This window comes from Dermochelys coriacea, chromosome 2 (genome assembly GCF_009764565.3).
Source record: "Dermochelys coriacea isolate rDerCor1 chromosome 2, rDerCor1.pri.v4, whole genome shotgun sequence".
Lineage (NCBI taxonomy): Eukaryota > Metazoa > Chordata > Testudines > Dermochelyidae > Dermochelys > Dermochelys coriacea.
In genome coordinates this window covers 234,815,444-235,103,801 of record NC_050069.1, presented here as the reverse complement: position 1 = coordinate 235,103,801, position 288,358 = coordinate 234,815,444, and the positions used below count along the sequence as shown (strand labels likewise).

General features: G+C 41.1%; 1 protein-coding gene and 1 long non-coding RNA gene across 5 annotated transcripts; one reads left to right on the top strand and one right to left on the bottom strand.

The window, feature by feature from the left end:
* Positions 1 to 57,217: 57,217 nt before the first annotated feature.
* On the bottom strand, positions 57,218 to 61,208 carry LOC119851550. Its single transcript, XR_005291292.1, has 3 exons — positions 60,778 to 61,208; positions 58,551 to 59,116; positions 57,218 to 57,808 (listed from the first exon to the last, which is right to left on the bottom strand). It is a non-coding gene; the product is annotated as an uncharacterized LOC119851550 (long non-coding RNA).
* A 261-nt stretch (positions 61,209 to 61,469) lies between these two features.
* Positions 61,470 to 240,834, top strand: PIP4K2A (phosphatidylinositol-5-phosphate 4-kinase type 2 alpha). 4 transcript variants are annotated; one of them, XM_038391962.2, is made up of 11 exons: positions 61,478 to 61,785; positions 76,406 to 76,429; positions 155,635 to 155,732; positions 156,874 to 156,970; positions 179,506 to 179,658; positions 199,088 to 199,234; positions 204,144 to 204,182; positions 227,955 to 228,068; positions 235,940 to 236,183; positions 237,966 to 238,069; positions 240,528 to 240,834. In XM_038391962.2, exons 1-11 carry the CDS (start codon positions 61,645 to 61,647, stop codon positions 240,606 to 240,608), a joined length of 1,242 nt encoding a protein of 413 aa, XP_038247890.1. In that variant the 5' UTR covers positions 61,478 to 61,644; the 3' UTR covers positions 240,609 to 240,834. The 4 variants fall into 4 exon arrangements, with proteins under 4 accessions (XP_038247891.1, XP_038247890.1, XP_038247893.1 ...); XM_038391965.2 differs by having other exon boundaries at positions 61,663 to 61,785; positions 76,406 to 76,479; XM_038391963.2 differs by lacking the exon at positions 76,406 to 76,429 and having other exon boundaries at positions 61,470 to 61,785.
* Positions 240,835 to 288,358: the final 47,524 nt, after the last annotated feature.

Genomic DNA, 288,358 nt, shown 5'->3' with positions numbered 1-288,358 from the left:
GGAAGGCGAAAAACCTTCAGGGCCTCTTCCAATCTGCCCTAGAGGAAAATTCCTTCCCGACCCCAAATATGGCGATCAGCTAAACCCTGAGCATATGGGCAAGATTCATCAGCCAGATACCCAGGAAAGAATTTTCTGTAGTAACTCAGATCCCACCCCATCTAACATCCCATCACAGGCCATTGGGCTTATTTATGATGAATATTTAAAGATCAATATATACCAAAATCATGTTATCCCATCTCACCAGAGGCTGGCTGGTTGCTCTTCAGCCACACTCTCCCCTTTGATCAGCGCTTCAGTCACTTGGTGTGGTGTCTGTAGATGTAGGTTGAAGAGAGAGAGAGAGCAAGGCAAATGTCTTTCCCTTTTATCATGTCCTTTCTTCCCTCTTGGCTTTGCCCCCTCCCCCCCCGCACACACACACTTCAGAGTCAGGAGGGCATTACTTCATCGCAGTTCCAAACTGACCAAAGGAAGGAGGGTGACTCACTCGAGAGTCTAACGGATCCTTTTGTTGTTTCCTAGGCCAGTGTCCTTTGTACCTGTGAGGCTGGGCTGGGTTTGTCCCATACATGCCCTGATGAGGTGTGAACTGCCTCTTTGTTCTTGGAGAGTTTTTGCCTGGGCTTGCTTTAAGCCATGAGGATACATTTTCAGCCTCATAACCATATACATGACATTATAACCTATGACCTTACTGTGACATTGCACTCCATATGTTTTATGGAAATATGCTTATGAATCTGAATATGATGTAACTGGAACTTGCTTTATGCAAAAGGTCTCTTGTAAGGTATCATAATAAAGGTTAAAACCTACTGAATATATTCCTCCTATTTGTATGTATGTATCATTCTAGTATCTGAAGCTAGAAATATGAAATGTAACTCTGAGGTCCTATTGTAATTATGCAAAGTGTGGGCCATTTAATGGTGGTTTAGAATTTTGATGGCTCCCATTGACTAGGACAATTGGTTGTAAATGGCTCTGTTTACTTACAAACCTTCCTGTGTACATGTAAGCCAGCCCAGGAATAATGGAGGCTGGGATCTCACAGGATATGTGATCATGTCACCTGATACTGGAATCCATCTTAAATCTGGTACTTCTCCTTTTTAGAAGGATGGGTGGGGACCTAGAGAGATAAAAGATTCCCGCCTTGTACCAAAGCTATAAAAGGAGGTGGAACAGAACAAAGGGGACTGCCAGTCATGAGAACACCTCTGCTTTCTACCTAAGATGTCTGCTGGAACTAACAAGAACTGTACCAGGGGAAAGGATTGGGCCCAGAATAGGAAGGATTCTAGTCTGTGAAAGAAGCTTATTGGAACATCTCTGAGGGTGAGATTTTATCTGTAAACAGTTTCTTAATGTATTAGGCTTATACTTGTGTGTTTTTGCTTTATTTTGCTTGGTGACTTACTTTGCTCTGTCTGTTATTACTTGGAACCACTTAAATCCTACTTTTTATACTTAATAAAATCACTTTTGTTTATTAGTAAACCCAGGGTAAGTGATTAATACCTGGAGGAGCAAACAGCTGTGCATATCTCTCTATCAGTGTTACAGAGGGTGGACAATTCATGAGTTTACTCTGTATAAGCTTTATACAGAGTAAAATGGATTTATTTGGAGTTTGGATCCCATTGGGAACTGGGTGTCTGGGTGCTGGAGATAGGTGACCTGCTGAGCAGTTTTTGGTTAAAGTCTGCAGTTTTGGGGGCATGGTCCAGACCTGGGTCTGTGTTGCAGCAGGCTAGCATGTCTGGCTGAACAAGACAGGTTCTGGAGTCCCAAGCTGGCAGGGAAAATGGGCTCAGAGGTAATGTCACGTCAGGTGACAGTCCCAAGGTGGTGTCTGTGACCGAATCCATCAAACTTACTATAACATTACTGTAACAATTACTATAACATCACTATAACAACCATGCTCAGTGCATCATGAGCCTTCTGAAGACACCCGATATAATGAACTTTGCATTGGATACCACACAATTATTTTATAAAGATGAATGTGGGGATATAGGGTGTTCCCCCAAGATATAGAGCATCACAGATTGATTTTTAATTTCTTCCCAAGGAAGGGCACAAATATTAAGAGAAAATTCAGAATTATCACAGTTTTGCTTCAAAACAATTTAATAGTTATCAGCAAATCTAACACTAGGAAATAGTAATAGGCCAATGCAATAGTGTTCCTTTTGTTGATCTATACCCAAAAACAGATATTGACTGAGACAGAAATGCAGGTGCTATTTACCCTTCTGTGACTACCTTCCATCTTTTAGTGCAGACTTCAGTTTGTCTTTCTCCACATTTCTTATAGCATCTGACTGCAGATAAAAACTAAGTTCCACATTCATGGCCCTCATCAAATTGTACAGATCCTAGTACAATTGGATTCTGATCTCATTTGGTCCCAACCATAATAAACATGATTAATAATAACTGTTTTTGTCACAAAAGGTTGATCTTCTTTAAATGTAAAAAAGCAAGTGATGATATTGTGTCTCATTCAACTTTTAACATTACAGTCAGTTACATGGTAAACAAAAAGGAGCTTATTATCATCTTCTATAGCATTATCCAAACTGAACTATGATGACAAATCAGAACCAGTCTACACTTCAGTAGAAAAGGGAGATCATACTGAACTTTTGGGGCCAGATCCTGCACTGACTTACACTTCATGAAATTCTATAATTAATTGAAGATCCAGATTGTCAGGAAAAAAAGTGAAAGGAGCTTCCAAGAACCTGGGAGAGGCATAGGACATAATCCACTTTGAAAACCTCTATGGAAAATCCTGTGTAGATCTGTATTATCCTGTATAGCACTTAGATACTGCAGTGATGGGCATGGCAGAAATAAATAAATAGACTAAAATTTGTGAACTGAATAATTACCATGACAATTACTTTTTTTATCTTCAGGACTGGGCAGTCTTTATTTTTTATGGAGACAAGGTGGGTGAAGTAATATCTTTTATTGGACCAACCTCTGTTGGTGAAAGAGACAAGCTTTACAGTTGACACAGAGCTATTCACTATTATTATTGTTTTATGGACATTTATAACCTTATTCAGTAATCTTCAGCTTGTTTATTTAATTTTCAGTTTGTTTATTTAATCAGTAATTTCTTTAATAAGCAAGCACAAGCTGTAAAGAGTTCTGATAGCATGGTGAACATATGAATGGAGATGGAATGTTTCTATATATTTGTGTGTTCTCAGAACAATGGGTTTGATCACACCCCCAAAGCTCCAAGTGCCCTCTACGGGCATAAGAGGTATGAGAGGGGATAAATCTTCTCCACAGCAGTTTCACCCCCTTTCCACAGACTGTAGGGGACACTTTTCAAGTATGAAGAATTTGCATAAGTATGGCCAGGCAGGCAATGGGAAACTGGGATAATAGTAGGTGGTCTGGAAACAGAAGTACATTGTATACTCCTCACAGGCACAGCAGAGATTTCCACCCGCCTCCTCTCCCCCGACAGTTAATATGATCCTAGGCTGTGTTATGCAGTGCCCATGCTGCATGCTTCTGAATTTTGCAGAGATTTTCTTTCTCTTATGTATACTCACCCCTGTTTGCAACAGGAAGTGTCAATAAGACTCAATGTGCTGTGCATATACACTTTTCACAAGAGTTTTAGTGATTTTTGTATACATTTGCTGGGTGAAACAAAATATTGCACGAAAAATATTTTAAATTGAACCTTGTAAAAAGATTCTTGCAAGGAGTTTTTAAATTAGCAAAGAACTAATAAGTCTGCAAAAGAGAGAAGAAGGGACTACTTGCCTGACCAACCTGATTGTCTTCTATGATGAGATAGCAGGCTCTGTGGATATGGGGAAAGCAGTAGATATGATATATCTTGACTTTAGCAAAGCTTTTGATATAGTCTCCCACAGTATACTTGCCAGCAAGTTACAAAAGTATGGAATGGATGAATGGACTATAAGGGGGATAAAAAGCTGGCTAGATTGTTGGGCTCAACGGGTAGTGATCAATGGCTCAATATCTAGTTGGCAGCCGATATCAAGCAGAGTGCCCCCCAGGAGTCGGTCCTGGGGCTGGTTTTGTTCAACATCTTTATTAATGATCTGGATGATGGGATTAATTGCACCCTCAGCAAGTTCACAGATGGCACTAAGCTGGAGGGAGATGTAGATGTGATGCAGGGTAGGGATAGGGTCCAGAGTGACCTAGACAAATTGAAGGATTGGGCCAAAAGAAATCTGATGAGGTTCAACAAGTACAAGTGCAGAGTTCTGCACTTAGGAAGGAAGAATCCCATGCACTGCTACAGGCTGGGGACTGACTGGCTAAGCAGCAGCTCTGCAGAAAAGGACCTGGGGATTACAGTGGATGAGAAGCTAGATATGAGTCAGCAGTGTGCCCTTGTTGCCAAGAAAGCCAATGGCATATTGGGATGTTTTAGCAGGAGCATTGCTAGCAGATCGAAGGAAGTGATTACTCCCCTCTATTCGGCACTGGTGAGGCCACACCTGGAGTACTGCGTCCAGTTTTGTTCCCCCCACTACAGAAGGGATTTGGACAAATTGGAGAGAGTCCAGTGGACGGCAGTGACAATGATTAGGGGGCTGGGGCACATGACTTATGAGGAGAGGCTGAGGGAACTTGGGTTATTTAGTCTGCAAAAGAGAAGAGTGAGGGCGAATGTGATAGCAGCCTTCAATTACCTGAGGGGGGTTCCAAAGAGGATGGAGCTAGGCTGTTCTCAGTGGTGGCAGATGACAGAACAAGCAGCAATGGTCTCAAGTTGCAGTGGGGGAGGTCTAGATTGGATATTAGGAAACACTATTTCAGTAGGAGGGTGGTGAAGCACTGGAATGGGTTACCTAGGGAGGTGGTGGAATCTCCATCCTTAGAGGTTTTTAAGGCCCGGCTGACAAAGCCTTGGCTGGGATGATTTAGTTGGTGTTGGTCCTGCTTTGAGCAGGGGATTGAACTAGATGACCTCCTGAGGTCTCTTTCAACCCTAATATTCTATGATTCTATGACTAAAGATAGTGTGCATAAGATTTACAATAGTTAATCAAAACTCAAAATTGTGACATATTTGTGAATGACAGAAATTTTGTATTTAGGAGTAATTTACTCAAAGATTCCTAAAGATACTTACGCAACAAAAACAATACAAATATATTAGAAAACAGAAGAAGATTCCATGTCTACAAGATAGAGACGTTTCTAGAGAGCAAAGACTCAATATAGGTAATAATGTGTTTGTTCAATATACATTTTAATAGAATTCCTTTTGATGATCTAGGCTTGGACAAAGCTACAATATAATTTGCATACATTCTAAGAATGGTCACAAATGACCTGAGCAAACATCCTGCCCAATTTGATTAAATTCAGGCGTCAGTGAACCAAATCAAGTGTGACTTAAAAAAAACCTTTGAAATGAATATTGTGGAACAACATAGTTGATATTTAATTTTGAAAGGATTTTTTTAGTGCATAGGCTACTGCTAAACCAAATCTCAAAGCATTTGAAGAATGGTAAGTCTTAGAAAATTTGCATGTTTAGGTTTATGAAATTATCTTTCTAAATAAACTGAGAGCATAGAGCTGATGGTGCCATTTTTCATTTCCTGACTCATCAGTATTAGAATTATTATTTGCTGGATGGTTTGTCTGAAATAATTCTCCCATATTTTTCTGAAGTATCAATCATATTTTATGCTTTAAGAATATACTTGCTGACGTTGTACAAATAATCCTCTCATTTACTTGTTTTATATCAGTCTGAAAAGACTGTTAAAAGGATTTTTTCTATTCTGACAGGAAGAAGCTGAGTTATGGAATAATGAATTTACATCTCCTCATTTGGGCACTCCAGCTGGGCATATTACTTCGTGCATTAAAATAGCCAATATCAATGTAAATGGCCCTCTTTCTCCCAAAAAGAAATAAAAATTAGATTAACAAACAGTCCTTTCATTCTTTTGCTGTGCAAAATAAGATTTCCTCACGTTCATTCCTTGCAGGCTCCCTGGCTATACATTCATCAGGAGTCTGGACTGGGATTATTGAAACATTTCTTTCCACTGTAGTATTATTCTCTTCTATTTATATAATAGCTATAGTATAAATATAAAAGCTAAAGTAATGGATGTATTTGATCATAGTTTGCAGATGACAAATTTTACACCATGAACATTTAGGATTTGGTGATGGAGCTGCAACCTTTTGGTCTAAGACCACATAAGTGAAGCAGAGTCATCAGTAGTTGTATAGAAGATCTCCAAGGAAAATTAGGAGAAGACAGATGGTCTGGTGGTGAGGGTGCAACCCTGTGATAGTGGAGATTTGGGTTCAGTTCTCCCCTGCCCCAATGGACTTTGTTGTGCAACCTAGGGCAACTCACTTACTTTCTCTAGGTCAGTGGTTCCCAAACTTGTTCCGCCGCTTGTGCAAGAAAAGCCCCTGGTGGACTGGGCCGGTTTGTTTACCTGCCACATCCGCAGGTTTGGCCGATCATGGCTCCTACTGACCACGATTCGCTGCTCCAGGCCAATGGGAGCTGCGATCAGCCGAACCTGCGGACACGGCAGGTAAACAAACTGGCTGACCCGCCAGGGGCTTTCCCTGCACAAGCGGCGGAACAAGTTTGGGAACCACTGCTCTAAGTCTTAATTCACTGCCTGTAAAAAGCAAGTTGTATTACTGCCCTATCTTATGGGTGTGGTGTGAGGCTGAAGACATTAAAGATGGTCAGATACTAAAGAAGTGGGGGTTGTGTAAGCACTTAAGATAGACAGAAGTGGTGTTGATTCAATGGGTGGCACTGATTTCTTTTTTTCTTTTTCCTTTTCCTGCTCTATAACTTTTCAAAACTTTCTCTGATTTGGAAAAGTTAGCATGCTAGAGTTAGAGTTTCATTTTTTCTTTTGCTACTCTGTAACTTTTCCAAAGTTACAAAAATTTTGAAAAGTTATGGAGAAGAAAAGGGGAAAAAAAGTGGAAAACTCCTCACAATTAGCCAGTCTATTATATTGGGTGGCAAAAAAGAGAAAAGGTAGAAAAAACAAAAATCCAAAATTTTGGAATTGTTTTGGTTTTTGAAAATAATAAAAAAAATTCAATAGGAAAGGAAAAATCTATGACATTTCACTTTGAAATTTTCCATCTAAAAAGGTCATAAAAATGACATTTTCAGTGCAAATAAATTTGGTTAAGATGAAACCCAATTTTTTGTTGGGAAATTTTTGATTGAAAATTTTTGACCAGCTCCCATAAAGCACTTTGAGTTTCTTCGGCAGGAAAGGCAGTATAAAAAAGTTATTAATCTAAGTATTTCTTAAATAGAATTGTTTGCTTTTTTGCCACAATATTTTGTTATCCTGATACAATATATTCTTCAATTGTCTGCTGTAGTTTCTATTGTTTAACTAGTAAGCTCATGCAATGATCCTGTATGACTGAAAAGTTTCTAAATCCAGTAGATGTGTTGTGATGTGCTGCAGAAGCACCTTATGTAACAGTTTCCCCACCCTTAATCTTTATGGCCTTTCTACAGTCATTTTCAAATTTAGAGCACAAACCCATATACTGCACCTATTTTCCCCCTGGATCCTAATGACTCTTAAGGACACACTTGTTTTGGAACATTACATGATTCAGAACAAGTAAGAGAAAGCCATTCATCCAGCCTCTTGCTTGCCAACCACTTAATAAATCCAGAGGTGATTTCAAAGATGCTGGCACTGCTATCTCTGAAGTGTGTTATGGTGACAAATCCTGCGGTTGGAAAACTATCTTTCACAACTTGAATATTGGCCCTGAACTATCAACCAAGCATACCTCACATCTGTGCTCCTAGAAAAGCTGGACAAAGAAGAAGGTGAGCGCACAAAACAGATGACGTTTGTTTTAGTGTGGTTACCCTGAAATTGTATCAGAATTGGCTAATATATGTTTTAACTTTACATAGCTCTTGATTTTAGCTGTTTTTTCCAGATTGTTTGTTCATTTCTTATTTTTGATTTACTTGTGTTGAGTATGTTTTCAGCCTATTGAAATGTTACCTGTTCACTGGCTATGAAGAAATTGGAGATAGTAGTTTTAGGTGTCTTGCCAGAGTTCAGTCAGGAAGTTCTGTGGTGCGGCTGTCCTGAATTCATTTAGAGCTCTGTTGGTTCCGCTGAATTAATTTCTCTTTTCTTCTGCTATGTTATCTTCTTTCCACTCCATTGGCCTGCTGAGATATTTTAAGGCTGTTTCTCCTGTCATTGATTGAGGTTGTGTAATTGTTGAAGTAGGATTGTTTTTTCCTCCCAGTGGGTTATGCTGCTATGGGCTGCCTTTTCTTCTCTCTTTCTTTTCCATGGTCAACGGATTCACTTGCATTACCGCTCTCTATAGACAGCTTATTAGGGCATAGTTCTGCGTACAGGATTTTCTAGAACCTGCAACTGCTTTTTTTCTCTTCTTGAGACTGTTGGTCCTGCAGTCAGTCAATCTGCAGTAAAGATCTACTTTTTGTGCGCTCTCTATCTTATTTGCTGAGTACTAGATAGTGGATGCTATGGCCTTGGTCACAGTGGAATCAGAATAGTGCTAAATACTACTTAGTGATAAAAAAGTAATGTTGACCAAAACAGCAGTAATTTGCATTCAGCTGCTATATGTGCCTTGTTGTTGTATAATATAAACATGCTAGTGGCATTCCAAGCACACATAGGCCTCTGGAAAATACCATGGTGTCTGGCTTTCATTGCAGAGTACAGGGGTTTTTGCAAAACTTGTGATGGATATAATTATGCCCTGTTCCCCTTTTTTATCTGCAGACAGACACACCTGTAGAAGCTCAGTGCTGTCCATGGGGTTTGGCTCTGTCATTGTTGTTTTGTAGTTACACAGCCTGTGATTTGTTTAGTTGCCCACAGATGCCATGACATGCTACATAGCTACATACTAGTCTATATTTTGTGCTTAATTTTGAATATGTCTGCTCTTTCTGCCTCTTTTTCCATGAAATGGGAAATATGGTTCTCTGTTTCTAATTTACCTTTACATTATGTCTATTCTCTAGTCTAATAAATTATTTCTTTTAAGACCATATTATCAGTGAGGCACCATCTTCTGAACTTTTCTGAGTTGTTAAAGGTGAAGTGCAAATGTAAATGCAAAAATCCTTAGCATTTCAATAGTATGCACTGAATGTCTCCACTAACTAAGCTAAGAGAAGTTTTTAGCAAATGAGCAACTAAAAATCCTTCTTTTTTTTTTTAAACTTTCCTTTAGGTCAAGGATTGCTAGCTCCTATTTCATTGTGATAATCCTACATGTGTCTTGTTATGATGTCACAGCCCCTATAGAACTTCATTGGAGCTTGTACCCTAAGTAAGTCCAGTTCTTTAGAATATTGTATTGTTGCTCCTTTTGACCAGAGCAATTACCCAATATTTGGGGTCTTATGAGTTGTGTCTGTTAAGTAGAGAAATTGATGATGAGTCAGGTATTTCTCTCCTGCAACTCTGTTTATTCACAACGAATGTAAACAAAGTCCTGTTTCCCTGAACATAACAGGAGGCATTTTCTCTGCTGACAGTTCCAAGGCTCTTTCCAGCAGCACTCTGCTCAAAAAACTCTCTCTCTCTCGATCTTGGCTTTCTCTCAGGGCCACATTACCAGAGCTTCTCGTTCTCCTATTGGGTTTCCTGCTGCCTTCTCTGTCAGCTTCTGCTCCCAGACACACACACCTCCACTAAACAATACCCAGCACCCTGCATTTTCATTCAGGTCCTAGGAAAACCTCTTCGGCCACACAGCTCAGCTTTTGATCAGCCCTGCCTATGGCCTGTGTTTTGGGGTGTTCCTTACTGTTTCATCTCTCTGACTCCAAAAAGGAGTTTACCTGCTTCTTACATTTATCCTGAGTGAAGGGCATGAATTGCACCCACCAGCTTCAATGAGATTTCACCCAGCCTCCATCATAACAGTATAGCTTTTTTCAATGTTCTGTGTCTATTTTATATCCTAAAGGATGCATAAAGAAGAGGTAGAGGTAATGGATAGAGGTGTTGCTCAGAAGAGTTACAGTAATTCAAGCAAAAAGATATAAAATACCCCAAATGGTAAATTATAATAAAAAGATATTTTACAAAGAATATAGTATATCTAAAAAACTGGGCCTTACTTAATTAACCCTCTGCCTGACAGCTCCATATACCACTAATATTCCATTGTAGCTGGGTTGCCCCTGAGATGTCCCAGACACCAGTGACCCACAAATGTGGTAGGAAAAAGTGAGTTTTTGCTAGAGTTGTTTATATAGGGGAGTGTTTCTCTTAGCCTGGCTAGTAGAGCTTGTGGAGACAATGAGCACATGCTGCTCAAGTAAACAGAATTTTTGTATTTACATTTGCAGTTATTCTTTAATCTCTCTCTAAATTACCTTGTTCATTTTTTAATGTGCACTTTTAGCTCAGAAAGCTTTACTTACGTGTAATTTTGCTGTTGCTAATCAAGTTGATGTGATGTGTTTAACAGAACCTTGGCTTAAAGTTGTATATAATTTGCTATTATTGGAAGCCAGTTGAGTTGATTGTTTGTTTTTTTTTCCATCCACTGTGCCAGGATTTTAAAAGAGGCAGGTAGACATATACTTTATTCTAACCCCTTTTTTCTTTTATAAAAGCCTGATTTGAACAAGAGTTGGGTTTGGGGTTGTTTTATTCCTAAATATTTTAACCTACTAGTTAGAAATCTGGGATTTCTTTTGTTTACTGACAGATCTAACCAGTTATGAAACTTGGGATAAAGAAACACTCTCTTTCTTGGGAGGAAGAGAAAGAAAACCTGTTGAAAGGCAGCTGGATAGTCATGGCAAGTTTCCTCTTGCAGTTCTTCCAGTGTGCCTTACTCCTGACCTGCATCAAGCCCTAATGGATCTCAGCCAGCAACTGCCTTTGATACCAAAATGGGTATTTTTTGATAGGCTTTTAGAGAGGACTAAACAGAGACCACTGCATTCATTTCTCTCATGACTCGTCCAAGTTTAGAGTTCAAACTTCCAATCGTGAAAAGCTATTCATGAAACCCACTGTGCTTAAGCCAGATATTCAGCTTAATATCAATGAATCAATGTCAGTGAATTGGCCTCGCTGATTTCAATGGAGCTACTTCCATTGCCACCAGCTAATGATATGGTCCCTTGAGTTCTGCTGATATTAAATAAACTTACTCCGTTAGCAGGATAACTTTACACAATGCTTTTGATTGTGAAAGCATAATAATGAATTCTATTTCTCACTTTTGATCTTGTTCCACTGACTCTCTTAAGTAATACGTGGTTTGGTACTGCATGCTACCATCTAAAGATGAACCATTTTGAAAAATTGATCTACACTCTTTTAAGGCCTCTGTTATTGGATGTGCATTGCTACATCTGTCTGTTGAGCAATGACCAAGGAGCTGGTAGTAGTAGCAGCCACGGAAATGAGAACAACAAAAAGAAAAAAAGAAAAAGAGAAAGAACATTGATAGTCCCGTAGTATTTTCCTGAAGCTATGAATGAGTACACATTAAGGGGGCAGGGACATATACATTGGGAATAGAGTTTATGTGCATCTCAAGTTAGAAATCAGTCTCATGGACTTATTTTGGCTTTTCTTCTGAACTCTTGGATTTTCAATATGACCATTGGCCAGCAGGCAAGTGTCATCATGCAAGATTCTCCTGTTGGGTCTATCTCTTGCTATGCTCTAAACAGGTAATGTCCCCAAGTGGCAAATTTACACCCCTTCACTTTGGTATCCACTCTGCTTCTGCTGTTTAATGCTAAAAGAGAAATCCTTGATCCCCTAAACAGAAGTAAAGACATTATAAATGTATTTAAACAAATGCTCTCAAACCAATGATTTTATGAAATTCCTTCCCTGGCCTATGACAAACTTGATATTTCTTTGAAACCACTAAAAATCCTATTCCCTGCCTACATTTACATTATAGTGAGAGATATGTGGTACCCATGCTTATGAGGGGCAACAGTGTCTGCTGAACTGGTTGCAATCCTGAAGGAACATTTCATCCCCATGCCTAATGAAAGCATAGAATGCTTCAGATTTAGCTCCTATAACCAGCAGATGGGGAATCAGTGATTACAGTTCTTCATATGATGTCCAGGCACTGTAGCTTTGGAAATAATTTGCCTAAAATGGTGAGAGATACAGTGGTGTGGAAATAAGCACTCCAGGATCAAACACAAAGAGTTAGAAAAAGACTTAACTTAGAAATCTGTCTTCATATCATGCGGGCACAAAGGTAGTTTACAAAACTGGCAGCAATTCCTGGTCACTGCAAGGGGATCTCTGTCATCCACAAGAACATATTCTGTAAGAGAAAACTGGCTCACTTAGGTAGAGAGCTAATCCCATGAGTAGCAACAACAAAAAAGTGGACTAGGATAGTGCTAGATATGGTGGAGGCCACAGAAACTCCTTAAATGTTGTGTGGGTTTTACAGCGGCACTGATGTAGTTGCACCACTGCAAACTCTTAGATTTGGTCTACACTTACAACTTTTACCAGCATAGTTATGTCAGTCAGGAACGTGAAAAAACTGCAGTGTAGACATAGCTCTGCTGTCAGAAAAATGCTTTTGTTGGCATAACCAGAGCCATCCCTTGGTAGGGCAAATCACGGCGACCGCTCCGGGCCCCATGCTTGGCGGAGCCCTGCAGGCCAGTGTGATTGGCCGACGTGGTCAGTCCCGTAAGAGACGAATCCATCACTTGTGCCCTGAGCCCCCCCACTCTGGGCCCCACACTTTTGGGGGCCCCATGGGCTGGTGCAATTGGCTGGCATGGTCAGTCCCGAAAGAGACTAATCCATCACTCTGCCCTGGGCCTTGCACCCCCCCCCCCCGGGATGGCCCTGGGCATAGCTAATGTTGTTCAAAGAGGTGATGCTACTGTACAAGCAGAAAAACTCCCTAGTGTATGCTGCATGTACAATGGGGGCTGTGCTAGTATAGGTTCTGTCTTGCAGTGGCTCTCAACCAGGGGTACCCCTGTGGGTACTTAGATGTCTTCCAGGAGGTACATCAACTCATCTAGGTATTTGCCTAGTGCTACCACAGCCTACATAAAAAGCACTAGCAAAGTCAGTATAAACTAAAATTTCATACAAAGAATGCCTTGTTTGTTTTGTTCTCTATACTGTACACTGAAATGTAAGTACAAAATTTATATTTCAATTGATTTATTTTATAATTATTTGGTAAAAATGAGAAAGTAAGCAATTTGTCAGTAACAGTGGCCTGCGACACTTTTGTATTTTTGTCTGATGTTGTAAGCGAGTAGTTTTTAAGTGAGATGTAACTTGGGGATACGCAAGGCAGCTCAGACTCCTGGAAGGGGTACAGTAGTATGCAAAGATGGAGAGCCACTCCTGTAGTCTACACATACCCTATGGCTATGTCCACTGCACATTCCTTTCAGCAGTGTGTAGTGTACACACATTATATGCCCTCCTAACATGGGTATAATTAGCAAGTAGATGGTGAGGCACTGTTTAGGTGAGTAAAGATACTTCTGAACTCTATGGGTATGAACTCACCCAAGCAGTGCCTCCCCTGTCTACACTGCTATTTTTAGCAGGGTAGTGTCCCCCTGTCTCCCTATTGCTGGAGTCTTTCTCTGCCACAGGAAAAACTCTGGCAGCAGGGTAAGACTCTGGCAGTGGAGAAAGACTCCAGCATCTCTTTGCTGCTGGAGCCTTTCCCAGCCACAAGGAAAGGCGCCTACAATGGAGAGTTGCTGGAGCATTTCCCTGGAGCAGGGAGAGGCTCTGTCTGGCAACTCCCGGCTGCTGGTGGCAGCTCATTGCTGAAGGAGACTTTCCCTTTGGCAGGGAAAGGCTCCAACAGCTCCCTGTGGCAGAGAACGACTCTGACAGTGGGAAGCTGCTGGAGCCTTTCCCAACCACAGTGAAAGATTCTGGCAGCAGGGAAAGGCTCTGGCAGGGGGAGGCAGCAGTGACAAGCTCTATCAGTTCCTTACGTCCATGCTTTTCCCCGCTGCCTCCCCACTGCCAGAGCCTTTCACTGTCACGGGTAGCTGCACACCACAGCATGGACTCATACCTTATACGCCACTGAAAGAGGTGTGCAGTGCAGATGTAGTCTTAGTGCAGAGATACTGCAGTGGCATAAAGAGTCTTACACAGTACAGATGTATGTCACTTTTTGCACATGTGCCATGCATCTGTGCTAGGGGGCTGCACTGGTGCCACTACATTCGTATAGTTACATCAGTGCAAAAACCCCCCAATGTAGACAAGGTTTCAGAATGCTCAAGACAGGAACAGCTTAAGAAAATGTGCCTATCAAGTAAGAAGGAAACCACCCATCATGAGAGTGTGCCCCACTAGTGAAAGGCCCAAAGGTTGTATTGCACACAGTCCAAGATCAATACAGAGATGGAATCTTCTTGGCTGAGGAAGAGTGACAAATTTATATCCCGCCCCCTTTTCAGACAGTGGCATACATTCCAAAGAACCTCGAATAATTGTTACACTGTCATGAAATGGCTGAGACACTGGAAAGGGTCTCAGAAATCCTGTAGGAAAACATAATGACAGGTTTCAGAGTAGCAGCCGTGTTAGTCTGTATTCGCAAAAAGAAAAGGAGTAGTACTCCTTTTCTTTTTGGAGGAAAACAGTATGTTTTCTAAGAGGAGTGGGGGTTGCTAAAATGGATCCAGAAAAAATAAAACACAAAAACAGAGGTTCTCTTTTACAAATCTGAATCGGTACCACATGCCATGAGAGCCAAGACATAAAGTTGAGAGTCAGTGGCATTCTTGCTCCAGAATGGCGTGTCCCACTAGTATCTCTTTTAAGCCAGTTAATATTATTCATATTTGTGGGGTTTATAATTTAAATCATTGGTCTTTTACAACAGTACCAAATTCCCAGGATTGAGAACTTGGTTACTCCATTGTCAGGAATAACTTTCACTACAGTAATTTAGGCCTGATCTACACCTAAAATTTAGGTCCCCCTAGCACAAAGGGGATGAAATTTACAACCCTGGGAGATGGAGTTAAGCTGACCTAAACCCTGATGTAGACACTGCTAGGTTCTTCCGTCAACATAGCTACTGCCACTTGAGGGGGTGGATTTACTAATGGAAAAACTCTTTCCATCTCTATAGGAAGAGTCTACACTACAATGTTACAGAATTCCTCTGTCAATTAGCTGTGTCTACACTGGGGGTTAGGTCAACCTAACTAAATTGCACAGGACACACAATTTTTCACAACCCTGAGTGATGTAGCTAGGTCAATCTAATTTTCAGGTATAGACCAGGGCTTAGACTCAGGCATGGTCTAAACTACAAAGTTAGGTCAACATAAGCCACCTTGCATTTGTCTACACTTAAATTTGTCTCCCACTGAAGTAAATCCACCATTGCCCCAACATAGTAACACCACGTGCCTGAGCAGTGTTGAGCCATGGTAGATTTACTGAGAAGCAGTGATTTACTTGAAGCAGTGCAAGTGTAAACACTATTACTTATGTCAACCCTAACAGTCCTCTAGCAGCTGAGCCACAATGCCCGACACTGATCACTCTGGTCACAATTGTGAACTCCACTGCCAAAAGCCCCCCTCCCATTTAAAGGCCCACAATTTTTTGATATGCCTTTTCCAGATTGTCCAGCTTGGCGAGCACATCTAGCAGCTCTCCACTGTTGTGTGCAACTGCCCAGCTAGCCATGCTGCCTACATGCTCCAGACATGCTCTGGCTTGAAGTACACAGGCGATATTGGATCTCCTGTGCCTCTAGGGAGAAGAGGCTGTGCAAGCACATCTACAGAGCAGCCACAGAAATGCGGACCTCTACGAGCAGATTGCCTGGGGGATGTGGGAGGAGGGGTATAATACGGACCAGCAGCGGTGCTGAGTGAAAGGAAATAAACTGTGTCAAGCATATCAGAAGGCCAGGGAGGCCAACAATTGATCTGGTACTGAGCCAGAGACCTGCCACTTTTACAAAGAGCTGCATGCCATATTTATCAGAGACCCCACCACCCCACAACTACTGTGGATACCTCCAAGAAGCCCAAGTCACGGGCCCCTGTTGTGATCCATGAGGATGAGTAGGAGAAGGAGGAGGAAGAGGAGGAGCATGGAGGATATGCAAACGGGGCAGGGAAGGGTCCAGCCACGCCACAAGCGAGGACCTATTTGAGACCCCATTGCAGTCCAGTCAGTCTCAGGTGTCAAGCACAGGCAAGCCCAATGCAGGGGAAGGAACCTCAGGTAAGTGTATTTCCCATTAAAATAATGTACTGATGGTGCCCGCAATTTAACAGGACACAGCTATCAACTTTTCCTTCTTTACTCATACCATAAGAGATAGCAGTACAACAAAAAAAGGCAGCGTTGTTATCTGCTTTTCATTGCCCTGTAGAGTTAGGCAAGGGGGGCATGTGGAGCAGTTTGTTTATGTACACAAGGATGTTCCTTGAATCCTCCTGAGAGATCTCTATGAAACACTCCTGGAGGTACTCTTCCGAAGTTTTCTAGCAATGGTAGCATTATTTCTTCCTCCACAGTAGGACAGTTTCCCATGCCGGTCAGTGATAACTTCAGCAGGCTCCATTGCAGTAAACAGGTTAGCAGCAGCTGTGCTGCGACTGGGCAGATTCGGGACATCAGCAGCAGCTGTGCTTTCTATTCTTTGGAAAATTCTATTCTTTGGAAAATAATTCATCTTTCTTAGTTCCCAACATATGCTGCAGAGAACGCAGCAGTTCCAAAAGCACCCACTTACATGTTAATGTACAATGTGACACAATTAATGGGATCAGTGACAAAGACAATGTAATAATCATAAAAGTACAGCAAGCACAACAAAATTAATAGGTGCATTGATGGTGTGATATTCATGCATCTACAAGTGCCACAGAATTCCTAACAGGCCCCCAAACCAGGAAGAGCACAGTCTATCACATTGCATTACTGTGGCTCACTGTTAAAGTGCTCTTTCAAAGCCTTCCTGAGCCGTATAGCTCTGCATTGAACTCTTCTAATAGCAATCATGTCCGGCTGTTCAGACTGTCACCTTCTGTCCCGGCAACTGTTCCCCTTTGCTTCAGAGATATTATGCAGGACAGAGCAGGCAGCTATAACCACTGGGATTTTTTTTGACTGAGATCCAAATTTGTGAGTAAACAATGCCAGTGTCTCATCAATCTACCAAATGTGCATTCAACTGTCATTCTGCACCTGCTGAGCCAGTAGCTGAATCTTTCCTTGGTGCTGTAGAAGTGGCCGGTGTATAGCTTCATGAGCCAAGGGAGCAAGGGGTGGGCTTGGTACCCAGGATCATTACTGGCATTTCAACATTGCCAGTGGTAATCCGCCAGTTGGGAAAGGAAGTCTCTACTTAGAGCTTTCTGAACAGTCCTGTGTTCTTAAAGATGCGAGAGTCATGCATTTTCCTTGACCAGCCAACATTCATATTGGTGAAGAATCCTGGTAATCCTCCAATGCCTGCATAACCACAGAAAAGTAGCCCTTTCAATTGAGGCACTCTGTGCAAGGTGGGCTGATGCCATAATAGAGATCTGACATCGTCTACTGCTCCACCACTATTCAGGAATCCCATTACTGCCAATCCATCCACTATATCCTGCACATTATTGAGAGTCACAGTCCTGCATAACAGGATACAATTAATGGCCCTGCATGCTTACATGACAACCGCCCCCACAGTGGATTTTCCAACTCCAAAATGATTGTCCTCTGACTGGTAGCATTCCGGTGCCGCAAGTTTCCACGGTGCAATCACTACTCTTTTCTTTAATGTCAGTGCAGTTCTCATAGTGGGGCCTCAGTGCTGGAGGGCTGGGGTGAGCTTGCACACAGATCCAGGAATGTGGCCTTTTGCATCTGAATGCTCTGCAGCCACTGATTATCATCCCAAAACAGTATTATGATGCAATCCTACCAGTCAATGCTTGTTTCTTGGGCCCAGAAGTAGTGCTCCACCATTTGCAACTGCTTTGTGAACATCACCAACAACCTTGAATTGGTTCTCGCTATGTCCCACAACAATCTCTCCTCCAAGAAATCGTTATATTCCACCCTGATTTGATTCTCCTTACAGCCCTGCAAATGCTGGAGGTTCTTGCAATGCTTATGACAATAATGTTGGTTCTCCTTACAGCTCTGCAAGTGCTAGAGGTTCTTGCAACTCTTATGATAATAGTGCAGAGTGGTGCAAGCTCCATGCTTCTGTCAGAAATGGTGGACAGCAAGAAGACTGCACGGGTTCCTGGGATTTTTTTAAAAGGTGCAAAAATTATGGGATACAAGTGACATTAATGTGGACAGTTGCATACTGGGAAATTGACCTTTTGCTCCCAGTCAGCCCTGCGTGACTCGTTTCTACCCCACCATGCATTGCCAAAATCTTCCCAAAGCACAGTGCACCAGAAGGTGGCGGGTTGCACACTGGGATTCCTACCCATGGTGCACCACACTGTACACTGACACAAGCATTCCTGGTGAGTATGCACAGCGCCGACGTAAGGAGCCAATACACAAATGATATACTAAGTATGGCGGCTTTATGCCGATGTAACTTCTATCAACCAAAGTTTGTAGTGTAGACATGAGTTATGGAAAACCAACAATTAGTCCTTGATGAGATTTCAAGATCGTTAGTAACCATAAACACCAGTAAGGGTTTATTTCTTTATATAAGTTACCATTTAGAGTGTTACTCAATTCTGTCATTCTCAGCACATTGTGGAAACCATCTGACAGTGTTTGGCTAATTGGCTCTGTATATTGACATTATTATTGTGACCGATTAAACAGAACAAAAGCATCTCAGATTGCTACAAGAAGTGATAACAAGCTATGACAGGGGTCCAGATAAGAAAGGATAAATGTCTCTTTCACAAGAAAAGGGTAGACTAATTGGGCACTGTGCTAGGTGACATAGGAATTCATCCCATTGACGAGAAAGGAGGAAAGAAATTAAAAAGACTTGAGATCCTTAGACCATTATAATTAAGGACTGTTTGTTTTTCCATATCACAACCATTGTATAAGTTGGTGTATAAAGGGATCAGATGGATATAGGATCCAGAACAAGAGAAAGCTTTTACAAAAACTAAAGACCTGCAGTACTTCAGTGGTAGGCCATAATGGGGCATTGCAAGCCACACATTCTACCATTTTTTTTTATAGCTTATGTGCTTCTGTTACTGAGACTCCTTTGCCTGTCGAGTATTTGACTTGACTTAGCTTTTTGCCAGTTTAGGAAATTGGATAGTAGTATAGAGGTATTGTATGTTTTAGCACCTGTTGTTATTGTTAATACCCAGGGATAGCGACAATTGTCGTTTGGTTTCTGGTACATGCTGTTCTTTCTGGTTTCTCTATGACTAATTGTTTCTCATGCTCTAAACCTGTTGTCTTCACATTCGGAATTATTTTCTAACTCTAGGATAGTTAGTTAATCATCTGTCCAATACTTCTCTATGGGAGAAATTTATTCAAAGCCATGAGGTTTTACAACTATATCAACTCTCTTTTCTGAATCACACAAATGATACTTTTCGAAGTAGCAGCCGTGTTAGACTGTATCTGCAAAAAGAAAAGGAGTACTTGTAGCACCTTAGAGACTAACAAATTTCTTTGTTATAAAATAAATAAATTTGTTAGTCTCTAAGGTGCCACAAGTACTCCTTTTCTTTTTACAGATGATACTACTATTAAATGTAATATAAAAATAAAATTCTTGTATTATCTACTTTATTATAAATTGCAAATTCTGTGCACTGTAGGGTCTCTTACCAATATGAATCAGCGACTCAGTGGATCCGATTCTCTACTGCCTTGCGTCTTGTGCAGTCATTTACACCTTTCAAGTGAGAAGGGTAGAGTTTTACACCCACTTTGCAATGACTAGGCAAGGAGCATTTTCTTAAAGGCTTTACTAATAGGTGAGAGGGTACAAATGTTGGGTTCCAAAAAGAGGGATGCCATGATAATATCTGGCTTGAAGAGGTAAGAAAACGATAAGCTTGATTTTGATTAAGGGTTAAATTCTGCACTTGCGTGCTTTTATGAGAATGGTCATAGCTGACATCTTCAATTGGTGATGATTATGTTGTGCCACAAGTTATGCAGATATGTTGCTACTCCTGATGAGGTTGGTATCCCGTATATTTTGACTGACATAGATAGCATGGACAGCAAATAATCAGTGGCTATTTTCAAACAGGTTCACTTTATCATTTATCATTCAGCATCTCTTAAGTCAACTGGCAGCATAAGTTTTTTGTTTGTCTTTTAAATACAGGGCATACTACATTCATTTTCTCATAAATATTCCACTGAAATTTTAAATAAATTCACTTCAGACTGTGTTCATATTCCTTTTTTGCTGTTTTTCTTTGAATATCCACAGAGATGAGCTGCCACCCAGGAGTGACCAAAGATATGGACTTTTTCCTCTTATTTTCATTGACTATTAGAAACGAATCCATGCCTCTATACTATATAGCAGTGTGGTGAGCTCTACCGCACTGTACAGTTTAAGGTCCAGACAGAGAGCAGTGCCATGTTTCTTTCATATCCAGTCATGCAGACAAGCAAATCCAGAGCTAGTGTTTTTGGACACATAGCTTAAAATCACCCTCTGTTAGAGATTGTTAGGGCACTTCAAAGATAGGTTCATTTTGTCACAGTATTGTTCTATGGATCTTGAATTTTGGCTCAACACTGTTTATTTGGCATTAGGTGGTTGTGACAGGATCACTCTTGTGCTCTCAGCCAACCACTGGTAGGTCCCTGATTAGGTGAACAAGATAACGTTTTTTATTCAGCTGTCACCTTCTTCAGGCAGGGCACCACCTGCAGCAGTCTTTCCCAGCCATAGGCAGCAGTCTCTCAAGCAGTTTCTGACCCCAGCCAGGCTTCTCCTTTCCAATCAGCACCAAACTGAATTGGGCTCTCCCTTTTTAGCTCCTCTTTCCAAGCCACATACCTACTGCAGGTGTAGCAGGACAGAGCTGACTGAGCCAACCCTTTCTTGGCCAGTGTGGGGTTTGTATACCCACCCCATTACAGTGGTACATAACTTTAGTCTTTGAATTGCTAATTGCCAATACAAATATGACAGCGTGTATGAACACCTCATTGGTAGTGAAAAGGTTAAGGCACAACTCTATGCACAGACAACCCCAGCCAGCCGCTCCTGCAGGGCATGCTTCAGGTGGCGGTGGGGCTTAAGAGGCACTCAGGCAGCTCAGAAGGGGGCTGACCAGGCAGGGAGAAGGACCTGTCCTTGGGAGCTCCTGAGGAAGGACACGAAAACCGCTCCTTTGAGAAGAGTGGAACTGACCCTCTAGAACCCAGACAGACAAAAGGCACCGTGTTTTTGTTCTGCATTACCTTGATTGCAGATGGGAAAAGCTTGAACTATAGAGTGGAGGGGTAGGAAGTGGCCCAGGGAGGACTCTTCTAAGGTGCTCCTGGGTGCCTGACCTTGGCTGCCCTCGCAGGGCCCTGGCCCACAGTCCATTGGAGTGGGTTTCCCTACCATCCTCTAACCACTAGGTACCACCTCCATCAAGAGCCAATGGTTACAACAAAATTTACACAGGCAGGTGCAAAATGTGATGTCTTATCTACAAGGCTTGTTCCTAATAGTCTACAAATGTAGTCCACAGAAAGTAATTGTCTAATAAGTGCTTCTGTTTAGTCTCTTAAAAGATCTACTTATATGACTGATATCCTGTAATTTGCAACTTGATCAGAAAAAACACAGCTACAACTGGTCACCAGTAATAGAGGATGAACTGCTAGTCCCTAGACACATAATCTAAAACTCAAAGAATATATTAAAGACTTGACTAGACTAAATGTTAAAGTGTTTGTTTTAAGCATCTAATCTAGACAAGACAATGTGCTTTTAATACATGTTAAACTGGTTGAGTTAAAGTCTAAGCTCCCCTCATCTTTACTTCAAGCCACTTAACATGTGGTGCACTGCCTTGGCTAGATTAGGTATTTAAAACATGCTTATTAACACGTGTTCACTAACATAACATCTTAAAAGCATAGTCTAGACAAGTTCTAAGAAAATGTTACTGTTACGACAAATCACCAGAATTGAGGATGTTCCTTTGCAGATTATACCCCCAGTAGCCAAGCACAATGGAGAACTGATTTGTCTCAACAGCTGAAGTTTAATCCTTAACGGTAAATGTCTTGTTCTGTGGGTTTGTGATAACTATGTTTTCTTTGTTATAATATATATTTTATTGGGCTAATTTCTTTACTGTTGTTATATTGGTCTGCAGGTTACACACAAAGTAGACACTAAAATGCAGCTGCTCACAGTGATATGTAGTCCCTCAGCTGAAGGCATTATTTGTCTTAGTGGGCCACATTCATCCTTCTGTAACTCCCCTGAAGTCAATGGGATGATACCAGGGACTAAACTGCCTCACATTCCTCCACTGTATACAGGTAATTCCATTGTACTCACTATAGTTACCCCAAGAAAAATAAGCCCATGTTAATATGGTGGGTGCACCGTCTTGGTTACATCTGCCAGTTGTATACCTGTGCTGTTTACTTGTTTTGTCTGGGTGTAGGACTTCACGTTTATTAGTAGTGAATTTACCCCGATTGCCCACAGCTCCTACTGCTCTTATGTCTCTTGGTCACTTTCCAGTTTGGTTCTCTCTTCCTGTATTGAGTTCGCTAGCCCTCTGATTTTGGTGTTATATGCAAATTTCATCACAGCTGAACTTACATCAGAGAGGCAGCCAGCAAAGAAAGACACACAGAGGCCATGCAAGGTGCAGAGAGACTTATTTTTCATATGTCCAATAAATGGACCCAGAAAGCCTGTAGAAACCCTACAGAATCCTGGATTGGGGTACAACTAGTGGGATGCATCACTATTTGAAGACTAAATAGGTCCCTGTGTATTATCATATTGCTGCTGTTGCTCCCATTAAGTTGTTAAGGGGCAGATTTCCAAAGGTTTTAGCGCACCTAAAGATGCCAAGAGTTGCCCAGTGGGATTTTCTAAAGTGCCTAAGCCAGACAGGCACCTAACTCCCATTGATTTAAATCACTGAGCTATGCAGTGCTAAGATCCCTTTCATAAGGAAACCTGACAAGATAAGAGACAAAATGAAAACCACATTGCTCAAACCCTAAAGGCACCCAAAGCACACAAATAAGTCCCTAGATATATTTTTATTCATTTTAATCTATTTGCTGAAGACTTTAGGCAGCACTGAAGCAGTTGAAGTACATCATTACAACAAAAAGCTATATTTATCTGTGTTAAGTCCAGTCTAACTGAACTATGATATGTAAAAAATAAATACAGTGCTATCTATAAAGGTATATATTTAGACAGATACCGATATCCAAATTCTAGTTACAAAATCCACTTAGGGGCACATTTTTACTTGGGAAATATTTCACTGTATATTCTGGTAACACCTTATTCTGTGTAATTTATCATACATGTATTTTTAAAAAGAAATTTTAATGATTCAGTGTAAATAATGGTGATGTAAAACTCATGGTGATATGTATCTTTTTAAAGGATGCAGGTGGGATTCTGTATATTAGGAACACTGGGTTCTTTTAGGTTTCAGAGTAGCAGCCGTGTTAGTCTGTATTCGCAAAAAGAAAAGGAGTACTTGTGGCACCTTAGAGACTAACAAATTTATTTGAGCATAAGCTTTCGTGAGCTACAGCTCACTTCATCAGATGCATTCGATGAGTGAGCTGTAGTTCACGAAAGCTTATGCTCAAATAAATTTGTTAGTCTCTAAGGTGCCACAAGTACTCCTTTTCTTTTTGGGTTCTTTTAGGGCTCAATCATACAAGTTGCTGATTGTCAATTCCCACTGTAAGACTGTCTTTAGCCTCCCTCTTTCAATATGTTTTGAAAAGCCTTTGTGAGCTCTTTTTTAAAAAAAGATTCTTAATGTATTATAATAAACACATGCATTAAAATATTATTTCCCTTCAACACAAAACAGATGGCACAGTAATCATAATGTACACAGAGAACTTAATCTAAAACAGCCTTGATCCATATCTGTAGTCCAGACACAATTTACTTTCTTTTGTAGTTTAATTCCATTACAGGCTAAAATCACGAGGCAGACCTTAGAGTTATGTGAGAACCTACATTTCCATTGTATTTTCAGTCTCATAGAATCATAGTTTGGACTAATCCTTTGTATTGCCTTTTGACAAGGACCATGTAGGATACATGACTGGCTCAGTGTCAGATTAATTTTGCAATCTGTTATCTCATTTTTTTGTTGGAATGGTCTTTTGGCTGCAACAGCAGAAGCTGCAGTATGATGTTTGGGAATTGGGATGCAGTCCTGGAGCTCAGAGGGCTAGACTCTGATCTAAATTGCCCTGATATAAATCAATTGAAATAAATGGGGCTAATTCCGCCCTCATTTACAATGACTTTACACAAGTGTAATTCCACTGATTTCGATAGTTATTTCTGATTACCACCACTGTGAGAGCAGAATCGGGCCCACTGAAGTTATTCTGGATTTTTATTTATTTACTTATATTTCAAGTATTGCATCTATTGTAAACCTAGGCTCAATAACTAGATCAAAAAACACAAACCTCAATCAAAATACAAAATGCTTAATAAAACTGCATCAACAGAACTGAAATAAATGATCTATAAATCTTAAGCAGCGCTCCTAGAAAACAACAACTCTTCTCAGCCACCTTTAAGGTCTCCAACCTGGCATCTATTACAACCTCCTACCTCTCCTTTCCTCTTCAGGAAAGCTTGGGAGAACAGGTGAGTCTAGGGATGGGTTCTGAAAGTCACCAACTACAGGCTCTGGCAAACTGAGGCAGGAAGCAAATTCCAGATGTCCTTTCCAAACCAGTGCAACTGAGAAAAGAATGTGGTCCAGAGACTTTGCAATCTCGCCATCAGTATTGTGCAGACTCACAGTAAAATTAAAAGATGGGTAATGCACTTAAGTGTTGGCTTGTCAAGACATTTGATAAAACTTTTTTTAAAAGAGCTATAGTTATTTTTGTCATCTTAACCAACCATGCCTAATCACCCTATCAATGTGTACTATATAATGGCAAAATGAGTTAGTTTCTTGTTCCTCTTAGCTGCTCAAATGTGACTCAAAATCACCATTGTGTCTAAACTGGATTTCAGAAAGGGAGTAGCTTATGAGAAGAACTGATCAATGGTGGCATTGTAAATTAGGCCATGTGCAAACCTGGGGCCTGAATGTCTGACACAGTCAGCCCCTTTACCTTACTCAAGATACATAAAGGGGTCATAAATAGGACCCTACCAAATTCTCGACCATGAAAAATGCATCATGGACCGTGAAATCTGGTCTCCACCGTGAAATCTGGTCTTTTGTGTACTTTTACCCTATACTATACAGATTTCACAGGGGAGACCAGCGTTTTTCAAACTAGGGATCCCAACCCAAAAGGGGTCTTCCAGAGGTTGCCAGATTATTGTAGGGGGGTCATGGTATTGCCACCCTTACAGCTGAGCTGCCTTCATAGCTAGGTGTCCAGAAAACAACAGCTGCTGGCCAGGCGCGCAGGTTTGAAGGCAGTACTGCCAGCAGCAGCACAGAAGTAAGGGTGGCAATGGGTGGCCAGAGAGTGGCAGCTGCTGGCTGGGGGCTGCTCTGAAGACAGCAGCACAAAAGTAAGGGTGGCAATACCATATTATGCCATCCTTACTTCTGTGCTGCTGCTGGGCTCCTGGTCAGCAACTGTCGCTCTCCGGCCACTCAGCTCTGAAGGCAGTGCCTCCACCAGCAGCAATGCAGAAGTAAGGTTGGCAATGCCTACAATAACCTTACAATGCCCCCACTGCCCTCTTTTGGATCAGGACCAGTATAGTTACAACACAGGGAAATTTCAGATTTAAATATCTGAAATATGAACACAAGAATTACACTTCCTTATTTACTTTCTCCACACCAGTCATGATTTTATAGACCTCTATCATATCCCCCCTTAGTCATATCTTTTCCAAGATGAAAAGTCCTAGTCTTATTAATCTCTCCTCATATGGCAGCCATTCCATACTCCTAATAATTTGTGTTGCCCTTTCTTGAACCTTTTCCAATTCCAACATATCTTTTTTGAGATGGGACAATCACATCTGCACACAGTATTCAAGATGTGGGCGCACCATGTATTTATATAGAGGCTATATGATATTTTCTGTTTTATTATCTGTCCCTTCTTAATAAAAAGAACAGGAGTACTTATGGCACCTTAGAGACTAACAAATTTATTTGAGCATAAGCTTTTGTGGGTTACAGTCCACTTCATCGGATGCATAGAATGGGACATATAGTAAGAAGATAGATATATATATATATATACACATACAGAGAACGTGAAAAGGAGGAGTAAGAGGCTAATTAATTAAGATGAGCTATTATCAGCAGGAGGAAAAACTTTTGTAGTGACAATCAAGATGGCCAATTTAGACAGTTGACAAGAAGGTGTGAGGACATGGTGAAATAGATTCAATATGTATAATGACCCTGCCACTCCCAGTCTCTATTCAAACCCAGGTTAATGGTATCTAGTTTGCATATTAATTCAAGCTCAGCAGTTTCTCATTGGAGTCTCTTTTTGAAGCTTTTCTGTTGCAAAATTGCCACCTTTAAGTCTGATACTGAGTGGCCAAAGAGGTTGAAGTGTTCTCCTACCAGTTTTTGAATGTTATGATTCCTGATGTCAGATTTGTGTCCATTTATTCTTTTGTGTAGAGACTGTCCAGTTTGGCCAATGTACATGGCAGAGGGGCATTGCTGGCACCTGATGGCATATACCACATTGGTAGATGTGCAGATGAATGAGCCCCTGATGCCGTGGCTAATGTGATTAGGTCCTATGGTGGTGTGACTTGAATAAATATGTGGACAGAGTTGGCATTGGGCTTTGTTGCAATGATAGGTTCCTGGGTTAGTGTTTTTGTTGTGTGGTGTGTGGTTGCTGGAGAGTATTTGCTTCAGCTTAGGGGCTGTCTGTAAGCGAGGACTGGTCTGTCTCCCTAGATCTGTAAGAGTGAGGGATCATTTTTCAGGATAGGTTGTAGAGCTTTGATGATGCGCTGGAGAGGTTTTAGTTGGGGGCTGAAGGGATGGCTAGTGGCGTTCTGTTATTTTCTTCGTTAGGCCTGTCCTGTAGTAGGTCACTTCTGGGTACTCTTCTGGCTCTGTCAATCTGTTTTTTCACTTCAGCAGGTGGGTATTGTAGTTTTAAGAATGCTTTATAGAGATCTTGCAGGTGTTTGTCTCTGTCTGAGGGTTTGGAGCAAATGCCACACACCACACAACAAAAACACTAATTAATTAACCTTTTACTCCACCTTTTCATGTTCTCTGTATGTATATATATATTTTCTTACTATATGTTCCATTCTATGTATCTGATGAAGTGGGCTGTAGCCCACGAAAGCTTATGCTCAAATAAATTTGTTAGTCTCTAAGGTGCCACAAGTACTTCTGTTCCTTTTGCGGATAAAGACTAACACAGCTGCTACTCTGAACTCTTTCTTAATGATGCCCAACATTCTGTTTGCTTTTTTCGCTGCTGCTGCACATTGAGTGGATGTTTTCAGAGAACTATCCACAATACTCCAAGATCTTTCTTGAATGGTAACATCTAAATTTAGACCCCATCATTTTATATGTATAGTTTGGATTATGTTTTCCAATGTGCATTACTTTGCATTTATCAACACTGAATTTCATCTGCCATTTTGTTGCTCAGTCACCTAGTTTTCAGAGATCCCTTTGTAGCTCTTCGCAGTCTGCCTGGGACTTAACTATCTTGATTAGTTTTGTATTAAAATCTTATGACTGTGAAATTGACCAAAGTGGACCATACATTTGGTAGGGCCCTAGTCATAAACTCAGCAAATCCGGCCACTGGATTATACCCCTTCCGTTACAGCTTTCTTGGGTGGCATGGAACCACAACGCCTCCTTAAGCCCCAGGTTGGGGAGTAGTATAAGGGAAGTGGCTAGGGGGAGTGGCCACAGGCAGAGCACTGCTGAGAATCAGTTACTTTTGACTGCCACAATGAGGGCACAGGAAGCTGAGTGTAAGTTAAAGTAGCCGCAAGAGGTGAACACCCTTTCACAGGAATTGAGGACAGATGACACCTTTGGGAAGTTTTCAGCAACTCACAGGATCAAGCCACAAGTGCTGCAATAATGATACTACTTCAGTATGAATGCAACCCTGTGTTTCAGAAAAGAAACCACACTATCATTGACACAGCACAGTGCTTCCATCATGAATCCCTATTTTTCAGAGACCTACGAAAAAATTGTGTTTTAGATTGAAATTTTTTAGCTCAAATGTGGCTTTACTCATTTTGTTTTGGTTTTGAATGACGAGTTTGGCAGTAATCTGGCCATTTTTCAGACATCCATCTGAGTTATAATTTTTCACACAGTAAATTTTTGTTTGAATAAAAATAGAGTAGCCATAAAAACCAACCAAACAAGAGCAGCATCTCGTACACAAACAGAACAAACAGAATTATTTGTCTCTTACCTAAATCAAATACAATACAGTAATTTTGTATTCAAATGGATAGGTTTGATATGGCTTTTAGTCATGGGGAGCCAGGTGCAAATTACAGGACATCAATGTTGTGAATTGTGTAGGAGAAATCAGTAAGAACAGGAGTAAAGTTATAGCTCTTTAAAAAATGGGACAGCAATGACAGTAATGCAGTCAATAATGATCACAGTGTGTGTTTCTGTTTTCATTGCATTCCACTGCATTTCAAGTTTCCCCAAGCTCCAGGGTCTGGTTGTCAATTTCAGTTTTTTTCAAACTTTGGGCCCAACCCAAATGGAAGACTTTACTCATCTTTTATGCAATTGTTACTCAAACAATTCTCCATTCACGTTAATAGAACTAATCCAAACAACATAAAAACCGTATTTTAAAAATATTCTATTGATACTGAATGAATTAATATTCTGTAAAAGCATATTTTAAAACAAAACTGATGTTTTGAGCCACCCTGCCAGACAATGATACCTGTCTAAAAGCCTCTTAAATAGGTTGGTAAAATCAACAGTCTCTAATGACACAAATATTTGCTGTTATAGGAAGATTTTTTGCTTGATTATGCTGCTTCTTCCATATGTTTTGTTTTTGGATGAATCTGCACATTTGCCACAATGCTTGCTGTGTAGCTACTTCTGCTATTTTCTTTTGGAGTCACATAGACCTGTCCCATAGACTGAAAGGTTTTAGGGGCCTTGATTACTCTATTAGAAATGGCAAATTACCCCTTTGGCACCAGAGATAGGTGCAGAAATACTGAAGCCAAGAACTGAAGTTGTTTAAATCAGATTTTGTAGGTAACTGTGTTTGCTACTGCATAGTGCTTACACAACATTTTTCATAAAGAGCCTGACTCTTCTCCTGCTGATCTCAACAGCAAAACTTCCCCTTACCTCAGTAGGAGTAAGACTAGACTCAAGACATGAGATCATTATAGACAAGAGGACACCACTTGAAGCTACGGAAAGAAAATTTGACATCTTTTGGATAATTTACTATGGTCATTATCTGTTTAACCATCTCACACTTTTATAGCAGACAGCTAACAAAATTAATTTTAATTTAATTTAATTAACTTTAATTAGTTTAGCCAAACACATTATGCAGAGTTGTAATGGCTGAAATCGTGAACTTCCTCTTGTGGGCTGTTAGATGGGAGCTTTTTTCTAAATATATGTCAAAAGAGCAAGAAGGTAAATATAGATTATTTTGAAATATAATAGAAAATACAGTAGCACCTCAGAGTTACGAACACCAGAGTTACGAATTGACCGGTCAACCACACACCTCATTTGGAACCAGCAGTGTGCAATCAGGCAGCAGCAGAGACCACAAAAAACAAAACAAACAAATGCAGCACAGAACTGTGTTAAATGTAAACTACTAAAAAATAAAGTTTAAAAAAGGATTTGACAAGGTAAGGAAACTTTCTGTGCTCATAGCATTTAAATTAAGATGGTTAAAAGCAGCATTTTTCTTCTACATAGTAAAGTTTCAGAGCTGTATTACGTCAACGTTCAGTTGTAAACTTTTGAAAGAACAACCATAATGTTTTGTTCATAGTTACAAACATTTCAGAATTACGAACAACCTCCATTCCTGCGGTGTTTGGAACTCTGAGGTTCTGCTGTAAGTAATGTAGGCCAAAAGGCTTTATCAGGCAACAACCATAAATGAATATAGAAACAAGAAGGTGTTTGTTTTATTGTAAATCAGTCATGTGCTCTCAAAGGTCCAAATCCCATTCACCTTATTCATGCATGTTTTCCCAATGATTACTCAAAATAAAATATAATAATCCATTGTGCAGCTGTGCAATGTAAAGATTGTTCATATTGAAGAGTCAGTCTTTTCTTCATCTACAAGTGCTATAGAACTGTTAGGTTTTAGATTTATTGAAATGAGAACAGGAGTTTCAGCACATGCAAAACAGTATATAGCACCCAGTGTTCTGGGGACAAAAGAGAACAATGGTTTGGATGGCCAGTACAAGATGAATTTCAGAGGTTCTTGTCCTAAGTAAAATTTCATTTTGTCTCGTTTTAAAATGTCTTGTTTCTGATGGGCCATTATGTGGATGAAAAATTATCTTGTGGTTAAGACATCAATCTGAGAGATGTAGACTCTGTTCCTAGATCTTAATGCTTGTGGGAGTGGAGCTAATAGCTACATCTCTCCTGACTCAGTTTCCCTATCTGTAAAATTGAGTTAATAATGCTTCTCTACCATATAGGAGTGTACTGGGGCTGAATAAATTAATATTTGTAAAAACTAATTGGAGCTTTTTGGATGGAAGGTGATTTAGAAGTATAATGAATTATTCATCAGCTTGGTCACTCATCACTGGATCTCTCTCAGAGCCCACATATTCTGGTTCTTATTTTTCCTAATCTCTCCCTCTCAGGAAGGTTGCTCATCTCTGATAATCTCAGGCTGAGCTACTGTACTTCAGTACAACATTCTCTCTCTCTCTCTCTCGTGTGTGTAAACAATGTATTCATATATAGATTGTTATTCTGGCTAAATGCTGGCATCAATCAAAATTAGAGCAGTAGGCCAAATTCTTCACTGGTGTAACTCCATTGATTGTATGGTTTGAATCTGGGGCCTACTGAGATCTTGAATGAATTTGGTCCAGTCTTTTGGAGATTTTCCTTGCCAACTAAACAAAATATTTGCAGACTGCAGAATACAAACAGGGTTTCCTACTGTTAGCAATTCCACGTCATTTTATTTTGATTTACTTTAAGATAAATGTACACTCAAAAGATTGGCAGAATGAATGATGCATGTAAACAAATCAGACACATGGATTAAAGCTTTTACTTGATTAACTAGCTGTCAATACAGCTGTAAAAGTGGACAAAAATCCATTGTGTCCCTAAGTTATTGCTTCTCCACAGGCTATACAATCATGAGTGTGTGGGAGGAGAGGTAACAGCAAGTACTAGCTGTATGTTTTCAATTTATATATTACAATAAATAGTGGCAACCCATTTCCCTGGCAGGAGTGCTGGGAGGGTGGGGGAGACTGCAGGCAGAAGTGGTGGGGAAGGGCACCCACTTGCTCTGGCCCAGGACCACACAAACCCCTAACCTGCCCGTGGACAAGGAAGGAGAGCGACTATAAAGGAATTGGCTGCTGCTCCCTGATCCTGGGGCTGTTTCCAAATTAGATTTAGCGTACCATGATTTACCAGAGTCCGTGGCTAGCTCTGGTCTCCAAGGGCCAGAACATCAGCCAAGAATAGCAGAGTATGGTCGTGCTCTGGCCACATGCTGTCCGATCCTTTATGACCCCAACATGCTCCTCCTACATCAGGGAATGCACAGTGGGAGCTGGCATAAGAGCCAGCAGTCTCCAGCTGGAGAGATTTACTGGCATTCCAGCCCCTTTGCATCAGTGGAACAGCAGCAAGAGCCTGGATCACAGAAAAGAAGCTAGCCAGTATGTGCATCCAGAATTGACAAAATCAAAAAGGGAAGGGTATAATAAATTCGTTAACAGTTGATAGGATAATTATTCCTGTGTTGCCTACACAATATGTTATTGTTATTGTTGCCTACAGTGAATGAGTTTATCCGATCTCAAGACTCTAGCTCACAGGGAACATGGAAGTTTATGTTAGTCAGTCACTGTGCTACAAGTGTCTAGAGAATATGGGATAAGATAATTATAGGTGGGGCTGCCATTGGTGGGGCAATGAGACTAGGACTGGGGGAGAGGAGAGGCTTGAACTGGGAGATCTGAGGGTGTGGAGATTGGGATTGATTGGACAAGGAGAAGGGGACTGGAACTGGGGAAGACTGGAAATGGGAGTCAGGGTGGGGAAGGGAAGACTGGAATTGGTTGGGCAAGTCGACTGGGCGCTGTAGGGAGACTGGACTGTGAATCAGTAAGGAAAACAGGAGGTCTGGGAGCCAGTTGGATTGGGGGAGGACACAGAGATTTGAGTAGGAAGTGAGGAGATTGGGATAGTCTTGACTGGCTGGATGCGTGGACTTGCATTAGCAACCAAATGTCAGGAGAATGGGTGTGGGGAGGAGGGAGACAGATCTGACAAGGAGCAGGGATGTGAGGGCAAACTGGGACTGGGTGGGCAAAGAGACTGGGACAAGAAACCAGGGAGGGGTTGGGGGAGTTACTAAGATTGGATGAGGAGCCTGGGGAGGCAGACTGGATTAAGAAGCAGCGGGAGGAGAGAAGAGACAGATCAGATGAGAAGTTGGGAGTGGGGAACCGGGACTATCTAGGCAAGGAGTTTGGGACTGGGACAAGAAGCCTGAGGAGTGGAGTCTAGGACTGGATAGGCAAGAAGCCAGGGTGCAGAAGAGACAGGACTGTCACAGGGACAGGCTGGAGGAGACAGGGCAGAAGGGGCCAAGCTTGGGGAAAAGTCTGTGTCTGATAAAGCACACTCCCTTTCAGGGTCTGGAATGGAACCCAAGATTCCTCAGTCTCACCATTCCTCTGCTGTCAGCAAATATCCATGAAAGCTATGGACAATATTATGATGGTGCCATTAATATGGAAGTCTGAGTATCAGTTGTAGCAGCCAGATTGCAGCAGGAATAATCATGAACTACATATACTCATTGTTGTGGTCATGCTTTGATTTTGACATGCCAGGATGCTATTAAAAATAATACTCTCCTAAGAGATACTCTTGAAACTTTACCAAATCACAAAATTAATTTAAAAATTACCCAAATGAGTTGCTACATTTCAGGACATTAAATGTGTAGTTTTAAGTACATCACTCAGGGATCCATGTCCTCTGTCCAACAAAATGGGCTCTCTATGAAGAAGCATTAGCTTCAATTTCTGAGACCTACCTTGCACTGTGTGCAATTTGGGAAGTTGTGCAAGATGCAAGTTGCAAGATGCAAGATGCAAGTTGTGAAAGATGTTGAAATTAGAGCTTGAACTGGTGGCACAGCAGCTCAAATGGAGAAGATTAACTTACACTTTGGTATTGAACTAGGTCTAAAAGTCCTAAACATAGGAGAGAATCTTACTAAAACTCTGCAAGGAATGGACTGTTCAGTAACAGAAGGCCAGTCTCTTATGAAAATGGCATTTAATTCACAGTAGTCCATCAGATCAGATGAAAGCTACAACTTATTCTGAGAGCAAATCCACCAGAAGAGTTTAAAGTTGGAGATAGTTAGAATGCCTGAGCTTCCAAAGAAGAGCAGTTTCCAAGAAAATACAGCTAGGAGAGGTGGACCCAGCTACCCAAATTGAGCAAAGGAATTTTATAAATGCATCTGCTTTGGAGTAATTGATTTTACAATGTCCAGTATTCAATCAAGATTTGAACATAAAGGCTACACAATTATTTAAAAATTTGAAACACTCATATCACTTCTAAATGTAACAAAAATACAAGTTCAAGATCTGTCTGAGTTGTACAATTCCAGTTTCAACCATGGTTGACTGATTACTCAGCTTCTGCAGAAAACCAGCTGTCAGCATACAAAAAGATTGTTGAAGTCAGTTCAGAAATATCTTAGCTTGCTCCTTAAACTGAACTTCATCTTTTTCTGAACTGGTGAAGTTGATAAAAATTATTTTGGTGGAACCAGTAAGCAATGCTGTAAGTGAAGGTCATTTGAGTGCTCTATGTTGTACTGAAACATGGCTTCGATCCACAATGGGACAGTCACAGCTCAGCAGTGTATCATTTTACATGTGCACACGGATAAAACTGATGACTTACAGTTTTTATATGTTGCAGGTTTAATTTCAAGAAACCCAGCATGAAGATGGTTGTTTGGAACTTTTTTCACATTTGTAAATCATTCTTTTTACTCTAGTAATGCTTTGAGTAGCTATGTACCATGACTAAATTTGTCCACTTGTAACAATGCCTCCTATTCCAAATTCAGTGTTTCCTTTATTTATTAATGCAATTCCTAAAGACTCCAGTTGTCTATGCCCATGCTGATACAAGTCAAGCAGAGCCAGTTGGCATAAAACTGTATTGCATGTGTCTGTGGGGGTGGTGATATTTTTACTCCACTGGCACATTTGTAGGCATTTGTTCCAGTGTGTTGAATTAGATTATAATGAAATCCAGGAATTGCAGACAACAATTTATCCTCTTAATTCAGTTGGGTATACTGTATGAGACACAGATCTTCCGCAATGCTAATTAAAGCAGAGGGAATATTACGACTAGGAATCCCTTCATATATTTTACCACTTTAAAAATAGGATCAGAACTGAATAAGAGCCAAATGTTTGGTGAGATATACGGTCCTGAGCTGAGTGTGCTAAATACTGGCATAGAAGATAATGGGCACTGTAAAATACTGATAGTATATGCATATCCTTGATGTCAGTCCTCAGCTGCAATGCTGTCACTATCTACTTGTCTAAACATCTGTAGTGTACGTTGACACTACAACAACAATACATGCCAGCACAGTAGTTACTATATGATCTTTTGATCTCTTTGCAAAAGCTATAGAGGGAAGAGGCTGCAACATACAACACAGTGTTTTCATTTTCTATGGTCCTGTCTACCATTTCTTTTAGAATCTCTCTTTTACAGGAAGACTTGAAAAGACCTGGTTTTATTTTGCTGTGGCTCTGTGGGATTGCGATTATTTGTATATATATATATATATGAGCAAAGAGATTAGAAGCTAGATCCAACCTTTTTCAGTAAATATATATATTTACTACTTTGCAGCTTAAAATAGTTGTAGGATCCTCTGCTGAAAAAGGTTGGGTCTAGCCTCTAATCTCTTTGCTCATGTTGTGCAGTGCTTTGTTTGACAAAGAATTCCTTTGATTTCAATAGCAATGTTTGATGAGTAAGGTTCGACTCAAGGTAAGGGTGTTAGAATTTGGCCCTTTGTGACTTGGGACTCATCTCATTCAAGCCTCTGTAACTACTAAAAGGCAGTGAGGACTAGAAGAATAAGAGTCAGAAGCTCCTGAGCAATATTCCTGACTGACAGTGACATGTGTGGATTAACAATCTTTTGCTATTTGTACAGCGCATTGAAAATGTAACATGCTATGTAAGTGCTAAATAATTATTACTTCTTTTTTGTGACGTTTCAGGGAAAGTATATGTTGGCTGGTGATATGCTATACCTAATAGCTCTGAGGAGGTTTAATTGCTGTTTGATTACATGACCAGCAATTGTATTCAGAGTTTATTATCTGTACCAGTGGTTCTCAACCAGGGGTATGTGTACCCCGGAGGTGCGCACAGGTCTTCCATGGGTACATCAACTCATCTAGATATTTGCCTAGTTTTACAACAGGCTACATAAAAAGCATGAGTGAAGGCAGTACAAACTAAAATTTCATACAGACAATGACTTGTTTATACTGCTCTGCATACTATACACTGAAATGTAAGTAATATTTATATTCCAATTGATTTATTTTATAATTATATAGTAAGAATGAGAAAGTAAGCAATTTTTCAGTAATAGTGTGCTCTAACACTTTTCTATTTTTATGTCTGATTTTGTAAGCAAGTACTTTTAAAGTGAGGTGAAACTTGGGATATGCAAGACAAATCTTGAAAGGGGTACAGTAGTCTGGAAAGGTGGAGAGCCACTGGTCTGTACAGTAGCATTAACGTATATGGTGCTATAAAATAGAAAAGTTGTGCCAAATATGTAATAGGTCTTTGCCACTCAGAGCTTAGCATCTAACAAGGGAGAAAGATGGCCTTATGGCTAAAGCACAGGATTTGCATCAGCCCAGGAGCAAAGCCCTCAATGTGAAAAGTCCATTGTGGGAGGAAGCAGATGTTAGAAAACTTCCCCCTATCCTGATACCTACATAGTACTTTCAAATTGTTTGTAACATTTCATTACATGAGGGGATAAGATATGTACGTCTATCAAAATACTTCTTGACCATTTGCTTTTACTGCACAGAAGAGCTCTCTCTCTGAAATTTGACTCAATAATAAATTGACAGGCTGGAGAAGAATATTTCACCACCATCAGTTGTTGGCATTAGGACTGTGGTAATCATCTCAAGTACTTTTCAGTTAGTTGGGTAAAACACCTGAAGGGTAGGAATCAAGCTGCATATTCCAATAATTAATTTCATCCACATTCTATATTTAACATAAATGTTATCTATTCCAATAGAACTAGATCATTGTTATTGTTCTAAATTAAGTCATATTCTTAAAACAGTACATGAGCATATGTATATGAGTTGTCTTATAGAAGAATTATAAGACCTCGCTGCTAACAGGTGATAAATGCTTCAGTAATTTTTTTTGTTTTTGTTAAATAAGCTACTTTAAAATATCACTAAAGTAACTGTGAGCAAAGCACAGACTGGAATTAATTGGGGCTAAATCCACACTGGGGACTTAGTCTCAACATTGCAAGGCCTAATGTTTAGGTATCCTGCCAGCTAATGCAATACACTACCCTGAGTTAGGTGCCCAGGCTCCTTGTGCAGTGAATGGGAAGAGTTAGATGCCTAACAATGGGATTCACAAAAGGCTGAATGGGGAGCTGCCTCAGCCAATAAGAAATGCTGAGGCAAGGCCTAAACCCCACCCTTCAAAGGGATTAGATGCCTAATGTGGGCCAGAGGGGAGTGCCTCTCTGTGTTTGGGATTCATAGCTGTGAACCCTCCCTGGATTTAGGGCCTAAAATCTTTCTCACAAGGAACAGGAATGTGGGTAGTGCTACCTCCCCTTTATAACCTTTAACCCAGTGGCTAGAGCACTTGCCCAGGATGTGGGAGACAACTTCAGTTCCCTTCTCTGTTTATTGTGGAGCAGGGGTTTGAAGTCTGGTCTCCAAATTCCCAGGTAAGTGCCCTAATTGCTGGTCCATGGTGTATTCTAGCACAGGCGCTGGCTTCCAATTTTCCCCAGGGGTGCTCAACCACTGCTCTGCCCCAGACCCCATCCCCACTCCACTCCTTCCCCCAATACCCTACCCCCGCCGCTTCTCTTCCGTCCCCGCCCCACTCCCACTCCCACTCCACACCCCAAGGCCCCACCCCACTTCGCCTCCCCGGAGCGTGCCCTTTCCCTACTCCTCCTCCTCTCTCCCAGCACGTCCTGCACGCCACGGAACAGCTGATCCGTGGTAGGCAGGAGGCGCTGGGGGGAGGGAAACGCTAGCTGCTGGTGGGTGCTAAACACCCACTCATTTTTTTCCGTGGATGCTCCAGCCCTGGAGCAATGAATATTGAGTTATTTAACAAAGTGGAACAGCTTCAGCAAAAGAGATTGGGTTATGACAATTTGCACTAGCTGAGGATCTGCCCTATAGATCAACCCTCCTGACTTCAAGGCCGGGCCCCAGCACTTGATTCCAATAATTTCAGTTAGGTTACTGCCCTTTTTTGCCACACCAGGGGCACGAAAGAGTTCTAAAGTCAGTAGATCCAGCTATCAGGGAATACCCCATGGTATTGGGGTAGTGCCTGGATGATTTGGAGCCAGAGTAGCAGCATTATGCACCCCTCTCCTTTTAGCCCTTTGCATAGTGGGGAGGTCAGTGGCATGGCTGTAGAGCTTCAGCACTCTAGAGCAGTCCATTGGAACTGTAGGCAGTATAATGTAAATTATAGTGAAGAATGCTGTAATTTATGCCAGGGACTGTGCAGGTTCAGGCTGGGCCCAATATAAAGGTGACACAAGGATTATTATTCTTATTTGTATTTATTTATTTACTTATTTCTATTGCAGCAGCACCTAACAACCCCTACCAGGATCAGGCCCCCATTATGCAAGATGTTGCGCAACATACAGTAAAAGAAAATATCTGTCCCAAAGAGCTTACAAACTAAACAGACAAATGGAACAAAGGGACAAAGAGCCCTGATCTCAGTTGGGGTATTTGGGTACTACTGTAATACAAATAATAACAAAACAACAACAATAACCATTTTCTTCCTTGATCTCCAAAGATGCTTCACTGTGTATTGAAATGCTTTTGTAACCCATGCTTACACAATGTGGTACTCTGTCCCCCTCTAGTGCTAGGATACACAGAGTGGAATTATGAGTGCTGCAGCCCTAAGTTTAACAAGTGTGAGCCTTTTAGCTCAGGTCATAGCAACTCGTGCTTTGTGATTCAGAGGTCTCCGGTTCAATACCAATGACAAACTCAGGGGTATTGTATTACACACTGCATATTTTTTACAATTTTATTATACTATATAATATATCATTTTTACATTATCTCAGGAAAACGAAGAAGGAAAGGTCCTCTTTGTCTCTATGGTCTGATTCTGGACCAGGTAATACTGGTGTAAATCCAGCTTATTCAGATACTCTGGTTTTACATCAATATAACTGAGACCAGAATATGACGTTTGTGAAGCTGATTCCAGGGTTTGGACACCAGCAGTTCAGGTGCCTATGCATCTAACAGGGTTAAATCTGGCTCATTTTGGCTGCTAAGAGACACTGCTTGAAGCCACTAGTTTCATAACTTTTATAACTCTCTTTAATGGGCCTGAATTGCCAATAAAGAATTCACATAAAATAGTCACTGGCAGACATCCAAGTTCCAAATATACACCTATCCCAGCTCCACTGTTGAGTCCAGGCTGACATGGGAATCTGTGCTTGCGGCTCACAGTCCAGCTCCTTGTAAATAGGCAGCTCACCAGGGTAATGGTAGAAACTCACCAGCTTCAGTGGAATTGTTATCCTTGGCCCTCTGATAGCTCGCCTTGAACTCTTTTATCTTTTTCCCACACTATGTTCCAGTCCAGTTGATCCCATTATCATCCAGCAGTTTCTGAGGTATGCCATTGTACTGCTGGGCATTCCTCTTTTGAGTCCCAAAGTCATGACTTTTGTTTGCTTCTTCCCAAAGATCAACCAAAGCTTTGGTATTGGCCCCTGGCCAGGTGGCTGCATGCTGACACATGGGCTTCTGGCTGGCATTCTTCTCACTACTGCATCAGACACTGGAGAAGGTATTGCAAGCAACATGGATCTGAGAATACTGAGCAGAATCATAAGAATGTTGGCAACTTCCAGGAGGGACAGATCATGGGTAAGACAGGACACAGGAATAGGTGCCCTGGGGCCTTGTGGGAAGGGATTGGTGGACCACCATCTATTAATAATAGTGACTGGCTGTGGCCATGTGTTCTCACTGCAGGCATCTCAACTTAGCAAAACGCAAGACAAACTAACTTGTGGTTTGCCCTGTGCCTCAGAGCAGGGTTGCTTGAGTAAGAGTGTTGGTCTCTGAACATGGAGCATGTTAAAAAAAACTTGTGATTCACAAGTTAAATTACCAGTGAAGACAAAGTCAGTGTCCACCAAGCACCGTGGGACTGATTCACTTTTGCATTATTCCAGATTTTGATTGAGTTATGTTGGTGCAACACAGAAATGAATCAGGCCTTATGCTGCTTTAATGGAACCCTTCAGCAGCCAGAGGTGGACGTAGAAAAGTCCCCTGAGTGTAAGTTAATTCATGTGGGAGCAGGACATATCATGGAATCTGAAAAGGAGTAGGAATATCATGTTAAATAAAAATTGATGTAGCAGAGGGTGGCGAGAGAGAGGTTAAAAAGGGGATACTTAGAATCTCTTGTGCTTAATGGCACATGAGACAACCCATTTTTCTGACTACTGTCTATCTAGAGCAAGATGTTTGACTTCATCATAAGTTGTTGCCATGATGGCACCAACCTTTCTAATTATCCTGTGATAATTGTCATTCCTTGTTCTCCACACCTTCTCTTTCCTGCACGTGAAATCCAATCTAAGGTGTACCTGTAATCCTTCTGCCAGGTGGAGTGGGCAGCAACAAGGGCCGGGTTCAATATCCAGGGGTTCCTCTTAAAAATAGAACACAGAATCAGCTTGAGCCCCCACCCAATAATCTGGGAAAACTAAACACCACCCTGGCATGGCTGGCCCAGTTCAGCTGACTCGGGTTGTGGGGCTTGGGTTCTGGGGCTGTAAAACTGCAGTGGAGATGTTTGGCTTGGGCTGGAGCCTGAGTTCTGGAACCCCACGAGGCGGGAGGGTCCCGGAGCCTAGGCTCCAGCCCTGGCATCTACACTGAAATTTTACAGCCTCGCAAGCCTGAGTGAACTGACACAGGCAAGCCACAGGTGTTTAATCGAAGTGTGGACACACCCTAAAAAGCAATATTTCCCCACTTGCAAGCACTGAATCTGGGTACAATAAAAAAAAAATTTATTAAAGAAAAAACACAGTGTTAATTTGAAAACAATTACATGAAAATATGCAACCAATAAGTAAAACACTTGTCCCACAGTATCTTGGCAGTATCCTTTGCGTTGGTTTCCCACCTCGTGGTATGAAAATCCAATGGATGAATTTCCTTCCACGGCACTCCACTCATGATTTGTTGTCTCTTTAGTGATTTCACTGGGTAGTGGGGAACCTCTCTGCTGCGGCCTCTTCTGTGTTGTCTTTTCCCTGCAACACTATCACCATACCAAGTCTAAGATTCAGCTCCCACAATGATAAGCCCCCACAGTAATAAGCCCCCACAGCTTATCAGTGAGTTCAGCTCTAATGTTCCCTGAGAAACAGCGAGGACTCTCAATTGGGTCTAGGCATTTCTGACCTTAAACACTGGAAGGGGAAGAGTCAGTGGCTTCTGGAACCCTTTAAACAGGTCCACACCACTAGGTAAAAACACCTATTCCGACTCCCTCTGACTTTCACTTGGATTTGGCATCACTATGCCCTGCTTAGGGAATGAGGGTCAGTTAGGGTTCCTCAATCAGGGCATGCTAAGTAGATTTCTGCTGCCCTTTACTCATATAATCAGAGGTGAAAGTAAGCCGGTACGCCCCAGTACAGTGTACCGGCAAGAGCCAGTGCGCCATACCGGGGTGGATTGGCTTCCCCAGGTGCAATTTAAAGGGCCTGTGGCTCCCAGCAGCAGCTGGAGCCCCTGGACCTTTAAATTGCTGCCAGAGCCCTAGGGTAGCGACAGCGGGGCTGGGGCGGCAATTTAAAGGGCCCGGGGCGGTAGCGGCGGCCGAGCCCTAGGCCCTTTAAATCATCCCCGGAGCCCCACTGCTGCTTCCCCAGGGCTCTGCCAGGCTCCGGGAACAATTTAAAGGGCTCGGGGTGGTAGTGGCAGCCGGAGCCCCGTCCCCGGAGCCCTGCTGCCGGAGCCCTGGAGAAGCGGCGGTGGGGCACCAGGGATGATTTAAAGGGCCCAGGGTTCCAGCCGCCGCTACCGCCCCAGGCCCTTTAAACCGCTGTCAGAGCCCCCGGCTGATGCTGTTACCCCCAGCGGGGGGAGGAGGGGAGGAGGAAGGAGGCACTTACTGGTACAGGGTGGGCTGGGACTGGCTCTGACCCCCCAGCCCCGCCCCTTCCACCCAAGTCCCACCCCTTCTGTGAGTAGGTGTGTCTATGGAAATATGGTCTGTTCCTCTTTTCCCCCAGTTCATCACTTGATGACAGGGAGAGCTCATTCAGACCCTGCTTAGATACCTTGTGCTTTTGCCATGGGTGGCCTGATGCAGAGACACCGAGTTTCTAATGTGCCAGGGAGTGCTGAACCCCCGGCTCTGCCCCATGCCCCACTTCTTCTTGCCCCCACTCCACCCTGGCCCTGCCTCTTCCAGTCCTGTTCTGCCCCCTCCCCTGAGCACACCCCGCCCTTGCTCCTCCTCCTCCCCTTCAGTACCTGTTGCACACTGCAGAACAGCTGATGATGGTGGGCAGGAAGCGCTTGGAGAGAGGGGGAGGAGCTGATCAGTGGAGCCACCAGCAGGTAGGAGGCATTGGGAGGAGGGGGAGGAGCTGATTGGGGAGTGCTCAGCACCACCATTTTTTCTTGTGGGTACTCCAGCCCCAGAACACTCACAGAGTCGGCACCTATGGCCTGGTGACATGGCTAAACCATCGTAACATCTCTGTCTAATTATTAAGTCCACAGTCTGGTGAACCATGTGGTGCAGCATTTCCACATTGGTTACACAATCTCTCCAAAGAATTCCCAAGATTCTTCTTAAACAATTCTGGTGGAATGCGTTCAGCTTCTGTTGTGTACATCCACCATCTGCCATGTTTCTTAGGCATACAATAGTGTTAGAAGGACAATAGCATTGTACGATCACATTTTAGTGTGTAGAGGTATCCTCTTAATCTTCCAGATATTTGATAAACAGGAAAACGATCCACTGGCTTTACCAGTTCTTGCCTTCACTTCTTTAGTGAGCTGGCCCTTAGCAGATATTACACTTCCAAGGCAGATGAAGTCATCAACTTTTTCATACTGCTCTCCATCAATCACATATCTGCCAGTGTTGACAGCATTCTCTCCTATCTCCATAGTCTAGGTCATCTGAGTACTGATACAAAGTCTCACATTAGCAGGTTCTGCTTTTATGCTCATAAAGAGTCTTTTCATTCTATCCAAGTCATCCAATATGACTATATCATCTGCAAAATCTAAGTCTCCTGCCCAAACAATACCAGTATCCTTGGGAGCAGCCATTGCTGTTTTCATTACAAAGTCTATGACAGTGTAAAAGAGAAATGGAATCATTTTCAATCCTTGCCTTATGCAGTAACAATCTTAAACCATCCCATATCTCCACTCTGTCCTGATGCAGCACACAGATTTGTCATACAAAGCTTTGTAAAAACGGAATAGGGAGGGAAGTATAATTATTGAAGGAGAACAGAAGAGAGTGATATATTTTAATTTTGAGAGATGGTATTCAAAAATGGTAGGAAAAGAAGAAAAACAGAAGAGAGGGAACTGATGGAAAGACTTAAATAGTTCTCACAATTCCAATATTTATAAAAATGTGTCAAGGTTTCTTCCCCACACTGAACTTTAGGGTACAGATGTGGGGACCTGCATGCAAGATCCCCTAAGCTTATTCTTACCAGCTTAGGTTAAAAACTTTCCCAAGGTACAAACTTTGCCTTGTCCTTGAACAGTATGCTGCCACCACCAGGCATTTTAAACAAAGAACAGGGAAAGAGACCACTTGGAGACGTCTTCCCCCAAAATATCCCCCCAAGCCCTACACCCCATTTCCTGGGGAAGGCTTGATAATAATCCTCACCAATTGGTAGGGGTGAACACAGACCCAAACCCTTGGATCTTAAGAACAATGAAAAATCAATCAGTTCTTAAGAATTTTAATTAAAGAAAAGGTAAAAGAATCACCTCTGTAAAATCAGGATGGTAAATACCTTACAGGGTAATCAGATTCAAAACATAGAGAATCCCTCTAGGCAAAACCTTAAGTTACAAAAAGACACAAAACCAGGAATATACATTCCCTCCAGCACAGCTTATTTTACCAGCCATTAAACAAAAGAAAATCTAATGCATTTCTAGGTAGATTACTTACTAACTTAACAGGAGTTGGAAGGCTTGCATTTCTGATCTGTTCCCAGCAAAAGCATCACACAGACAGACAGAACCCTTTGTTCCCCACCCCCCTCCAGATTTGAAAGTATCTTGTCCCCTCATTGGTCATTTTGGTTCAGGTGCCAGTGAGGTTACCTTAGCTTCTTAACCCTTTACAGGTTAAAGGGTTTTGCCTCTGGCCAGGAGGGATTTTATAGCATTGTATACAGAAAGGTGGTTACCCTTCCCTTTATATTTACAACAACATGGAACTGATTAAAGGCAGAATATACAGTAGAAGAAATGTGGAGTAAGAAGATGAAAGAAGAGAGAGAGGACAGGTCAAACTAGGAGAGAAACAGACAGAAATGGAGGATCTGTAGCAAAAGGGGTTCTTACATCTTTTAATCCTCGATTGCTGCCTCTGTAATGCTCTGAGAAATGTATTTATGTTTCCTTTAAATATTTGTCTTCATGCTGTCTTCCACCAATGCGCAAGATTGTGGACAGAGACAGAAGAGAGCTGGTAACTGACAGGGAACAATCCCTATGATGGATGAAGAAGCAAGTGGGTAAAATAATTAAACATGAATTCATACTAGCTATTCCTTTGTTCTCATTTTTGAGAAAGGAGGGGAACAAAACCTGATTTATCGGCTAGCATAGATTACTTGGATGGAACATTATATAGAACTCTGCTGTTGTAGCAGAAGTTTTTGGATTTGCCTTAGGAGATAATCATGTTGTTTTAGTTTAATCTTGTGTTTTGACTGATCTTCCTCTTTCCTGCCTATAACATTTGTAACTGTGCAATGTAATTTCCTTGTAACAAAGTAGGTGTATAAAAGGGAAGAGAACACCCTCTTCTTCCTCTTCTATCATGTCTTTCTTTCTTTCTTTCTTTCTTTCTTTCTTTCTTTCTTTCTTTCTTTCTTTCTTTCTTTCTTTCTTTCTTTCTTTTAATACCTCTCTTCCATACCCTTCTTTGCCCATCCTTCCCTTCACCATCCATTTTCTTTCTTGTGTGTATGTTTTAGGGTGACCAGATTTCCCGATTTTATAGGGATAGTCCTCATATTTGGGGCTTTTTCTTGCATAGGCACCTATTACCCCACTATGCCCTGTCCCGATTTTTCACACTTGCTATCCAAGCATCCTAGTATGTTTGTGTGTGCATGTGCATAAGCAGCAAATAACTGGGACCATGTTTTTTAAAATAATCGGTGTCTCCCTGCCGGCTTAATTAAACTGAAAAGGGAATGCAGCTTGCCAAGTAGGAAAATAAACTGGACTCTCTGCCCTATTAAACATAATTAAAACTTTTTACTTAGAATATTTAGCAGCCAAAAAGATCAAGAGACAAAAATGTCATGTTGTACAGTTTCATTTGCTGGAAACTCCCCTGAACTGAAATTGGAAGAGGTGACAGTACAGTATGCCCTAGGCCTGCCTTGCAGCGCTGGTCTCCCTGCAAGAAACTGACCAGAACAATATGAAGATAATAGCTCTGGTCTGCAATCTGTAAGCAGCACGGACATTTTTTCCTTTCCCTGTCACAAATATTTAAATTTGTTTTTGAGGTGGTTTGGGGGTGGTGTCTGTGCATGCTTTTATAGGTAAATATTAGTTTAATCTGAACAGCTGAATCCTTAGTAGTAGTTCATGGTTGATTCAAAACCTCCAGTATGCTGAGGCTGAGTTTAAACAGTTACCACTTATCTGGCAGGGCTTCAGATGCCTGGCGGCTGAGTTGAACACAGTGTCAAATGAAGAAGTACTTGTCTGAGGAACTGAAAAGCACATTGGATTGCATGTCTCAAACAGCCCTGGACTGTCTTTTCTTCTTAATCTTGGTTTCAAAGCAGAATGAAACCTCTTGGCTTTCTTCTCATCATCTCACTCTCCCATTTAGTATTTGACCTCTGCTTCAGGTATTGCAGGAATGTGAAGCAAATGACATTGCAGGATTGCTATTTACATTGGTGCTGCAATTTCTATAGCAATGAATATGTACTTCCTCTGCAGTTTGCAAACTTTGACAGCTGACCTGATAGTCTGACTTACAGAGGAAGTGTTAGCAGCAACTTCATCTGCAAACAAAGAAACAGCAGAAGTACAAGAAGTATGCACAGCCAAATATGACAGTTCTTTTACATCAAATTTCTGTTACTCTGTTTCTGCAATTCTTGCACATGCAAGACTGCCATTGACTTCAAAGAGAGTTATGTGCATAAAACACCTACAGATGTGGGGCCACATCTTCTTTTGGTGTAAAATGGCATAGTTCTATTAAAGTCACTGGAGCTATAGTTATTTACACCTGCAGAGGATCTGGTATATGATTTCTAACAGAATAGGCATGGAAATTAATTCATAAATGCATAAAATGATACACAATCAATATAGGTGTGAACCTGGAGACTTTGTCCAAGGCCTAAGACACAATACACATACATACTGTATTGTTTTAACTATACTGGTGCTCCTCACTGATTCATCTCTCACCAGAACTCAGATATTCTGACACCAAACCATTTATGCAGCCTCCTAGCATAATTACATCATCACCAGGATCACCAAGAAATACCACCACCCAGTGCCAACCCTTATTAGGGGAAAAGGGGTGAGTGGGGAGAAGTCTGACCAGTTTGGAATAATGTTAAATATGTGCAACAATTATTTTTGTCTACCCTAAGTTTCTATTTTTATACTGGTCTAGCTAAATAGTACAATACCCCTAGTATAGATTCAGTTAAACCAGTATAAAAGCGCGTATACAGGATAGTTTATCCCCATGAGGGAATAATAAGCTATAAGCATATATGGCACCTTTAAATTAGTATAACTGTGCCACCCTAGGGGTTGTACCAGTGTAACTATTTTATTAATCACACCCCTAACCAAAATAGTTATATTGGAATAAAAACTGTGTGTAGAACCAGGCCTTATACACATGCAGGTACATTGCATAAGCTCATTCTCTCAGCTCATTTGTTCTGTTAGCATCCACAGTGGCTTATGTCAGCTTTCTTTCAACACCTTTGGGAAAGGGGTTAGGAACCCCTTTTACCCTTAGCTGTACCAAGACTATTAGATCATTCCTGCCTCTACCTCTCTTAAGATGCGATGTCAGTTTCCTTTTCTCTGAACTCTCCGAAGACTGTACTTATTACTGAAATATCTCCCAAACTACTAGTCCGTCAGACTATCAACTAGAGTAACAGCAAGTATTCATGGAAGGCTGTTTAAGAAATCCCTGAATATTGTCCTTTTCCTCCTTTGATGTCATAATAACCCAATTGAGGGCCAAAATACAATAAAACTACATTATTTCTCTTTCCATCTAAGGTAACTTTGAATAAAAGCTGTGTGTTCTTTATATTGTTTAAGTTTCTCCTTTCCTAGTCCAATTTTTATCTCAATAATTATTTGCATTTAATAAATCTTTTTCCTTCCTCCAACAGATTACATGGGATCTAAGGAGTGGGTCTTAAGCAGTTTCCCTAAAGAGTCATTTTCTCACTGATTGTTTTTGACACTTCTCTGAAGAAAATAGTTCATTACTAGCACCCTAACAAATTCATAGCCGTAAAAAACGCCTCACAGATGGTGAAATCTGGTCTCTCCCTGTGAAATCTGGTCTTTTGTGTACTTTTACCATATACTATACAGATTTCATCAGGGAGACCAACGTTTCCCAAACTGGGGGTCCTAACCTAAAAAGAAGAGGTGGGGGAGTTGCAAGGTTATTGTAAGGGGGTCACAGTATTGCCACCATTACTTCTGTGCTGCCTTCAGAGCTGGGTGGCCAGAGAGTGGTAGCTGCTGGCCAGGCGCCCAGCTCCGAAGGCAGTGCTGTCACCAGCAGCCAGGCAGAAATAAAGATGCCGTGGTATGGTATTGCCACCCTTACTTTTGTGCTTCTGTCTTCAGAGCTGGGCCCTCGGCCAGCAACTGCCACTCTCTGGCTGCCCAGCTTTGAAGGCAATAGTGCAGAAGTAAGGGTGGCAATACCATACCATGCCTTCCTTACTTCTGCATGGCTGCTGGTGGCAGCGCTGCCTTCAGAACTGGGTGGCCGTCCAGCAGCCACCACTCTCTGGCAGTCCAGGTCTGAAGGCAGCGCTGCCATCAGCAGTAGCACAGAAGTAAGAGTGGCAATACTGCAACCCTCCTACAATAACCTTGCGACTCCCCCACAATCCTCTTTTGGGTCAGGACCAGTGTTCTAATTTTTCCCACCCGTGTATGAATTAATTTTGTTATGTGCATCAGTATGGAGGTGATGTGTGACATGGCGGGCCAGGGGTGGGTTGGGACCAGGGGTGGGGCACTTCTCCCATGGCTGCAGCAGGTCCGTGCTAGGGCTGGGGCTGGGGCTGGGGAAGGGGTGCATCTACCCATGCCACAGCAGGTCCATGCCGGAGCTGGGTTGGGGTACCTCTCCCATGGCCGCGGCAGATCCAGGCCAGGCTGGGTTGGGGCCAGGGAAGGGGCGAGTCTCCCCCTGGCTGCGGCAGGTCTGTGGCTGGCCTGGGTTGGGATGGGGTTGGGGGAGACGCATCTCTCCCCACCACAGCCCTGAGTGCCTGCGCAGTGCTTAATAGGCTGCTGTGCAGCCATGCGGGAGCGCAGCTTAGAGGGAACTTAGGTCAGGACCCCTACAGTTACAATCCCATGAAATTTCAGATTTAAATAGCTGAAATCATGAAATTTACCATTTTAAAAATCCTATAACTGTGAAATTGACCAAAATGGACAGCGAATTTGGTAGAGCCCTATTCATTACCATGCAGATAGAGTGAGCCTTTGACATAGAGTAATTATTGCAAAATCTCCTTAAGAGAATCATAATTTACTGAACACAACATATTAAACTCACTGAAATAGATAAAATTCATATGGGGCTGCAAGACATTAATGTCACAGAGGCATTCAAGGGACATTTCATGAGTAATAGTGATAATGAGGGTTCAAATCAGGTAGGGTGAGGGGACGTTGAACCTGGATCTACTAAGTTGTGGATGAGTGCTCTAACCACTTACCTAAAGGTTATAAAGGTCCTGCTCTTCCTTGGTATTTTATGAGAAAGGGCTTAGGTGCCTAACTGCAGGAGAGAGTTCATAGCTGTTAACGGAGATAAGCACCTCTTGAAGATTCAGTGTTTTGCACGTAAAGTCCCTTTAAGAAGTGGGGCTTAGGCCACAAGCCTCTCCTCAGCATTTCCTGTTGGCTAGCATAGGTGACTCCCCATTCACCTTGTTGGCTTTTGTGAATCCCATTCTTAGGAGCCTAACTCTCCCCATGCATTGTATAGGAGCCTGGGCACCTCACTCTTGGTTGTGGATTCCATTAGGTGACAAGGCATCAAAGTCAGGTGTTGCAATGCTGAACTTAAGTTCCCTTTGTGAATCTAGCCCTCTGTGCCTCATTTTCCCCATTCCTAAAATACCATCCACATAGAACTGTCAAGAGGCTAAATTTATTCATATTTGTGAAGTGTAGATTCCTTCAGAAGGAACAATATAGAAAGGCAAACTTTGTTTATAGTAACACTGAATGAGGTTAAATACAAATGTAACTTCTATTAAAACGATACATCACGATAACAAAGGTAAATTGTATAGCACCCCCGTATACATACACTTCCAGGGCGGCCCATGGGCTGCTCGGCAGCGAGCCATAGAGCATGCTATGAGAGCTCCTCTACTGGCCCCTATGCCAGAACTTGTATATGATGTGCAAGTGCCATGGTGTGATGGAAAATCTCTCCCAAAATCTTATGACTAATGAAAAAGTAGTTAGAGGAAGATTGAATTGAATAGCTATTTTTATCAAAGTAGATTAGATCTCCATCAAACAGAAATTTTCTCAAAAAATATACAAGTAAAGCAAGTTAATAATGCATTTTATTTCTCAATCTGTTTATCAAAATGCTTATCTCTGTATGTTTAAAAGGTTGCTAAAACCAGATTTAGGAGAATATCCTCCTAAATATTTTTGACATATGAAAAAGAACATCTTTCTAACAGAAACAAACTTCTGGACAAGCACAAAAGTAATTAAAAACCAGATAATTCAATGATGTGACATGAATTACATGATGAAGAAAAGTGGTGTGGATGAAAACATCCTCAAGACTAAAGGATAAAAATAAAGATGAATTATAGACAGCCTCCTTCTTGAGATGCAAAATTCTTATTCATATAGCTTCCCATACCTGCTTACTTAATGCTCCAGTCATAGATCTAATTTTAAACAGAATAACAAATGAATTTATTTTTTACTATTAGCAGCTAGACATTGAATTGGATGTTATTCGAAGTATGTAACTCCCTCCTCCCTGGAATTGTGGTATAGTAAAATATGGACTGTCCTTGTACTAGAAAAGCTTTCTAACCAAGTACATACACAACAAAAACACCAGAAATGGAGGATAGATATTCAAACACCCTTTCTAGAGCAGTGGTTCTCAAAGCCAGTCCGCCGCTTGTTCAGGGAAAGCCCATGGTGGGCCGGACCGGTTTGTTTATCTGCCGCGTCCGCAGGTTCAGCCGATTGCGGCTTCCACTGGCTACAGTTTGCTGCTCCAGGCCAATGGGGGCTGTGGGAAGGGCGGCCAGTACGTCCCTTGGCCCGCGCCGCTTCCCGCAGCCCCCATTGGCCTGGAGTGGCGAACCGCGGCCAGTGGGAGCCGCGATCGACCGAACCTGCGGACACGGCAGGTAAACATACCAGTCCGGCCCGCCAGGGGCTTTCCCTGAACGAGGGCGGACTGGCTTTGAGAACCACTGTTCTAGATTACTTGGAGGAGGAGTATCAGGTGGTAGCCATGTTAGTCTGTATCCACAAAAACAACAAGGAGTCAAGTGGCACCTTAAAGACTAACAGGTTTATTTGGGCATAAGCTTTTGTGGGTAAAAAACTGCCAGCAACCAGAATCTTTAGCCAGATTCTTTGAATATTAACCTGATTCTAAATAAATAATGTATGATATTATAAGTTAATGTTTTATTGTAACTTAGTCTTAATTAAAATTTAAAAAATAAACTTCTCCATGTTTCTAGTGTAATATTCCAATTTAGATCCATTTCCCAGGAGACATTGCTAAAAACAAATATCTAACAATGTATATAGGTTGATATCACACATTAATTTGAGGCCAACTACTCATCCCGTGCACCAAGCATGAGTAAACAGGCTTTTCATCGGATATCGATGCATGAACTGGGTGAGGTGAAGCTTTCCATCCTTCAACCTGGAGCAAAGATATGTCATAGCTGCATAGCCATTCCATGGCCTATTAAACACCGCAAAGATGGCATTTTGGTTAATGGATAATACTTTGCAGACCCACTGGCTACTCTGTGAGTTCTACACATGGAAGGCTTTTGGGTTTGGGCTCTACTCCTTGTGAACCCAGAAAGGTTAACCACTTCACTGGGCAGAAAGGAGGAGGTTAGCCCTTTTAGATTGCACAAGCTGCAAGATGGGCAGTTGTGGCTTCTTAAGCTTCTAGGAGCTGGAACTGACAGCTGTGCTGTCTAAGTGGGGGAAGTTATAAAAAGGAAGCAGAAGGCCCCAGAGGGAATTAGCTAGCTGCTCTCTAGCTTCATCCTGACTAGGGGGAAGGAGTAACTAGGGAAATTAACTTTCTGCTTGAACTAAGGAGGCCTATGCTACTGCCAAAGTGACCCCAGTAAGACTGTTTTTATTTGCTTGTTAGTTGAAGTAGATGGAAAGAAGCTGCCATGTGTTCTATTACATTTACGATTACAGCCAAGAGAACTGCCCCATTACTATGTTATTTTCCCAACGCTGGGAGTGGAATGGATTTTCTGTTTTTTGTTTTTAATATAATTTAAAGGGGCTGTGACTCTAACCCATAGTGGTAGCTGGCGTTCTTGTTACTGGCTTCATAGTAGCAGATTGGGTTTCCTGCTGGAGAAGAAAAGAAAACTAGCAGTGCTCAAGTTGAAGCATCAGAGTCATATATGCTTGTAGAGTTATTAATACAATTTTTTTATAAATCAGTTTTTAATATGTCTATATCTTCAGAAAATATTAATTTTGCTATCTAAGTCATTGGTCTTTGAAATTATGCTTATTCATGTTCCAGAGCCATTTGAAAATTCTTCCAGTGCTGTAGGATGCTGGGAATTCAGTAACTTAAAAACATATCTGAGAAAGATGCTAGATAGTCAGGATAAGTAAAATCCTTATGCTTGTAAACTTATATGGAAATTATTGCTGGCTACATATATTTTGTATCTTCCATTCCTAAAAGTAAAGTATCAGAGGGGTAGCCATGTTAGTCTGTATCCACAAAAACAAAGAGGAGTCCAGTGGCACCTTAAAGACTAACAGATTTATTTGGGCATAAGCTTTCATGGGTAAAAAACCCAGGCATCTGAAGAAGAGGTTTTTTTACCCACAAAAGCTTATGTCCAAATAAATCTTTTAGTGTTTAAGGTGCCACCGACCTCCTAAAAGCAAAGTTGATTAGCTCTCCCTCTGTATTCATTAGATGAAGGGAACAGAGATGCCCTGTTTTAAAACATTTTGTCTTATTCTGTTAAAGCAGTTTTCTTTAAAATATTGAATTGTTTCACACTCTTGTAGGTTTCATTTTCCTTTCTTTAGAAGACAATTAATATACAGTTTGTTTTCACCACATTATAATGTGTTTTTAAAGAATCACAAAGAGATTCTAGAACAATAGTCAAGCTTTAAAGTATCCCAGCTTGGCTAAAAATGACGTGCTCGGACCAATTTATAAAGAAATAGAATAATTTATAAGCATGCTCCAGCTGAAATTAGTCTCTATGGCAGTTGGCTCAGGGAAACTCTGTGGGCCTTCTGTGCTTTGCAGTTGCAGAAGATAATTGTAAGTCTTAAGAGGAATTATCACCTTCCAGTAGCCAAGCAAATAATCACTTGAGTCACTTAAGAATTTTGTGATTTCCCCTTCTTAAAGATAGAGTCCTTAACTCACCCATCACAATTGTCCTTATTGACAAATAAAGCTTGTCTTAGACCATATGCATATTGGGAAAATACCATGTTAGAAAATATGCTAACATGCTCCACTGTGATGCTAAACATAACTTAGCAACTAATGTCACCAGGAACAAGTCATGTTTAAAAGCTGGTTAGCAGGTCATGGTTAATATCAGCTTCTCTTTGGCTGGTGAGATGACAGTGCTCCTCCTGTTTCAATCTACTCTAACCACTATTGAAGTTAGTCAGGGATAGCCAATCATTAGTACAGTATTGGTGGGGAGAAGAGACAACTGCCCAGAAGCTCCAACTGAGAATATCCTGTGCCAGATGAAGAGTGAAACAAAGACTGATACAGACAGGATGAAACAATGAATTCTTCCGAGCCTATGCTGAGGCTGTATTACAGGCCAAGAGAATCTTCCTTTCAGCCTCCATTGAAGCTCCCAAATCCCAGCCCAAGGAGCTATCCAGGGTGGTAAACCACTACACTAATCCTGAGTGTCTACAGTCTGCATCAGAACCAACTACTAACAGCTGCAAAGAACTATCATCCTACTTCACTGAAAAGAAAATGCACATTTGGGAAGGCTTCTCAAACAACCTGGATCCACTCCACCTGCACCCACCAACCAATAGCATGCATTCCAAGAGTTCAGTATATTCACTCAACATGAAATTCTGGACTATAAGAGAACCCTAAAAGAGTTTCAACCCAAGACTTTTGAATCTGATCCATGCCCTTCCTGGTTTGTGAAAGAATCATGGATAATTGGTGCAACTCATGATGAAATCAGCAAATGCCTCCTTCAAGGGAGGAATCTTATCTTCTTCCTTCAAACACATAATTGTATGATCAACACGAAAGAAACCCACCATGGATACATTGGTTCTAGCCAACTACTGCCCATGTCAAACCTTCAGTTCCTTAGCAAGCTCAAAGAGAAGCTAGCCAAAGGCCAACTACAATCCCATCTTGTACAAGACAAAGTACAATTTGGATTCAGGATGAGACAAGGAACTGAAACCACTTTAGTGGCACTGATGATCTGCTATCAATGGATAGAGGGCAGACATCCATTCATATTCTCTAAAACCTTTCTGCAGCATTTGACTCTGTTGACCATAAGATACTGCTATCTCACCTGAGGGAGGTGGCAGAGCTCCAGGGCAATGCACTAAAGTGCTTTGAGTCCTTACTGAAGGGATGCATCCAACTAGTAGCAATGGGAAACTACCTCTGCCACTAGACTGATCACTTGTGGAGTCCAAAAAGGATCAGTTCTCTCCTTGGTCCTATTCAACATCTCCATGCAGCTACTAGGTGAACTAGTCAGATGACATGGCCTCAATTGCCAGCAATATGCAGAAGAAACACAGCTCTACTTATCTTTCACCACATATGACCTCACCACTACCAAGATGACCCAGTACTTGGATGAGATCAGTTCATGTTTGAAGAGCTGGTTGAAGCGGAACGGGACAGAGCATATGTTGGTGGGGAAGAGTCTGCAGCCATGGCACAGTTGAAGGTACACACCCGCAACAGTCCATAGCTTAGGAGTGCTCCTGGATTCCTTGCTGACACTAAGCTGTCACCTAGCAGCATCCATAAGAAAGGCTTTCTGGCATCTCTGGTTAGCTATCCCATCTTGACAAATGATGGCCTCAATTATACCTTTATCACCTCTTGTCTAGACTACAGCAATGCAATGTACCTAGCCATGAAGGCTTTATTGCTTAGGAAACTCCAACTGTTACAGAATACTGCAGTGTGTCTCCTCAGCCACAAAGGCTACTGAAAACACATAAGACCTGTCCTCCACTCTCTACACTTTTAGGGCTTGCTATAGAATTTTGAATCAAGTTCAAGGTCTTGGTCATTATCTTCAAGGTGTTACATGGCCTGAGCCCAGGATATCTAAAAGAAACAATGGAAATGAAGATTGTGGTTTACAACTCTGTTCCTTTGGACAAGGGAACTTTCTACAATAAGGATAAAGCTCATCTGTCCAGGAAACACGACTTTCTTGGGAACCAGTCCCAGACAGTGGAACGAACTCCCACAGAAAACAAGGACCATCACAAATCTTATCACCTTCTGTTCCAAGTGCAAGATTTTTTTTTATTTTACCTTTTATTTTACCTACATTTCTTTTACCTTTTGTTCTCTCTCATCAATGTATAGGGGCGTGTGTGTAGTATTATGTGACTTTAAGATTCCACTGCGCACACTTCTCCTGCTGGGGAGAGGATGATTCATGTGACAGATACTAGTTACATTGCTTAATGCAGTATTGGAAGGCACTTTTGTCAATGAAAGTAATGTTGATGTAAAGCCGACAAAGTTATTATATCTGCCATTTGTGCATAGCTTGCTGCTTGCATTGGTGTTGCACCTATTAACTAGGAGTGCCTGTGTCAATGTAAAGTGTTGTACACCATGGGTAGGCATCCCAGTGTGTTGCATGCTGCTGTATAGCACAGTGCCTTCTGGGAAGATAGAAATGTGTTGTGGGATAGAAATGACTTGCCTAGGGATCTCTGGAACCTAGGGGTCACATTCGCAGTATGCAACTTTCTGCAGCCCATAATGCCATCCATATCCTCAAAATTTTCTTGCCTTTTTTTTAAATCCTGTAAACCTGTGCAGCCCTCCTTGGTGTCCATCATCTTTGACCATAGCATGAAGCCTGCACAGTGCTGCACTATTTTCATGAACATTGCAAATATAGTACAAACAATCCTCCAGTATTTTCAGACCACAGGAAGAACCGCAACAGTGGGAAACATGATTATTTCTTCAAAGACAGACTATTAAAAAGACATAGCAAAGAACAATTCAAGGTTATTGGTAGTGTTCGTGGAGCAGCTGCAGCTGGTAGAGAACTCCTTCTGGGCCAAGGAAATGAGCACTGACTGGTGGGATCTCATCATCATGCAGGTTTGGGACGATGAACAGTGGCTGCAGAACTTTCTGATGCAAAAGGCCAGATTTTTGGATCTGTGTGCTGAGCTCACCTCAGCCCTCGTGTGCAGGGACACGAGAATGAGAGCTGTATTGACAACTGAGCAGTGACGGGATCACGCTCTGGTAGCTTGCAATGCCGGATTCCTACCTGTCAGTGGGAACTCATTTTGGAATTGGAAAGCCCATGGGAGGGAGGGGCATTATCATGCAAGTGTTTGGTGCCATTAATTATGTCTTGGTACACAGGTCTGTGACTTCTGGCAATGAGCAGGACATAGTGGATGGATTTGCAGCAGTGGGGTTCCTAAGCTGCAGTGGGGCATTAGCACTCATATACCTATTTTAGAACCAGACCTCCTTGCCACAGAGTACACCAACAGAAAGGATTACTTTTCTATGGTTATGCAAGCATTGGCGGATCACTGGAGATGTTTCACCAATATCAGTATGGGCTGGTCAGGGGAAGAGTATGATGCTTGCATCTTTAAGAACACAGGACTGTTCAAAAAGCTGCATGCAGGGACATTCTTTCCCAACCAGCAGATTATCATTGGTGATGTTGAAATACCAATACTGATCCTAGAGCTCCTGCCTACCCCTTGTTCCCCTGGCTCACGAAGCCATACCCTGACCCCACTGATGGCACTAAGGACTGATTCAACTACCAGCTCAGCAGGTGCAGAAAGACAGATAAATGTGCTTTTGAAGGGACATCGGTGGTGTTTACTCACCAGATTAGATCTCAGTGAAAAAAATACCTAAAGGGTTATAACTGCCTGCTGTGTCCTGCATAGTATCTGTGAGGCAAATGGAAAAAAGTTGCTCCTGGAGTGGAGGGTAGAGAGAGAGCAGCTGTCGGCTGAATTTGTACAGCCAGGCACAAAGGCCGTTACAAGACCTCGATGTGGAGCTATGCGGTTGAGAGAGGCTTTAAAAAGCACTTTAACAGTCAGCCACATTAATGTGCTGTTCTGGACTGTGTTCTGGCCCTGAAGATTTGGGTGCTATTAAGTACTGTTTAATGCTCGGTGTACATTTATACATAACACTTTTTATAAACCTATGAATTATGCCGTGCTTGCTGTACATTTACACATGAGGTGTTTTCTTGAATCTCTGAGTTCTGTGGCACTGTACACTTACAATTACTGAGTGCTTTAAGTATTGCTGTACATTCTGCAGTATGTGTGGTGAACTAATAAAGATTAAAATATTTTTTTTAAAATAGAATTTTATTGAGTGACAAAAGCAGTGCAAAAATACCCAAACTAAACAAAACCAAAACCAATGTGCAAATAAAAAAGGACAATACAATACAAACTTCTAACATAAATTAATGCAATAGAACTTTAAAATTAGAAAGGCAGCAAATATTTCTGTCCATTTCAATGAATGCAGTCCATTTTTGCTACACATACACTCCAACTTGGAGTGGCAGAGGTAAGGATGCCCAGGAGTACATGTAGAATGTTGGGGGATGTAGGGAGCTGCCACCCTGGAGTTCTCCAGGGACTGCAATGATGGTAAGACCATGATTGTTGGATCTGCGGGTCAACTAGAGTCTGCAACATCTGTGTTTGCTGCCTGACAAGTCCCATTATGTCCTGGTGCATCTTCCTCTCCTGGTGGGAGACCTGGGTCTTTCTCCATTTTCTCCTGTCCCGCTTCATGCCATCTGCCATGTTGGACTACCAGGCTCTTTGTACGCAATCTGATGCAACACTGGCCTACAGGATCTCGCTGAACATATCCTCCCTAATGGGCTTCTTTCTCCTCCTCCTCAGGTTCAGGGGTTCTGTAGGTGTGAAGGGGCATTTGCTACAGATAAAACAGACAGATGTATGATTGGATTTACAGCCACAATAAAAAGTGAAAGATAAGTTTAAAAATGGCCTTCCCTTATTCCCATAAAAAAATGTAAGATGTGCTTATTGATGCTTCAGCTTTGGAGTGAATCTGCACAGCACAGCTCTCCAGGCCCAGATATGGTGAGTATGGCCTGCAAGAGGCAGCGGGGCTAGCGGGAGTTGGAGAGGAAGAGGGCATTAGATTTTCAGTGGCATAAAACAATAAATGTTCAGTCCCTATTTCCATGGGTATGAGTATAAGGTAGGGCTCTGAATATTGGCACTGTTTTCCACAGGCAACAGTGATTTTAGCTGATAACTCACTCCTGAGGGTAACAAAGGTACAGAGACCACAGCTGCAGCTGGCGTCTCCAAGATGCCTGGACCTGTATGCTGCTAAACTGTTTACTGCAATGGAGTTGGCCAACCTCATTGCGGAGTGGTGTGGGAAAGTATCCTATCACAGAGGAAGAAATAAGGCAGCCACCCCTAGAAATCTTTGGGAGAGGACTACTGAGTATCTCCAGGAAAATTTCATCAAAATCTCTCAGGAGGATACAAGGGACATCCCTGGATATGATAAACAAACGGCTCTGCATTCTCTCCACCCCCTGCCTAACCCTACAGGGAAATGAAAAGCAGATGATAATTCTACCTGTATTTATTGTACCACTACCACTTCTCATACGAGTAAAACGATGAAAAGTTGATACCTGAGTCTTATTAACTTGGGAATAGGCCAGGTGCAATCTTCACATGCAAACATTGTAAAGAAAAGTGCATGCGCAGGCTTATCCAAGCTTCCTTCCCCTTCATTCAGTTTGGCTGCCAGGACAGGCTAGACTGCAGTGGAGTCTTGATCGGTTCCTCCATGCCGCATCTCTCCTCCTCCTTGTTGTTCACGGCTTGCCTCTCTGTCTTGGGCTCCTATAAGGTACGCACAGGGTCTATAGGGTGCTGATGGGGTCTCCACCAAGTATGGCATACAGCTTGTTGTAAAAGTGGCAGGTCTATGGCTCAGCACGGGAATGAGAGTTGGCCTCCTTGGCCTTGTGATATGTCTGGTGCAGTTCCTTTGCTTTCATGCAGTACTGCTGCTGATCCCTGTCATACCCCTTTGCCTGCATACCCTGTGGAATCTTTTCGTAGATGTCCACATTTCTACAACTGATCCGTAGCTGTGCTTGGACAGCCTCTCCCTCTGTAGGTCCAGGAGATCCATAATCTCTTGTCTACTCCAGGCAGGAGGGAATCTAGTACATGGAGCCAGCGTGGTCAGCTGTGCATAAAAAGAGAGAGTTTCTAGGTAAGCTTGTGGGGTGTTTAAAGGGTGGGAGCTTCCGGTCTCCATGACCCTTAGGCAGTGGAGTTCACAATTATGATCAGAATAGTCACTGTCAGGCATTGTGGGAGGTGTGTTAGGGTTGACATAGAGAGATAACCTGGGTGACACAATATCTTTTATTGGACCAACTTCTATTGGTGAGAGAGACAAGCTTTCGGGCCACACACAGCTCTTCATAAAGGTTGACATAGGTCACACAGTGTCTATATTTGCACTGTGTCACCCTCTATAGATCAACCATGGCTGATTGCCGTTCAGGGAGGCAGTTAGGTTGTGTTAGCGGGGTGCTTCTGTTGGCCAGAGATAAATATGAGTGTAGACTTATGGACAAATAAGTTGGCATGAGGTGACTTACACTGACCAAACTTTGTAGTTAGACCATGTCTTATATACTATGGTGATGAGTGTAGTATCAGAACCTACAGAGTATAGAATAGCCATTGGGTGCTGAGCTCTTTTAAAAACTGGCTCTAACTATTTTTAGGCACATAAGTAAGTGATCTGCTTTTTTCCCCAAAAGTGCTGAACACACAGCAGCTTCTGTGTCTGCAATAGCAACTTCAAGCACCTATTATTATTATTTTTTTTTTTTGGTGAATCTTGTTTTAGGAACAAAAAGGAAACAGTCAGAACACCTCTCCATATACTCCTACATAACTTTATAATTTAAAAAAGAACTGTGGAGAATGAGCTGTGAAGTCCTTGCTCTTCCTCCTTCCATCCCACCCTCTCTTCTACCAGAAACTGCAAAGATTAGAACACAATAAATTCTATCACCTGTTTGGATGCAAGTGGGATGGAGAATAAGCACCACGGAGTTATCTGGCTTTCATCTTGATTAAACTTTCACATAAAAGATGGAAGTTAAAGGGAATTGGAGAGGGTGAGAGACTCAACAATGGGTGGTTGTGTGTGCAAATTCCTCTAGATACATGAGCTTACATGTGAATCTGATCTTTTTGCCGAGTGATCAGCCCATGAACAAAGGGAGATCTGCACATTCCAGATCAATATGTGCAGTTTCGAAGGTGGTGGATACCTCCACCATAAATACATTGACAGTGCATGCTTAACCTGTACAAGTATGTGGAACGTGAACACTTGCTAGAGTTTTCAGAGTAGCAGCCGTGTTAGTCTGTATTCGCAAAAAGAAAAGGAGTACTTGTAGCATCTTAGAGACTAACAAATTTATTTGAGCATAAGCTTTCGTGAGCTACAGCTCACTTCATCGAATGCATCCGATGAAGTGAGCTGTAGCTCACGAAAGCTTATGCTCAAATACATTTGTTAGTCTCTAAGGTGCCACAAGTACTCCTTTTCTACTTGCTAGAGTTGTAATTACTGAGGGAAATGTGTGGGATGTAGGTAGTATTTCCTTATCAGCGTCTGAGACACAAGGAAGTGCCTTGTGAAGATGCCAGTTTGTCAATGTCAGTGTGCGTGTGTGGATGCTCTGGCATGGTTATGAAGTATTTTGTAACCTGGTGTTTCCTTGCTCCTTAGGGCATGGGTGAAATCACTTAACTAACCGTAATCCCTTTTCAAATGAAGCTTTTAAAACGGAATATTACAGAATGCATATTACAGGGAAATACCTTTTTTTAAATATGGGCAAGGCAAACTGATGTTCCCACCGGAAAGGGATCTTCAAACGAGGCACGAGAGAGATGATGGATCTTCCCGGTGAAGCGCCATGGGGCTGCCAGTCACGGCAGCGCACCGTGACCGAAAGCCTGGCGCTGGGGGACGGCACGCCCCGGTGTCTCCGGGCAGCAGCGGGTTACCGCTGTACCGCTCGCCCAGGGCTGATGCCCGCTCCAGAGGCCAGCAGGCCCCTCCTACGCAGGCGGGTGGCGGCAAAGGGGGGCGCGGCGACCAGCTCGCGCTCCGCGGGCTCGCTGAGCTCAGGCAGGTGGCGGGACGAGTCCTCGCCAGGCTGGGTGACGGGCTGGCTCCGCACACGCCCCCCGTGACATGGAGACAGCGGGCGCCGCTCCGCTCAGGGAAGGCCGCTGGCTTTCCCCAGCCTGTCCCCTCCCCCTTTTATTAAACGGGGTTTTCTCTCCCCCCCCCCGTTACCCCGATGTTACCGCCTCCGCCCCGCTCTGCTCTGCTCTGCTCAGGGAGCGGACCCGGCGGGCACAGTGAAGGCGGAGAGGCTTCTTTGCGGCCAGTACGCATGCTCGGCTCTCTCGGGCATGCGTATTGGTAACGAGGGAGCCGAATCTCACGCTGTCCCCTGAGCCGTTCCCGCCCAGGGGCGGGGCCGCCTGACGCGGCGCGCGGCAAGCGGAGGAAGCCGTGGGGAGGGGGCGGGACCCTTTCCGCGAGCGGCGCAGGCGGCCAGGCCAGGATGCGCCTGGCATCCCGCGGCAGGCAGCCCGCCACCCCCGTGCAGCGCCAGCCGCCTCCCCTCCGCCCGGGCCCGGGGCGCTGAGCCGCCCCCTCCCCTCGGCTGCGCCATGGCGGCCCCCGGCAACATCGTGTCCGTTATGGCGAGTAAGACCAAGACCAAGAAGAAGCACTTCGTGGCGCAAAAAGTGAAGCTGTTCCGGGCCAGCGACCCGCTGCTCAGCGTCCTCATGTGGGGGGTCAACCACTCGGTAAGTGCGGGGCTCCCCGGCCTCCCTCCCTGCGCCGGGCTCCCCCAGCGCCCGCCCAGGCAGCCGGGGACCGGGGCATCCATCCCCCTCCTGCGTGGGAGGCAGCGCCTCTTCCCGCGTGGGGGGGGGGCGCCTCTCGGGGGTGACAGCGGGTGCGCGGCGCCCCGGGCCGGGCTGGCGGGGAGCTGCCGGGGCCGCCGGGCTGCGCCGCTCGCAGCAGTGGCCGTGACCGGCCGTGGCGCAGGGCAGCGCGGTGGCGGGGATCGGCTCGTGCTCTGCCGCCGCTGCTGGGGACGGAGGCGGTTGGCGGAGTCGCGGTGAGTGTCCGGCAGCAGCAGCAGAGAAGCGGCTGCTGTAAAGGGGAGGGGGCGAGGGAGGCTCGCTAGCCGCAGCCAGTGCAGCCGGCCTGCCTCCCCCGCCTCGAAAGCACGGGGTGCTCTAGTGTCTGAGCCAGAGCGCGAGCTGGGGAAGTCGGAGAAGCGCCGCCGGCTTGCAGTGCTGCAGTCCCCTGTCTCTGAATCAGCGGTAGCGGTCGTGGAGCGGAACCCGTGCGGTGTTAATCTGATTATACGGAGGAGGAAAGCTGAGACGTGACCACTGGGTCTGGGCAGAGCCATAAAAGTTTGCAGATCTACATGCATGTTGTCCCTGATTTGCCCTACTGCTGCAGCAGCCGGGTGGGAGAAAACTATTTCGCCTCTCGTGGCTTTGAGGTCTTCAGTAGCTAGGGGTGTGCGCGCGCGTGTGTGTGTGTGTGTGTGTGTACACGTCTCACCTTCCCACCCCTCCCCCTTTCTGTAACTGTGACGATTGTTAAAACGTGAGACTACTGGGGTCTAATGTCTGCATTAAACCTTTCTCCAGATAAGGAAAGGTGACTGCATAGCTGATCTGAGAGCCTGGGGTAGTCTGTATCCTATAGATCAGTGTTGCAATTTATTAAGCAGTGGGAAAAAATACATAACAGAGGAGTCCATTAAGTCACAATATTTCTCATTGTGATTTGGGTTATTCTGCCTTCCCAACAGGATCTGTTCTTAAGAAGCTGGCATATTGGATGTACTATGGTAATAAAAGCAATTATAAGCTTTTAACTTCTTGAGTTCTGGTACCTCAAAAACAGTTTAAGCAAATGTTTCTGTTTTTTGTTGGGGTTGAGAAGGTTTTTTTGTGTGCTCTTGAGATGGTAAAACTGCCAAATGGCAACATTTGCCAAGTGTCATATCACTCTGTAGGTGATATGCTGTTATAACTACATGGTGTCAAAGAATTTAATGTAGCCAGATACATAAAAACTAACTGTGGCTTGTGAATGTTTAAAATTGGGAGCCTAATAATGAAAGTGTCACATGCATGGGGCATTATGTGACTCAAGACACAGCTTTGCATCTTTAAATAGCTCATGCAGAAGGCTAATGATGTAGAGTCTAAAGATCACCTAAATCCAGACATTGGGGAGTAAAGTCAAAAGCTTTTTGGTCTCTTATGTTACAGTTTTTTATTGGTAGTGTTAGCTCTGTACTGTCTAACATGATATTTTCTATTACTGGAGTCACACACAATTGATACTTTGGAATTCTTGCAACTCATTAATAACTTGAAGAATAGATCTAGCTTGAAATCACTGAATAAAAGCAGACATTTCAGTACAACAATAAAGGTGGTCTTACTACCAAAAATCAGACTCTCCTTGCCATGCCACCCAACCCCTCTGGTCCTGCTTTTTTTGTAAAGTTCAACAAAAGGATTTTTAAAGAAAATTATGAAAAGGTCAATAACCTCATCCTAAACCTGTAGTCCTCAGTCAACAATCTAATAATTAGGTCATATACCATTTAACAGACTTGACAAACTTGATGAATTTTTTTAAAGAAAATCTGTAGGTTCAGATTTCTTTACAATGGTGGGCAAGCTTCATTATCTCCATGGAGACAGATAAAGTAACTAACTCACAGAGACTATGTGACTTGCTTAAGATAACAGAAGAAATTGGTGGCAGATCTCAAAATAGATTGCAGATCTCCCAAGGGACAATTGTATTTGGTGGCATCTTGTATACCGGACAGGTAAGGGAGGAGAAAGTATATATTACCTTTTGTTACTATTACTAGTCCTAGCAGAAAAGACTAAAATGTGTCTCCCATCCCCACCCTAATGGTAAAGTAGGTAGCAAACAAGACAACTTCACGTATGACACTTATCAGATGCTGTTATAGAGCAGTTTGAATTATGTTTCTTTCAAACTTAAAGCTTCTGCATATCTGTTAAGGAAATGTAGCAAAATCTAAGTGCAAATAACTTATGGGTTAGTAAATCTTGCTAATTTCCTGTCTTTGTCCCTCTTTCTTCACTGTTTTCATATCTCTAAAATTCATTCTGTCCCACATATCTTTCTCATTCTGTTCATTGCCCTCTTTTCCTTCTGGGGGGAAAAACAGCCTCTCCTTGCTGTTTCTCGTTCACCACCTGTGTCGTTTTTCTTCCTAAGGTGCAACATTGGGGAAAGAAGATTGAATCCTTTCTCCCCTGTTGCAGTCCTGTCAGGTTCTTCACATTCTGTGTCTCTTCTCTACTGCTCCCTACCCACAAATAACTTGAACATTAAGGTGTATAGTAGGATGAATTCTGCAACTGTGTGGGAATGAACAGTTCACTTCCTAGCTGTGTCCTTTGTTTCGCATGCTCTGAAGAGACGGGAAAGCAGAGGTGCTGTCAGTTGGCTAGATAAGAGTGAGGTGGCATGTAGGGAGCTGTGCCTTTAGTGATGAGAAACAAATTTCTCTGATGTTATAGAACATATAAGACAAATCTGGTATGTATGATGCAAGACTTTAGAGCAAAATATGGAACTATTGTATGAAATACAGAAAAGATGAGAAGCTTCCTTCCATTTTGAAAACTATTTTTTTGTGTATGAAGCATTCTGGACAAGAGGATATAGAATAACATATTGTTCCCTACACTTTGAGTTGAAAATAACAAACTAAAAACTTGGCTAGGGCTCAAGTGAAATATCAGTATTTTAGCAGTAAACTTACTTAAAATAGTCAGTTTCATGTGAGAAGTGTATGATTCTTTGTTGGCAGGAAGTGGTTCTGAGCATGAATGCGTGATATACAAATCTTCCCATGGTCTGATCAAAAAAGGATAAACTTATAAAGATTAGAGTGAATAAAATGAATTTATATCCACACTAGCCTGTTTCATTTTATGTCAATGGAGGAGGAAGAACTTTTAAATGACTTCGCATGTTGGACAATATTGAAGCAAAAGGACATCTGAAGAGGGGAACTTTGAGGTTTATCCTGCAACAGAAGAGTAACAAAGTACTTTCAGCAATTGTATTACACTGCCAAGATTATGACAATTTGGCAGCTCATAAGAGATCTGGAAGAAACGGGGGGGATAGCTGGGTTCATCAACGACGGAGGTTGGGGATACTTCAGAGTCAGTAACAGAATAAACTGGAAGCCATGAAAGACTTAGACTATTAAATGAGTTGGCTATAAAAATATTTAAATGAATGTGAAGTCCATAGTGATAGTAATGAGACTAATTAACCAGACACAGAATAGATTACATTCATTAGAGGAAATAAGACTGACAGTAAGTGTTGGCAGTCTTAGATCTGCTTTCTAATACTAAGTATGTACATCAACCAACAAAGGAAGGAATAATGCCAGATTTTGAGATTCTGTAATACGGAAAGTATAATAGAAGACAAAAAGAAAGGAGAGAATATGTGAAGCAGTCACTGTATCTTGTATTTGAAATATAAATGAGACAAGAAAACACTGAAAGGGGAAGGAAATTGACAATGTGGAGTATATTGAATGAAATCAGATTCAGTGAGGGGAGCGAACTGGGGAGGGGTGTTATAAGAAAAGCTCTGAAATACTACTTGTGCATAGGCGGCAAAGAGTCCTGTCGCACCTTATAGACTAACGGACTTATTGGAGCATAAGCTTTCGTGGATGAATACCCACTTCGTCAGATGCATGTCCGATGAAGTGGGTATTCATCTATGAAAGTTTATGCTCCAATATGTCTGCCGCTTTTCCAGATCCAGACTAAGACTCCTGTGGCAAACACAGCTACCCCTCTGATACTTGTGCATAGTGATGAGTTCTAATTATTAACAAGGTTCAAAGTGCCTTACTAAGGTATTGTTGTGAATTCCCATTCCCTTGGAGAGAAGAGGTGAAATGAAGCAGGATCCCCCCCCCCGATCTGTTCTTGCTTTTTTTGGGGGGAGGTCTTCTGTCATTTTGAACTGGTAAAACCACAATACGTTCTGAAAATCTCTTGATGCTAGAAACATCAAGGTTTAAACTGAAACTGTAAATGAAAATTGATCTAAAGTAAAAAAGGAAATTGAGAACACTCAGGTTCTGATGCCTATTGGAAAACAAAGTTCTAGAACTGTCTAGAAGCCTACAGGGAAAGAATAGGTAGTTGGTGGTGACTGGAGAGATGAGCAGGGCTAATTGATGGAGATATGAATTGTTAAGGAGGGGGAACTTCTGGAAAGTAGACAAATATCACCTGATTTTTTTTTAATTATTTTTTAAAGCTGGCTAGCAAATCTGTTTTAGTCTTTATAGGTGAATTCACTAGGTGGTTCTTCCATTCTAATCACAGTAAATATGGAAGTTGCTACTCAATAGTGCAAATGCATGACTAGAGACTGAATTTTACTCAACATGCCTGTACCTGAAGGATGTGATGGGAAACTAGCAGTTGACTATATTACAAGTATTGTAATTGAAGTAATGTAAACAGTTTTTCTAAAGTTAATGTAAACATTGTCCAGAATATTCAAGTAGCGAGAGAGAGAGCACTTGTGCTCATTTTAAAATGCCTAAAAAGATTTATTTGGAGTATTGCAGATTAAATATGCTATTGAATGAAACTATTAAAGTAGAAGAGTAGAACATGGAGTTTGATTCTCCAGGTGAGAGATTTTTCATATTGCAATCATGGTAACCTCAATGATAACTTAAGTCCTTGTTTCATGTATTCTTCAAGCAGTTCTCCACATGTGCATAATTTAGGAGTAACCTTATCTATTGGAGTTGGACACTTGAAAATGGCAAAGATGACTTTGGTTATGCTATTAAAACAAATAGGCTCTACCCTTGGAACGGGAGAGAAGGGTGGAGGGCCAAAGTGATTGTATGCCACCTTTGTATCTTCCCCCAGAGCTGCAAGGGGTTGGTTTGGTACCAAGATGAAGTTAGAATGACCCTGTGTCTACTGTTTATACTGGTATCCCCTAGAACAGGGGTTCTCAAACTTCATTGCCCTGACAACAAAAATTATTACATGACCTCGGGGGGGGGGGACCGAAACCCGAGCCCACTCTGGGTGTGGGGGACCAAAGCTGAAGCTCAAGAGTTACAGCCCCAAGCAGGGGGCTTGTAACCCAAGCCCCAGCAAGTCTAAGATAGCTGTGGCAACCCCATTAAATCAGTTGTGACCCACTTTGGGGTCCCAACCCACAATTTGAGACCACTGTACTAGGTGGTTGTTTTTGCCAGCTGGGATTTGGTGATCCCTGATAGCACTCCCAGGTACTTTTCAGCTGACTGCCATACTTTAGTCTGCTGTCTTGATTGCAGTGTTTAAGAACTTGGATGGAGCAATATGCAGTTTTCTTTTCAGACAAAATCGTGAGCTACATTATAACTCCCTTGCCCCACTTGGCATATAGGCAATGTGCAACGATAGTGTTACTTAATTATAAGCTCCTTATTTTGGTTTAATGTATACCTTATTTTGAGTAAATAGGCTTATAAGGTGAATTGCAGTTTGTTTCATAAAATCTTTTTCCCTCCCCCTTTAGGTTTCTAGGCATTGGGAAAATTAACATAGAAATGAGATTATTAGATCTCTGCAATATCAGGAAGGATGATGGGAAGACTGAGAAAATACTAAAACTCAATTGCAGTCTTTATTCAAACACTTTGTTAGATGGGGTTTTAAAGGACTCATCTACACATAGTAGTAGCAACAGTTGCCACTCAATTCCAAACAAGCTATCGGAGTGACTGTGAGATGAGCAGTACAGCTGCTATCATGGTTCGCTATGCTTCTGATCCCTTCACTTCTTGAGCTGATTTCTTTGTATCCAGTTTTGAGTAGAGAGACCTTCTTCCCATTTCCTTGTACATTTTAAAGTAATAATTAAGACTGTTTAACACCTGGTGATTTAAATACGCAGATTTTTGTCTTGTAGCATCAGCTGTCTGCACCACAGATTACTCAAGAAATATCTGTTCAGGGGAGGGAGGGGCCAGGCATACTAACTGTACTAGCAACTGCGTAGCTATTATTCATAGGAGCGATGAATGCTGTTGTTGCAGTTATCAAAATAGTAGCTTTCTCGAGAAGGAAATGGCAAGACTAGAAGCTGAAGGACTCGATGCAAATTCAAAATATATTAATGATAGACTTGAATAAAGTCTGTAGTATGTTTTTGAAAGAAGCAGACATTAGAAGATACTAGGAGAAGACTTTCCAAGGGGAGACAGGAGGAAATAAAATGTGGTTTATTACACTAGCGGATGTAGGTAATAAAGCAGCTAATAAAGCAATTAGAACTGTAAAAAAAAAAAAAAAAAAAAGTCAACTGGGCATCATGCCCAGATATACTAAATCCTAGAATACTGAAGAAAATAGCAAAGGAAACAGGAAAGCCTTTACTGGAAACCTAGTTCACTATGCTGTAGGCGCCACAAGAGACTTGGAGAGTGTTTGCCTCTATGTCCCAGGGGGACACCAGGAAAATACAGACCTGAAAACTTGACTTCTGCTGTGTGAAAGGTATTAAAAACTCCTGAAGGAATAGGGACAGGATTGATAATTCAGTAAAGGACACCCAACATAAGGTAATGAAAGGGGGACCACATATACATGACTTTCTTGTTGCAAAAATGTTGTGCAGTTAATAATCTCCTCCAAAATCCAAATACATCTTTGATAACATGCACAGTAAGTGTGAAACAGGAAGAGTTAGCAAAGTCGGTCTTAAAGTAGATCAGTGGGAAAGCTGTGTCAATCTGTAATAATTTGAGTTTATGACCTAGGATGTTGCGAAGGCTGATCTTTTTCAGCTTGACATCGGAAATAGAGAACAATTTTCTAAATTTAACAGATTTATTAACCTTCACAGGGAGAGGCAGGATTTAGTGGAGCAAACAAGTTAATAAGGAACATAAGAATTATCTTACAGGTTCATGCTTGTGCTTCATCTAGTTTTGTAATCCACTCTCTGGTAGAGGGAAATACCAGATGCTGTAAAGAAGGTAGAAGAAGGCCCAAAGTGGCATGGTACAGAACTAACAGCCCAGAGGAAGAAACTTCTTAAGGTCCATCAATAAGAGGCTGTCTTATACTCTGAGGCAGAAGAGTTTATATCGCTCCTATTCATATGGGTGGCTCTTTAAATCCTATATAATGTAACTGGCTTTTCTCACTGTCCATGTAAGTGTCTAATCCTGTTACCCTTTTGGCCTCAAATATCTTGTGGGACTGAGTCCCACAGGCTACTTACGCATAGAGTTACTATGCTTGCTGTTTTAATGTTAGATGAATCTATATTTTGTTTACCAGCAAGAGTTACTTGCAGGCTAGGGGTAAAATTGTCAGTAGAAATATTTCCAGAGTGGTTAATGGGGAAGTTGTAGAAAGATTGTTATAAAGTAAAGCTATAAGCTATATATACACTATTGGTCCTGAAGGACTTACAGTCTAATTTCTATAATTGTGTGGCTTTCTCCTGGCTTTTAAGGGTGGCCTACGGTTTCTAAGGGGAAAAACTAATGTGTGTGAATTTAGTGCCTTATATTAACTTTTTAATTCTTATCGCCACCTGTTTTTGCTTTGTACTCTGGCTTGTTTCTAAACCAGTCATGTACTTTTAGATGCCCCCTCTAACAAAGCAACCATTAAATTTTCTCCTCTCTCACTTCACTATATTCTAGCAGAGGTTGCCCTGTAACTTACAGTAAATCTAATTGATTCGGTACCTAGAAGTTTGCGTGGGCTTTATTGTTTAAATCTAGTTTTTTAAATGTATGCCATGCAGACTGTGACTCAGTAAATAATCTGAGAGCTGCCTCAAACTTGAGATGTTTATCTCCATACTATATGCCAGACTTCAAGGAGCAAAGTTAAGGTTGGAGAGTTGTGTGGGCTGTGTGTGTTTCAGAGAGTCGTAATGGATGAAGGATTACATGGCAGAGGAGAACTGAATAAATCCTGTATTTGTCCCTTGTGGATCTTCAGTGTTGGTTCTTAAAAGTATAGAATTCTTATAAAGAATGGTCTCTGGAGTTTTAACTGGAGTCTCTTGAAACATGTTTTCAACTTTAATTTTCTCTAACAGTTTGAGAATCTTTCCCTGGGATCCTCCACCCACCCCCCCCTTTTAAAAAATTCAGTTTATCAAAGTGCTGCAGGAGGTGAGACTTGTTCTAACTGTCCTTTTGAAGTCTGCCAAGACGGGGCTCCCCATTGCAGACATTACTTAGTCTTCATGACTAAGTTGCCTGCACTAGCTCATGTCCAACCCAGGTATAACTCTCTCAGCCCTCTCTTATGGGCTTATTAATTTTGGATAATACTCCCATGTGCTCCTCTATCCCTTGTTGGTCCCTGCCCCAGCATCATGACTTCTCCCTGACTTATGTCCTGCATTTCTTCCCCAGTCTCTTCTGCTGCCTATCATCCATGTCTTGTTCAGTCCAGCAGTAGCCCAGCCTGGAATCGGCTGCAGGTTGGTTTATATTTTAAAATGGTTGTTTGTAAACTTCTGTTATATATAACAGAGCTGCGTGCACAAGTGTGACTTGGCCTATAGCCACATGAAAAATGGAGTGGGAACAAGACAAAAATAAAACATGGCATGCTACTTTAAGATCCAAGTACCTCTGTCTGGAACACTTCTCTGGCATGGTCCCAACATACTGGAAATAAGAATTGAACTTCCTTTAGTTTGGTTCAGAAATGCTAAGTGGCTTGTTTCAGTGGAGGTAGTGAAGTCACAGAGACTCGGAAGCAGTGTAGGCATGCTTACAAGTATTCGCTTATGCGCAGGCCCAGGTTTTGCTTATTGTCTGAGCCTGGGAGCTTCTGCTTCCTGTTGCCGTTCTGAGAGGGAGAAAGGACTCTGACTTCTGTCATGTGCCCTTTCTAGCTGCCTTGTTTATATTCCTGACCTAATGAACTCTGGGTAACACCTTTTGTGCCAACTATAGGGTGGAGGAGGGGTTATTCGATATTTGTATCTTCTCATTGTTCAATGTGTTGCCCTAGGCCTTATTTATTGAACACTATTAAAACCGTGCTCTGAAGATGGAATTATTAATTTCTGCATAGGCTTTTCTGCAGTGTTCATTACAGTAGCACCTGAGTCCATGTGGAGTGAAGGGGTGGTAGTATCCTTATTTTACAGATGGGAAGCAGAGGCACTGAAATTATAGTCAAAAGAATCCACTAATTCTGGGTGCCCCATTCAGACACCTAGGATCTGATTTTTTTTCAGCATACTTAGCATTATATATCATTTCATATATTCAAAGTACAGCTCCCAGTGACTTCAGTTGCAGGGGTAAGTGCTCGGCATCTCAGAGTAGATCCATCCTGTTCACTGTATGGGCAGGAGTCCTGTAGAAAAACTATCATAATTCATATGCACTAGGGGGGCAAATTAAGATTGCACAGGCATCTTAATTCTGGCATTTCTTAATTTTTCAGTTCTTGAATTTTCAAAATTAATGTTCACAGGTTTTTTTTCTGGGTAATTTGCTAGACTTTTAAAAAAGCAAACGGCAAAAGCAGAAATTCTATCAAGGTGGCATCATATTAGCACTTGCATGAGTCTTCAGCAGGGTTAGTCTTTAGATACACCAAACAGACCTCAGCCACGTGATCTGACAGAGTAACTGAATGCAGTAGTTTTCCCCTATCTGTGGACCAACGCTAGAGAAAGATGAGATACACTTTGCTGGAGCTTTTGTGATACTTGTTGAAATCATAAGACTTGGGATTCTTTTCTTCTTGGGGTTCCATTTAAGGCTCTGAAGGGGAGTGTGCTCTAATGAGCACACAGACTCTTCTTCCCACTCTTCCCTAGCTTGGCCCCCTTCCCCCTAAACCTAGTCCCATTCTCTTTGCCCAGCCAGTTCCAGTTCCCCCTTTTCTGGCTACTCATCCAGTCTGTCTTCACCCCTCTATGTTTCCTATTCTTGCTGACTACAGACCTGTTAGTGGATGCAGCAAGCACAACACAAAGCCTAACTTTCTGCAGGCATTTCAGAGACTTCCCTCAAACTTCACAATTGCCTATAGCTTGTTCTAAAATTAAGGCCATTCCTGGGTTGCAAGTTGCAAAATATGTCAATCTCTAAAATGGAATCATGCTTCACCATTAGGGTGAGCAGTGCTAATTAAGATCATAAAGCTTTGGACCACCTCATGGTCACCTTTTATAGTGATAAGAGCTGCTTGTGGACAATGGAATATCTTTTCCTGTGCATGTGAGATGTCTAAAAGCAGAGAGTGGTCATGTATGTATAGGGAATCAATTCTAAATATTATACCTATTTACAAGAGGACTTCCCTTTTCATTAAGTATCTTATATTGTCTGCATACCACATAAAACATCTGTTTGACGCACAATCTAAAGATACTTAGCTCTTCATGAATCCTGAAGAGGATGTTAAAATCTACATCTCTTGTATAACAATAATTGTAGCAGAGTGCCAGTTCTGTTATAGTTAATGTTCAGTATAGGTTTCTCTGTAAAGCTTGGCTCTTCTGAGTGCTCTTAAAAACCACACAGTTACTCGGATTGCTTTGAAATTTTGTGCGCCTTTTGGGAGTGCACTTCTTACAGAAGTCTTAATTTATACTTTTGAGCCACTTGACACATAGCCAACAAGAGGTATGTTTACTGGGAGGCTTTGTATACATGTCAACTAAATTAAAGATATAAATGAGCAAACCCTAGGTCTCTTGCAGGGAGAAATATCACAAATCCTTATGATATATCCTGGAAAACTTGAAGTCCGGAAACTTTGATGACCATCATACTGGCACACCTGGCAGAGCTATTTATTTTACTGACCTGCTTCAGATTATTGTGACTAGAAATTGCCCAATGACTAGCGCCCTACAAAATTCATGGCCAGGAAAATCACGTCCCAGACTATGAAATCTGCTCTCCTGCTGTGAAATCTGGTCTTTTGTGTTTTTTTTACCCTATACTATACAGATTTCATGGGGGAGACCAATGTTTCACAAATTGGGGGTCCTTACCCAAAAGGCAGTTGCGGGGTGGAGGGTCGCAGGTTATTTTAGTGGGGTCATGGTATTGCTACTCTTACTTCTGTGCTGCCTTCAGAGCTGGGTGATTAGAGAGCAGCAGCTGTCGGCCAAGTGCCCAGATCTGAAGGCAGCACCCCACCAGCAGCAGCACAGAAGTAAGGGTGGTAATATCGTACTATGCCATCCTTCTGCGCTGCTGCTGGTGGCGGCTCTGCCTTCGGAGATGGGCTCCCAGCCAGCAGACACCACACTCCAGCTGCCCAGCTCTGAAGGCAACACGGCTACTAGCAGCAACGCAGAAGTAAGGGTAGCAGTACTGCTAGCCCCCTACAATAATCCTGTGATTACCCCCCCAACTCCTTTTTCAGTCAGGACCCCTACAGTTACAACACCATGAAATTTCTGATTTAAATGGCTGAAATGAAATTTACGATTTTTAAAATCCTATGACCATGAAATTGACCAAAATGGACTGTAAATTTGGTGGGGCCCTACCAATGAGTTTACAGCATCTCAATGATGAGCAAGGCATATAACACATTAGCCTTCTGCCTGGATCAGATTAAATCTTAATAGGATGCAGATACACAAACCATAGGGCAGAATATTTATATTTAAAAAATGCACACTCTGTCTCCTTGTTATGCTTCATAGAGAGCCACTGAATCTTTCACAGGTGAATTGCAAGAAGTATTAGTATTAAGTGTAGTCTCTGAAATTTTGTTTCTACTGTCCACTTAGCATGCTGAACTTTAGGTATACATCTGCAGTTGATAGATATTCAATACCAATACTAAATATTTCAATTTCAAAGGCATTCAGAACTGATTCTAAGTTGCTATGAAATGGCTCTAACATATAACTAAATTTCACTATTCCATAGTTATAGGGTAGAATTGCATCCACAATGCTCCTGTGTACGTATGGTGACAAAAAATAAAATAAAACAAAACAATCCTTTTGCAGGGAGCTTATTTCAGTATTAGAAGCAAAATTTTCATCTGCATATCTCTAACGAAATAGAGGTTGAAAGATGATAGACAAAGCCTCTTTGTCTTGCATTGGGATCCTCTATGTTCAGTGTGTTTTGATTATTGTTCTCTTTAGTTGTGCTCACAATGCACATGAAGCTTAGCATATGGACTTAATTCACTTTTTCAGAAACAATGTTGCCATATTGCATTGAGTGTTGCAGTACAGCCACAGTAACTGTTTATGTACAGTGTATCATTGGCATATAATTCACTTAATAGTTGTGTAATGGATATACTGCAGGCCAAAATATTTATTAGCTGTTGGACAATATTTCTATTCTGAGGCTGAAATGTGTAAACGTTCTTCAGTAAGATATGCCTTGAATTATAACTGTAAAAGACTCTGCCCCCTAGGGTTACTCTCCATGACAGACTTTTTGCACAAAAGCCTTTACCAAACTACCCTATCCCAACACAGCCAAATACTACATCAAACGTCTACAACTACTCGTGGTGTGAGAGTGAGGAGTGAATAATTTGCTAAAGTGGTGTGTGTGAAAGAGGAACAGATTTAAACTTGTTGTGCTTAGTCTGGTGTACAGTAGCTGTGGTAGTGGTAAGGTGTGTGCTTGTGGTTGAAGGAGTAGAGGGCAAGTACTCCTTGGCACCTTAACTTTTCACTTCCTTACTTGGGTTTGTCAGGTGTGTTTTTGTGTAATTGTTTTACAACACTTGTGTATTAACTGGTATTTAATGTTTATGCACATGCCTAGAGCCTCTATACAGGGAAATATATTGCACAAAACATCCTTTTTCAGTTATGATAGGTGGACTCTGGGCTGAAAGTTCAGCTGAGGCTAGTAAGACTATATAGGTAGCATTTCTACTAAGGCATAATATTCAAATCACTGCTTTTATGAGCAAGGGCTAAAATACAAAACCCACTTATTTGACCTAACATCCTACAAAAATATCAGTGAAGATCTCTGTTTAATACCATGGAAATGTCTCTTATTGAGTTTAGCTATCCTTTGTATTTAATATCTCGAATGCTAAGACCTGTAAAGTCTCTATTAGTCAAAAGTTAAGAAATGAAGAAGCAACGTTGTCCATGAAACCTTAACTTGTCTCCCTTTTTGCAAATGCATTGGCAGTCTTAGCCACTTAAAAAGTCTGTGGCAGAGCCAAGAATAGAACACGGCTCCCTTGGGTCCTAGTCTCTTGTGACTAGAGCCCTGCAAATCTGTGAATATCTGCTTTATATCTGCAGGCCATGTTTGCTGCTCACGGATTGGATGTAGATACATATTTTGTATCCACGTGGGGCTCTACTTCTGGCACTGGAATGTCTTTTCTGTTCTTGTTACTCTCTGCCTCATTCACTGTCCAGATGCACTGAGTGAAGTTGGGGTCCTGTAGAACAAATTGTGTGTGGTCATGTAATTAAAGAGTGCATCACAAATCACTTGCATAAGGGGGCTGAATTAGTGTTGCACAAGCAACATTCATTCTGGTATTTCCTAACTTTTGAGTGCTTGTTTTTCAACCTTTACATACAAAAAATACAGAAGAAAGTTATTTCCTAGTTCCCCTTTAAAAAGGAAAACTGAGAAAACAAATTACATCATGTGAAACAATATAGATCCATTGCATGGGTCATCAATAAGATTAGAAACCAGAACTTCTAGATCTATACCACAAACCTCTACTTCTTGAATGGAGTAAATGGTCACAGTAGTAGGCTGTTATCCTATACATAGACCAACCAGTAGAGGGGAGTGCAATGTTTTGCCAGTGGCTTACAAAACTACTTATTAGACAGCAGAGAAATGTTAGGAATTGGGAATTAGTTTCTATCTATTCTTCTGGATGAGAATGCAATAAGGGTTAGACAGCACACCCAACCACACCTCATTATCAGAAGAACCTTCTGAATTGTTTTTTCTGCAAACACTTCCTACCCTCAGCTGAATTTATTTTTTTCTTTTAGAGACCAAGCATGGGAAAACTTTAGTACAAATAGTTAAAATTTGGTAAAGTTTTATAAGAAACTTAGATAAATTGCCTACAGTAGAAAGTGTTGGGCAATATTAACTACAGATGTTGCTACCAACAATTTTTATACCTTGGATATGTGTCTGTCTATGCACCACCATGTTGACCATGGGACTGAAGAAAGATATCTAATTCTGAGTTTCTGGTATAGGGGCTCATGTTGAAACATATGTTTTTAAAGATAGAACATGGTTACAGCACTTTTTATGGGCAACAAGCACAAACAATACGAGGTGCTCTATTTCTGTTTTTTCTACAGCTCCATTGGGGCAGCACACCTAAGGTGAGGGAGCAAGGAGTTCATCTGTCTGCAAGTTTCCGAGGTCGTTTAAGGTATCTAGTGACAGGTTCAATGGGGGAGTAATCTCTGATATTGTTTTAAATGAATTAGACTTTGTATTTTTGTGGGATTGTCTCAGTACTAGATGACATGCTGACATAGTATACCAGCTTTATGGAGGGCTTTTCGGGCATGTTTTTGAAGTGTCTTGATCTGTGAAATCTTAAAAGGTACCACATGGCTTGCTGCATTCACTGAGCACTGCACTTGGGAGCAAAGTCTTTGTTCTTCAAGTAGCGCCCTGTGGGTGTTCCACTTCTGTTGTGCTTGTTCCCTGTGTCTTTGATTGGAGATTTTTTTTTTTTGTAGCAGTGCCCGTTCAGACCATGCATGTAGCCCACACGTCTTCATGCCCCTTGCCTAGGATATATGAGGCTGAACAGGCAAACTGCCCTCAGTTTTTTCTCAGCTGCCTTTGGCCCAAGATGGAGTCTGCTGTGTGCCTGTTCTCTAATATTTAGCTTTTTCTCTACCTTATAGTACTGTAATTATTGGAATAATTTTCCTTTTGGTTTTCCTTTTCTTAAAAAAACACCTTTTTGTTCATAGAGATATTTATGTAGTTGGGAGATTTCCCCTTCTAGGCTTAAATTTTATTTGTTTTTGTTCGGGAATGCCAGGACTCTCAGGATTCAAGAGATGCCTCTCTTTCAGGAGATTATTCCGATAGGTGATGAACACTCCAAGCACTTCTGCTTTCTTGGTAATATGCATATCCCCTGTAAGTGCAAGATCTGCACTTCCTAGAATCCTGTCCACGTTGACACATCGGTCACTTGAGACTGTTAGAGAGGTAGGCAGTACTGCAGCACCAAGTACATCTACAGAAGTGGTTCTCAACCAGGGGTATGCGTACGTCTTCCAGGGGGTACATCAACTCGTCTAGATATTTGCCTGCTTTTATAACAGGCTACATAAAAAACACTAGCAAAGTCAGCACTGGCAAAATTTCATATAGACAGTGACCTGTTTATACTGCTCTATATACTATACACTAAATTTAAAGTACAATATTTATATTCCAATTGATGTATTTTATAATTATATGGTAAAAATGAGACAGTAAGCCAATTTTTCAATAATAGTGTGCTGTGACGCTTTTGTATTTTTATGTCTGATTTTGTAAGCAAATAGTTTCTTAGTGCGGTGAAATCAGACTCCTGAAAAGGGTAAGGTAGTCTGGAAAAGTTGAGAGCTACTGATCTACGGTACCAAAGTCCTTATCTACATCTGCCTCTAAGCAGAAGGAGGTAAGGAGTAAACCTCCAAGAAGCTCTCGGTCACAGTTTCGTAAGAAGGCTATGGAACCTCAGGTTTCAAGGGGACCAGGTTCCCAGGCTCTGAGTGAGGCTGGTACCACAGAGGTGAAGAGTCAGTTATCTAAGATCATGTCTACACTACCCTCCGGATCGGCGGGTAGTGATCGCTCTATTGGGGATCGATTTATCGTGTCTAGCGTAGATGCAATAAATCGATCCCTGATTGCTCTGCCATCAATTCCGGAATTCCTCCACGGTGAGAGGCGGAATCGGAGTCGATGGGAGAGCGGCGGCCGTCGATCCCGCACTGTGAGGATGCAAAGTAAGTGATTCTAAGTCGATCTAAGATACGTTGGCTTCAGCTATGCTATTCTTGTAGCTGAAGTTGTATATCTTAGATGGATTTCCCCCCCCCAGCGTAGACCAGGCCTAAGACGCATTCGGTACTGAGTTTGGATACCTGTATGCAGAGTGGCAGAGACAGGGCTGTACAGACCAAGCCCATCGCTGAATAACACTTGGTACTGATAACAAGAATATCAATGGTACCAAAGACTGCTCACCTACCTACAGTACTGAGGGAATCCCATACCAAGTGCACAGTACCAGCTGCATCAGTACCAAAGCTATCCTCCACATGTTTCCACTCAGCCCAATCTTTGATACTATCAGTATTTCAAGAGTTTAGATACCCTAAGGATCTGATATCTTCTGAGCTGGAGTATCCTCTGTTAACTAGGGCTGAGGGTTTCTCAGTGTCAAGACTTTCTCGGACACTGATCCCTCTGTCACCTAGAGCACCACACTTGCCCTCATCTAATCTGTAAGCCGAACAGCTATCTTCCCCTCTTAGACAATGCGGAAGAGGACTCATTAGACTCTCAAATTTCAGTGTGGGGTTCCCCTACCTATCCTAGTTTTGATGGCTTGGTCTAGAGCAGAGGTTCCCAAACTTTTCTTATTGCATACCGTCTTCCAGATCTACCAGCTTCCTGTGTACCCCATCCCTTCTCATTACTGATACTTTGTGTGTTCTTCTTAATGCTACCTGTCTTTAGCCATCTGTCCATATTTCACTGTTCTGTACAGATATAGTTATAGTGCGACGTATACAACCAAATAGCCCCCTCCTCCCCACAAGTTATGAGCTCAGTTAGACTGGATGTTTCCTAAGCAACTGAACCCACGCTGTACAGTGATTGGAGGTGAGGGCTCTGTATGTCCATGTCTCTGTGTATCTCTCTCTCATTGGTACATCTTGAAGTAAATTAACTACTGTATTTTATATAACAAATGTCCACCTAATTTTAAAGCTTCATCTGAGTAGCGTATTATGAAAATATAATTAATAAAATCCACCATTACACAATTTCTCTCTCATACGCCCCAGGGATGTCTTGTGTCCCCCCAGGGGTATACGTACCACAGTTTAGAAACCTCTGGTTGAGAGTCTCAACTATCCAACCAACAAGGTCTTACAGGTGCAACATCTTACCCTCCTCCTTCCTTTTGGATGCCACTTCTCCCATTTTCAGGATTCATGGGAGCATATAACATTGGACAAATGAGTTTTGGAAGCCATAACATCTGGTAACACTATCCATTTCAAATCTATTCCTCCTATATGTTCCCCCTCCTTGTCCCTCTTCAGGACCCTCTCACAATCAATTGCTAGAGCAAGAGGTGATCTCTCTTCTATGTTAAGGAGCAATACAACCATTTCCTATGCAGCATGGGAAAGGGATTCTATTCAGAGTATTTACTGATTCCCCAAAAGGCCAATTTTAGACCTCAGGTCTCTAAACAAATATGTAAAGCAACAGAAATTCAGAATGGTAAACCTTGCAGCAATGATTCTTTCATTAGAAGTTGGTTTGCAACTCTTGACCTACAAGACCCGCTTTCATGTCACTATTTACCCTTCACACGAGATTTCTTCGTTTTCTAATAAACAAGCACTGCTAATACAGTGTGCTCCCTTTCAGCCTATCTTCAGCACTGAGGGTATTTTCAAAGATTCTGCCAGTAGTTGCTGCTCACACACATTGGGTATAATTGTTTTCCCATTCATAGATGATTGGTTGATCAGGGACAGACTGAATCAGAAAGTGTTAATGTCAGTAAAGATTGTGTTCTTTTCACAGCCTGGGACTTCAAATCAACCTCAAAGTCCGTTTTGACTCCAGTACAGCAGCTAGATTTCATAGGAGCTTCCCTGGATGCTGTAACAGGCAAAGTGTACCATCCAGCAGATTTTTCTCACCAGAGAATCTCATCTCAAAGATTCAGGGCAGTCCTCAAGTAACAGTAAGAGATTGTCTTCAACTGCTAGGGCACATCAGCTTGCATCTTTGTAGTGCAGCATGCCAGTTTGCACTTTCCAGGGTCTACAGAGATGGCTTTGAACGGTTTACAAACCAAGCGAATGCAGTCTAGCAGGTTGTCTGTTCCCCAAGGAGTTCTTCAATCTCCGGTCAAAGGACACGACCAAACTTTCACAAGTGTTCCATTTTTGCAGTTTCCCTCTACTGTAGTGATAACATCAGATGTTCTACTTTTATATCTGGGACCTCCCAAGATGCAGGGAAAATGCTCACTATAAGAGCAGCTTCTCCAAATCAATCCTTTGGAATTGAGAACTGTCCAAAATCCTTATTTACACTTTATACTGCTAACCAAATAGAAGACAGTAAAGATGGTGGCATGCAAGTATTATATTAACTGTCAGGGAGGCACACATTCATCATTTCTCTGTGCCAAAGCAATAAAACTCTGGAGTTGGTGCATAGCTAACCACATAGTCATCTCAGCTTCTTACCACACACGCATTAAGAACATCATGGCAGGCGACTTCAGAAGACAATTTTTTCCCCTAATTTACAAATGGGAACTGAACTCCAGAGTCCTTCACAAGATATTCTTATCTTGGGGTTGGTCCTGAAGGTTGATCTGTTTGTCTCACCAGCCAATGTAAAAATGCATTGGGTATTGCTACGGGGGGGTCTTGATCCCTAATTCATAGGAGATGCATTCCTCGTCTCATGGATGAAAAGACTTCTCTGTGTATCTCAACAACATAGTTGCTGTTAAAGGTTCTCAACAAGATCGAGCCCGAGTCACGCTGATTGGGTGAGATGTACGTATACTGGATTAGATCAACTTTCTAGAGACATGGACATTTTTGTTTTGTATCACTTGTATTCATAACCAAGTTAGTTTATCCGAACATTAGATATTTTTGATGTGAGCATTTTATACTGTGTATCATACAACAATGCATATTGCTATTTTCTACTAGAGACCTTATTTGTCAGAAATAAGTCAGTGAAATTACAATCAAATCATACTATATGACATTTAAAATCTGCTGACAACTGCATGGACTTCAGGAGTAATCTAAGAAATGAGGTAATGTTGCCTTTTGAAGTCTTTCCGTATTTAAAAATAAAAGTTGGTGACTAATGTAGCAACATGATTGCAACAAATTAGAAAAAGTGAAGGAATATTTATTTTAAACATCTGTTAAAATAAATATCACAGCTAGTTACATGCAAGACTTTTTCAGGTAAGGATGTAGAACTTGGATTTTGTGTCCTAACTGAAAATAACTTGAAAAATCTTTATTTAAAATTCTCTTAAATCAACCAGAATGTTTCATGCGTTAACTATATATAGCTATAGTGTTGGCAACAATGGCATCATTTAGTTGTATACTATATTATATTAAGGCTTGAGATAGGGTTTAGTTTTCAGTGACCTGGTCTTGTCATTGCTTCAACCTTGCATTCAATCCCCTAATAAGTCGCATCACTGTCAGTGCACTGTTGCTGAAAGGATGTGTATTGATGCTGTCATTTTGTTATATAAGCCTCAGTACTACACTGATAATTGTATTCTATTCATGAAGAAATTGTCTTCTCTGGTTGTGATCATTATTGCATTAACCTCTTTGGTCTTATTTTTATGACTGGTTTTGACATCACTAAATAAGTTTATGTGCCTAAGTAAGATGGACTGACTCCTCATTAAGGAAACTTCATTTCAGTGTTGAAACTCCTGAACTGGAGCCTACTTATGTATAGCAAAATTCTTTCTGAAAGTTCAAACAGAACCTTGACAGGATCTTGGTAGTTTTATTTGGGATGTGGGAGTGATAATACTTATGCACTAGCCTTTCAAGCTATTGACACATCTGTAGTAAGCTAACTCTTGTGAAAAACAGGAAGTTTTTGGAAAAAAGCTTAACTTTTTTGCAGGTGCATCAGATGTTACCTGAACTCTGGGTGGTGTCCATTTATATTGCATGCAATCTCTGTATGATTAGGGGCTTGTCTCTGACTAAGATTCTTCCATAAGTTGTTTGTATTGTATGTACTTAAAAATGCTAATATAGGATTTTGACTTACTCCTGGGGGAATTCTGTGTCAATGCATAATGCAGAATTTGTGCAGAATTAATGTTCTGTGCAGAATTTCCTTTTCCACTGCAGAAATGGGCTACAGAGCTGCTGGCCGCCATTAGGGGCCACTGGATCCAGCAGAGCCCATCTCGCAAATAGAAGACACTGCTGGGGAGGGAGTTGGAGGGTTCCCAGCATGCCCTGAAGGAAGGAGGCTGCATGCAGGAAACTCCGTACAAGCCTGGGACCCAGCATTAGGCTGTTTCTTCCTCTGGATCTATGGGCTCTGGGAGGGTAGGGTGTTTTGGTGTCTGGGCTAGGGGGTGCTCACAGCTAGGCTTTGGGGTAGGGGGTGCAAGTGTCTAGGCTGGGGGGGCCCTGCAGCTGGGCTCTGGGGGTTAGGAGATGCAGTTGTCTGTTCCCCTGGCAGGGCTCTGGAAGGGAGGGGGCAGAGAAACAGGAACTGGGTTGTCATAGGGGTTTATTTAACTCTGCTCCTAAGGAGAATTTTTTGTTGTTTGTATAGTTACAGACATAGTTGCTGACAGGTATTTTGAAATAAATTACCAAAATAATTGAAGCTGGCATGATTATATAGTGTTATTTTTACATATAAAATATGCAGAATTTTGCAGAATTTTTAATTTTTTGGTGTAGAATGCCCCCAGGAGTAAAAATTTTTTGAAACTAACAAAACTGGAAATATAGACTGACTCCTAAAGGCTTTCTGAACAAACCATAGTAATCTGCTAAAACTAATAACTAAAAATCTATCTGATTTTTTTTTTCTATTACAAGATTAAAAATTGAGGTTGATACTCCATTTCCTTAAATGGACAAGTCATAACCTTAAGTTTATTGTAGGTGAAACTGGTAATGCTGCGTGAGTTAAGGCTGTTTAATGCTTTTCTCTCTCAGATCCTGTTTTCACTTGCTTATAGCTTTGCCAATCTTATAGGCTGTATAGGTTGAATTTTTCCATGCCAAGTGTCTGCCTCAGGCTGAATTTTTTTGAGCAGTTCGTCGGGAAGTGTGGGGGCGGGGAAGTATAGCTATTTAATTGAGAAACTCTAGCACCTCCATGTCTTTCAACAGGGACTCTAAATTTAAGGGATTTGCCTTGGTATCAGGTGTAAAATGTGCCTTTTGCTATGCACATGATCATTAGAAGTTTGTTGGAGGCTGGCAGCTGAAGTCTCTGAAGTGTGCCTCTGCACGCAGCATTCACCATCCTGACACAGCGCCTATATTCTGACTGTATTGTTTGTGTGCCTTCCCCACAGAGCAACCGAGCATGTCCTATCCTGGAGATGAGCAGTACTTTCCCTGCAATTGCTCCTCCCATAAGCTGAAGGCAGCTGTAGTAATGGGTACTGAAACTAAGAGTGGGGAGACAGTCTTCTTTGCTCTGTGTTCCCCACTGTTGCTGCCTGGGCATCATGGAGAAGGAAGCATTCTGACAGGAATGCTGGAGTGTGTGATGGTGATGAGACAGATGTGAACCAGGAGCAAAATGAATGGGAGGGGCAGAGGGTTTAATTTACAGGTGGGCAAACTACGGCCTGTGGGCCACATCTGGCCTGTAGGACCGTCCTGCCCGGCCCCTGAGCTCCTGGCCCTGGAGGCTAGCCCCGGCCTCTCCCCTGCTGTTCCCCACTCCCCTGCAGCCTCAGCTCACTGCGACGCCCGCACAATGTTCTGGTTGGCGGGGCTGTGAGCTCCTGGGGCAGCGCAGCTGCAGAGTCTGGCCTGACCCAGTGCTCTGTGCTTCGCGACGCGGCAGCCTGTCCTGGTGCAGCCACACAGCCAGCCACTGGTGCTCCAGGCAGCATGGTAAGGGGGCTGGGTTGAATAGAGGGCAGGGGAGTTTGGGAGGTGGATAGGGGTCGGGGTGGTCAGAGGGCGGGGAACAGGGGGCTTGAATGAGGGCAGGGGTCACGGGGGACAGTCAAGGAGAGGGGGGTTGGATGGGGCGGCAGGGGCAGTTAGGGGTGGGGGGGTCTGGGAGAGGGCGGTCAGGAAGGAGGGGGGGTTGGATGGGGTGGTGAGGAAGGGGGGGGTTGGATGGGGCAGGGGGTCCGGGAGGGGGCAGTCAGGAAGGAGGGGGGGTTGGATGTGGCGGGGGATCCCTGGGGGGGGGGCTGTTGAGGCGAGAAGCCGGGGGGTCGGATGGGGATGGGGGTGGGGGCTGGGCCATGCCTGGCTGTTTGGGGAGGCACAGCCTACCCTAGCCAGCCTTCCATACAATTTCAGAAACCCGATGTGGCCCTCAGACCAGGGGCGAGCAAACTTTTTGGCCTAACTACTGAGAATACTCCTCTCCAGAACTTGGAATTGAACCCAGATTCCAAGTATTAAAATTCCTCTACTATTTAGTAAATAGTTGACATCCACTGGCAAAATATCTCCCCCTTTCAGGTGGCTGGTACCTAATACTTCTACCAGTTACTCTGCTCAAGTGATAAATTTGTTATGTGGTCTAAAGATTCCAGCTCTGCCAGTGACCCATGTGTGGGGTAGTATGATTCCATGTGCTTGAATCTTTTTTGTTTGATTTTTAAAAAAAATGTGGGAAATTGCATACAATGTAACTACTTTAAAAGAATATGAAGGTTACAAAGTCAAGCACTCAGGTTAGGAAATGACAGAATTAAGATTGCCTATGCAGCCATAATTTGGCCCCAATCTTTACTAGGCCATATAATATATAGTTTTCTACTTCCTCCCTCTTTAAATATTGTCTGTCTCCACAGCCCTCACATGTGCACCCTTACCCAAAAGGAAGGATCTTACAAATGCAGAGGGGCATAATGGCAAGCATCTCCAGTGCTTTGTAAAATAATATGTTCAACTTATAGACAAACAATATAAATAAATTGGTGATGGTTGGAACTGGATGGAAAGGAACAACCATTCTGCTCCCTGGCACGTGTATTAATTTTGAAAGTAGACTTTAACTACTTGGTAGACCAGAACATGCCCTTGTGGAGCTGTTATGATATGTTATGTAAATCCTTTTTGTTCATAGATCATTGAGTTGATAGACTGGAACAGCTCCAGTGTTGAATCAGCTGCTTGGAAGCAAACCTGTTGCATTCACTTCTGAATTGAGAAGAGTTACCAATAACATGCGAAAAAAAAAATGCCTTTCTGGCAGTATGGTATACCCTTCATGAAACCCTGCTTGCAATGTCCCATAAACATCAGAAATTCTTGTGGTCTCTGAGGCCATGTTGGACAGTGGCTCAGAGTGGTGCAGTTAGTTACTAAAATTCAAATAGATTGGTTCATGGAGGTACTTGAGCAGCATTCATTGCCAATAGCAAATTTTCTACAGTGGATTTACAAATTGTGTTAAACTGCTGTGCTGCTCTGATTGTCCTTTAGTTTTCTTGGATTTATGAAACTACCTTGTTGTGTTTCAGAGTAGCAGCCGTGTTAGTCTGTATCTGCAAAAAGAAATGGAGGACTTGTGGCACCTTAGAGACTAACAAATTTATTTGAGCATAAGCTTTCGTGAGCTACAGCTCACTTCATCGGATGCATTCAGTGGAAAATACAGTGGGGAGATTTATATACACACCCGCGTGGCCCCACAGTATGCCAACATTTTTATGGCTGACTTAGAACAACACTTCCTCAGCTCTTGTCCCCTAATGCCCCTACTCTATTTGCGCTACATTGATGACTTCTTCATCATCTGGACCCATGGAAAAGAAGCCCTTGAGGAATTCCACCAGGATTTCAACAATTTCCATCCCACCATCAACCTCAGCCTGGACCAGTCCATACAAGAGATCCACTTCCTGGATACTACGGTGCTAATAAGCGATGGTCACATAAACACCACCCTATACCGGAAACATACTGACCACTATGCCTACCTACATGCCTCCAGCTTTCATCCACACCACACCACACGATCCATTGTCTACAGCCAAGCTCTACGATACCACCACATTTGCTCCAACCCCTCAGACAGAGACAAACACCTACGAGATCTCTATCAAGCGTTCTTACAACTACAATACCCACCTGCTGAAGTGAAGAAACAGATTGACAGAGTCAGAAGAGTACCCAGAAGTCACCTACTACAGGACAGGCCCAACAAAGATAATAACAGAACGCCACTAGCCATCACCTTCAGCCCCCAACTAAAACCTCTCCAACGCATCATTAAGGATCTACAACCTATCCTGAAGGATGACCCCTCACTCTCTCAGATCTTGGGAGACAGGCCAGTCCTTGCTTACAGACAGCCCCCCAACCTGAAGCAAATACTCACCAGCAACCACACAACAGAACCACTAACCCAGGAACCTATCCTTGCAACAAAGCCTGTTGCCAGCTGTGTCCACATCTATTCAGGGGACAGCATCATAGGGCCTAATCACATCAGCCACACTATCAGAGGCTCGTTCACCTGCACATCTACCAATGTGATATATGCCAGCAGTGCCCCTCTGCCATGTACACTGGTCAAACTGGACAGTCTCTACATAAAGGAATAAATGGACACAAATCAGACGTCAAGAATTATAACATTCAAAAACCAGTCGGAGAACACTTCAATCTCTCTGGTCACTCGATTACAGACGTAAAAGTAGCAATTCTTCAACAAAAAAAAAACTTCAAAAACAGACTCCAATGAGAGACTGCTGAATTGGACTTAATTAGGCTTGAATAAAGACTGGGCGTGGATGGGTCATTACAGAAAGTAAAACTATTTCCTCATGTTTATTCCCCCCCCCCAGTGGTTCCTCACACGTTCTTGTCAATTCCTGGAAATGGCCAACCTTGATTATCAATACAAAAGGTTCCCCCCTCCCCCCCGCTCTCCTGCTGGTAATAGCTCACCTTACCTGATCACCCATTGTTTCATGTTCTCTCTCTATATAAATGTCCACACTGTATTTTCCACTGAATGCATCCAATGAAGTGAGCTGTAGCTCACGAAAGCTTATGCTCAAATAAATTTTAGTCTCTAAGGTGCCACAAGTCCTCCTTTTCTTTCTGCCTTGCTGTGGTGGCTGCTTGGTTCAGAGTAGCAGCCGTATTAGTCTGTATTCGCAAAAAGAAAAGGAGTACTTGTGGCACCTTAGAGACTAACAAATTTATTTGAGCATAAGCTTTCGTGAGCTACAGCTCACTTCATCGGATGCATTTGGTGGAAAATACAGTGGGGAGATTTATGTACACACACAGAAAACATGAAACAATGGGTTTTATCATACACACTGTAAAGAGAGTGATCACTTCCCCCCCCCCCGCTCCTGGTGATGGCTCATCTTAAGTGATCACTTTCCTTGCAGTGTGTATGATAAAACCCATTGTTTCATGTTCTCTGTGTGTGTATATCAATCTCCCCTCTGTATTTTCCACCAAATGCATCCGATGAAGTGAGCTGTAGCTCACGAAAGCTTATGCTCAAATAAATGTTAATCTCTAAGGTGCCACAAGTACTCCTTTTCTTTTTGCTTGGTTCAGATAAGCATCCAGTTCTTGGATGAGTGGCTGGCTAGGGGTCACAGAATCTCAGGTCTGGGACTAGCATCATATCCATTATTCAGCTGTTCATTCGTCTGGGCCTGCTGGTGAGGAGGAGGAAGAAGAAATCCACATTAACACCAGAGTTCTTGCTCAGTGCAGAAATGGTCACTACCTACCTACTAAGAGGTTTCAGACTCTGCAGTTTTTGCTCCTGCCCACAGTCTAGGGTTGCCAACTCTGGTTGGACATATTCCTGGAGGTTTAATTAGATGACAGTTTAATTAAAGATTAAGCTTTAATTGCTGGAGACTCCAAACCATCCTGGAGGGTTGACAGCTGTATAGTCCCATCCCCTGACATGAGAGAGATTCTATTTCAGGCTGTTGGGGTCTTATGGTAGAATGTATGTTTATCCTGTGTGTGAGGTCCTGCTTCCATCTACTTCAGGCATGATTATTTTCAATACAACATCTAAGTAAAGTGGTGTGGCCCCCCCGGCACTCTTTCAGTTGCAACATTCACAAGGGGCTCCCATACCTCCTCAGTTTTCTCTCAAAAATCCCAATCCCAGACACCTCAATGTTCAGATGGGGGTTGACATGGATGATCTTGCGGTGCAGGGCTTGTTTTCCATGACAGAATCTTATACATCAATGTTCTAGAATTAAGGCCCATATGTAGGGCATGTGTGTCCTTTCTCTTGGTCATTTGTAGCTGAACAATCTTGGTAATGTTAGACAATATAGCCGTAATTTTCTACCTAAACAAGCTGGTTGCAGGCCTTGTGCCAGAAGGCAGTCTGGCTTTGGCACTTTGCCAAAGGATATAGTGTTACTCTGTTATGGGGAGGGGGCAATGTGAAGACGGTCGTCTTGAGCTGACAATCACAAGTGGCCTGTGCATCAACAAGTCCTCCAAGACATGCAATGATGGAGGCGAGGGGTTGGGGAAGGTCCCACATATGGACCTTTTTGTGACAATGGAGAACAGCAAGCATTGCCCCTTATGTTCGGGGGGTAGGGAGTGAGCCATAGTTCGGGCTTTCTGACACATTTCTCCTTTTGTAGCCAGGTGTGTGTTCCTCCCGCTTCTCTGCTTCTCAGGGCTCTCCAGAAGATCAGATGTTAGAAAGCCAGAGAAATCCTCGGAGCCTTAGCCTGGCTGAGGCAAATGTGGTTAAGGGATCATCACCACCTCTTTATAGCACTGCTAATCATTCTACTTTTGATTCTTGACCTCCTACTTCAGAACAGGGACTTTGTTTTTGCATCCAAGCCTGAGCTCCCTCTACTTGTGAGCATAGATGCTCACTGCTTGACATTTGTGGAGGGGGTCTGTTTGTGAGATGTCCAGCAGGTTTTTTTTAGAAGCAGGAAGGACTTCACTAGGTCCATCTACTGCTCTAAAAGGAAGAAGTACCTGCCAGTCAGGGATCCAGCTTCAGCATGGCACCTTTAACTTGATCCTCTCACAACTGATAGCCGTTGGCTCAAAGGAAACATTCATGTTCCCATACCTCTCCCTCTCCATGAAAGAGTCCTTTTTCTTGGCATTCATGTCCACCAGAAGAGTTTGGGAGCTGGAGGCTCTGATGGCAGAGCCACCTTATATGGCCATTCATAGGGTCAAAGTATCCATAAGACTGCATCCCAGTTTTTTCCCTAAGATGGTGTCATAATTCCACAATAATATCATCCACTTAACTATATTGTTCCTCAGGCCTCATGCAAGAAGAGAGGAACATAGGCTGCACGCACGAGATGTGTCCAGAGCCATATTTGTTCTACTTGGACAGAACAAAATATTTCCAGAAGTCTTCCATGCTGTTTGTCTTAAACTGAGTGAATAAAAGCAGAGGCCTATGTCTACATAGAAGACATCGAACTAGATTGCCCAGTGCATCAGGACATTTTTACCGGCTAATGGGCAGGCAGTCACCTGGCAGAGTACAAGTGTACTCCATGGCCTCCCTAGTGGACCTGTCAGTTTACGATATTTGCAAAGCAGTAACGTGGTTGTCTGTACACACATTCACAAAGCACTACGCAACCAGGGATGATGCAAGATTTGGAAGATCCTTGTTACGGTCCATACTCTACAATAGCTGTTTTTCGAGTTACAGTCCATATGCAGTCAGTTAGCGTACAGGCAAGTAACCTCTCTTTTCTGGTCACTGTTGTGACATTACAACCCATATTCTTTATGGAAATATGCTTATGATATGGATATGGCATAATGGAGATATATCTTATGCAAGATGGGTCTTTCAAGGTATCATTGAAAAGGTTATAATTTAATGAATATGATTATCCAATTTGTATGCATGTATCATTTCTGTATCTAAAGTTAGGAATATTGACTTTGTAACAATTAGAACTGGGTGTGTACTTGGAAAACGAGACAACAGGCCATCAGCTCTGATGGGCCATTAGGAAGAAACAATAAGACTTTAAAGATACTAAACTCCCCTCTCCTTCCTGAGAGGCGCCCTGGGTCGTTGCTGTGACACAACGAGGTCAGGTGGTCATGTCTCCTGGTACTAAACACCATCTTGGACTTCTAATAATTTGGCACTAAAAGGAGGGGGAGGTCAAGACTGGGAAACAAAAGATTCACTCCTTATGTAAGTCTTATTTAAAGCTGGGGAGTAAGTTGATCTGGGTTCCCTCTTCACTGAATCCCCACCCAGGAGGACGGCTGGAAACACCTAAGGAACAAGGACAAAGGTAAAGGGGGAAGAGTTGCACCCAGGCTGGAAAAGGGATCTGGTCTGTGAAAATGGTGTCTGAAGATTTAAGCTGCAAGCAGGGTAGCTAATCTCCAAGAATTTCTGCAACTGGCCCAAAAGTAAAATTTAGGGTGAGAAATTACTCAAAATCAGTCTCTTTAAGATCTTAAGCTTAGTATGCATGTTTTGTTTTATTTGCTTAGTAATCTGCTTTGTTCTGTTTGCTATCCCTTATAAACACTTAAAATCTGCCTCTTATAGTTAATAAACTTGTTTTTGTTTATTATAAAACCTAGTTTGTGCAATTTATACCGGGGGATGGGGGGAAGAAGTTGTGCATTTCTTCCTCCACATTGAAGGAGGGGGCGAATTCATGAGTTTATGTTGTATAGATTTCTCTGCTGTGCAAGACAGTATTATTTTGTTGTGTACCTCCCAGAGGAGAGCTGCACTTGAGAGCTTGGCACTTTTCTAACTGAGTCTTCCCATAGAGAGCTGTTTGCAGACTCTGTGATTCTACAGCTGGTGCATCCCTACCTGTGTGTGTGTGTGTGCTGCCAGAGGCTGGAGAACTTGATTCAGCAAAACAGGGAGAGGGAGCACAGGCTAGTGGAGCAGGCAGGGTCAGTGAAACCCCAGTAGATCAGGTGGCATCCCAGACGGGGGAATCCAACCTCTCACAGCTGTGTCCTTCAAGGTTTTTGAACAAGTGGACTCTTCCTCATGTATTTTTATTCATTGATTGGAGAGTAAAACAAGCTTTCCAGCTTTTTCAGCTCCCAGGTGAACTTTGTATGAACTTTCTTAACTTTGTATGAACTAGTCATTTCAACTAAATGAAATTTAGTTCATTCAAAATGAATGACTGTCATTTCAACTAAATGAGATTAGTCATTTCAACTAATTCAGTTCATATACTGAAATGAACAAAATACTATCTCTGCTGGTTCAAGGTGCGTAGTCAGTGACTTCATCAGTTGACTGGTTTGACTTTCTTTAGAACTTTGGCAGCATGTACTGATCAATTTTTAATTGATTTTAATAGATTAAATACATTTTGTATTTGACTATACTTTGTGTATAGTCTCTTGTCCATGTGTGGGGTCACAGAAAGATATGAAACAAATCTCTTCTTTGTGGTGTTTTTTAAAGTAGTTTACTTCTGACTGCAAAATGAAGCCATCTAATAAGATGCTTGAATGCCATGAAGAACAACAAAATTAAGTGCCAAGAATGACTCAGACTTAAAACTTGTTAGGGAAAAATTTGTAGGGAAATGTTTACAACAAAAACCAAGGAAGTATGGTGGTAACCTACAGGATGCTACACTTAAATTCATCTGGTATTCACCAAGAGCAATGTTCATAAGAACCATTGTTGTTCAAATGGGAATCCACTGTGCTTTAGAAAGGCCATTGCAATTTGGACTTTAAGGAATAATACACAGGATAGAACAGTGATTTATATACTGGAATGAAAGCAACTTGTGTATGTTTATGACCTGACTAATATGAAATTCATTCACTTTACCTGAGGTATAGATAGACTGGGAAGGCTCTGAACTATTTGGGATTAAGAACAGTCACCCACCTGTATGTGGACAACAAAAAAGTAGCTCTTTTATACAATGTGGAGGATTGAGAAAATTAATTTACTTTTAATTAATGTATCTTAAATACTGGAAGATCAAAGCTTACATTATTCTTGAAAATTATGCTAAAAGTATAGTCTAAAAATATGTTTAAGATGAGCTTAATTGGTATAATTTGAGGGCACTAAGTTCTTGTTTTGCTTCTACATTTGCACATGTTCTTCATCTTCAAAGTGAAATGAGAAACCCCATTGTATGTGCAATTTCTGGATTTGATTGTCGTTTCCATTGTATTGCTCATCAATAGACATGTCCTTGTTTTGGATGTTTATTGAACAAGTACAGCAGAAGAGTGATACTGTATATGGTGATGAAACTAAGATTAGAATGTTTTCCACTAGCTACAGGAAATGGAAGCATATAGACTAGCAAGACTCACAAAGATTGGACCAAATTATGTTCCAATGGGTTAAGGCAGGACTGTGAGTTTGTGTTTTAGTCCCAGTTCTACTACTTAACCTCTGTCTCCATTTCTTTATTTGTAAAATGGAAATGATGAAAAACACTGTGGAAGTGTTGTAGTAGTAATACTTATGAGTGAGATTAGCCTCTGAAATTATCTAGGATAAAATTAAAGGTTATTAGTTCTTGTGCTTCAGGGAATATGATCAGCTGTGTTGACAAGCTTACCTTTGATGTAGAACTCTGCAGTTTGGGGCACTATGGGAGCTTCACACCTTTTGTCTAAAGTACTGTGTCTAACAATGACTGGATACCTGGTTTAATGGACTATTGGTATGTTTTGGTGCTTATGTGCTTATGTTCCTGCTGCTGTGTTAACTCCATTTCCCTTTCTGTTTCTATGTGGATACTAAAATCCATTCTATCCGGGAGTGATATTACCACTTCAATTTACTACATACCTTGTTAAGATATGTAGAAGAATGGATTATAATTTTAATTTTCTGCTCCAAAGCTTTTAGCTGAAGGGGATGGATAAATTGCAAAGTTATGAAAGGTGACCTTTTGGTCCGAATAGTATGCTCTTTAATATAGTAATGAGTTCAAAACTGCCACTTGTTCCATTTGAGGCTAATGGAAAGAATGTGAGGCTTAAGTGAAATAAGGGTATTACTATATGTGCTCAGAGATGGACATCTAACAAACACTTAAACTGCTTTTGATGTTTTTACTTTTGTGTGCTATGACAGCATCCAGTGGAGCTACTAATCTAATCTCTGGGGCATAGGACATCCAAGCATTAGAAAATGGGAAATAACTAATGTTTACTAAGATGTTCCTTTATGACTGCACAAAGTATCGCATGTTAAGGCTTCCTGGTTATTTTGTTCATACTGAAGTCTTATTCAATTTCCTGGATTTAGATAATATATTAATACATGAAACAAAGCTGCATTGAACTTCACACTGCAAGCAGAATAACTGACACACACTGTAATCCTAAAATTCTTCTGGTGGACTTAAAACTTCTGAGTAGGAGGACATCAATATAAACCTACACTTTTTTTTTCAGATTTTTTTTTCCAGTTCAGATTTACCTTTAAAATCTGCTTTAATTTGTATTCCATGAATTGATGGATTTGCAATAAAAAAAATAAGATTTTTTTTTTCCCCATGAATACTTTCTTATTTGGTTTCTTGCAGGGCAGCTGACCTAGAAACAAGTATATGGTCAGTATGGTTAGTGAAACTTTTGCATGTGATCTTGTATATTACTATCCTACTATAACTTGTACAAGATTCCTAGTTCTGTGGTGTGTGTGTGTGTGTGTGTGTGTGTTTGTATATTTGCATAACCCCAGAGTTTCTACCACTTGTGGATTGAGAACTGTTGAAGTGCAACTCAGGTTATGTTCTTCATGAATATATGCTTGACTATATGTGCGGAGCCCTACTGGCCACACTTGCACCTAGGAGCCGGAGGGTCATGCCGGCTGCTTCTGGGAGCTCTGCGGAGCCAGCTGCTGCAGCTAACCAGAAACCGGAGCTGTCGGGGATCCTTTTCAACTGGGCGTTCCAGTTGAAAACCAGATGCCTGGCAACCCTATGTGGATCTTGTGTAGATTTTTGTCTGATCACAATGTTGTACTGCTTTAACTAGATTTGTTTAGGAAGCAAGGTAAGCTATGCCAATATCAGATAGATTTAATGTGTTTTAAGTGTGTCCATGTGGATTTATGCCAGTTTAAAGCTATATTTTAAAAACAGAATTTGATTTCAATGGTATAACTTTGTGTTTAGACAAGGCCATAGTCTCTCCCACTAGTAGGAAGTGGGTATAGAACGCTACCAAATTATAGTAGTGCTTTACTGCCACTTTTATGCAAGGGATAGGGCCATCGTGAATGTGCCAATCATCTGTCTGTCATGCTATCCTTATGTTTGAAATATGTCTAAGTCAACCCCCTTCTCACTCAATAATCTCTCTCTTTCCTGGTCTAGTGTTCTAACAAAAACAAAATGCAATGAAAGACTACCTTAGAGTGTAAACTCTTCTGAGGAGGGAACTGTGCCTTGCTTCATATTTGTAAAGCACTGCACGGCAAATAATCCTCTATTGCTAGCAGAGAGAGAGACTAGTTTCTTTTACTTTCTAGTCAATCAGTAACCTTGTTTTTCTTTTTACCCCAGTGTGCCAGGCCATGTCATTAACAAATGATGATAGAAAATTAAGGGTTGGTTAGCACGAGCTTGGACTAGCTACAGCTGTGGCTGGTACTATTCTTGGTACTTCTTGACTTAAGAAAAAGGCATTAGTTACTTGTGTTAATCATAAACAGTGCTGAATTCATTAATGTAAAGTGACTTGTTTTTATGTACTATATAGCTATTAAGAGACTGACATTAGCCTATGAAACAAGTAGGAATCATTGCCATTGTTGGCCCTGAGAAACTAGTGTTACAGCAAGAAGAGTAGTTCTTTAGTTTGTTTTTTAAAAGGGATGGAGTAAATTTGAGGTCATCACCAACTTTTTGTGTTTGAATGTATGAACTTACATTTGTAACAACTACCCTTTGGATACTGTCTTGGTACATGCTATATAAATACCAGTTTTTCAAATCAGAAGTTAAGGGATTGATGTAGGAATTACTGGGTGAAATTCTAGAACCTTGTCATGCAAGAAGTTAGATTAGATCGGGGTCGGCAACCTATGGCACGTGAGCAGATTTTTAATGGTATGCTGCTGCCTGCTGGGTCCCACCCGCTGGCCCCGCTCAGCCCACTGCTGAACCCAGGCCGGAACCCCGGCAGGCAGCAGCGAGCCATTAAAAATCCTGCCCGCCCCTGCCTGCTCTTCTCTGCCCCCCACGGGGGAAGGGTGAAGAAGCTTGGTCCTGCTGGCTGCTGCTGCAGGGCAGGCAAGTTCCCCCTCCCCCGCCGTGCTGGGGTCCTGCCCCTCTTCCTATCCCTCCCTGCCTCCAATCAGCTGATGGCCCTTGCGAGGGAGGGGGAGAAGCGGAGCCTCAGTGAGCTTGCTGCTCTGGGGAGGAGGCAGAGACGAGGGAAAGGGGCATTGCGGAATGAGGATGGAATCAGGACCTATCCCCTCCAGCCCCCTGCCATGACCCGCTCTGGGCAGGGGGCTGGGGGCACCCCCATGACCCTAGCCCACACCCTCAGCCCTCTGCCCTGACCCTGACACCCCCCCCACGACCCCAGCCTTGACTCCAGCACCCCTACACATACCCAGCCACCCCATACCCCATGCCCTGACTCCTGCACCCTCCTCACACATACCCAGCCGCCCCACACCCCATGCCCTGACTCTTGCACCCCCACATTCTCAACCCCACCCTAAGCACCAAATGGGAACTCCTGCACCCTCTCCCTCATTCCTACCTGCACCCCTCATACCAAATGGGAGCTGCCCAGGTAAGCATTCCACACCCAAACCTCCTGCCCCAACCCTGAGTCCCCTCCCTCATTCTATCTCCTGGCCAGACCCTACACCCCAACTCCCAGCCTGCTCCTTCACCCCCAGCCGTGTGCTCAGTGCACTCCCAACCCTCAGCTCAGTGCAGAGAGAGAGAGAGGAAGAGAACCAGGGAGAAGGTAGCTACCCACTCTATGTGGGCAGGGCCGGCACCCCAGACCGGCAGTGGGCTGAGCAGGGCCAGCAGCTGGGACCCTGGCTGGCAGGAGCCAGCGGCCGGAACCCTAGACTGGCAGCGGACTAAGTGGCAGCAGGCTGAGCTGCTCAGCCCACTGCCGGTCTGGGGTCCCAGCTGCCGGCCCCGCTTAGCCCGCTGCCAGTCTGGGGTTCTGGCTGCCAGCTGGGGTTACGGCCACAGGCCCTGCTCAGCTTGCTGCCAGCCTAGGTGAATGGAACCCCAGGCTGGCACTGGGCTGAGTGGGCCAGTGGCATATGGTTAGCATTTTAATTTAATTTTAAATTAAACTTCTTAAACATCTTGAAAATCTTGTTTACTTTACATACAACAATAGTTTAGTTATATAATATATAGACTTGTAGAGAGAGACCTTCTAAAAATGTTAAAATGTATCACTGGCATGTGAAACCTTAAATTAAAGTGAATAAATGAAGATTCGTCACACCACTTCTGAAAGGTTGCCAACCCTGGACTAGATTATAATGGTCCCTTTCTGACCTTGATTTACAAATCCAAAAAGAGGTAGGGGATATTTGATGATCTTCAAATTGTTTACTTTAGAAATAAAAAATTGAGCTAAACAGTTGTTTAAGTTTAAGAGATTAAGCCCAAATCATTTTAAATCTTGCAACTTTTTTTCTTGTAGCTCTTACTTTAGGCCTGGGTCAGTACTGCTGCACTGTACAATATATGTCTTAATATCCTACATGGAATGGCTTTAGTTTCAGCCATTTAGTCTTTCTCTAGAAATCCTGGCCCAGAGACGCGTTTGCCCAGCTTGTAAATAACACAATTCCCTCCCCCTTTTTTAAGCTTGGCACTGGAACCTATAAATCAGGGGTCTCAAACTCAAATGACCACGACGGCCACATGAGGACTAGTACATTGCCTGAAGGCTGCATTGCTGACACCCCCCCCCCGCCCTCGGCCCCACCCCCACTCAACCCCTTTCATGGGCGCTGCCCCTGGCCCGCGTCTTCCCACCCCTCCCCTGCCTCCATTCCAACCCCTTCCCTGAAATCCCCACCCCAACTCCACCCCCCCCCACCTGCAGGAGGGGTGTGTAGTGTGGTGGGGGTTCAGGGCAGGGAGTTGGGGTGTGGGGTGCAGGAGGGGTAAGGGGTGCAGCAGGGGGTCGGGGTGCAGGATGCGGCAGGTGCTGGGGTTGGGGTGTGGCAGGGGGTTCAGCTGCAGGAAGGGTTTGGGGAGTGGGCTCTGGCCCGGTGCGCACCGGGGGCAGGGCAGGCTCCCTGCCTGCCTGTCCGCCTGCAGTGTCCCCGTGGCACTCCGGGAAGTGGCTGGAACCTGGGGGAGGGGGAGTGCAGGCATCTGTGTGTTGCTGTTGCTTCTAGGCACCATTCCCAGCAGCTCCTGATGGCCAGGAACAGGAGCCGCGGTCAATAGGAACTGCTGGGGGCGGTGCCTGGAGCAAGAGCAACACACAGACTCCTGTGCTCCCCCACCCCCAGGTCCCGGCCACTTCCCAGAGTGGCACGGGGGTGCGGGCAGGCAGGGAGCCTGCCCTGCCCCCGGTCTGCACCAGGCCGGGAGCCACTCTAGGTAAATGCTGTGGGGGGGGGGGGGGGGGAGCACGACTGCAGGGAGCTGGTGGGCTGCAGGAAATAGCCCCGTGGGCTGAGTGTTTGTGACCCCTGCTGTAAATCATAATAAAGTATAAAGCTCTGAGATTACTTGACCTAGCAAGGTAACTTAAGTTAGTATTTTAAAATAGTAATGGCTTTAAAGACAAATATACAAGTTCTAAAAGGAGAGCCATTAAATAGATGATATGCTGTCAGGCTATGTATAATGTACAGCGTAAAAACAAAATGAGTTGATTGGCCACATCAGTAAAAACAATTCTTTAATACAATAAATTTGTCAAGTTTTCTTGAGATAGAAATAAAATTGAGTTTGAAGTGAGATAGATAAGAGCATTTAGGTATTTACTATAAGACAAATGAACCCGTCTTAGATTACCTATTCTGTTTGTTGTTGTGAAGGGGAGTTAGGTGATTTGGCATACTCACAAAGTTTACATATAGGTCAATTGCAGCATCTTGTAACTAGTATAGAAATAAGCTGGAACAAGCTGTGTATTAATAGGCTGTTGATGCTCAGAGTAGAGGTCACCACAGAAGACGTGCAAAATTTGACATAATTGGAGTGCTTTTGTGGGCTTGTTTGTCCTTTGCTCACAGGACTATATTGTACTGTCATTGTTTAGCAAAGTTTCATATAGTGGGGGAAATAAACTCCTAATATAATATATACTTCTAATGAGCTTGTTAGCTTGATATTTTCAAAGGTGTAGAGCACTTGCAGTCTGACTTCAGCCAAACTCTGTTAAATTTCTTTCCTCCAGTCCTAAGGGGAAAAAATCACTTTGAAAACTTGAAGAAAAATTTGTCCAAGAAATTGAGATCGACAGTGGGAACCTACACCATGGAGTATTACCTGAGCCAGCAAGAGCTGGGCCTTAGCTCAGAACCTAAAAAAGTGGAAACCTGTGAAAATTCATCAAGTTGAGAACTTCATTCAGCTTTACTGAAAGGTAGCTGAATACACATGCAACAACTTCTGGGTAATACTATATTCTGTTTCAGAGTGGTAACCGTGTTAGTCTGTATCAGCAAAAACAATGAGGAGTCCACAAGGACTTGTCAGGGTTCCTTCCCCACTCTGAACTCTAGGAGACAGATGTGGGGACCCGCATGAAAGACCCCCTAATCTTATTTTTACCATCTTAGGTTAAAAACTTCCCCAAGGTACAAACTTTGCCTTGTCCTTGAACAGTGTGCTGCCACCACCAAGCGTTTTAAACAAAGAACAGGGAAAGAGACCACTTGGAGACGTCTTCCCCCAAAATATCCCCCTAAGCCTTTCAGACATCCTTTCCTGGGGAGGCTTGAGAATAATATCCTAACCAATTTGTTACAAAATCATCAAAGACCCAACCCCCTGGATCTTGGAACAGTGGAAAAACCAGTCAGGTTCTTGAAAGAAGGATTTTATTAAAAAAAGGTAAAAATCATCTCTGTAAAATCAGGATGGGAAATACTTTACAGGTATTCAGATTCAAAACACAGAAGATCCCCCTCTAGGAAAAACCTTAGTTACAGAAAACAGGAATAAACCTCCCTTTTAACACAGGGAAAATTCACATAAAACAAAAGATAAACTAATCCGCCTTGCCTGGCTTACCTATACTGGTTGCAATATTGAAGACTTGGATTAGGATGGGTTGGAGAAGATGGATTTCTGTCTGGCCTCTCTCAGTCCCAAGAGAGAACAACCACATAAACAAAGGTCACAAACAAAAGCCTCCCCCTCTTCCCCCCAAGATTTGAAAGTATCTTGTCCCCTTATTGGCCCTTTGGGCCAGGTGCCAGCCAGGTTAGCTGAGCTTCTTAACTCTTTACAGGTAACAGGATGTTGCCTCTGGCCAAGAGGGATTTTATAGCACTGTATACAGAAAGGTGGTTACCCTTCGCTTTATATTTATGACAGGACTACCCGTTTTTACTATATTCTGTAAAAGGGAAGCCAGGAAGACTCATGGACTAAACTATGTTGGAGAATAGCCTCAAGAATAATCATATTTTAATTAATTCTTAATTAATTCTTCAGTCTCTACTACTTGCAGTATTTATTTCATTTGGACTTAGTAGAGATGAACTCAACCAGTTCAGCAAATGTAAAGAACTCTGACCCTAGAGATGTTTTGCTTAGAGGATAACCTACTGCTGTTTCTCAGCCAGTACATCTGTAATCTGTGTGGTAAGTGTATAGTATTTATGTGTTGTTAAACATTGCTAATTAGTCAATGATTGCTCTTAAGAATAATATAAAAATAAGATGTCCCATTTCTCCAATCTTTCATCTATATACAGAATTAAGGGAACTGCATTTCAGGCAGTATCTTCCCCACCCCCCTTTATTTTGCTCTTTCATGGGGAAAATTTTTTTTTTTTAAATGACAGGTTTCAGAGTAGCAGCTGTGTTAGTCTGTATTCGCAAAAAGAAAAGGAGTACTTGTGGCACCTTAGAGAATAACAAATTTATTTGAGCATAAGCTTTCGTGAGCCACAGCTCACTTCATTGGATGCATTCAGTCGAAACTACAGTGAGGAGATTTACACACACACACACACACACACACACACACACACACACACACACACACACACACACACACACACACACACACACACACACACACACACACACAGAGAACATGAAACAATGGGTTTTATCATACACACTGTAAGGAGAGTGATCACTTAAAATAAGCTATATTTATATAAAAATATAAAAAGTAAACTCCTATTTTTCTGAGCTTATAAAAACACTTGAGAAAGAAACAGGAGTTTACTTTATATAATTTAAAGTGGCATTATTGCCTCAGTTAAACAAATCTGAACTTGCTTTAGCGGCAGCTCAGCTTATTTTATTTATATTGGTTCTTTGCAGCCCACAGCATTGGAACACCACAGTATTAAGTGACTTGTTATCCAACTTCAATGGCAGTGGAGTTATTTTGTATCCTGTGCCTGAGAAGCTGTGAAAATGTGCCTTAGCACTGCTTACAGTATTTAATAGAGCCAGTTTGGTTGGTTGGGCGTCTCAACCAAGTGTATGGCACCTCTGAGACCTAATAATTGTTGAAAAATTTTTCATCTTTACTGCTTCTGTTTGACTATGCTAAAGTTAGTGAGGATGTGATTTTTTTCATATTATACATATTTTATTAAAGGAAATAATGGACTAACCACTCAGTTTAGCATTACATTAGTTTGATAAATCCTATGAAGTATGAAACAGCCTTTATTAATAGGATTTAATTTGCTCTTGATTTTCAAGAAGTTAAAGATGAAGTAGTTTTGGCAGCTAAACAATAAATCATAATTAAGGCTATTTTGTCATGGATATTTTTAGTAAAAGTCACGGACAGCTCATGGGCAATAAAGAAAAATTCATGGAAGCCTGTGACCTGTCCCTGACTTTTACTAAAAAAAAATCCATGATAAAATGGGAAGGGACTGGGCAGCTGCGGGGTGGCTGGGAGCTCTGGGGTCCCCACCACCCATGTGGACTCAGAGCTCCAGGTCTCCCTGGGATCTCCCATGGCGGAGGGGAGCTGCAGGATCCCCCAGCCCCCTCCCCAGCTGTAGGGAGCTGCGGGAATCCCCCTGCTGCCATGGCCGTGGAAAGCTGCCAGGGTTCCCCTGTGGCCCCAACCCCCATGGTGGTGCCTGGGGAGCTGCCAGGGTCCCCTGTCCCCCCCTTGCTGGTGGCCAGGGAGCTGCTGGGGTCCCCATGCCCCCCAACCACTGCGGTGGCTGGCGGGGAGCTGCGGGGGGTCTCCTGCCCCACTTTGGTGGCTGGTGGGGAGCTGCGGGGCCCATTGCCCATTGTGGCTGGGAGCTTGGGGCCCCGCTACCTCAGGCGGCTGGGGTACCTCACAGCTCCCTGCTGCTGCGGGAGGCGGCGGGACCCTGCAGCTCCCAGCCACCGGTCCTGAAGTCACTGAGGTCTTTGGAAGTCACGGATTCCGTGACTTCTACGACCTCTGTGACACAATCGTAGCCGTAATCATAATGTATTGATTATGTAGCATCAATTTCAAACCAAGTTGGTATGAAGTGTATCTAGTAAGAGAGGGAGGAGAGAAGGTTGCAGTAGTACTTAATTTTAAAAATAAATCCATGCTGTGCTTCAGTATTTCTTTTACACTAAGATATGTTTTGGGTTTGAGTGATAGGTAAATAATGCTGGGGGTTGAGGGGAAGTGTTCTCTCTTTGTAAATGATACCCAAAACCAATGACCCAGTCCTGTAGGGTTCTGAATGCCCTCAACTCCCATGTAAGTCTTAAAAATGGTGCGAAGCTTTTATTCTCAATATGTCCTCAGCACATTAAATAAGTTAATGAAACTGGAGTCAAACTAGGTTTTTCCTATTGTCAAGGGAAGCTAGAGACTTGGAAAATGAGAGCTCTGACATGTTTTATTGCTCACTGTGTAGTGCATCAGGAAATACAAATAAAGCCAAGGAAGACCTGCAACAGTGAGCCTCTGGGGAGACCAGTATCTTTGTGCTATCATGAAGCATGATTAAATGGGGCAAGAAAGAATGGATCTCATTGCACACCTGTAAAGAGAACCAACCATATAATGATGGAAGTATCTGAGAGGAAACCAGTGAGGGACACAGTCAGGTAGCTTAGTTCTAAAAAAGTGTAAAAATATTTTACAAAACCCATTGCAATACTAATGGAAATATTTCCAAGAAATTGATTATGAAAGCAGTTTTGTTGGCAGTTTAAATACTTTCCCAGCAGCGTTTTCAGTCCAAACTCTGCAGTACTGAGTAGTGCACGCACCTGAAAATGAAACTGTCTGGAAACTAGTTAAGAAATCATTAGCTTGTACACCCTTGTGAAAAGCAAAAGTGTGAATTTCTTAAGGCTTTATTTTTTACAATCATTTCTAGTTTTGTAATAGTAGTAAGGAAATTTTATAGAAGCATTTTTGTCTCTTTAAAACACACTTATCCAAGCTTGAGCAAGGATTAGAACACCAGCCTCGTTAGGTGTGCTATGGTGCCTGAAACCGAAGTTTACAAGTCCTTTCATATGATGTTGGATACAAGTCCATGTCTTGGCACTATGTCAAAAGGTAGAATACACTTTTGTACTTATTCAGTTTGATTGCTGCACAGTGATGATTGCTGTTATTTCCACATAATCACGTAGACTAGCATATCCAGGACTAATTTTTTTTATACATGATCCTGCTCTGTTTAAACTGTAAGCAAGGTCACTCCCAGCACAGATAAACTTTGACATCCATATTTAGTTCTGTGCCATTAATCTCAATATTTAAAGCTAACTAGTTCACTGACCTGATTGGAACCAAAAACAATGTAATTACTACATATTCCAGTGAAAACTTGCATTTATTTTTGGGGAAGTAAATATTTCTTAGAAATATAAGACAGCAAGTCTTTCCTCAGTCATCTCTTGTCCAAGCTGAACAGTCCCAGTCTTTCTAATTTATCCTCATATGGAAACTGTTCATCCCCCCCATAATCACTTTTGTTGTCCTTCTCTGTACTTTTTCCTATTTTAATATACTTGTTGAGATGGGGCAACCACAATTCCATGCAGTATTCAAGGTATTGGTGTACTATTGCTTTATATAGTGACATTGTCATTTTCTGTCTTATCTCTCCCTTTCTTAATGGTTCTTAACATTCTGTTAGCTTTTTTGGCTGCCACTGCACATTGAGGAAATGTGTTCAGAGAATTATCCACAATGACTCCAAGATCTTTCTTAAATGGTAACAGCTAATTTAGACTCCATCATCTTGTATGTATAGCTGGGATTATGTTTTCCAATGCATTACTTTGCATTTAACAACATTGAATTTCATCTGCTATTTTGTTGCCCAGTCACTCAGTTTTGTGAGATCCCTTTGTAACTCTTCAGTCTTCTTTGGACTTAACTATGCTGAGTAATTTAGTCTTGTCTGCAAACTTTGGCACCTCACTGTTTACACCTTTTTCCGGATCATTTATAAAAATATGTTGAACAGCACTGGTCTCAGCACAGATCCATGGGGGACCTAGCTATTTAGCTCTCTCCACCGTTAAAGCGGACTGTTTATTCCTAGCCTTTGTTTCCTATCTTTTAACCAGTTAGTGATCCATGAGAGGACCTTCCCTCATATCCCATGACTAAGGCTACATTTTAGTCATGGGTATTTTTAGTAAAAGTCATGGACAGGTCATGGGCAGTAACCAAAAAATTCATGGCCCGTGACCTGTACATGACTTGTACTATATACCCCTGACTAAATCTTGGGGTGGAGGCAGCCCGGGGGAGTGCTGTGGGTGGGGGGTGGATGGGGTCCAGGGGGCGCTGCAGGTGCTCTGGGAGAGCAGCCCAGGACCACCTCTGGTGCTGGGAGTGGGGGCTAGCAGGCTCCCTACACCTACACGGCTCCTCGCGGTTCCCTGGAAGCAACGACATGTCCCTCCCTCAGCTCCTAGCTCTGCGTGCTGTCCCTGTCCCCTGATCACTGGCTCCGCAGCTCCCATTGGCTTGGAACCATGGACAGTGGAAGCTCTGGGGGCAGTATCTGCGGACAGAGGCAGCGCATGGAGCTAGGAGCTGAGGGAGGGACATGTTGCCATTTCTGGGGAGCCCCCCAAGGTAAGCACCACCTAGAGCCCTCACCCCTTCCCACACCCAAACTCCTGCTGCTGTTGAAGGCGTGTGGCCTGAGTCTGCCCCCTCAGCGGCCGGTGCGGCTGGACCAGAAGACTGCAGAAAGTAAACAGTATAAATTAATGCCAATCCCACGTGTTCAAAAAATCAGGCCCCCCCAAAATCGTGAGACTTCTTAAAAGCTTAAAAAATTGGCTTCTCTTGAAACCTGACAAGTTAAAGATACAGTGAAAACAAACGGAACACATTTTGGCAGGAGGGGGTGGAAGGAGCAGAAGTTACTTGACAGCTCCTTTCCTCCTCCTCCTGTGAACAAATGGGGGCTCCTTTGCTCCTCCCCCCTCCTTTCGTGCAATACCCAGCCTGGGAAGGAGCAAAAGGGGAAGAGAAGGGGACACCACTGCAGGCCCCCATTCCCCTGCCCAGCCTGAGGGAGGGGAGTGAAGAGGCTAGAGCCTGAATTGATGGCAGCAGCTGGAGGGATAGGATTGCTGAAGAGATGGGGCAGGTATGAGAACACCTGCAACAAAGGCCAAAAATTACTCTATCCAATACATTTGGGAGAGTTGGCAACAAAGGGCTATGATTGGGGGAGCTAAATCAAGACAGATCAAAAACACTGTATAACTTTAAAAAAAAATCTTGTCTTTTGGGTGGTCTGATTCATGATTTTTGATCTCTTGAGGTTGGCAATACTGCATGTAGGACCCTAACTTTGGATGCAGTTACAGACTAGTGACCATTGGCAAGGGGGACTCAGCCAAGTCTGCAGTACAAAAGAAGAGTTAACTCCAGATTTACACTGAGCTAGGAGGAGAATCAGATTGCTGAATACCTACACTCCTCTACAAGTGTGATTGATTTTAATGGAATTAGGATAGGCCCTTAATGTATTGTTTATTTTAATGGGAGTTGGATCAGTCCCTTTAAACACTTATTGTCAGCCTGTGCATTCTACCACTTATGTCCCAAGCTCTGCTAAATTTAGCTTTAAGCATAATTTTAAATAAAGGCAGCAATACAGCTACTCCTTATGTGTTGTGCTTTGCATTATTGGCTGTAATTAAGTTAACATAAGAGGTAGGAAGAAAAGTGTAAATCCAATAGAGGAGGTAAAGACTATCTCTGCTCTCTTCCCCCATGCCCTTCCTTTCAGAGGAAAAAAAAGCAAAGTGCTAATACTCTGCACCGATGTAAATGTTACATGTAATTTTGTTTGCATGTGAACTACCAATTACACTGAAATTGTAACTGTACATGCACACACAAGAAAACTTTGCTTCATTTTCCTGTAATTAGACATTAATATTCTAAAACAGGTTTGTTTTTAAGATAGACATACAGAAACTGTTCTGGAACACAACAGTTGAGATACTGTACTTTAATATTAGATAAGATGATTAGATAAGAAGTTGTAGTAAAACATTCATGTAAGAATCTCAGAAAATATACGGACAACTGTATGCACAAAGCTGTGCTCATTCTGCCAAAAAATTTTAGCGAAATGAAAGTAAAAAGAACACGCTATTCAGCATTGCAAAAACAAACTGAAAATTGTGGTTTCTTTAAGTCACTTACTGCATTTCAATTTCCTGGCATCTTATTTTGCTGTGACCACTTCCACCATCACGGTTTCCATCTTTTTGCACCTTTTCTTGATAAATGAACACCTACAGGCATAGTTGCAAAAACAAAATTTAAACTGTTTTCCTGTCATGTACTTTCGAAATCTGTAACACTTAAGAACAAAGCAACTGCTTTTCTCTTCAGACAAAAAAGCAAGGAAATTCTTCTCCAGTATTGTAGGAATTTAGAGAGAGAACATGTCCTTTAAGTGCTGTAATATGCACTACATGCAATACCTAGAGCTTTTCTATACTTGAAATGCTACAGCAGCACAGCCGTAGCTCTGTAGCTGTGCTGCTGTAGTACTTCAGTGGTTTTCAAACTTTTTTTTCTGATGACCCAGTTGAAGATTTTTTTGATGCCCGTGACTCAATGGGGCTGGGGATGAGGGGTTTGGAGTGTGGTGGGGGGTTCAGGGCTGGGGCAGAGGTTTGGGGTGTGGGGGTGAGGGCTGTGGGATGGGGCCGTGAATGAGAGGTTCAGGGTGTGGGAGAGGGCTCTGGGCTGGGGCAGGGGGTTGGGGTGCAGGAGGGGGTCTGGGCTGGGGGTGCAGGCTCTGGGCTGGGGCAGGGGGTTGGGGTGCAGGAGGGGGTCAGGGCTCTGGGCTGGGGGTGCAGGCTCTGGGGTGGGCCCAGAGATGAGGGGTTTGGGGTGCGGGGGGCCTCTGGATTTGGGGGGGCTCAGGGCTGTGGTAAGGGTTTGGGGTGTGGGAGGGTTTCAGCGCTCTGGTCTGGGGGGCTCTGGGGTGGTGCCAGGGATGAGGGATTTGGGGTGCAGGAAGGGGCTCTGGGTATTGGGGGGCTCAGGGCTGGGGCAGGGGCAGGGGATTGGGGCGCAGACTTACCTCCGGCAGCTCCCAGTCAGTGCAGCTGGGGTGCAGAGGCAGGCTTCCTTCCTGTCCTGGCACTGCAGACCACGCTGCACTCCGGAAGCTGCCAGCAGCAGGTCCAGTTCCTAGGCGGAGATGTGCCGGCACAGCCCTGCTCCCATTGGCCGGTTCCTGGCCAATGGGAGTGTGGAGCCAGTGCTCAGGGCGGGAACAGCATGCTGAGCCCCGTGGCTGCACCACCTAGAAACCGGCCCTGCTGCTGGTTGCTTCCGGGGTGCAGCGCGGTGTCAGAACAGGTAGGGACTAGCTTGCCTTAGCCGGACATCACCACCAATGGGACTTTTAACGGCCTGGTCGGCGGTGCTGATCAGAGCTGCCACGACCTAGTCCCTTCCATTCCATGACCCAGTTCTGGGTCGCAACCCATGGTTTGGAAACCACTGGTGTAAACACTACCTATGCCGATGGAAGAGGTTCTTCCATCAGCATAAGTAATCCACCTTCTCAAGAGGCTAGCTAGGTTAACGGAAGAATTCTTTCTTTGACCTAGTTCTGTTTCCATCAAGGGTTTAGGGTGGCTAAACTACATTGCCCACGGGTGTAGATTTTTCACACTCACAACTGACACAGCTCGGTTGACTTAATATTTTATGTAAACCAGGCCCTACTTGCAACAGTGCAAGCTAAAGATACAGTGCAAGTTGGGCAAGCAGCCAGTCAGAGGGCTCATATTTGCAAGAGAGCTGAAGCTTTTCATGTCCTCACCAGTCACTCTTTCTAGCTCTGAGCCTTGAAAGCACATCCCTGTGTGCAGACCTCCTGTCTGGCACCCTTCCTTGGTATGTTTATGAAGTTGGGAATGGGTGATAGGGTGGATCTCATAATGATTACATGTTCTGTTCATTCCCTCTGGGACACCTGGCATTGGTCACTGTCAGAAGACAGGATACTGGGCTAGATGGACCTTTGGCCTCACCCAGTATGTCAGTTCTTGTGCTCTTATGTGGGACTCAGTAATCACACCTTTGTAGGCAATTCACTTACTTTAGGCTAGACTGTCAAACCTACTAGCAATAGCTGTGGAAGTGTCTTCTTCCACTAGGAAGTTTGCATGCATGCCTTGTACATTTACTAACATTTGACAGATTAAGTTCAAAATGAAGCTTCATTTGCCAGGAAATATTTCTCAGACTCAGAGTAGCTCCAGGTCTGCAAAGGGAATGTAATTTCCTTTATCCAGATATGTCCATTTTAATATTTAGAAAAGAAGACAATTCTCTAGAAGCAAAGTTATTCCATAACCAGAAGAATGTCTGCAACTCCAGCAAACCACACATAAGAAAGGGTTTAAAAGTGCTTCATGTTTGGTATATTCTGCAATAGATATCTCGTAATATATGAGAGAGAAGTACATGTCTTGTGGGCCAGGCTGAGATTCCCTTGGAATTTCTTGTGATACTTCTATATTGCTATCAGAGTTTTAATAATTCATAACCCTCATCCTTCACATTGCATTTTTCCTTCCTTTCTAGTTTAGAGACAGGCTGCTCTAGTGTTTCTAGTGAAGCTATCTTGCTGAACTTTCAAAATTGTGACTGAACAACATTCAAAATGACCAGTTAAAGGCAAGGTTTAGGTTAAAAGCAGCTGAATTATTGGCGGATCATGTTAGGTCTCAAAGACCACCAGGGAGTAATTTTGCTGTAAAACATTTGAGGGCTCTTTGCATCTTCCCTAAGTGGAGTGTTTCTGGCTTTGCTTTTAGCAGGCTTGAGTAATGTTACAACCACAAAGTTAAACATCAAAAGGCATAATAAAGAGATGCCAGATGTACTGCAGTGTGTGAAACTGCCAACTTTAACTGTAAAATACTTAATTAAAGGAAACAAAAGAAACCCATAAAGAATATTGTTAGAACATAAATTTAAACATTTGGATTGTACTACCTTTTTATTTATTTTCTTTAATAAATCTAAAGTTTGGGTTAATGCCTAAGAGCAAACACTGTGTCATTAGGCTGTTAAGTGTGATAGAGAAACCACCTGCCACACGGCTAGTGGGCTGCTCACAGAATTTTGTACCTAGGCTCCTCCACCATCATCACATGCAATATATTTAAAGGCATTTATTCCAGGGGTTAGACACAAAAACTGAATTAACCAGGGGAACAAATCTGTTTTCTTCAACAAAGTCTCCTTAAACTTACAAAAGCAGCAACTAGGCTTTAGTACTGACCACTTGTGGTTAGTGTATGCAGTTATCACCAGAACAGTGCAATGACTCCATTATTAGGCACTTTAAAATTAACTGACATCACCTCTTGTGCCAGCAACTATTCTGACTGCAATATTTAACTGAACCAGTTATTATAGTGCTACAAAAAACCCTCACATAATTGATAAGGTAATTTGAATAATAGTAAATCAGCATCTTGAATCACTATTCTTTCTTCAAATAGAAGACTCATTTAATAGCAGTCATATTTTAACCAAAAAAACCTGAGAATAATTACTGGGGGGGAAAACTAATGAAGTATAATGTGGATGTTTGCCAGTGTTCAAATAAATGGGTATAAACAGTTGACTGCTGTTTGCAATCAGAATAGCTTGACTCTTGTTTACACCATTACCCATAAAACGGAAACTGCATTTAAAAATAGCCACATGTTGTTCATTGAACATTTTCACTTAAAGCTGCATTTTGTTCATTTCTAAATTATTTTATTGAGCCTGGGTCATGCTAGTGGCTAATAATGGCATATGGAAACTTTTACCTCCTACTTCAAAACCAGGCCAGACTCAGATCTGGCACATATGTGGCATATGTGAAATGAGCTGAACAGTTCTATTCCTACTGAACAGAAGTGATCATAATAAATAGCATTAGAATTGATGCTGATTACATAGTCCACCTCCAATGAAGAGTTTAAAAATTCAATTATTTCTCAGAGTGTGGATTATTAACAAAGAAATTACTAACATAATAAAAAAAATTCAGCTCAAACTTTTAACCCAGGGTAGGTAACTGTTACTAGATTTTTAACAGGACTGCTCAATCCTCATGTAGGGTTTTCTCTAGCGAGGCAGTTTCACCTCCATTATGGGTGTGTCTGAGGGGTGGGGCTGGTGGTGGTAACAGTAGACCTGCCTAAGGCTATGTCTACACTTAAAACGCCGCTGTAGCGCTTCAGTGTAAACACTTCAGCAATGGGAGGGGGTTCTCCTGTTGCTATAGTTAATCCACCTCCCTGAGAGGTGGTAGCTAGGTAGACGGACGAATTCTTCTGTCGACTTAGTGCTGTCTATTCCAGAGGTTAGGTCGACTTAATTATGTCATTCGGGGTGTGGTTGTTTTTTTCACACCCCTGAGTGACATAGCTCGGTTGTCCTAACTTTTCAGTGTAGACCAGCCCTTAGCGAGTCATCAGAATTCACTTAGCTCTTTACCATGAGAATCAACACGTTTGCATGAGACGAATGCTCTCAGCCTGCTGTAAACACTTTACTAGCAATCTCAGCAAAGAAGCCAGAAAATGAACAGGCACTTGTATGTGGCTTCTCCAGATGGAAGTTGGGGCAGGTTGACCTGATAGTGCATGGAAGGTTCCATTGCTATTAAACATAAGTATCTAGTCTGGGGATAAATAGAATATGGGTGGGGCTGCTGATTGTCCAAAGTCATATTCTGATGGGCCAGTTGGGACTTCTTAGGAGTGTCATGATGCAGTTTTGCATGACTTGGATCTCTTGCTTAAATTTAAAAACAGTCACACAAAATCCCAGTGTCTGTTAATTAGGTGTGGGAATTGTTAAGGCAGTAAGGTAAGGCAAATTGAGGATGAGAGGGATGAAAAGAGGCAGTTCGAGAAGCTGGAAAGGGGGAAGTGAGTTGAAGGAGGAAAAGTGCTAATTGTTAAACTGTGTAGTCTCCTTCAAAGTACCAGGCTGCCGTTTCAGAAAGTTTGTGGCCCTTTGAGCCACTTTCAACTAATTTAGGGGGTAAAACCTAACTAGGAACTATTGGATATTCCTTTCTTAAAAAGCTAAAGAAAAGAAAACGAGTTCAGAGTGGCTCTTGGCTCACAAACTGCTGCTGAAGGTGTAGCTGGGTTTCCAATCTGGTCAAATGGAGAATCTGGAGAACACTATGTCAGAAAGAAAAATTACTGGTATGCTATACTACTGTGACACTTCAAGTGTCCCAATTCAAGTCAAGTTTCTGGGATATAGGGTGAAATTTGTTAATATATTTTTTTTTCAAATCTATTTAACTAGAAGAAAGTGCATATAATCTCTTCTCTACCTAATGTGTTCGCTTAAACAAATATTGTGATGCATGTTACCTTTTGAATCATAAATGCTAGTTCATTAAAGAAGCTTTAAAGACCTGATGACAATTGTGACTGAAGAAAAAAAATCAGCATACAGTGAATTAAAATGTGTATTCATTTTATTTAATCAGAACTGATTACTTGAAATTTTAAAACTATTTCTCCATCCTGTTGTCCTAGAAGATGATCATTTCACTTAATAAAACTTTACCTGATTTTCTCTTAAAAATATGAGGATAGTTGAGACCCTAAATAAAAGCTATACAAAATGTTGATTGACAAGACTGTTACTATAGCAACAATGTATTGCAAGAAAACCACAAAATTATCAGCTAACAGCACATGTGAATCACAAGCTGCAGCTTCAGAAGTAGATCAGTTAAAAAGATTGTTCTTGTATTGTAGTGGGCCAGATGACTGCCTTACACACTTCCAAATGAGGAAAGCCTACATGGCTTAGTTGAGGATGCACTAATTCCACAGAATGTGCCATTTCAACAAAGATTTCTAGGAGGAGAAATTCTAGTAATTCTTAAGAATGGTATGTGCTCCATAAAATGATACTTGTACAAAAAATTTCCTTGGTGTAGCTTGTCCTTTCCGTCTTGTGACTCATAAACATAAATTCACCAACCAATAGAATGGATTCATTGTGGTTGCTACAAAAGGAACATGTTAGCCCTGATCCTGCAACTGGCTTTCGTTGGGTGGACCACATGCCCCACAGAGTCAGCTCTTCTAGAGCTAGTTTAAGACCAGGGCCTAAAATAGTAAAATAATTATGAAAAATGCAAATTATTATTTAGGAGTCTAATGGCCTAAGAAACTACAGTATAACCCTGTTCAGGATCATCTTCTATGTCAGCATCATATTGTTTTGTTCTCTGAGCTGGTCTTACAAGGAATTTTGTGTCCATATGAGATAGTATTTCTGACAACATGCGACTTTGTGTTGCTTGTTTTCTTAGGTGATAAAAGGTCAGAATGTACCATCGTTCTATGGCAGATTATAGCTACTTTATACTGAGAATTTACCCTTCTAAACTGATGAATGTGGGTGCTTTATATTTGCTCTTAAAGCATTTTAAAATTCTTGTATTTTGTTAGTGATTCCTCTGCATTGTTTACAGTTCATGTTTAAATAAAATGTTGATCTAGGCATATTTTCTATAGATAGACAAATTAGTTATTAAACTTTTGTACTGGTGACCCCTTTCACTTAGCAAGCCTCTGAGTGCAACCCCCTGAGTGCAACCCCCCTTATAAATTAAAAACACTTTTTAATATATTTAACACCGTTATAAATGCTGGAGGCAAAGCGAGGTGGAGGCTGACAGCTCGTGACCCCCCATGAAATAACCTTGTGACCCACTGAGGGGTACTGACCCCCAGTTTGAGAACCCCTGGATTAAAATAACATCATGGCCCAGATTGTAATAACCCCCAAAATACTGAGCAGGAGGAAGGAATTCACCTGTTTGAAAAAGGGAAAATATTAAAAACTCTAGGCTGGTCAGTGTTCAGGTCTAGTACTTTTGTGAAACCAATGAGTATTTTGAGCAGTATCTTCTTTTGGTGAGGTAACCAGATAATTTTTGGTTTAAGGGATTTGATTTGAAGAAAACTATTTTGAGAGATTTCTTCTTCAGAGACTCAAATTAGCTGAAATGACTGACTTGCTCTGCAGTGATTGGGGTAGGGTGGAGGGGGAGCAGGAACTGGACAAGCATGGCTTTTTTTTATTATTTATTTTATTTTTTAAAGGTTCCAAGTGCTGTGAGAGAGAGTTACTAATACCATGTTCTTCCAGAGCCAGGAGTGACTGGCGCAGATCTGGTTACAATGATAAAACCTCCTTGTGGAGGAAGGTAATTCAAGCTGTTCATATGGGAAGTCAAACAGCCAATAGTCTTGATTGAAATTTGATTTAAAATGGTCAAATCAGGCCAGAGAATAAATGATAGAGAAGCAGCTGCAGTAGAATATTTAGTGGATAGTTTAATTATCACAGATGTGAAGAATGAATATATTCCAAAGTTTTATGGAAACTGACTAAAAACAAGACATCATAAAATTCTTAGACCTAGGGCTAAAGCTATCTATGGATAATCCCTTAAAGTAATAGACAACAGGGATTTGTGGTCTGCTGAAAGGACTGGAATGTTTTGAAGAATGGATTTCATCCCCACTAGAATTGAATGGTAAATAAGATCCAGTTTTTGTAGTGCAAAAGTGTGGAATCTCGCAGCAGAAAATGAAATTGCTGTGACAAGTGCATATGGGAATACTGTACGGTTGCTGACTTGTACAATAGGTACTGGATAATGACAACTGTGGAGAAGCAGACTCTGAAAACTACAGCTGTTAGTGATCTTCCCATGTAAAAAGAATAAGCTGTTGCCAATTAAGGGCCTGACTTTGCAAACTGTTTCATGAGAAGAGTAGTCTTTACTCACATGAGGAGTCCCATTTAAAGTCAGTGGAACTACTTGTATGAGAAAGGACTCCTCCCTAGAGTCAAGGTTTGCGCAATTGAGCCCTAAATGTGCATTGCAAGTAAAAAATGATGGCTGTGTTGTTGCTATCCCTGGTTAAGTGAGGGTAACTTTTTTCAAAGTAAAACTTATTTTTTCATTTATGAATCATTAATACGTGGGTTTTTCACAAAGGGTTCTAAAGTCAGACTTTGATGGTAAAGACACTGTGAACTAAGAGCCTTTAGAACAGTTGTAAAAAAGTTCTAACTACATGGTTTTTTTTGTTTAAAATAGCTAATTCCCATTTGGACTGTATTTGTTTAAAGATTAATTGTATTGGCTATTTCTGCTAAGCGATAGTATATCCCAAGAGTAGCATGACCTGTACAGCTTTGTTCTCTTCTCTCTTCCCTCCTCTCCTGATTCCAACCCTCTGCTGTTGATCCAAGGAGAGTTTGATTATTTCTGCACTTATAATGTTAGCCATAATTCAGCCCATGGTCTTCCACAGTTGTCCTAAGTTCATTTGCATACTAATTTATTTAATAGCTTGTACCGGAAAGGGCAAGATCAATGCTGCTCAGCTGTTTCTCCACCATCCTCTCCTCTGCCCATCCCTCTGCTAGTGGTCTATAAAGAGTCAGTATTGGGTGCTGGGCCTGAGATTAAAGATAAATCAGCTAATTGTAACCCTCCAACTCTTTTCCCTTGCCCCCCACATAATTTATCATGTATTATTCATTGGCGCAATCCCCCTTTCAGCAATATTCAGACAAGGGTCAGGCCTAGAGCATGTTCTCTATGGAAGATGAAACAGTGTGAGCATTTTGTTGTCGAAAAATAACCAACAGTATTTTCACATTTTGTTGCTTCATGTTTGGAAATTGTTGAAAAGGCAAAAATCAGAGCTCTTGTTTTGTGTATGAATCAATTTCTGCAGTTCTAATCTAATAGAGGAAAGATTTTTAGACTCCATCATCTCCCTGACAGTCTGTTCATTACTTAAAGATGTCTCTTTTCCCTAAGCAGTGGTTTATGCTATGTTGACTGTACATTTCTGTAAGACTTGGAACACCGGGGAAGTTACAGAAGACTGGCACATTAGCTTTCTTGCAATATTTAAAAAGGATAAATGAGATGACTGGGTAATTATAGGCCTATCAGTCTGACATTGATCCCGGGCAAGATAATGGTGCAGCTGATACAGGACTCGTATAATAAAAAATGAAAGGAAAGTAATATAATTAATGAAAATAAACATAGTTTTACAGGAAAATAGAACCTGTCAAATTAACTTGATTTTTTTAAAGAGATTATAAGTTTGATTGATAAAAGGTATTAGCATTGATGTAATAGACTTCTGTAAGGTATTTGACTTGGTACTAAATGGTATTTTGATATACAATTAATATGGCACACATTAAATGGCTTAAAAACTGACTAGTTTCAAAATGTAATTGTAAATGGGGAATCATAATTGAATGGCTGTTTCTAGTGGGGAAGCGGGGTCCTACCACAATTCCTTCTTGGGCCTGTGCTATTGAACATTTTTTATGAATGGCCTTGAAGAAAACATAAAATCATCACTGATAGAGTTTTCAGGTAACCCTAAGTTTGGAAGAGGGGTAAATAATGAAGAGAGGAAGAGTCTCTGATACCAAGCAATCTGAATCACTTGGTACGCTGGGTTCGAGCAAGCTGTGTGTGTTTTAATATGGTTAAAAGCAAAGTCTTACATCTAGAACAAAGAATGTAGGCCATACTTACAGGCTGGGGTACTCTATCCTAGGAACCAGTGACTCTGAAAAAGATCTAGGGGTCATGGTGAATAATCAGCTGAACATTAGCTCCCAATGCGATGCTGTGGCCAAAAGTGCTGATGCAATCCTTATATTCCCCTGTTTATGCATCCCAGGTAGGATCGGAGAGGTTATTTTACCTCTATATCTGGTACTGGTGTGACCACTGTTGGGATCCTGTCCAGTTCTGGTGTTCACAATTCAAGAAGGATATTGACAAATTGGAGGGGGTTCAAAGAAGAACCATGAGAATGATTAAAGGATTAGAAAATATGCCTGATAAAGATAGATTCAAGGAGCTCAATCTGTTTAATTCAACAAAGAGAAGGTTAAAGGATGACTTAATTACAGTCTATAAGTATCTACATAGGAAACTAATATTTCATAATGGACTCTTCACTCTAGCAGAGAAAGGTATAACAAGGTTCTATGGCTGAAAGTTGAAGCTAGGCAAATTCAGAATAAAAATAAGGTGTAAATTTTTAACATGGAGAGTAATTAACCGTTGGAATAATTGATCATCGGTCATGGTAGATTCTCCATCATTAACCATTTTAAAATCCAGATTGGATGATTTTCTAAAAAATGTACTCTAGGAATAGTTTTTGGGAAAGTTTTATGGGCTGATGGCCTGTGTATATAGGAGCTCAGACTAGATAATCCAATGGTTCCTTCTGGCCTCGGAATCTATGAAACTTTAGTTGAGTGTTGTTTCAGCAGCTCCACCAGCCTATCAAGTTGCATTGCATCAACGATACTGTTCCTGTGGTTTTGGGAGGAAGGACAATTCAAAGCCTCAGAGGGAAATTTTCCTTCCTGTAATGTGGTTCATTGCTTAGTTATAGCACTAAAGGTAGAGTTTCATTAAACAGTTGGTAATACAAAGACAAAGCAGGGAAAATGTACCTGGAGATTTACTATATTTGTTGCAGTTCATGAAATAGGGGAAATTAATTCCTAAAAAGTCTGTTTAAAGAGGCCAGCCATCTCCTGTGTGGCTGGCTCCCTTGTGGCCTAGGGTCATGCTTCTAGCAGCCTGACTCAGTTTTCACTCTTTAGCGTTCAAATAAAACTTCATGACAGGTTTTTCTTAGTGAAAAATTCCTCTCCTTAAGGGCTGTGTTTATTAATATAAAATAAACTTCAAATAAAACACAGAATCCCAAACAGTCCATTCACAAATCTGTCCAAAACAAATGTCTTCCTCCTTCCAGATCTCCTGCCCAGAGAGATATGCAGTCTCTCCCAGGCCTCTCTGCCTGATCTCACGGTCATTCTCTGCAGGAGCCTTTCTTTACTCTCTGTTAACGCTGCTATACTTCCACAACTTCCCCCTTCACTGCAGCCACCTGCTGTCCTTTATAAGAATTTCCAGATCTTCCCTTGTGTGTACCTTATTCTGTAATCTGGGCTACTAGCCCCAGCCTTTAAGGGGTGAGCCACTCTGTTACAATGTGAAATAGGCTCTTCAGAGTTATTTCTCATTTTTATTGGAATTTAGTTTATCAGAATTTATTGGGTGAAATAGAGTCAAATTACATACAGAACTCTTTATTTTTTTTCCATTGGTTCTCCCAGTAGTGTTTCAACTTTTTTTTTTTGGTTCGTGGACATGGACACAAGAAAATATCTTTGGTATGATGCATCTCTGTTTATTTTGGTATCTTTTGTAAGGTTAAATTTGGAACGGTTGGGAAAACAAATGATAAAACTTGGTATTTGTCCTAGAATGTTTTTAAAATTGTCAATTGTGAACATGTAGTGGTAGTACACTGTAGTTCTCTAAATCCCTATAGAGGCCCTGTGAATCAGGGACAGGGAGGAGTGTTGCCTTTAAAAGTTGTGTACAATGTACTCTCCCACAATCCTTTAGAATGACAAATGAAGATTGGCATCTTCTCCAGTAATTCTGAACAGGAAGTAAGAGTGGTCTTGAATTCTTGCTATTCAAGCTAAACCTTTGCTGGCCTCCAAATAGGTCAATGGTATTTGTAACAAATCCATGTTACTAGGAAAAAAAGCCTATTGGATGAATACAAGGAATATTAAGTGAAATATTAAATGAGCTTGTTAGGATTATTATACGGTCTTGTATGCTGATATGGGAACAGATGCTGTATTTAAAAGGACATCTGTTTTGGGTTTTTGTTTTTTTGTTTTGCTAAAAGCATATAAACATCACTAGTGAAATAAGATTTCCTGTCCCTTCAGTTTATTCTGGTTTTACCTTCCATTGACTGCAGCAGCAGTAGTAGAAATGTGTATAATCTTTAGGTCAGAGTGCTGGATGCATTTCTTCCCTGTTTAAGGATGGCTTGGTATAAGCATGGGGTGTAATGAGACTTGATCACCTATGCTAATAAAGAATAAGATCAACTTCAAGTATGTTCTTCCCACACTGGGCTGGTTCCCAGACACTGAAGCCTGTTTGGGAATTCAGTGTTGTACGCGTGTGATGCGCTGTACCTCGGGGGAACACCCATGTTCATCCTTGTAAAATGATTGTGTGGCATTCAATGCAAACTTCGTTAAGTTGGGTGTCTTCGTAAGGCTCATGATGCACTGAGCATTGTTGTAGGTTATAATTTCATGTATGTAGTTATGAGGCTAAAAATGTATCCTCATGGCTTTAAAATAAGCCCAGGCAAAAACTCTCCAAGAGCAGAGAGGCAGTTCACACCTCATCATGGGACAAGCCCAGCCCAGCCTCACAGGAACAAAGGACGCTGGCCTAGGCAGCAACAAAAGAGTCCATTTCAGTGAGTCACAGTCCTTCCTTTGGTCAGTATGGGGCTGTGATGAGGTAATGCTCACCTGACTCTGAAGGGGCAGGGGGCACAAAGCCAAGAGGGAAGAAAGAACATGATAAAAAGGAAAGGCATTTGCATGCGCTCTCTCTCTCCCACCTACATCTACAGACACTACACCAAGCGACTGAAGTGCTGAACAAAGGGGAGAGCATGGCTGAAGAGCAACCAGCCAGCCTGTGGTGAGAAGCATCTAAGTTTGTACGGGTATTGAAAGTGTTAAGATCAGCTTAGAATGCGTTTTGCTTTTATTTCATTTGACCCAATCTGACTTGTTTATGCTTTCACTTACAATCACTTAAAATTTCTTTGTAGTTAATAAATCTGTTCGTTTGTTCTACCTTAAGCAGTGTGTTTGTTTTGGAGCATGTCAGAGACTCCCCTTGGGATAACAAGCCTGGTACATATAAATTTCTTTGTTAAAGTGATGAACTCGTATAAGTTTGCAGCGTCCAACAGGAATAACTGGACATTGCAAGATGGAGGTTCCTAGGGTTGTGTATGGGACTGGAGGTATTTGGCTAGTGTAATTCGGTTGCAAGTAGCTGGGAGCAGCTTACATGCCAGAGACTGTGCGTGAACAGCCCAGGAGTGGGGTTCTCACAGCAGAGCAGGGTAAGGTTGGCTCCCAGAGTCAAGGATTGGAGTGATCTAGCACGTCACCGGTCCAGGTAACACCAGAGGGGAATGTCAGTCACAATGTGAAGTTTCTTGTTTTATATAGTTGGCTTAGGACTCTATATGAACTAGCCTATTTGCTTTGAATTGATGTACATGATATCTGAGTCTGCTGGGACATTTTCTGGTCTAAAAATATCCTCGTACAGCAGCTTTTTAGTTTTTCCTTATTTTTTAAAATTTTCAGGAAGGTTAGTGCTATAATTAAATTACTAGGTTTCCAACTGACACTGGGTGGTTTTTCAAGAATTTTCCAGGGAAGTGGTGGATAGATAAGAGAGTTTGAAATTCATATAGTGGTCAGATGTATATTGTCTTAAAATATAGAACTTCTTATGCTGCACTTTAACACAATGAACTGTTTGTATATTAACATTATAATTTCCACCTAATACTATGAGTGCTTCAGTTATATTACAGATTGCACACAGGGAATCTTTTTTTTTTTTTTTTTTTTTTTGCATTTAATTTCAAAATGAATTTGGGAAAATAACAAAATATATTACCTTCATGGTGAGAGGCAAAGCAAAAGTAAAAAATTGAATAAAGCCCAGGTATGAGTATTGAATGCCCCTGCTGAGCAGGTTGTGGGGAGGCATTTCATGGAAAAATTCATTAACTATTGTTTTTATGCATTTTTTAAGGGAAAATCCTCTTGGTACTTCCTAGTTCACAGAAAGCATCTGAGAATGTCATTTCATTAAGTCAAAAATATCTGCTACTGATCCTGTTCAGTTTTCAGATAAAATTGTCAAGTCTTGTAAGAGGAATGAAGTTCACAGTCAGATTCAGTGATTGGAATCTAAAACTACAAATCCAAGCAATGTTCTGGCCTTCAGAAAGTGCATGAATTCTCCTTAAAATCACTTGTGCATTTGGGCCCTTATATTACAATAGTATCTGCGCATGCAGCCCCCTTCACCTCTTGGGGAGCCCCATTGACTTCAAGTAAGAGGCTGTCTACCTGGGTCCAGTTGCAGGCTCAGGGCCTTAGATAGCTCGCAGGATGGATAAAAATCAATGACTTTTTTTAAAAAAAAATTTAATCGGATTTTTTATTTAAATTGGATTTTTTTAATAAAATGCTTTTTGAGGGGAAAACTAAAGATGGTTTTAATTAAGATACATTATAGCTCAAAGATATTTCATCATGGAATAGAGATTATAAATTCTAATTCTATAGTATGAGACCATATATTCATGTAATGTTTAAGAAAAGTTTTGTAACTGAGTTCCAATATTCATGGATTAGGGACCCAATCTTACGGTGTTCCACAGGCTTCTGTATAGATTATTTAGGTAACTCTTTCTATCTATGGGACTCAATGCTCAGTCTAGAAGATACCATCAGAGATGCTTAGTTTTGCAGTTCTCAAACTGTGGATTTGTGTCTCCAGAGGTAACATGCTTATTAACAGCAAAAATGTTTTAAATAAATAATATATAGAGGTGAGAAATACCTCAACTCTATTGTCCCTCTGCAAATTTGTGTACACAGAATCAATCCCTTACCTCTCTCTAAAAATGCAAAGTTTCAAAAAGTTCAATGAACAGAAGGTTGTTGGGGGTGGAATAGATCTAGACAAGGAGAAGAAGTCTGGAGATAAATGTGAGAAGGGAGAGATGTGCTTATTTGGTTAAATTATTATGTTTGCTGTTGAAGAAAAAAATCCAGAATACATAATGTTGTTTTAGTTAAATAAAACAATTTAAATGTCTGTCTGGTGGTGATCTCCTCCTAATACAGCATGGCAAGAAAATCCTCCAAATATTAATGATTAACCTGTTGAATTGGAGATAGTTCACCTCCCAGTGACTTCATAAATATCTGCTTCAGTTACCTTTGGTAAATAAAATAACCAATCAAACATTCATTTTCTGCTATAGCTGTAAAACTAATCTGAAAAGTTTTCAAAATAAATCACTGTTTAAAAATTTATAGTGTGTACCTTCTGAAAATGAATCTTACATCTATCTCTGAGTTGTGAAGAATATGTATTAAGGTTATAATAACCAACAAGAATGCACCTTTTTGTAGAAAGCCATGATTAAATCAAGTCTTCCTGACTAGTGTGTTAAATCAAATCCATCCTGGTAGCTAGGATCTAGTTTTAGGCTTGGCAGCTTATGTAGCTATAGTGGGGACTGATCAGTCAATATGTAATTGATTGCTTGTTTGAATATTAGAAGTAAGCTGCTGTGAATGCCCTCTGTATTTTCCTCCCATTTAGGCTTCCAGAATTTGCTTGTTCAACTTATAGGAACACCGTCCATTTGCATAATGCTTCTTTCTGAACTTTTTTTTTATCTACTGTTATTGCAAGGAACACCTAAGATTACAACAACTATAAAAAGAGGGAAGGAAAAATAATGTTCCTTTCAGTTTAATTTCACAGTTCTTGATGTATTAGGTTCACTGTTTTACCTGTTTAGTCAGTCAGTTTCCCTTTTGTGAGTGTGGGTCTTTTATACAGCAACACAAGAGAAACCATTTTAAAAATTGGGAAAATGCGTGGAGCCACAAAGATTGGTGCAGGTATTCGGGTAGGCATAATATCCAAAATAGTTTAATTCTCTTCTACAATTGATATTTCAAGTGGTTGGTATCCCTCTGACTACTTGTTTTCTAGATTTCACCTGGCTACTGTTCCTCTTACCTTTGAATATTAGAGTACTTCTCTCACTCTCCTTTAATCTTGATCTTTGTGATACTTGGCTTCCTTTTCTGTTGCCTATCTCAGTTGGAATTACCAGTTAAAGAGGTGATACCATAACTCAGCCTGAACCTCATTCTCTTGGATGAAGGGAAGAAAAACTCATTCTCCTCTCAGTTATGCTGGTTTTACAGTGATGCAACTCCATAGACATCAGTGCATTTATACTCATGATTCTCAACATCGTAAGTGAGAGAACAGTCAGGCACGGGATATTGGCATTGTTATACAGCGTCTGTTCTTCTGGTCCACTCCAGTGTTCCATAATTCCTACCATAATATGATGATACATTCCACCTATATTGAAATAATTCCTATTTTTAAAGAGCTTTAAAAACCTCTTCTGAGCTAATCTTATTTTATATATTTCCATGGTGAAATGTTAAACAAAAGACATACTCTATTTATAGATCATTTGTTTCTGTCCATTGCTTATTTAGATATATTGTTACAAAGATTGTGCTGTTGTATAGCTGATATTTAAAATGCTTTCCTCCGTCACCTCTCCAATGTGAATGCCTGTCTATTTTGATTATGGTACCCGTGAGCGTTAATTACTTTAAATTAAACATTTTCTTTAATGTCCTCGAGCCAATAAAAAACTTTAAAGAACATCATATAAAGGATTGTTTATTTTTTAATAAAAGTAGTAATGAAATCACATGCTTGAGCTCATAACTTCTGTCCTTTGCTGGGACATCCTGACTTTAAAGATTCAGACATATGTTCTTTTTATACCGCTTGCATGCTACTAAAAGTTTTTCTTAAAATTCAACGTAGAAATCAACTTTTATTCCATACTCCATACAAAGAAAAAAGTGAGTTCCTACAGACAAAGACATTTACTTTATTTTATTTTTCTATTATATATAACAATTCTAACTTACTTTGTCTTCATCAGAATATTTGTTGGAGTGTGTGTATATGTGGAGGAAAGATTACCCACAAAAATTGTTCTGACATTTTGTTTAATTTACCTCTCTCTCTCTCTCTCTTACATGTGATGTGGTGTTTTATTAGAACATCAAAAAATATCTGAGAAGGAAGCCCTGACATACCATAAAAGATGTACTGTAAGGGCTGGTTACCTGAGAAATCAGGGATCATTGTAGAATTTAAGAATTTTTCCTCTGACTACAGATTTCCTCACATTTTTCCTCATACTATTCACACACTGTGATCCTGATTATTTGCTCAATATCCAAGACAATTTTTGCAACACAGCTAGGTCCAAAGCTTGGGGGAGGGGCAAATTTTGGAGTGGTTTCTCAGCATGTAACATTTACTTCAGTTGTTGCTCTATGCTAAACTTGACATCTGTGGGGCCCAAAGTGGAAACTAAGTTTCATTCACAACTTATGAATGACCTCTTATTCTCTCTCTCAGGGTCGCTCTTGTCTTTCCCAAGAGTAAATTCAATTCAGAATCAGACTGACTTGTTCATTTTACACTATAAATATTATTTGGATTCTCCTCACCAACACTCACTCACAAATATATATTGGCTAAGAAACTGGTTCCAACAAAGGTTTTCTTCTAGAGTGTTTGTGTGTGTTTTTGGTGTAGTGGAATATTAGCTCTTTTTTCAACAACTTTCTCTCCCTGCCAGTGCCTCTCCACCTCAGTCTCTTTTCAGTGTTTTCTCACATATGTAACAGCAAACCATACGCTGTTAGCCTAGTGAGGTTGGCTCTCTTGCATAGGAGTTGATATGAGGCATATCTAGTTCCTCTGATGAGGAGGTGCTGAAGGTGCCCTCAGTTCAAAGTAGTAGTCTTTTTACACTGCTACATTTTTATTGCAAGTGAACTTGTTTTCATCTAGACACACACACAGGTAGAAATAAACAAAGTTTGGCTCCTTTATAAAATGGCAGCATTCTTTATTTTTCAGTAGCTCTGCTTTCCTCGCTAGTAAATTCTTGCATCAGTTCTCACTTATGTAAATCCAGTTGTTGACTAGGTTCTAGGATTAACTGCACTCCTACGGCTCCTTATACTCAGAATACCCAGAGGAACCCCCTCCTATGGGGGGGAACAAGTTTGTTAGCATATGAATCAAAAAAGTTCCCCCTTAAGCATTCATAGATTCATAGTTTTTTAAGGCTAGAAGGGAATAGTTTGATCTTCTAGTCTCATCTCCTGCCCAGCACTGGTGATAAGACTTTCCTGAATTAATTATTGCTTGAAGTGCAATTTCTGTGCTTGGACTAGAGCACATATAAATAAAAATCCAAACAATGGAAAATCCACCACAACCTTGGTAAATTGTTCCGATGATTGATTAGCTTCATACTTGCTTCTAGTCTGAATTTGTCTACTTTCAGCTTCCAGGTATTAATTTTTGTTGTACTCTACCATTTTCTGGTAGACTGAAGGAACCCTCTATTATCAAATCTCTCTACCCCATGTAGATGCTCATGGACTATGATCAAGTTACTCCTTAATCTTCTCTTTGATAAACAAAATAGATTCAGCTCCTGGAGTCTTTCACTATAAGGCATATTTTCCAATTCTTTAATCATTCTTGTGGTTCTTCTCAGAACCCTCTTCAATTTATCAATATCCTTTTTGAAGCATGGACACCAGAACTAGACACAGTATTCAAGTAGTGTTCACACCAGTGCCAAATACAGAGGTAATATGACCTCTATACTCCTATTTGATAGTCCTTTGTTTATACTTCCAAGCATGTTTTGTAGGAATATTGTTACTGGCTTTGCAAAGAAGCAGAAATTTCTTTTCAATTCAGGCAGGCAAATATTTTGAGTCTATTAAGATTTCTAAAGTGAAGAAATCTTTATCAATAGTATAAATGTGTTTTTTAGTTTCTCACTTCAGCGTTTTAAAAAAATTAATTAGTATATTAACAGATGGAGCTGTAAGCTAGCTTCCAAAATATATCAGAGAACCTCATACCTTTACTTTTAAAGCAGATTTTATATCTCAAGATAACTTCAACATAAACAACTGGTAAATAAATCAATTAAATGCATATGTAATGACCAGGGGAAATGTTTTCTACCAGGAGTAATTTAGTAATTATTAGGGTTGTCAAGGGATTAATTTTTTTAATCTCTATTAATCGTGCGGTTATACAATAATAGAATACCACTTTCAATGTTTTTGGATGTTTTCTACATTTTCAAATATGTTAGTTTAAATTACAACACAGAATAAGTGTAAAGTGCTCACTTTATATTTATTATTTATTACAAATATTTGCACTGTAAAAAACAAAAGAAATATTATATTCACCTAATACAAGTACTGTAGTACAATCTCTTTAAAATGAAAGTTGAACTTACAAATGTAGTTATGTACAAAAAATAACTGCATTCAAAAATAAAACAATGTAAAATTTTAGAACCTACAAGTCCACTCAGTCCTACTTCAGCCAATCGCTCAGACAAACAAGTTTGGTTTGTCACAATTTGCAGAAGATAATGCTGCCAAAGTCTTGTTTACAATGTGAGAAACTACAAAAGGTGTGCTTTTTTTTTTTTCCCCTCTCCCCCCCTCGTGCTGATTATAGCCCACCTTAATTGATTCGTCTCATCTTCCTACTGTATTTTCCACTGCATGCATCCGATGAGGTGGGTTTTAGCCCACGAAAGCATATGTTCAAATAAATTTGTTAGTCTCTAAGGTGCCACAAGTTTTTTTTTGTTTTGTTTTTTTGCGCTGATACAGACTAACACTGCTACCACTCTGAAATGTGAGAACAGGTGTTTGCATGGCCCCGTTGTAGCCAGCATTGCAAGATATTTACATGCCAGATGCACTAAAGATTCATATGTCCCTTCTTGCTTCAACCACCATTCCAGAAGACATGCATTCATGATAATGACGAGTTCTACTCAATAACAATCCAAAGTAGTGCAGACCAATGCATGTTCACTTTCATAATCTGAATCAGATGCCACCAGCAGAAGGTTGAATTTCTTTTTTGTTGGTTTGGGTTCTGTAGTTTCTGCATTGGAGTATTGCTCTTTTAAGACTTCTGAAAGCATTCTCCACACCTCGTCCCTCTTCAGATTTTGGAAGGCACTTCAGATGCACATTTTTTGTGTTTTGTCAAATCTGTTGTGAAAGTGTTAAGACGAACATGTGCTGGGTCATCATCTGAGACTGCTATAACATGAAATATATGGCAGAATGCAGGTAATACAGAACAGGAGACATACAATTCTCCCCCAAGGAGTTCAGTCACAAATGTAATTTGAAAATGTAGAAGGACATCCAAAAATACTTAATAAATTTCAGTTGGTATTCTGTTGTTTAACAGTGTGATTAATTGCGATAAATTTTTTTAATCGCAATTAATTTTTTTGAGTTAATCGCAGTTAACTCATGCAATTAATTGGCATCCCTAGTAATTATATGATTAAAAATTAGCATACATGTTTAATACACTTGTACGTTTTCAAAACCTTTTGCTATTAAATTCATTGGTTAGGACCATTTTAGTATACTTTTTGCTGTCATCATACAAATTTTAAAATATAAAATTTTTTACTGAAATCACAGGTGTGCACACACCTCTGTTTAATTATTTACATAATTTGGCAGTTCTTTGCAAAAGTGATATGATGTGTACAATACATTAATTTGGCTACAACGTGCTGTCCTCACTGTAAACATTATAGTATGATGTGTTGATTTCCTCTGAGACAGTAAGTTTTTCTTTGAGTGATTGCTCATATCAGTTCCAATTAGGTGTGCACGTATTGCATGCACAGTCGTCGGAAAGTTTTTCCCTTAACAGCTCCCGTCAGGTCGGCTGTGGAGCCCCTTGGAGTGGCACCTTCATGGCACTGAATATAGGACCCTGCTGACCTGACCTTCCCCAATTCCTTCTTACCACCATTGACAGGTAATTGGAACTGTGGTTGCTTGCGTAACAAGTGCTTCTCTTAGCGTGCTTAGTAGCTGTTACCTGTAGTTGAAGTTAGTTACTTAGTTTGTGTATGTAGTTGTAGATAAGGTATTGGGAGTGGGGGGGTCTCCCCTGATCCCTTCCCCTTCCCCTGGTTTCCAGGGCATGCACACGTAATTGGAATCGATATGAGCAACACATCTCGAAGAACAACAGTTAAGAAGGTGAGTAACTATTTTTTATGCAGGAAAGATCTGTTCCTTTAGATGAATTAAAGACATGTAAAAATCTACTCGACTGAAGCAATACATTTAGTATGTTCTGGATATTATTATTCTTGTCATTGCACCAAATCTGCAAAATACTTTTTAAATGTTAACATAAAACTAATCTTTTAAAGGTAAATTGGATCTGTGTTCCTAAGTCTCTAGTTTTATGGAATTATTGTATTCAGATAGTAATTCATGTGTTTAAAATATTCCCCTTTTGAAGGTGACCTGAGAAAAACATTTAATACCAGCAATTTTAGAAATATGTGCTGCAAGCTCTCAAGTAACCAGGATATGAGGAGAATTTTGATACTTTTCAGTTAAAACGTAGCAATTTGTAATTGTTTTTTATTATTTTTTTAAAGCCTGCTGAGTTTGGACTTTTCATTTCTTACAGGGCACTGGTTAGATCAGAGTTCAAAGTCTTAAGCTTGCTGAGATAGTCTCATGAATGCAAGACAGGGATTATTGTGGTGGTGACAGTGTGGTTTTTTGTTTTGTTTTTTTTTTGGTTGGTTGGTTGTTGGTGGTTTTTTGTTTTTTTAAGCACTCTTAGACTTAATTTATAGAGTTGAGTACAATTTGCAAATTACGGGATAAGAAAGAAAAGGCCTAATCACATCAGCCACACTATCAGAGGCTCATTCACCTGTACATCTACCAATGTGATATGTGCCAGCAATGCCCCTCTGCCATGTACATTGGTGAAATTGGACAGTCTCTACGTAAAAGAATAAATGGACACAAATCAGACGTCAAGAATTATAACATTCAAAAACCAGTTGGAGAACACTTCAATCTCCCTGGTCACTCGATTACAGACCTAAAAGTGGCAAGTCTTCAACAAAACCTTCAAAAACAGACTCCGAGAGACTGCTGAATTGGAATTAATTTGCAAACTGGATACAATTAACTTAGGCTTGAATAAAGACTGGGAGTGGATGGGTCATTACACAAAGTAAAACTATTTCCCCATGTTTATTCCACCCCCCCACCCCCACCCCCCACTGTTCCTCAGATGTTCTTGTCAACTGCTGGAAATGACCCACCTTGATTATCACTACAAAAGTCCCCCTCCCTCCCCCCACGCTCTCCTGCTGGTAATACAACATCTTACCTGATCACTCTTGTTAGAATGTGTATGGTAACACCCATTGTTTCATGTTCTCTGTGTATATAAATCTCCCCACTGAATGCATCTGATGAAGTGCGCTGTAGCTCATGAAAGCTTATGCTCAAATAAATTTGTTAGTCTCTAAGGTGCTCCAAGTACCTTTTTTTTTTTTTTTTTTTTTTTTTTAACAATTGTCAGGGTCTTCTTTTAGTGAGATTTCTCTTCCAAAGAAGTAGTTTGTCTAAATATAACAAAATTCGTACTTTAATGTTAAGTTCATCCTGTTTTCTGTCTCCAGCTTTTAATAGTCTTTTTCAGGCTGTCAGTCCTGTGACCCATATCTTTATGGGAAAACAGGATTATGGGCTTACAAGGTAAAACTAGTCAACTATAAATTCATCATTTAATGTTGACTTATTTACAAAAGTCTTTGCCTTATAAAGCTGCTGTGGATTTCTATCCTGACTGCAATTGACAGTTTACTTAGAAAATAATTTGAACAGCAGTTAATACTTTTTTAACAGGAGATTTATTTATATCAAAATTTTCAAAAATGGCCAATGATTTTGGGTACCTCCATATTTGGTTGCCCAATCTGAGAAATCTTGGGCCTAGTTCTCGGATGAGCTGAGTTTCCACAACTAAAGCAAAAGCTAGCAGGAGCTGCAGATTCAGCAACTCTGCAAATCAGTTCCAATGTGTCAGCAGTTGGGTACCCAAAATCACTGGCAACTATTGAAACATTAGGATTTAAGACAGTTCTGCACTACAAACTTTTGCTGGCATAGTTATATTGGTCAGAAATGTGATGAGCTGTGATCCCTGACTGACATAATTATACCAGCAAAAGCCACAAAAATTCTTAAATTCCACAATGATCCCTGATTTCTCAGGTAACCAGCCCTTACAGTACATCTTAAGTGGGCTGGAATAAGCTATGCCATTTAAAGCGTAGTTTTGCAATCCTAACAGTGGCCGCACTGGGAGTGCTTTCCTCATGTGGTGTACCAGTATAGCTATATTGGCAAAGCCTTCCAAATGGAGAACTGGCCTTAATATCTAGATAAAAGTAAAATAGTCACATCAGTGAGACTTGCAATAAAATTTAATTTCCACGTTGCAAAACTAGACAAAACACTATTTAATAACTAAATACTATGGTTTATGGTTTCATATGTGCTAAACATAGCACAAGGGAATTATCTTCAAGTATCTGATCTTGCAAGGTGCTGAGTGCCCTCAACTCGCATAATATCAGGGGGAGCTGAGGATACTCAGCATCTCGGAGGAGGAGGTTAGCATCTCACAGGATCAGGTCTCAAGTGACTGATGTAGAATAGTCCTCAGTATGAAGCTGTATGGAAATGATTTGGGGGGAGTCATGGGGGTGAATTATAAGCTTCTTGCAGCAGAGACTCTTACTCTTGTCTGTACAGTGCCTCTCAGAGTGGGAACTCTTATCTGGCTGGGGCCTGTAGGTGCTATTGTATTGCAAAAGATTAATAAGAAAAATTACACTGCATTACTGAATAAAATGAAAACATGGTCTTGATGGACCTGGTCAGTTGCCCATCAGTGAATGGGAAACTTCAGTGGGGGATGGGGTAGGCTAGTTCCCATATTTCTCTGTTCAGTCTCTCTTCTCTACAATGGGGAAAGAAGTGAAAAGGAATACATGTAAAAATAATTCCTTGCAAAGAAAAGAATAATCTATCTTTGAAACAAATTCACTTTCTCCCACTCCAAACCCAATGTTGTTCATTTATATAGCACTATAAAGGTATGTAGCACTTTACAGAACAAAAGGATTCAACCCTTGCCTTGAAAACCTTAGTCTAAGTTTAGACATAACATGAAAAACAATAATTGACAAAATGTGGGAGAGTTAGGAAAAATAAGGATAAAAGTAATTTAATTGTAGTAATTATGTACACATCATGAAGGCTTTGTGATTCTTTCATAATGTGTGTAATTATAATTGTACTTTTGTCTGTCTCCACAGTAGAGAGTTGAGCTAAAGGAAGATAATGTCAAGCATTTTTATTGGTTTATTTCATTAGTTGAACTGTTAAGTTGCAGTGCATAATTAAACTAGGGACACACGATATACAGAATGCTCTGTGATTTTGAAAGGGAGAAAAAAAGAAAATCCGAATTGAATTTCCCCTGCAATGTAGGTGGTTGTTTCATAATCAAGTCCAAAACTGAATGAGATGAACAACTTTTATGCATAAAATGCAAATTCAAATATCAGTATTATTGATGAGATTCATAAAATAACATCACGAAAACAAACCTGCTATAAACAAACTATTACAAGATCTATTCCAGGATGAGTCTTGTGTTAGTATTTTGGATTCATCTGAGTTGAGATCGTTGTGCAAACAAGGGTGACATGGTTCCAGATAGGGACAGTCAGCTAAATATAAAAGAAACATTGTCGAGAAATTACTTTTGTCTTTGTTCTTCACATACTCTCAAAATGCAATCCATCATGTAATATAATGAAGATAGTTGTTGTCTCTGCTTCTGTGATAAATGAAGGGGGAGAGGTAGCTCCTTTTTATGGAGAGCCAGCCAGCAAGTTAGCTATAAAATCTCTGTTCGTAGCTGTTTTCTACTTGCTTTACCTGTAAAGGGTTAAGAAGTCCATAGGTAAAAGAAAGGGAGTTGGCACCTGACCAAAAGAGCCAATGGGAAGACTAGAACTTTTAAAAATTGGGAAAAAGCTTCCCCTTTGTCTCCCGGACAGCAGAGACAGGGCTGGAACTATGCTGTAAAAAGCGTTGGGCATGGTATAAAAAAATCATCAGATCATACCTAGAAACTACTCATTTGAAACCTCAGATATGTAAGTAGATCAGGAAATGTCTAGGAAGATATGATTAGGTTTATCTCTTTTATTTCTTTATGGCTGAGCTAACCCCAGGTGCTTTTGTTTTGCTTGTAACCTTTAAGCTGGACCTCAAGAGAGCTATCTTGATGTTTAATCCTTGTATTTTTTTAATCTAGCAAAAAGCCTAAGTTTCAAATGTATTTTTTCTTTTTGTTTTTTAATAAAATGTACCTTTTTTAAGAACAGGGTTGGATTTTTGTGTCCTAAGAGGTTTGTGCATATATTGTTTAATTAGCTGGTGGCAACAGCTGATTTCCTTTGTTTTCTTTCTCAGTTCTTCCCCAGAGTGGGGGAGGTGAAAGGGCTTGAGGGTACCCCACAGAAAGGAAATTCCCAAGTGCACCTTTCTGGTTTCTCAAAGAGGTTTTTGCACTAGAGTGGTGGCAGCATCTACCCATCCAAGGTCAGAGAAAAGCTGTAACCTTGGGAATTTAATACAAGCCTGGGGTGGCCGGTATTAATTTTTAGAATCTTTATGGGCCCGCACCTTCTGCACTCAGATTGACAGAGTGGGGAAGCAGCCATAACAACATCTGTATATTTTTTTCCCACAAAGTTAAACTGTGCTGTCAGGCCATTTTTGCATGATGGAAAGGGTTGTGACTTTTCATTTTCTAGCCAATGCATTTTTGGTTGCTATTATGAGATGGAGCATGTGCGAAAATGCTAAACAAAAACAAACCGGATTTAACAGAAGGGTGATACCAATGAGCTCATCTTTGTCTCTGGAAATTCTTAAACTATTTGTCAATGTCACTAAACATGTGCCAGCATACCCCTCCCGCAGCATTGTTTTCATTATTGGCAGGTTGATGGCATGTAATTTAGTAGGTGCATTCATAGGCGGTGGGTATAAGAGGCCAGGGGAGGCTAAGCCCCTGCAAACAGCTGGCCCACCACCTTTGGACCATGCTGCCACCGAAAGAGTGGGCACCCCAACTGAGGTTCCGCCCACGCTCCACCCTGAGGCTCCACTCCTGCTCATCCTCTTCCTCCGAACCTTCCCCACTCTGTTGTCATGGGGACCTTGCGGGGGGGGATGAAGAGGTGTGCATGAGTGGTGAGCTCCTCATCTCCAGCCCAGCCCAGAGCCCGCACCCCCAACCAGAGCTCTCAGCCCCCCACATCTCGACCCCAATTTTGTGAGCATTCATGGCCCGCCATACAATTTCTATTCCCCGATGTGACCCTTGGGCCAAAAAGCTTGCCCACCCCTAGGTTAGATGATATGTACGTTTAATAGGCAAATGACTGGGAATGTCAACCTAATAATTACATAAAGGCTATGAAATCCTCTGACATTAAAGTCTGACCTGTGAAATCTGTTGACACATTAGAATGGGGTTGTCAAGGTTCCTTCCCCACTCTGAACTCTAGGGTACAGATGTGGGGACCTGCATGAAAGACCCCCTAAGCTTATTCTTACCAGCTTAGGTTAAACGTTGCCACTACTGAAGTGTTACACAAAGAACAGGGGAAGTGCCCATTTGGAGATGTCTCCCCCAAAAAATATCCCCCCAAGCACTACACCCCCTTTCCTGGGAAAGGCTTGATAAAAATCCTCACCAATTTGCATAGGTGAACACAGACCAAACCCTTGAATCTTAAGAACAATGAAAAAACAATCAGGTTCTTAAAAGAGAATTTTAATTAAAGAATGTAAAAGAATCACCTCTGTAAAATCAGGATGGTAAATACCTTACAGGGTAATCAGATTCAAAACATAGAGAGAGAATCCCTCTAGGCAAAACCTTAAGTTACAAAAAGACACAAAAACAGGAATATACATCCCATTCAGCACAACTTATTTTATCAGCCATTTAAAAAAAACAGAATCTAATGCATATCTAACTAGATTGCTTACTAACCTTTACAAAAAGAAAAGGAGTATTTGTGGCACCTTAGAGACTAACAAATTTACAGGAGTTCTTACCTGCATTCCTGCTCTGGTCCTGGCAAAAGCATCCCATAGACAGAGCCTTTGTTCTCCCTCTCCCCACCCCAGCTTTGAAAGCATCTTGTCTCCTCATTAGTCATTTGGGTCAGGTGCCAGCGAGGTTATCCTAGCTTCTTAACCCTTTACAGGTGAAAGGGTTTTTCCTCTGGCCAGGAGAGATTTAAAGGTGTTTACCCTTCCCTTTATGTTTATGACAGGGGTCTTGTAGGATACTCTGTGGCTATGTTTATTTAATCTTATTTTACAAAAGTGTAAGAGTGTGTGTGTGTGTGTGTGTCTCCCTTTTCCTGAGACAAGGTGGGTGAGATTTTTTTTATTGGACCAACTTCTGTTGCTGAGAGACAAGGTTTCAAGCTATGCAAAGCTCTTCTGGTTTGGGAAAGGTACCAAGCATGTCACAGCTAAATACAAGACTGAACAAATAGTTTTGAGCATAAGTAGTTAGCACGTATTCTAAGGGACATTCAAGTTGAAGTGGCCCATTAATGCTCCTGTAGTTATAGGGGAAAAAAAGTGGGCTTAGTGGGTTAGATTGTTGTAATAAGCTATCATCCAGTGTCTTTATTAAGACCATGATTTTATGAGTCTAGCAAAGTTATAAATTTAAGATCCCAGGCTCATCTTTTGAAAGTATTGTGCAGGTTTCCTTTAAGCATGAGGACTGATAGGTCAAATGCAGAGTGCTTTGTGAAGTGTCCACCCAGAGGTGATATGGTGTCTTTCTCATCATTTTCTTGTGTGAGTTCATTCCAGAGCTTAGTGGTTTAATTATGCCAATGGAAGAGCTCTCTCCTGTTAACATAGGGCAGCTACATGGGAGACCTTACAGGGCGCAGCTGCAGCGGTAGCTATATTGGCAGGAGAGCATCTCCTGCCAACATAGCATTGTCCACACCGGTGCTTCTGTTGGTGTAACTTATGTTGGTTAGGGGTGTGTTTTTCACACCCCAATCAACGTATATTTTACTGACAAAAGTGCTAATGTAGCATTGCCTTAAAATTAGTGGTTTACTCATTCCCTCTTACAGGCATTAGGTTTTTTTAATCTCTTCCCTTTTACACATGAGATCATCTCACTGCTTCACGATTACTCTGTAAAGAATCTGCTGTTCCACAGGATCATGAAAACTTGCTGGAGCTATCAAACATCATAAAGAGAATCAAATATTTAGCCTCTAGCAGAATGGCAAAATGAACGTAGTGGGTATTATTTCTGGATACTTAATGAAATGTTACATCTGAAAAATGTTTATGATGATGATCAAGGCATGAATGTTTTTCATGTATGACACTAGTGCCAGAGTATGTACTTGCCCTGATTTTCTCAAATTAATAGTAATTGGCATTCTAAATACTCTCGAGTGAGAGAAATAAGAATTTCTATAAATTTAGAAATTCCTTTTAATTAGGAAGCAAGAGTAGTTTTGAATTATCTGCTCCCATTAAGTGCAATAGCTAACACAGATTGTATTTAACTAATTATCTCTTTTTAAGATGGCTGAGTTGATGCAAATGTTTTCCTCTCTCACTGTGGTACAGCTTGAAATTTGTATGAAACAATAAAACCATGTTTGGCAGAAATTTCTGACACCTGTTGCTGAAATTTCATGGTTCTTGCTTCCTGATTGCTTAGAAAAGTTGTTCTGAAAGGAGCTTCTTTGAAATGGTATATTGAATCCATACAATGTACTGGCTATACAAACTTCCATTACAGATAAAACCATCAGACTTCTTTAGTCTGTGACTTAATATCTGACCCTAAGTCTCTAGAAGCAAGGGCTAGTGCTTTCACTTATTACACCACCTGAGGCCCATATATCCACCTTTTAAATTTGGCCTGGTCTATACTACATGATTGGGTCAACATAAGCTGCTTTGTGTTAACCTAGCCATGGAAGTGTTTTTGCTTAAATTTGGCTCCTGATGATGTAAGTGCCTCTCTACGCCGATTTAGTAACACCACCTCCCTGAGCGGCGTAGAGTCATGCTTGATATAATTAGGTTGACGCAGCGGTAGACACTGTGTTGCTTGCATCAACTGTTACTGGCTTTCAGAAGCCATCCCACAATGCCCATACAATTGCTTCTGGTGAGAACACACACCACCGATACAAGGAGCCAAGTGTGCGTGCGCACACAAGCAATTTAAAAACTGTAGTGGCTGTTTGTTGACATACGTTAGGTTGACATAATTTTGTAGTGTAGACATGGCCTAAGCCTTAAAGATCTGGGGTGAAATCCTGGACTCATTAAATTCAGTGGGAGTTTTGCTTTCAGTGGAGCCAGGATTTTACTCCCTATTCTTCAGCTGCCCTCAGTTGATTGTGATATTCTTTTGCTAACTGCCTTCCACCCAAAATTATTTTTCATTGTAATTTTATATCTAATTGTATTTTGGGTGGGCATTTATATTGTTTTATTACTCCTTTTATTAATATATGTTAATAGTGTGAGCAAATGTCAAGTGCACCTTGGAGGGAGAAGAGGGTACTCAATGCAACAGAATTATCATTATTACACTGGGAGCCACAGTATCCTTCTCCATCCCTTAATACTCCCTTTATACTTTATAAAATGCTGATGAAAATTAACCCTTCACTATTGAGATCCTTCTACCCACAACCAATACAAAATTTGTTTAAGGGGGATATTGCTTGCCATCAGACTTGCACAGTGTATACTTACTTAGTTTATTTTTTAAATATATAATCAGTGTAACTTGCATGCATAGTAACACTGAACACTCATTATATGACATTGTTAACTGTACGTAGTTCCTATTGAGACAAGGTGGGTGAGGTAATATTTTTTACAGCTGGTCCAATAAAAGATATTACCTTCCCTCACCCACATTCTCTCTCTCTAATGTACTGGGAACAACACAGCTACAACAACACTTCATACACAATTCCTATAGTACTTTTTATTATTTGTGGGTTTTGCACATAGAGGCCTCAATGAAAAATGTTAAGCACGCAGACATTCCCTGCCCCAAAGAGTTTACAGTCTCTTGCGACAAGACACAACATGTGGACAAAATAAACACATGGTAAGTGAAAGAGATGGTGAAAGTAGTAACAGCGAAAAGAATGAATTTTGTGCTGTGAGCAGTAGTCACAGCTAGCTACCTGTTTAGCTATGGTCACATAAGTTTTGGAAATCAGACTGTATAATATACATTGACTTTTCCCATGAGCTGAAAGATAAATCCTCTAACAAGTATGTTTACTGGATCCCTAGCCTTGAGACATTTTCAATAAAAATGGGAAGTGAAGAAAAATGTAGAGTAGAATGTGCTACCAACAGTATCCTTTTGTTCTGTGTAAATTAGCTTTTAAATATTGTTTTCAGAACACTTTTATTTTATTACTTCTCTAGGCAGAGCTTGTTTTTCTGACTTTTTAATGTTTGTTTTTATTCAATATTCTTACACGCCTTTTGAGCTTACAATTACATTTCAAGTATTTAGAGACCCAGGATATATTATATAAATACATTGTATGGCAGAATTGGGGTTACAAACCTGCCAATTAAGTCTGTGTGCAATAAACATTAGATGAGCACTAGTGATCAGAATAGACAGATAACAGTGATTTAGGGGAAATTTAAAAAAAAAAAAGCTTTATGGATGTGAACTGGCAGTGTAGTGAATCTAATGTATTATCAGTTCAGATCTTGAATTCTTTGACTGTATGGGTTGTTTAATCTTTAGATTTCCAGTTGGCAGTTGTCACCATTTCCCCCCCCCCCCCCAAAAAAAAAGATAGAGAAGCACTATATGACAGTCTGCTGAGGATGAATGAAGAATGAGCAATCAAGGTACAGATCAAGGCTGACGTGCACTCAGAACAGGTTCAGTGGGTAAGCTTGAGCAGCCCTTGAGTGTTCTATAGAATGTAGTTGGCATATCACAGGCTCTTTTTGTGTGATTGTACCTTGGTATTGTGTTCATGCATCCATTGGACTGATTTTTTTGTAGAATCTACAGTAGAATATCTAGAAAAGTAGCAAGATATTTATGTATTTTGAGAGAAGAATTGAGATCTTTTTAGAGGTTCTCACTGCTGTCTGACCTGGTGCAATATGGTGGTACTTAAACCTGCCTTTTCCTTTTTGCAAAGGTGAATATTTGCATTATTATCTTGATGCCTTTTACATCCTCCCCTTTTTAGATGTTCTCTTGTGAAGTTTTCAAAGCAAAGCTGGTAAACTAGAGCACATCCTTTTAACCTATAGGAACTTGTTTCTGTAAAGTAATTTCAAAAATGAAGTTGGATTTGCTATCGATAATCACTTCTGACAAGTGTAAATAATAATGCAAAGTGTTTCAAATGGAGGATGAAGATATCAGCTGCTGTGAAAGGTATAGCAGTGATGCAACTTCTTGTTATTATGCAAACCACAGTAAGGGAAATTTGTGTGTTCAGCTATTTCTGCTCCAAAAGTAAAATACTGTTTTATCAATTTTGTGGGGTGTTCATTGGAGTATAACTTGAAAATGATGCTAAGTTGTTTGAACTATATTCCATGTTCTGTTTTCTTTCTAAATGCTAAATTAGAAAAACAGATGAGCTCATATTTGTTGTGTGTATTGCCATTCATCCAAATCATTGTGGTTTTGGCTATTTGTGATGTCTCTTTCAGACTGAGATTGTTTGTGAATGACATTGTTTGGCTTTCAAAAGCCACTTGGTACTTTGTAAACACCTTTGCATCTCAAGTTTCTCACATACCTGAATATGCAACCTTCATTCACTGGAAAAGCAGCAAAAAGTCCGGTGGCACCTTATAGACTAACAGACATATTTATCCTTGTTATTGAACAGATTCCCTCATTGACATTAGTATAATTTATGCATGTCGTTTCTGTTCTAGCTTTTCTAGAGTATCAGAGCATCGTGACATTTAATCTGGGTTTCTCAGTTTCTATTTTGTAGACTTGTGAAAAAGCTAGGAGTATTTGGCACATACAAAGTATAAATTTTTGCACTAAAATGAAAGGTACATGCTGATGCAAGAAGGGTTTTTTAAAACTAAATTAGCAAAAATGTGGCATTACACTTGTCTACGTACAGCAGATGCACTGGATTTTCTAGAATATGGACATATCCTGTGTTTAGATTCCTTAAGGGTTTTTTGGATTTCATTCTTAACATTAGGGTTTGGTGTGACTTGATTTTGATATAGTTTGCTCTGTAAACTTTCTTGAAAGAGAATGTCAACTTAAAATTACATGAAAAAGTAATGATGGCCAATTATAAAATGTTCAATTGGATGTTTTTGGGTCTGGATAGTCTCAATTTAAAGATGGCTGTATTAGCAAGTTTTGGTAAATACCCAAATAGTCTCTTTAGCTCCATGTCTTAATATATATACATCTGACCACATGATGTAAAAAGCAGTCTCTTCAATAAATAGATTGGGACAAATCTGTAAATGATAAATTGGATGTATATAAGACAACAAGGAAACAGTATTTGTTACAACTAATTCTCTTCTGAACACTTTCCTTTTCTCCCATTTATGTCACAGTATCCTGTTTTCCATAATGGATGTATGAACTACGAACTTCTCTCACCTCTGAGATGCTTAATTCTGTTCATACTGCTGAAAACGACAACTAAAAATTCTTTAATGAGAACATCTGTTTCTTAACATGAATTAATAGATCTTTTATTAGGTGTTTTGTTTGATTAATTATTTTGTAGAGTAGTTCAGGTCCAATCCCAAGAATTAAAAAGTAGCACATTTTTTTTTCCTTCAAAAATAAGTCACCATCTATTGATGCTTCAGTCAGAATACCTAAATATGTAAAAATATTTGATGTAATATAAAACAAGGTTTAAGATGTCAAGGACCTAGCATTCTGTGAAATGTATGCCTTTCTATATTAATATAGTTTCAGAAATACTTGGCTTCACCGGATCAACTTTTCTAGCATTGGTGGCTTTTGATGAAGCTGAGTAATCCAATCCAGTGACAGGTATGTCCTGAAAAGAAGGCTAAAACTACGGTTACTGGTGGGTGTTAGCAGGCAGGTAAAACTTCAAAGCATATTAAATTGTTAGGTAGGTAAGGTTTTTTCCTCCATACATTTAAGTGAAAATAGATCCCAAAATATCAGTTAAAATTAAATGCATTATATTTTCCTCAGAGTCAAATAGTAGGTGTTAATTTAGAGGCTGATTTAGGGAATTATTTATTCAGCAGAACTGTCTCCTATGGCATTTTAACTCCTACTATATTCTGTAGTTACTGACAAAAGTCTGAATAGTTATTTTTACTTTGTGCTTTGGGGGGGGGGACTGTCAAAGATCAGCATATTTGACTCCTAGCAATTGTGAAAGTCTCAGCTCACTGTAGCTCATGAAAGCTTATGCTCAAATAAATTTTAGTCTCCAAGGTGCCACAAGTACTCCTTTTCTTTTTGCGAATACAGACTAACTTATTAGACCCATTTATAATGAAACTTCCTCTCAGTTTAACTCTTCAAATAGTGAATTTCCATGAACACTCTCTCTCTCTTTGGGCGTAATCGTCCTTTAACCCTATGGAAGTCAATGAGCTGCTTCAATAAGGATTATTCAGTTGCAGATCAGGCCTGTTGTTTTGTCTCTTCCTGTGTGTCTGCATTTTGTGCCTTTCAAAGAGGTATGTATCAAGGACAATAGGTCAAACTGGTGGACCCACTTTTCCCGCCTTAAAAATGCTACTACTTAGTATCTTTCATCTTAGAAAGACAAGGTAGGTGAGGTAATATCTTATTGGACTAATTTCTGTTGGTGAGAGAGAGACAAGCATTCGAGCTTACACAGAGCTGCTCTTCACGGTTGTATTTTTCATCTTCAAAGTTCTGTTCAAACAGTAATCCTCATCGCACGCCAAATGGCAGGTAACTATTTCTGTACCCATTCTTCAGAAGAGAAAGCTGAGATAGAGAGAGTAAATGACTTGCACAAAGCCACAGGGGAGAATTGGTGTTAATGTCTGTGTCAGAATTTAGGGATTCCTGGTGTTCAGTCCTATATTTAGACCAGGACACACTACTTTTCTGGAGTCTCTTCTCTGCGTCTCCCCCACCTTTTAGCCCAAACTCAATGAGCCCCGGTGTTTAAAATGTTTAAATATAGGGTGATCAAATGTTCAATTTTTAAAGGCACAGTCCCATATTTAAGCTCTCTTGCAGGTGTCCTGACTTTTTCTTAAAAACTGGCAAATTGTCCTGTATTTTCTCTCTCTCCTCCCAGTATTGGTGGGTCCTGCTGCTGGCCGGATCCCTGCTTACCAGCTGCCCTCTCATCAGCGGGGGGGTCCAGTGGCCGACGATGGGGGTAGGTGTTCAAAGCTGGTGGTGAGGTGAAGATGCACTGTGCAGGGCTGGCTGCTCCCCCTGCTGAGCGTCAGCTCAGCCCCCGCTGTGTGCTGGCTCTCGGCCAGCAGGGGCCTGCCCCCCCCCCGTCCCGTTTCTGGCCAGCACTGGCTGAGCGCTGTAGTGGCTGGTGAGTGTGGGCAGGCGCCAGGCAGCGGCCAATTACATGTCACCTCTGTTGTCCACCCATTAACCCTTCACATGCTCCCTCTCCCTGCTTTTCTCCCCCATCCCTGCTGCTTCTCCATATTCCCACTGGTGAGGCTTATCCTGCTTCCAGCACAGTGCAGAGAACCAACCCCTGGTCAGAGCACTCGGCTCACCAGCAACCTAGCTGGCAGGCTCCTTTCTTCCCCTCCCCTTCCCCTCCACCCCCCACCTGTGGCTGGGCAGGTGTTCCGGGAAAACCATGAGGTATTGGGACCTGTGTGTGCCAAAGCCCTGCACAGCACTGGCACAGGGAAGCCTCTCTGCCCCTCAGCTAAGCTCTGGAGTGGGGATGAGGGGAAGCGATTTCCAGCTTGTTCACACCCCGACCCTGAGGCTCCACAGCAGCCCCCTGGTCAGGGGCTTAGCACCCTCTTCAACCCCGCACCTCCCTGTCCTAGGTCCTGCCCCCAGGGAGCATGGGGCTGCTCCATCCCCTAGGCACCGTTCCCTCCTGAGCCACCTCTCTGGCCAGTTAGCTGAAGCCCCTGGAGTCAGGTTCCCTAGGCCCTGGTGCACAATACATCTTTAGGGCTTAATTCCTATCTGCCCACACTGTAGCCGGGGTGGGGGTGGAGGGGAGACAGGAGGCATCTGGGTTATTTCAGGGGCCTGCAGCAGCCTAGAGGTGTTAGCTGTCTTTCAACATTGTGCAGGCAAGAAAGGACAAGCTGCTTCCAGCCACAGGGATGGGGGGAGAAGAAGAGATGAGCTCTGCAAAGACATGGGCCAGGACATCCATTTCCTGCCTCTCCCCCTTCCCCCCCCCCCCCAACTTGAAGCAGCTCCCGTCCCTTCTCTCCAAAACAGTGCCAAAATGCTGATGCTGGCCAAATTCTGGTGAACCCTGGCAGAAATCGTGGGGGGGCAAGTGACCCTGCGTGCCTCCCCTCCACGTGTTGCCTCGGGAAGACAGGTCCAGCCCAGGGGCCCAGCCAGGCATGGAGGGCGTAGAGTGCTGGGAAGGGAGAATTGGTTGGTTGGTCAAACCCCTGTGTGAGAGAGTGTGTGTGTGGGGGGGTAGGGATGTGTGTTTCACCCCTCCATGTGTGAACCCTAAAGCCTTAAAGATGAGAAGGCAACTAAAAATAATCCAACTACGTAGTATTTCTTTTTAACGGGGGCTCAGTCAACTTGATATTAATTTGAACGTTTGTACTGCATAGTTCTGATTGTTGCCAGTGAACGCACTTGAATATAAGTAATTTTACCAGCTGTCCCATATTCAGCATAGGGAAATATGGTCACTATTTAAATACATAAATTTTGTTTAAAATACAAAGAACAAAAAAGACCATGCATGTCTTTCTTTCAGCTCAGGATTAAACAAAGACTGTGAATGCTAGCAATATAAAAGCAGTTTCTCCTCCCTTGGTGTTCATACCTCGACTGCTAGAAAAGGGCCTCATCCTCCTGGATTGAACTAACCTCGTTATCCATAGCCTGTTTCTTGCTTGCATATTTATACCTACCTCTTGAAATTTCTACTACATGCATCTGACGAAGTGGGTATTCACCCACAAAAGCTTGTGCTCCAATAAGTCTGTTAGTCTATAAGGTGCCACGGGACTCTTTACCACTTTTACAGATCCAGACTAACACAGCTACTCCTCTGATAATAAACAAACCAGTTCACTTGTACCCTGCCAGGCCCAGGTAGTCAGATAGTAGAGAAATGTCTACCCATTCGCAAAGATCTGGAAATAAAGTACAACTTGTACAACCATGGCCATCTGCATCTGCCAAGAGAACAGCAACATAGGTTTAGTTTGTTGAAACCACTAAGGGCTGGTTTCAGAGTAGCAGCCATGTTAGTCTGTATTCACAAAAAGAAAAGGAGTACTTGTGGCACCTTAGAGACTAACAAATTACTAAGGGCTGTAATTGTGACTTTGTGCAGCGTTTAGCACAGAACAATCCAATACCATTCTAGCTTCAGCCCTGAGAGGTTGATGTGAAAAAAGACATATCATTTGAAAGGAAGGCAGAAATGTTTTGTGATTGTTAATACTTAGTCTTATCAAAGATGAGCTATCAGATATTTAATGTATTGCATATACAAATAAAATGAATGGAATTTAAATGGAAAGATAACTTGCATCAGAAGCACCCATTAGGGATCACTTGGACATGCCTATTTTGATTTTGTGATTTCACTGGGGTGGAAATACAGACATTAGTGGACTTGGGTCCTTTCATCTTCAAAGTTTCTAGCCAGCCACAACATCTATAACATGTTATGCAAGCTCCTAGCTGCAGTGTAAAAAGAAGATACACACTGGACTGTTAGAGAACAGACTAATTGTTCTCTGTCCACTCCAGCTAAATATGCAGTATCTGCAGTAAACTACTTTTATTGTATGCAGCTTAGATGTCTGTCTGCTTTGCATACAAGTAATTTATTGCTGCTTGTATTCTGACAGAATGAAATCTAATACTTAATTAGGCATTGCACTGGTAATCTAGTATTTAGGGGGAATGTATCTGAATTAAATAAGGGCCATTAATAATGCCTAACAACTTGAGTATATTCATTGCTTGATTTGAAATCATATAAAATTAGTTAAGCTTATTTTAAAATGTCACAGCGTAAGATGGCTTTTTGGGAAAACCTGTGTGCTAATTTCAGAACCATTACCAGCTAAGCCTTACTATTTATTCAATGTCCAGAAGGCTTTTATTATTCCCTTATTTGCAATTTAACTGCAACCTCTATTTTCCTGCCAGAGTGAATTCATTCCTAAACCTGCAGGAGCAAAATGAGTTGCAAACACAAATTTTGCCTGCAAGCTCCCCTCTCCCTGTGACTGACCTGCAGGTCTCAGGAGATTGGCAGTCTGATATTTTTTTCAAATTGAGCCATCTATTTAGAGTGGCACTGTCAATCTAAAGTGCCAAAATTTGCCTTTCTTAAAAAGATAAATGCCTGAATGTGCCTTTTACATACAGTGTATATGCAGTACAACCTTGCTTAGGTAAATACCATGGGGGATGAACTAAGGGAACGTTTCCTGGGCCACTTGTCACTATTGTGCAGATATTTATTTACCTAATGTAATAGGGCTGTCAAACCATTAAAAAAATTGTGATTAATTGTGAGATTAAAAAAATTGATCACAATTAATCACAGTTTTAATCGTACTATTAAACAATAATAGAATACCAATTTAAATTTATTATAAATATTTTGGGATGTTTTTCTACATTTTCAAATATATTGATTTCAATTACAACGCAGAATACAAAGTGTAGAGCTCACTTTATATTTTTTATTACAAGATAAAAGTGCAATCTGCAAGTCAAAGCATGAAGAGGGATACGAATGTTTAGCATATCTGGCACACAAGTATCTTGCAACACTGGTTTCAACAGTGCTATGCGAACACTTGTTCTCACTTTCAAGTGACATAAATAAGAAGCGGACAGCATTATTGCCTTTAAATGTAAACAAACTTGTTTGTATCAGTGACTGGCTGAACAAGAAGTAGGACTGAGTGGACTTGTAGGCGTTAAAGTTTTACATTGTTTTGTTTTTGAGTGCAGTTATTTAAAAAAAAAATTCTACATTCGTAACTTGCACTTTCACAATAGAGATTTCACTACAGTACTTGTATGAGGTGAATTGAAAAATACTATTTTGTTTATATATATCAGGGGTTCTCAAACTGTGGGGCGGGACCCCAAAGTGGTTCATGACCCTGTTTTAATGGGGTCGCCAAAGCTGGCTTAGATTTGCTGTGGCCCAGGGCTGAAGCCAAAACCTGAGCCCCATTGCCCAGGGCCGAAGATATGTGCCAGAAATGCTAAACATTCCTATCCCTCTTCATGCTTTGACTTGTAGATTGCACTTTTATCTTTTTTACAGAGCAAATATTTGTAATTAAAAATAATATATCTGCACAATAGTGACAAGTGGCCCAGGAAATGTTCCCTTAGTTCATCCCCCATGGTATTTACCTAAGCAAGGTTGTACTGCATATACACTGTATGTAAAAGGCACACTCAAGCATTTATCTTTTTAAGAAAGGCAAATTTTGGAACTTTAGATTGACAGTGCCACTCTGAAGCCTTTGGGCTTGGGGCCCCCTCAGGGGGTGGTGGGGCTCAGGCTTCAGTCCCCCCTCCTGGGGTCGTGTACTAATTTTTATTGTCAGAAAGGGGTCATGGGTGCAATGAAGTTTGAGAATCCCTGATCTGTTCTCTTGTTTAAGTGAAATTAAAACTGTCATTAATCGGGATTAATTTTTTTAAATCAAGTGAATTTGTTTTGAGTTAATTGCTTTAGTTAACTGTGATTAATTTATAGCCTTAGTAATTAATAGACAACTGTTGCTGCAGGACTGCTCCAGATCATAGGGTGTTCTGGATAGCTAAAGTTCAGATACTCAAGGTTGTAGTGCCTATGTTTATACTTGGGTTTGGCAGAATTAGGTGGAGCTGGTGGTGGGTTGTTTTTTTTTAAATGGTCATTTTGGCAGATACATATTTTACATTAAGCGTTTTTAAAAAAAATCTTTTAATTTTCTTGGTTGCATGAAATTATGGGATTTAAACATTTTTTCCTGTTTTTATCTATTGAGTTTTCACAGTTGCAGGAAATTGAGAGGACTGTCCAATTTTGAACTTTTGTACTTATTGTAGTACAAAACATTTAGCTTCCCAAGTTGGTCTTAGGAGAGGCATTGCAGCACTTTGCTGTCTGAACAGACTGAATAATCTTTCCACAGACTCTGAAGTTACTGATACTCCAAATGCACATAATTCCGCACCGGACATGACAGGCAATGATTTTTTTTAACTTCTCCAAGATTAAAGTACTAGTACACTATCATTACTGGGCACTTCACATGCCATGTATAATCAGAATCGTTCCTGAGCTCTTCTGTCTTTCATGGGAAAAATAACACAGCATATTTTCATAGTTGCTAAAATTGCGTGACATCTGAGCTTGACAAATGGATCAAACGCTTTACAATTGGCAAAAAGAGATCCTGATCCATAGTGTCCATCAAATATATTGTGCGGTATAGTTTGCTTTAGTTTGCTTTGAAATTCTGATGTGAAAAGCATGCATTGCAGATGAAAGGAGTTGCCTTTTGGAGCCCACTGACTTGAGGTTTCACTTCTTTTAAGGTACCATGTACATAAGCAGCAACTTTTAAATTGCAGTAAAGCAGCATATTCTTTTGATGTATGAGGTAGATTTGTTTCTAATTGCAAATGAACCCCAAAGATTTTTCCAAAAAATACACAGAAAAGATAACTTGCATTACCATTCTCACTGGTTTCCATTGTCCTCAATCATTCATTTTAGTTTCATTGTCTTCTTTGAGGTGACTGCATCATACTCTTTAAAGAGAGAGTCTGTTATGCTGTCCCAATGGCCAGGAATGAATCTTGCTGCCTGGATCCAGGAAAACCAGCATGATGGCACAACACAAGGGAGCACATGCAAATTTCTTAGGCTCACATTGTTGGCATCAGACTTTATTTAAAAAAAAAAAAAAAAGCTCGCCTTTGCTTGTTTTCATATTTATATATTACTGGAAAATGTAACACAAATGTGTTCGACCACACAACACATCAGTTTTGATTGCATAGTCAATGGCTACATGCAAAAGATGAGCAATATATGGAACATGCATCTGATGTGCATACACATGAAGCAGAGCGAATAAGTTCGAACCACAGGCAACATTTGGAATCTCTTCAAAGCACAGAAAATGGAAAATCCACAGCTGCTGCTTTTGTCTCATTCTTCCCAAACTGTTTTACAAACCTGTTACCTTTCCTTGACTTTCTTTTAATTTCAGGTGATACTTACTGTTGAGATATTCAGCATTATGATTTCTTTCTCTATATTTCTAGTTTGCAGCACAGAATGTCCGCGGCTCCCTTTCCAAACTTTTTCACTGTTTCAAATTCCAGGTCAGAGGATTCCTGTAGACCAGTGGTTCCCAACCTTTCTTTTGGGAATAGCACACCTGAAATGCTGCCACCGAAAAGTGGCAAGAAGTGTCGCCGCCGAAATGCCGCCGGGGGGTGTCCTGCGGGCGCACAAAATGGCCTTGACGGGCGCCATGGCATCCGCAGGCTCCACTTTGGGGACCCCTGCTGTAGAGTTTTTCTTTTGCAACCTGTTACTGACATATAACAAATATGGACTTATTTTCCCTAAAGAAAGTACCTTCTTTGTTACTGAGTAGGTTAATAGTGTCCTGTTTTAAATCATGAATTGAAAGATGACAAATCCACCCTTATGTGACTAAAAAGAAAAAAAAAAGTTCGGACACGTGCTTAATTTTGAGAGAGAGAGAGAGAGAGAGAGAGAGAGAGAGAGAATGAGGCTGGTACCAGAGATTGCACTGAAAGTACCTTTCCCATTTCACTACAAATGGGTATAATTTTATTTCATTTATGCTGTAAGTGATAATTCTCTTGACTAACTGTAATTATATTAATATACTTGGTTTTGAGTCCTTTGCAAACAGGAATCATTTCTTTATTTTTCTCCATGCATGAAGCCTTATACTTGGTGCATATTAATCATCTTTTGTGGGAAATCATTATAGACTTGACTTCATTGCACTCAAGAGCAACAGCTAAGAAGAAAATGAATGTTTCAGCAGTTTTATTTCATGCCTTTTGCCAATAAAACAGTTCCATCTATTTTTTTAAACTTTTGAGTTATAGCTGTTGTAATGCAGTTTTCATTTATAGCTGTTGGTGTTACACTCTTAACCTTGAAAATGACATTTCATTTATTAACAATTTTGTTTTGTTTTCCCTCCTCCCTTTTCTCTAATGGAGTTTAAATCAATAACTTTTCTTTACTCTTGTGAACAAGCAGCATTGGTATAAGTGCTATTCTGAGAGGCATGTATGCTTAACTTCCGTATGGAGGCATGCACAAAATACTTTGTGTCAGATTTCATATAAATATTATGTACTTTAAGTCCTGTGTCGGAGGAGGCCTTAAAACAAAGAGCATGAGAATGAATGTTATCCCAAAACAGATTTATCATTGGTTTAAAACACTTAAAAGGTATAAAATATCTGATATGTGGCTTACTCTTTAAAAGCTGATTACTTGTTTTATTTACTTATTGGTAGTAAGTGAAAAAGTTAACAGCCCCCATTGTGACATGAGACTAAAAATTACAGTGTTAATGTTAGGTTTCAGAGTAGCAGCCGTGTTAGTCTGTATTTGCAAAAAGAAAAGGAGTACTTGTGGCACCTTAGAGACTAACAAATTTATTAGAGCATAAGCTTTCGTGAGCTACAGCTCACTTCATCGGATGCATTTGGTGGAAAAAACAGAGGGGAGATTGATATACACACACAGAGAACATGAAACAATGGGTTTATCATGATGTTAGCTGTAGCTCACGAAAGCTTATGCTCTAATAAATTTGTTAGTCTCTAAGGTGCCACAAGTACTCCTTTTCTTACTGTAAGGAGAATGATCACTTAAGATAAGCCATCACCAGCAGCAGGGGGCAGAAGGAGGAAAACCTTTCATGGTGACAAGCAAGGTAGGCTATTTCCAGCAGTTAACAAGAATATCTGAGGAACAGTGGGAGGTAGGGTGGGGGGGGGGGGAGAAATAACATGGGGAAATAGTTTTACTTTGTGTAATGACTCATCCATTCCCAGTCTCTATTCAAGCCTAAATTAATTGTATCCAGTTTGCAAATTAATTCCAATTCAGCAGTCTCTCGTTGGAGTCTGTTTTTGAAGCTTTTTTGTTGAAGGATAGCCACTCTTAGGTCTGTGATCGAGTGACCAGAGAGATTGAAGTGTTCTCCAACTGGTTTTTGAATGTTATAATTCTTGACGTCTGATTTGCATCCATTCATTCTTTTACGTAGAGACTGTCCAGTTTGACCAATGTACATGGCAGAGGGGCATTGCTGGCGCATGATGGCATATATCACATTGGTAGATGCGCAGGTGAACGAGCCTCTGATAGTGTGGCTGATGTGATTAGGCCCTATGATGGTGTCCCCTGAATAGATATGTGGACAGTGTTGCAACGGGCTTTGTTGCAAGGATAGGTTCCTGGGTTGGTGGTTCTGTTGTGTGGTGTGTGGTTGTTGGTGAGTATTTGCTTCAGATTGGGAGGCTGTCTGTAAGCAAGGACTGGCCTGTCTCCCAAGATCTGTGAGAGTGATGGGTCGTCCTTCAGGATAGGTTGTAGATCCTTGATGACGCGTTGGAGAGGTTTTAGTTGGGGGCTGAAGGTGATGGCTAGTGGCGTTCTGTTATTTTCTTTGTTGGGCCTGTCTCGTAGTAGGTGACTTCTGGGCACTCTTCTGGCTTTGTCAATCTGCCTCCCCACCTCAGCTGGTGGGTATTGTAGTTGTAGGAATGCATAATAGAGATCTTGTAGGTGTCCGTCTCTGTCTGAGGGGTTGGAGCAAATGCGGTTATATCGTAGAGCCCGGCCGCAGACAATGGATCGTGTGGTATGATCTGGATGAAAGCTAGAGGCATGCAGGTAGGAACAGCGGTCAGTAGGCTTCCGATATAGGGTGGTGTTTATGTGACTATCGCTTACTAGCACTGTAGTGTCCAGGAAGTGGATCTCTTGTGTGGACTGGTCCAGGCTGAGGTTGACGGTGGGATGGAAATTGTTGAAATCCTGGTGGAATTCCTCAAGGGCTTCTTTTCCATGGGTCCAGATGATGAAGATGTCGTCAGTGTAGCGCAAGTAGAGTAGGGGCATTAGGAGACAAGAGCAGAGGAAGCGTTGTTCTAAGTCAGCCATAAAAATGTTGGCATACTGTGGGGCCATGCAGGTACCCATCGCAGTGCCGCTGACTTGAAGGTATACATTGTCCCCAAATGTGAAATAGTTATGGGTGAGGACAAAGTCACAAAGTTCAGCCACCAGGTTAGCCGTGACATTATCGGGGATACTGTTCCTGACGGCTTGTAGTCCATCTTTGTGTGGAATGTTGGTGTAGAGGGCTTCTACATCCATAGTGGCTAGGATGGTGTTTTTAGGAAGATCACCAATGGACTGTAGTTTCCTCAGGAAGTCAGTGGTGTCTCGAAGATAGCTGGGAGTGCTGGTAATGTAGGGCCTGAGGAGGGAGTCTACATAGCCAGACAATCCTGCTGTCAGGGTGCTAATGCCTGAGATGATGGGGTGTCCAGGATTTCCAGGTTTATGGATCTTGGGTAGCAGATAGAATACCCCAGGTCGGTGTTCTAGGGGTGTGTCTGTGCGGATTTGTTCTTGTGCTTTTTCAGGGAGTTTCTTGAGCAAATGCTGTAGTTTCTTTTGGTAACTCTCAGTGGGATTAGATGGTAATGGCTTGTAGAAAGTGGTGTTGGAGAGCTGCCTAGTAGCCTCTTGTTCATACTCCGACCTATTCATGATGACGACAGCACCTCCTTTGTCAGCCTAGCAGCCATGTTAGTCTGTATTCGCAAAAAGAAAAGGAGTACTTGTGGCACCTTAGAGACTAACAAATTTATTAGAGCATAAGCTTTCGTGAGCTGCAGCTCACTTCATCGGATGCATTTGGTGGAAAAAACAGAGGGGAGATTGATATACACACACAGAGAACATGAAACAATGGGTTTATCATACACACTGTAAGGAGAGTGATCACTTAAGATAAGCCATCACCAGTAGCAGGGGGGGAAAGGAGGAAAACCTTTCATGGTGACAAGCAAGGTAGGCTATTTCCAGCAGTTAACAAGAATATCTGAGGAACAGTGGGGGGTGGGGGAGGAGAAATGTTGTTTGAGATATGATGATTATGTGTTCATAAGAGCCTGAGGCTACACTACACCACAGATTTCTGCCAGAATCACTCCGTTGGTCAGGGATATGATGAGATGTAATCCCTGAAGCTCTGCCAGCAGAAGCCCAGAGAGTAGTCGGTTATACTAGCAAAACTGTTCTTTTGCTAGTGTAGCTTGTTTCACAGGGTGGGGGGTGGTCGTGGTGGAATAAGCTATACCAGTAAAAGTGCAGTTTTGCTCGTACAACAACATCCATGCTAAGAATGTTTTGCTGGTACGGTATACGGACATAGCTATACCAGCAAAACATTTCTGGTGTAGACATGGCCTGATTCTCCATTCCATTGCACTGGTTTTATTTTGGCCTCTGAAGTGAGTTACATCAGCATAAAACAGGGGTAATGAAGTGGAGAATCAGGCCCTTTGACCCCTGCTCCCCCCCTCTTGTATCTAAAGCTGCTTTATCTGTATGGTTACAGTTTCCACAGTGAGATGACCTGGTATCCCTTTCTTTGTTGCAAAGAGCTACAAAACTAGTCAGGTTAAAACTAACCTACAGAAGGTTTTTGTAGCAGTGTCTGAAGAATTAGACGTTGTGCTTGAAAGATTTAAGTTAATTGATGGCCTGTACTGCTAGGAGTTGTCATTCCTTAGGTGAGGCATTAAAGGTCACATTTGGTTTTATGAGATATTTTTTTGTTCTAGAAGAGACAAAGATTGAGAACTGACTGTCATATAGTCTAAGACTGAGTGAATACCTTAAAACTGTTTTTTCTCAAACGAAAAGTTAAATCCCATTAGGATGCATTCATGCCTCTTTCTGATGTCAGGTTTCAGAGTAGCAGCTGTGTTAGTCTGTATCTGCAAAAAGAAAAGGAGTACTTGTGGCACCTTAGAGACTAACATTTATTTGAGCATAAGCTTTTGTGATTATCACTACAAAAGGTTTTTTTTTCCCTCTCCTGCTGGTAATAGCTCACCTTACCTGATCACTCTCGTTACACTGTGTATGGTAACACCCATTGTTTCATGTTCTCTGTGTATATGAAATCCCCCTACTGTATTTTCCACTGCATGCATCCGATGAAGTGAGCCGTAGCTCACAAAAGCTTATGCTCAAATAAATTTGTTAGTCTCTAAGGTGCCACAAGTACTCCTTTCCTTTCTGATGTATTTTTCTTCATACTCTAGCAAAAGAGCTTGCTGGAAGGAATGTTTGTGGAAAACAGTGAATTTTATGTGAATTCTGGAGAAATCAAATTTTGGATATGTAAATACAAATATTTCCACCATACAGCTGATTCTTAGTTACATTTATTCAGTCAGAGAACAAAAATGATAGCACATGACTGTGGGTCCAATTAAAACTAAGCTAACTAATTAAAACTAAAAAAAAGTCTTGGTCTATAGATTGTCCATGAGCAGTCTGGTGTGATAATTTCATAACTGATCACACCATACTGCTCATGGACAATCTATAAACCAAGACTTTTAGCCATAGAAATTTTTCAGCAAATTATAACAGTGAACAGATTTAAGAAAATCTGATGGTGTTCAGATAATTAATGCATATAAAATCCTAAATTTGCTGAATAAATTAAATTTACATTAAATGGGTTATTTTTTCAAGATGTGTGAATTAAACATAATTAGTAGTTTTTATTTTAATACTTAAAACACATAAGTATCAAGAGAAATTTAGCGTGTGTTTTGAGATTGCTTGTGACCAGAATACAGACACACATTGGTGTTGCTTTGGCAACATGTGGTTGTGCCTACTTGAAGATCTGTTCTCCTTCATTCCAGGAAGCAGCCAGAATTCAATGGGCAGAGTGCCTGTCTGCTACTTGAAAGCACAGGACACTTTTAAATTTTACTACCTGAAAGAGTAGGTAATTTTATGCAAGAAAATCTAAACATCTATGTTTATCTGTTATAACTATTATACTATAAGATATCTATATGCTTCTCTCTTATATCATCCAGCTTTTTGTATGATGGTTAAGTATGGTCCTATATCATTACTGAATCATAAGTGCAGGTTGTTCCAGTATGAATTTATGAAGTATAGTGCAATCAACCAAAGACTGCATATTTTAGGCGGTAGTGAGTGCTCAGTGAACAGTTCTTGCTGCTTTTATTGTTCATTGTATTTAATGAGAATGTGTCAGTGATTTATTAGATTCTGTAGATGCTTTTACAAGTAGGTCTTGAAAAAATTACCGAACACCTACTAATCCAGGGATTCTAAGGCTGCTCAGACTTCTGGGAGAAAGGAGCGTTCTTCCTAGAACTGCTTGGATACTGTGATATGTGCAGAATGGTGCACCACTTTGCCCATCCCCAAAGACTTTGCTTTTGGGCCCGGTTAAATAACTCCAGTGCCTATGTCTGTAGTTGCTCAGAGCTTTCCAAAACAGCACTGAAGTAAAATTGATTGATTCTAATCACTTTCACTGCTCCCTGCAAGGATCTGAGTAACTGCAATGAAACTTTGAGGAGTCCTGCTGTCACTGGGGAAAGTTGTAAGCAGCAGAGATGGCAGTGGAGCTATCTGGCTGCAGACTTAGGAAGGCAGCACTGCATTGGTTTACACTCACTTCACATTTGTAAGGGCTACAGTCTTAATTTTTATTTTGAGAGAAAGATCAGTTTCTCCAAAAGTTCATGGTAAGTAGATTTTTCAAACCACTATTCTGATTCAGTGAAATCTTCCTGTACCTCTCTGTCTGTAATATTTACAATGAAACTTCAGGAAATTAGAATCCTACATATTAAGTCATCTCTACCCCATATCCTTGCCAGTGCAGGACTCTTCCGTGGTGGGAAAACGAAAGCTCTCACTCTGCATTTGGCTCCACATAGAGGGAGGCTTTCCCATGTTTAAAACCTCACTGAAGCTCACAGGGTGCTGCATGAGCACAAAGATCTGCCAATGCAAATACAATTTCAGGACCAGGATCCAGAACCCTGGAAGAGCCATGACTAAAGATACTTTCTGTATTTGGTGGTTTTTCTCATGGGTTTTTCACTAATGGTTTGAAAGGATTGAGCACTTGATCAGAAACAAAAATAGCCCATTTTCAGGTAGTAGTTTATGCCAGGCAGTCATTAGCGATTGAAATTGTTTTTCCACTATGTTACCTAGTTAAAACTTGCTGTAGTCCACTGAGAGCAACCAGTACTAATTATTGTGTTTGTTAAACTGTGGTTCTAATCCTGTGCTGGAAAATTTAAGAGACTAATAAATAAATCGACAAAAACATGTTTGTTTGCAAAAGAGGTGAAGTACCTGTGAAGTTTCTTTGTGGTGTATGAAAACAATTGCATTTATTTTTTGAACATAAATATTAGTAATGAACTTAAAGGTTTGACATAAGTGGTCATTTTTGAAATTTTAAATATAAGCCTAAAACATTCCATAGTTTAAAGGGATACTGTCAAGTCAGATTTGCCCAGAATTTAGGCTTTATTAAAACAAGCTTACAATATTCCAAAATTAAGGCGAGTAAATGTTTCTGTTAATTTAAGAATAAAATTCCGGTGGAAACAGGATAACCCAAACATTCTTCCTCAGGGTTTGCATCCCAGACATAGCAGCATTATGCATGAACAAGAACTTGAAATTAACTAGAAACTAATGGATTTTTTTTGTCCAGATAGGCAGTGCAAAAAGTAAAGCCCTAATTCTCCAATTTATCCCAAGTTAGTGAGGCTCCATGCAGATTCAAGTATTTGCCCTCATGTTAATCAAGGCCTAAGTTATATATATTACATATATCACATAAGTTGCATATGTCCTGTCCAGGATTGGAGCCTAAATGAAATATACATAAAAATTAAAATTCTATGTTTTAATAATAAATGGGACATGGGCAAAGAAGTTTGTTGTGTTTTTTGTTTTGTTTCTAACACTTTTAACCTGACATTGTTCTTTTAAGCAGTTGCTCTTTTAAATCTGTTTGGCTAGTATCGAAAGGTATCTTATCTTTCCCTAGTTTCTCTGCACTTTTCCCTTCTACCACAACTTTCGACAAAAAAAACGCATCAATGAGACACATTATACCTCATAAAAACCAAAGAATGTCTTCTCGGTTAAAAAGTGCAAGAAACATAAATGAGATCATTAGTGATATTATTCATTGGTAATATGTCTGGTTCTGTTATTTCTATGATTTTACGTGAAAAATATTACACGTTTTATTTTTACTTAGAATTATTATACTATCATCAGTAGGTTGCTCCTCTGAAATCTGACAATAAAATCTGGTAGAATTGTTTGTTAATGAATCTGACAATGCAGATTTAATACAGGAATTAAACTGGGACCTAATTGTAATCATTAGTATATTACACTGGTTTAATGTGATACATTACCATGAAATTCTTCATTGTAACAAGGGCTTTCATTGAATTACATTTTATAGCTGCCCTATAAGGAACCATTATCATTGAAACAAAAGCAAATTCTAAATACAAGTGGGTTTTTTTGTTTTGTTTTTAAAGACTTTCTGGATCCCTGGATGTCCTTAGAATTTAGGGGGTCACTTTTTAGTATGGTACCTATTCAGTCTCTGTCACTCCTGATATGACTGAAGATGACTTCAGGAACTACTCAAAGCACTTCTCTGTCCTACTTTTCTTCAGGTCCATAGCTGAGCACATTGCCTCCATGGCATTTCCAGGCTCTGTTAACCCAGAAGCACAGGGCCAAGTTACCTCCATGGCAGCTTGTTGTGCTATCGCTAGGCCATGGCCTCTGCTCAAATCAATATTATTGCCATCTAATTATCTGTATTCTTAGTTCTTTCAACTCCTCATTCACTATGGTGGTGATAGTACTGCACCAAACAGACAATAATGGGAATTGCATTCAAATCAATCTGTAACAGTCCTTAAAATCATTGCAAATAATACTTACTCTGAGGTGTTTAAAAGGTGGAGTGTGAGAAGATGTGTAAGAAGAAATGTTTAAATCAAGGCATCTATTTTCAATACAGTTGCAGTAGTAGGACTCAAGCACATACCGAGAGGAGAGGGAAGAGACTCTGGTTCATAGGCTATAAGGGAAAGTAGTAATTAGTGTATGAAATGTGGCAAAATTTTGACAAATGATCTGGAGTAGAAAAGTAACTCTGTCCAATAAACAGGAGCAGCATTTTCAGGGTAAAACACAATTTCTACTCTGATTTCAGATCCTGATTAACATTCCTGAGAAGTACTTTCCAAGAGTACTTTGGAGGTTCTTGTTACTTACTACAATCAGGAATGCTTTTCCTACTCTCTCCATCATAGCCGGCCCCCTGACCAAAGCGGCATTTTAAAAAAATTACTGAAGAGTCAACTGATGACATCGGTCAGTCTAACAATAATTCAAAGTAACTATGCCCCATTTACTGATAAAACTGGACTAGTAACTTTAAAATGTCATTACATTTTTCATCCAGAAAAATTGAAATTGCTTTAGGATTTGTTCTCCGGAATTTAACAAGTTTTAAAACAAACTAAACATACCATCTTTGCCTTTAAGTCATGTGTAGAGGGTATTTGTAAAGTGTCAGCAAAGCTAAAATGTTGTTAAATGTTTGTTTTTCCTCTCCTCTAGATCAATGAACTGAGCCATGTTCAAATCCCTATTATGTTGATGCCAGATGATTTCAAAGCATATTCAAAGATAAAGGTGGACAATCACCTTTTCAACAAGTAAGTACAAGTAACAACCCTTTGTAGAGGGGGATAAAGCTTCTGGCAGTGATATTTTACAAAATTCTGTAAACTGTTATTTTTCAATGAATAGGAGTAGTTTTGCTGATTAAGTTAATCCTGTGATAAACATAACCATCTGTTATATTCTAAAAAGCAACAGCAGGGCCTACTGGATAGTACTCTTTGGCCATATGGTATATTATTACCCATTAATATCTTATACATAGAAAATGATCGTTCTGTTTATGATGGAAATTTTTGTTTAGGAATTTTAAATGCATAAATCTTTGTACAGTTATTTTTGATATCTTAAACAAAAAAAAGTTATAAATCGGAATAAATAGTGGGATAAGGAGTATTTCAAAGCCAAATAAGGAATGTACACCTTTTCATAATCCCTGATATGAAATCATATAAAATGTTGACAGTAGTCTCCCATTATGTGTTATGATAAACTATGGAATTAGTTGGAAATTTATTAGAATGATTTAGCAAAATGATGACTTCAGGCATTTATTTTCAGCAATGTACATTAGTCGTGTGTTTCAGCTACAAAACAATAGCATGTGCACTTTTATAAAGATAAAATGAAGGTTTAAAAATATTCTAGAAAATGGAATGATTCCATTATTTTGTACTTTCTAATCTGTGGCAAAGTTCAAAGAGAAGACGTAGCAATTACTGTTTCTGAGTATAACAGTGAGGTTAATTATAGGATTTTAAAACTAATCCATCATTAAAGGAGTCCATGTTTTATAAAAGCTTTGATGTTTCTTGGAGTTTTTTGGTGTCATAGTTGAACCCTTGTATAATCCAATTTAAGGTTTCTCCTTCAGAGCATTAGTAGGGCAAAGGGAAAATTATTTCACTGTTTTTTGAGTCTAGATATGAAGACTTGTCAAAATTTAGTATGTATGGACTTCATCCAGTTCTTATATAGCTGATTACCAAGCCCTATGTGTATGTTTATAAAAGAGAGAAAATAGTTTGGGGTCAATCCTGACCTGATAGAGATTGGAGTAGATGGACTCTAAGTCTGTTTTGTCTCTATTTTGTACAAAAGTTTTTAAGATGTTGTTGTCCTGAGTTATTTAATTGAACATGCATGTGACTTTCACTGTTTTTCATTCTATTTCAGAGAAAACATGCCAAGTCATTTCAAATTTAAGGAATATTGTCCAATGGTATTCCGCAATCTGAGAGAGAGATTTGGAATAGATGATCAGGACTTTCAGGTAGGTTCACTATCAAAATACATGTGAAGAACTATTCATAGCTCCTCTGGCTATGAGCAGGAAAATCTCAGTTTGTGTAGAAGTCTGCCCACAGATCATCATTGGCTTATACTTCGAGAGTCTGTCTGCTCATTCAGTGAGAAAATGGGCTTCTCCCACCCTTAGTTATGATAAAGAAGGATCAGGACAGGAGTATACTGATTCTAAGACAGTGGTGTAGTTGAGATTGTGCAGGAGCTGTAGACCCACATGAAAGTGGGTTTTTTGTTTTTGTTTTTGAGAGTAGCAGCCATGTTAGTCTGTATTCGCAAAAAGAAAAGGAGTACTTGTGGCACCTTAGAGCGCAAATAAATGTTAGTGTCCAAAGAGAGCCTGGTCTACCTCATATTCCTGGCCGGGTGGTCTATAGCAGACACCCACTATGACATCACCCTTGTTGCTCTTGCCTCTAAACTTAATCCAAAGACACTCAACAGGCTTTTCTCCAGTTTCATATTGTAGCTTTGAGCAATCATAGTGCAACTCATCCAGCTTTTCTCCTCCACCTGTCTTTCCTGAACAGTTTATACCCATCCATGACAATGCTCCAGTCATGTGAGTTACCCCACCAAGTCCCTGTTGTTCCAGTCACATGAAAGTTCCTTGGCTCTGCCACGGCTTCCTATTCTTCCTGCTTGTTTCCCAGGCTTCTTGTGTTTGTGTACAGGCACCTGAGATAATTAGCAGTATGAATCAAGAGGCCTCCCCTGTTGCACCCTCCTCCTTGTGTTTCCTCCCAGTATCCCATTTCCCCATTTACCTCCGGGCTTAGGTCACCATCCCCCAGCAAACCTAGTTTAAAGCCCTCCTCACTAGGTTATCAAGCCTCCCTGTGAAGATGTTCTTCCCTCTCTTCGTTAGGTAGCAATCCTTCTTCCTGGAACAACATCACATGGTCGAAAAATCCAAAGCCCTCTCTCCAACTCTACCTGCGTAACCATGAATTTACCTCCACTATTTCATGGTCCCTACCCTTCCTTCAACAGGGAAGATGGACAAATGGTGTTCCTCTTGACCAAGAGGAAAGTGGATTCTGTGGCTGAGGGACTTGCATGGAAAATACTCTTCCAGGAGCCCTCTCACATTTAAATTGGAAGGAATCTAGCTCGTATACCTCCAGTGACCACAGCTACGTACATTCTACAGGATAGAAGTGATTTGTTAATTAGGCAGGTCCCAGGCCATTTAAGACTTTATAAGTTAAAAGCTACATCTTAAATTCACTTGAAGGCAGTAGACAGTCGATGTAGATCATGGAGCACCTGTATCATGTGCTTGAAATAAGATATTCTACTTAGTCACCTCGTTCACTAGTTTTGGAGCAAAGCTGACCTTGTCTTGATGATTACTAAAGATAATCAGCCATCACAAAATGTACAGCCTCTGTTCAATGACCCAGGTGAAACATTACTATGTGCAACCTAGGGTCCAGTCCAAATTAACCAGAACATGACGCATTTAGTATTTTGAACTCATGCAATTAACTGATTGCCAGCAATCTATAGAAAAGGAAATATTAGAAAGTATTTGGTGTATAATTTCAAGCAATTAATAAAATTAATAAAATTATAAGATGCTTTTGGAGGATTCTTGAACAGAAAGGGCTGAGTCAAGTTATGTACTGTGAATTATTCATATAGTGCTACTTGTTTGAATTAAATTATCAAATAACTGCATTCTTAGAATTTTAAAAATAGAAAGTTCTCTCTGCTGATTATGCCTTTCTCACATTTCATTTACAAATATGGTTATCCTGTCCCTCATCCTCAAAGAAGTTCACACTCAGACAGCTTCATTTCATTTACTACTTGTTTGTGCAGCAGAAGCAGCAACATTGAAGTCACTGGAAATGTTCATACTTTGGGAATTGGTTTTAATAGCTTCCTCCTACTACAGAATCAGTCCCACATGGCTTTTCCACTGTGCCCCATAACCTCTGACTTCTATGTGGAAATTTAAAAAAAATAATTGAAAGCCCTTAATGGAAGTAGATTATAAGAGAGGATATATTCACCATGTTTTTGACAATTTCCAATTGATATTGAAGGGGAAGGTGTTTTCACAAATCCCAAGCAAGCTGTATATTACTTAAAAACACCATCCTTTCTCCCTCCCACCTGAGAAAATGTGCACACCTTAACATTACCGTAACTCTCATGCACCACATACTATGCACTGCAGCCTTAACTCTGCTCTCTTGGGATGCCAGCTTTCTATTACCCCCAAACTCCCCCTCCTAATACAACACATTACTACACCAAACATTCACAACTCATAGTGTTGGGAGGGAATAGTTTGTTAAAGGCATGTATGCAAGAGGTCAGACTGAAGTTGTGGTATGTAGTCTATGGTGGTGAACAGTAGTTTAGTGGTATTGTTAAGGTTTGTGCCAGTGGATGAAAGAGAAGAAGGTATGTACTGTTAGCTGTGTGAATTTTTTATTTCTTTGATGTTATGGCTTTTTGTCATGTATACTATGTATGTGACAATCCCAAATGCTTCACAAGTAAGTTTTTTGGCATATTTATTATATGGTTATGCAGAGTTATGAGCTATCATTCTTAATGGAGAGAGGAAGTAAATTGACCATCGTGATCATTAAGTTCCAAGTCACTAGCTAATAAACTTGAGACCAAAATGGCAAATTCCACTCCTAAGTGTGACATTTCTGTCATAGGAGAGTAGATAGAGGACTTCTTAATGCAGGCTCCATTTGGGAAGATATTTGACCCCTTTAAATTAAGGTTTTGGAGAATTTGGGTCCCCCCCCCCTTGCTCTTCAGCAGGGATGGAGAGAGGTTGGTGTGCCAGGAAAAAAAAGGTGGGATGGTTGTTAGTCTATGCCATTTATTAAACTAATGTTTGAAATGCTTTCGAAAATTAAGATGAAATCTATGGGTATTCAAGGTGCCAAAGTTATCATAGCAATATGTATATAATGATAACAAAAGATTTAACAAGGTGCAAAACGACCAAATTTTCAAAATCAAAAACGAGGATGCTTTTGTGGCAACTTTTTTTTTTTTACAGTTGCAAAATAGTTGTACAAAAGGCTTTTTAAAAAATGCAGCTGGTGTCAGTATGCCAGCTTCTGACAAGCGTATTACCTGAAATGGAAGACTTTTTTTTCTTTTTACTTAGTGTTCTGAATGTATGCAGTGTTGTTGTAGCTGTGTCAGTCCCACAGTTTATCACACCAAACATTCATTCCATTGGATTGTTTGTTCCTGGTAAACACAGAGAAGGGCTTACTCAATATAACCCTTCTTCTTGAACAAACAGTTGGCAGTTAAAATATTTTTGATAAAATAAAAGCCCAGGACATTTCAGGTGTCCTGCAGGAAGTTCCCGGGACACCAGGACATCATATGGAACACTGGGCCAGTCGCAGTAAAATGAGGATGTGATCATTTTAATGCTTCAACCCAGATGAGTTAAAAATATATACTAAACAAGAGAAGGTTATTGTCCTCTGGGAAACTCAACTCATCTATTTGACCATGAGACTTCCTCCTTCAAACAGTCTTGGATGGCACCTGTATGTCTCTTTCTTCGGGAGGAGTTACTGTATTGCTCACAGTGTGTGAAAACAAACTAGAATTGATAGTAGATGTTTGAGGGTTATAACCTATGACATTTATATTGAGAAAAGACTTTGCTGGAATTTATGTGCTGAATTGTGGTTTTAATATAGAAAATCTTCACTTTAGCCACTCTTCAGAATCATCATTTGTTCACTGAAGATTTTAATTGTATAAGACACAATAATAAAATATATAAAACTTCAAAGAAAGGTAACGCTCTCAAATTGAATGCAGAGGAGATTGGCTTATTTACTTATTCTTATTTTTGTGTTTGCACCTAAGAGCACCAGTCATGGACTACCCGTTGTGCTACTTGCTCTGCAGACACATAACAAAGAGACTGTACCTGCCCGTCAGAGCTTACTGTCATGGGTGTCTGGTGTGTTGTGTCCTAATATAAAATCTCACTATAAGAGAATATAGGTTTTGGGGTTTTTTTCTCCAGCACATAAATTGCTTAAGATAATCCAAAAGGAAATGTACAGGGTGAATAGTTCCAATAAACTGTCCAGTATACTATAGTATTCTTTCAAATCATTTTCGATTGAGATTTTTCAGATCCTAGGTTTTTCAGGGCAGAATTTTTATTGTACTATCCAGAGCTGAACAGATAATTGGTGCTAAACAAATGATAAATGATGGTAATCTAAATATTCCCCAAACTTTTCTGCAGTGGGATGCAACTTTTTTAAAGAAGAATTTCCTTACATCATTAAAGAAGCATAGTGAAATCTTCATGCAGGCAAACTACTTAGGAGATTTGTACCAGGGGCTTATGCTAGGAGGTATTTAAGTTTTCTGTAGGAGGAGAATCACTATTGAGTTTTCAACACTTAAAAATATTTGCGGAAGCTACTTTGTACTTTAAATCTAAATTGGGTCAATGCAGAGTATGAGAGAATTGCATAAAACCAGGACAGAATTAAATCTCATGTTAACCTGAAGGGTTGGGAAGGATCATGAGGTAGAAGGTATATGAATATGGAAATAAAGTTTGGTCCTGGCCAAAGTGTTTCATAAATAGAGATAAAGTAGCTAAGCTAATACTTCAAATTTAAAATGCTAACCGCAGATCCCACCAAGATGTATGCAATATTATTGTTTGTTATAATGATCTGTGAGCTTGAACAATTGCAGTGCTAGGAATTCAAATAATATTAACTGATTAAATTGTCCCCACCTAATTAGCTAGGCAATAAGAGGCATTGGCCAGCCAAAGAAAGTGAGTTCAGGGATACCGTATTCCCAATGGAAGGAGAAAAAGCCTCAGGCCTGAGCTGACATGATTGAATTGTTTTTAAAACACAAACTGACACTTTTACTTTCAGAAACATTTTGTGAAGCCTTTGAGAAAGATTCACTTCCTAAGGGATCCATATAATTTGTTTTTAAACCTAAGAGAGATCTCCACCTTGTAATTTTATTACCCGTTTTCTCTTCTAAATAATGGCTTCCAATAGTAGCTAAAATCCTGGTAGGTTAAGAGACTTCTTTCAGGAATAATCCACTGTGACCTATCAAGATTTGTCCAGGGCTGAGAATTTGAAAAGGCTGTTTCTTATTGGTATGGTCCTGTTCACTAGCTAAGGAAATTGTACAATGAAGAAAAGAAAGAGTCTACTAGTTCATTAGTGTTAGAGGCATTTTCTCTCAAGGCTACACTCCAGGGTCATTCTGTTTCACCCCTTCTATTCCTTGGCTCACTTAATGTGAAATGTCCCATTGAGAGGGGAATTCCAACTTGATAAAGAAAGGGATGTAATATCTTTTTGCAGATTTTCTACTTATGCTTCAGCAAAGTGCTCCAATGAGCATTTTTGCTTATAATGAGTGTCCTGTATTCAGGTCTGAGAATAAATTTGGAGAAGTCTAGTATTTTTATTGAGAGAGAGGATTATGGAACAGATAATGAGTAATTTACTGTAGATAAGTTTAAATATTTGGAATATGGTTCACAAGAAAGGAATCCCAGTTAACTTTGAACAATGTCATCCCCATTACAGAGCAAGATAGGACTAATATAGACAAATTGGCCCACTTACCTCTTTCATTAATCAGACATATCAGGGTAATTAAAATGAATGTTCTTCCCAAATGTCTTTGTTTTCAGAGTCTTCTGCAGATATCCTTGATATCCAGAGGATAGATAGAATTTATTCATAAAGAAAGATAAAACACCCAGAGTAAATCTGAAAAATAACTTTTGTACCTCATGAAAAGAGGGGTTTGGAAGTGTCATCTCTTAAGCTGACTGTGGCCCAGTTTTAATGCTTGTGACAATGTAGCTTCAGGAGAACAAGGATTCTCCACTTCATAAAATAGTTTGTGAACTGATTAACCCATAGGCACTGAGATATATCTTTTGATCTGGTCCTTAAGGAAGAATTGAAGCCTCATAAAATACAGTGCTGTTCACACAATCCAGTCTATGTGAATTTAAAGTCTTAAAGTCTCAGAGAGTCTGTCCCCTGTGGATCCTGGTTCACAATCCACATGTGTGTGCAAATCCTGAAGGCAGTTATTTTTGGCAGTGGGATGAGCTAGGAATTATGACAGTTCAGGATCTATATAACAGACTCCTCTTTCCTTGAGGCAACCAAAGCCAACTGTCATGTCCCTAAATCTTTTTCAGAGGTTTCTCCAACTTAAACATTTTAATATGGAAGAGATGAATTCCGTGTTTTCTGATGAGCCAAGATTTTAACCCATAGTTCCATAGCTACTGATGGTTCTAGTTTTTAAAAAGTTTATTAATTTATTATAAACAAAGGCCTAGAGAGGAGAACTGAAACTAAATGGGAGGAAAACCTAAATGTACAGTACTCAGTGCAATACTGGAATGATAACTATGTATGAACAAAAATCATGTAAATCAGTGCAAGACTGACACTAGTTCTTATCAATTTAAGTCACCCAGCAAGGCTACCCAAAATACATGTTAGTTTTGATGATTAAGTATATGAAGTGTAAAGTAAAAGCTGGGATTTGTTATGGGAATATAGAAGAGTCCAACTGTTCTGGAGCACAATCTCACATCAGTTAGGGGGGATACGGAAAGTAAGGACTTTAATGCTGCTTCAGATATGTCTTTTGAATTACTTACCCAAATTAAGGTATCAGAGAAAGTTTCTAGGAGTTGCGTTCTGCATAGTCACACTTTGTATCATGGATCATTAGTACACACTTTTGATACCCTCCTCACTGTGTGAGTGAACTTGTCAGATTGATACTTCCATGACCTTTGGGAAAAAACAATATGAAATATTAGATGAAATTGTCAAGACCGTAAGAAAAAGGCATAATGAATATGTGGAGCTGTTATGATGAATGATGTTGTCTACCCTAGGATAAGAAACTTGAATTATTTTGGTATGTAATTACTGTGTAGCCTTTTGGCTCAGTTGTTAAGATAACTATTGAGATATATTTTATTAGAAATTTTCAACATAACTTTAAATGTATAAATATAATTATGTCCTGCTCCTCTCCTTTTTGACTCTCTGCCTCCTGCTACTTCAGATTGCAATTTACGCTTCAGTGGCTGATTTTTTTTTCCTATTTGGAGGCTTAAATAATGGTTTAATTTCAGCTGATGGTGCCATATCTCTGAAAGGGAGCATCTGAAGTACTTATTCCTAACTGGTTGGGATAATGGAGAAATATGAGCAATAAAGGAATGTGATTTTCTCTGAATCTTAATAATTGGCTTTCACTTCTCCTCTCCCTCGGTCAGCCCCACAAATGGATTCTCCTGTTTTTCTTCTCTTCTCCCCTTTGCAACTGTCAGTTCAAGTACAGTCCTCCATCGTCCGTTCCCTCTGAGGCAGTGTGGCTGTACTCCAAGAGCCTCCTGCAGTAGAATAGGAAGTACTCAACTCTGGACTTCAGCACAGTGTTTAATCTCCTGAGTGGTGGTGCTGCGTTCCCTACATCGTCAGTGGGTCTGGCAGTCAGCGATATTAGTGTTATTTTGGAGGAAGATGGAGGTTGAGCTTGTCACCATCTCCTGCTTTGTCCTCAGACTTCATCCTTATTTCACTAATACCAGAATGAGAACAATAACTACAGAGTGTAAAGTGAAGTGAGATGACACTTGACAAATATAGTTGTCGGGACCTTTGTGTACCAGTTGATTACCAAGTTGGGGTCAGGGGGGAGACAGTGGGATCAGGGTCGAGCCAGGTCAGGATACCAGGAAGTCAGGGTACCGGTCACCAGGATGCAGACAGGAGACAAATAGCAGAGTCAGGGATGAACTGGGGTGAGAAGCCAGAGTCTAGGCTTCACAGCAAAGGAAGATCTGGAGCAGAAGCAAGCAGGCAGTCTGCATCTTTGCTCAGAGAGCTCCCTATGGTGGCTTTCAGTGCTCAGTCTCCAATACAAGCTGCAACAGACGATAGACTAGTCACTGTTCCTAGCTCATGCATAATAGACCTGCTCTTTCACCAGCTCAGTTCCCTCTGAGCCTCGCTGAAGGAATTTCACCTCTGAATTACCAAACCTACATCTAATAGTGTAATTTATTGTCAGTGCCATTCTCTAAATCACTGAACTTTCTCCCACTTTCCTCCATTTCCCTCCTTCTCTTGCCATTACAGTGAGCTTCATTTTGTCATCTTCATAGGCAATGAGTGCTGAAGACATCTGCCAAAGGAGACAGGAAGTTTACTTATAAGATAAACACATTGGGTAAAATTCTGGCTCCACTAAAGTCAATGGCAAAACTCCTATTGACTTAAATGGGGCCAGTCTTGCGCACACTGATCCTGCAGCATTCCCAGTGCTGACTGATGGGGAGCAAAGGACTGATCTCAGAACCCAGGACTGATTCTCCTCATGCCCATGAACTATACTGCTGTTAAATCACTAGGCTGACACAGTGAGCTTCAGTTTTAATCGTCACGTTTTGAGTACAACAGTGGGTAATTGTAGTTACATTGCCTGAGCAAAGCTGACCCATATGGACTCCAAAAACAATATACAAACTCTTGTACATTGATTTTTATTTTAGATACATAGCTGCATATCACAGAATACCTTGTAAAATTTGTTCTCCTGTTTATTCAGTTTAGCATTGTGTGTGCTTGAATGAGATTAAACTATAGAGACTAGCATTTCTTCTCAGTACATTTACTTCTTGCCAGACCTCGTGTAAAATTCCACTGAAAGTGAAAGATTTAGATCCTAGTGAGTACAGTGCCATTCAGTCAATTCTGTTTAAAAGATTGTCTTACTATTTTTCTAAATGTCTCCGTGTTTCATCACAAAAACTAGAATTTTGTGGCCTTTTCTCTTTGTAGAAAAAGCTGCTTTTCTGTGATAATTTTTAACTTTTTTTAGAGGAATTTAATAAAGTATTTGTACTGTATCCAGAATGTAGCTTAAATGTTTAAAGTGTTGAGATACATAATCTTGAGTCTGTTACAGAAGTAGCAATTATTAAACAATGACATTTACATGAAATGTATAAAAGATTAAAGGTTAGAATGAGCTAATTAAATTGACCTTTAAATTGCCTCTCTTTGAGTCTCTGGCTAATCCTAGACTCCCACTGTGGAGTTAAACATCCTCACTGTGAACTTTAGGGGTAGTGGGAGCTGTACTGGCAGTTCCATTTAAAAAAAACAATTAAGGTAGCATTTTGCCAGTTATAAATGTAACTTTCCTGTGTAGAGTAAACCTCAGTTCTCCTATCCTTTTGTGGGGGAGGGAGTAGGGGTTCCATTCCCCCCCCCCCCCACAAGAATAACAACTTTATTCTGAACAAGTGAATCCAAAGAAATATCTAACTTGTATGGCCAAAACTGTTCAGTGTAGGCAACAGAACCAAAACGTTTTTTTGAGGTGTTGAAGAGTGAGTTATTTCTTTATTATCTGGAATTATCTGCTGCTTCTATTTATTGACTAACTCTTGTGGCTCCTGCTGTATTTGAAAGCCTTAATAATGTAAAATATAGGAGTAGAGAATTAAAGGACAAGTTCAGAGTCCTGCACTTAGGACAGAAGAATCCCACGCACCGCTACAGACTAGGGACCAAATGGCTAGGCAGCAGTTCTGCAGAAAAGTACCTAGGGGTTATAGTGGACGAGAAGCTGGATGAAAGTCAACAGTGTGCCGTTGTTGCCAAGAATGCCAATGGCATTTTGGGATGTATAAGTAGGGACATTGCCAGCAGATCGAGGGACGTGATCATTCCCCTCTATTCGACATTGGTGAAGCCTCATCTGGAGTACTGTCTCCAGTTTTGGGCCCCACACTACAAGAAGGATGTGGAAAAATTGTAAAATGTCTGGCGGAGGGCAACAAAAATGATTAGGGGACTGGAACACATGACTTATGAGGAGAAGCTGAGGGAACTGGGATTGTTTAGTCTGCGGAAGAGAAGAATGAGGGGGGATTTGATAGCTGCTTTCAACTACTTGAAAGCGGGTTCCAAAGAGGATGGATCTAGATTGTTCTGAGTGGTAGCAGATGACAGAATGAGGAGTAATGGTCTCAAGTTGCAGTGGGGGAGGTTTAGGTTGGATATTAGGAAAAACTTTTTCACTAGGAGTGTGGTGACGCACTGGAATGCGTTACCTAGGGAGGTGGTGCAATCTCCTTCCTTAGAGGTTTTTAAGGTCAGGCTTGACAAAGCCCTGGCTGGGATGATTTAGTTGGGGATTGGTTCTTCTTTGAGCAGGGGGGTGGACTAGATAATCTTCTGAGGTCCCTTCCAACCCTGATATTGTATGAAAGCTGCAAAACGAAAAGTGGGTGCTTCAGAGACCTGCTTGTTACCATATTTAACAGGGTTTTTAAGAACTGTGTGGTAGCGTATCTGCTTTTAGAGCCTAATTCAAAACCATTTTAAGAAGGCAAAATAATGCCAGTGTTGCCATCCTGGGCAAAATAATGTAAAAGTTGATACTGGCTTCAGCTGATAAATAATTAAAGGATAAGAATATAATTAATGCCAGTCGACATGGTTTGATGGAAAGTTGATCTTGTCAAACCTAATTTAATTCTTGATGAGATAATAAATTTGGTTCATAAAAGTAACTCCATAGATGTAATATACTTAGACTTTTGTAAGACATTTTTCTGTACCACATGATATTCTGATTAAAAATTTAGCAGTATACAATAGAGTGTATTACATGGCTTGAGAACTGACAGATCTCAAGAAGTATTTGTCAATGAGGAATCGTCATTGAATGGGGGTGTTCCTAGTCGGGTTCCACAAGGATCGGTATTAGGCCTAATGCTATTCAACATTTTCATCAATGATCTGGAAGAAAATATAAAATCACTGCTGATAAAAATTTGTGAATGAGACAAAGATTGGCAGAGTGGTAACTAATGAGGACAAGGCTGTCATACAGAGTGATTTGGATCACTTAGTAATCTGGGTCCATTCAAGCAAAATGTGTTTTAATACATCCAAACGCAAAAGTAGATATCTAGAAACAAAGAATGCAGGCCGCATGTACAGAATGGGAGACGATATCCTGGAAAGCAGTTTTCAGAGTAGCAGCCGTGTTAGTCTGTATTCGCAAAAAGAAAAGGAGTACTTGTGGCACCTTAGAGACTAACAAATTTATAAATTTGTTAGTCTCTAAGGTGCCACAAGTACTCCTTTTCTTTCTGGAAAGCAGTGTCTCTGAAAAGGATTTCGGTGTCATAGTGGACAAACAACTCAACATTAGCTGCTAGTGTGGTGATGTGACAAAAAGAGCTATTACATTCCTTGGATATGTAAATAGGGGTGTAGTAAGTAAGAACACGGAGGTGATTTCACCTCTATATATGGCATTGGTGATACCAATAGTGGAATACTGCTTATAATTCTGGTATCCAAATTTTAGAGAAGATGTTGAAAAACTGGAAATGATGTAGCACTGCCCAAATGTCAGGCAGACCGCATCCACATGGGCGTGGTGGTCCATTGACTGTTCTGCCTTCGGGCCCAGAATTGCTGTTGGTGGGCCTGTGTAATGGTCCCTTATGGCCTTAAACTCTATGGAAAAACTCCCTGAAGTCCAAAGAGAGGCTCCAATGGACTTCACTGGGTTTTGAATCAGGCCCCAAATGCAGGACCTGTTGGTAACAGTTTAAAATGGGCTTCGGTCCCAGTGCACCTCTCCGGACCTAGAACTATGTAGGGGAGGGCCCTCACTCTGGGGGCATTAGGACCCAGGGGGTGTGCACACATACTTCAAAAAATGTTGGAACTTGCATGGCATTTGCTGCAATCACATTGTTCACTCTCCTTACGTGCTGTTCCCCTTTCCCACATGTGTCTATTTAGACAATATTGTTTCATTGTTTCCTTGTACTCCCCTACCTCTGTAGCCATCTCTTATATTATACTTAGATTGTAAGCACTTTTGGGCAGGACCTGTTTTTTTGTTCTGTGTTTGTACAGCCCTAGTACGTGATGGGGGGGGTGTCTGGGCCAAACCCAAGCAAAAATTGGAGCAGAGAGCCGGCCCCAGCCCCATAGGACAGGAGCCATGGGAGTTGCCTCTGTGGGATGAATGCAGGGTGTGTTCCATCTGCAGCTCGCCCTCGTGGGTCTTCCTGCCCCTTGGGGGCACAATCTGATCCACCTTCCCCCACATCCCAACATGGTCAGAATTAATAAAATGAAATAAGAAATTCCCTAAAAATAAAATGAAGTATAAATTATTTCACTGGACTCTAAGCTATAGTAGAATGGAATGACCTTTCATTTACTAAAGTGTTTGCACTGCCTATTGCAGTGCAGGTGAAACAAATATATGTAATGTAGTTTTGCAGATAAAGTTAATCTGCATCAAGAATGCTTTAGGGAATGAATTACTAACAAAAATCAGTGCGGCTTTCAGCAGGCTATATTTAATACTGTAGAATTAATGAACTCATACATTTTACTATCAAGTAGTTCTGTGGTATGAGACACATTGGCTATGATTATAACCTTTAGATGTTGAAGGTCAGATTAATTTCATGACCTTAAATGAAATCTGTTGCCTGTTACTCAGTGCACATGTAGGTGATCTTTTTATTGACCTGTGCAGAGGCAATGTGACATTTCAACCAAAGTTCATCACAAGAAAACTATTCTGTGGACTGTGCATAAATGAAAAGATGTTTTTAGAAGCCTCTTCAAGCTTGTCATACTAAATGTCTTTATTTGTTTAAATAATTACTGTACAGAAGTTCAGCTTATTCTTAAGGTGACCTCATAAGTATTCACATTTACACAGTCGAAAAGCTGTTTACTCTCCTGAGATCAAAACCCAGTATGCACAGGCTTAAAATTTCACAAATTAAAAATGAACAGGGAATTCATGCAGGACTATTTCACTCAGAATAAAAGACATTGAATAAGTTGCTAAACCAAGTTATCAAGTGGAATAGTGTACATGAGATTGACAAAAAGAAAAGGAGTACTTGTGGCACCTTAGAGACTAACAAATTTATTAGAGCATAAGCTTTCGTGAGCTACAGCTCACTTCATCGGATGCATTGACAGATTGACAGACATTTTATTTATGAGAGAGGGGATTGAGGCACATGGTGATAAAATAGAGAAAGCTGAAATAAACCTACAGGGGACAGGTTTCAGAGTAGCAGCAGTGTTAGTCTGTATCCAGAAAAAGAAAAGGGGTACTTGTGGCACCTTAGAGACTAACAAATCTATTTGAGCATAACCTTTTGTGAGCTACAGCTCACTTCATCGGATGCATCCAGTGGAAAATACAGTGGGCAGATTTTACATACACAGAGAACATGAAACAATGGGTGTTACCATACACACTGTAACAAGAGTGATCAGGTAAGGTGAGCTATTACCAGCAGGAGAGAGAAAAGAACCTTTTGTATTGATAATCAAGGTGGGCCATTTCCAGCAGTTGACAAGAACATGTGAGGAACAGTATGGGGGGAAAACAAACATGGGAAAATAGTTTTACTTTGTGTAATGACACATCCACTCACAGTCTTTATTCAAGCCTCAGTTAATGGTGTCCAGTTTGCAAATTAATTCCAATTCAGCAGTCTCTTGTTGGAGTCTGTTTTTGAAGTTTTTTTTGGTGAAGACTTGCCACTTTTAGGTCTGTAATCGAGTGACCAGAGAGAATGAAGTGTTCTCCGACTGGTTTTTGAATGTTATAATTCTTGACATCTGATTTGTGTCCATTTTATTCTTTTATGTAGAGACTCTCCAGTTTGGCCAATGTACATGGCAGAGGGGCATTGCTGGCACATGATGGCATATATCGCATTGGTAGATGCTCAGGTGAATGAGCCTCTGATAATGTGGCTGATGTGAATAGGCCCTATGATGCTGTCTCCTGAATGGATATGTGGACATAATTGGCAATGGGCTTTATTGCAAGGATAGGTTCCTGGGTTAGTGTTTTTGTTGTGTGGTGCGTGTTTGCTGGTGAATATTTGCTTCAGGCTGGGGGGCTGTCTGTAAGCAAGGACTGGCCTGTCTCCCAAAATCTGTGAAAGTGATGCGTCGTCCTTCAGGATAGGTTGTAGATCCTTGATGATGCACTGGAGAGGTTTTAGTTGGGGGCTGAATGTGATGGCTAGTGGCGTTCTGTTATTTTCTTTGTTGGGCCTGTCCTGTAGTAGGTCACTTCTGGGTACTCTTCTGGCTCTGTCAATCTGTTTCTTCACTTCAGCAGGTGGGTATTGTAGTTGTAAGAACGTTTGATATAGATCTTGTAGGTGTTTGTCTCTGTCTGAGGAGATGGAGCAAATGCAGTTGCTCCAACTCACCAGCAACCACACACCACACAAAAAAAAAAAATTCCAGGAACCTATCCTTGCCACAAAGCCTGTTGCCAACTGTGTCCACATACCTATTCAGGGGACACCATCATAGGGCCTAATCACATCAGCCACACTATCAGAGGCTCGTTCACCTGCACATCTACCAATGGGATATATGCCATCGTGTGCCTGCAATGCCCCTCTGCCATGTACATTGGCCAAACTGGACAGTCCCTATGTAAAAGAATAAATGGACACAAATCAGATGTCAAGAATTAAAACATTCAAAAACCAGTCGGAGAACACTTCAATCTCCCTGGTCGCTCGATTACAGACCTAAAAGTGGCAAGTTTTCAACAAAAAAAACTTCAAAAACGGACTCCAACAAGAGACTGTTGAATTGGAATTAATTTGCAAACTGGACACTATTAACTTAGGCTTGAATAAAGACTGTGAGTGGATGTGTCATTACACAAAACTATTTCCCCATGTTTATTTCCCCCCCCTTACTGTTCTTCACACATTCTTGTCAACTGCTGGAAATGGCCCACCTTGCTTATCACTACAAAAGGTTTTTTTCCCTCTCGTGCTGATAATAGCTCACCTTACCTGATCACTCTTGTTACAGTGTGTATGGTAACACCCATTGTTTCATGTTCTCTGTGTATATAAAATCTGCCCACTGTATTTTCCACTGGATGCATCCGATGAAGTGAGCTGTAGCTTACGAAAGGTTATGCTCAAATAAATTTGTTAGTCTCTAAGATGCCACAAGTCCTCCTTTTTTTTTTTTTCTAAATGGGACAGGGTTTTGTGACCTCATGTGATCTTTCCTTGTTCTGTAAAGCGCTTTGGAGTCTACATACCAGTACTGCTTTTACTGACAACAGAATTAATAAAATGACTTGTTTGTGGTTAGTATGACTAATGCTTCACTGTTATGTCAACATGTCACTGTATACAGTAGCTGCATAATGGGAGTGTGGTGTTGGTTTATAATGAAAGACATGAAAGGGCCATAAAAACATTTAATTTATCCCCTTGCAAGGGCAGAATACAGCTGCTTTATAGTGCCACTCTTAAATGCATTTAAAGGATAAATCCGTCACCTTCCCTTCCCAGTCTATACATTTCTAAAGTGCAACAGGTTTGGTTTCTTTCCCTTTTCTTTCTCTAAACAAGAAAAAAAAATTAGAGTCTGAGCGGTTTTGAGAGGGGGTGTACACAGTCTAGCACTTGCCATCGCTCATCCCTTTCTATCTGTTCCTTCCCCTCCACTATTCTTTCTTTCTCTTTCTCTCATTTTTTAAAGATACCGTGCGTCTCGGAGCTCCTTTTATCTGGGTTACCTTTGAGATTGGGAAGGAAATAAGAAAAGACTGACAATCCATTTATAAAATCCCATGTACAGGAGGAGTTATGACAATTAGGGTGGCTATATATGCAAGGCTCTGGCAATGAGTGCAGCTAGCTCTAGAAGAGATAAGCTGAAGAGACCTATGCTGCTTTCTTTAAGGAGGTCAAATCCAGTTATCTTTATGTATATTGATGCATATTCAGTTTCTTATGTCCTGTTTGCTCACTTCCACTAGCATGCTATAATAAAAATCATCCAGGTATTCAATGTTGCCACCAAAGTCTAAATACAACACTGCTGTTTTACCACTTTCCATCACAGAAATCAGTGTGATACATTTTATCTCAGAAAAACAGAATTAGGGCTGTTTTTAAGCTGACTGCTAAAGAGCAACACAGTTCAGGGAATACAACAGTATTTTTCAGTCTGCCTGTTAATCACTGTAACTTGAACACTTTTTTGGGTATATCTACACTAAAATAAGATGGTGCTTTTAAGAAAAAAATGTTTGTTCTAGTCTAGACTTATCCCCTGAGGTTAGTATCTAACCTTAAAGAGGAGAAGTCCAAAAAATTGCACCCATTTTGTGACGCATGCTGTGCACTGAATGCTACATTATTTTACTGTTGTTTTCATGTCTGGGTCTTCTCTTACCAGCTGTCTGTTCATCAGTTACTGTACCAGACCCAGCTTCTATCAGGATCCCCTTGTCCATTCTATACAATTCCTTAATGAAAATTGGCAAGGACCTGTGTGAAGCTGACACGAAACACAAAAATGCCAATTGCCCCATTTAAACTATTCTTTACTTCCCTTTCCTACCCAACAGTCTCTTCCTTCTGCATCATCAATACACATGCTACATATCTTTAGCATAACTTGGAAATGCAGGGACACAAAGCGTTTTGGTGGATAGTGTCTGTCATTAAACCATGAATCAGGCAAAGCATATATGCTAACTGCCTCTAGGTGGGAAGGTTTCTTATTTTTAAAATGCATTTAATTTTTGACAAAATAGCTGTTTCCACGATATGGCTCCCTAAAACTTTTCTAGTCCAGTATATTTCCAGTTTGTGTACCCTTTCATTTACAAATGTTGGCACATGTGGACAAGTTTTCCTCCCTTTATTTAAAGATGATTGCTCTGATGTCCAGGCAACAGGGCTACATGTTCTAATGAAGGCTAGCTTTGAAAATTTGTAACTGGGTGATAAATGTAGCTAGTGTAGTTGTGAAATGAGAAACTTCACATGCTCTGTGGAAGTTTTCTCTTAGCAAATCCTTTGTTTCTGTTTGACAGGACAAGTGTGATTAAATTGTCTGCAAACATCTACCAGTAGAAAACTCAGTACTACATTGGAACTACCAGAAAGTGGTAGCCTTTTCCAAGCAAATATTGTAATTGGCACAATACGAAGATAGAACTTCCTATAAATATTCAAACAAATTAATTTGTTTTTCAGATCTCCTAATGCAAATACAAAGAAAAATCACAAACAACTTGCTAGTAGTATTAGAACTAAATAATACTCTTTACTAAATCACTTGTAGCCTTTCTTCTAAGGCTTAAGGGGAATCGTATTCTTCAGTGCCTGCCATTATTTCAAACTACATTTGTGATCAAAACGTGTCTTACCTAGGATATGTCTACAATGCTAGTGTTAGGTCGACTTGCAGTCATCGTAGTAATTACTGCAGTGGTTCACGTCCATATTGCTCTCCTTCTGTTGGTGGTGCACATCCTCACCAGGAACGCTTCCACCAACTTAAGAGGGCTGATGGGGCTGGGGGGAGGTGAGACCCTAGGCTCTCAGTTCCATGTAGGTCCCAGCTAGGAGCCTGGTTTCCTGGCTCCCTGTACCCCTCTGGGAGCACAACTTCCCCCCGGGCTCCCGGCTCTCTTCTGAGATCAGAGCTTCCCCCCAGCTCTGAGCTCCCTGCTCCTCACCAAGAGCAGGGCAACCACCCAGGCTGTGGCCTCTGCACTACCTACCAGCAGTGAGCCAGCTGCCCTGATTCTCAGCAGGGTGCGTGAGCCTCAGTGCAGCTGGGCTCCCAGTGTGGAGCCAGGCAGGCACAGTCCATCTGAAAGTGGGCAGCCTGGGCAGCAGCCCGGCTGGGAGTGGGGAGCCGGGACTCTGGGGGCAGTTGAGCTGGGAGCCTGGGCAGCAGCACCCCCTCAACCTGAAGCAAATACTCACCAGCAACCACACGCCACACAACAGAACCACTAACCCAGGAACCTGTCCTTGCAACAAAGCCCGTTGCCAACTCTGTCCACATATCTATTCAGGGGACACCATCATAGGGCCTAATCACATCAGCCACACTATCAGAGGCTCGTTCACCTGCACATCTACCAATGTGATATATGCCATCATGTGCCAGCAATGCCCCTCTGCCATGTACATTGGCCAAACTGGACAGTCCCTACGTAAAAAAATAAATGGACACAAATCAGACTTCAAGAATTATAACATTCAAAAACCAATCGGAGAACACTTCAGTCTCTCCGGTCACTCGATTACAGACCTGAGGGTGGCTATCCTTCAACAAAAAAAAACTTCAAAAACAGACTGCAACGAGAGACTGCTGAATTGGAATTAATTTGCAAACTGGATACAATTAACTTAGGCTTGAATAGAGACTGGGAATGGATGAGTCATTACACAAAGTAAAACTATTTCCCCAGGTTATTTCTCCCCCCCAATCCCACCTCCCACTGTTCCTCAGATGTTCTTGTTAACTGCTGGAAATGGGCTACGTTGCTTGTCACCATGAAAGGTTTTCCTCCTTCCCCCCCCCCCCCCGCTGCTAGTGCTGGCTCATCTTAAGTGATCACTCTCCTTACAGTGTGTATGATAATACCCATTGTTTCATGTTCTCTGTGTGTGTGTGTGTGTGTGTATAATTCTCCCCACTGTATTTTCCACCAAATGCATCCGATGAAGTGAGCTGTAGCTCACGAAAGCTTATGCTCAAATAAATTTGTTAGTCTCTAAGGTGCCACAAGTACTCCTTTTCTTTTTGCGAATACAGACTAACATGGCTGCTACTCTGAATGGAGTTTCAGAAACACTAGCAAGAAGTTTCAGTGATGAAAAGCCTTCTACATTTTGTATGTGGGGACAAATTCTGATATCCTTACTCAAGTGTTGTAGCACCTTTCTTTGCAAGTAGACCCTTCTTCCTTTAATGTGACTATGCTGTAATAAGTGGCCCTCAGTGTAGAAAAGTAATGTGAATCTGGCCATTAATCTCCAAATATTGTGACTGAAAATGATGCTGTAGATTACTTAATAGGAACTGAAAATTTCAGAATATGCCTTCACACATCCACCTTCACTCACCTTTCCTCTTCCCTGTTTCAGTAGTGGCGGTGTGGACCACACCTCTTTGCAGTTCTTCATAAAAAATATGAATGCATAACAATTCATGTCCTGCTCCTCAGTTAATTGTTTTCAAGATTTATGCCACGTGGCTCGCAAGTCCAAAGTTAGGGTTCATCAGGAGTAATATATTCAGAGAACTGCAGTTATTGACAAATAACCTAGTTTTATTTTTATAGTTACCAGAGAATAAGACACCTTTTTCTTCTGGGAACAGTTGTAATTAATTACCCAGTAACTCCTGTTGTTGGTAACTAAATTATATCCTAATAACTGAGCAAGAGTTCATGTGACTACTGTACATGCAACAATAACCTGTAATTTATTTTTCGAAGAAATAATTTATTATATTAAATATTTAATCTTTGACATTAAGTCCTAACATTTTTCTGGAGGTGGTAATGAAGCTGACTTCTACTATCTCCAGGATCTGAAAAGTTTCTATTATATAAAGCTACATTTTAACCCATTACAAAGAGCTATGGAAACAAAACTGTTACACTGCAGCGTTTTGGGGGAGGAGTGGAATTGTATTGAGAATTTCTAAGATCATCAACTTAGTTGAAAATTAGTCTTTAATTATAAAATAAATGGAATGCTGAGCATCAAATGTAGCGTTAAGGTGGTTGGTCCAGTGTCTCACAAATAAAGACCACAATCGTAAACAAAAAATAACACCCCTGTGGCAGAACATTCCCTTGGTCATCTTTCCAGTGTGGAGTGAGGAACAGGGAGGGCAGTGCAGAGGATGGAACATCTGAAAGTAGATGATGATGTATAAACTTGCAGGCTTCCATTGTATTTAAAATAGTGACTCAGAACATGGTGTGCAAAGCCTATCCTGCCTGTTCTGAGGAATCTCCACTTGGGGAAGTGGGTCTTCGAGATCCTTCCCACTGCAGAGAAGGAACTGGGCCATCAGTGGCTGCTCCAAAGGTCTCTTTGGATCACAGGAGAGGAAAGGGACATTCAGTGCCCTAGCATATCAGCATCCTAAATCTGTATGAAGAAGACAGTGGAAGGAATCACCATGCAGCTGTTTCATCACATATGTCAGGATAACCCCAGCTGACCATGTTTGCCTTTTTAAAAAAAAAATAAAATAAAATAAAACACAGAACCCCCGCAAAGTTTTTCTACTTTTCTCCCACACTCCATGTTATAAGTAGTTTTCATTCCAGTTGAGCATTACATTTATATTTGGTATCTCACTGTTCTTGCTGGTCCTTACTGGCCTGAATAAAGAAACCTTGTGGAAAACCTTTTCACTTAGTATTTAGGCCCTGATTCGGGAAAGCCACCTGAGTTCAGGACAGAATTTAAGTGTGTGTTTAAGGCCCATTGAAGTCAATGGGATTTATGCACCCTTCTTAAAGTTAAGCATATGCTAAAGTGCTGTCCTGAATCAGCACCATCATCATTCCCATGCCTCATTACAAGTTACATAACCTGGCTAACAAATGACATCTTCACTAAGCACTTCTAATTTGGGAGCCAAATACTACCTCTGGAGCCATGCAGAATATGCATGGCTCCAAAGTCCAAGGGACTTGTATGTGTTTCTCCTAAGAGCAGATTTGGATCCTTGCAGTGCTCAAACACACTGATATATAAATCACAGTTTCACTAAAATGTACAGTACATCTTCCTCAGTGTTTCAGTAAGACTGGAAAGTTTGTTACTTTTTGGTGGTTTCTGCAGTAAATTAGAACAAGAAAGGTCTTTCATTTGCATTGCCATTGCTGTGTACAGCCTCAACAATAGCTCTGGCATAAACAGCTATTATATTTCTACCAGTAGTTGTATTTTGCTGTGCTGAGCAATTGATGTATTATTTCTGGCACACAGTATATTGTGTATTTAATGAAGAAAGAAGCAGAGATAATTGCCCCACTAAAGGGACCTCCGTGCCAAATAGATGATGATTCTGTTAAAATAAACCTTTGTGGTTTTGGCCACTTGTTCGCATGGAATGAATGTGCTTATAATAACTTTCTGAAAATGTTCTTATGCTTGCACTGTGATCCTGCATCTATCTCTGACTCTTTCAACAATGTGCTATATTGAAAGATTAAAGTACATTGTACTGTGTTGCTACTGTAATTATTCTGCCTGTTTTAAGAGTACTAGAACAAGATATTTGCTGGCACTATCACCATTTAAGGATTTGCATTTGAAAGTTGCAAAGTATAAATTTATATTGTATACAAAGTTTTAATATAATTTTCTATGCAAATGGCTTTTTCCCCCCAGAAAAACAATATATTGTAAGAATTCATCATATATTTAAAGGGAATGGGGGTTTTGTTTGTAGCAGCATTTGTTTGAGTAGAATGGAATTATATGCGGTGAGGTAGAGGTTGGATTACTTTCCATTGTAGCTAATGGTAAGCAAAGTGGGGACTGGACTGAAGGCTCTATGAACCCAGAGGTGGTGGTGTCTCTGAATATATTCCAAGAACTCATACCTAACTTGATTAGTCTTTTTGGAGGAAAGTCTAATTTTGTAGAGATTTAAATAGGGTGTAAGAATGGTATTGTATGTTCTTACTATGTTTCAATTTCATTATCACTTTTAAAAATTGTTTGGTATACCCCAGACATAGTACCTACCGGTATAAACATTTATATCTAATTAAAGTTATTTTCAGCCAATGGTACACTCTATTTGTTGAACTTTACTATATAATTTTCATTTTGCCAGTCTTAATGGTAAAAGTAATGCTGATCTGAGTACTCATTGGTTTTCCCTAAAATGCAAGAGAAGTAGCTTGAGGTCACACAAGCATCAGTCTAACACCTGCTAATCCTGTCGCACTTTGTATCTTCAAAGCATTATACAAAATTAACTAATCCTCTGAGCTCCCCTTTGAGGTAGGTAGATACCCTCATTTTACAGAAGAGGAAACAGACTGCACATAACTTGCCCAAGGCTATGCATCAAATCAGTGTTAGAGGTGGGATTAGAACCAAGGAATTCTGACTCTCATCTCATGCTTTGTGTGCTAGATTACACTGATTCAGGTATTAATTAATATTAATATGACACTGCTCTAGCTGATTCATCTTGTATATGCAATTATTGTGGTGTACTATTGTATTTCAACTGTTTTATTCCCTATTTAATTTTCTTCCAAAAACTGTTTTTAAAATAAAGAGTACGAGATCAATGTAAATTAACTTCAGAAAGATCATTTAAACATTGGTGGATGCTGATATTTTTATCTTTGCAAAATATTTTGTGAAGTAAATGACCATTCAGCCAAGCTAGCAGCAGACAGGCATTTTGGTAGAATTGAGCAAGGTGCAAATGTTTTGTAAGAGAATAGAAAACAAATTTGAATGTACTGTATGCATTTCAACTGTACTGTGTATTTTTGTCTGACATGTTTTCCTTTTTTTAATTAATGTGGCAGAATTCCTTGACGAGAAGTGCTCCACTTGCTAATGATTCTCAAGCACGAAGTGGTGCCCGTTTTCACACCTCATATGACAAAAGATATGTTATCAAAACTATAACAAGTGAAGATGTAGCAGAAATGCACAACATTCTGAAGAAATATCATCAGGTAATATCTTAGTTACTATCAGGAGATGAGAAGTATTACAAAATTTAATTTGGAAAAATTTAAATGAAATTCTCTGTGATAAAGGAAGCGTTTTAAATGTGTGCTATTTTGGCTATAGAGATGCTGCATTATTAATGTATTGTCAGTTAATTTCAGGTTATTTTTTCTTTCTCTAGTATGGCAAAAGATCTTGATAAGTGATTGTGAAATAGGATCAGTTCAGATCATTTAGTTCATTTTCCTTTTGTGCGTCACTTACTGTCATTGACTAAATGCTGGTTATATATTTTAGTAATACTGATTGCGAGTGATAAATGTTGCATATATATATAAAAATGAAAATAAAGTGTTTGCGCGTATGGAGAATGCATGATGCTGGATAAAAAGGTTTTATCTGTATGAATTTGAGGTACTACTCAAATTTTTGCTACTTGTGTGGCAAAGCCATGAGGGAGTAATATACGTCATCTCAGATGAGTGCTGATAAATATAAATGTTGTGCTTTTGTAATCTCTGTCTGCTTGGTGTGGCATTCTGTCCCCATCCAATAGCACCTAGACCATCTAGAGATTAATGAATCTGCTACAGCCTTAGCTAAGAGCCATGTGGCTTTTAGCTCATGCATTTAACTCTGGAGGTTCCAGGTTTGATCCTAACTGACGATGACCAGGCTCTGTCAGTGTTGCAAGTGGGGGTAACAAGTGGGGGTTACAAACTGGGAAGTCTCTTGTGTGTCCTGAGCTCTTCCTCAGCTAGGTGAAGTATGTAACCAATGCTTACTGGGTTGGTGCTGTGTCCCCCCTCTAGTGGCACCTAGACCATCTAGAGCAGTGATTCTCGAACTTGTATACTGGTGGCTTCTTTCACATAGCAAGCCTCTGTGTGATCCTCCCCTTATAAATTAAAAACAATTTTTAATATATTTAACACCATTATAAATGCTGGAGGCAAATCGGGGTTTGTGGTGGAGGCTGACAGCTTGCGATCCCCTCTCCTCCCCCATGTAATTACCTTGTAACCCCCCTAAGGGGTCCCGACCCCCAGTTTGAGAATCCCTGATCTAGAGATTAATGAGTCAGCTACAACCTTATCTAAAAAAGCCATGACTTTTAGCTCTTGCTATAGAGGCTCATACACTAAGCTTCAGAAGTCCCAGGTTTGATCCTGCCTCCTGATGACTGGAGTCTGTCGGTGTTACACTATGAGAATAGGCATGTGTTACAAATTGGAAATTCCTGAAATTGGAGTAGAATAGCCTTATATAGTATCAGTGAAGTGGGACACAATGAGGAGAGTATTACATAGGAAAGAAAGAGACCAGGGAGCAGGAATAGAAAGAGGTGGGGGAGGCAGCAAAGGAGATACAGAATCAGAGGCACAGACAGAAGAAGGCAAACGATGATACTGAGCAACAGGATAAAGGTGTCGTGATCTCCCTTTCTTCATTCATAGCCTCCTTAAAACTTCTGCAAAGTACATCAGTAACAATTCATCAAATATAGGTCACTTACAAAAAAAAACAAAAACCTTTTGTTGCTTCACAATTGAACCTTCAAACACTGGTTTATGGGTCTTCTTTTCAAATGTTTATAGATATGCATAACTGTATGCACAAATGCAAGAGTACTGTGTGTGTATGTACTGCTGGATCTGACACACAGTGCAGACTTACAGAGTTACTGGAAGTCAGGCCTGATATCATTTATTTGAACTTCCTTGCTATATTAATTGATGCTGCAAGAAGACGGCATTTCCCTCTGTTTCTTTAGTGCCAATCATATTAATGGTGCTTATTACATAATACCAGTGATGGTGTGTGAGATTATGATAATTTTATTAATCCTGAAGCTCAAAATAAAAGCTGTGAGCAACTGTGGTGGTAAGCAGGTGACTTTGTGTCAGGGAGGGGGCAAATGAAGAGAATGCAAAGCTTTGTCCTTTTTTTCAACTTCTAGGAATGGGGGTGGAGAGGAATGCTTAAACTCCTTTCTCAGTAGGAAGAAAAGAGAAAAGTTTCTGCTTTGCAGCATCTGAGGGAAAATAGGGAAAGAGTGATGCTCCTTCCTTCCAGCAGCGAGAGGGGTGCAGAGGAGAGGCTGAAAGAAAGAATGAAGCTCCCCCTCACTCTTAGCAGCTTGGGGCAGGGAAAGAGGAGGAAAGAGAACAAGACTTTTTTGCTCAATCCCCCCAACCTTTGGTATGTGGGAGAGGAGGCTTCAGATTTATCACATCTGTAAGCCAAGGCCATAGGAGCATTTGAGTCCTTTAGCAGATTCCAAGGTCAGTATTCTGAGAGGTACTGATTACCCCATTTCCAAGCATTTGGGAATGCTGCTCACTTGGGTACCCTCATCAAACCCCACTCAAAGACCCTCATTGCTGCTTTTAGCTAGTAGATTTATTCCTCTGACAAGTAAATATCTGATTTTCAGGCCCTGCCTCTTACTTATTATTCATCATCATCCTACTGGTCTTCACTTGAAATCAAACTGTAAGTTTATGTAACATCTAAAAAACCTGTTCCTTCTGATATTCTGTTTCTTAGAGAAACATAAACTTACAAAAAATAGAATTCAGGAGAAGTCAGACAAAATGAACAATTTTACATATTGTTTTAGTCAAAATGTTCATACTTGTGAAAATCTTCCTTTAAACACAGCACAAGCAAGCTAGGAAGGCTGTCTCATATCTCAGGATCTGACATCACAAACCACTCGTACATTACTTTCATGATGTCATCACAATCTGTTGATTTGTGTATTACTTCACAGTTACCTGGCTATATTATCTTTGTTTGTTTCTCTCCCTCTGTATAAATGCAATATAAGATGAATGTATTTTTATTTTGCTGGAGATATACACTGTCATTTTAGTAAAAGATGATACTTTGAAAGCTTCTTAGTGACAATTTATCCATTAAAATTATTCTCTAATTGTAACTTGAGCTTTTTTTAGTTGATAAAGCTTCCAATCTTTGTATCATAGCTTTGATCTCAAAGACATTTGATCTGTAAATCAGTGCAGCAAACAGTGTTACCCAGTTTATTTGTCCAGGTAGTTAATGGTAATCCTTATTATCCGTGAAGTTAATTATACAAATTTTGAACCAAATTTTTTGGTTGAACTAGGTAAAATTCAGATTACCTTTCAGAATAAACAATCACACCTTTCAAGAGTTTGACTGAAGGACGAGTCTAACATGAATGAAAAATCCTTGAGGGTGTTTAATGCTTCTGTGGCATTTTTAAAATGTCAAGCTCTAAGTTAATACCTACAGTAATAGTAATTAATAAGATGTCTGCACCAGGGGTACATCGGTGGACTTTACACCAATTAAAGAGAACCAAATATCATAAGAATGGGGAACATGTACTATACATACTTGAGAATGATTTTAGCTTGGTTATTTAGGTACCCGCCTGGAGGTGGGAGATGCAAGTTCAACTCTCTGCTCCAGTGAATTAGTTATTATTATGTATTCTGTCCTTAATATTGTTGATTCTTTAGTAATTTGAGTCAGGTGTTTGGAAAAATGGGGCTGGTATAATCTTTGGATATAGTATTAAGAATTAGATATAAAAATACTTTCTGCTGGAGAATTTCAATATACTTAACTAAGCTAAGTTAGCTAAGCTTCATAAACACTGAGAACCAGATGAACAGAGCAGTTTCAATGTACAGTATTTTTCCTTGGGTGTTCTTGACAACCTGCTGTTAAAAGAACAAAGTGATTGTGATAAAGCTGAAAGAAAAGTTAAATCCAGATAACTAAAATAGACCTTGTTGCAGTGGCATTTATATTGGAGTTGTTATATCAGTGCACATATACTATATGAAACTGCCACTGGGAAAAACAAAATCAGAAAGTCTTTAGAAGAGCTGGTCTTGGACTGCTTTTTAGTAATTTGTCAATGGGACAATCAATATTCATATAGTGTATGATGACCACTAATCTCTAACCAGTTACTCTTCTACACAATGCAAGTTGATGGATTTTTCCAATACATAGAAGATAAAACTAGGTTTTCACTTCTACCAGATTAATATCCTTTTGTGTTTAAATTTTCCAGGGCTCACAGCGGTCTCCCTGGATGGTGTATTTCTAATACAGTATTGAGTAGCATTTTTCAAAACCTGTCACGTTAGACTTTTCCCCATTTACAAGCTTATTACTGCTATTTTACATAAGACTTTCCATAAAGTAGCAGAAAATAGATGAAAAGATCAAATTTAATTACTCTAATATTAGAAACTAGTTATATACAAGTATCCACAATTAAAAAGTTAAATTGAACTAGTCTTGAAAGTATTACATGAAAAATTACTATAAAAACAAGAAGGGTCACTATTTATTTTAAAAAAAAAAAGAGAGGTGATTGAAGCTTTAATTTGACTTACTAAAGCCTCTAGTCAACTGATCAGATGAGTCTGGGACTTTGCTTTCATTCCTATAAAACAACATCAACAAAAACCCGGTAGCTCAGTGGTGAGAGCACTCACCCGAGACATGGGAGAATTAGATTTATGTCCTTGCTCCAAGAAATATTTGTTTATACAAAGTGGAACACCTCCAACAGGAGAGACTGAGAGAGACTCACCCCAGAATACCCAATAGCCTGGCCCAAAAATTCCCAGCCTGCTCCTCACTGATTATATTTTGTGGAGGGCCTGATCCAGTAGAAACACCTAATTTGAGACTCCTGCCAGGACGTAGGTGTATGCTAGAGCTCCAAGAAGCTCAGCAACATCAGGACTTTTAGGCAGTTTTGCATATACTCACTGGCAGAAATCTAGGAGCCATGGGAATTTAGGTACCTGCAGGTTTAGGTGGCAGCTGAGTAGGGAGTTTTGAAGCTGTCAATGGTGTTTAAGTGTTGGACTTTGCCACCTCAAGTGGCAGTTGGTAAGTGCATACTGTCAACATTTAAAATTCTGTCTTGTATGAGGAGAATGGAGAATAAGAGCAGTATGCAAATACATTAGGGAGCTTTTAGTGCACAGCATCAGGGTCCACGTGGAAAATTAGTGCACAGAATGCTGGAGTTCTGTAGATGTACAATCCATCTTGCTGCACAGTAACTGTCTAGACAAGCCCTTAGTCTGAATTTTTTTAAAAATGTAAAGGAAGACATTTATTATTGACATTAGACTTTAACCTAAATTTAGAGAGTCATTTTAACTATAAGGTTTTTATTTTTCATTGAGGATAAACTATTTGAGGTACATTTAGTAAGGCATGTATGTCAAATTTTCTAGTTTGTCATCATTTTAAATGTTTGAGAAGCTTCTGAAAATTCCACCTCCTAATTATAGCAGAATTTTCACAATACTGTATTACAAAAGAAAAAGATTCCTTAATATAGTGAATTGGGTAAATGCAGTCTCCTGTTTTAAACCTCTTCGGGATAGGATTTTAAAAACTAAGGCGTACTTGTGGAAAATGTAGAGAACTGATGATTTTCAGTAGAAGTCACTCTTTCATGACTAAGCACATTAAAGCTGAAGTCTTGTGATGGCTACAGTTCATCCATTTTCAAAAGATGCAGTGTAGCAGCATTCTCATTTGTCACTATGGTATAATTCTACAAAAAGGCAATTTGATGTTCTGTTAATATTAAAAGTGAAAAAATACCAAGTGAGTAAGGAAAAGGTAAACACGCATTTTATTTGTGGGGTAGCGAGATCTTCAGCATTTAAAAAACTCGAGACGCTGCAGCAGCCATGAGGTGTTAAGCCTCGTCTAGTCTAGAAAAGTTGCACCATATTTATTTTTAAATTGATTTAGTTTGTGTGTCTTGTTTAGAGGGCTACACCAATTTAACTTGATCATTTTTTAAATCATGTTAGTTAAAACAGTGTAATTTTTCTAGTATAGAAAAGACTTTAGAGCTTGCAGGAAAATGCAAACCCTCAATCAAAATGTACTGAGATAAACTCAGGACTGACTGCTGCAAGGTTAGGGTAGAAAAGTCCCAGAAGGGTAAAAGTCCCTCCTCCTTATCAACTGAAGAGGGGTGACTATAGGTCAATCAGGTTCAGCTGAGAAGGGGTTACCAGAGATCAATTAGGCTCAGCTGAGAGGGAGTTACCTGAGGGCAATTAGGATCAGCTGATTCCAACTAAGGTCTTCATGAGACCTTTTTTAACCCTCCCCTGTTTTGGGGGGGGTGGGGTGGGGAGTCAAGCTGCCAGTAGGCGAGGAGCAGCAAGACAGCAAGCCTCACCAGGAGGGGAGGCTGCATTCCCTCTCATAAGGGAGAAAAAACAACCTAAAAGACTGGCTGAGAGAAGGAGCGGACTGCCCCTGGGCAGCCAAGTGGGACTTTTTACCCCAAGGCCATCTCACCAAGGCTAAAAACAGCTGAGGCTGGTGAGACCGAGAAGGTGCCTTGCCACACATGGTGCCAGGGATGGGATCCTCTGAGTGAGACTTCTTGGCAAACCATCTCAGGGCAGGGTAAATCAACCCCAACTAGAAGGAAAAAATGGAAGATGTATTGAAGGCATTGGTGCAGGCCACCACAGCCCAACAAGAGGCTACCAGGGTTCAGATGGCTACCCAGCAGGAGTCGGTGCAAATACAGCAGGAGACTAATCAATTGCTGATGAGCCAGGCGGCCCAGGATCGAGCCATCCTGCATGAGGTTGTGAACCAGCTAAAGGCCCTGACCAACCTCACGCATGACTCCCACGGGACCTAGCCCCTGCGGGTCAGCAGCTACTTGCAGAAGATGACGATGGACGATGATATAGAGGCGTATCTCCTCGCATTCGAGAGAACAGCCCTGCGGGAGGCTTAGCCCCAAGACCAGTGGGCCAGTATTCTGGCTCCTTTTCTGTGTGGGGAGGCCTAAAAGGCGTATTTTGACATGACAACAGAAGCAGCTACAGATTACCCCCAGCTGAAGGAGGAGATCCTGGCGAGGTCTGGCATGATGACAGCTATAAGGGCCCAGCGATTCCATGAGTGGGAATACTGGGACAGCAAAGCACCAAGGTCCCAGCCATTTGACCTGATCCACCTAACCTGAAAGTGGCTGTGACCCGAGACCCACGGCCTGGAAAAAATTGTGGAAGTCATAGTTTTGGACAGGTACATGAGAGTGCTGCCACCTGACATACAAGGGTGGGTCAGTCAAAATGATTCCTCCTCCTATGATGAGCTAGTTGCCCTCGTAGAGAGACACCTAGCAGCCCAAGAACTTTCTCAGACCACCATGAAGGAATGCGCTGAAATAGGAGGCAAGTCTCTGTGCCGAGGGCCCGAGTTGCCATAGCCCCGGGCAGAACTATGGAGGGGAAGAAGGAGGCTGAAGAGTGGCCAGAGATTGCAGAGGGACTTGGGGCCTGGAGGAGAAAGACTCGGGGGGGGGGGGAGGGGTAAGGCCCAACAGCCCAAAAAATAGGGGGCTTCCCCAAGCAGGGTACAGATGTTATGCATGTGGTAAGATAGGGCATATAGCTTCCCAGTGTCCGAACCTAGAAGCAGTCACGTAGCCAGGTGGAGGGAACGGTCCAGTGCAACACATAGCGTTCATTAGAGCAGTCCTCGACTCTACTCAGGCTAGAGCCTTCCTCCCTGAGGCTCAGTTCCAAGCCATGGCAGACCTCATCTCCTGCATGCAAAGCCACCCTCTCACCACCGTTCACATGTGCTTGTGATTGTTGGGTCATATGGCGGCCTGCACTTATTTGGTCCAACATGTGCAGCTCAATCTGAGGCCCCTGCAGGCATGGCTGGCCTCAGTCTACATCCCCAACAGACACAGCATAGACCAGGTGATCAGGGTCCCAGACCAAGTGCTGTCGTCACTCACCTGGTGGCAGAATCCTGCATGGGTGTTAGAGGGAGTTCCCTTCATGGCTCTGTCCCCATCAGTGACCCTCGTCTCCGATGCTTCGGACCTGGGGTGGGGAGCTCACCTGGGCGATCTCAGCACGCAAGGCCATTGCTCAAGTCATGAACGCTCCCTACCCATCAATGTCAGGGAGCTCAGAGCGGTTCGTTTGGCCTGCCAAGCCTTCCTCCCTCACACAGAAAGCAGGGTGGTCCAGGTCCTGACGGACAATACAGCGGCTATGTTCTATATCAACAAGCAAGGTGGAGCCAGATTGTCTGCCCTTTGCCAAGAAGCCCTTGGGGTCTGGGACTTCTATGTACAACATGACATCCATCTCATAGCCACACTCCTCCCCGGGGCCAGGAACACTTTGGAAGATGGCCTCAGCAGGACCTTCTTGTCTCACCACAACTGATCCCTCCATCCGCAAGTGGTCAGCATCATCTTCCAGAGATGGGGGATGCCCCAGGTGGACCTATTTGTGTCCAGCAGAACAGGAAACGCCCAATTTTCTGTTGGATTTGGAGGATCGACAGAGGCTCCCTGTCAGATGCTCTTCTACTCCCATGATCGGGGATCTGTTGTATGACTTCCCTCCAGTGTCATTAATTCACAGGGTCCTCATGAAAATCAAGCAGGACACTGCCTGCTTGGCTGTGCCAGCACTGGTTCAGCATGTTTCTGGACCTCTCGGTGGCTGCTCCATTACAGCTACCTGTCAGGCCAGACCTGCTGTCCGAAAACCATGGCAGTCTTCTGCATCTGAACCTGTCGGGCTTGGCTGCTGCATGGGTAAATGTGGAGGAGCAGGAGTGCTCAGCCAGTGTCCAACAGTCCTGTTGGGCAGCTGAAACCCCTCCACCAGAGTGACCTACCTGGCCAAGTGGAAACGGTTCACTTGTTGGACCTTGGCTAAAGGTATTTGTCCCGAATGGGCCTTGCTGCAGTTAATCCTGGACTACCTTCTGTGTCTCAAGCTCCAAGGCCTGTCCTTTTTATCTACCAAGGTCCATTTGGCTGCTCTCTCAGCCTTCCATCCACCGCTTGAGAGTAGGTCGGTTTTCACCCAAGACATGGCTGCCAGGTTCCTCAAGGGCCTTAAGCATCTCTACCCGTACGTTAGGGACCCTGTCCTTCTGTGGGACCTGAATCTTGTTCTGTCGCAACTCATGGGGTCCCCCTTTGAGACTCTGGCCTCCTGCTCTCTCCTCCTCCTTTCCTGGAAGGTCGTGTTCTTGGTTGCAATAACATCTGCCTGCTGGCTGAAGGCGTTTACCTTTGAACTACCCTATACAGTCTTTTACAAAGATAGGGTCCAGCTGTGGCCTCACCCAGCTTTCCTGCCCAAGGTGGTCTCAGTTTCATACAGGGCCAGGACATTTATTTACCTGTCTTTTTTCCAAAGCTGCATAAATTGGAGGAGGAGCGTAGGTTGCATTACCTAGATGTCAGGAGGGTGCTAGCCTTTTATATTGAAAGGACCAAGGCATTCCGCAAGTCAACACAATTGTTCGTCACGGTGACCGACAGGATTAAAGATTGTCCAGTGTCTGCTCAAATAATTTCTTCGTGGATCACTGGCTGCATTCGCTGTTGCTACGATCAGGCAAAGGTGCCACCTTCAGCAATTGTCACTGGCCCCTCAACCAGGGCGTAAGCCTCTTCGGCAGCTTTCCTAGTTCAAGTGCCTATCAAACAGCTGTAGAGTGGCCACGTGGTCATCCATCCACACATTCATGTTCCATTACGCACTTACCCAGCAGGCCCGGGATGATGCTGGCTTTGGTAGAGCAGTACTGCAAGCCACTAGATTATGAACTCCCAGCCCATCTCTGAGGATACTGCTTCCGAGTCACCTAGAATGGAATCAACATGAGCAAGCACTTGAAGTAAAAATGGTTACCTACCTTTTCGTAACTGTTGTTCTTCGAGATGTGTTGCTCGTGTCCATTCCATTACCTGCCCTCCTGCCCCTCTGTCAGAGTACTGAAAAACAATCGTTTATTATTTGTATTACTGTAGCACCTAGGAGCCCTAGTTGTGGACCATGATCCCATTGTGCTAGGTTCTGTAGGAACACAGAACAAAAGATGGTCAAATTCTAATTGAATGTATTAGCATAGATTCTCTTTTTAAAAAAAAAGTTTGTTAAACTTGTACATAGTGTGAGTCATTAACTAGCTCAGCACATAGATTCAGAATGATCCCTGAGGCTCATTCAAAAGCCAGCACAAAATAAAAAGTACAAGGAGGAAAAAATGTTACTTGGGAATGTGACAGTAGGTTGCCTGAATAGGAAGGAAGGCCGGAGGAACACACGAGAAGTTTCTGGAAGAATTGTGATGACATAAAAAGGGATGGCTCAGTAACTAGAAGAGAGACTTGGAGTTGATTGCAGTATTTTAAGTCTGTGAGATTGAGAGAGGGAGCAGTTGGCTGGGTTCATCAAGTGATATAGCAATAACCATAGTTTCCAAGGGCAGATAGACAGGGTCTAGTGGAATAAATTGCTAGAAGTGGACCTACCAGAGGCAGTTTTCTAAATCTAACTGAACCCAGACATCTGCCTCCAGATGTACCATGATTACTCCAAAGTTTAAATTGCTACTGGCCAGTGGTGTAGGAGTAGTGAACAGCCAGGCTCCTTGAGGATGAATGAAGGACTAGGGTGATGACGTAATTGCAGAAGAAGGTCAGGAGTGACACTGGAGTGTGTCAGGTGAACTAACACTGCTTGTACATTGAGATTTTCTATAAAATGAGGTCCATGAAGGGACCTAATGACAGCTGGTGTTAAGAATGGAGGAGACTTTAGTGAAGTCACTATGACAGAAACTTAGAAGCCAGCTCAGAGCAAAAGAAGCAGATAAGATATCTTATGGATAAGCACAGGTTTCAGAGTAGCAGCCGTGTTAGTCTGTATTCGCAAAAAGAAAAGGAGTACTTGTGGCACCTTAGAGACTAACAAATTTATTAGAGCATAAGCTTTCGTGAGCTACAGCTCACTTCATCGGATGCATTTGGTGGAAAAAAAAAATTTTTTTCCACCAAATGCATCCAATGAAGTGAGCTGTAGCTCACGAAAGCTTATGCTCTAATAAATTTGTTAGTCTCTAAGGTGCCACAAGTACTCCTTTTCTTATGGATAAGGATTCCAAGCCTCTGGGATAAAGGGACACAAGATTACTCTATGGTATACCCACCCTTCTGGCCTCATCATGAGTAGCTGCCTCTGCTGACTGCATATTTTCTCCCTTTCCCCAGGTAACTGTACATACCAGTGGTACCTGCTACACTGCCTGCTGTCTCTATGGCAACAGACAGCCTGTAGTGAATAGCACTGTGCAGTGCAGTGGAGAGGGAGGTAGAATGCCCAGTCAGCAGTGGTATGGAAGAGTGGAAAAGACTGGATGTGGGTGGAAGGAGATGGAGAACAAAGAAACCAGATAAAAAGCAACAGCAAAAAAATTGAAAATAAAAACAGAAACATGCACAAAGTCAGACAGAGGTTAGAAAAGAAAAAAGATGATAGAAAGGTAGGTGAAAGAAAATAGGTGAGAGAAGGCAAACCACACCAGGGCATGGTGCAAGATTGTGTGGAGTTCAGGAGCTAGCATGGATTCATTGTGTTGGAGGTGGAATCGAGGATTTGAGTCCGAGCTTGAGAGCCATTGGTGGTGGTGGTGGTGGAGGAGGAATTTTTTAGTACAGATGAGGGAAACTGGAGATGGAGAAAATTTTTCAACCAGAGGATGATGATGATTAGCAGCCAAGGAATCGGGATAAGCCATTTGTAAAATAGGAGGCTGGAAAAGAAAAGAGAAATCTTAATTCAAATTGTACTTGATTTTTGTGCCTGTCCTACTGTAAGTGTAAAAAGGGTATTCTGATATCACTCTGAGGGCTTGTCAACACAGTGAGGATTTAATGTGCACTGTAGTGTGTACTTTCTAAAGTGCACTGATGCGTTGCACATGAATTAGTCAATGTAGACCCTGCTGGTGTGCACTAAAAATTCCTTAGTGCGCTTAACATAGTACTATTTCAAACAGCACTACATTAAAGCATACTAGGGAACATTCAGAGTGCACTTGTAGCATCTTTGTTGACCAGTTAATGTGCAACATGTTAGTGTGCTTTAGAAGTCATTCCCTGTAGAGTGCATTACCCCACTATTCGACAAACCCAAGATGGGTAGTTCTTGAGAGAGTAACCAACATATTGGAGAAGCACAGAGCAGATAAGGGTAATTTTTGGAGCAAAATAGCAAAATGAGGAATACAATGTGCTGAGTTACTTGTATCCAAAATTTAAGTCGAGAATCTTAAATTCTTTAGAATATTAGTGTGATTCTGTGTGTGTTTTATAATCTTGCAAGGGGAAACTGTTCATAGGTGTTCTGCCATGAAAGACCATTGGTGGGGGCTTTGCATGGAGTGGAGAAAAGACTGAAGACTTTGGACCAAATTCTGTGCTGACTGAACATCATGCAAATCATGAGGTTGCACAGGGTGTTTTCCACACATAATGTGGCCCTTTGTGCTTACACTAAAATTCCTGTTCTGTAAAAATGGCCTTGCTACAGAAAATCAGGAGAACCAGAAAAGTAAGGCTAAGCCTAATTACTACCTACTGGACTGGAATTCTTGTTTCTGGGGGCGGGGGGACCACAGAAAAGCTTTAAAGAACATTTGAACAGTTAACATCTGTTATGTTACTTCATTTAGTTTAAATACTCAGGATTCTATCCTGGCCCCATTGAAGTCAATGGCTAAACTCCCATTAACTTCCACAGGACCGGAATTTCACCTGTAGTTAAATATTTACCCCGAATGTTGTGCATTCCTGAGGTATAAACCTGCAGCTCATTTATCATAAATCAGTGTTTTAGGTGAGGGTGCAGGCTCCTGCTCTCAGATCTGAGTCCTGGACAGACACAAAAGTTGATGGTCCTCTAGCCAGACTTTCAAATTGATACATAAAACTAAATATTGTGTTCTCCTGAGGTCTCGTATCTGTAACAATCTGAGATTTAGGACTGAGAGTCAAGGACTTGTGCCTCAGAACTGTTCATGAAAAATTGAGCTAAATGAGTGCAATTTCATTTAAATCTCAAATGATTTAGCAGTGAGAAGCATCTTTCACAGCTTTTACAAGACCCATGATGAATAGCAGATATCTCTTGCATTTATAACTTTTCATTGCTTTCTGTGTTTGTCTTGTAATTCAGCTAATGAATCCCTTCACTGGGTCAGCTACATGCCCATCAGATAATTTTTCCTGTTAAATAGTTCATCAATGGAATAAACTCCATCACACTAGGGCTCGATAAAAGAATAGCACTCGACTCTATCCTGAGCAAATGTGTAAACCTGTGTAAGGTTTTTTTTTTTTAATTTAGAGACAGTAATTTGTTATAACATAATTCTCTGATCTAAATTTTCCAAGATTAGGATTTTTAACCTGTCCCCCCCCCCCCATACAATGAGCTGTTTTCTGCTGTCTAGGAACAGGAAATGAAAGCGAAGGATGAGCACAAAGGAGCAATGTCTACTGCTGCTGCTTTAATGTTTTCAAAATATTTAAGTTACATCATTAATCAATTTACACCTCACCCTCTCCTTCTGTGGCTGCTTTAATCTGCTCTATTGCTATTTAAGCAAATTATAATTTAAGACCACTATAACTTTGGTCACCTTGCTGACAGCTTTTTTGTAAATATAATTATTTTAAAGGGATAACAAGGTAGAAATAGAAAATACAGAGTACATTCAGAATTAGCATTTGCAGAGCACATAATTAAGTGAGAAGGGGATGTTGTTGAATATTAGACTGCGGAGGAATCAACAGCTCTTCCCCCCGCAGGCACTTGGGGATCAGGATTCAGCCACCTGTGATATCAGGCTGGTTTTGCCAAAGTCGTCCTTCAGAAAACTTTTTTTTTTTGAGGCATTCTTTATATATCAGAAAAGATCTGGAAAGGGCTTGATTTATTCTTCCTGTGTCACCATTGCAATTATATATCCTGTGTCACCACTCCAGTCCACCTAAGAGCTCACCAAAGTCATCCTTAAAGAAGGGTGAGAGCCAGGATCTCTTTTTTTTCTAATGCAAAAAGAGGCAGAGAAAGATTTTAGATTAAGAACATAGAGACTTAGTTTATATAGCTCAGAAAGGAGAATTTAAGATCACAACGATTTGCTACTCATTTCACCTTTAAGATTTGTGTTCAAGAAAAAGGTCATATAATTGCTTATTTGAAAACTATACTTGGATGCACAGCAGACCAAATGTGTCCATATGTTGATGGTACTTTATTTTGTTAAATGTAATACAATCCAAAGTAATAAGAAAAATGTATAGTAGGTTGTTTCATGCAACATCCATATAAGAAAATGGATTTTATACACATAAGGACTTGTAATTGTATTATTAGCTAAGTATTATCAATATTTTAGCAAGGCTACTTGATGGAATTTTTTTAATGTTCTTTAAAAAAAAGAATTAGCCTTTATTATTAAAGGAATGAAGGTCTTCTGTTTCACTGAAATTAAGCAGTCCTGCTAAGCATATACTGGCTTATTTTCTAGGCTCACTTTTATTCCAGCTCTGAGTGGGAAACTTCAGGAAAACTTTCCTAAAAAGCACTTGAGGTGACTAATTTGCTACTTCATTTATATCAAGATGCACAAATTGAAAAACTGCCAACCATGGCCATCAATGCAAGTCCTGCTGGGCTCCCACCCAAACAGATGACTCGTTTTCCCTCTTCTGTGATGCAGAAATGGGGGGTTGATAGTTTCAAAGGTAGGAAGTTCTAGACCAACCTCATAGATTATGGCTGCAAGTAGCATTCCTCCCTTTTCCCTTTGTGTCTCTCCATCAAGATAAGAAATGCTATAATAGAAAGTTTGGGTAATTTAGTATTATTTTATTAAGTGGCAGTTGCACAAATCTCCACACTCAGTCAGCAACAAGTAGGAAAGAAAAAGTTATGGTGCAGAAAGCATCTTAAAACTCTGCAGTGGCATGGCTGAGTACCTCTTTAATCCTCCTAGTGTCCTTTGAACTATGCTAGAGGAAGGTGCTAGTATAAAGAATTCTATTGGTAGATTCAAAACTGATCTCTTCATCTGAAATGTACTAACAAATAGCTAGCTTTAACTTTTTACATTCCAGTAAGTCATAAATCAAGTCTCACTCTGTTCCCTTCTTACATAATCCAATAAGAGAGATTCATTTACACCCTGCTACATGGCATATGAGTTTCAGGAAGTGGACCAGAGTTGGTTTTATACCTACCATGAATACTTTTCATGTAGGCAGTGTTAACATTATTGGGGTTGTTAAGGCGCAGAAAGTTTGTGACTTGTTCAGGTCACACAGCGAGTAACAGAGCTGGGCTTGAACACAGGTCTCTTGACTCTCAATCTATGCCCTAACAGCTAGGAGAGGAAGGATTTTTCAGTGGTTAGAGCAGTAGCCTGGGACTCCAGATACCCAGGTTCAATTCCCTGTTCTGTCATGGACTTCTTGTACGACCTTGGGCAAATCATTTAAGGCAAAGTACACAAAGGGATTAGGTGCTGCAACACCTCATTCCTAGATACCCTTCCTCCCAGTAGAATTGACAGCCCTGAGCTAGGCACCCATGCTCCACATACATTGTATGAAGAAAGTTAGATTTCTAAAAGGATTCACAGAAGTTGGAAAGCTGAGTGGGGAGCTACCTAAACTAGCTAGTAGGAAATGCTGAGGAAAGGGGAGTGGTCTACTCTCAACCTCTCAGAGGAAGTTAGGCCCCTAACTCCAGGCTGGAGGAAGGTACTGATCACAACTTGAGATTCAAACTGTTAATCCTTTCCTGGATTTAGGTACCTAAATCAGGTCAGCCCTTTCTCAATCGATTCCAAGGCCAGAAGAGACCACTGTGATGATCTAATCTGATCTTTTGTATAACACAGGCTATAGATCTTCCACAAAATAATTCCTACAGTGCATCTTATAGAAATCATCCAATCTTGATTTAAAGATTGCCGGTAATGGAGAATCCATGACAGACCTAACCATTAGAACAATTTGTTAAGGGTCATGGTGGATTCTCTATTGCTGGCAATGGCACTTAAAAATCAAGATTGGATGTTTTTCTAAAACGTATCTATAGGAATTATTAGGGGGAAGTTCAATGCCCTGTGCTTTACAGAAGCTCAGACTATATGGGAGAAAGACCCTGTTGCGCCAATAGCGGAGAGGTTATGGCACTCACCTGCGCGGTGGGGAGACCTGTTTTCAAATCTCCACCTGATTTGAAGCAGGGACTTGAACCCAGATTTCCCACAGTCCAGTTGAGTAGCATAACGACCAGACTATTGGATATTCGTGGGCAGTCTTTCTCAGTCTCTTCTACTGAAGCAGTTCCACTTTGTATAAATAATTAAATATTAATTTGGCCAGAGAGAGAACAAAAGCGAGAGGTTGACTCAGGAGCCCCGTGGTTAGGGAACTCACCATGAGATCGCTGACTTGGGTACAAGTCCCTGCTCCAAATTAGGCAGAGTAGGGATTTGAACCTGGGTGTCCCACATCTTAGGTGAATGCTTTAACAACTGGGCTATTTGGGGACATTTGCTAGCCAGCATGCCCCCAAAAGTCCCTTGTTGTCTTAAATGTGGACAGCATATGCCTAGAGAATCATGACCCACATGTTAGATAAATTAGGCATTTCCCTGACCTGAGAATCCCACCAGTACTGGAGCATGCTCTGCACAGTCAGAACTTAAGCAGTTTTGTGCATGCCTACAAGTGGAAACTTGGGTGCCTCTGGGACTTTATCAGCAGAAACTTGGGTATGTCTGTAGTGATAGGCAGCAGCTGAACAGGTATTTTGGGAACATCAGTGGTGCCTAAATAGCTTTGTGGATATAGCCCTTAATTTTCAATTCCCCATCTGTAAACTGTGGATAATAGCACTTCCCTACCACACAGGCTCTCAGATACCATAGTATATGGGCCATAAGTACTTTAGATGGATTGACCACTCTACCTTTAAACAGTTGAACAGCCCATGAACGGTTTCTCCAGCACAGAAATTCTTCTGCAAGTGGATGTTTCATTATTTAGGGTCATCATGGAAACCAATCATCCCAGTGGAGGCAGCATCTTGAAAATGTTTTTATGAGCACAACTCCCAACTTGGTAAAGCACAAATATGACATTAGCCTTTACAATATATATTGGGCACATAATGACGAACATAACGCAATAATAGAAGATGCTGCTTGATGATGTGGACTTGACTTTTAAATAGGCTAAAGTTTTCTATTACATCAATTTTAGTATTTCTAATGTTAATTTCTGGTGCTAAAATCTGGAAGATAATACTAGGTTTGTGTGTAACAGATATATTTGTGGCTAAAATGAGTGATATGCCCAGTAATATGGTGTAGCATGCTTACAAGGGTAATGAAATCCTGTAATCAACAATTTTTCCTCTATAACTCAGGACCTTTGATCAAGTGGATACAGAATTTGAGATATTAGACACTGTGCACTGATTAAATCATCTTTTGAGCCTTTATCTTCAGTCTCCTTGTAGTGTCTGACACATAAAGTGATTCAGTTTCTAAGTCATAATTTGTTCAGCTCATAGTAAGTTTCCAGCTCTGCTGTTTCCTTATTTTCCTTCAGCTTTTAATGGACAGGACTGTTTTCAGGACCATTTGAATTTTTTCCTAAAAGTTAACTAAAATTTTAATATAAACAGAATTTCTTTCTTTAGCTCATGAAAGCTTGTGCTCAAATAAATGTTAGTCTCTAAGGTGCCACAAGTACTCTTTGTTTCTTTCTTTCTTTAGTGTCTCCAAAACCTAATATTAAGTTAGTGAGAATGAGCGAGAGACACTCCCTAGATTTTAGCAGAGCACTCATGAATTGGAAAATCTGCAGAGCTCCACGAGAAAGACACCAATCTGTTTGACCTTATTGATTTGAAATCTGATAAGAACTTTCCTAGAAAACTGCACTTAGCATATTTCTAATAAGAAGCATATTTAACATAATTTCAAATCTAATTGTAGTCTGAATTTGAGAATTGTCAAATGGCTTAAACTGCAATGTTTTAGGCTGTGTCTAAATTATCACTTATGTTGGCAAAACTTATATTGCTCAGGGATGTGAAAAAACACTCCCCTGAATGACATAAATTTTGCCAGCATAAGTGATAGTGTGCAAAGCGCTATGTTGGTGAGAGAGCTTCTCCAACTGACGTAGCTACCGCTGCTCATTGACGTGGTTTTATTACGTCAACGGTAGAACTCTCTCCCGTTGGCATAAAACAGCTATATGAGGGATCTTGCATTGTAATCTGTAAGCTCACTAGTGTAGACATGGCCATAGAAACTTGGTGTAAAATCACCTACATTTCAAAAGACCATGCTCTGACAACGATGATTATTTTGTTGCAAAAAGCAGAGGCTTTAGTGTTCGGTGAAAGTTACTCATTATTCTGTAGCTGTTTCTGCTTTTAATAGAAGCTTTTGGTAGCACTTTGGTTCCCCATCTATAAGGGATTTTTTTTTTAGGCCCCTCTGATCGAAACTTATATGGGAATAAGATAGAGAGGAACACTATCAGTTCCTTTTCTGTTGTCTCATACCAGACTGGCCTAACTTTCTTCATATCTTTTTTCCTAGGCAATAAGGGGGAGGTATTTGAATTAATGTTTGGATTATTCTAGTTTGGATATTGATAATATATTTTCGCAATAAATTATCATTCCTTCTTAAATAACTTTTTTCTTGATTAATTCTGTATTTTTTATGCTTCCTTTAATACTGTTTCTACAATATTTCTTAATTACTAGTTGGAAGGCAGGTGATATCAGAACTGTGGTGGAGCACCCTATGTCCATAGGGAGACAGATTCTCTTCAGGGGTAATATCCCATCTGTGAAGGAACATGGGGTGATGAAATGTTCTCTAAATAAAAATCACATGTATTCTACATTTTGTTTCTGCCTGCTGGAAGTGAATTGTGTAATCCTGAGGTGCTGACTTGACATGAGAACTAGCACAAAGGAATTGACAGATATTATTTTTTATATACACTGTAAGTATACACTATACTAAACAAGTATTGGGAAAATTGTACCAAAGTATCTACAGACTAAAGGCAAAGTCCAGTACAAGAGAATAAAACAAAGCGGGGTAGTGTTTGAAAGGACAATTTCTCCTTTATGTGAGATCAAATTGTGCTGATTTTGGTGTCCTTTGGACTAATAAAACACATAATGCTGTCAACAAACACAAAGAGAGTCTACCCTATTCTGAAAAGCCAAGGAAACTGAATGTTATAACGAATGCTGTTAATATAAAAAGGATTTTGTTTTTGACACTGGTCTAAAAGTAAAATAACCTTTTGAAAGGTTTGCCAATGACAGTGGTTTTTGTGGGGATGCAGTGTGTTTGGAGACTTGGTTTTTCAGTGGTTTGTGTATCCACCCACGACACACATGCTGTATATGTATTTGTCTCTCTGGATCTGAGTTTTTTAAAAGCTTTATTAATTTTTTTTTCTTCTGTCCTTTGCAGTATATTGTGGAGTGTCATGGGATTACGCTTCTTCCCCAGTTTTTTGGCATGTACCGGCTTACCGTTGATGGAGTTGAGATGTATATGATTGTAACAAGAAATGTGTTTAGCCATCGTTTGTCTGTTTATAGAAAATACGATTTAAAGGTAAGAAATAACTTTGGTTCTAAATAATTGTTAAAGTAGTTAAAATCACTAAAATAAATAACTATTCTGTTGAGTGTTTTAGACATTGGTTGTTGCAAAGTACAATCAAATTTATTAAATGAATATTGTTTAGCAGTAATGTTGGTTACTTCTAAAATAAAGAAAATGTGTGGTTAGCTAAACCGGAAAACATTTTTATACAAGTAACGCCATTTAAGCTGTATCATACATGCTTTAAGGGAAGTGGTTTAACAGAGTATGTTTGCTAAATGTAACTAATTGTTAATGGCTGAACCTAAAAATGTAATAATAATAATAATAATAATAATGTAGTTCTTCTGTTTCCTATACTCCCTTGATCAACTTTGCGGGGGACCACTGCTTATTTTGTATAGGGCTTTTTGTAACATTTTAAGAGATGTAATTGACTAGCACCACTTTAATACTTTTCAAATTGAAATATCTATCACTTACATAGTTTTCACTGTGATGGTTCTTTTGATATTTAAAAGAAATTAAGGTAGAAGAGTTGGACTGAATGGTACAGAACATAATTTTTGGTGCCTGGTACCGCTACCAGATATGTTTCGCCTGTTTTCTAAAACGTTTGGCTACTATTGCTAATTCAGCCAATATTTAATATATAATACTTGAAATGAATTCCCCAAATGTATTTTTCAATCTCTTTTCTTAAGGGATTTTTATTTTAATTTCCTTCCCAAAGTCTCCCCTTATATTTCTAAACATTATTTATAGTAAATGTCATTCTTTTTTGAATGCTTATGTCCATTCCATTCTAGGTGTGCGCACGCCCACGTGCGCAGTGATCAGAGATTTTTGCCTTAGTGGTATCCATAGGGCTGGCTGTGGCACCTCCTTGAGTGCCACACCTATGCACTAGTATATCAGGCGCCGCAGGCCCTATGCCCTCTGTTCCTTTATATCACCCGTAGTGTTTAGTCCGCGCATCTTTCCTTGCTTAGCAAGGGCCAGCTGTTTTTTCCTCCTTTGGACTTGGTGCCTTAGGCCTCATATATAGTGGATTCTTCAATAGTTAGTGTTAAGTACCTGTTCAGTGTTTAGTTGTTAGAGTCCCAGCAGAAACTTTGCTCCTAGCGGGGCATGCCCCAGTCTCTGGGGTTCAAGCCCTGCACATACTGTAACAGGCCAATCCCTCTTAATGACCCCCGCGGCAGCTGTCTCAAGTGCTTGAGGGAGGCACGTGTAAAAGATAAGGGCTGTATCTGCAAAAGCTTTCGGCCCTGCACACAGAAGGAGCGGGATATTTGACTTAGGGCCCTCCTGATGGAGTCTGCCCTCCACCCGGCCTCAGAGTCATCCCGGATGATTTGCCAAGCACTTCGGCATCGGAGCAAAGTGCATCCCCAGCACCGAGTTCCATTCTACACCATTCCCTGTCGCCGTTACCGAAGAAGAAGGCCAAGAAGGAACCAAGAGAGTGTAGGGCCAGCGGCACCTGATATACCAGCACATGGGTGCAGCACTCAAGGGGACACCATAGCCAACCCAACAGATACCGCTAAAGCAAAAATCTCCAATGACCGCACCCATGGGCATGCACACACCTAGAATGGAATGGACATGAGCAACACATCTCCAACAAGAGTTACAAAAGGTGGATAACTTTTTTTCCCCACACATCTGACTACATAAATATGTCTGCAAGCTTATTCAAAGATTGTTACTTAGCGCTGTATATTACTGAGAGAAGTGTCATACTGCATAATGTGTTATCCCTTACACCCCCACCTACTGCAGACAAATAGCTACCTAGAAAAGGTGGCCCTTAGATGTTTCGTCCAAGCTGATTTCTCAGAACTAACAGTTGTTCAAGAACTGGCTTATCCATGTCTAGCGTTATGGTCTCTGTGGGAGAGAGTAAAACATGAGAGGAGATTACAAGGGGAGAATGGGAATACTTCTTAATTGTGCTATGGATGCACTCGCGCACTCTCTCTCTCTAATGGAGATGCACTTTCATGCTGCCCTTTAGCCCATCTTAAGTTAACCAACCAACACATGCCATATCTTGATCAGCAGAGATATGGGAGTTTGTACTTAACCAAAAGCGCACACGTTCTGGGAGCCCTCCAAAGATATTTTAAAGAATGAGTCAGTAATCTATCATCTGAATTAGAGATGGAAGATTTATAAAAGATTTAGGGGAGGGTTCAATTTAGATAAACATCCAAAAGTCCAGATGCTTAACCAATGATCTTTGATCAGTTCAAAGTAGATTTTATCATAAGATTTCCAATACTAGTTGGCTTGACCATGTTTGAAATACCAAGAGAAATGCTCTCCTCATTTTATATTCTTGTCTTGGTCAAAACTTGGAAATACAGAGGCATTTCAAGTTCGATGTCATTACTTATTCTATTTGAGCTGGTTTGCTCATCTGTAACTATCACCTTCCTTGTCAAACAAGTAGTTGGAATGCCTCCCTCTCTCATGACTCACCAAGTTTGTCTAATTTTAGACAAAATCTCAGTTATGGGTAAGGGTTACGGTTGACATGCAGTCAACATGTGCCATAATCAGCTTTATTCCAAAAATGGGGAATTTGTTTGTGTGCTGCTTGGTTATTTAATATTATGTATACGTATTATAGGACTGATGTTTCTTCTTTGATTTATTGCATTTTTAAGTGTTTGTAGGGTTACCTAGAGTACTCAGATAGGAACCTCCTATTATTGTATGAATGTGTTGTTTATTTGTATTGCAGTAGCATGTGGACACCCTAGTTTTATGCAAACTAAATATACAAACACATAACAAAGAAATCTAAAGAAAAATATCAGTCACTTCTAGCATTTCTATAAATAGCATTTGTTGCTAGTTTTCTTTCCAGTTACCTCTGTATTTCTATTAATTTGTCCAGTTGAAGGAGGAGAGGCCAAAAGTACCTTGGCGGTGATGAGAAAATTCTTGTTTCAGAGGCTAGGTTTATTCGTCAGGATGAACTTTCACCAGACAGATTTATAGCAACATTGGACGTAGTAGTAGAGAGAAAATAATCATTGTTTTCTATCTTTGTTTAATGTTACAATGCCTGCGGTGTCTATGGGAGCAGAGTCCACTGTAGTGGCTGAAAGTTTTCAAGACACACCAAATTAGAATTTACACTTCTGTTTTTCTGCCTGGGGTTACAAGGAACGTCCAAGATTACTATAGCTAAAAGAGCTTAGAGACAAGGGGTGGGATTTTCAAAATTACTCAGCATTGGCCTAATTCTGCTCCTGTTGAAATTGGTAATAAAACTCCCATTGACATCTGTTGGAGCAGTTAAGCCAACACTGAGTGCTTTTGAAAACTGAACCCAAAAATTTGGTGTAAAATTTTGTCCAGCTTGATTGCTTCTTGCATTTGACCACATTCTGTATATAGTCAGTGTCCCCAGTTGTTTGTGAATGCCTTTTGCACAGCAAGAGGGAAAAGACAAATATTTTTATAAGTACGAAAGTGTGATTGTAAAATCACAAAAAATGGCAAGATTAAGGTGCAAGGGCAGTATCTAAAACTACATTTAATTGATATTGTTGCAATTAGCTTGATTTCAAGTGTCCCTCTAACTTTAGCTTTTACAATTTTCCTTTTTTATTTGTTTGGTTCTTAACTGACTTTTCTTTCTGACAAGTAGCCCCTGGAAATGAATGGGAGTGATATGACACAAAACACAAAATAAAATGTGTGTAACTAACTAATTCAAAGGGCCTTTTTTCACTATTTTGGCAGCTTATAATGTAGTGTAATGAAATCCCTGCTGAGTTGCCATATAATATAGCTAATGGCCACTGTCCATACATCTGTTTTGTGCATCCAGCGCCCCAGATATCTCTCAGATAAAACATTGAAGCATTTGTATTTAAAATGTATGTAGAGAAAGGTAAAGCTATGAATTTTTAGGATCACTAGAGATAGTATCCTCCTTTTCAGCATTTCTCCACACTGTATACACAATGCAACAAAAATATAGCCAGTGTATGCTTTATAGATCTTGTGGGGCTGTTGTCTGCATGCTATAGAAACACATTAATTCTTTATTGTTATCCTTATCATTATTTATTTCCAGCATTGCCTTCTGTGTGGGAGGTACATTCAAAACACTTCAGAAGGACAATCCTTGATCCAAGGAGCATACAATTCAGGGAACATCCCTTTTTTGTCACCTTGCTGCTTACTCAGAATGCACAAGCATGTTTGCTCACTAGTTTGAGCAAAGACAATTTTAAAACAGCATTCAAAACCCTTTCATCATACATAGTTAAATCCCACTGGTAAAGTCCTGGTAAAACCACTGCTGATCCCATATTTTTTTGCCTTTCTTTTTAGCTTTAGAGCCCCCCTAGTTTTATATTTCATAGTACTGCTGTAGGGTGCTTTTATTGCTTTTGTTTGTACTTTCTAATATTTTAAATACTACACAGTAATTCATTTTGTACAGCATCCTGCATGTCTTAACAAAGTGTGAGAAAATAAAATAGTATAATTATCACATATTCTCCATCCCATAGCGACACAGCAATATAGGCATACAAAACTTAGAAATCTATCAGAGAAAATGAGCCTCTCAGATGTTTTTACTAAGATGTAGTAGGATGAGACAAAACACAACAGGAGGAAGGGAATGGCTGTAGAACACTCAGTGATTTAAACGTACTTCCTCCCCTTCATATTTGTCATCCTCTGTCCTCTTCAAAATATTGCAACAGGCCAAACTATCTGAACTACCAAACTATCACTTTACCATGTCTCTGCCAAACTGTCCTCAAGTTCAGGACATAGTGTTGCCAATCCATTCTGTGTCCAGTTCTGGTCCATTATCTTAAAAGTTTTAAATTTATTTCCTCTAATGTGCACATTTTTAGATCCAGTCTTTCTGTTTCAGGGCTCTACTGTGGCTAGAGAAGCCAGTGACAAAGAAAAGGTATGGTGAATTTGCATTTCTTGTCCAGTTACCTAGCTGCTAACCAATTTTAGGCTGAGCATGATTGGTGCTCTTGTGCACTTAACCTTTATTTCCCTTCTGTTGTTCTACTGCTCTTTCCTCCTCTTTTCTCAACTCTGTTTCATCTACTGAAGCCGTACAAAACAGTTCATTGTTCTGTGGTGAGATTATGATATCAGAGGTAAGTGAACTAATCCACCTCTTCTTCTCCGCCTATCCTCCCTTTTTCCTCTCCTCTTCCCAGCTCCTTCTGTTCCTGCCATGTGAAAAGCTTATTGTTGTGACTGTGCTATCAAGTTTTCTCTTGCTTCTTCCCCTCTCTTTTTTCTTGCCACTTTTCATGCTGTAGCCTTATGGATAATCCATTTTATTTGATGGAAATGACATTCTTTCTCATGTGACTGTAACATTAAGAGACTAAATGTGGGCACCTCAGCATTACAAGTAAAGCCTGTATTTGTGTGTGCAAGCTGGATAACTGATCCTGTGACAGACTTGTATGCATATACAATTATGGCCATTACCCACAGGACAGGTTCCCACTCATTTTTTGTGGGTACAAGTTAGGCATTAGCTACTGAAAATGTTTCTCTAAAAGTAAGATCTCCACCCTTTATTCTCTCTCCTCATCAGTGTCTTCTCAATTCATTTGGGCACTTCAGTCTTATTGGTTTTAAAATAAACTTAATTCTTATCTTTTTTTAAATTACAAAACAAATTTTTGATCCACATTTTGTTAATGGTTTCACATCTATAATCAAATGCCTTGATTGAACAGAATAGAATAGATATAGGAGCAATTGTTGCAAGTATATACAGGAAACTGAATGTTCCACTATATATTACATATGACCTAGTAAATTGATTCCTAGCCATTTGAATTTCAAAATACTGGAAAAGATTAAGAATACAGTCTGCTTATTTTCTGTTTTCATACTTAAGCTCTAAACTTCCCCTTCCCCCAGTTGTAAGGAATTCGTGAATTATATCATTGTGTGGGATCACATAGCAGCGTGGGGTCAAAGACCTTGTTTTGCTTTGTCCCAGGACCCACTTAGGTATTTTGTTTAAATGGAGCATTAGTTACGGTGTCCTCTCTGGGCTTTGGAGCCCTCCTGTGTAAATCACACTGACAGCACTGATGAGTTGGAGATGGACATGATCAGCTGCTGTAGCGGTGAAAGCTACTAATGGCATGCCGTGACTCAGATAGGGGCTTTTGTTTTAGACCCATGAGAAACTCTCTGCTAAGTAAAAAGAAAAGGAGTACCGGTGGCACCTTAGAGACTAACAAATTTATTAGAGCATAAGCTTTCGTGAGCTACAGCTCACCAAATGCATCCGATGAAGTGAGCTGTAGCTCACGAAAGCTTATGCTCTAATAAATTTGTTAGTCTCTAAGGTGCCACCGGTACTCCTTTTCTTTTTGCGAATACAGACTAACACGGCTGCTACTCTGAAATCTCTGCTAAGTATTATTTTTCTCTCCCTTCCAAGAGGAAATGACTGGACAGTTCAGATCCTCATGCATTTTCTTTCAGCATCATCCATCTAGCAGCTCCCAAATGTGAATTGGAATCATCATGACAGCCAATATTTGCATTTATCTCTCTTCTGCAGGAGATCCCTCAATACCACAGCTTGAACTATCTTTATTTTTCTGGTCTATTTTTAATTTTATAGCACAACCACTCATGTTTTCAAACCTGAGTGATTAACCCTCCGCTGTTTTGGAATGGCAGCTAGTGTACATTGAAGACATCTGCTGTCAGCACTGTGATAATTTAATATAAATGCAAAAAACACAACATCCCAGTGTGTTTAAAATAACACTTGAGATAATATTAAATCAGACAATATCAAGGATATTCAGATTTTAGTGGAGTCTGAGTGCCCTCATGTTGTACTGAGTCTTAGTATACATCACATGGGGGAATATATCCTGTTGGTACAAATACAGTTAGTATCTGTTAGGACTCTCTAAAACACTAAGCATTGACCTCACTTTGCTCCCACTGAAGTCAATGGTAATTGTTATTAATGGGTGTAGAATTAGACCAATGCTGAGCACTTTCAAAAATCCCGCCCATAATCCTTATTTTAATGTAGGGTGAAATCCTGGCCCCATTGAAGTTTGTCGTAAAACTCTCATTGATTTCAGTAACACTAGGATTTCACCATTGATTTCTAATAGTTTTTCCTTCTTTGATGGTAACCTGAAAAATACAAATAAAAATGCTGCCCAAAAAACCTGCAGTTAACATTTGAATGACTGAAATGGCATTTTTGGAAAAAGGAATCTGATTTGTCGATTTGTAGATCAAAGCAGGCCTCGTGTTTCAGCCAGTTCAGTGGGTGTTGTGAGCAGAGAGCACCTGCAGCATCACGGCCTGAGACCAAATATTCTGCAGCTACAACACCCTCAAAGGCAATGTGATGCACTGATAAAATGACAGATTAGCACTCTGTGTACATTTTAAAAAATAATTGGCATGGCTCAGGCAGAATCTAAGCTTCGCAGAAAGAACAGCATTTCTTAAACTTTTTTTTTAAATGGATCCAAGTTTTGCAAACTATTCTGATCAATGGGAAAATTCCGTTGCCCTTTTTTCTATGAACACCAGAGTCTGCCTGAGCTGTATCAATTAAAAGGGCCCAGGAGAGTATACTGCAATCTTCTATAGCCATAGAAGAATCTTTACCATAGATTCTTATAGGATCCAAATCACTGTGGTATCTAATGACAGTATCTTCTGCTTCATGCATTAACGTCCTGCAGTGTTTTAACCCAAAGTAATTTTAGTCATACTTGAAGGTTACTATTTAAAGTGCAGTCTTTTTAAATCTCTGTGTTTACACAAAATATTTGTTCTGTATCTTTAAGTAGAGTAGTAGAATCTGGATTGTATGTGGGTGAACCCCACGTGTGTATGGAACCCAGCAGGATTATGAGGTTGACCTATGTGGATATTATTGCAGGGTCAAAGCCTGGGTGTAGTATAAAGATTATATTGGCATGAGTTTGTGATGGCTACATTACTCCATGAGTGAAAAATGCAAACATTGCACAACATTACTTATTTTCTGTTTTGCCATAAAATAGAAGGTATGTTAGAAAAATTTTAATAATGATGCTGAGTGGGGAAGGAAACAAATGTTTGGTGATGTCAGATGCTTCTTTAAGAGAGTTAACTAAAAATGATACCTTTTAAAAACTAAATTTACATCCACATTTTCAAAGGTTGCATCTTCGGTGGGAGTAGAGTCTCAAACCACTCTTGAAGAATGTAGAAGTGTCTGAAAAATTATAGTTAGTTCTCACGGAAGCCTCCGACATCACCAAAATATGTCTCCCTCTCCTGTTAAGTATGTTTAAAGAAGTTGCTTAACTGATTAATTCAACCAAAAAATAAAAGTATCTCACACCCTTATCTGGTGTGCTAACTTATTTGCCAAGTTTTATCCTGATGCTAATTAAAATCACCTTCTGCAGTAATAAAGCCCTGAAATTACATTCAGAATGAAAGACTCACAATTAATAATGTATTCTTAATCCATCCATAGGTATTGTATCTGAGGAACAGAGAAGTATTGGAGAGAGGCAAGAGTTTTTTATGATGAAGACTTAGGACAAAGAAATCAGGCCTTGCTACAAATTTATTATGTTACCTTTAGGAAGTCACCTAAGCCAAAATTTTCAAATGTTGATGACTAAAGATAGGCTCCTAAATTCACACTGAGGCACTCAAATGAGGAGCCTGATTTTGAGAGTTGCTGAGTACTAACAGCTCCCATTGAAATCATTTCATGCAATTTCAATGGGAACTCTAGGTCAACATCATTCAGAACTGGGTGTATTCAGCGCTTCTGAAAATCAGGAGAGCTAGATGCTTATTGGGGATTCAAAATTTTAGATACCCTACCTCAAAAATGTTGACCAAAATGGTGGTGATTCTCAATATCTTTTTCTGTACATCTTTCTTCAGCACTTACAATGCCTTAAGTAAAAGGTAATTTTATGCCAAGCACTTTAATGCACCAGGAAAGTAATCAGTGAGAAAAGCATATTCAATCTCTGCCTCTGTCTCTGATTTTCTACTATAAAATAGTCATCCAGAGTCAATTATTTTTTTCTGGAAGAGGGGCCAACTGGAATGACTAATTTTTGAGAATTTTATTGCTTTCTGCACCATTCTCAATTTTTCTTTCATTTGACTTGTCGCACCTGTTTAATCTCCTGATAAGTTAATGATAAGCTCTGAAGTTGTCATTTTAAATATTTTGGTAATCCAATCGCATCCCTTAGATTTCACCTTGACACACACTTCTTGTGATTTATATTAGGAGAGATATTTTAACAAGAATATCATTGCTTTCATGGCAACAGGTATCATAACATACATTTATAGATGTCTTGAATTTTAAAAGAACAGTACATTTCAATAGTTGTCAGATTCTGACGGCTGCTGCTTTACTTTTTTATTCCTTAATTCTTCCTTTTTTTAATAGAGGGCATTTCCTATTCATGCCTTGAACAGTTTTGCCCTCTCTAAGTGAGACAGGGATAATGTGGAACTCCCTGGTGGTCTCTCTTTTTCACAGCTGTGCTGCACTTCCAGTATGACATTAAATTAGTAATTATAGCTGAGTCTAATACTTCTGACAGTCTGAACACACTGCCAGCAAGTGAGCTGCTCAGCAGGGAATTTGGAGAAGAAAAAGAAAACATAACTGGACTGTCTTTTTTTTTTTTTTCCTAAGAAGGTTGAAGTGATTATTTTAACATCTTATGTTCCATTCTTGCTAGGCAACCTTCAAACAATATTAGAACTAGACGTTAATATGCATTTTATGCTTAATCTTCTAAAATTACCGTTTCACTGCTTGAACTAATATATACTTTTATTCATAAAACAGTAACTAGATCATGAAAGCATAAATGTACTAATTAAAATGACTATGGGTTTGCTTTAACCTAAACTTTTCCATTGATGCTGGTTTTGAAAAAAACAAAGTTGCTGTAGGCAGTTGTAGATGTTTCTCAGCTATTGCTGTTGGCAGTTCTAACTCAGTACAAAAAAGATTTGGTGATTCTTGAGAATTGTATATGGCACCCATGCACAAGCAATTCTCTGAGGTTGAACACTTTACCTATTACAATTTGAGGGTTACATGAGAATTAATGTCTCAGTATTACAGTTAAGTTATTACATCTAGAAATACCTTCTGTACCTGCTTTCCAACATTTCTTTTGTACCCTTTAAATTACAACATATTATAATTACTACTTTTATCTGCTTCCTGAGGCCACAGTTATAAATGAGGTAGGAGGGATTGTAATATCAGATCATTTTAGCACAATAGCTCAACAATAACTCTTCAATTAAAGGGTATTTTTGTCTTTTGCGGTCAGTAGATGAATAGTTAAAGGGACTTCATCGAGTTCCAAAATTTGACCAACTTTTTTCATTATTTCAATTCAAAGTCTTTGTAATTCCATAGTAACATTACTTATTTCATCTAAGGATTTCAAAGTGCTTTACAGACATTAATAAGCCTCTCAACATACCTCTGAAGTATGTCTTGGACTCATTTTATAGATGGATACCAAACGGAGGCACACTGAGGTTATAATTTGCCCAGGGTCACACAACAAAGCAGTGGCAAAGTTACAATTAGAAATGAGTCCAGACTCCCATTCTCCTATTCCAAAAACTAGATTACAGTACCCTATAATTCTTTACAAAGCAAATTATTTAAAAAGTTTTTTGCTTAGACAGTTTTTTTTTTAAAGACTATGCTGGGAGCCCAGCACTCATTTTGTGTGTGTGTGTGTGTGTGTGTGTGTGTACGTGTGTACGTGTGTACGTGTGTACATGTACCTGTGCACAAAATGAAGGGACAAAATAGCAAGAAAAATCAAGTCCAATATCAAGAGTCTGTTTTCTTAAGTAAAAAAAAATAACTAAAAACAATTTGAATTATATCTTGATTATAAAATGTACAAAAGAAAAAGAAAAACTAGAAATTGCTATTATGACAATTACGTATCCATGCCACTGCACTTCAGTCATTTGTTTAAAAAAGTAAAAAAACAGTAAAAGGAGACTATATAGAGCAAAGATTTGAAGTAAGTCTGGATATGCAGAATCTCCAGACTATGCCTTCATTTTCATACCACAAAAGAGGTAGTGCTTATTTTTAAAACACCAGATAATTGTAAAGATGAAAATCCAAGGTAATTAAATGGTTACTCTTGGCTTCAGAAATTCTAAAGTAATTAGAAGTTAGTATATGATTTACTAAATCTAATACCTGTAAAATGTTCTGACTAATTCTTTGAATTAAAAATGAATAACCTTAGAACCCAATCCAGCTAAGACTTATGGACCTACTTGACTTTATACATTGTGGGACTTCAGTGGGACTAATCACAGTAAAGTTAAACAAGTGCATAAGTCTTTACAGGATCACAGCCTTAGTTCTTGTTACTGTTGCAACTCAAAGCACAAACTAGAATATAGCAGATTTTTTTTCTAATATAGGGTGTAATTTTGTACTGGATCTCTAAGAGTCACAGCACAAAAGTTGCACTCGGGGGAAGATGGAACTAAAGTGACTTTAAGATACCTTTTGTGTCTTTATTCTGGGATCTTCTGGTGCCCAGTGTAGCCCCCAGCATAATTTAGGCAGCCCTTGGGGCTTGCCTACGTTATGTCAATCCAAAGTAAACTGCATATGGCTGGCAATCCTGCGCAAATACTTGGTAGTGCTATGTCTTGGAGCCCCATCTTTCCCACCATTGGCCCCACCTGTGAGAGCCCTGCTTTTGCAGTGTTTGTGCCAGGAGAATTCTCCCCTGTCCAGATCCAGGGATTCTCCAGTCCTTTTACACTGCCACAGCTGCTTCCAGGGGCCAGGCTGTTCAGGAAGAATCTTTCCTGTTAATTTTAGCAGCATTTTTTCAGGAAAAAAGTGTCCCTATCTAGCAATTTAGCTGGAGGATTCTCTGCACTTTGAAGTCTTTAAACCATGGTTTGAGGACTTCAGTAGCTCAGACATAGGTGAGAGGTTTATCGCAGGAGTGGGTGGGTGAGATTCTGTGGCCTGCATTGTGCAGGAGGTCAGACTAGATGATCATAATGGTCCCTTCTGGCCTTAATATCTATGAATCTATGAATTTGATGTTATTTTTTCCCCAGGGGTGTAAAATTATTGAAGCCCATATTGATTTAAAAATTAAATTTAATATAAAATGGAATAAAATAGGTGTTCTTTGAGTGCTGGTCCTTATCTGTATTTCACTGTGGGTTATGCATGCTCTCCATGCACATAGTCAGACATTCTTGCAAGCAGTGTCCATTGGTCCATGCATATGCCCTTGCCCTCCTTGCGTTTCCAACCGAGGGCATAAAGGGCGGAGGAAATCAGCCAGCTTTCCAGTTACTACTTATCGCTGCATGGCTTGGATCAGAACCTCCAATGTCTGTAGCTGTCCTTTGGTTTCCTTGAATCTATAAATATTTCAAAGATTGCCGTTAATGCATTTTGTTTATAGTTCTTCATAGTTAATAGTTCTTCTTTGAGGTGTGTCTCTGTGGGTGCTCCACTTCAAGTGAATGTCCGCCCCTGCACCTTTGATCAGAGAGTTTCAGCAGCAGTGCTCATCTGGGTTGTGCATGCACTATCCCTGTCTCATGCTGTTGTCAGCACCTATTTAGCACGTGTGACCTGACCCCTCCTCAGTTCCTTCTCAGCTGTCCTTGGCTTGAGACAGAGCTCCAAGCAGTGCAAAAATAGATACTTTCTAAGTGCTTAGAATAATTTCTTAGAATAGTTTTAGTAGATTAGTTATGGTTACTTACCCTTTCTTTCCCTGTTTATTTTCTGTTAGAAAAAAATTCTTTATACTTCTGTTTTTGTTTGTTAGAATAGTTACCATTCACCCATACGGCTGAACCACCATAGTTCCAGTATGCCCGCTTCACCGGGATTCCAGTGTTGCCATTCCTGCTGGGAGGCGATGCTGATGTTAGACAGACGCTCTCAATGTGTCCACTGCTTAGGTGAGAAACGCATACCTCAGAAGTGTTCTCACTACAGCTACCTAAAAGCTCGAGCCAGACAGGACAGAGTTGCATCTGAAACCTATTCTCATGGAGAAATCTCTGTGCCCAGCATCTGATCCTGGCCAGCAGACCATTCCCATTCTAGTTTCCCACATTAGGCTCCGCTGTGCAAACTAAATCTTTACACAGGATGGGCACCCATTCCTGGTATGGTCACCCTTGTCTACCACCACCTATGCCCTTTCCCATGCAGTGGCCTTACTGGGACCCCCTGGGCAGCATACAGGGGACAATACCCTACGCCCTTTAATTCCTAAAGGGAGAGGATCAGCTCTTCCCCACCATGGTCAATGGCAGCACCATCAGAACCCCCTGAGGAGAACTTTGAGGAACGTGAGGAAGCCTTGGAACAGGAGACGATGCCCCCAGCCAACATTTCCTTTTCTCCCAAAATGAGACCGTAATGCCTCCACTGCCCAGAGCTGCGGCTGATTTCAAACACTTCCAGGAGCTGTTCAAGAGAATCACAGATTCCCTAGAGAGTCCTATAGAAGGCATCCCAGAGTCGCAACATAAACTACTAGGTATTCTACACACCTCATCTGCTTCAAAAAATAGCACTTCCTATAAACGACGTGCTGATGGAACCAGTCAAAGACATAAGGCAGACCCCAGCAACTATACTGCCCACCTGTCAGAGAGTGGATAAAAAGTACCATGTCCCCTCAAAGGGGATGGACCTTTTATTTTCTCACCCAGCACCAAACTTTCTCATTGTTGATGCAGTCAATCAGCATGGTAAACAACATCGTTTCCGATCCACACCATACGACAAAGAATGGAAGTGACTCTACCTTTTTGGCCACATCATCAGCAACTCTGCAATTCTGGATTTCCAATTACGCTGCGTTGATGGCTAAATATGACCACTCAGATTATTCTAAATTCATGGATTTTATTGATTATGTTCCAGAAGACAAAAGGGAACAATTCAAAACCATCATATCCGAGGCTCATCATCTTGCCAGAACAGCCTTATAGGTATCCTTAAATGCGGCAGACGTGGCGGCTTGCTCCACCACCACTGTTCTAGTCATGCACTAAGCATCATGGTTCCACCTCTCTGGCTTCCGCAGGGAGGTGCAATCTATGATGGAGGACCTTCCCTTTGATGGCCAAAAGCTGTTCGCCACAAAGATGGATGAGACCCTCCACACCTGGAAGGAATCTTGGACAACCCTTCGTACTTTGGGTATATATACACCTGCAATGAGACGAGAACAGGATAGATACTGTTCTTCCCAGTGCACAATATCTGCCCCCCACACACAACTGAGGCAATATGATACACAATGGCAGAGGCAGAGATCTCCAAGGCATCAACCACCTTCATCTCCACCCTATAACCCTCAGCAAAACAACAATTTTGAGGGTTTGGTCGAAGGCCCAAACAACTTCCCTCCATCTCAAAGAACCTCAGTTACTGCACAGGGTGAGTAACGTCTCTTTTTAGCAGTTTCTCTAGTTATATTCCCTGCCCTAGGGAATTCCCTTACCCCTTATCTTCCCCCTCCTTCCCCCCCCCCACACACATACCCTGTTATGGGTACTGGACCATGCCCAGAACTCCAGGTTTCAAAAATTGTGAGTCCTCAGCACTGTGGCTTAGAAAGCACCTAATGGAGTAGGCCATGAAGTTGGAGTCATGCCCAGGGACAGCATGCACCTCCCACCACAAGGTCCAACTCTGGTGTAAGGGAGTCCATACCCACAAACCCCCCATCAGGGGTTTCATTAGGAAAGCAGAGAACACTCACACAAGCATAAAAGCAGGTCTCCCTTTAAGTCTGCTTTGAAGATGACTGATACAGCTCTGCCTTAATTAAGAAAACCTGCTCATTCCACCCATAGGACTTAGGATATACTAAGTCCCGGGGCCATGACTCTTGAGACTATAAAACCAGGGCTCTATCTGCCAGTTCCACTGGTATTGTCCAAATCAAAAAGTCGGGGATCTGTCAGTTCCAGCACAATCAGAATTTGAACCGATGGTGGTACTGTCACTGTCTCATGCACCAGCCACACATCTTCTCTCCTCCAGTCCCTTCAGCATGAACAGGAGTTCAGATATTTATGCTACACCGGAAGACATCCTCCCTCTTCCTGAGCCTCAGTTTCCCCCATCATCAGGACTTTCTTTCACTACAGAGATTTTGACACCCCATGGGATGTTACCTGGGACAGAAGCCTAGCCCCTCTTCCATCTACCACTGGAACCTTTCCTCCATCGGAACCATCATACCACCATTGGATTCAGACCCTTTTTTCTCTTTCTAAGGAGAATCCAAACTGCCATCATCTCCGCCTCCAAGAAATGTTAGTGCACACAGGAGATCGAGCCTCTTAATACCAACTTCCACCTCAGTATTTATCTCAGGACCAATGGTACAGCATGTTTCACAGACCTCCACAACCCACTCCTGACCCCCTTTACTGACCATACTGGGAAACATGGGACCCCTGTGCCAGGTGTACAGAGCCCATGCATTCTACTAAGGAGTCACTCCATCATTTCCCTGTGAGAGAGCTGTCAGAGTTTCCTCCTGACCTCATGGAAGAGGAGGACTGTGAACTGGTTTTGCCAGTACTGACAAGATTGTCTTCATCTCCTGATGAACCAGTCACCCTGACGACCATAAACAATTTCAAGATGTATTGCTCAGGGTGCCAGAGGAACTCCAGATCTCCCTAGAGGAGATCCAGGCCCCTCAATCCTGCAGTCCACTGGGTCCAATCAAATAGCACTTCCAGTTAATGAAGCTATTCTAGAATCTGCTAGAGTGGGCTGGCATACACATGTGCCCTTACCCCCAGAGGGGCAAAGAAATGCTACTCCATTTCAGGCAAGGGAATGGAATTTCTCTTAACCCACCCTGTGATGAACTCTGGTCATCTTGGCTGTCATGAGAGAGATCTAGACAAGTCTCCTAAATCCATTCCTGACAAGGACGTTTTATTGGGAAGAAAGGTCTTCACATCTAACTGCCTTCAGTTTTGTATAGTGAATTATCAAGTGCTGTTGTCAAAATACAGCTATCTAAACTATTTCAAATTCACAGACTTTGTAGACAAGCTACCACAGCAGGACAGAGCTTACTTCCAGGCTCTTATTCAAGAGGACAAGCTGGTGCCCAGAACTACATCAATCAGTGATTGATGCATCAGATACATCATCTAAGGCAGCGGCAATGGCCACTGGGTCATGGCTACATGGGATTTCCCAAGGAGGTCCAAAATAGGAGGACTTGCCCTTCAGTGAAACCCATCTTTTCAGTGAGAAGACAGATGAGTCGTTGGGTACTTTAAAGGACTCCAGGACCACCTTCCACTCACTGGGAATATGTACACCTGTCCCAACGAGAAAATATCACAGGTAACCTTACAAACCTAGACTGGCAACTCAACTGTTTTATCACTAACAATCCTACGACCTTCCTCATAAGAGACAAAGTGTACAGAAGCATAATTTCTCTCCACCTCCCATGTCCTCAGCCCATCTCAAGCCCAACCCTTGGCTAAAAGACATTTTTAATAGAAGTTTGAGACGTGAAAACCAGTGATGGTGCCATCTCTATCCAGTCACCACATACACTTCAGGCATTGTTTACACTCTGTTTCCACAACTAAAGTGCTATATAGTGTGATGGGGTTCCCGGGGTGCAACCTGAACTGTGGGACCCTGAGCCCTCCAAAACCGACCAACCTGGGTTGCCTATCACACTGATGCTGATGTCAAGCTACAAACTTCTGGCAGGTACTTCACTTACAGCGACATCCACAGGCAGGGACACACCCAACTGAGTTACATGAATGACCTCCTAGCCTCTCATGAACCAACAATAGAGAAGCTCCAGCCAATTCACTCCAGCTCCCCAATCTTGCACCCCAGAACTGTACCAACTTACATTATTCAAGGCTCCCTTGGGCAGTGCAAGTTTATTAAGTAGATTGCCATGCCCCCAGTGTGGCGTGGACACACATTAATCTATGTAAATTGAGCTGAGATTTCCCAAGCACTTCAACCAGAACACACTGTTTTAGGTAAAATATAAAACAGATTTATTAAATACAGAAACATAGATTTTAAGTGTTTATAAATGTTAAGCATAAATGTCAGAGATAGTTACTTAAGAAAATGAAAAGTAAACATGCATTCTAAATCCTAAACTTGTAGTCTAAGTAAGAGTTGAATCAAACAATGTCTTACCCTGACAGATGGTACAGGCAGGTTACAGTTCCTCAATACCTAGGCTGGGCCTACCCTTCCCCAATTCAAAGTCTTTGTCTTCTAGACATTCTTCCAAGTATTGAGTTAGGGAAGGGAGAAGAGAGGCCAGGTAATGTCATTTCTCCTCTTATATTTTCTTCTAGCTTGCTGGAAAGATCTTTGATGTGACATAGGGATCAGGCAGTCTCCATTGCATACATGCTCTCTCTGAGGTCTCTGGGCTGGCTGCTGGGAGAGTGCATTCCCTTTAATGGCCATCAGCACATGTGTGGCTTGTCCTTTGTTGCAATTGAAAGGTTGGCTGTGGGCGTCCTCAACCTCACAAATTATTTCAGTAATACATACAGCAGTGCTTCATAATGTCATCATATAATGATAGCATATACAATACAACAGGATATTAATGTTCAACAGATCAAGACTTTTAAAATGATACCTCACAAGGCATACTTTGTATAAAACATATCATAATTATATGATGGTGCATATGTGGGTTTCAGGGTGCTATTTTGAAGTTCAGTATGCCCCACAGTGGGTATCAGATATCATCTAATCTGGCTATGTGATAAGAGTTTCTGTCCCTACTTCCTCCATAACCCCATCCCTGTCCCTCTTCAGGGACCATCTTTCTGAAGGGATTCACAGGCAGGAAGTGGAATCCATCCTCCAGTGAGAAGCAATAAAGCAAGTACCTCTGCAATACCAAGGAAAATTTTTTTATTCAAGATACTTCCTAATCCCGAAAAAGTAAGGAGATTGGAGACCTAGTCTCAATCTCTCTGCAATCCCCAACTTTTATTTGAAGGCAAAAATTTTGCATGGGGTCACTCTGGCATCAATAATCCCATCCTTGGAAAAGGACATTTGGTTTACAGCTCTCGATATGAAGCACGCTTACTTTCACGGATTCATTCACCCCTCCCACAGGCATTTTCTCAGATTCATGGCCACTTTGAATACAGGGTGCTCCCAGTCAGCCTTGCCCAGGGTCTTTACCAAGGTTCTTCTGGTAGTAGCATTTCAGGCGGAATGGCTTCACCATCTTCCCCTATCTCAACAAATGGCTTCTCATTGGAAGGACACATTAAGAAGCATACGTGTCGATTTCACTTATGCTTCAGCTATTTTCCTCTGTGTCAGTGTGAACTTGGAAAAGTCTATCCTCACTCTGATGCAGACTATAGACTTCATAGGCGCCACCCTACATTCAGTCACAACAAAAAATGACCTGATAGACCAAGTTATGCGCAACCCTCAAGCTCCAGTCAGAACTTGTCTTTCCTTCCTGGGGCACATGGCTTCATGCACTTGCATTACCCTTTCACCAGATGCCACCTTTGTTACCTTCAGGCATGGCTCTATACAGCATACTCACCAACCAAAAAAGCCTGAATACCATAGGGACAGTTCCTTCTTGAGTAACATCTCTAATATGGTGGAAGGATCCTCATCAGGTATGTATGGGCATTCCCTTCCTACCTCTGGTCTTACGGAAGATTCATCATGACAAGTCATGAATCATCCTCATCACCCCAATAGGCCCAGACAGTTTTGATTCGCAAATGTCATCTTGTCCCCCAATCAGCACCCAGTCCTTTCCCAATTATCTTGACCCAGAAAAGCAGGATGGAGCCTCCCAACCCCAAAACACTTCTGGCTTGGTTTTTGAGCCTAGAAGACTCCTGCTTTGAGGACATACAAAGCATTCTTAATAAAGCATAAAAGAGTCTACTAGGAAATGCTATTCAGCCAAATGGAAACGTTTTTCCATTTGGGCACAGCAGAAACGTACATCTCCTGAGTCAGCAGATATTGCTCTTATTTTGGACTGTCGTCTTTCTCTCAAAATGACTGGGTTCTCCCTTAGTTTTATACGCGTCCAATTGGCAGCAATCAGTGCGTACCATCCACCATCAGATGGTTATTCAATTCTCACTTGCCCGTTGACTAACAGATTCTTGAAGGGTCTAATCAGAATCTTCCCACCAAGAAAGAAGCCTACTCCTTATTGGATTTGAACCTTGTACTTTCAGCACTCACTAAGTGTTCCTTCAAACCACTAGCTGCACCCTGTCTCATCTAGTGATGAAAGTTGCATTCCTTGTGGCCAGCAGAGTAGGTCAGTTGAGAGCACTAATGAAGGATCTGCCATACACTGTATTCCATAAGGACAGTCTCTTCATGACTACATTCAAAATTCACCCCCAAGGTAGTTTCAGAATTTCCCATAAACCAATTAGTCCACTTACCAGTGTTTTTCTGAAACAGAGATTTCATTCCCTTGACATGCAAGGTGCTCTTTCCTTCTAACTGCAAAGGACAATACCAGTTGGAGAAAATCACATAGACTGCTTCTCAGTATAGCAGAATGAGTCCAAGATCGAACTATATCCTCCCAGACTATTTCTAAATGAAGCTCAGACTGTATCCGTCTCTCTTGCCAATTGTTGCATCTTTCTTCTCTTCATGGGGTAAGGGCTTATTCTACAAGATACTCCTGAGGGAATTCTGTGCCAAAAAATTATGCACACAATATTTTAAAATTCTGCAAAATTCTGCACATTTTATTTATCAATAAATAAATGTAGCTCCAGCATGGCAGTGGGGAGTGCAGGCCACTGGCTGCATTGAGGTGGGAGATCATCCTGAAGCTCCCAGCTCCCCTAGTACAGGGACTCGGCTGTGAACCTGCATCTGACCCTGACAGAGTGCAAGGACCAGGCCTGCACCAGAAAAACTCCGGGGCTCTGTGCCAGATGCACCAGGTGTGGGTGTACAGGTTCAGCCCAGCAGGATCCAAATGTGGAATGGCTTAGTGTGGGGGATCCAGGTGTGGACTGAAAGGTTTCTGTGTGGGGCAAGCTACGTGTGAGTAGCTCAATGGGAAATCTAACTGCACAGGGTCTCGTTGGGGGAGTTCTGGATACAGGGGCAATGGGACTCTGCAGGGGATCCAGGTGAAGGTGGTTGGGGCTCGGGGGGGCACAATGGGGAGTCCGGGTGCTTGGGGAATGGGGCTTGATGGAATGGGGGTCCAGGTGCAGCTGGTTGGGAATCAGGGGGGTTGGGGTCTGGGTGTGTGGGGCTCATCAGAGGGCTCCAGGTGTGGGAGGGTAGGGCTTGTCAGCATGGGGGTTTAATAGGTCTGCTTAACAGAGGAGCCCCAATTGCTGCCAAGGGGATGCCATGTGCTGCTCTCCCGCTTCCCCCCATGATTCCCCTATCCCCTTTTCTTCATTCGCCTCCCCCTGCCCTATTCCACCCCCCTTCCTTCCCCACTGCCTCATTCCACCACCCTTCGTTCCCACTGCCTCTTTCCCCCACCCTCTCTTCCCTCATTTCCCCAGCCCCACCACGGGCACTCACTGTTGCACAGAAAACAGGAAGGCTCCCAGCACACAGAAGGGGAGAACAACTGGCACTAGGACCCAGAAGGCGGCATTCAGCTGCAGGGTCAATGGAGCCAATAGGCAGTCTTCTTCAGTTGGGCAGCTCTGCGCTTGCAGAAATGAGGGGAGGCAGTTGCCTCATGTGCCCCCCTTGCCTTGCCTCTGTTTGGAGGAGACAGTCCCCCACAAAAAACTGAACCCATAGTCGCCCATGCTTCCCCCCCCCCGCACATGGCTTCCCTTTACTTCCCTGACATTTTCTGCAGGGAATCACAGAAATTTAAGGGGGCGAGGGTGTTTTCTATGGGTGCGCAGTCGCACAGAATCCCTCCAGAAGTTTACAAGAGCACAAGCAACTTCAGTGGCATCACTTCAAAAAGTGCCTGTACTTGACATTTGCAGAGCAGCTATGTGGAGTTCCATCCACATGTTCAGGAGACAGTATGCTCAGGTGCAGAATTCTTTTGCTGACACATTCTTTGGGACAATGGTCCTCCAAATGGCTCTGCTGTCATCATCCCTGCGCCCTCCTCCTCCTTGAGTACTGCTCATCAGTCACCTATATTGGAATACACTCAGGGATCAGCATGGAAGAAGAGAAAGTTACTTACCTTGTTGTAACTGGAGGCTCTTTGAGACTTATGGTCGCTATCTGTATTCTACTACCTGCCCTCTTTCCCCTCTGCTTCAGATCTTTACTGGATTTGTGGTAGAGAAGGAACTGGAGAGGTGTTTGGTCCTCTCCACCCTTTATGCCCTCGGTCAGAAACACAACGAGGGCAAGGGCACATGAGAGGACCAACAGATGCTGCTTGTGAGAATTCTCCAACTCCGGGTGCATGAAGCACATGCATATGCACCGTGGAATATAGATAGGGACTACACATATTGAAGAACCTCCAGTTATTGTAAGGTAAGTACGTTTTTTCTTCCACCCATGCAGTCACTTTCCATTAAAATTGGTGCTTATAGTCTTTTCCTCATCTCCCTAAAATATTTCTTTGTGTCACATAATTATAATTGATGTCGTGTATGCTTGTGGTAAACTGTATTTTGAAATTTCTTACGATATGGTTGCTTTTCAATTAATAGTTACCTCAAATACATAATTGTCAAGTTAAATCAGAAGGATTCAAGTGTGGTTTTTAATTTATTCCAGGTGTCCATCTCAGTTAAAAATTGATAAAACAGGGGCACTTCTATGTTCAGTCCTGCACGTTGAACTTGCAGGAAAATGTCAACCATTAGAACTCATCCTGAATTAACTTAACTGAGTATTGAAAAGTGCACTCATCCGTGCAGTGCCCATCACTGCCTCCCAACTTCCTAACCCACCTGCAACTTCCTGTCCCAGCTGCTAAAGCCCTCTTCTTAGACAGAGCAATCCAGGCAAGATCTTAAATTCAACTTTCCATATTCACAGGTGGTGGAGACAACCAATAGCCTGAAAAAAACCCAGACAAATGCCCAAATGATTCCCCTTTCCTCTGACAGGTTTCAGAGTAGCAGCCGTGTTAGTTTGTATTCGCAAAAAGAAAAGGAGTACTTGTGGCACTTTAGAGACTAACACATTTATTTGAGCATAAGCTTTCGTGAGCTATAGCTTATGCTCAAATAAATTTTTTAGTCTCTAAGGTGCTTTCCTCTATGATGATTGTTTGGTGCAGACCCTTCTGTCCAGCTGCAGAACCCATCCAAGACACGCTCCAAACCATTCAAACTATATTTAATTCTCAGCATTTCTTTTTCAGGATGCAATCTTCTGTCCTTAGTGAACACAATGTAGCAAAGCAGCCAAAAGTAACAAAGGCTGAAGTTCATTTGAATAGTTCACAAAGTCAGTAAAATTATTCACATGCCTAAGTGTGGGCAGCATGAGGCCCTATATGCATACAGCACATTGAAATCCAGTCCCCACTGGAGTGGAAGGCAACAACTAATTGTCAGACTGCACACTTAACAGCAATAAAGAGAGGGTAAAGTTTGGCCTGTTGCACCTAGGTACAAACTCTTGTTCATTCAGAAAGTACCATGGAAATGTTGTATTTTTTCTCTGATTAAATGCATAAAGGCTATATAGAAACAATTAAATGATCTCAATCATTGGGGTTTGTAAGAGGCACAAGTCATTGTTTATATCCTTAAGTATATAGCTTTTTTTTAACTCAGAAAATGTACTTTTTAGGAAATTAAACAGGAATTGCAATGAAAATGACTCGCTAGTTATCCAGGTTCTAGCATTGGCTATCTAATTCTGTTGCATATGCATATGAAAAATACTGCAATTATTAGCACAAAATTATACAAATAAGTAACTGATCTCTTTTTTTTAATTGCTCAAGTCTGAAAAGTGATTATGTAAAAAGGCACCTTCATATTTGGTATATCTTCTTCTATGTGTATTTAAAGTCATAACTTTAACTTTAATGACAAAATTTAGATTTCAGTATTTTTTCAGCCTCTTAGCATTATAGTTGACATAGCTAAAAAGAGTGTGAATTGGATTCTTTTCCCTCGTGTTCATCACAAGCAGAATTGCTTACTGTATTTCAATGTTAGACTTGTACCACTGAGCCCATAATTTGAAGAAAAAGGGGTGGCACTAGGGTACTTCAAGTCCTATTTTGGCCTACAGAGCTCTCATTATTGGTGGTGATGCAAGAGAATGAAAAATTCGGCTTAGCTCTGTTTCCACAATTCCATTTTTAAGTAATCACTCTTCCCAGTAGAAATGCACTTTGGTCCTATCCTGCAAAGTACAGAGCACCTTCAGTTCCTGGTTCCTTTGATTGGAAGTGTGGACGTACATCACTTGGCAGGATCAAGCCCTCAAGACCTAAACATGTTTGCATCTTGGTATATAAAACCTCTAATATCTGAATTAATAGATTTTATTTAAAACTTATTATCTTAAGCACTATAGATTAAATTTCCTGCATATTTGCTACTTTCATAGTTAATAGGAATCTGATATATTATGTGGTCAGCTAAGTCATTTCTCTTGAGCTTTACCTGGATATTATAAAAGGCCCTAATGTATTTTAAAATTGATAGTGTGAAAGCATATTATAAAATCAGAGACTTATGTTACATAAAAGTACAAGTGGCATTGAAATAACCTGTCATTATTTTAATAATTGTACAATTGTTTTATTACTCAGTACACAATGATTTTTGTTAAAGATCTGGGTAAGTTTTGTTAATAGCCAGAATTCACTTTTTACATTTTCTTCTGTAATTTCAGCAAATTTAATGAGCTTTCAATAAGAAATGGACCAGGAACATTAATTGTTAATTTATGCTGGTTTTATAGTAAACATTTCAGTGTGCATTAATTAAATTTGTGACTGAACTCCTTGGGGGAGAATTGTATGTCTCCTGCTCCATGGTTTTGCCCGCATTCTGCCATATTTCATGTTATAGCAGTCTTGGATGATGATCCAGCACGTTGTTCAATTTAAGAACACTTCCACTGCCGATTTGACAAAATGCAAAGAAGGTCCCAATATGAGATTTCTAAAAATAGCTACAGCAGCGACCCAAGGTTTAAAAATCTGAAGTGCCTTCCAGAATCTGAGAGGGACGAGGTGTGGAACATATCTGCCAGAAGTCTTAAAAGAGACTCCTGTAAATGTAAACAAACTTGTGTGTCTTAGCAATTGGCTGAACAAGTAGTAGGACTGGGTGGATCTGTAGACTCTAAAGTTTTACATTGTTTTATTTTTAAGTGTAGTTATGGAAAACTACATTTCTAAGTTGCACTTTCACAATAGAGATTGCACTACAGTACTTGAATGAGATGAATTGAAAAATACTATCTTTTTTTTATGGTGCAAATATTTGTAATAAAAAATAATATAAAGTGAGCACTGTACATTTTGTGTTCTGTGTTGTAATGGAAATCAATATATATAAAAATGTAGAAAACATCCAAAATATTTAAATAAATGGTATTCTATTACTGTTTAACAGCACAATTAAAACTGCGATTAATCATGACTTTTTTAATCTTGTGATTAACCGCGATTAATGTTTTTTAATCATTTGGTAGCCTTAATTTCTAAACAATGTACCTACTTAATTAATATTCCTGAAAAGGTGAAGATTAGCCAGGAAAAGCTTTTTATTGTTTTATCCTTTGCACTGAGAAACTCTGTGCCACAATGACCCACTCATGATAAAACCTTAGGTTTTTGCTGAAAATGTAATGAAGGCTTTAGAAATTCAACTTGAATTGTGGAAAGGATGAGTATGTGCCTTTTAGAAACGCATACATTTATTTGTAAAATCCACTATGCTGTTCTTGCATTCTTAAACAGAGGATTAAAATGAGAGCAAAGGCTCAGAGTGAAAATCCATTATTAATTAAATAGGAGTAGTTGTGTTCATCTGCTGTGCAGCTTTTCAAATATTTAGTTCTTTAATGATAGTAAATGTTCATTATAATGAATTATAGTATCAGTGGTTCTTTCTCTACCAAGGGTTTTTCTTCACTGGAAATATTTGAGACTTCATCAAAAATTGTCAATTATTTCACTAAAGCAAAGTTTCTCTGTAATTTTTCAAGTGAATAGAGTTTTAAATGGTCACATGAAAGGAGGAGGTGCTTTTTCCCATGTCTAAATGGTACCCACTTCAATTGCCCTTGTGCATTGGTAGAACATACATATCCCTAAATCTTTGCCTATCACTTCATACAGTATATAGGTTTTTAAATAACGGTTAAAACCCCATTCCAGTAATTAATCTGTTTTGTTTAAATTCCTAAATCTGTAATGACCCATCACTTTCACGGACATTAATTCAGTAACTTTGTTGATGGGGTAATGGTGGTTAATATTAATTTTGTATTACAACAGTACCCCATCTTGCCAAGTTCTGTACAAACCTATAGGAAGACATGGCCCAGCTAAAAAAGCTTATGGTTTAAAAATACCAAAACAGGAAATTAAGTGTTCAGGCAAGGGAAACCACATACATGGTCAATGTGACAACTGGCATGAAGTATATTTGTTCCAGGTTTATTTGAAATGCCTATAAATTGTGCTCAGCTATTCCTCTTCCTAGCCATTGTTAGGGCTTGGGGTTTGGGGGGGTGGGTTTGCTTATTTTTTAAATACCTCATTTATAGTTTTACTTGGTGTTTAATCTGTGAATTTAGTTATTTATATGGCTTTCATCACCTTAGCATCTCAGTGCTTCACAAGCATTAATGATTTTCACAGCAACCCTGTAAGGTAGGGAAATGCTGTTATTCCACATTTAAAGATGGGAACTGAGGCACAGAATGGTTAAGGAGACTTGTTCAAAGGCACGAAGGGAAGTTAGATACCCAGCTCCCACCGAAAGTCTCTGGGAGTTGGACTGTTCCCTGCACTATGTGCCTTTGAAAATCTCCCCCTAAGGCCTTGTATTGAAGGCTAAAAGGGTATGTTTTTCATTTGTGTTAGCCAATATGTCTTTAAACATGATTGAATTGGCAGTGTTGTAGTAGGGGGAGGGATGCCTAGGCTATGACATGGATAGCTAATATGCCTTCAAATGTTTTAGCCTGTATTTAAATAAGCATTCTGAGGGCTTGTCTGTCATGGTAAGCTAACTTGAGTGAAAGACACACCCCTTTTAACCCATCAGGACAAGGCCTAAATGACTCCCTCAGTATCATACCAGAAGTCTGTGGCATGGCACAGAACTGAGTTTGGTCGTAACTGTAAGGCCATCCTTCGTCTGCTTCCATAGCATTTATTTAATGTGTTAATAGTCTGTTTGTTAAAAGTGTTGTTCTAAATTAGCTATGGCTTTCTAAATATAACAGTATTCTAAAATCAGGATTATAGTGACTTCCTTCTAGCACAGAAAGGGAGTTTGGTTGCTTTATTTTTTCATTGCTTTGTCTCAAGTCTTCATCTAATTCTATATCAGTCTCCTTCCTCCAGTCTTAAACATCCCACTCACTGGATCCTTCTGGCTTTGGCAGTGTCCCTCCATCCCCATCTGCCAAGTCAGCCTACAGAGTTATGTGATAATTTCCTAGATGGAGAGCAATAAGCTTTACAGCTGCTAGTCCTGAATATTTTATCTGCTTTTTCTTCTTTTCCATCCCAAACTACTTATCCGAGCTGGCCAAGGAGATAATTGATGTATGCTGTCACATTATAGTAAACAGCAACCCACTATTTGCTTCTAAGAAACCTTCCAGATACTACCCTAACGTCTTTGGGTTAAACACCAGAGTGCGTCAGACTGAATTTTTCCTCTCTGAAATCTGGTATGGATGGATGGGAACCTATAATTCCTTCTCAAATGACTTTAAAAAAAATGGGAGGAACTCTAAGAACAAAGTTATAGGACATTTTAACAAGGCAGAAAGTAATGTATCCAAAGGCTGCCAAGTTCAAAGCTCAACTTTCGCAAAGTTCACGGTTGTTGGGATCTAAGGGTTCAGTTTGGGCCTCTCTCTATATAAAATCTTGGTTTTTTTTTTAATATTCTCTTGGTATGCAGAAAGGGGAGTCATTTTCTGTACAAGGGCAGCTATGTTATTCACACCAGGGTGAATAATACACAATCCACATGAACAAACCCAAGGAAAGGAGTTTGTTGCTATTGTGGAATCAGCATCCCATCCCCTCTTTTGTTTGGAGGCAAAAGAGTTTTTCAATATTAGAGGGATATATAAAAATATTTGTGTAGGTTAAATTTTGGGCCTGTCTGCTATGACACTGTCACTTTGAATCCTTTCCTTTTTGTGTATCGGTTGGAGGGGGGAATAGAGGAAAAGAACCTCAAGAACCTTTTCCTTCTTGGGTTTATGAAGAACAAAATATAGTGGTACATTGGAAAGTACTGTATTCAATAAGGTTTATAAGCAATGTGTTGGCATATTTTTCTTGAAGCTACAGGAAACATTCCAGTAGGCCGTTGTTAATTATTGGGGGGGGGGGTTGTTCTGTTTGCTTTTTAGGAAATTGGGGGGGTGTTCCCCCCCATTATTTACTCCCAGTAGAAAGACTTGCAGACTGGGGTAAAATCTTGGCTCTACTGAAGTTAGTCACAAAGGCTCAGATCCACAAAGGTGCTTAGGAACCTAAACGCCAGACTTAGGTGCCTAAGTTACTGTTTTAGGCACCAGTACAATCCACAAAACTCATGCTAGGCTGACTCCTAACCCTATAGATGCCTAAACTCACTCAGTGCCTAAATTTTTTCAGAAAAAGTTTTTTCTTGGTGTCTAAGCTTTAGCCTCTGGGCATGCACATTGCTGCCTCACTCCACTGTCCAAATAGCTACTTCTCATCTAAGCACTAGGGCAGACCACAAACTGGGGAAAGATAAGCAGAAGGGTGCCCAATCAACTAGTCACGCTCGCGGCTACCTGTTAGATTGTGTCCCATTCAAAATGTGACCAGAAAAGGAGATGGTGCTGCTGTTCCCACTGCCTACCTTATAATATTTAGACTAGTGCACTCACCTGGGATATGGGAGAGTTGGGTTCAGTTCCCCCCTCTGCCTGAAGGGGGAGAGAGGTTTTGAACAGGGGTCTCCCACATATATCAGGAGAGTGCTCAAACCACTTGGGTAATGGAATTCTGATGTGGGGCTCCCTCTCCCATTGAAGCTGTTCCACTGGATTGATAATAGTTCCTTTTTAGGTAAATTTACTGAGAGTGAGTTCTGTAATTAGCTAAAATTGGTGAATTGTGAAAGCAAATGAGAATTCTGTTAAATTCGTGAACAAGTGAATATGATGCGGGTGTATTTGATTACACTGAATGAAGCTTTACATATCTGCATTTGATGTGTCAGTGCTTTCAATTGTCATAGCTCACTAGTGCCCTCTTTTGGTCATTAGTGACATCTTGCATTTGGGGTGCTGTGTATATTCAGTCCTGCTGTGATCTGAGCAACCTTTTTCTATGGATCCATATTTAAGAAGCAATTTCAATGTACTCATATTTATGTTCTGGTTCTTATTAATTGGTTTTGGGTTTTGCATTTGTTTTAGGCCAAAGAGCTGCCAACATTCAAAGACAATGATTTTATTAATGATGGCCAAAAGATTTATATTGATGAAAACAACAAAAAGGTGTTCCTTGAAAAGCTCAAAAAGGATGTGGAGGTAAGAATGTAATCTGCTCAATTTTTATATAATTATACCACACTGTGCAGCAAGTCATATGTACAGCTGTGCAAAAAAAATTTGTAGTTCATAAATCATAAATGAATTAGGTAAAAATAAACTTGTCAGCACAGATTTCTTTAAATGAAACACAACCTAAGCTTTCAGGAGTGATCACTTAATAAAGTTCCCTTCTGCCATAGATGGTTGTCATACATTGCCCATGTCCTGATGATGTGCTTGTACTTAAAATGCTTTACAGGCATAATAGCACATGGAGTGAGCTAAGTATTGTTAGTTATATTTTACAGATGGAGCAACTTGAGTCACAGAGAAGTTGTGGCTTACCCAAGGCCATACATTGAGTCAACGGCAGAGAACACAGGTCTCCCAACTCCCATTCCTGTGCTTATTCCCTGCTATTCTATTTATCTGTCAATCATGTAGTTTTATACCATTCTAATTACAGTAGTACGAGTACCTTAGGTATTTGTATACACTTCCTTTCATTATTCTAATACTGTGTGCTTCTGTTATATTGAACACATAGTCAACATTCAATACAAAAATACTGTTTTGTGCTATTTTTTAATCCTAATTCTTAAAATACTGATTTTGCTCGGAATAAAATAATTTTATCATAGCTATCTATTCAGCAAATAAAGTTGAGATATTTCCCCATCTTTAGAATAGAACTGATAACTCAGGCTTAACAGGGCCTTCAGCTTTTTATATTGACCTTTTTTTGAACATTGACGTAATTGTCTGATAAACACAAATCCCAGAGCTGTGCTAATATCAGTTAAAAGCTGTTGCAAAGCAGCACAGAATATTTTGTGTGTAACATTTACAGAATGGTCTGGAGGTTAATTTCTCATCAGTGGGGTGGTAGATTTTGATATAATTCATACACATGCATATAGTCATGTGTATATATAATTTTTTATAAAATATATTAATCCAAAGGATTTGTCCTCCAATTTTTAGCATCTTTAGGATAGGTCAAATTTTAGACTTAAATTCTTGAGCCTTTCTTTAAGAATGTAACATTTTCACTGACTAAATTTTTTACATTAAATGGACTGCACTCAAGATGTAAAGAAATGCAATGAATACAGTAGCTGTTTTATCTCCAAAATATAGATTGAGTGTGGTCTGCTACATAGCTTTCATTTACTATATTTTAAATATGATGGCAGACTTTAGAAGGTCAGTCTTGGTCATATTCTGAGTGACTTTTATAGTGTTTACACAGTTTTGAAATCCATACAGAAGGATCATTAAATTTGTATGCCGACAACTATGGTGAAGTGACTTGACATCTGATCCCAATAATGGGAGAACAAAATTTAACCTTATTTTTCTTTTATCAGTTACCCTGTTCCTATTTAGATAGGCAGTTCTGCTTAATTGCTCAAAAAAGTGAGTGCAATTTCTACCCAATGCATATAAACTCAAGTTTGAGAATATATTTTAAACAAATGAATAACATATAATAAAATGTTATTCCACAATATTTACAGTTAAATACACAAAGTGTAACAGTCTTCAGGCTGTACAGTTCAGCTTTCCCCCATTCTCAGTGAGTACTGACCTCACTTCTCTGTAACTATGGGTTTACATCCCACCTCCCCTTAATTTCCAATCTCCTTGAGCCAGCTGTCTGTTACCATTGTACTGATGTCCTCTAATCAAGCTCCCTATTAAATTCCCACCTATCTTGCTTCTCACTCTACTGAAACTCTCCCCACAAAAGACACTAAGGAACTCTTTTTCCCTTAAAAGTATGAGGATCTCTTCTCCATGCTGAGTTTCTTCAAAATCTGCTGCCTTTTTATACTTCTTATTGAGACCCTCTGTGAGTGTCCATTACAACTGTCCTTTCCTGATTCTACTGTTACTTTCCTGGTTGCTCTTTCAGCCTGACCATCAATAGCTCAATCCTTTTTCTTTGTTGGGGTTTCTCAAAGATCCCTCCTCCTGCAACTGACTTCATCCACTCCTGTGGTATCTCATCACCTCTGTGTTAACACTCAAGTCAACCTCTCCATCCTTGACTTCTCCCCCTCTCTCCAGGCTCACATCTCTTCCTGTTGCTAGCATCACCTCATGGATGTTCTGTCACTTCCTTAAACTTCCCCCTAGTTCTTCCTCCTGCTCCCTTTTTTCAGCAACATTGACAACTTTATCCTCCTCCCTGTCACTTGAGCATGCAATCATGGTATTATCTTTGATTCCTCCTTTTCCTTATCTCTTCACAACCAGGATCTTGACAAATCTTGTCATTTCTCCCTTCTCAATGTTTCTGTAGGTCTTCATGAGAGGGATCCCTGAAGAGGGGCATGAAAGGGTGCTGGTAGATAAGGAGCTGAACTGGATGGAATAGCCAATGGAAATTACTTCTAGGATCCATCTGTCTGAGGTGATGAGCTCCCAGGAAGGCAGGAAATGGGAGAGATGATTTTACAGCTCAGAAGTTCCAACCTTTTAGCTCCTTATCAGATGGTGTTGAATGGGACTGACGTTACCTGTTCTGTTCAAAACAGCCTCCACTATCAGAGAGTTGGGAATAGGGTGGGAGGAAAAAAATACCGAGCTTCTGGAGGTGGGGGGGGTTGGCTCATTTACACAAATGTGGGACAGTGGTTGGAGTTTGCCACGTTGTGTGTGTTGGAGTAAGCAAAGAGTCATTGATAGGCAAGGCAATCTTGCCCCGAGGAAGTGAATGAAGGATATTCAACAAGGTGTGTTGTGTTCCCTGAATCTCCTCTAAAGGGACTTGTAAGGTGTCCGTTACCCTTTTTATGAGTTCTTGAAAGGCCTTGAAGTAATCGGGATAGAATGGCAGGGGAGGGATGACAGCCTTGTCTGTTGATGAGATTTTTTTGGGGAGGTGGAGTTTTTTCCTCTTCCACTAGTTTCTGCTCCGGAGGATGTATCCATGGGGCAAGATCTATGGGTGTTGGTTGATGTTCCTGACATGAATGACCTCTTTCGGGATGGCTCCCTGTAGAAAGTGATTCCAGTAAGCCTGTGGTTTTGAACCTTTTTTGATTTGCAGACCCCTAAAAAATTTTGAATGGAGGTGCACACTCCTTTGGAATCTCACACATAGTCTGCAGACCTTGAAGGGTTCACAAACCACAAATTGAAAACCACTGTTTTATGGAAATGACAGTCTTTTGTGGACCCTTTAGACATAGTCTGACCACAGGTTGAACACCATTGCAGCAAGCCCATTCTGGTGGGGCAGAAGGGAATGGTGCAAGATTGTCCTTGCCATGGTATCAGGGCATACTTCCTGCTATGAGCTCTTCTTCGGTATGAATTTCCAGGGAGGGAGGTTGGAAGGTGGAGGAACCAAGTACAAATACCTCTGAGTCAGATGAGGCGTCATCCCCTATACCCTTGGGGCAAAGGTGAGTATGTATTGGTGGTTCGGTCAGTACCTAACCCTGGGAGGAGACCTGCAGTTGAATGGTACTGAGGTTAGAAAGGGAGGCTGGTGAAGCCATGTTGGAGAAAGTCATTACAGTAACAGCTGGAGGTATCTCTTGGAGTCCTCAAAAAGTCTGCAGGGGGACTGTGTTGGTACTGAAGAGTGAGTCACTGTTGAAGAAATGGACAGTAGGTTTCATGAAGTTGGGTCAGTATCAGCAGGGAGTACTTCTCATTACCTTTTCATAATGGTGATTTGGGTCTTTGAGGATTTGGAGGTTCTCATGAGATAGGAGCCTGGATGCAGTAAAATATTAGGTGGTCCCAGAGACTGCACCTAAATAGGTACAGTATGTTTTTTGCTTCTGACTATGGAAGTTGGTACCAATAAGGACTTTGCCTGGGGTTCTGGCTTTTGGAGGTACTAAGTCAGGTGCCGATGTCAGTGTTGTGCTAGATGGCTTTTTGGTACGTGATGTGGTGGTCTTAGTCGGATACTGTGGTCATAGTACCAGAGGGATGGGAGCCTCAGCTTCATATTGGGTCATGATCTCCTGAGACCCAGATCAAGGAGATGTCTTTTCGTTTCTTGTCTTTTCTTGTTTTGGAGAATGAAGTATTTTCTTCTTGGAAGGTCTGGGGAATATCCCTGAGCCTCCAGGATCTTTGCTCACTGCAGAAGAAGAGGTGATCGGTAGACCCGCTGTACCGGGAGGAGACTTGGACCCTTTGGAGCTCAGAGAGTGCTCCATGAGTAGGAGTTCAAGTCTGTCCTCCCTCAGTTTTTCAGATCTGTTTTTAAATCCTAAACATATTTTACATTTAAAGGGAATATGGGTTTCTCCCAAACAGCAGAGGCAGCTTGAATGTCCGTGGCCAAGGGGAAAGGATCTATGGCAGGTCTGGCAAGGATTGAAGCCCAGGATGTAGGGCATAACCTGCATTTGAGGCCAGGAATGTGGCCCGGGGGGGCCAAGAATCCAAAATGGGCAAACAAGAAAAGAGGGCAGAAAACTTGCTCAAAGCATGAACTCGTGCTAATAAAAATAATATATATATATATATAAAACGAAGAACAAACTAAAAGAAAAAAGGTACAAGAAAGTAAGATGTAGCAAGCTGCATGGCTCAGCTAACAGATGCTGTGATGTGCCATCTCAAGCCACAGGCAGTTGAGAGGGAGCTGGAGTCATGGTGGGTCTGCCTCTATCAAGATATCCTCATATCTTCCTGTATGGCAGGTGTCTTTGTTCTCCTTCAATTTTTTCCTCAAGTCTATTTTTTTCACCTTACTTTCCACTGTTGACTTCCTCTTCCATGCACCGTATGCCTCTCGTTCTCCATCTCTACTGAAAAATACGAAAACTAGTATGTTAATGTTTCATTGAGATTGTGAGCCACTCAGGTCGCTGGTCATGAAGAGAATGTGACCTGGTTCTAGTCCTACACTATGTAGAATTAGCAAACTGTAGGTCCAAAAGCTACATTGTCCACTTTCAGTGGCACAGCATTTAACACATTTCTCTCTGTGTGATTCTTGAATTGTGCCTGAAGTCCAAAGGGAAAGGAATGTTGTGATCAGGCCTTAATGAACTATCCTATGAAACAAAAGTACAGCTTATAACATGGTATTTGTAAAAAGAAAAGGAGAACTTGTGGCACCTTAGAGACTAACAAATTTATTTGAGCATAAGCTTTCGTGAGCTATAGCTCACTTCATCGGATGCATGCAGTGGAAAATACAGTGAGGAGATTTATATACATAGAGAACATGAAACAATGGGTGATCAGGTAAGGTGAACTATTACCAGCAGGAAAGCGGGGGGGGGAAAAACCTTTTGTAGTGATAATCTAGGTGGGCCATTTCCAGCAATTGACAAGAACGTGTGAGGAACCGCAAATGCGGTTGTATCGTAGAGCTTGGCTGTAGACAATGGATCATGTGGTGTGGTCTGGATGAAAGCTGGAGGCGTGTAGGTAGGAATAGCGGTCAGTAGGTTTCCGGTATAGGGTGGTGTTTATGTGACCATCGCTTATTAGCACCGTAGTGTCCAGGAAGTGGATCTCTTGTGTGGACTGGTCCAGGCTGAGGTTGATGGTGGGATGGAAATTGTTGCAATCATGGTGGAATTCCTAAAGGGCTTCTTTTCCACGGGTCCAGATGATGAAGATGTCATCAATGTAGCGCAAGTAGAGTAAGGGCATTGGGGACAAGAGCTGAGGAAGCGTTGTTCTAAGTCAGCCATAAAAATGTTGGCATACTGTGGGGCCATGCGGGTACCCATAGCAGTGCCGCTGATTTGAAGGTATACATTGTCCCCAAATGTGAAATAGTTATGGGTGAGGACAAAGTCACAAAGTTCAGCCACCAGGTTAGCTGTGACATTATCGGGGATACTGTTCCTGACGGCTAATAAGCAATGGTCACATAAACACCATCCTATACCGGAAACCTACTGACCTCTATTCCTATCTACATGCCTCCAGCTTTCATTCAGACCACACCACATGATCCATTGTCTACAGCCAAGCTCTATGATACAACCGCATTTGCTCCAACCCCTCAGACAGAGACAAACACCTACGAGATCTCTATCAAGCATTCTTACAACTACAATACCCACCTGAAGTGAAGAAACAGATTGACAGAGCCAGAAGAGTACCCAGAAGTGACCTACTACAGGACAGGCTCAACAAAGAAAATAACAGAACGCCACTAGCCATCACCTTCAGCCCCCAACTAAAACCTCTCCAACACATCATCAGGGATCTACAACCTATCCTGAAAGATGACCCATCACTCTCACAGATCTTGGGAGACAGGCCAGTCCTTGCTTACAGACAGCCCCCCAACCTGAAGCATATACTCACCAGCAACCACACAACAGAACCACTAACCCAGGAACCTATCCTTGCAACAAAGCCCATTGCCAACTGTGTCCACATATCTATTCAGGGGACAGCATCATAGGGCCTAATCACATCAGCCACACTATCAAAGCCTCATTCACCTGCGCATCTACCAATGTGATATATGCCATCATGTGCCAGCAATGCCCCTCTGCCATGTACATTGGTCAAACTGGACAGTCTCTGCATAAAAGAATAAATGGACACAAATCAGATGTCAAGAATTATAACATTAAAAAACCAGTTGGAGAACACTTCAATCTCTCCGGTCACTCGATTACAGACCTAAAAGTTGCAATTCTTCAACAAAAAAAACTTCAAAAACAGACTCCGAGAGACTGCTGAATTGGAATTAATTTGCAAACTGGATACAATTAACTTAGGTTTGAATAGAGACTGGGAGTGGATGGATCATTACACAAAGTAAACTATTTCCCCATGTTTATTCCCCCCTCCACCCCCCACTGTTCCTCAGACGTTCTTGTCAACTGCTGGAAATGGCCCACCTTGATTATCACTACAAAAGCCCTCCCCCCGGTAATTGCTCACCTTAAGTAATCACTCTCGTTAGAGTGTATGGTAACACCCATTGTTTCATGTTCTCTATGTATATAAATCTCCCCACTGTATTTTCCACTGAATGCATCCGATGAAGAGAGCTGTAGCTCATGAAAGCTTATGCTCAAATAAATTTTAGTCTCTAAGGTGCCACAAGTACACCTTTTCTTTTTGTGAATACAGACTAACACGGCTGCTACTCTGAAACATGGTATTATGTAGAACTCTGGACAGGAGAGACAAATGACTAGCTAACAGTGAGACTGATCCTTCACAAGAGGGAAAAGGTGAAGGAAAAATAAAAGGAAAATAACTTTGATCATTACTAAAACAGGGTGATACAACAGGCTATGCTTGACCTCTGGGCTTTTACATTTCATGTTTATTAATTACAGTATCGCACTGCTAGCCTCTTCAACCAGATAAATACACACATTTTGCTTCAAATGTTATCGAAAATGTTTTTAAAAGATTGCCGCTCCAGTGGGATGAAAAGAAACCTAACCCTCATTTGTATATGTGGCTATGTATGTGAATTGTGGGTGCTTATTAGAGTGACTACAGAAAAGCATGATACAGGCATTGTGCAAGGTGCCCAGAACGACTCTGCTTGTGCATCTTACTGTTGATCTACAGCCTCTGTGTCCCTGACCTCCCTGGAGCCCTCAGTGCTAATGATGTTATAATGTGTAATAATGAGTTTCAGATAGCAAAATAATAAAATACATTTAAAATGGACATTTTTGTCTACTCCCACTGCCTCTTCCCACACTTCAGGTTGTTCCCTCTGTACCTGGCACAACAATCCTGAAGATATCCCTTATTTTAAATCCAGTCTTAACACCCATTCCTCTATTAGAGATATTTGCTCTTCTTTGTAGACATTCATCTTTACATACTTTCCTATGTTCACAGTCAGATCTGACTTTGCTGTAATATTGACATTGCTTATTATCACCTTCTAGTTCCTTGCTCAGTTAAAACTCATGGACTACAGCTTGTTGCTTGGAATTCATGATGTTGAGAGAGCTGAACAGGAAGAGATAGAGTGTGAGGAAAATGATGGAGAAGATGAAGGAGAAAGTGATGGGACCCACCCTGTTGGAACGCCTCCAGACAGTCCAGGAAATACACTGAACAGCTCACAGCCTTTGGCTCCAGGGGAATTTGATCCAGCCATTGATGTTTATGGAATAAAATGCCATGAAAGTAAGCAGTATTGCTGTGAATATTTTTTATGTATGAGATGTTTTTATTCTTGCATCAAATCTCAAGCCTTCATAACCACATAAAGGCAAAATTATACTGCACAATATAATCCAGTCTGTAAAAAAGGAAATTAGTTCATTTTTGGTGCAACAGAAAGTTGAAGGCACCTATATTGCTTGGCTATGATATTTAATATTTATTTCTTGGCTATTGTAATGTCTGGAAACACAGTAAAGCAGTTTATGTACAGCCCAAGCAGCTAATGTACTTGCTCAGCTGTTTACACTGCTGCATTCTGTGTGTCTAAGAATCCAGGAGAAAAGCTCCTTTGTGAGGAGGGGTGGAAATCTATTTGCTGTACATAACTCTTTTTTACTGTACTAAACCAGTACTGTTAGCAGTGGTTCAGAAAAAGGAGCAAATCACTGCTTTGACCTATATCTCAGACTTCATTACTTCTAAAAAATATTTGTAGACTTTGAGCCCAGTTTTGTACAATTTATAAGAAAATCTCATCCAGAAGACTGTTTTGCATAAGAAGCAAGTGAGCTTTAGGGTAGTCCATAGCACTGAGCAAGCATGCTTTCTATTTAAAATTACCATGGATTGTTCAAGGCAGACAAAGTATCTGCTTTCCATCAAGTCCCTGCTTTGTAAACATATTGGTAAATCCATTTTTCTGCCATTCATAAATGAAATTTGATCTTAATTGTTGAAACACCAGCAATGTCCACAAAATATATACTGTATATACACCTCTATCCCGATATAACTTGGTCCAGGGGAGCCAAAAAATCTTACCGTGTTATAGGTGAAACTGTGTTATATTGAACTTGCTTTGGTCCCTCTGCTCCTTGTCCCCTGATCGCTCCCTGCAGAGACCCCTGTCCCTAATCACACCCAGGACCCCACCCCTACCCAATCCCTGTCCCCTGATTGCCCTGACCCCTATCCACACCCCTACCCTCTGACAGGCACTCACCAACAACGGCAGGAAGCAGAGCAACGTGGCCCCAGCCCGCTCCACTCCGCCAGCACCCAGCCGCAGCGCTCCGCTTCCCGCCGCCGGTGCGTGCAGGGAGGTTGGGAAAAGGACGCCCCCCGCACTCACTGGTGGCGGGAAGCAGAGCGCCGCGGCTGAGAGCTGGCGGAGTGGAGTGGGCTGGGGCCATGTAGCTACGCTTCGGCTGCTGCCGGTGAGTGCAGGGGGGAAATCCCTTCCCCCCAGGTCCCCTCCTCCGAGCTACATGGCTGGGACTGGGGTGAGGGTAAGCGGAGCAGGCTGTTCCTGGTCCCCCGCTAATCACCCAAGCCACTCTGGGCCTGTGGGCCACCCAAAAGTGCCCCTCCCCCACAGATCCTGCCTCCCAGACCCTGCCCGGGGAGAGGCCTACTTTACTGCGTTTTGTACGAACCCATGTTCTATCAGGTCGCATTATATCAGGGTAGAGGTGTATTTGGCCATTTTTCCATATTTATATCTCAGAAATAATTGTGGATGAAATGAAAATACATGTTGGTTTTAACAAGGAATATTAGCTTCTGTCTACTAGTGTTGCACTTTGCATTATCTTTTATTTCATATGTATGAATGCAGCTAAACTAGAAATAAAAAGGGCCTGAGCCTACACTCTTTAAACATTTAAAGCTCTGACTGAGCTCTCTCCCTTTCCTGGAGATTGACTTCATTTTAGTCACATGTCAAAAGAACAATCTTGATTAAAAAAAAAAAAAAAACTCTTGTAAAGTCATTCTGACTGCAATACGTTTGTCATTCTGCAGATGCACCTAGGAAGGAGGTATACTTTATGGCCATTATTGACATTCTTACTCATTATGATGCAAAAAAGAAAGCTGCCCACGCTGCAAAAACTGTTAAACATGGTGTAAGTATCTGTTTTTCTCTAATTCCATTGCTGCTTCTGAATATTTGCTATTTAATGCCTACCTGTAGCATAGTTTTGGGGATTTATGGAAGGATGCAACATAAGTCAAGTTTTCTTTTTAATTTTGTTAATTAAATCTTTAAATAACTGTGATACAAAACTAGAAAGTGATTGTTGCATGTTAAATATTAACTGTGAAGATACCTCCCCCCCCACACCTGTAGTGTTCATTATTGGTGAATACTATAATGCTACATCATCATTATATCATTTCTAGGTATTGTATTTGTGAGACTTTTTTTAAATGGGATTTATAGCAATAAACAACTGAATATATCCATTTCAGAATGTGGCAGGTATTTATCACAGTGGCTTTGGTTGTAGGCTAGAGTATCCTCTCAAAGTCCCACAAAGTGAAAACTCTTTTTCACCCTGTGATTGTATGAGGAAAGAATCTTAAAAATACTATGCCAGATGCAGATAAATACATAATTTATAGTGTACTGAATTATTTTTCAAAATAGCCAACACTTAAAACTTTGTAACCAAGTTAAAGAGCAAATCTCGGGAGCTCAATAGCCTCTTACTATTGCAAATGATCCATAGCGCAAGGCACATCTTGAACAAAAAATAGCTGAACCCTTTAATATTTTGTTGATTTGATCAGTGGTTTTACCTAGAAGTCATTCATCTTTTTTTTTTTTTTTTAATGTTTCAATATAAAGAGAACTCTGAGTGCGGAAGTCTTCATTTAGGCCTTGATCCTACAAACAGATCTGTATGGAAGACCCTTATGCTCATATGCAGCACCACAGAAGTCGCTTATGGATTAGATTGAATGATAAAGAATGTAATGACTATGTTGTGCATTTGTTGGCCCAATCTGCTGAGAGTTTACTCCAAAATATATAATATGATTTACTTTGTAAGGCTTTTAGTAAAATACAGTTTGGGGAGGAAAAAAGAGCATCAAAACTCAAATGTATTGCTTTACTACCTTAAAATCCCTTGTCTGAAGGATATGTGGTGTTGTAAATACAGACAAGGCAATATGACTATCGCTATTTGACTATAAAGGTAGTTAAGCTCTGGAATAAGCTTTCAAGGGAGGTTGTGGAATCCCCACCACGGGAAGATTTTAAAAAAAGGTTGGACAAACTCCTGTGAAGGATAGTCTGTTTACTTGGTCCTGCCACAGCACAGGGAGCTGGACTTTGATGACTTCCCAAGGTCCCTTCCAGCTCTACATCTCTATGATTCTGTCATTGTTCTGACCACCATTTTAGGTCTTGATCCTGTAAACATGAGTAACTTTGTCCAGCTGAGCGATCCCGTACTCAGTGAGACTGCTCATGTGTGTAAAAATGCACAAGTACAGTAAGTATTTGCCATTTCGGGCCCTTAGCTATCCTTTTTATAAAAAACAAAAACTGGAGAACATCATTGTTGATAGTATCAATTGCTTTAGAATTCTCAGCAATAAATCCCAGTTATGAATTTATAAAGATCATTTCTGTCGTACACTATAAACGCATCTGAAAGTGGAGGCAGCCTTTGTACAGTCATCAGCTGATGATTACTAACAAGATTTAAATTGAATCATCTTTTAAAATACCCACTCACTTCTCTCTGAAATATTTTATCTACTATCGTTGCAAGCAATGCCTAGGATTACAAAAACCGAAAGAGATTACGAAATGTATTTTTCTCTTTTGGAAGGTGGTTTTTTTTTACTTTCTTCATTGGACAACAGTTAATGTATATTCAATTTCACTGCTCAAGTCCTGATCCAACTTTTATTGAAGTCAATGGGACTCTTTCCATTCACTGCCTCAAGTTTTCCCCATCTATGGCAAGGGCTTTGAAAACCTGAGATGAAAACTACTGTGGGTGAAATCTTGGTCCCATTGAAGTCAATGGGAGTTTTGCCATTTACTTCAATTTAGTCAGGATTTAAGCTTATATAGAAGTGCAAAATTATTAGTTATTGTTATCACCCAATCCAAAAATAGTCTGATTTGCCTTTTCAAGATAAAAAACCCTATCAGATTGCCATATATTAACAAACAGTGATTACTAGATGTCAGTTCTAATTTGGAGTCATCTTCCATCTGAAGGTACCTGTTCGAAGAAAAACTGATGATTCTGTCTGTATCATGGTAATTAAGTTCTAGAAATTACAAGGGAGTTAAAGGTTTCAGAGGGGTTGTTAGGGTAGAGAGAATGTTACATTTTTAAAAGGAGGAGACTGCTCCTGTCGTTATGCCAGTGAGTACAGTTACTCCGGTGTCAAACCACATGGGATTCTGCATGGGAGTTACTACCTTTGTCTGCTATCCTGTTTGCAGGATCGGGCTCTGGGACTGAAAATGGCAAGGGAGTTTTAAGGAATGGTTTTCATACAAAAATATTCAATTAAAACTGCTTTTCCTCCCCTTTTTACTTTTCCCCTGTATAGGCGGGTGCAGAGATTTCAACCGTTAACCCTGAACAGTATTCAAAGCGCTTCTTGGACTTTATTGCCAACATCTTGACGTAACCTATCATGTGACAGAGGACAGACACAAGACCTGGGGACCGCATCGGTGGCTACAAGTGTAGGGAAAAGAAAGGAACTCAGAGAAGTGCTCATCTTGCAGAAAGCAACCCCCTTGTTTACATCTGCTGGCAAAGATGAATAATTTGGGGTGGAATACTTGCTTTAACAGCTGCCTGATATTCCCAGCATAGTTCTAGCTATTTCTGACTTTTTTTGTGTGTGCAAAATATATGTGTATATATATATATATATATATATATATATATATATATATATATATATATATATATATTAATATTAATTAATTGAAAAGATCAGCTTTACTCAGAGTGCATTGCAATGGCAACACTCTGATGCTACTAGCTGAAATGGAATGAATGAGCAGAGGTGTGAGGGTGGGAGAGGAGTAAATGCACGTTAAATCTACAATATTGGTATCAAATTGTAAACTGTGGATCAGTTTATTTTTTGAATGAAAGGATGCAAGACAGTATTCATGATGATGATAATAATAATTAAAAAAAAAAAAACCTTTACTGCGAATGTTACACTTATACCCTGCACGCTGGCACTCCTTAAAAATAGCAGCAACATTAAACCCTTGGTGCTGGAAGCTTTTCTGTTAGCTCTGTTGCTTTTTTTTTTTCCCCCCCCAATCCACACATTGCATTAGGAAGTCCAGACTCCCAAGAGTCCAAGAGCTAATGTCTCTTGTTTTACAAAGAGCTAATGCCATATTCATGCTGCATATTATGTTTTTGCTATAGTGAATTTGTCTGGAGGAAAACCTGTTTCACTTTTATTACCTGAATTTTTTTTCATTGTTATACTGTTACATTCTTGCAATATATGAGCTAATATGGCTACAAGGGGGGAAAAAAGCTTATTTGAAGAAGTGCATAGTTTTGGGCAATAGTAGCTACATCTTCCAGCCCAGGAAGGTGAGCAAAGTGATAGAAATCTCCATTTTCCTGTAATCTAATGAGAATCCGAATTTTAAATGCTTATATTGTACTGCTTAAATAGTGGTATTTTATTATAAATTATCCCTCTAAAAATCAATCCTGAATTTTACTGTTTACATTATTAGGAAAACAGGGATACTTTTGAATTTCAGTGTTTGTGTACAGTATGTGATTTTGAAGTTTACATGTAAAGTTATTTTGCAGTACAGATGAAGTAATCTTTGTCATCTCTCGAGGTATAACTTGCAGAAGTGTACTAAAGTAATGTCTCATTCACTTCCATGGTAGATTCTCCTTTACAATAAATGGAGAAAGGTTGTTTCTGAGGGGTTTTTTTTCAGATGTTCTTTATCACCTTAAATGATTTGTTTTAGTACTTCCCAAATTTGGTTGTATAAAACATTGCCTAAAACTGTGCTGATCATGTTTAACCTGTTTAAAAATTTTAAACAATGATACTGTATTTACTTTCCTTCTTTCCTGTATTTTTTTCTGACAGGTTCCAAGCTTAAAAAGTGAGACACAAAATTAGACATGCTTAAAGTTTATCTACTTATACACTGTGCTAAAGCTGTGCCTTTAAAGCTCTTCATTGAAACAGTTGTTTTTATAGGGAATTTAGAAAACAAACTCCCACCCTCCCACCATAACTTATAACTTAACAAACCCAGGAGTGCTGGGATGCCTTCTCCAATAACTTAATGTCAGTGCTGTTAAGACTGCAACCGTGCATAATTTATGTAGTGTTTACTTCAGAAAAACCTATTAAAAAAGCAGCAGAACTGAATCTTCGGCAGCCAAAGGCAATACCATTTCTATTGCTGTGTACTGATTTAAAAAAAAAAAAAAAAACAAAAAAAAAACCCCATGGTTTTGTTACCCTTAACTTAGGGATGTTAAGAGCACTGTAATAATGTATGTGTGCACTTCTCTATTGTATGTATTTAAATACATTGATACTGTGGCTTGATTTTTTTTTGTCCCCTCTTCATGACCCCAGTTAACTGTGGCATCTCATGAATGTTCCTTTTCTGAAGTATACTCTAGCTCCTAAAGTTATGAGACTGCAGAGAGGCCCTGAAGTAAAACAAGGTACACATACATGATCTGAGTAAATACTTAATTGTGGCTAATTAGTGTTTGCTTTTTAGAAGCTTACCTCAAAGCGTTCTTTTTGTCTGTAACAGTCTTTGTCACTCCTTATTTCTGATAAACTCTTTATTTGGCCAGGGTAAGGAACATTCAAATTGTATTTCCTAGTGCTAAGACTACACTCCAGACAGGAGCAGGGCTTTATAAAATAAAGCACTTTGATGACTCACTAGGTAAATCCTTTGTCCCTGTGTTTTGACCGCATGTTTGATCACTTGTAGATTGAATTTTGGATACTAAAGCGAACGTGTAATTCAAATGTGTATCTCAAAGAAAAATATGAAACTGAAGATTTTTCATTAGACTTGCATCCTTTTTTTTTCCATATTTGCTTCAAGTGGCTTGAAGGTTTTTGCCTCTGTCTCTTTGTGCTTGAATGTAATTTCTTAGGTAACTCAACCTGTGCTCTGAGAGGAAATATGATGATTTGTTAGTAGCAATTCTATGGAGTAACATTAAGGTTTAGTACAAAATAGAAACTTCCTCCACAGTGGCTTATTGAAAGAGGGGATTGACAAATAATATAACACCCCCAACCAAATCAGTTATTAAAAAGTATTCAGAAGCAGGACAGAATCATTCTGGAGTTTGTAGACCAAAAAACCCTTTGTGTTCTGGCATTACAGTGCTTTGATTGTCAGCGCTGTCAGCACATGATGTTGCCTATGCTATGTTTCTTTAACAATACTCTCGGGACGACAATGCCAGAGCCCAAGTCTAATTCACACTGTCCTTTCTTCCATTTTGACTGGGAGTCTTAATGTTGTTTTAATATTATTTTCTGTTTGAATTTCCTTATTTTATCGTGGAACTACAACAATATAATGAGCCTTTTACCCAAAGAATGTACATGGTAGAAATTGTTCATTTTCTTCATAGGAGACAACTCTTTTAATGCATCCGATGAAGTGAGCTGTAGCTCACGAAAGCTTATGCTCTAATAAATTTGTTAGTCTCTAAGGTGCCACAAGTACTCCTTTTCTTTTTGCGAATACAGACTAACACGGCTGCTACTCTGAAATCTTTTAACATAGTCATCTTAAAAGCAAGAGGGGAGAGAGAGGAGAGGATCAGCTCTCCAGTGATCCAGTGAGCCTCTTAATGTACTTTCCAGTTATCACAGGCCTTGCTGGGTCCCCATTATCACCTCTGCACATGCCCTTGACATAGTCACTCCTACAAGTGTTTGGTTTTTAATGTGATTTGGTGCTCAAGGAAGCGCAGCACAGCCTAGACTCTGACTAGTATGGGAAGGTGGTATGCAAGTGTCCCCAGCTAGCTCTGAGATTGTGCCTCAATTCTAACCTGTATTTTAACACCCATCTCTTGAGCAGGGTGCCAGCTGGGCCAAATTGTGTGCTAGTTTTTGAAAGTGGACTCGTAGCTGTTCTGTGGGAGGAAACCTCCAAATGTAATTTCACTGGCAACATGCAATAAGATTTGCACCCAATGGTAAAAGGCACTAGTTTCTTATAGTACTAGCATCTACAGTGAGGAATGTACTGGCTGTCCAACTACACAGAAAGAAATAGTCCTTGCCTCAATGAGGTTACTTCAGCAAACTTTTCTATTAAATACTGAACAGTCAGGGCCTTTTCCATTACTTCTAAGTGGTGCTTTACACTCTTTCTCCAGAGCTTCTGGACTTCATGCAGCTGGTCTTTCCAAGAAGTATCATGCATTCAAACCCTTTATAGGTCCCTAGAAGGGTTGCCTATAGAGTAGAGGGTTCAGTCCAGTTACTCCAGCAGACCCCTAGGACACCAGTCTGCATTTAGTATTTTAATGACCGCACTGCAATTTCTCTGGTCGAACCTCCTTTCTGCAGTTCCCTCAAGGACTTCTAGGCTGCTGCCACAAACTCTGAACAAAGTGCACCCCACTAGTTTGTCTCACCCCCACCCATAGACCAGTCCTTGACCCCACCATCTCTAACAGATCCCCACAGTCTGAGGATGACTAACCTTATGGGTATGGAGGGCTCCACCATTTAGACCCCTGGCTGGCAGCTGCCGCTCACTTCTCCTAGCATCTGAAGAAGGCATGGATCATCAGTACATGCCCACATGGTTCTGTATCCTATGGATACAGTATGGGGCAGAAAGTCATATCTATAGAATTTCAATTACATTTTTTGTTTTGACTTTCATTTGCTGATCTGAACCTGTGTGAATGTTGATTATATCCAAAGTTTATGTTTGTATTTGCCACATTAATGCAAGATCTACAGCCAAAGGAACAGAAATATGTTTTCCAAGTCACAAGAGGTTACTGGAAACCAATAGTGCCAAACTTAATCCAAGTTTATTATCTGAAATTCAGCTCAACTCTAGCATTTACCTCTTTTCCAAATACAAGATGAGTGAGCAGGTGTCTGTACCAAAAAGAACAGTTACTTTCTGGTAATGGTACTTCTCACATTCTTCCCTTATCTATTCTTCCCCTCCTTTATTCCAGATTCTTCTGAAGTTTACTTAAATTTGAGCGGGGGGGAAAGGGAGCTGCTGACTCAAGTGGGAGGAGTTATCTTTTTACCTCCTATGGTAGGGTTTACATTTTTTTTCCTGATGGATGGAGAAAAGGACTGCGAAAACTTCCAGTAATTGATCTTACTGTATGTACTGAACAGTGTAAACATTTGCTTTTGAGCAAACCAAGTGTTCATTTTCAAAAACATTATTTGACATCAAAATGGTTGATCCGGATAGAATTGCAGTGTCTCAAAGAACTCCAGTTACAGCTAAGTAACCTTTGGTTTTCTGAAAGCACAGATAAAAAGGCATCTGAACCTATTAAAATGGTGTTTCTTATCTCTCTAGCACATTTATACATGGATTTACACAACATTTAATTAAATAATTTCTCAGAGTCAAATTCATTTACTAAGAGATTTTAAACAAGTGCAAAATGAATAATGAGCAAAATGTGATTTTAAAATAGGAGTGCTAATTCCCGCTTAATTGTAGTTGCGTTTCCAGGCATGCCACAATCTTTTTTTTATTAGTACTGTTTCTTACTCTATTCAGTTGGTTTCAGAGTAGCAGCCGTGTTAGTCTGTATTCGCAAAAAGAAAAGGAGTACTAGTGGCATCTTAGAGACTAACACATTTATTTGAACATAAGCTTTCGTGAGCTACAGCTCAAATAAATTTGTTAGTCTCTAAGGTGCCACTAGTACTCCTTTTTCTTTTTGACTCTATTCGGTTTTCTCCTTTCCTGAAGCAAATGCTCTAACCTCTAACATTTTAAATTACATTTCCAGATTGTGGCTTCAGTTTTTTCATTGTAGAACCACTAATATGGTATGAATTAATTTTCTGGTAGGCAGTCACTATCAGAAATGCTTTTCAGTGATTTTTGGCATGAATTTAGCAGGTATCTAGAACACAGTTTTGTTACTACATTTTGAAGACTGACTTATCTGTCCACACTCCAGGGTTATTGTCTCCTAACCTGCTACGAATGGATAAAATACCCCAAATTTCTTTCCCTTCCATTCTGCTAGAGTCAAATGGCTTGTACGGACTCATTTTATTTGGCTTTTATTATGTCTAGGAATTAATTGACTTTGTGGAACTCTTATGTCAGATAAGTATAGTATCTATTACGGCCCCAATTAACTTGATTCTTTGAGTGGGGGTCCCACTATACCAATGGTGACTTGTCTCATTATGCTTACTTGGTCGCCTAGCTCTCATTCTCAGATATTCTCACTATACATTTGAGAGCACTTCTGCCAACAGACCGTTTTCAGGCAATTTGTCATCTGTGCCTGGGGCTGCACACTCAGCCTTCATCTACAGCTTGAGTATCCCTAAGGCTGTTGGGTCACCTGGCTACATGCGCACAGATGCTCTAATATGACAGGTTGCATCTTTTGTCCTCCAAATATGGAGAAGTATAGTTTATAATCCAACCCATCACCCCTTGGACAGTTTGGTTTGGCTCCCTCCACTGATCCTGAACTCCTTATGGTGGTGACAGTTGAGGGCAATGTATGCCAGAGCCTTCCCTTTGCTCAGCCCCCACTGACCAGACTGCTGTCCCCAGCCTCCTTGAGAGGCTGGGGAGTGCATCTGGGGTTGCTGAGAGTTCAGGGTCTATGGTCAGACAAGGAATCTATATTTCATATTGACATTCTGGAGCTCCAGTCCATTTACAATGCATGTCATGCCTTTCAAGATCGCATCAGGAGTTCACATTCTTACAAACTGTGAACAGACAGAGTGCTCTGTAAGGAAGTAATCAAACTTTGGCAGTTTTGGCCACCAGAATAAATGTTTTCTGATGCAATCACTTACCTGCAGCCCAGAATCAACTTATGGATCACCTCTGCAGGAATTTCTCCGAGTCACAACAGGTCTCTGAAGCCCAGAGTCCCACAGTCCATCTTTGCAATGGGGGCATCCTTACAATCTGTTTGCCATAAGAAATACCATCTGTTTTGCTTTCACTTAGGTTAGGATTCCACACTTCTGAATGCTTTCCCTCCAATTTCAATCATCCCACAAGTATCTTCAAACTCAACTTGGGCCATGCCAAGGTCATCCTCATTGCTCCAGGATAGCCAAGACCATGATGGTTCTCCAGCCTTCTGGACTTATCAATTCAGCCTCCCATAGCTCTTCCTCTTCATCCCAATGCAGTATCACAGTCAGATCTTACATCCCACACTCAGCTCGGGCTTCAACCGACATGATTGAGATTCAGGACATCTTGGAGAACTTGTTACATCTTCAGTCTTCAGGTCTTGCACTCAGTTCATTTTAGCATTTCATCCGCCCATCCAGAAGAGGTTGGCATTTTCGAGTGCCATGGTAGCAAGGTTCTTGAAGGGAATCCACCTCCACCTTCCAGCAAGAGAACCGGTTCCTTTGTGGGACCTCAATATCGTCTTAATGGATCTGATGGGGCCTCCGTTTGAGCTTTTGGCATCTTCTTTTCCTAATCTGTGTCAAGACTGCATTCCTGGTGGCTATAACAGTAAGTATGGCCTACATTCTGTTTCTCGATGTATACATGTAGCCATATTAAACGCATATTGTTTGCTTGCACCCAGTTTACCGAGCAAGCCAGATTGCACTGAATCAGTGACCTGTCCTCTTCATTATTTACGCATTTAAACACATGTTCAGATAGTGTGCTGAACAGAGGTGGACTTCAGCATGTGCTTACTGCTTTGCTGAGTCAAATCCATGGTTCTGATCCACTGCAATTTAGTGCAGTGTCAGTGGAATATTTTTCAAAAGACATGCAAGAATAACCTTTGATCCAATTTATCTTTATTTTCAGTTTGTAAGAGTTAAACATTTTAACCCACAAAGTTGCAGCATGTAAATTAATTAAGTGGGAGGGGAGAATACAGAGAAGACAAAAGGAAACGATGACAGTTGTTGTTTCACCTTTTGATAATACAATCTTCTGGGCTGGAGAGAGGAAGAAAGTGATAATTAACTGCCATTTTTGCAGTAGTGACAAACTTTGCAGTTCTAATACGTCAAGAGAAAGCAAGGAAAACCCCCTATTCCCCTCAAAACTCATGACTGTTCTTAAAGTCATGAGCTTTGCCTTGCCAAAGTTGGTTGATTCATTCTGTTCACATGAATTTGGAAGCAAAATTTAAAAGATGGCCAAGTATGGGTTATTAATGTGTCATTATTTGTATGAGCCATAGGTGTGCATGGTGCTTTTATACACCAGTAAGAAGTGAGGTCCCTGAAACCAGAAACTTACAATCTGTTTTGGACCTGATGCAGAAGGGGATGATAAACAAAAAGGAGAATGTGGGAGAATCAGTGTCACAAAAGTAACAGAATGAGATGTTTCTCGTGCATGATGCTGGGAAGCACTGGTCAGATTGTCTCATACCCTTAGGCTATGTCTATACTGCAGTGTGTATCAGCATCCTGACTCACATGTACTAGCCAAACCCGCGTCTGAGAATCCATGCCACACATATTCATAACCACACTGGCTCTACAGTTGCACGTGCCCAGCTCTAGGACTTGTCGGGGTGTATCCCAGGGTTGTTAGGGCCTTGCCAAGTGGAGCTGCTCTAGTAATTGGTTCACTCTGTATTGTCAGAGGAAAAAATGGTTATTTACCTGTATTATAACTGTTGATCTTTGAAATGTGGCGCACACGTATATTCTACTCAGATGTGTGTGCACCCAGCACATCAGAGCTAGAGAGCTTTCTGTAGCAGTACCCATCAGGCTGGGGCACACACCTTGTGCCTCCTCAGGAACACTCCAGAGGCTATGTAACGGCAGCGCTGCCCCAACCACCTCTCTCAACAGAAATGTGACTCAAGACTCTAATGCAGAGGGTGGATCAGGGAATACACATGTGAAACCAGAAAAGTAACTTTTTTTTTCTTAGAGTGGCTCACATGTGAGGCACTTGAGTGGAACATACAAGTAGTATCATTAGGAGGTGGGAGTCAGTCTATTTAAATGGAGACTGCTGGATTGCTTTCCCAAAATTTGCATCACATCTTGAGGCAGTTGTGATTGCCTAATGGTGAGTAAAGTATGTATGGAGGACAAGATAGCAGCCCTACTAACATCCAAAGTGGGAGCCAGGGTGGATAAAAATCAATTTTTTTTAAATCGGATTTTGTATTTAAATCGGATTTTTTTGATAAAATGCTTTTTGAGGAAAAAAAACATCTAAAGATACATTATAGCTCAAAGATATCTCATCATGGAATAGGAATTATAAATTCTAATTCTATAGTATAAGACCATATATTCAAGTAATGTTTAAGAAAAGGTTTGTAAATGAGTTCCAATAGTTAGTGGATTAGGGACCCAATCTGATGAGGCTCCAGGGACTTCTGTATAGATTTTTTTTTTTTAGGTTAATCTTTCTATCAACCCAATGGGATTCAGTGCTCGGTCTAGAAGATATCATCAGAGATGCTTAGTTTTGCAGTTCTCAAACTGTGGATTTGTGTCTCCAGAGATGATATGCTTGTTAACAGCAAACATGTTTTTAAATAAATAAGTAATATATAGAGGTGAGAAATAATAGACCTCAACCCTATTGTCCCTCTATAAATTTGTGTACATAGAGTCAATCCCTTACCTCTCTCTAAAAGTGCAAAGTTTCAAAAAGTTCAATGAACAGAAGATTGTTTGGGATGGAATAGATCTGGACAAGGAGAAGAAGTCTGGAGATAAATGTGAGAAGGGAGGGACAGGCTGTAGAAACAAAAGTGAAACTGTTTGAGCAGCATATTCCAGAAATCTTGAAGTCTTTCTGAATGTAGCCTTCATTGATTTGGGATCTACCAAACCACTCTCTCACTAAAAGGGAAAACCTATAATGACAGCGGGCCATAAAAGAGACCCAGTTTGGGAATATTTTAATGAAGTTCCTCTACCTCTGGGTAAGAAAGGCATGCATGCAAAATGCAAACAGCGCCACAAAGAAATGCAAGGCCTCGTTGCCTGAATGAAACATCATCATGAGAAGTGTTCCTTCTCAGGAGGAAGCTGCATTGAAGATGAACAGGAACATGTCTGAACATGCAGGATTTTCAGGTTGGTAAACTTTTTTTATTTCATACTTCTTTCTTAAGGACTGCCTGTCTTCCATCTGGACTATTCTTGAATTCTCATGTTTGAGCAAAAAATATAGTTGTTACTCTATGGTAGTATCATTTTAGATGCAGCTGTGATAAAAAATAAATAGCTGAAATAGGCAGCTTTTAAAATTTCACCTTTAAAATAGTACCGAGTGTCAGTGAATGCAATGAGTAATACTAAATGAGCAGTATGGTGGTAATAATTAAATAACTGCATTGACTTATTTTGTTTAGGAGAATCCATTCTCAACATAAGGATTCTGAAGACTATCCATCTTCTATATCACCATCATTTTCATAGTTTATCTGCCAATGATAGTGTTTCAGTCACATCATGTATGTCACGTAGCCACAGTATATAACCTGTAGCAAGAAGAAAAAATCTCCATCAGCCAGAAACAACCATTGATAAGTTTGTGATAAGAACCAGCAGATTACAAAAAGAGGTAACTGATGAAAAAATTGCCCGGTTTTGTTTATGCAACTAACTCTCCTTTCCATATGATTGAGAACCCACACTTCATTAACATGGTTTAGTCATTAAGATCAGGATACAGTCCACGCAACAGAGCAGATGTCGCAGGCAGATTGCTGGATAAAGTGTATGAAAGCGAAATTGAGCAGTGTGCAAAAGAGGGTGAAATTGTTAACCTGAGTCTTGATGGGTGAAGCAATGTCCGCAATGATCCTGTTGTATGTGCTTGTGTGACAACAGAAGAAGGGAATGTCTTCCTTACAGAAACAATTGATACATCAGGAAATGCACACACAGCAGAATACTTATAAAAAGTAGCAGTAAAAACTATAACAAACTGCGGGGAAAAAAATTCAAATGTCTAGTATGCAGCTTGGTCACAGACAATGCTGCAAATGAATCCAAGATGAGAAGAAATTATTTAGAAGAGTCCTAAGCTAACAACATACGGTTGCAGTGCTCATTTGACGCACCTCCTAGCCAAAGACTTCAGTGTTCCAGAAATAAACGCTAATGTTGAAATTGCAAAATACTTCCGTAACAATTACTTTGCAGCAGTTACTCTGAAAAAAGTGGGAGGAAGCAAGCTAACTCTCCCACAAGATGTGCGCTGGAACTCAATAGTGGACTGTTTTGAGCACTATATCAAGAACTGGCCTAATCTGATGACCGTTTGTGAACAAAATCATGAAAAAATAGATGGCACTGTCACAGCCAAAGTTCTCAACATTGGGCTTAAAAGAAATGTTGAACACATGCTGAGTACCCTGAAGTCTATTTCTGTAGCCTTGAACAAAATGCAGGGAAATAACTGTTTTATTGCTGATGCTGTTGAAATTTGGAAGGAACTGAGTGAGATCTTAAAAAGAGAAATATGCAATGACAGAGTTAAATTACAAGCATTAAAAAAACGAATGGAACAAGGACCGTCTCCAGCTCATTTTCTTGCAAATATTCTCAATACTCAGTACCAGGGTTAAATCTTAACTGCTGAAGAAGAGGAGTTGGCTATGACATGGACATCCAGCAATCATCCCTCCATAATGCCAACTATAATAATCTTCAGAACTAAGGGTGAACCATTCAAGAAATATATGTTTGCTGCTGATGTTTTAAAGAAAGTCACATCAGTGAACTGGTGGAAGTCACTTAAGCACTTGGATTCAGAGACTGTTGAAGTGATAATCTCACTTTTAACAGCAGTAGCTGCTTCTGCTGATGTAGAAAGAATATTTTCTTCCTTTGAACTAACTCATTCCCAATTGAGAAATCATTTGGGACCTGAAAAAGCAGGAAAACTTGTTTATTTTCCAGATTACGAACAAACAGGAAAATGAAGGTGAAGATGACTGAGTTAGCTGCAAAAAGAAAAGCAGTACTTGTGGCACCTTAGAGACTAACAAATTTATTAGAGCATAAGCTTTCGTGAGCTACAGCTCACTTCATCGGATGCATTTGGTGGAAAAAACAGAGGAGAGATTTATATACACACACACAGAGAACATGAAACAATGGGTTTATCATACACACTGTAAGGAGAGTGATCACTTAAGATGAGCCATCACCAGCAGCAGGGGGGGGAAAGGAGGAAAACCTTTCATGGTGACAAGCAATGTAGGCTAATTCCAGCAGTTAACAAGAACATCTGAGGAACAGTGGGGGGTGGGGTAGGGGGTGGGGGAGAAATAACATGGGGAAATAGTTTTACTTTGTGTAATGACTCATCCATTCCCAGTCTCTATTCAAGCCTAAGTTAATTGTATCCAGTTTGCAAATTAAGCTGCAGAAGCCAATATTTTAAGTTTCTCGTTTTGACCTGGCTGATACACATTAAATTTTTGTTTTTAAAAAACTTGAATGTTTAACTAAATTCAAAAATTCATATGCTTGTTTTGTTAAAATATCATGTTTGCTGTTGAAGAAAAAAATCCAGAATACATAATGTTGTTTTTGTTAAATAAAACAATTTAAATGTCTGTCTGTCTGATGTTCTCCTCCTAATACAGCATGGCAAGAAAATCCTCCAAATATTAATGATTAACTTGTTCATTGGAGATAGTTCACTTCCCAATAACTTCATAAATATCTGTTTCAATTACCTTTCGTAAATGAAATAACCAAACAATCATTCATTTTCTGATATAGCTGTAAAACTAATCTGAAAAGTTTTCAGAAGAAATCACTGTTTAAAAATGTATAGTGTACCTTCTAAAAATGAAACCTACATCTATCTCTGAGTTGTGAAGAATATGTATTAAGGTTATAGCAGGGGTGGCCAACCTGAGCCTGAGAAGGAGCCAGAATTTACCAATGTACCTTGCCAAAGAGCCACAGTAATACATCAGCAACCCCCCGCCCCTGCCAACTCCAGCACCTCCTTCCTGCCAGCAGCCCTGCCAATCAGCACCTGCCCCTCCTTCCCTGTGCATCCTAGCCGCTGTGATCAGCTGTTTTTCAGTGTACAGGAGGCTCTGGAACGGAGGGGGGGGAGGAGCAAGGGTGCAGCAGGCTCAGAGGAGGGGGCAGAAAGGGATGGGGGCCTTGGGGCAAGGGGTGGAGTGGGGCAGGGCCTGGGGTTGAGCAGTGGAAAGTTGGCACCTGTAGCTCCGGAGTCGGCACCTATGCAAGGAGCCGCATATTAACTTCTGAAGAGCCGCATGTGGCTCCAGAGCCACAGGTTGGTCACCTCTGGGTTATAACAGCCAACAAGAATGCACTTTTATGTAGAAATCCATGATTAAATTGAGTCTTCCTGACTAGAGATTTAAATCAAATCCACCCTGGTGGGAACATCCCTCAAAAAGCCTACCAATGTGGTTTGAGCCCTTGTTGAATAATCTCTGTGGAGGACAGAGGTTCACTACCCTGTACACTATTGTGATGCAGGAAGTAATCCATCTGGAATTTGTTTGTGCTGAATCTGCATGACCTTTCATTCTGTCAGTATGAGACACAAAGAGCCAAGGAGGTAACCTAAAGGACTTACTCTCTTCCAGACAGAAGGCCAGTGCTTACCTTACACCCAAAGTATGAAGCTGCTCTTTATCTCTACTTGAGTGCAGCTTTGGGAAAATAAAACAGGTAAGTATATTGTCTGGTTCAGATGAAATGCTGAAACCACTTCAGTTTAAAATTTAGGATGTAGTCTGAAGGCTATTTTAATTTTTGAAAAATTGGGTATATGGCATTTCCATTATCAGAGCTTGAAGTATACCTACTTTTCCAGCTGGTATAATGGAGATGAGAGAGACTGTACTTTGGGAATGGCTAATCAGCACCCAACACACCTCCAACTCCTGCTCCAGCTGCAGCACCCCACAATGTTGGAGGTTAATCTAGAAGCACTAGAGGACTCTGATGCATCAGGTAATTTCATGGATTTGGACTTTGCTTGATAGTATAATGTCTCCACCCAACACAAGATTTATCCCAATTTGGTAGAGTCCATTGGCAGATGACTCCTCTCTTCTGGCCTGCCACTCACCAGCTTGATGCCTTAGAAGTTGCTACCCACCAAAATCATCAAGAAATCCTTCAGTTTGGATTGATGCCCACACAACACGTTCTTCAGCTGTCCTCTGTATTCCCTCATTCATTGCCCATAACCCACATATTATTCCTTGGGGAATTCTGTGCCACTGCACATACACAGAATTTATGTCCCCTGCAGATTTCTTTGCTTCCCTGCAGAAAAATGACTGACAGAAACCACAAGAGCGGTCATGTGACCCTCTCCACCAGTATGTTACAGGTGCCCCGGGCAGCTGGCAGAGAGGTAGATCACTGTGGGTGAGGGGGGCAGGACTGAGGAAGACCCAGCTGGTAGCTCCTATCCTGTGGCGGGCTCAGCTGCTAGTCCCAGCTGGGCTGGGGAGGACAGGACTTCCTCTTCCCCTGCACGACATCTGGGTCAGACCCACCCCCAGATTTCTCCCCATAGCTGCAGGAAGCTCTGCAAATCCTTCCCCCTTCCACCCATTGCTCCTCAGCTACAGGGGGAGGGATCCCTGTACAGGGAGTTGCTCCTCCATCCACCCAAGCCCCGTGCATCCAGACCCCCTCATACCAGACCCTCCTGCAGAGCCTCACCCCCCCCCCCCACATACATGCAGAACCACCTCCCTGATGAGCCCCACTCCCTCTGCACCCAGACCACCACAATGAGCCATCCACACCTGGATCCCCACCCCCCTGAGCCCTACTCCCCCAGCATCTGGACCCCCCACTGAACCCCTCCACACTCAGACTCCCCTGCCGAGCTCTATCCCCCCACCCACACCCCTCCTGCTGAGCCCTAACCACCTTCACCTGGACCCCCCTTCAGAGTCCCATTATCATTGCACCCAGAACCCCCCAACAAGCCCCTGCACCTGGATCCCCCACTGAGACGCTTGCACATAGATTGCCTAATCCAGAACCCTCTCAGCCTGCACCTGGATTCCCCCCACACTAAGCCCCTCCACACTTGGATCCTGCCTGGTGCACCTGGCATGAAGGGGCAAGGCCCTGGGGTATTTCTGGGGCAGGCCCAGTCCTAGCGCTGTGTCAGGGTTGGGTCCACCCTTGCTGCTGAGTCTGTGTCCTGGGAGGGGAGAGGAGAGCTGCACAATGATCTCCCACCTTTGTGCAGCCAGCGGCCTGTGCTCCCCAATGCCATGCTGGAGCCTTCACATTTATTTGACAAATATTATGCACAGAATTTTTAATTTTTTGGTGCAGAATGCCCTCAGGAATAACATATGCTCTGGCAGACAGGCTCAATGCCTTTTAGTTTGTCATACTGCCAGCAATCTTGCCTCCTAAATTCCAACCAAAGACCAGAAGTCCTCTGCAGCTCTGCTTGCCTCACAGGGGAGTCCAAGACAGAAGAGTTAACCTAAAGAGACCCTCAGCAACCCCAGCAGCCTCCCAAATACCCTCAGTGGTGCCCACCAAATACCAAAACTTCACCAATGTATTCTACAAAAAGAAAGTCAACATCTTGCTTTCCCGTCATAACTGTGACTGCCCCAGCAACCTCCAGCCTGGAGCAGAAGTCCCTTTTGGGTTTGTTTATTCCCTCTCAGAAACTGAGTTACAGGCTATCTGGTGCTAACTCCAAGAAAACCTGCAAAAAGGCATTAGCTATTCTTCTACATCCCCGACTGGGGCTGGGATTTTCTTTGTGAGTAAGATGGATACTATCCTCTATCATGGGGATTGCATTTATTTTCTAGAGGGGCAGTCTGTACTTCAAGACTTGAAGTTATGTCTCAATGTGCCACTTGCAGGTCACTTTGGCCAAGACTGGTTTTGCGGAGTTTCTGGTGGCTGGGTCTATGTGCTTATGTCAAGGAATATGTAAAGTCATACAATCTCTGCTCTTAAACCAAGAGCTCATGCTCGGAACCACTCTGCTTTCTCCAGCCCTTGCCTGTTCCACCCAGTCTTGGTCTACCAGATCTACAGACTTCTTCATGGATCTGCCCCACTCTCAGGGGCATATGACAATCTAGTCATGGTCGATCTTTCAACTGTGATGGCACGCTTTGTTCCATGTCATACCATCCCTCCTTCCCCAGAAACAGCACTCTTTTTCCTAGAGTATGTCTTCTGTTACCATGAGTTACCAACCATTGTGTTGGACCAGGGGGTCCAGTTCATCTCCTATTTTTGGTGGGAGATTTTACGACGATTCAATGTAGAGTCCTAGGATGGGGGGGTGTATCCCACACCAGCCCTAATAGGGTTAACAAAGGCCTGAGAGGCCAATTGGTTACCTGGTATCACAGGAGAGAGAGATGGCCTGCGTTAATTGATAATGAAGCCCAGCTGGGGAAGGTCTGGAACAGCACTATAAAACCAGGAAGTTGAGAATAGAAGGGGGCTTCGGGGGATGGAGTCTGCACTTGCTTCATGAGAGGAGAGAGACCATCAGAAACAAGGAGGAAGTCCAGGGGGAGAGTAAACCCTAGGATCCAACCCTGGAATAAGAAGTCTGGCAAGAGGCTAGAAGGGAGTGAAGTAGCCATGGGGAATAGAGTTAACCACCAGTGATAAATCCAGAAGCAGGCAAGAGAAGAGAGAAAGGATTGGTAGGAAGGAGTCCAGGGAAACAGCAACAGGAATGGGAACTGAGCAAGCCTAGACTGTAGGTTATAGAGTCCTTGAGCTGCAACCCAATGTACCAGGCAGGCTTGGGTTCCCCTGCTAGCCACTGGTAACAGTGGCATAGAGCCCCAAGATGGGGATGAACATCATCGGGAGATAGTATTTGGACACAGGTCCAGTTTAACTTTGTAACCCCAAAAGGGAGTGGAGAGCCAAGTTACCAGAAGAAAATTATTGCAGAGCAAGCAACAAGCTACAAGGGAGCACCCAATGCAGTGATAGGTAGATCTAGACACAAGAAGGCGCACTCGCAGTGACCCTGTTACAGTCCTCCACCTGCAAACCAATGGGCAAATAGAACAAGTCAACCAGATTCTGGAACAGTATCTTCATTTTTTTTTAATTACCACCAGGACAACTGGTTTCCCCTGATGAATTCTTGACTCCTGGTGAGTTAGGTGGAAACTCCAGTACCTGGTGGACTGGGATGGCTACAGCCCGGATGACTGGTCCTGGGAGCCAGTGGAAAACATTCACACGCCGGACCTGCTATGGGACTTCCATCAAATGTATCCCAAGAAGCCAGGCTGCAGAGCCGTCAAAGAAGGGAGAGAGGAATGTCAAGAGTCAGGGCCTGCAGCTGAGCCTGGGACCAGCTAACTGCCATGCAGATGAACACCAATTGATCAAACCACCCAACTGGCTGAGAGGCATCCTAAGACCTGCTCCAAACTCCAGCAGCAGCACTAAGCCAGTGGCTGCTCAGTGCTTATGCCCACAGCTGTAATCATTTCTGTGCCTGCCCTGCTCCAGCCCAACTCTCCTGCTTGGTTCCTAACTTTGGCTCTGACCCCTGATTCCCGAGTTCATCTTAGCAACTTAGCATCTGTTGGCTACCTTTTCAGACTGGTGGGCCAGATCCGGAAACACTTCCATTTAGCTAAGTAGGTGGACTGTTTCCTACTATTACGTAGTATCTCCTGAATCACCATTGAGCAATCGGTTTCCACTTGATCTAACCATTCAACAGCTATGCCATGAGGTGCAGGCTGCTCTGATCTGGGTGCCACATTTGTCCATGCTGCTGGCATGGCAGGTCTGAAAGGGGAGGCAGAGGCCACGGGATTTGAATCGAGAGACTGTGAAGTTCAGAGAACCTGCACAGTTTCAACCATGCTAGTGTGATTATTATCTTGGCACAATCTTGTTTTAATGGAGTATGACTTGAGGAATGAGCAGAATATGAGGGGAAAGCACTTGAATCCCAGGGCCTCAGGAGAAGAGGCAGAGCAGGGGGCAGGGAAGGTTCCAGCACTCAGTGTCTGGTTTTCACAAATGAGTAAGTTGGCCTCCCGAGGAGGGAGATCCTTTATGGTTTGCTGTATGTCTAATTCTATATCTGAGTTATTTTACCATAAGGCCGTCCTCATTTTTATTGCAGAGGCCATCACCCTAGAAGTATCTGACACATCAAGCTCAGACTGGAGTGACGTCTTGGCCACCAACAATCTTCTGTCAGGAAAGCCTTAAACTCTTCCCTTGCATCTTCAGACAATTTGTCCATCATATCCCAGTTCACAAAAATCGTATTTAGCTACAGATATATTGAACCATCAGATTTTTCCCCCAATAAATCAAGTCTTATGCCCTTATTCTTTGGAAGAAGTTTATATATATGAGATCTGATGAGATCTCTCATTGGCAGTTGTAGCCATTTGGGAGTTTGGGGCAGGATGGAAATAAAAGCCTCAGAGTCTTGCACTGAGACATGGCATTATTCATCCATGCATTTAACACCTCATTAATAGGAAGGGCTACGCTGCCATGGGCCAGTGTCTAGAAGAATGTCTAACAGCTTGTAGGTAGTATCTTACACAAGCTCAGTTTGTATGCCACAGGTACGATTCAAAATCTTCTGGAACCAGACAGGAGGAGTTTAGGATCATAGAATCATCAGGTGAGGAGAACAACAGGTTAAAAGGAGCCAAGGAAACCTCCTGAGGTAAACCCCACTCCTCTACCAAGAGCTCATCCTGACAGACTGGTTACTCAGCGAGACCAGTAGCTGTGCATGCCTCCAATTCACATGGCTCTGGAAGTAGCTTTGTGGATTTGTCTGGCGACCTTCCTCTCAACTGGGCTGGAGATTGAGATCTGGAGAACCGGAAAACACCCCAGGGGTTCCAAGAAGGCCACTGAGGGATGGATAGGGCATAGACAGACAATAGAGATCAGGCCACAAGGATCTTCTCTGCTGTATAATCACCCCCTCTCCTGGGACCTATGCTCTCCTCCTTGTACAGTCCAAAAGTTTTTCTAGACTGACTTTGCCTAGGAGGAGATGGTGACGAGTTGGAGGACCTGGAACCAGACTGCAAGGAGCCATCTGTCTAGTCGGTAGGATTGGGAGTGCAAAGCCTGATGAGGCCACTAGGTGACCTGACTTATCTGTAGCCCACCTCAGAGGGCAATATTGGTAGCAATTCAGGCATGGTATTCAGTATTGCAAACCTATGGACAGCATCACATTGAGATTCGGTACCAGGAAAGATTTTATAGCTGGTGCTGAGGTATAAGCTAGGATTGTCCCCCACTCTGACAATCGCATTGGTACCAATGCCATAGGCAACAAGGTAGGAAGCACAATTGGTATGAAGGCTGAAGGACATTCTGGTACTGACAGAGTATCCACAAGTATCAAAGACAGTGCCAGGATCAAGTCTCTACCATGTTTTTTTAATGGTACCAGCCTTGGTGCCAGCCAACTGTCTCTGTACCAGAGCTGAGAAGAGCTGGAGGGGCCATGAACTGCTGGAAGCATTGCTAGCAAAATTCCTGTTGCACAGGAATGTCCAGAATGGAGAGGCAAAGCACATCCTTTGCTATATCATAAGCTTGTGGGATTGTCAATACCAATAAAGTCAGCACTGAAACAGCATCTGTTGGTACCAGTCTCATCAGCCATCCTACAGATGGTACTGGATTCAGTGGAATCGTACCAGAATCTTCCCAATGCAGTACCGGAGAGACACAGGTCAACAGCCCAGCTCTACCCTGTGTACCTGAAGAATCCCAGTGATGTTGTTATAAGTCCTTCTTGAAGAAGAAGAATCACCTCTCATTGACTTTGAGCGGCTCCAGTCCATTTTATGGGTTCTTTTACAGGAAACCCCCAGAGACAAAGATCCCTCTTTCTCCAGGGAGAAGACTCTGAGTCTAAGGGTATGTTAGAAAGCCCTGCAGCCTCAGCAGCTGATGGCCTGAGGCAGCAGGGCATTTGGTGGAAGGCCCTGGGGCCAAAGCATTGCCCACTGCATGAGGTTTTGCTTTGGATACATATCTCTAGCTATCTGCATTCCTTTTCCTGAAGGAACAGTAGACACTGTGTGCTTTGCTGAGAGACAACAAGCAGCCTATGTGGGGGTCACTTCTTCGGTTAGAGACCCCACGCAACAGGCCGTTCTTAAAGCCCAGGGATTCATGCAGACCACCAGAGGTTAGCACCAAAAACCAACTAGAAAACACAACTGGACTAGAAAAAAATAAAAACAAAAGGCCTAACTGCTGGGTGCTAAATGTTAACTATTGAAAAAATAGGCAGAAGCTAGACTCACTATGAAGTAGAAACAAAACAAAACAAAACCTGAGAGAAACTACATGGGGAGAGCCAACTCAGGCCATGGGTGGTGAGAGGAAACTGAGGGACGCCTGTGCAGTGCACAGAGTCTACCCTTCTATAGACTCAGACTTCAGACGGGACCATTATAATAATATAGTCTGACCTCCTGCACAACGCAGGTCACAGAATCTCACCCACCCTAACCTATGTCTGAGCTATTGAAGTCCTCAGATCCATGGTTTAAAGACTTCAAGGTGCGGAGAATCCTCCAGCAAGTGATCCGTGCCCCACACAGCAGGGGAAGGCAGAAAACCCCCAGGACCTCTGCCAATCTGTCCTGGAGGAAAATTCCTTCCCGACCCCAAATATGGTGATCAGCTGAACCCTGAGCATGTGGGCAAGATTCACCAGCCAGATATTCAGGAAAGAATTCTCTGTAGTAACTCAGATCCCACCCCATCTAACATCCCATCACAGGCCGTTGGGCCTATTTACCACTAATAGTCTAAAGATCAATTAATTGCCAAAATCATGTAAACCATCGTACCATCTCTTCCATAAACTTATCGAGCTTAATCTTGAAGCCAGATAGGTCTTTTGTCCCCACTGCTTCCCTTAGAAGGCTGTTCCAGAACTTCGCTCCTCTGATGGTTAGAAACCTTTGTCTAATTTCAAGTCTAAATTTCCTGATGGCCAGTTTATATCCATATGTTCTTGTGTCCATATTGGTACTGAGTTTAAATAATTCCTCTCCCTCCTTGGTATTTATCCCTCTGATATATTTATAGAGAGCAATAATATCTCCCCTCACCTTTCTTTTGGTAAGGCTAAATAAGCCAAACTCCTTGAGTCTCCTTTCATAAGACAGGTTTTCCATTCCTCGGATCATCCTAGTAGCTCTTCTCTGTACCTGTTCCAGTTTGAATTCATCCTTCTTAAACATGGGAGACCAGAACTGCACACAGTATTCCAGATGAGGTCTCACCAGTGCCTTGTAGAACGGTATTAACACCTCCTTATCTTTACTGGAAATACCTTGCCTGATGCATCCCAAGACCGCATTAGCTTTTTTCACGGCCGTATCACATTGGCGGCTCATAGTCATCCTGTGGTCAACCAATACTCCAAGGTCCTTCTCCTCCTCTGTTACTTCCAATTGATGCATCCCAAGCTTATAACTAAAATTCTTGTTGTTAATCCCTAAATGCATGACATTACAATTCTCACTATTAAATGTAATTCTATTACTATTACTCCAGTTTACAAGGTCATCCTGTATGATATCTCGTCCTACTCTGAATTGGCAATACCTCCCAACTTCGTGTCATCCACAACTTTATTAGCACACTCCCACTCTTTGTGCCTAGGTCAGTAATAAAAAGATTAAATAAGATTGGTCCTGAAACTGATCCCTGAGGAACTCCACTGGTAACCTCTCTCCAGCCTGACAGTTCACCTTTCAGTATGATCTGCTGTAGTCTCCCCTTTAACCAGTTCCTTATCTACCTTTCAATTTTCATATTGATCCCCATCTTTTCCAATTTAACTAATTCCCCATGTGGCACTGTATCAAATGCCTTACTAAAATTAAGGTAAATTAGATCCACTGTGTTTCCTTTGTCTAAAAAAATCTGTTACTTTCTCAAAGAAGGAGATCAGGTTGGTTTGGCATGATCTACCTTTTGTAAAACCATGTTGTATTTTGTCCCAATTACCATTCACCTCAATGTCTTTAACTACTTTCTCCTTCAAAATTTTCTCCAAGACCTTGCATGCTACACATGTCAAACTAACAGGCCTTTAGTTATCCAAATCGCTTTTTTTCCCCTTTCTTAAAAATAGGAACTATGTTAGCAATTCTCCAGTAATACGATACAACACCTGAGTTTACAGATTCATTAAAAATTCTTGCTAATGGGCTTGCAATTTCAGGTGCCAGTTCCTTTAATATTCTTGGATGAAGATTATCTGGGCCCCCCGATTTAGTCCCATTAAGCTGTTCCCATTGGCTTCTACCTCGGATACGGTAATATCTACCTCCATATCCTCATTCCCATTTGTCATCCTACCATTATCCCTAAGCTCCTCATTAGCCTCATTAAAGACTGAGGCAAAGTTTTTGTTTAGATATTGGGCCATGCCTAGATTATCCTTAACCTCCACTCCATCCTCAGTGTTTAGTGGTCCCACCTCTTCTTTCCTTTTTTTCTTCTTATTTATATGGCTATAGAACCTTTTACTATTCGTTTTAATTCCCTTTGCAAGGTTCAACTCTACATGAGTTTTGGCCTTTCTGACTTTAACCCTACATGTCTGACCTCAGTAAAATAGCTTTCCTTGCTGATCCCTCCCATCTTCCACTCCTTGTATGCTTTCTGCTTTTTCTTAATCACCTCTCTGAGATGCTTGCTCATCCAGCTTGGTCTACAACTCCTGTCTATGAATTTTTTCCCTTTTCTTGGTATGCAGGCTTCTGTTAGCTTCTGCAACTTTGACTTGAAGTAATCCCAGGCCTCCTCCGCCTTTAGATCCATAAGTGCTTCAGTCCAATCCACTTCCCTAACCAATTTCCTTAATTTTTTAAAGTTAGCCCTTTTGAAATCAAAAACCCTAGTCACAGATTTATTTTTGTTTATCCTTCCATTCAGTTTGAACTGAATTAGCTCATGATCACTCGAGCCAAGGTTGTCCTCTACAACCATTTTGTCTATGAGGTCCTCACTACTCACCAAAACCAAATCTAAAATGGCATCCCTTCTTGTTGGTTCAGCAACTACTTGATGAAGGAATCCATCAGCTATCGCATCTCGGAAAATCTGAGCCCTAGTATTAGTACTAGCACTTGTCCTCCAGTCTATATCTGGGAAGTTAGTCTCCCATGATCATGCAGTTTCCATTAGTATTTACTTCATTAAAAACATTAAAGAGGGCTCTATCCATATCCAAATTACATCCCGGCGGTCTATAGCACACCCCAAGTACTATTCCAGGGGAGGCTCTAGTAGCTTTCTTCCTCAATGTGATTTTTGTCCAGACAGACTCTTATCCATTCCATCACTTATTTCTTTACATTCTACCTCATCATTGATATACAATGCTACTCCACCACCTTTCCCTTTATTTCTGTCTTTCCTAAACAGCACATACCCTTCAATACCTGTAGTCCAGTCAGGACTATTCTTCCACCATGTTTCTGTTATCCCTATAATCTCTGTTTTCACTTCCTGCACCAGTAGCTCTACTTACTCCATTTTGTTAGGTAGGCTCCTTGCACTGGTGTACAAACATCTTAATTTTTGCTGTTTGGCCTCACGTGCTTTCTTCACCCGATTAAGCATGGACATTCTACTGCCAGTATGACCTATTAGACTGGTATCCACACTGCCCTTCCTCCTTATGTCCATTCTCCTACCCACAGCTGTATCCTTTCTTAATTCATTTTCTTCCCTCTCAATGTTAAAATCTATAGTCTCAAAGGGTATGCCTATACTGTGTTTCAAAACCCATGGCAGCGAATCTCACAGCCTGGGTCCATGCTCTGGTGCTAACAAATGTGCAGACATTCAGGCTTGAACTTGGGCTCTGAAGCCCGGGGAATGGGGTGGTGGGGAGGAATCCCCACATTGTACTTTCTTTTCTGCATCAAGCCAAGATTGCAGTTTGAATCCTATCAATCTGACATGCTTTATTTGCTCTTTCTACACTGCCGTATTCAGAAGCACCTTCTCTAAGGAGAAACCATGATACAAATTTGAGATGTACTGAATTGTTTAAAAAAAAAAGCTTTGTGGTCCCTGGTAAGGGAAGGGCAAGCAAATTAGGGGGCTGTTTCCAGTCTTAACTAGCAATGCAGCAGGTCCATGAGTTATCAAACCTAGGGGGCAGTGGTAAATCCCGCCACTAACTGAGCTGTGTCCATTGTCAGGAAGCATATATGTACTAGCAGAACTGTCAATATCTGATCCTGGGTAGCTATCCTTCAACAAAAAAACAAGCTTAAGGAATAAGCTGACCCATCCTAAAGACAGGGGCAAAAGGGTAATATGGTGGACAGAGTTGTTTTGTTTGAACTAACATGTACAGCTTACTTACCACATGAGCAGTTGGGATCACCAATGTTGTCAGACGCCACTGGTATGGTGCTCTGTCCTATCCAATGTTGATAACAGTCGGCTGCGTGTGTGTGTTCCCTCTGTGTGCTGCCCCAGTTCTGCACAGATAGCTGACACAGCAAACCCCGAGAGAACCCCCAATGGCCACAGACTTTGAGAAGGTACGAAGGCACCCGGACAGGTTTATTGTCAAACAAAACACAGTCTCTAGCTCCCAGGATCAGATATTGACAGTTCTGCTAGTACATATATGCTTCCTGACAATGGACACAGCTCAGTTAGTGGCGGGATTTACCACTGCCCCCTAGGCTGGACAGAGACACTGCCCCAGGGATGCATTCTTATACACAGGTACAAACAAGTTACACATCACTCCTGACCCCTCTATGTAACAAGGTGCTGCCTCTCACCTTGTACATGTTAGTTCAAACAAAACAACTCTGTCCACCATATTACCCTTTTGCCCCTGTCTTTAGGATGGGTCAGCTTATTCCTTAAGCTTGTTTTTTTGTTGAAGGATAGCTACCCTCAGGTCTGTAATTGAGTGACCGGAGAGACTGAAGTGTTCTCCAGCTGGTTTTTGAATGTTATAATTCTTGACGTCTGATTTGTGTCCATTTATTCTTTTACGTAGAGACTGTCCAGTTTGACCAATGTACATGGCAGAGGGGCATTGCTGGCACATGATGGCATATATCACATTGGTAGATGCGCAGGTGAACGAGCCTCTGATAGTGTAACTGATGTGATTAGGCCCTGTGATGGTGTCCCCTGAATAGATATGTGGACAGAGTTGGCAATGGGCTTTGTTGCAAGGATAGGTTCCTGGGTTAGTGGTTCTGTTGTTAGGTGTGTGGTTGCTGGTGAGTATTTGCTTCAGATTGGGGGTTGTCTGTAAGCAAGGACTGGCCTGTCTCCCAAGATCTGTGAGAGTGATGGGTCGTCCTTCAGGATAGGTTGTAGATCCTTGATGATGCGTTGGAGAGGTTTTAGTTGGGGACTGAAGGTGATGGCTAGTGGCATTCTGTTATTTTCTTTGTTGGGCCTGTCCTGTAGTAGGTGACTTCTGGGTACTCTTCTGGCTCTGTCAATCTGTTTCTTCACTTCAGCAAGTGGGTTTTTGTAGGGCAACAGCAGGGATTGCATTTGTCCTGGAACAGCTACCAGATATTCTGTATGAATTGCCTGCAGCACCACTATAAGGCTATCACTGCTTGGTGACATTCTTTCCACTTTCTTGTTTTTAACTGCGTTTTAGCCCAATCTTCAGCATGTCGTTGAGGCCATCTTCAGATCTCGTCCTGTCCTCTTCAGGATTGCTCTTCCTGGCCTTCAGGCTGGGCTGCTTTTGGAATTCTGGGCTTCTACATGCAAGATGTGCGAATTATCTGTAGAGTCAAAACCTACATAGATTTACAACCCACGCTATCCCCTAGAAGGCAATGCAATTGAAGTGTCATATGGCACATAATTTGGAATGTTGCATTTGAAACCATATTTAGACATACAGCAGGCAGGAAACAGCTTTATAATGTTAGGAGTAAATGTTTGTACGGTGTTTCCCTTTTCTGTCACTACTCTGGAATATACAGTAGTGAGACCTGGAATGAGAACATGCTGCATCAGGCTATTACGCTGCAGCCTCTTTCTGTGCCAGTTTAGGTTGTTTACTCAGGAAAGCCTCTGGAGATAGAGCATCTTAAAATTAAGAGTAGTAGGAGATTCAAAAGCGGAAAAAGCATTTCCCAGTCAGTTAAAAATAAGGAGATCTGTTTTGTTTATAAAAAAGTTAAAACTGCTTAATACATAGAATGTGCAAGTTCAGGATCATATGTGGGGTGCACTGCCCCAGACACCTTCATGGTAGTGCTGCCTGTCTATATATTCTACAACCGGCTGCATACATAATTGTCAGACAGTAAATTACAAGGCAATGTACAGCCATATTTACAAAAAATTAAAAATATTTTTTCTTGATCTCATAATCTCTTAATCTGGTACCAGAAGGTTATGTTTTCCTATACACAAAGTCTACAGTGTATGAACTTGCCCCACACTAACGTACTTTGAGCTCTATCAACCAACACTATGATGTAGTTTGGTGACATGCCCACGGTCTGACAAGAGGTCTGTGGTGGAGCCAAGGACAGAATTTAGTGTCCTGAGTTCCAATCCAGGACTCTCTCCCCTAAGCAACAGTGCCACCCTTTAGAGAGTATGTATGATAAGGGTACAGCTGCTGGATGGCACATCTGAGTAATGTGTGTTGTTTCTCTGTTTTTAATATAGAACCTAAATAAGTAATAATTAGTGTAATAAATGACATCCATGAAAGGGATGCATTTCCCTTCCTATCTTTTGATAAAGGTCACTTTCTGTAATGAAGAAAAAGGACACATTTTCATTTATGACTTAGAGTTCTTTGTCCAAAAAACAGTCGTGCTAAACAAAAGCATCCTCCCAGCCCAAATGTGCAATGTTTTAGAATGGCCTTTATCTAACTGAATGGTTCTAAATCTATAGTTCATGTCACTGCCTAAAAACATGGCTGTCAGTCAGGGCAGGTTCATGTTACTGTAAATGGCAGAGTGTGATTTCTCTTCCCTTCATTGTGTCATGGAAGTTATATTCTATAAACAATGAGATTTTTCTTACAACTTATTCAAAGGTGTTCTATGTATTTTAATACCTCTCTCCTCCCTGACTGCCACACCAAAAACCTGAAAGGACTTCTGTTGGCATAAATTTGTGTTAAAGCATCCAATCTGCATTTTGAATATTGTATTTGCAAGTTTATACTGGCCATTTAAAACCTGTGGCAGAACAGTTTGAATGTAAAGTTTCAGAGGAAACTACTATGTAGACTGGAACTTGTCTCTTTAAGCGTTAAACAAATTAGAGTGTTAGCCCTTTTAATAAAAGTTAGAAAAAGCCTTAAAGAATCCATTCACCTTCTTATCAAATTACCCCAATCCATTTTCTCACAGCATTCATGTCAAACACCAAAGAAAAGAAAGAACTGATATTAAGATCAATAGTTGGGGATTGGTCCTGCTTTGAGCACGGGGTTGGACTAGATGACCTTCCAACCCTGATATTCTATGTACAATTTTTTTTTAAGTTGCCTTTTTAACTGGATTTCCCCAGCCTAAAATAGACAGCGCTGAAGCACAAGGAAGGGAAACAAATACTGTTACCTATCTGTGTTAAAGTAATGTTAAGGGATTCTATTTCTGGGGGAATTCTGAACCACTGTGCATGTGCAGCATTTATGGCCCTTGCAGATTTCTTTGCTTCCCTGCAGAAAAATGACTGACAGGGAAGCAAAGAGAAGCCATAAGAGTCATGCAACCCTCCCCAGCAGTATTGTTCGGGTGCCCTGCACAGTCAGTAGAGAGGTAAATCGTTGTGGGGTGGGACTGAGGAAGACCCGGCTGGTGGCTCCTATGCTGCACCAGGCTCAGCTGCTAGTCCCGGCTGGGCTGGGGAGGATGGGACTTCCTCTTCCCCTGCACAGCATCCTGGGCCAGATCTGACCCACCCCTAGATTTCTCCTCCAGCTGCAGAAAGCTCTGCAAACTCTTCCCCCCTCCCCTGCTTCCTGAACCCATTGCTCCTCAGCTGCAGGGGAAGGGATCCCTCTATACAGGGAGGTGCTTCTCCACCCACCTAACCCCCATGCATCCAGACCCCCTAGTACCTATTCCTCCTGCACACATACCCCCAATGAGCCACCCAGATCCCCACCCCACCAAGCCCCAACCATCTGCACCTGGATCCCCCCCCGCAGGATCTGGACCTCCCACTGAGTCCCTCACATCCAGATCCTCCTGCCAAGCTCTATCCCCACACACACAGTCCCCCCTCCCCATGGAGCCCCAACCACTTTCACATGGACCCCCAACTGATTCCCATTGCCCCTCTGCATCCAGATCTACCACTGAGCCACCCACACCAAGAGTGCCCCCACAGAACCCTCTTAACCCACACCTGGATCCCCCACACACACACTAAGCCCCTCCACACTTGGATCCTGCCTTGCTGAGCCTGCCTGATCACACCTGGTGCACCTGGCATGGGCCCTGGAGTGTTTCTGGGGCAGGCCCAGTCCTTGCATTGTGTCAGGGTTGGGTATAGCCACACTGCAGAGTCCATGTCCTGGGGGGGCGGGGGGAGGCTGCACCGTGATCTCCCACCTCTGTGCAGCCAGTGGCCTGTGCTCCACAACGCCATGCTGGAGCCTCCACATCTATTTGACAAATAAAATTTGCAGAATTTTTAATTTTTTGGTGCAGAATGTCCTCAAGAATAAGAGATGCATATTACATACTGGCAGTCAAAGGTAGCTTATTTATTCAGTCTTGCCAGCTCCAGGCATTTATGAGTCAGGACCCTCCCAAAAAAAAAAAATCCAGATATTAGCTTTAAAATCATGAGGTTTTTCTTTCTCCAAATAAATTTTAGGGATTTCTTTAAAGTTTGCCTTCTGTTTTCAAGTTAGTTTTGAGCTGGTAGTGTTCAGGCTTTTGTCCCCAACCACAAGGACTAGAAAAAAAGACGTGAGAACAGATTCTTGCAGAATCACAGTACGGCAGGAGCCAGGGCTTTAAGGGGAAAAAATCCCAATAAATACGAGACTCAGAATAAAATTTAAGAGATGGCAACACACAATTTTCAGCACAAATAAATACCAAACCACATCAAGGACTCTCAACTTTCACAGCCAGGAGGGAGGAATTGACAAAGTGCAGTGATTGAATCTATAGAAAGTTATAGATGTGTTCAGATACCCCAGTAATAGGTTTACTCTAAGTGCAACTACTAGACTAGATAGAAAATATACTGAAGATGGTTTCAGTGAAACCATTTGGTTAAATCACAAATTCACTTGTATAGAACAAAATATTCACTTTCCCATCATGAATGAACAAGATTAGTTTTACAGTCACCCCCATCCCACACCTAAACATAGATAGAAATTAACAAATATCAATATAAACTGAACGCATAGTAGTGACCAAAACGTAAAAGCCTTTAGCAGATGGAATTCTACCAGCTCAGAGCTCATTTGGATAATTGTCTCTTGCCAAACTTTTAAATATAAGCAACTATTCCCAGCCCCCAATGTTAACAGGAGGTTGAGGAGGATGTAAAGACTGCACTCGCTCTGTTTAATGGTCAGTTAAGTTTGGGGAAAGATGGGCTGTCAAATGAATAGTCTTGCTCAGCCTCCCCAGAAGTCCTTATGCTAGCTCCCCCACCCCGGGCATACTTTCCAGACTCCTGGTGGACATGAGTCAGATATGTTGGGAAAAATTCTAGGGAGACCCAGCCAAAAGGACTCAATCTGACTCTGACTACAAAGAAACAGGGAGTCCCAAGTCAATCAACAAACAGAGCTCTAGTCCAGACTCAAGTCTCCAGATCCTTTTCCACTTCTCACTTCCTCTTAATAGTTTTCAAGCATGTCTCCCCTTTCAAACATTGTGCCATTATCCACTGCATTTGTAAAATATGTTGGTGCATCAAAATCTAAGTTGTTGTTAGATAAAAACAATACAGTACGTTATTGGGGTTTATTTTCAGAGATACCTGGTAGAGCAGACAGGAGATGGGGGCTTTTGGGAAATCCTTCTCTCTCTCTGTGTGTGTGGCAGGCAGCACACAGAGCAGAAGTGTGGCCCCCCAGTGAAAGTCCACCTCAGTCCGAACTGTTCCTTTTTTTTCTCTCCATTCAGTAACACCTGGTTTCCAAGAGATTGCTGCTCAGTTCGAATTTCTTTTTAATAAAATCTTCCCAACTTTAATCCTATTTTCCATCAATAAGAATTCAATTGCATACTTACAGAATGCAGAGCATTTTAAAAGAAGCACTGTGGGAACTCACATCACCAGAGCTGAACAGCTGCTTGAGCCTTTAGCATTGCGTTGAAGCTGGCACAACCAAGCCCCAGCTCCCTACGACTCCCACAAAAACATCTCAGGGCTGGTCTACACGGCCAAAGTGCCAGTGTGGACAGCGCACCAGCAGTAGGAGCCACGCTCCCAGTAGCTACGCCCTTTGTGGAGGTGGGTTTTTAGAGTGCTGGGAACGCTCTCTCCCAGCGCTATGCTGCGACCACACAAGGCACGGCAGCGCTTTAACATTGCCAGTGAAGACGTGCCCTAATTTTTAGGTTGGTGTTGCATATGAAGAGATCACTATGAAGAATTATTTCCATAAAAGGACCTCACAAGGCAGCAAGATTTCAGAGCAGGCTGAGCTGGAGAAATCAAAGATAGTGATTGCTGGGCCCAGGCCCATACCCCACAGAGGAGGAAGGGAGCAGGAGAGAGGAATCCCTGTCACCAAAGAAGGTTTTGGTGAGCTCATTTCTGAGTTTGGATCCCTAAAATACTCCATAGATACCAAAGTGGATGAAATCAAGGCTGATCGCAGTGAAATGGGGGGTGGAAACAGGCCTGGGGGAAGAGAGTGGAGACCAAGGCTCAGTTGAAGAACAGAATTCAAATCCTACAAAAGAAAGAAACCAACTGAGCAGAGAAGATGGAAGACATGGAGAACTGTAAGTGGAGAAATAATCTAAGAATCAGGGGTCTCCCTGAAGGAGTACAGAAAGGGTATCTTATGTAATTTCTAAAGCAGGTTCTAAGTACTGTCTTAGACCCAAGAGAAGACAGAGATCAAGACAAACAGAGCTCAGAATCCTGTATGTCCCAATAGACTAAGAGGCATGATTTTGTGACTTTGCTATTTTGTGCAAAAAGAGCAAACTTTAAGAAGAGCCAGAGAGCCATCAGTAGCGATACTAGGGAATTAAAGTACTGATCTTCCAGGATCTAGCAGCTACCACGCTTTATTAAAAAAGATTGCAAGCTGAAGCTCACATAAGACAGAGATGGACTTTCCCTTTTCAGCTCCTCTTCACCCACACAGGACAGACATAAGATATAAAAGAGAAAAAAAAAGGGATTAGGTCTGTTGAAAGATTAACCCTAATAGAAGGCAGTTCAGACTCCTATGAGGATACAGGCATTGAACCAGCAAGCCAAAATAAAGACTGGCAATCAGTCATACCTAGAAGAAAATGATCACCAAAAACCCGGAACAGTAAAGTCAAGAAAAATATTCAAAAGGAGATGGGCATCCCTTTATGAATCTCAAAAAGATGAATCCGAGGAAGAGGAAGGAAAGTAATAAAAGAATGAAAAGCAGAGTGGCCACTTTATTTATTAACTACTCTAAGCACTGCAAGGGTATTATTTAAATATAGGAACATAATAGATCCCAGATACTTGGCAAATTGTAGTTGTCCCAAAACCCAGTAAGGACTCATCCTGCTGTGTATCGGAACTTATTAAATCAAGATGCAAAAAAATTATGTTTCAAACCTAGCAAACAGTCTGGAAAAATTATTATATTAGGGACCAGACAGGATTTGTATTAAACAGGTAACTAGCTGATAATGTTCACAGAATTTTAGGCCTGATCATCTGTACATCATCATCATCTGTACTAATGAATCCCATCTATTTTAATCACTAGACGCAGAAAAACCTTTTTACAGAGTAAAGTGGCAGTTCTTAAAAGATACGCTATATATGTTTGGTTTAGGCCCTAAATTTAAAAATTGGATTCCCATCTTATATTCCAACCATATGCTACTATAAGAGTAAATGGATATCTATTAGAAAAATTCCTCCTTTTCACATGCACCCATCCAGGATGCCCACTTCTTTTCACCTCTTTTCTTCCCTGGGGTAATGGAGTCATTTGCCCAATTGATCAGAGATTCTTAATATAAATGGGAAACAGGAAACACAAATGACCCTTATATTAGATGTTGTCATAAATATAAAGGGAAGGATAACAACCTTTATATATGCAGTAATATAAAATCCCGCTTGGCCAGAGGTACAGAATCGCCTTACCTGTAATGGGTTAATCAGTTCAATTAACCTAGTTGGCACCTGACCAGAAGAACCAATGGGGAAAGTAGATACTTTCAAATCTTGGGGGGGAAGGCTTTGTTTTTGTGTTCTGTGTTTGTTCTCTCAGGAGACAGAGAGACCAAGCAATAATCCAGCTCCTACTGAATGATGCATCTAAACTTACAGAAATAGTAAGTAATAGAAAGGAAATGCGTTAGAGTATCTTTTGTTTTAGCTTGTGAATTTTCCCTATACTTAGAGGGAGGTTTATCCCTGTTTTTTGTAACTTTAAGGTTTTGCCTAGAGGGGAATCCTCTGTGTTTTAAATCTGATTACCCTGTAAAAATACCTTCCATCCTGATTTTTCTTTTACTTTTTTTTTCCTTTATAATTAAGTTCTGTTTTTCTTTAGAATCTGATTGGTTTTAGTGTCCTAAAAACGCAGGGATTTGGTCTGTGCTCACCTGTACCAATTGGTGGGGATATTCTCAAGCATCCCCAGGAAAGGGGGTGAAGGGCCTTGGGGGGAATATTTTGGGGAATAGGAACTCCAAGTGGTTTTTGTTTTGTTTTGTTTTGTTTTTAATCTTTGTCTAACTCACTTGGTGGTGGCAGTGAATACCGTCCCAGGACAAGAAGGGATTTGTGCCTTGGGGAAGTTTTAACCTAAGCTGGTAGAAATAAGCTTAGGGGGTCTTTCATGCGGGTCCCCACATCTGTACCCCAGAGTTCAGAATGGGGAGGGAACCCTGACAAATGTTATCATGGCATTTGTTATTAATCTAGTTCAGACACTACTAGAACTGCAAGAGTAAATCTTAAAATTTGGCTGTGTTCAGATTTAAAATAAACTATGACAAGTCAGAACTCCTAGGTGTCGGTTTGGGGTACAAATATAAATGTGTAACTACTTCAGTAAAAAAAAAAAACAGGGAATACACATTTCTAAAAGATGGCAAGACTTCTATTAATTATATGCCTTTGATTATGGAAATCAAAACTGATCTGGAAAATTGGTCAAAATATGAAATGTTGTGGTTAGGCAAAACTGCAGCAGTTAAAATAAATATCTTATCTCAAATTAACTTTTTTTTCCAAACCCTCCCAATGTTAGTCCCAGGAAGTCTCTTAAATCAATGGCATTTCATGATAAACAAATTCCTTTGGGGAAATAAGAAGCTCAGGATTAAGCAATCTATTTTACAAATGCCATGGCAAAAAGGAGTATTAGCTTTACCAGACATTAATCACTATTATCAAGCTAGTCAGATCAGAAACCTAATGTAGTAGATAACAGCAACCCTAATAAGCACTGGGCAGAGATAGAACAAACTCATTGTGGTACAATCAAACACCACATGATCCTCTGGCTAAAGAAATCCTATAGGCCAAAAATCAATATATAACCACCCTTTTATGAAAGCAACAATAGAAACTTGGGATAGTTTATGTAGAAAATTAAGCTGAAACCCGTCACCTCTAATTCCCATCGTAGATAATATAGACTTTAACAGCAATTTAATAAAAAGCCTAGAAAGTTCTGACTTTTGGAAACACAGATATATCAAAATTTGCCCAACTGTTTAGAGAGACAAAACATTTAGATCACTTGATGAAATACAACAATTTGCAAAAGACACCAAAATTCTAGTACTGTATTTCAATATCTACAACTGAGACATTTTTCAACCCACCCCCACAAAAGGGCAAACCCAAGTAGAAAACTGACAGAACTTAAACTCACTATATCAATGAAACACAAAGGCTTACTTTCCATTTAATACCAAATAATCTGTTGTTAGATAAAATAACAATATTCATGAAAAGATGGAAAGTTGACATAGGCATAGACACCAAAAACTGAGGAATGGAATAACACATGAAGCAATGGTCCAAATACCTCAGAAAACGCAAAGAATTTTAACAATTTTATTTTATCAATCAATGGTACCCAACTCCCTTTAATATTAAATAAATACTTATGATATACGGATGGCAAATGTTGGAGAGAATATAATGAAATGAGAGGATTTCTCCATATTTATGGTTGACGTGCCCAAATATGAAGACATTTTTGAAAGCTGTTGCAGATTCCATAAGGAAGATAATAGGGTATCAGCTGTCCAATAACCCCTTAGTATTTTTATGAAATTGTCCTGAAAAGTCTGTTTAATAAAAGCCATAAAGAATTGACCACTTATCTCCTAGTTACTGCTAGACTTACTATAGCGAAGTGGTAGAAGAGAAGTGACTCCCCCAAATCTATTGACTGGTATCAAAAAGCATGAGAAATTCTGGTACTAGAAAAATTAACTCATCAACTCAGAGTTTTATAGAGAAGGTGGAAAAAAGATAAATATTTAGAAATCTGGTGGAGCTTTCTGGAATTTGCTTGAAGAGGGTCATCTCCTGACACCACTGATAGTTTGAGAACTTTTTTTTTAAATACTTAAACATTAGTCAAAATTAAACTCAAAATTATGATAAAATAAGAAGAATAGATAGTAGGGAAAAGGGGAAAATCTTAAATACTGCATAAGTTATTCATCTAAATGTTTGGACCTAAACATGAGAAAGTGACTGGTAACAGGTCTTGTCAATACAGCTTTACACACTTTGGAAGGCCACTTTATAATCGTGTACATACTAAGTTTCTCTGTCCAGTTTTAAACCAAGTTTTATAAGATTTCTGTTTTAAAGGGATGGTTCTTTTAATAAATGTAATTTAAAATAAAATAAATATCAGCACTAACCAGAAAGTGAGAACACCACTGAATGTGCCAGTTATACACCAACAACAAATACCTAGAAGAGATAGAAAAGGGCAGAGACAGGCAGGACAACAGGCTTCTGTCACTGGCTATAGCAAAATCCCCTTTCCCTCCCAATTTCATTTATTGTCAGTTTGTCTGCTTGAAACTATATATCTGTGTTTCAGATGTAAGAAACTATCAACCTGACAGGACATATCTAGTGGGGTCTTAAAAAGGTCTGTCCTGGGTCAAGTACTATTCAATATTTTCATTAATAACTTAGATAATGGAGTGGAGAGTATGCTCATAAAATTTGCAGATGACACCAAGCTGGGAGGGGTTGCAAGCATGTTGGAGGACAGGATTAGAATTCAAAATGACCTTGACAAATTGGAGAATTGGTCTGAAATCAACAAGATGAAATTCAATAAAGACAAGTGCAAAGTGCTACACTTAGGAAGGAAAAAAAAACAAAATGCACAGCTATGAAATGAGGAACAACTAGCTAGACGGTAGTATTACTGAAAAGAATCTGGGAGTTGTAGTGGTTCACAAATTGAAAATGAATCAATAATGTGATACAGCTGCAAACAAGCTAATATTTTGAGATGTATTAACATGTATTAATGATGAAAGTTTTAGAAAACCTGACCTTTGAGGAAAGGTTAAAAAACAAAACAAAACTGGGCACGTTTAGTCTTGAAAAAAGAAAACTATGTGGGGACCTGATAATCTTCAAATAAGGACTGTTATAAAGAGGACAATAATCAGTTGTTCTCCATGTCCACTGAAGGTAGAACAAGAAGCAATGGGCTTACTCTGCAACAAAGATAAGATATTAGGAAAAACTTGTTCGCTAGAAGAGCAGTTAAGCACTAAAATAGGCTTGTGGAATCCCCATCACTGGAGGTTTTTAAGAACAGGTTGAACAAACAGCTATCAGGGATAGTCTAGGTTTACTTGATCCCCCTGGTCCTCAGCACAGGGAGCTGGACTTCATGATCTCGAGGTCCTTTCCAGTCCTACATTTCTATGATGCCATGTGACAAAAGTACACACACCACATTTTATCATTGTCCTTTACATTGTGTTGCATCACTGTATGCAATGCAAACTTGCATTAAAACAGCACAATGGAACCATTTGCAGTTTATTGGTAGGACCCTACTAAATTCACGGCCATGAAAAATGCGTCAGACTGTGAAGTCTGGTCTTTTGTGTGCTTTTACCCTACACTATACAGATTTCACAGGGGAGACCTGTGTTTCTCAAACTGGGGGTCCTGACCCAAAAGGGAGTTGTGCGGAGGAGGGGGGAATAGCAAGGTTATTTTAGGGGGGAGTCGTGGTATTGCCACCCTTGCTTCTATGCCTTCTTCAGAGCTGGGCGGTTGAAAAGCGGCAGCTGTTGGTCAGGTGCCCAGCTTGGAAGGCAGCCCTGCCAGCAGCAGTACAGAAGTCAAGGTGGCAATGCTGTCCCATGTCACCCTTACTTCAGAGCTGGGTGGCTGGCGAGTGGTGGCTGCTGACTGAGGGCCCGGCTGTGCAGGCAGGCAATACCATCCTATGCCATCCTTACTTCTGCGCTGCTGCTGCTTCAGAGCTGGGATCCTGGCTAGCAGCCGCCACTCTCCAGCTGCCCAGTTCTGAAGGCAGCACTGCTGCCAAAAGCAATGCAGAGGTAAGGGCAGCAGTACCGCAACTCCCTCTACAGTAACCTTGTGACCCCCCCCACCAGAACTCCTTTTCAGGTCAGGTCCCCTACAATTACAACACCGTGAAATTTCAGATTTAAATGGCTGAAATCATGAAATTTGTGATTTTTAAAATCTTATGACTATGAAATTGACCAAAATGGACCATGAATTTGGTAGGGCCTTATTTATTGGAGATAATAAAAATATAATAGGAATTAGGCTATGCAAGGGGGGGTACACAAAATAACTCACTGTGCTCATTATACTAGTTTTCTGACTCATCTAGTAATCATCTAGTGAATAATTAAGCACACAAAAACGACACAAAAATATATTAAAGTTGCCTAGTCAAGCATGCAGAAGTTAGAAGTGCCAGATTTAACACTGCCTGTGCACCTAACAAGCCCCCTTATTCATACACACTATGATGTGATGCAGTCTTTAAATAGATGATCATGTACTATTTTGCCCTGCCTGATTCCATATACAGGGTGGACAGTGCTCACTTAATGAGCAGCAATTTAAAACTGAGTTTCTCCATGTTGTTCAATGTGGAGCCCCTGGCCTTATTTACTGCACATTGCTCAAACCCTTTTCTGAAGACAGAATTATTAATTTCCTCATGGGCTTTTCTATGGTGCGCATCGCTCTAGCATCAAGCTTCGCAACACCTCTGTAGGTGTGGGGGTGTAATCCCCATTTTACAGATGGGGAACTCAGACCCGGAGAGATTAAGGTAAAAGTTTCCACTAATTTTGGGTGCCCGTGTTGAGCACAGGACCTGCCTACACTACCTGGCAGCTCAAACTAAGGAGGTATGAATAGCAGCACACACTAAAGTGCTGTGCTGTAACTCCCCTGTGTGGATGCTGTGAAGAAGGCTACATTAGTGCAAAACCGGGACCTTTAAGTTTGAGCCCACAGTGTCCACAATGCCCTACTCCAAACTGTGGGGCAGTGTGGACAGGCCCCTAGGATCTAATTTTTCAGAATACTTAGTACTGTATAGTACTTTATATTTTCAAAGCACAGCTCCCCTTGACTTCGGCCACAGTAATGAGTGCTCAGCACGTCTACAAGTTAGACCCCAGGGTCTCAGGTTCAGCACCCAGAAGATGAGAAATAGTGTAACCCTTCTGCCCATCAGAGTTGGCAGCAACAAGGGTTGAGTTCAGTATCTAGGGGTTCCCTTCCAATAACACAATGCAAAACCGGCTTGAGCCCCCCACCCAGTGACTTGGGACAACTATATACCACCACCCGCGGGGCACCTCTAAGAGGCAATACTTCCCCTCTCGCAAGCACAGAGTCTGAGTGTAGCAAAAGCTTTTTAATAACAGAGAGAAACAATGTGGCATTATGTTGGGGAAACACCACCAACAGGATTCATAACACAAACCATGAGCAAAAACCCACCGCAAGCAAATTGGGCTGTGTCCTTTCCCTTTGGTTCTTGAGTCCAGCAACCCAAAAGTCTCTGTCTCTGTCCTTGGTGAGTCCAGAGTTCAAAAGTTCATTTGCAGAGTTGTAACTCCCAAGCCTGTGTGGAAATGGAGGGGGAGAGAGAGAGGAAAGGGCACCTTACATGCTCCGACAGCTAACTGCCCTGTCTCTCCATAGGTTTCTGCTGTAGCCTTCACGGCCAGCCGCTCCTCTCCACCAGCTGCTCCTCTCTGGTAGCCGTCTTGTAAGCCGCTCACCAATACATCTTCAGGCTCCCTACTACTTAACACAGTACTCAGTGATTTCAGCTCATAATAGGGGAGCCCCAGTACTGGTACACCATTAGTCCAAAGTGAATTCAGCTCTATAATCTATAACCAGATTCCTAATGGAATCAAAATTAGCTCTATTACACAGCAGAGAGAGGAGACAGTGCAGTTAGCATTTAGGGCCCTCAAAAGGAACCAATACTACAAGGCATACATACCTGTCCCCAGCCTCTCTCAATTCACTGAGTTTTGGAACCCATGTCCCTTGCCTAGCGAGCGCTACTTAGTTGATGGCAAGTCCCTCCAACATAACAAAAAGCCAAGTACAGTTCCACTCTCTTTGATTCACCTAATCAGGATAATACTACTTTATTCTTCCTGCCCCGATAACAGAGAAACTGGGGATCCCACAGCAGCCAAAGTGACCATCTAAGTGGGGTGGGTGCGTCTAGGCAAATGAGATCAGCCCATAAAGTTCTTTTCCACAACCCGCCACAACTCATCACCAAATGTCAGGGTAGAGCTCATTCTGACTCTGCTTACAACAGTGACCCGACGAAGTGGGTATTCACCCAAGAAAGCTTATGCTCCAATATGTCTGTTAGTCTATAAGGTGTCACAGGATTCTTTGCCACCTGTGACAAGTGACTTGCCGAGCATCACACAGGAACTCTGGTAGAAGCAGGGATTTAATCCAATTCTACAGGTCAGCATTCAACTGCCTCACCCAGGAGACTGTCCTTTTTCTTCCTGCAATCTGAATTTAGGCAACCTTAATTCTAGCAATTTCTAAATTTTGCATGCTTGATTTTGCCACCTTAATAATCTTTTCATATAGTGTTTTTGTTTGCTTTTTTAAGCACCAAGTCAATTAGGCAAACAAACAGAAATTCCTCCTGTGGCATCATGTTGACACCCACATGGTTCACCAGCAGGTTTGGAGCCATTAGATCCATAGAACAGACGTCTGACACTTGAGCTACAGAATAACTGATAGCCATAGTAGCTTGTCATCCTCTCTGTAGATCAACACTAAAGTGGGCCGAGATACACAGTTTGAGAGTATTTCACAGCTATTTGCCGACAGCAGGGGAATGGTGAGACTCAGGAATCTTGGGTTCTATTCCCAGCTCCGGATGGGAGTGTGCACCCATATGCACAGACTTTTCTGCCTGTCCCCATTCAACCTATCCCTGTCCCAGTCCCATCTCTTCCTACCCCTGACTCCTTGCCTCAGTCCCATTCTCCTTGCCTACCCAGTCCCAGCCTCAACTCCTCAGAGGCATCTCATCTCAGTTCCAGTCTGTTTGGCCACCCCAACTCCTTTCCCCCAGTCTCCTTGCCCAGCCATTCCCAATTCCCCACTCTTAGTTCCTCATCTGATCTGTCTCTCTGCTCCGCCTCCCTCCCACTGGCTTTCATTAGTAGTCCGAGTCTTGGGCTCCTCATCCAATCTCACTCTCTCCATCTCCATGTCCCAGACTCTTTGTCCAGCCAGTCCCAGTCTCCCCACTTCACTCCAGCTCACTCTTGTATCAGTGTTTCCACCCACCCCCAACTGGTTCCTCATCCCTTCGACTGCAAGTCTGTCACAGAGGTCACAGATTCCATGACTTTCCGGGACCTCCGGAACTTCTGCAGCGGCCGGTGCAGCCTAAGCAGCTCGAACAGCCCCTGAGCCAGCTGCTGCTGCAGCAGTCTGGGGCCACTGTGCCCACCATCAGCAGCAGTGGGGATCTAAGGCCACTCCACCCCCTCCAGCATCAGCAGTGGGGTCCCGGGCTGTCACTGCCTGCCCCCCCCAGCACCAACAGGGGTCCCAGGGCACACGCTGCTCACCCCCTCCCCGAGCACCCACAGCACCCCCGGGCCACTCCCCGCAAGCATCCAAGATTTTGTCAGGGTATACAGTACAAGTTATGGACAGGTCATTGGCCGTAAATTTTTTACTAAAAGTTTTTACACCTGTGACTAAAATGTAGCCTTACTCATCCCCCACTGTTTACATCATAGGCTCCCTGTCCCAGTCCCAAATTCCTTGTCCCAGTTTCTCTCCCCTCTCCTCCAGTTCCAGACTCCTTGTCCCAATATACTTCTTACCCTCTCCTTGGTCCAGCTTTTGTCCTCTCTACACTTGAACCAGACAGGTTTCTCCTCCATGCTGTGGGGGAGGGGGCAGACGTAGAGGGAGTCACTGAACGCACAGGAAAGATAGGCTCCCCGCTCACAATTCCAGTGCCTGGCCTAGAGCAGCTCATTCACTTTGTGAGGACAGTAAATTCTCATTCTGATCAATAGTAGGAGCTGTGAGAGGCTGGAACATGCTCAGTGAGGACAGAATCTTTGAGAACTTAGCTGCTGAAAAATCAAAGAAGTCTCGACTGAGCACATGTGAACTGCAATTTCTCAAAGGCTTATAACTTGGCCAAATTTGTGTGGATTTTGTCAAAGGCAGCACATCCTTGATGCAAAGACCACCCGCTGCCAAATTTCAAGTCCCTGTTCCAAAGCATGGAGGGCACTAGAGCTTTTCAAGGAAAAAAAAGGCACCATTTTTTAATCTGGCCAAAACAATATTTTTTCCTAGTCAAATTCTCAGAAACAACTGAACCATTTTATCTGCAATTAAAAAAAAACAGCTTGAGGCATGGAAAGTTTCAGCCTGAACAGTTAAATTTTGACAAAGTTTTAGCAACTGAAATCAGGGTCTTATAATGGGAAGTTCCCAGCAACCTTAATAATGGCCAGCCCCACCTATCCGTTTTGGGAGGATTTCTGTTTTTAAAAAAATGACTACAAGAGTACACATAACAGAATCTCATTCTGCTCTTTCATTGGGCTAGTCATTTTTTCAACTATCTGGGCATCCAAATACAGATCAAATCTCTACCAATTGAAACAAATCCCTCAGTTGCAAAATATTAATAGATGGATAGATGGATTTTTTCCCCATAGATTGTGACAATCAAATAAATGTACTGGCTAGATTTAATGATATTTTTCCACTCCTGCCTTTTCTATTACCTGAATCATTTTGTAGGAAGTTATCTAAATGAGATATGATTACGGCTCTTCATTTTCAGTTTTTATTTTATTTAATTTTTCCCAGGAATTTATCAGTATTTATTACCACAACAAAAACAGGGGAAAAAAATCAGTGCAAAAAACTATTAATAACTTTTCAGGGTAAATATTGGGGTTTATTTTTGTGAATGGAAAGAGGGGAAAGTATTCAGTAGATTAATGCTTTGAATTCCATTCATCAATGTGGTTTGCTGCAGAACTAAAGCAGAACTCAAAACACAATGCCACCTCTGAGTTTAAGAAAACAATACATCTCTAATCCCCAAATAAAACTTTCACTTGAATAAGCAGTTTACTGTAGCAGACTTAGAACTATTAGCCTCTAAATATTTAGATTTAATAATTGGGTCACACCATTTGCAGCGCATACACTCAACTTAATTCTTTTCTCCTGTTTTTGTTTTTATAAACCTTTAGAATACTTCCTTGTGTTCTGAAATGCATTCTGATACAGATTTTTGTTTTCTTCCCATTTTAGTGTGTCAAATCTTTAAACGGTTATCTGTTAACAGCTTGAAATGTGTATGTGGTGGGCATGAGGTTCATCAATACGTTCAGATGCGCACGCACTTTAGAGCTTGCATGCATGTCTGTTTGTTTATTGTGTGTATCTTCTAGACTAATAAATACATAGCCTTACTTCAACAGGCAGCTTTGCATATACACACAGATGAATGTATTATCGTAATACATATATCTGATGCAATATATTGTATCATTCAAATATATAAAAATAACTTATTCTATTAGGAAAATACCAAAGGAGGGCGAAAAATCAGGGGAAAAAAATTAATAATACTTTTTGTAAAACCCAGGACATTTCTGGTAAAAATTGGTTTAAACTGAAAACAAAGGGGCTTAGAGATGATATTTATTTAATCAAACAAATGTCCTAAAATCTGCAGACAATACTGCTATCAAGCAAAGCAACGTGAATAAAGTTCAGAATTTATTATTTTTCTGCTCACACTAAAACTGTACTTACTAGATGACCATGATAGCATTCTCCACCAACACACTGGCTTGAAACACAATCTCCTGATTCTCTTAACCTTCACACAGGTTTATCCCATTTACACCCAAGGAAGCATATTAATTTTACACCAAAGCAAGCAATCATAATCATCTTTCATTATGCAAAATTGTCAATGATCCTTCCCTCACTGTCTTCTCTATCTCCTATACAAAAAACTTATATGGTTTTAATTTTAGTCTCTTTAGAGAATATTAATTCTTGGTTAAAGGCTCCTATAATCTAATATAATTAGATTATGAGAAAAGAAGATTCAATTGTCTTTTTAGAAGCAAATTCTGAAACAACAAAAACCACCATGATTTGCCATTAGATAAATAGTTCATACTTAGATGATACATTATTGAGAATAAAATATAATTCATTTATTGGTTCTAAGACTATAAAAGAGGCTTAAAGCAAACGTATTCACTATTACATGCTAACTTTCCTAAAATAGGACAGACCTTTATTTATAGTTGGCAGAATATATACAATTTTCAATTGGAACCTAAATGTGAATAGCTCTGCATCTGTAAGCAATGCTTTTTGTTTTTAATAGTAGAAAAGTGATGGTCGCAGACTTATTAACAACCATGCTAGCACGTAGTTTATATATACAGTATACCCAAAATGCATGAATTGTAACAAATACATATTCCTTTAACAAATTTTAAATGGAAAGAAGCTCTAGGGAAATAAGGAAAACACACTTACAGTTCTTCAACATTGTACACTAAAGAACTGGTTATTTTGGCTTATAAATATTTTTGCTATTTTCTCAGAACATAGTTCTAGAATGACCATTTCTCTCCCTACCATATGAAAACGATGCACAAATCCTTCAGGTATTCTTAAACTGCATCTGTCATATCTTCTTGGTGCAAAATATATTCATTTTACAATCCTGGAAATGGACCAAACGCAGCTGTCTTTGCTCACCCAGTGATAGTCTGTCTGGCATCACTTTTCAGTAAAAGTGCCTGTGCAGTACTTATGCACTATTTAAGTCCCACTGAAGCTCCCAAAACAGGCAAGTAAGATTTTTCTTACAGCTACCAAGACTAAGGAAAGAAAAGGAGTACTTGTGGCACCTTAGAAACTAACAAATTAGTCTCTAAGGTGCCACAAGTACCCCCCCCCTTTTTTTTTAAAGATACAGACTAACACGGCTGCTACTCTGAAACCTGAGACTAAAGAGTGCATACTAAAAGTAGCATGAGAAATTCTGTCTCCCAAAGTTACTTTATTTCAGAGTATTTTCCTTTCAGCACAAAGTATTCTGGCTCAGAATCACTCTTTTTAATACATCTTAGGTAACCACACTTTTTTTTTAAATGAAAGTAAACAGGAGCCTCTCCCTCAAATTCTGAGTGAGCTGGGTGTTTACCAAATCCTACTGCATAACATTTTCCTTTATCCAAGAACAGAAACAAATGCTATGTTCCAGGATGTCATAATAAGTTCTATTCCTAACATGATATGGAGCTGCTTGATAGGCCTCACTGTCAGTTGTATAGGTGGCCGTGGAGCTGCCTCAAGGTTTACCACCAAGCTTGGTTGCTGCGGAGAGCCTGCACTGTGCTGGTTATAGGTTTCAGAGTGGTAGCCGTGTTAGTCTGTATCAGCAGAAAGAATGAGGAGTACTTGTGGCACCTTAGAGACTAACAAATTTATTAGAGCATAAGCTTTCGTGGGCTAAAGCCCATTTCATCAGATGTCTGTTTGTGCAAACTATTCCATACTTCAAGACCCACTGCAGTGGTAAAGTTGCTAGCATGCCTACAGCCATACCACCTTGTTCTGACAAGTCTTTCATGCCACCAGAAGTAGTGATGATAATTTAGTAAGTAGCATTCTTTTCTCCACACTTTGATATGGAACTAATAAACCAGTCAGATATTAAGGGGCATTGTGCTTTTATAGGGATAAGATGTAAAACAGAGGCCCTGACTGCTTGCTGTCATCAAAGATCCCAAGGTAGTTTTTGTAAAAGTAGGTTTGTTAACAGTGTTTTTATGGCCAAATTGTAAAACTTGAGAAATGACATTCTGCCTCCTGCAATTTCAGTTGGATACAGGATTCTTCTGCCTCCTGTTCTAAACTGTTGTTTAGTATTGCTATGCTCTGTTAAACAGCTGCTGTTTTCCACCCCAGAGAAAGATGCACTTCAGCCTAGCTGGTAAAGTGCTAGGCTCTGGGGATGAGTGAGGTACAATTGCTTAGAAAGACAAAATATCTTACCTACCTCATTAGTTAGCGTTTGCATAGCTTGTTGACGTCCTCAGGTGAAAATTATATGCTCAGCACTGATATTTGCAGGGAAATTTGAGAATCGGGAAATGGAGCTCCCTTCACCAGGAGGCTCATGCTCAACCTTCAGCTGCTGAGGTGGTAACATGAGCAAGGAGGCACCATGAATTATTGCATAGTTTGTACGTTTTTAGGAATGGCTCTGGGTACTACAGAAGCAGTATTATCACTGTTCTCATTTCTTCAAATCAATTCGTTACTCAACGAATCTGGGGCTAGTTGGAATCCTCTTAGCAGTTTGGCATTATGGCAAGGAATGTTACCCTCACACATCAAGGTGTTGTCTAATCAGGTGTATTTTATTAGTACAGTACATCTGCAAATCAATAGACAATATAGTGTTATAGGAACTCAAACTCCCACAGTAAATCCCTTTTTTGTACAGTAAGACATAACAACTGCAAATTAAATTATTATTAAAGTAAAATGGCAAAGGTAAACAATATTTCACAAAGAATGTGTCTTCAGCATTACCTAGTATTACGTTTATGCCAGCTGCACTGACTATAACTGTTATCAAAGATCACAATGCACTTTCTTAAGATTTAGTTCCACACCGCTATCAAACTTCCCTGCTAAACAAAATTCCATTCTTTACATAACAGTAGCAAAAATCATTCTGGGCACTAAGGTAAGTCAGAATGTTTCCCCATTTGCAGCCACCTGCTGCAGTTTTCTGATGAGACCAACAAATATTCAGTTTCCCAGTCACAGTCTGTGACTATCACATCTGTAATTCATATTTGAACTTCATAACAAAGAATGTTTATCTAAAAGGGTTACAATATCTGCAAACTCACAGAAACAGCTCCCTATGGAAGTATTACAGAAAGCCCAAACACCATAGCAAAGCACTTCCTGCTGACCAAAGCTGTACTGACCTTGGCTCAATTTAAAGAGACAAGAGGGTGGAATTCCAGAGCTCTGGGATGAATTCCTGACTATTGCAGTAAATGGTATTTGTCTTCAATAGGGCCAAATTTCACCCTTAGCATTTTACCCAGCGTTGAACAATCCTGGCTTCTACTCTTTCAAAAAAATAGGCAACATTTACATTGAAAGAATATTACAGTGTGCAGTATCAGTTTTGAGTGCTACAGGAAGTTTAAATGCAGATTCTCTAACCTTCACTGTACATTGAATTAATAATTTCCTGATGGGCTTGTCTATGGTTGTCTCATTTTGGTACCATAATTCTTTATTTTCACCACACCACTGAGTGGGGAGGTAGGGTTATGATCCCCATTTTAAATATGGGGAACTGAGTCAAAGAGATTAAAGCCAAAATTGTCAAACAGTTTTGGGTGCTCAGTTTGAGCAACAGAGGGCCTCATTTTTCAGAGTACTTTAACATTTTATAGCACTTCAGATGTGCAAAGCCCAACTCCCCTTGACCTCAATTGAAGTTATGAGAGCTCAGCAATTCTGTAAACCAGACTCCAGGGTTAGGTGCCCAGAAAATGAAAAACACACACTGACCATCTGTGAGGAGTTTGGTTTAAATGATTTTTATTGCATGCTCTGCAGCAGAGGCAACAATAGAATTCATTTCTCCAAGGCAGCATTCAACTGCCTAAGTCAAAAGACCCTCCTTTCTCTTCCTGCAATCTCCTGCCTCTTCCTATCCATGGATGGGGCTTAACGTTGCTGTGGGAGACAGAAGCTGCTGCTGCAACTGCTACTATGGCCAGAAGAAAAGGAGTACTTGTGGCACCTTAGAGACTAACAAATTTATTTGTTATTTTGTTATTTGTTAGTCTCTAAGGTGCCACAAGTACTCCTTTTCTTTTTGCAAATACAGACTACCACGGCTGCTACTCTGAAACCTGTTACTATGGCCAGAGCTACCCTTGTTTTGCTGTTGTTGCAGGAGAAGTGGGGAACGGCATGGAGCCCTCCCCCATCATCCATCCATTCCCCTACCAACAGTGAAGACCATCTGTAGACTGTCTCTACTTGCTTGCCTCCACCCAGCCACCCTTGGAGTGCAACAGCAGCAGAGACTCTAATTGCCAGCACATGTGAGAGCACATTCCTCCCTGCCCCCTTCGACCTTCCTTATCTGCTCCCTCAGTTTGTAGTAGGCTGCCAGCACTGTCTGCCCATTAGTCCCCCACCCCACCCCCTTGCGGCTTGTCCCCTTTGCTACTTGTCCTGTTCAGTCCCATGCTTTGCTACTTGCTGCCTGTCCTGGCCTACCTGTCCTGCCCAGCCCCCTCCCTCCTTGCTGTTTGTTACCTGCCTCCGTTAGACCCACCAAACCCCTTGTTGTTTGTTTGTTTGCTTGCCTCTCCTGCCCCTCCCAGTCCTCCTTACTTCACTGTTCCCCATGCCACCCAGGGCCACCTTGCCATTTGTTCCATGCCCCACTTGCCCCATATACTTGTGCTTTCCCAGCACTTGCGATTGCATCTCACCATTTTCTTTTACCCCCTGCTTACTGCACTACCTCATACCTACTGCTGACCCTCACCCACGACATCCAGAAGAGCTGGTGTCCCCACGTCCTTCCCTAATTTTATTACTCCCCTCATGCTATAGTTTGCACTCTCCTCCCCCAAACACAGCTTAGTGGGGGAGGAGAGCTCCATTTTTCCCTCACCCCCCACAACCCTTCCCTTTCTTATTTCTGTCCCCCCACCTGTCTGGTGACTCTTTTCATCATCTGCCCTCAATGGTGGATCCCTGACTTGGCCACACACAAGGCTTCAGCTGCAGCGGCTTTGCCCATGGGGGGACCGAGGGAGGAAGACCCTGGCCACCATTGTTGCCCAGCCTCTTTTTCGCCCCCATCCATCCCAATGGCAGCCACCACCAACAGCACTGCCAATACCATCAGTGCCCACACTGGGGCAGTGGCAGCTGGCACAGGCCGGGACCTTGCTGCCAAACCTCCTGACACCACCAAGGGAGCCCTCTCGGTCGGCAGAAAGGGCCAGGGGAAGAAAAAGGCTAAGACTTGCCCAAAAGGCTTCTTCTGCAGCAGCTGTTACTACTGTCATGGCCCCACCTCCCTCTTCCCTGCCACCCCTTCCACCAGCTCTGGGGGCACTCGCTCCTCAGTGCCCAGAGTGTTCGCCCAAGAGGCCATGGCTCCTCCACCCCCTTTACCTCCTGGCAAGGCCCCTTCCTCCACCCCGACCAGGGGGCTCGGTGTCTGTCTGTAAGGGGGCGGTTCTCCCCTTACTGAAACTATGTGGGTTTTCTGGTTAGCCCTCTCCTGAGAAAAGGGAAGGGCTGAAAAG

Excerpts from the sequence above, each read along its gene's own strand:
- PIP4K2A (XM_038391962.2), top strand. The coding sequence starts at position 61,645 with ATGGCGGCCCCCGGCAACATCGTGTCCGTTATGGCGAGTAAGACCAAG. Across the intron at positions 228,069-235,939 it reads AGCTCAAAAAGGATGTGGAG|TTCCTTGCTCAGTTAAAACT; the intron begins GTAAGAATGTAA and ends ATCACCTTCTAG. Across the intron at positions 236,184-237,965 it reads TGGAATAAAATGCCATGAAA|ATGCACCTAGGAAGGAGGTA; the intron begins GTAAGCAGTATT and ends GTCATTCTGCAG.